Source organism: Gopherus evgoodei, chromosome 11 (genome assembly GCF_007399415.2).
Source record: "Gopherus evgoodei ecotype Sinaloan lineage chromosome 11, rGopEvg1_v1.p, whole genome shotgun sequence".
In the NCBI taxonomy this organism is placed as follows: Eukaryota; Metazoa; Chordata; order Testudines; family Testudinidae; genus Gopherus; species Gopherus evgoodei.
The window spans coordinates 52,647,754-52,879,259 of record NC_044332.1 but is presented as its reverse complement, the minus strand read 5'-3'; the positions used below and the strand labels follow the sequence as shown (position 1 = coordinate 52,879,259).

The 231,506-nt window shown below is 41.0% G+C and overlaps 2 protein-coding genes across 6 annotated transcripts; both read right to left on the bottom strand.

The window, feature by feature from the left end:
* Nucleotides 1-3,866: 3,866 nt before the first annotated feature.
* Nucleotides 3,867-25,217, bottom strand: ARL5A (ADP ribosylation factor like GTPase 5A). 2 transcript variants are annotated; one of them, XM_030580101.1, is made up of 7 exons: nt 24,660-25,213; nt 23,140-23,251; nt 22,283-22,343; nt 19,387-19,534; nt 17,244-17,327; nt 10,960-11,111; nt 3,867-9,528 (listed from the first exon to the last, which is right to left on the bottom strand). In XM_030580101.1, exons 4-7 carry the CDS (start codon nt 19,528-19,530, stop codon nt 9,480-9,482), a joined length of 429 nt encoding a protein of 142 aa, XP_030435961.1. In that variant the 5' UTR covers nt 19,531-19,534; nt 22,283-22,343; nt 23,140-23,251; nt 24,660-25,213; the 3' UTR covers nt 3,867-9,479. The 2 variants fall into 2 exon arrangements, with proteins under 2 accessions (XP_030435961.1, XP_030435960.1); XM_030580100.1 differs by lacking the exon at nt 23,140-23,251 and having other exon boundaries at nt 24,660-25,217.
* Nucleotides 25,218-30,824: 5,607 nt separating this feature from the next.
* CACNB4 (calcium voltage-gated channel auxiliary subunit beta 4) lies at nt 30,825-231,111 on the bottom strand. Of its 4 annotated transcripts, XR_004002658.1 has the most exons (15): nt 230,982-231,111; nt 230,519-230,602; nt 93,231-93,350; nt 91,157-91,279; nt 86,740-86,870; nt 81,194-81,270; nt 80,778-80,797; nt 80,610-80,690; nt 77,934-77,992; nt 66,884-66,993; nt 65,148-65,299; nt 63,061-63,156; nt 43,454-43,639; nt 42,768-42,832; nt 38,659-38,672 (listed from the first exon to the last, which is right to left on the bottom strand). XR_004002658.1 is itself a non-coding variant. In XM_030580538.1 (14 exons), exons 1-14 carry the CDS (start codon nt 231,051-231,053, stop codon nt 38,412-38,414), a joined length of 1,572 nt encoding a protein of 523 aa, XP_030436398.1. In that variant the 5' UTR covers nt 231,054-231,111; the 3' UTR covers nt 30,825-38,411. The 4 variants fall into 4 exon arrangements, 3 of the variants coding, with proteins under 3 accessions (XP_030436398.1, XP_030436399.1, XP_030436400.1); XM_030580538.1 differs by lacking the exon at nt 42,768-42,832 and having other exon boundaries at nt 30,825-38,672; XM_030580539.1 differs by lacking the exons at nt 42,768-42,832; nt 230,982-231,111 and adding an exon at nt 230,884-230,931 and having other exon boundaries at nt 30,825-38,672.
* Between the last annotated feature and the right edge of the window lie 395 nt (nt 231,112-231,506).

Genomic DNA, 231,506 nt, shown 5'->3' with positions numbered 1-231,506 from the left:
CTGATACTCTCTACTGACCAGAGGGATGGCAGAGTTCTTCCTTTCTCTCTCTGTAGTCACCCCCTCAGCTGGGCTTTATCTAGAGTTGAGTTTAGCTAACCCTCCAGCTGCAATCAAGTACCTTAATTGAGCTCTCCAGCTCCAGTTTACCTTTTAGTGGCAGTGCCAGCGTGAGGTTTAATCTTGTCACACTCTCACATCAAATCACATTCTATCAGTGAGGGGACTACTTCAGTGTCTTGTTTTAACTTAAAACTTCTTTTAAAGGGTAACTCACATGTTCAAGTAAACTTAATAGTAAAATAAAGAACACTGAAGTTTTGCATTTTGTCAGCCTCATACAAACTTTCAATATGCAGTAGAGACAAAAAGAATGAGGAGTATTTGGGGCATCTTAGAGACTAACAAATTTGAGCATTAGGTTTAGTCTTTAAGGTGCCACAAGTACTCCTCATTCTTTTTGCTACCATTCTGAAACCAGTAAAGAGACAGTATTTGCAAGCCAGCAGCCCTATTCCTCTAGGCATAAGTACTTCATTTTATCAGGGGACATGGGGGTCTGTGTATCTGCAAAAATAAAACAGGACTGTACTTAATAAGTCTGCAAGTTTGAAGTTTATGTAAACAGCTACTCTTATATAGAAAGTCTGACTCAATGCAGTACCAAAACAGCCCTTTGGATTAATAAAAGCTAACTGACATCCTAAACTAAACCAAAAACAAACAGCCAGGAGGAGTGTCTATTTTAGAAGATGGGAACCTTCACTGAACTCACAAAAGATCAGTTTTGGTCTAATTGTCAAAACACTTCTTTTGAGATCATATGTGCTGCCTGTAGCTGTCTGCCCCCTGGATAAAGGTAGGAAAACACGCCTTCCACTTAACTCATGAGTTGTACCTTGTTCTTCAGGAGTTTGCATTGAAATCAATGGTTCTACCAGATGCTAGAGAGAGACAGAATCAAAGCAATAGGAAGTTACCTCAATACAAGAGGCAGCACTTACTGCAGCGGTTCTACTCTTCCTAAAACTGTCATGGAAGGGGTAAGCAGGTGAAGAGAATGACATGTACGTATGCCACAGCTCTGAGGTCAGAACAGATCCTGTAGGAAGGGGGATGCATTCTTAAGGAAAGTAGCATGTTGGTCATCAGTCAAAAATTATCTATATCCCCTTTTGAATACCCCAATATGTACAACTGCCATTGCTTCCTCATAAACATGTTGGGAGGGGAGAAAAACTTCACTCCCACAAGAGATTAGAGAGCAATAGATCCGAGTGAAAGGAAAGATTCTAAGCCTCAGCCCGGTTTGACTACAATTCCAGCAGCAGCTCAAGGCCTTGTACTTTACCTAAACTGAGGCTGTCTGATGGTCTTCAAGTGGCCTGACTTATCCCAGAAACCCTGTAGTGCTTGTGGGAGCTTGAATTTTTTTCTTCTTCGGTAAATATTACCTAATAACACAATAAAAACCTCTAGCCCTATTTAAAGGCAACCCATCTGCTGGTACATTCTGAATTCACTAGTGTTAACATACTGGATTTGAATTTCTGTAACAAAGATGATAGTGGGGAAAAATCATAACTGAGTAGTTGTACAGTTCAATTGTACTGTACAAATGAATATTAAAAATGTGTGATATACATGAAATGGGTACAGGAGGTAGGAAATAAGCATTAAAGTGACAATTTATTGACATGTTTACCAAAGTAGCAAAATAGTTATGGGTTAATGTCTATTTCATATGCATACATAGCAGGTTTTGCATAGGTATACTATGAATGACCAACAAGCCAGTTTTCTTATTTGTAAAATGACAACACACAAAGTTAACCACTTGCATTTCATTTTTTTATTTTGGGGCATACTGTTGAAAGTGAGCTCCAGACCAGACCATCACTTTTTAAAAAAATGTCAGCATCTCTCTCATCGACTGACCATAATTTAACAGCACAAAGCTAACCACTGAAGTGTAGTTGTAACCATTCTGATCCCAGGATATTAAACACACAAGCTGGACCAACTTCTGTAGTTGTACATATCTTTCAAATTACCATTAAGTTTGGTTAGAAAGTGTTCCCGTAGTACTACTTTACAAATGCACTTCCTACAGATCTAAAATTCTTATTACTGTACACTGTAATAAATTGGTAGTTATGCAGAGAGGAAGTTATTAATTTCCACCTGTGTGGGTGGTTTAAAGGCAAATTATTTTGCCATCTTAATTCAAACAAAACCTATTAATGTTCTACATAAAGCTAATTTGGGGGGGGAGGAGGGGAGAAATGGTTGCTACAAAAAACATCAGTTTTTGGATGTAGAGGTGAAATGGATGCAATTATTTAACAATGACAACATTCATGCATAGACATTTTATGCATAAATTAATAAAAATGAAGGCACTCAGAACAAACACAAACATACTATTATGGAAAAGTTTCAAGAAATCCACTTCTTTTGTATGCTTTAGCAATGCACTGAAGAGCAAAGAAAAGCATGCTAGGTGATTTACATACAAGGAAAAGCTCCTGGGCTGAGAAGCTCACCATCTAAAAACAAAACATCTTTATTGGAAAAGAACGTTAAAATAATTTGTATTGAAAATTAAGGCTTTTCTTCATCTCCTACGCTACAGATATGGAAATTTCCAATGTTGCTGCTTCAAGCTGAGAAGACAAACATCAAATCCATATTAAAAATACCAAACTCCTTTGTTTGAGTGAATATCAGTTATCTATTTAGGGCAATTTTCACCCAGAATGTAGAGTACCAGTGCAGACCCACTGCACCATTTAGGAGTTCCTAATGGAGGCACTTTGCCTTTGGTACATTTACATGTATGAGGGTCAATATTTAGGGTGAAAAAGCATGTTTCACATTTATATAAATACTTATTGCAAACTTGTTTTCAGTAGAATCAGAAGTATGCCAGCGATATGGTCTCTCACTTACGTTATTTAATGTTCTAATAGATTATCAGATGACAAAACTGATAGAGGCCAAAGTTGGAGGCTTGAAAGTTAAAGATTCACAAAAGGAGATGCATAGGGACAAAGGCTGGGTGGAGTGTGTCCGTCTGTCTGTCTCTCTTGTCCTTCCCCAATCTGCTCTCCCCTTATACACTTTTTATGTGCTTTGAGCAGCTCCAGCTTCTTAAAGCCCAAATACTGGTTCAGAGACAGAGCTTCTCTACTGAAGTATAAGCAAGAAAGAAAAAAGACTTCTGCATATAGCGTACATAGAGTCTACCCACCTCAAACCCTGCTACTGCCCTCCATCCGATGGCACAAAAGGCCAGGAAGAAGGCAATTACTTGCATTTAAGCAGATCCATTGGCCCCACGCAACTAGCTAGAAGTTGCCATTCACCCAACTGACCCATTTCTGGATTTCATGTCCCCTAGCTTCTCCACACTCCACCTGCAGAGAGAGCTGATAACTCCAGCTTTGTGCAGGTGGAGTGAATTTTGCCCTTAATACCTAATTGTACTAAAAAGAAGAAATTGGGCTAAATGGAAGAAATAAATGTAGCTTAGCTTGTTGCTTTCTCTACACTTTACCAAAAAGTCTACTTAGCTCCATTGTGGAGTCAGAGGAACAATAACGCAAGTAGGTATTCCAGAAACAGCTGAGTCAGGGTGGAGTGCAGAACACATGAATGCCATATGGCCAAAACTAGTATAATTACTCTGAGATCCAGACATGGCATATAGGAGGCATAGCAGAGTCTGCCCACCTCCAAACTGGTTGTCTTGATCATTTCATCTCTCTGAGAAGCATTTGATACAAAAAGGAAAAAACATTTTAGCTAAAGGAGACTGAATTAACCACATTTTTTAAAAATTACCACAAAGCAAGAAAGGTTCGTTAGTTTAAGTATACATGTATTCCCCAAACTTCCAATTTGTAACAAAGCCTGCACATATTATTTCTATCAATTTAGACAGAATTTTGAAGACAATTTAGGTAGTAGACAACCAAAGACATGTTTAAACACTTTTAAAGGCATTTAAAAAAAAATAAATAACACCACGAGTTTAAAATGGCTCAGATAGTTATTAGCCCATCATATACAGCAGCATCTTAAAATTTATTGACCATAAAACAGTTCAAGCAGTGGTTCTCCCACTTTTTCATTCTGTGAATGCCTTTGTAAGGGAATAATCTGCTCCTTCACTTTTTCTTCCAACTGCTCTACTTCATCAGTGTTTTGTTCGGAAAGTGTTTCAACAAGGGCAGCATGAACCACTGGCTTAGAAAAAAATCATTTACAGTCTATTGAGTGAAACAGCCTTTTCGAGTTAATTCAGTACAAATTATATCTTCAAATTTAAAATCATAAAAGGACACTCAAAAAACTTATGTACGTGCACAAAAAGTTGTCTTATAATGCACAACAAAACCCAAGAGTCATTTAGATGACACTGTTAAACTTTCTTCAAATAAAAATAGCACTTGCATGCATATAAGAACATTCTGTACACTAGATATGTTAATAAAAATAATCAACTGGTAAACCCCAGTAAGGGAAGGAAACAATTTTTTTCTAATGACTTTTTTGTTGCAACTTTTTTTTGCTTCTTTACAATCATTTTTTTCAGATCTTTACATTAAATGCATTTTCTCACCTCAATTATATACAATATTATGATTTGCAATATTGTATACCTCATTACAATACACAGACTATCTTCAGTCTCTTTCATTATATTCTGTCTTTATGCAGTAGTATACCATCCTTAACTCATAACACTGAAGAATGGACTATTTAAAGGCTTGATATTACATTCATTTGAATGGATTCTCTGAAAAACTGCTTTCCAGACATACTGGTAATAACTTTGCTACTGTCAATCCAATTAAAAAAAATTCCACTTAAATGTTTTTATATGAAGGAACACTTGAGTCTTCTCTTACCATAAATTTCCTTGCTTTCTGAGTTTAAGTCATATACTTAAATGTTATCGGAACTCAGTTTCCTATATTCTGGAGCTGATCTGTTAAGAGAGTAAGTTACCCTACCTCCCACAAGATAAGCTTTACATCTACACAATAACTGATAATTGTAGGAAACTCAAATGTTTGGAATGTATGGGTATAGAAGGTTCTGAATATTGTGTAAAAAATGTTAATTGGTCATCAAGTATAGGTTAAACTGGGAGGTAGGAAGGGACACCACCACTTGTGTTCACACAGCTGGATGCATGTATATAACATGGTATACATAAACTAACTAGAAGAGGAAGTACATGCAATAAGGAAAAATAAATTACTACATAGAAAGTTTTGAGCTTCACAGATTGTGGTAGGTGTCTATCAAATACATCTAGCAGTCATGTACAATTAGGAATTTTTTTTCAGCATAATGCATAGGAATTTAGCTACCATGTCTCCCTGCAGTACAATGAAAATTATGAGGCTAGATATCTGCATGTATTGCTGATCTATTCTCCAAAATTCTCCATGCAGTCTCCTAGTAACTTTTTTTTTTTTTTAGAAGAGTTAATCTACATGCAGTTATTTATTTTTCAAGATACTAGTGGCAATTAGACCATATCACAAATTATTCATCCATCAAGTGTACCTTTGAGTTGTGAATATCAATCTTTGGAAAACTGAAATGCAAACCTTTAAATATTAAGGTCATTTTGAGGCATACATGACCTTAAAAAAAAAAAAAATCACATTCCCAAGCTGTATACCAAAGACTATATACTACCCTCAGTTGGCACTGATGTCAGTGGGAGTTATGCATAGGACTCTACATATCAACTGGGAGTTAAGCTTATATAAAAGAAATGTGTATAAAAGCCAAGATAGGGAGAAGATGGAACTCCAGAACATTACCAAGAGCAGCACAAATGAAGTTTTGTCACTCACTATTTAATTTAACTGTTCAGAATTGGAGTGGCTTTAGAGAGTTAATGGAATTAGGGAATAGCATATATGCAAAGAGAATTTCTTCTATGCACAGAATTAAGCCTTAACATATGTTAATTATAACTTAATTCACATATCTCCATGCATAAAAAGGAGCTATACATAAAGATGGAGAGCAAAGAGGGGTCTGCAATGGGATAAAACCAACTGCATACGGATGCTTACACATTCTGTGTAAAAGTTCAAGTTACAATAATTTGGAAGACATGCACAAATTCTCTTAACATACCTTTAGGCAGACAGAATCTTATTACATACTTTTCTGCCAAGGCCATCATTGTAATATCTGGGTGCAAAAATTCTATTCTGTATGATGCCTTAAATCTGAGCACTTGATAAACTTTAATGAAGCCTCACAACCCCCTCCGTGAGGCAGATATGGTAACTGCTACTCCCGTTTTAGATACGGGAATGGAGACAAAGGAAAGATTAATGAATCACTCAAGGTCACCATGATCAAAATCCAGATCTCCTATCCCTGGTCCTGTACTCTAAACTACTAGACAATACTATCTGTTTACATCTTCAAGATTATCTGTTTTTCCCCTGAAAAAAAATCCACATTCTAAAAGGTGCAATGAATATCATAAGCAAGAGATAGTTATCAGTTGCTTAATTTTACTTAAGAATAAACACAAGATTCATATCAGTTTCATACATATCCCCTCAATTACCAGTTTATAAATCAACTATTCTCCAAACATACAATGCTGGTGAAGTCACATGCATATTCAGTAACAGGTCCTGACTAGAGGAGAAAGGCAATCTCGCTTTCTGTTTAAATGGGATCACCATTAGTTTTAAAAGTAAGTTTAAACCTAAACCACACACATGCAACATTGAAGTTAGCAGGAAGAAGTGGGTGGATTGCCTAATTTACCCTTAATTAAGGCTTCACTGCTGCTCAAAGCCCATCAGATTGTATATGGTTGGTTAGATTAGAAACACTTAGAGCCTGGAACAATTTATTGAGTGTGAATGCTGTGACCTGTGCATGCAATAAGATATCGACTCCTGATGGGGACCTCTTGCCACTACTTAAACACAAATAATAAAATCACATGGATATTTGGCTACCGCATTGAGATAGAAATGGATGGTTTCCCCGTCACCTGGAAGAGGAAAGATAGTTCACATGCATTATTAGAAGGTCTCCAAACCCTGTTTGTGACATAAAAGTCATTCTTTAGAACAATATTTATAGATTCCCTTCAGCCATGCTATTTATTAGGCAAACATTTTAAGCCATAAAAACCTGAACAGGGTAAGAACAGCAAATTCCAAGAAAATATTTTTAAAAGTTGTACATGAATACAGTTTTGCATTTCATATTCTGTTGAGTGATTTTTATCTTATAAAAAAAGTTACAATTTAAAAGCAACAGCGATTCAGACAAAAAGAATATAGCACTTCAAGCATGAAAGAAAATCTCAAAAAAACAGAAGTTGCAGTACTTGAAGATGAACATTATGAATGTAGTTAAGTCCAGTATTTTATTTTTTATTAGAGTAGGAAAGCTAAAGTTATTCGTTTCTGTGTTCAAAAGATGCATTTTTGTTTCAGGAAAATACCTGCAGACTAGCTTAGTCTTTTCATTGTTATTTTTTCCTTAAAACATTCACACATTATGCAATACACCAGTTAGTTAATAACACTGATCTCTGTGCATTCCTTTTATGTAAATAAATGTATGTCCATTTTTTAAAATTCATACATAGCAGAACCTCCATCAGCCAATTAGCAAAAGAGATTTCATGACTACATCAGAAAGTTATATTTCATACTTGGGACAATTCAGTTGTTAAATACACACTTTTGAAGTGGTCTTCATTATTGTCCCCATGAATACTATGTCAACATTTTAACCAATACAATGCAGTACACAAATGAGCTAAACTAAATTAAATGGAAATTGGATGTGTTTCACAATCTCATCTTTAAAGAGGAGTTCATAACTGCCTTAAAAATTAAACCAGGTTTAAAATGGTCTTGTCCTTAAACTTTTGTCTAGTTTTACAATATTACTTAAATATACACATGTACAGAATAAGACAGAAAATCTGTGATCATGCTCACATTTCATGATACCAACAACATATCACACCACCCAAGTGTCATACTCATGAAGAACCAAAATCCTTTACACCAGTGGTTCTCAACTATTTCTATATTAGGATCCCCTTACACTCCTCCCATTTACCAATATAGGAAGGACAGGATAGTCCTGATTCTCATAATTCTTTGCATATTCCCTATGAATCATGACCGTTCAGTTGGGGCCTCAGCATTACGATGCTGATGCATCATTTAATTCTGAGTTTTCACAGGGACTTCTATAGGAGCAGAATCAAGCATCATTTATAGTGGAATAGTGTATTCTTTCCTCTCCCCAACATTAGTCTCTTATACACATATACAAACAGTTACTTCAGCAATTTTGGATTATCACCAGTCAGTATCCTCTTTCTCTGAAAACATACCAATACAAAATAGACTGTTCTGTAAGATTTCTGGTGAGAACATTATAGCACACTTTTTTGGTCACTTCTTTGCATAAGGAAAACAGACACATTTCCCCTTTATTAATGGTGAAGATTTACCCCCTAGATAGGAATCTATCATAAATACTCAACATGATGGCATAAAGCAGAGCAGAACACGGGCATTTTTTGGAATGGTCTTATCCAACAAAATGGAAATGCTAACTTTTTGGATTCTTTACCATTTAGCAAAGAATTGAAGTTAGTTGCCAATACTGAACAAAGTATAAAATCCACATTCAGACACACTATCCCTTTTTGTGATCATTCTTAATTGCAGGAGTATATATATGGAGAAGTATAAAAACCACTAGTCTTAAGAGATTTCACTTTATAAAGAAATGGTGCACCAATTATTTGGTGAAGGTTGGAGCAGTACAGAGAACAAAGGAAAAGTAGTTGTGACGTCAACAATCTCAACATTAGTACTATTCTCAGTACACCGAGATTCAGTGTTATTCACTTTTTCTTGGAACAGATTTCAGTTAACCTAAACTTGAGGTATAAATATACACAAATATGTACAGTACACAGGAGGAAAATATTTTTGTATCTGTAGCACATTTCAACAAGTTTTTAAAATACTGAAAAGTCAATACCTATGCCACTGATTTGCTTGTTAATTTACTGGAATAACGAGGCCAATACCTTCAACTAGGAGGGTTATATTGGAATATAAAATGTAAAGTTAAAAATTCCTCTCTCACTTCATACTCGCCACACATAGTCCTGAGTGGCTTTATCTTGAGAAGAACGTCAACCACAGTTTTTAAACCTATCTTCAGAGTAAACTAATGGGAAAATAAACTAGAGCTTTCATCTTCATCTGTTTTCAAAGAGGTGGTCTTAATATATGTGTGTAGAAAATAAAGTTGAAATCAGTTTGTTATAAATAGATCTAACCCATTAATTTTGCAGGTTACCACAGGTACAAGTAACTAAGGTATCCAGAGGCACAGTACTTTTGTATGCAATGTTGGTTCAAAGAGGTCATTAAAAATCATCTGATTTTAAGTCTTGACATCATCCATTCAAGTCCTTGGCACAATCTGTAAATAAAAATTAAAATATGTATTTTTGCATAAAAAAATAACTATAAATATTCTGTCATGGTAACTTTAGTCAGAACTCCGACACCATATGCTTGTGAAAGTCCTGCAACCTTAACATTTCAATCTACACAACAGTAAAAGTAAGACTGTAAACTTCTAACCACCCCTTAATGTGTGTAGGCTTGGAAGGATTAGATTTTTAAATTGGTAAATGTTGGCAAAATGATTTCACCATACATACACAAACCAATGAAAATTATCATCAGTAATAAAAATGTAAGGATATTCAAAGAAAGAAAAATGCTACTTGAACTTAGAGTTCGATTTATGGATGTTTTCTTTGTATATTTTGATGTGCTATTGGTGATTTGTGTTTTAATGGTTATATAGCTTTAACCATTAAAACTTTTTGAATCTCAGCATCAACTGTCATTAAATAATTACTGTCTGACCCCTCCATAATTCTGCAACTGTGAACTCTTAAAAAAATCGATAGAAATAGAAAAAAAATCTTAAAAATAAACATTGATACTATCCCTCAAAATGATAAAGTAAAAATTGAATTCTGCCAAGCCTAAATATGTCCTCACAGTGACCTGATGTGACCACATCTAGGGTCAGGTCAGTCTCTGTACCCATCTGAACCATCACCACTCTGCTGACTTCCAAGAGTTATCAGATAGGTTGTGGTTTATATGTTAACAAGAAACTAGATTACTGAGCCAACTTAAATTCTATCTGAGTTAGACATGACTATACAACCTAAAGGAGAATGGTAATGAAACATGGAGCCTTTCAGGATACCACTAAAATTCTCCCAAATAACCTCCAATATGAATGCACTCAATTGACACTGTCAGATTTTAAATGCTCTTTTTGAATGTATTTTAAAATGTGTCACTTTGGAGACTTGACATTAAAATTTGTCTTCAAGTCACCTTGGTCTCTCTCCATTTTATTTTGCTTATTTCAGTGACAATACCAGAAAAATAGATAAAGATTTCTTAACTCCCTGGTTCACATAAGCGAGCATGTGTTCTCCGTAACAGACATAGCTGCTTTTCATTGTAACCTGCCACATAACTGCCACTGCTGTGTGCTTTAACAAAGACTAGTGAGGTGAGTTACACCTTTTAAAAAGCTAAACAACCCATACACATAATGAACAGTATCTCTTCACAGTACATGACAGTTATTTCCCAGTGGTACTACATCTCTGGGGCAGGTTTTAGTTTTTCCTTGAATGTTCTGTATGTTGCTGAATTTAATACAGGGCCCTAAAAAGAATTCATGTTTAAAAGGATATTTTTAATGCTGCCTTGAGAATCAGGTCTCAGAATGCATAGGTGTGCTAGGGGATGTATGTCAAACAGACCACGATACAGGTACCAAAATTATTCAGAAAGTATTTCCAAGAAGAATTCTTACCCCTCGCCAGTTAGAGCACAGCATGCTTGGATATGCCACTGATGATCTTTAACTGAAGTTAATTTCAGAAACTGGGATATTTCAGCTATCGTCATGCACTCTTTAACATCTTGTTTGTTAGCAAAAATAAGCAAACCTGCTTTCTTTAAGTCCTACAGAGAAAGAGAGAGAGAGAAAAAAGTTGAGAGGTTTAATCTATCTATTAGGATTTCACTGATTTCTCAGGGTCAAATTAGGTATATACCATCATGTGCCAGCAATGCCCCTCTGCCATGTACATTGGCCAAACCAGACAGTCTCTATGCGAAAGAATAAATGGACACAAATCTGAAATCAGGAATCATAACATTCAAAAACTAGTGGGAGAACACTTCAACCTCTCTAACCACTCAGCAGCAAAGAATCCTGTGGCACCTTATAGACTAACAGCCGTTTTGGAGCATGAGCTTTCGTGGGTGAATACCCACCCACGAAAGCTCATGCTCCAAAACGTCTGTTAGTCTATAAGGTGCCACAGGATTCTTTGCTGCTTTTACAAATCCAGACTAACACGGCTACCCCTCTGATACTTGTAACCACTCAGCGACAGACTTGAAGCTGGCAATTTTGCAACAAAAAAAACTTCAAAACAGACTCCAAAGAGAGACTGAACTCGAATTAATATGCAAATTAGATACAATTAACTTAGGTTTAAACAGAGACTGGGAATGGTTGGGTCATTACATTAATTGAGTCTATTTCCCCATCTTAAGTTCTCCTCACACCTTCTATGGGTCATCTTGATTATCATTTCAAAGGTTTTTCTTCTCCTGCTGCTGATAGCTCATCTCAATTGATTGGCCTCTGACAGTATGTATGGCTATTCCACCGTTTCATGTTCTATGTATAAATATCTTCTGTCTGTGTGTTCCATTCTATGCATCCGAAGAAGTGAGCTGTAGCCCACGAAAGCTTATGCTGAAATAAATTTGTTAGTTTCTAAGGTGCCACAAGTACTCCTGTTCGTTTTATGATATTGAAAACATTTGTGCATGCATCTTTCACTTAACTGCCAATACACAGTCTGCTTTTAGAATTTTGAAAGGTTTCAAAATCCAGAATGAAAACATGTTGCCTGTGTTTCTAAGTATAACTGAAACTTACAAAATATGAGAGCAACTGTTAGTCTATCAGTTTCTGATTGGCAATGGAAACATTTGTCATTTTGTTTACAGAGTTTTTTCCACCTTTAAAATCTATTATAGATCCACAGTGGATCACCAGTTCATTCAACGGCTCATGGACAAGATGCATTATCTGCATTAGCATTTCACACACAGATATTACCTCTACACAGCATTTTGGAGTGAGCCTCCCACTCTGGGTCAGACTCAGGCTAGTTCACACTAGTGCTCTAAAAAAATAGCAGTAGACAGCGTTTTGAAGTCGCAGTTCAGGCTGGAGCTTGGGGTCTCAAGACCATACCACTCCCAAGGCTTCAAAGCCCAAGCTCCAGCCCATGCAGATAGGGATCACATCTTGAAAGAAAGTTTTCCTGAATCACCTCATCTGGCCTTCAAAACAGCCTTCCAACTTCATCATCCTAAGCAAGCCCTCCATAGACTCTCAAGTGAAAGCAGCACCAGACTCTTCCATAACTACTTATGCTAAACCATCGGTTCCACCTTGTATTTAGCTGTGACAAGGAGTACCTTTTCTAGACCTGAAGACCTGTGAAAGCTTAAAAGCTTGTCTCTATCACCAACAGAATGTTGGCTCAATAAAAGCTATTGCTTCACCCACCTTGTTTCTCTAATACCCTGGAACCAACACAGCTACAACAACACTGCAAACAGATGTTAATCATGTCAGACCTTGAGTTAAAGTCATACAGTCACTACTGGATTGATGCTCCTAAAGCAAAAAAGCTGTCTGATAATTGTGCCAAACCAATGAAACTGACATTGTTTAAAGTTCTAGTTTTCCCTCAAATTTGTATAAGCAATACTAAAGCTTCTTTATTTAACTACTAATTAAACATTATACAACCACTACATATTCTAAATGCAACAGACTAAATACTGCAGAAGTTGCTGATTGTAGCATGCAATTTCACCATGGTATATCACTGATATAGTGCATTTTGGATCAAGCAGCTGCTGAACCTCATGACAACTGTTTCACTGATGTTGCATTTAAACTCAAATAGCAAGCTAATATGGAGCAAGGAGCACTGGCCTCATAATAAATTTTACCATATGTCACGAGACATCTGACTTCTTCCTTCTCATAGTGAACACGGCTCTCCCACTCCTCCTCCCACAATTTCCTTTTTGAAGTCATATTCTTGCCTAAAAGTATTGCATGAAAACCAGTTAGTAAACACCTGATGCAATAGCAAAACTTCTGAGTTTTGCCTTGCATTTGATAGGCACCTAATATTACATTTAGTTCTTCTCAAAGAACTAAGTTACCTCTTTTACCCACAATCACACCATCTGTCATAAACCAATAGATGATAGATTAATCTATCAGAGTTAAATACTGAAATCTCATTTGTGGACTACCAAATGGAGGTCAAAGTTAAAGGAAGAACTATAGAAATGTTTAAGAGCAAACAAGAGCAGAATACCATGATCACTTACAATGACATTTAGGTTTCTGGATGAAATAGTCTTCCCTCCCTCCTCTACTAATAGAGGATATTTAGTTATACAAATATAGCGCTGATCTTCAACATGGCCTATATTGTGCCACCCGATTACTTTGTACACATTTCTGCATTTTTATGTTGCTATATTTCATCTTATTACTCCACATTAATGCCAGTTTTACATTTAGTAAGCCTAAAACCTTTAATTTAATAAAGTTAAATTTCTGATTATATTTAAATTTTCAACACATCAATTTGGAACCACTTACAAGAGAAAACAGGTAAACGAACCTCAGTTATACCAGACTAAGTAACTACATATCCTTAGTAGACACTAAGGCTGCCATCCTGTAATGTGTGGGCAGGCTGCTGCATCACTGCAGAGCCTCAATGATACTTCATGCAGGTGCAGCTGTCTGCCAATCTGCTACACAATGAAGGATCATGGCCTAATACTCTATCAGGCTATCACACAACAAAAGACCACCTTGCCACTAATCTTAACATGCAGTGCCTGGAAAGATTCAGCTTTTTAAGAAACACTCATCTTTTATAAATTCCATGACGTGAGAGAAGAAGGTACCATGGGGAGAATGAAAGCTTTTTAACTCAAACATTAAAGTTTTAATAGAATGTGACACGTGTACAGTACAATTTCAGGCCTGAAAATAACTGTTTTTAAAAGGACATTGTTAATTTGCAAGTCACATTTCCACCTGAAGTGTTTGTATCTACAAAGAATCACTAAAGTTACTACTATACATGAAAGATTAGAGGAAAATTTGGTTTTATTCTTACAGTTCTTTTTATTCTTTTTTTTTTTTTAAACTTTGTGCATTTATCAATGATGTGAGTATAGACTGTTCCTAATGCACTGCCTTCCTTACGCCCTAAAGTGTTTTTGATCCATTTCACCTCTTCTGCTATCACTGGTAAGCAACTGACTATACAGACTGAAAGGGGAGGCAGAGGTTCTAAACAGGTTAGGTGTTGTTACTCTCAGCCTGCCCAGAAGACTCTCCTAAACATAGAGTTGTTTATTCTGCAAACATTAAGCATTTACGGATTTTTACTATCCAAGCACTATATAAGACAGTATATATTTTAATTGATTAAATTACAACAAAATCAAATTGACAGTATTCCCTTATGCAAGTAGCAGTACAGTAGAACCTCAGAGCTACAAATGCCAGAGTTACAAACGGACTGGTCAACCATACACCTCATTTTGAGCCAGAAGTACACAATCAGGCAGCAGAGATAGGGGAAAAAAACCACAAATATAATACAGTACTGTGTTAAATGTAAACTACTAACAAAATAAAGGGACAGTTTAAAAAAATTTTTTAGACAAGGTAAGGAAACTGTTTCCATGGTTGTTTCATTTAATTTAAGATGGTTAAAAGCAGCATTTTTCTTTTGCACAGTGAAGTTTCAAAGCTGTATTAAGGTCAACGTTCAGTTGTAAACATTTGAAAGAACCATAACATTTTGTTCAGCATTTCAGAGTTATGAACAACCTCCATTCCCAAAGTGTTCATATCTGAGGTTCATATGTAATCTGCTATGATACCCTGAGGTTGGTGGGTATCACCTCAATTTGTCATATAGGGAAGAGAGAAGTGAAACAGCTTGACTAAGGCCAAACATGACTCAGTGGTAGGATTAGTAGCATCTGAATCATTTGTGGTATTTTCTTTTAGAAATACTATATTGGTCTCATTTGTCTCCTTTATCAAAGGATTCTTCTGTGGTTTCACTAGAGAGAGAGAGATACTGTGTTCTCGTTTAGTCAATTATCACATATGAATTATTTAATTATCTTTCCAGGGCTTCAATATTTACCCACAGCCTTGTAAGTTGTTTTAATGTTTTCTGGTCAATTTTATTCTTTTAATTCAGTTTCAGTACTCAAAATATTCCCAATATTTTTAGAAAGGATCAGATTACTCAATTTTATTTTTTGAGTCAGCTCACAGAAGTCTAAGTATCATCTTGCTTTTGGTTATGTTTTGTTAAGTAAAACTACAAGACTAAGCTATTTGTTGCAAAGAAAGAACCTTGAGTTATTCAACAAGTAAAACAATTTTGACCCTATTCAAAAAAAAGTAGGAAGGAATGGGATTATGTGCTTTCCAAATCAGGCATTCTGAATTCTGTCATATACACACTACAGACAGATACACTTTCTTGTATTTACCTTACTGTACAGAAGAGTGTCACTTTTTTTTTTTGTTTTTTTGTTTTTTTTTTAAGATGACAACATTGTGCAGAAAGTTTTCTTAAAACATTTTTTTTTTTTAAATCAAGATCTTCTTCAGTCTAACTTGTACATCTCTCAGAAATTAAACTTTTTGTTCCAGCTTGCTCCTGGGACAATTCCTCAAATGTAGTTAAAGGTCTAGATAAGCCATCCTGTATCCAGATTTTACAATAAAATGTTTGACTTATAAAAACTGAAAACACAGGATCTTTATACTATTTACATTATTACATATTTCCTGGTAGAATTTCAAGTCAGGACCCAGGAACAGCTATCTTAAATCTAAGTAATCTCAGCTCTTACCCACAATAAACAATCACTTATATTTCCTAGGGATAAATTCCTGATTATTAATGGAAGTAGCTAAGGGAAAGGACACCGGTGTCAGGAATTTATGAAGTTGGTCCAAAGCAGAATTTGAACAAAGAAATTGATCTGGAAGAGAGGGTCTCTATATGAGAAAGAGGATATACACCTCTACCTCGATATAACACTGTCCTTGGGAGCCGAAAAGTCTTACCGCGTCATAGGTGAAACCGTGTTATATTGAACTTGCTTTGATCCACTGGAGTGTGCAGCCCCGCTCCCCGGCTTTACCGCGTTATATCCAAATTCGTGTTATATCAGGCGGCGTTATATCGAGATAGTGGTGTACATCTTCATTTTGTGTAGTTAGAAGAAAATTGTTATACAATATAGATGGATCTTAACTGGAGTCAGATGCTATCATATCTTTGATAGTAGGGAGGTGCTCTGTTAGAGGGGTTGCAAGGAAAGGGGAATATATTTGCACATGTGACGACTGTATCCAGGAATTAGACAGTTTGGGAGGACATCATTAGAGACATTCATCTATGACAAAATATCAGCTTCCTAGAGAACTCTAGTGCTCTGGCAGAAGATACACATTTCCAACAGAATGACAAATTAATTTATTTTTCAATGTTAGCAGGAAGAATTAGTATTGCACCTTACTGGAAAAATATGATTTCTCTTATGGAATTGTGGTACAGTAAAATATGGACTGTCCCTAGTACGTAGACAAGAGAAGGGCTAAAAAGAGGACAGTATTTAGAAATCTCAGCACTCTTTTCAGCATATTCAGAAGAGGAGGGCTTCCCAACCGACATGCCACAAACTTTAGCCAGTTTTTTTTTTAATATTAATTTGATCGTAAGTTTGCCTTAATAAAAAGTTTGTTTGTTTTTTTTTAAAAGTTTTGTAGTAGGGAAACAAGAGGAAAAAAAGAAGCGTCAGACTTGTTTGTTGTAAATATATTCACAAATAGTCAAGCATGTTAGGTAAATAATACATTTGCATGCTATTTATTTGTGAGAAAGAGTTGTAAATATTCACCAAAAATGTTAAAAAAAGACAACCAAGACTCACCTCATGAGCTAACATTTTATAAAGTTCTTCTTTAGTTAGAGAAATTCTCTCTCTGTCTGTGCTGTCCACAACAACGATGACAAACTTTAAAGGGTAAAAAATGATCAGTAAACAAATATATAGCGTGCAGACTCTTAAACAAGTTTAACAGATATGCACTCTGGATCATAAGCAAAGTGTTAACTTCCTCCCTCATAGGTAGGGCCCTACTAAATTCACAGCCATGAAAAAAACATATCATGGATCATGACATCTGGTCTTTGCATGCTTTTACCCTATACTATGCAGATTTCAAGAGAGAGACTAGAGTTTCTCAAATTGGGGGTCCTGACCCAAAAGGGAGTTGCAGGAAGTCAAGGTTATTTTAGGGAGGTTTCAGTATTGCCACCCTTAATTCTGTGTTGCTCTCCAGCCACCCAGTTCTGAAGGCAGCAGCTACGGACTGGGCGCCCAGCTCTGAAAGCGGTGCCCCACCAGCAGCAGAGTAGAAGTAAGAGTGGCAATACCATACCATGCCATCCTCAGTTCTGCGCTGCTGCCTTCAGAGCTAGGCGGCTGGAGAGTGGCGGCTGCTGACAAAGGGCCCAGCTCTGCAGGCAGCAGTGAGAAGTAAGGATGGCAATACCATACTCTGACGTCCTTCCTTCTGTGCTGCTGCTGGCGGCAGCTCTGCCTTCAGAGCTGGGCTCCTGGTGAGCAGCCTCTGCTGTTCAGGTGCCCAACTCTGAAGGCAGCACCGCTGTTTGCAGCAGTGCAGAAGTATGGGTAAGAATACCACAACTGCCATATCGCGACCCGCCACAATTCCCGACCCCTACAATTACAAAACCATGAAATCTCAGATTTAAGTAGCTGTAATCATGAAATCTGCACTTTTTTCAAAATCCTAGGGCTGTGAAATTGACCAAAATGGACTGAGTTTGGTAGAGCCCTACTCATATGCATATTACAGTTCTGTCCAGAAATCAATGATTTGTTGATAGTTCTAGTATTAAAACATTTGTAATTTATGTTTAGGTTTGTATACTAATAAATTTGGCATGCAAAATTCTTGATTTTATTTAAGTCTTCTTTATTGTTTACTTCTACAATTCAAGAAGCCTGCTCTGTTATCATGGCTTTGGATTTTACTTTTGCCCATTTTAATTGAACAACTGTTTCTCAAGTTTCTGTAAGCATTTAGGGTGAAATCCTGGTCCCACGGACTTCAATGAGGTCAGGATTTCATCCTTAATCAACTACATGTTTAGAGTTAGATTTTCAGTGGCAGAGACACCCAATTCCCATTGACTGTAATATGATATACTCTTACAAAAAGAAAAGCACACTAACTCGCAGAATTCCTTTCCCCACCTGCCCTGCTATTTTGCAATGAAATGACTAGCAATTATTTTAAAAGGGGAAGTGAGTAGCCTGTGCTATGGTCACACAAATGCCCTCCCCAACACCTATGTCAAGTAAAAGCATGCAGTTGGAAGACAGAAAACCTAGAGTTATATGCACATCTGAGTCACTTGAAAATGGCCAGTTACAGTTTTTATGATGATTAAGTCATTTTTCAGAAGCTAAGTTTCTACATTATTTGGTCCAGGGGCAGAGTACAGAACATTTAGCACTTAAGGAAAACATGTTGGGAGGAAGGGACAATCTTGACAATGCAGAAAAGGTTCAAATTTAACTACACAGAGTTTCCGATATCACCAATTACGTACTTTTCTTAGTTAAAGATGCATGAATATTGGTGATGTATATGTTTAAATACTTCAGTGTGGGTTTTGTGCCTGATTCAGATTGTCTGTGAAAAGCATAAGGGGAATTTTCACAAGAGACTATTCTCATTTTTAAAAAGGGTACCTTATATGGAAAAGTTCTTACTTTTTTTGATAGTTTGTTTCTGGCTCATGAAATTATACTGTTTTGTTATGTAGCTTATGGAATATATAGGTGTGAACTGGAACAGCATGCTAAGGAGAGGACATACAAATTGAAATACAAGCATCCAGAATGTCTACAAGTGCTACAGTAATATTTGAAATGGAGTAAGATATAAACTTTAGTTAACCAAACTCTCTCTTGGATTATTCATAAATATGTTATTTTAATTCTTTAAGAACATATCTTCCAATAGGGAAGAATCTCTTACCTCTGTGTTTGTATAATAAGTATTCCATGAAGATCGAAGAGACTCTTGCCCTCCAATATCCCACATTAGAAAACGTGTGTTATTAACCACTATCTCTTCTACATTGCTGCCTATCGTAGGAGAGGTATGCACCACTTCATTCATAGAACTACAAAAAGAAAAAGAATGACTGATCAAAAACTGCATATGCAATATTGACAAACGTCAACTATATTTGGAGATGCAATGTCACACATACAAGAGCACAAAATTGGCCTAGCCAAAAACTAAGATGAACAGGTGTCTCAGACTGGAAGGCTCATCTGCAGAATTGTGGTAGGCACTCCTTGATGCAAGAGAAGGGGTGAAGTGAAGAAAAGAAAAGCAGATGAATGATTTACTGTTTGACTTCCAGTGAACAAACCTGCACTATCAGTAACTATAAAACTGAGGGCTTGTCTACACTACCTGCCGATAAGTGCTCTCCCGTTGACTCTGGTACTTCACCAGAACGAGAAACACAAGTGGAGTTGACTGGAGAGCATCAGCTGTGAAGATACTGTGGTATGTAGATCTAAGTATGTCAACTTCACATAGCTGAAGTTGCGTATCTTAGATCGACCCACGCAGTAGTGTAGACAAGCCCTCAGAGAGCACTTCTTTTTTACTCTGTTTTAAAGGCTTCTACTGCTTAAGGGTGGGTAGAAATAAGTCAGTCCCGTCCCCTCCCCCCCCCCCCACGAAACTCGGCACACTGTAGCTCAGTCTGGGAGAGAAAAATTATTCTTTTCCAATTCTAAAATAAAAAGAATGTTGCTAAACCACTTGATTTATAAAAGATGGCTGAAAAAAAAATTAAAAAAAAAAAACCCAACAACACAACCCCAGCCCAATATACTATATCAGTTCTCCTCCTCCCTTTGCCTAAACCCACCCCTATAAGTCAAAAAACACTTCAGTTAAAAAAGAAAAAATGTTTTGAGGAAAAACCAAGATTTTAAAATACTGTACTGAGTAGATTTAAAACATCAACTGATGGACTTTGTTGCCATGACAACCAAAGTAACACGTTAGAAGCCGTATCCATGAGTATCCAATGCAGGGATTCAAAGTAAATGAAATGTATTGCAGTACTGCCCACACAAACATTTTCAAGGAAAATGAAGCATTTTCAAGAACTTGCTTATGATTGCTATTGTTTCCATAAACTGACCACTGCACTTGACAAAAATAAAAAAGACTGTCTAAAGTTTTCCAATTTCTTCTAAGTCTTCAGTTTCACGGAGAGAGATTTGAGTCTTGAAACACTAGAACATTTGAATAGAATCCAGCAGTAGTATTCTGGGAAAGAATCCCCACTGCCCAGTGGTATATCAGCATGTAATAAGTGATTTCATGATAACATACATTTGTAAGGAAGACGAAATAAGGGCAGGGCCAGAATAGAGGGATTAGAAGGAGTAGAGCAAGAGCTAAAAGGAAATAATGAAAACGACAGAGTAAGACACCTTTGGTTGAATTTCATATTTAAAACTCAATTTTAAAAAGAACAAGACATACTCAAGTCATATATATTATATATATTTAGATATACTCTCTTTACTTGTGTTCCTAATTACACACATTTTTAGAATTAGGGAAATTGATTTTATTTTTCATAATGTATGGGTTTTTTGCATTTTTTCAGTCTGAACAATGATAATAACTGAGTCAGTTTCATTTTCTGGCTTTGATTGTGCTAATGTACATTGAGGTTGCAAATACTGCATGGGCTTTGAGTTTCAAACAAAACATTAAAAGAGTTATAAACACATCTATTTTGAACAAAACAGAAAAACATAAGCTCATGGTGTAACCTAGACGACAACAGGGATTGAGTCAAAAGAGTTTTCATAGAATATCAAGGTGGGAAGGGACCTCAAGAGGTCACCTAGTCCAACTTCCTACTCAAAGCAAGATCAATCCCCAACTAAATCAGTCTGAAAAAATACTGAAGTGCTTACTGTGAAAAGATACCTTTCAGAGTAGCAGCCATGTTAGTATGTATCCACAAAAAGAACAGGAGTACTTGTGGCACCTTAGAGACTAACAAATTTATTTGAGCATAAGCTTTCGTGGGCTACAGTCTACTTCATCAGATGCATAGAATGGAACATATACTGAGGATATATACATACACACACATATATTCTCTTACTTAATTGGCCTCTCAGAGTTGGTAAGACAACTCCCACTTTTTTATGTTGTGTGTGTGTGTGTGTGTGTGTGTGTGTACGTACACACACACAGAACATGAAAAGGTGGGAGTTGTCTTACCAACTCTGAGAGGCCAATTAAGTAAGAGAAAAAGAGTGAAAAGATATGACTATTTAAAAAAAACAAAACAAAAAACACCCTGTAACATGGATTGGTTGACCAAGCTACCTCTAATCTTCAACACAAATAGCTTTTACTAACATGGATCTTACCCCAGGGCCCCATTCCTGGCTGACTTTTAGGCATTAGATAGTAACAACACTTCCACAAAATGTACGAATCTCAGGAGCTTTCTGCATACTAGTAGTCCCCAACATCACAGTGGTGACATACTATAAATGCCATTAAGATCCTGAATTCTGACCAGCAAACAGCTATAGCTTATTATGGTGCATTGATATTTATGACACCGTTTATTAAATATAAGTAGCTCCAAACCCTGCTGATGGGCCAGAATCAGATGCTTTCTGACCAGTCAGACAACAGGATTTCCCAGTATCATTTTTATGTATGAAACGATCACCACCTATGCTCAGTGTGTTGCTCTTAAAATGAGGCGAGGAAACAAAGGGGGTTAATGAAAAGCCAGAGCAAGCTGCAGAGTGGATTTCTCAAAAATACATTAATAATTTTTGCCAGCGAATTCATAGTATGTACTTACAACTGGTAAAGGATGGTTGTTTTTCCTGCATTATCCAGACCAACAATGATTACTTTGTGCTCTGAAATAAAAAATTTCATTCATAAGTCACAGTTACCACTATAGCTAATAACACCTTAGCGCTTTTCAGAAAAAAGAGTTCACATTGGTGCTTGTTTTAAATTAAAAAAAAAAATTTTTTTAAAAAAGCACACACATCAAAGCATGTTATATATACATAGAGACACATGGTATCATGATCTACCAACCACTGCTTTTGCTGTCTTCCCTCTATTTTTTGTAACACCTAGTTATTGAGTCTTCTCTTAACTAAATTAAGTCCTTCAGACAGGGACTGTATTACTATAAATTTGTACAACACACAGCACAATTGGGCCTTGATCATTTTTTTGGAGCCTCTTATAAGCAAATTCATTTTGAAACCAAAAGCCAACCTCAACCAAGTATTTATTCATTCAGTATCTCTTATTTCCTGTTTACCAAAATGTAAATTGAAGAAGTGGTATTGTTGGGAGCTACTTACCATGGGCTAAAGTACACAACTTTACTCAGTTTTATTAACTTCAAAGAGAACGCACATGTGAGTAAGGGCTCATCAGTGTGAGCAAGGGTATTCTTTTGCCCAAGTGGTCTACAGACATGCTCAAAATCAAGCCACTGAAGTATACCCAAACCTCAACCACAGCAGTAATTCCTCCCATTATGGCTGCATTTGTTCTATAACAGAGGGTCACGTAAGTGCCTTTTTGTTTTTAATCAATATTGTGTGGTTCTAAAATATAGCCCACAGGGTATAAATTCAAATTTTAAATTACTTGGCATAACTGCACAATATTGTAAAAAAAATGGCTGATTACCTGACCCCCTGTAAGTAGGAGCTTCTGTTTCAGGTGTGATGTCACCAGCATACTGGATGCTAGGAAATCACTTGGAGCAGAAGACCTGCAGTGGAGCTGGATATTGCAAGACCTTAAAGACAAAAAAGTGGGGTTTAAAAGTTTCTGTGCTGAATGGATAATGCTCTGACTATGGGGGCCTCCATTCAGCACGTATGTATAAAGTTTCATAAATTCATTTGAAAGGCAACTTTAAAGGAGCTTACAAATTCCACTTACAGAAAAGTTAACATGCATTTTATGTGATATTAGAGATCTTTCAGAAGAAAGTGGCATTAGGAACAAAACATATTCTCTCCAAAATAAGCAGTTTTCATGACAGCTATTAAGACTTATTGACTGTCACTAATAAAACATATATTAAGCAACAAGACCTGACAAAGCATACTCAGCATGTATGTTATTGCAATTATAATATTGATGTTAAAAATAAGTTTTATAAATTTGGGGATAAGTGAAATATTTATGAGATACCTTTTTGGCTGCTATTTCCCTCCACTCAATGCTGTTCAGAATCTCAGTTACATCTTAGTCATGGCTACCAGTGTCACTAATGCTTCCTACATAGTCCAGCTAGTTTTTTTGTTTTGTTTTTTTTAAAGCACACAAATTGAAAGACAAATTGCAGGCAGTTTACTACTGTAAATAAGGTTAAAAAATAAAAACACAAGCCATGAAAATGCCTGCTAATTAACAGAAAACTACTTTGGAACACAAGATATTCAGATAAAGGAAGGAAATGTTATGTGGCACCATAAGAAGCTGTATTTGGTCCATACTTAAATAATTCATCTCTTGGCCTCTTGATCTTCACAGAGCATATTTTTTCCTAAACGTAAAAACTAAACTAGGTTTTGTAGACTCATTAAGGCAAAAGTCACTACTACAGACATGTAGAGAAACAAGTTTACTAATACGATCAGAGCATGCTTGGTCCAAAGCAGTTAATGATACAGCTTATTTCTTGAGCTGGTGCTTGCCTTTTAGGGGAAAAAAATTACAATCAAATGTAATCTGAGCAGAAGAGGAACGGAGCGACCCAGTGCTGCTTTCTGCCACTTTTCGCTCCCTTGTGAACGCAGCTGCAGTATGAGGAGTGACCCCCTCCGCTCCCCACAAGCGCTTCTGAGTCCCAGCTGACCACGAGAGCGCCTCCTGCTCGCTCTTTCGCCCTGGACGCCTCAGCACTTCGACAGGGAACCTGGACTCGGGTCAGCCCGGCTCGGCCCCACAAGCCCAGCCTGCTCCGCTCCCGCCGCGGGCGGTGCACTGATGATGCCGCAGGAGCGCTGGGTTCCACGGAGCACCTGCCCTGGGTGCGGGAGGCGAGCGTGACACGTAAACGGAGCGAGCCCGAGCACAGAGCCGGCCTGCCGCGATCACTGCTCCCGGCACAGCCACAGCAGACCCCGGGCCGCCCCGCGGGCCCCGCTCCCTCCGCCAGGGCCAGGAGAGCCCCCCGCCCCCACCAAGCCCCTCACCCTGGTGGTTGAACAGCCTCCAGATCCTGGTGAAGAGAATTCCCATCCTCGGGCGGACCCGGCCCCGCGGCAGCTCCCGTCTCCTCTGGGCTCCGCGGCTGCTCTCCCTGCTGGGCCCAGGGCGGCTCAGTCCCGGCCCCTGTCCCGCGCTACGCGAGGAGGTGGCAGGCTGAGGCCGCGCCGGGCCCGCTGGGGCTGCGCACTCCTGGCTGGGCAGCCCCCGCTCACGGACATCGCCACTCGCCCAGCTCCCTTTTCCGATTCGCCTTCCCGACCGCGGCTTCAAGGGGGGGATAAAACACAGCGAGTAGCTCCTCCAGGCTACCATCCACCCGAAGGGCCGAGCGAACTAGAGGGGCGTGACGCCATTAAATCATCATTTGCATACCACGGCCCGCCCCCTAGTGGGCGAGTTCCGCGAATGGGAAGAGACATTCACGTGACTCATTTTACCCTAGCGGCCCCAGGGTGCTGAACGAGCAGGTGCGCGCGGTCCGCCTGCACTCCAGGCAACCTCGCTGGAGGCTGGGCCCTTGCGTGCGGGGCCGATCCAGGGCAATGGGCGTGTGGCCTCCGCCAGCCACAGGGCCGCATAGGCACCGCCCCTTACAGCACCAACACCCCGCCCCCCCAGCTCCCCGTCCAGCCTGCAGCGTCACGGGGGCCGCCGTCCCCCATGCCTAGCGTCCAGCCTATCAGCGCTCGTGACCGCCTGCCTCCCTGGCAACCGCCATAGCCGTCCCCTTCTAACTTCTGAAACTGCCTAATAGCCCCTGCCAACCGCCACGACTGGCACTCACTCCCTGCCACCTCGCTGTGCTTGACCCGGACCACTGCCATGACTGTCCCTCACTCGCCCTCTACTAGCTGCGTCTACCCCTTGCTCACTGCAAACCACCACCATGCCACGAGTGCCCAAAACCACCAGTGCCATGCTGCAGAAAGCACCCAGTGTGACTGGACAAGAGAAAGGCAGTGTTGCCAACTCTTGATTGAATTAAGTCTCACAGTGTTGGGGTGTTTTTCTTAAAGGCCAACTTTCTGGAGCCAAGTGATTACATGAGAATCTGAGTTTTCATTTTAAAGAAAATAAGTTTCCTAGCCCTCATGGTTGCAGAAAGAATTTTGAAAATACTAACCCTAAGGGCTCAAAAAACAAGGCAAATAAAAAGAAAGTCAAATGCATTATCTTTAAAATCTCATGATTTTTAAGCTGGTCTGAAGATACTTAGGGGCCTAATGATTTTTGGATGTGTATGGTTGGAAGTACTAGCTCTGTTTTCTCGCTCTGAGTTACTAAGGAACAACTGAAGAGTAAAATTCTAAGGGCTGGATTCTGATCAGGGTAGGGATAGAAATGAAATGCACTTGCTCCACTTATATGCTTTAAATGTAACGATAATGTTTGTAAGTATTATGGCCAGAAATCTGCACTGTGTAGGTATCTCAGGTAGCATTACACTCACGTAAACATGTGACCATACCATTTGCCCCCAGGCTGCGACTTAGAATGCCTTTCTGCGGTTTCTGTTGCAGAGGATACAACAATAATTCGCTGTAAAACTGGAAGGATATAGCAAATGGGGTACTGCAGGGGTCTAGCCTGGGTCCACTACTATTCAATATTTTCATTAATGACTTGGATGATGGAATAGACAAAATGCATAAAATTTGCAAATGAAATCAAGCTGGGAGAAGTTACAAGCATTTGGGAGGACAGGAACAGCATTCAAGACAGTCTTGATAAATTTGGGAAACTGGTCTGAAATCAATAAAGACAAGTGCAAAGTAGTACACTTAGGAAGGAAAAATCAATGCACAAGTGCAAAACTGGAAATAATTGGCAAGGGAGCAGTACTGCAGAAAAGGATATGGGGATGATAGTGGATAACAAATGGAATATGAGTCAACAACATGATGCTGTTGCAAAAATGGCAAATGTCATTCTGGGATGTAACAGTAAGTGTCACATATACTCTGCTCAGCAGTGGTAAGGCCTCAGCTGGAGTACTGTACAGAGTACTGTACTATGTCCAACTTTGGGCACCACACTTCAGGAAAGATGTGGACACACTGGAGACTGTCCAGAGGACAACAACAGACATCAAAGCTTTAGAAAACCTGACCTATGAGGAAAGGTTGAAAGAATTGGGCATGTTAGCCTAGAGAAAAGAAGACTAAAGAGGTAAGAGGAAGGATTATGACAATAGTTTTTAAATATATAAAAGGTTTTAAAGAGGATGGTGCTCAATTTGTTCTTCATGTCCACCAAGTATAGAATAAGTAGTAATGGGTTTAGTCTGCATCAAAGGAGATTTAGGGGCCAAGCACTGGCCCTAAGCACTGAAGTAGGCTACCCAGGGAAGTCTGGAAGCCCTGTCATTGGTGGTCTTTAAGAACAGGTTAGATACACATCTGGTAGGGATGGTCTATGTGTACTTAATCATTCCTCAGGGTGTAGTGAATGGGCTAGATAATCTCTGGAAGTCCCTTCAACCCACACATTTCTATAATCCTATGAAATTGTCTGTATGGGTTATGGAGAGAGACACAATATGCATAGACAACTTCCATCCTGTTCTCCCCATGTTGGCTGTGAGTTTCTTAGCAACTCCAATGCATAAAACCTGCTAGAATTTGGCCCCCAAACTCTAATCCTGTTACACACGTGTGATTTTACTCTTATCAGTAGTCTTTTTTACTTCAGTAGGATTACTGACTGTAATTATAAACATACATGTGTTTTTGACATTAGGGCCCAAATTTCTAAGACCACTCTGTAGTACTTGCATTGCATTCAGTTTAAGTAAATCTCATCTGTAAGTAGGTTTACATTTATAAAGTTACTAGGTATGGTAAACTATGAGCACACCATGAGTTCTCTGAAAAGGTCAGGATTTTTGTAAATTTACCATTACCAACTTACTGGAAGATATGAATAGATGGGTAACATCAAAATCAAAAGCAGAACACAGTTTGTTTTTTAACTTCAGAAAGCATCTTTGCAATTCTCATTTAAAATAAAACCTCAAACTTTGATATCAGCTGGATGTTTACTGTAACTTTTGAGGTCAATCAAATGTTTATTCTACCACTTCTGAGCATGCATTTAAATCCTACTTATCTAGAGTTTAAATTAGCAATCATGATGTAAAGGTAAAGACTCTCATTCAAGCCGCTTGCATCATTTTTGCAATGTTTTTCTGATCCCCTAAATATTTTTAGTGCTATAATAGATTTTTATTAAAAGTGACTTGGAAATGTATGTCTTCATTACCGGCTGCATCAGTGGGCAGCAAATGATCCAGCAGGGATCTATTTATCGCATCTAGTCTAGATGTGATAAATCGATCCCCGAGCACTCTCCCGTCGACTCCTGTACTCCAGCTCGACGAGAGGCGCAGGCAGAGTCGATGGGGAAGCGACAGTAGTCGACTCACCATGGTAAGTTGATCTAAGTACATTGACTTCAGCTATGTTATTCACACAGTTGAAGTTGCATAACTTAGATTGATTCCTCCCTCCCCCTAGTGTAGACCAGGCCAAAGAACTTTAGAATCACTTGAATGCCACAAAGAAACAGAGTGTACCATAGTGCATGTGTCAAGTTTTACATGACAAATGTGCCAATTGTCCCTCTTACTCTGGCTGTATTGGTTATTTAACATTTCTAAAATATGTTCCAGACTACCTTCAACAAATGAAAAAAAATGCTGCACTTGTGTGATACAAGAGCAATTGCACTGGTTTCCTCAAGACCGCTGAAAAGCACATACATCCAGTTGCTTTGCATGAAGCAATTTTTGTGTCTGCTAACACTGACCAACAATAATGGAGACTCTTTAACATGGCATATATTTTCATTTCAGAGAAATTAAAGTTTTTCAAGATCAGTAGTCTCATTATAATAAACTTTCTTGTGGGTGATTTTTAATGGATACAGAGCATTAAATGTGTGATACAGCATGATGATTTGACATTGTCCATCTCTAATGAGACACTAAAAAAAGAAAATAATTTTATAGGTCATCTAAGGCAGAGGATTCTCAAACATTTTTACACCCTAATAGGATTTGTCTCACTGACTGCTGCCCGACCCAGTCTTCCACTTACAATTCCGTTGGCATTGACACAATACCTTGTGGCAACTAGAAATATTGCTTACATGGAAGAGTAATAATAGAAAAACATCTAGGTACTTCAGCTATCTAATAAGTGTTGTGTCATTTTTGAAAACCCTAATCAGTCTTCTTTTGCTTTGCATTTCCTCCTCCCATCTGTTCTGTTCCTATGCACATGATTCTCTATCACTTGCTCCCTTTCTCACCTATTCCTCTGCTGCCTGGTACTCCTCTCCCACTGCACATGCTGCCTGGTCCCCCTGGATTGCCTCCCAATGGCTTTCCTGCTGCTTGATCTCCTTCTCTCTTGTATGCGTCGATCTTCCTTCCAGTCCACTTCTAATGTGGACATTCCTCTCTCACTGGATGGGGCTTTGGTCCAGATGATGGCTTCTGGTTCCTTTTTGATGCTTCTGTTCCTGGGAGTGACTTCTGTTTTTCTCCTTCTCCTCTGATGCAGTGGTCACCCACTAGTGGAAGCAGCTTGGCTAACAGCTCCTTCTTATTTCCATCTTCTTCTACAGGCTTCCAGGATTTTCAAAGCAGTGAAGAGGAAAAAGCCTGAACTGGCAGAGGGGATGGCTTAACTGGCTTAATAAATCTTTCCCATCTCTAGCATCTATTCTAGGATAATATGAAGAAATACAAAATAATATTTATATAATTTTGCACTTTACATCCCATTTCATACCAGAATCTCACAGCACTTTATTAATCAACAAGCTCAGAGCACAACTCACATGTGTCTGCCTCTGGATCATGACTCATTTGTGCTGCTTAGTCAAACTGATTGAATTAAAAAATGTTTTAAACAAAAAAAAAGAAGAAACTGCATGCGCGTGTGTATAGAGTGCATGTTATGTTTTTTGTTTACCTGTAACCTTGTTTCCAAAACCTTTTATTTGCTTTTATTTGAATGTTTAATCAAGCTTTGTTAAATAAACTTCAATTTGGTTTTACTAGAGACTTGTCTCCGTGCCTTCTGCTAAGGAGAGTGTTGAAATGAGCTGAAACCAGTTAACAGGGGGAGGAGCCAGTTAACATGGCGGCAACAGATTGGTGTATGTTGTGGGTGTCCAGAAGAGGAGGGACTGGGCACTGTAATGAAATAAGATGGGGGCATGTAAATTGCTAGCCTGCAATTTACAGGGCTTGTGGTAGGATACTGGGCTGAGTGGGGTGTACACAGTGCATGTATTGCCTGCAGTTGGTAGTTATAGGTGAATGTACTCCGGTGGGCACAGATGAGATTACCTCACACTTTAAGTGGTTGTGATTTACTCCGGACATTTTGGTTAACTCCGAAAAGTCAGCCCTACAGTCTAGTCTGTGGAGAAAGAAATCTTGCTCCCCAGTGGACCAACAGGGGAAGAACATCACAAGTTCTCACGGAGATTTCAGGGGTAGCATAAACAGTATTTTGCCTTTGCTCTACTCCTCCCCACAGTCCTTCATACCACACATACTCTTCTGTAATTTGCTAATCTTGTGTATTGAACTAGCTTTGGGCTGTAATCTGATAGACCAGCACATCAAAGACAATCCAAAACCCATTGCAGTCCATGGGAGTCTTTTCATTGACTTCAGTGGTCTTTGGATTAGGCCTTAAGTAGGAGTTTTACACTAATGTATGGAATATAGAGACTGATTTTATAGTAAATTGCTGCACTTCTGTGTTGCAAGCATTGGGGGCCATATGTTCCTGAACACTGCATCATTCACATTGTAGGCCCAAATGTACATCATTTCTCTCAGTTTCATTGATTATTAACTGTACATTATTTATATCAGGCAGAATGTTGAATCTGAAGTTAAAGGAATCTTTAATTCCCACATAATTGTGAACGTCTTCTGCTGTTCTTTGTTTATCATTTTGAGCATTTGTCCAACCTTTTGAAGGCTTTGTCTCATACATTTAAAATTTTTGAGAATTAGAGCTGGTGTGTACAGTTCAAGAATAGACTTAAAAGACTAAAATTCTTTAAACACTATGTTTAGATAGTTTTTCATTTATTGTAGAAAATTTTTTAATGCAGTTCATTTTTATACATCTAAATTCCATAAAACAAATCCATAGAAATTAGGATATTGTACGCATGCGGTCTGCATTTTCTTTGTTAATGTTTCTGTTCACAAAAATAACACCACTTTTTTTTTCCTTGAAAGCCACTAAAGCAGAGGGAGAGCAAAACATGCAACACTGTACACATTTGCATAGTATATTTTACCCAGCATGCCTTGTAGAATGCTACACATACAGTATCTATATAAGTAAAAATAGGAAGGGGCAAATCAGCAACAAAGAAAATATAAATTTGTACTCTTTTGGTTTAATAAAGGCAATAATTTTCTCTGCCATAATTAGCCTGAACTGGCCTCTACTGATGTAAGAGGGAAAGCTCCCTGCAATGTCAGTGGAAACAGCTTTGGCCAATAATCAGAGACTGACTGGGAGGTAAATAGCCCAAGGTCCACCATGGTTCAGAGTTTGGATGATTGTTTTCACCACATTATTTTGCCATATCTATTTTTAGTGCACATTCAGAATTTTATTTGGCTTGATTCTCCTCCTGCACTGTTCTTACACTAATGCAACACCATTGACTTCACCAGTGTACATGGGAGAAGAATCATGCCTATTTCAAATGTATACATATTTTAGGCCTGAGCATGCATTCCTTGCATATATAAAACTCCCGGTGATTTCACTGGAAGTTTTAGGTGGGCTAGTAGGGACCTTTTAGTAGCTTTTACATATTTCTAGCCCTCTCCCCAATAGCATAATAGAATGCAATGGAAAATGCTTTTATAGCCCCAGGATGTCATTTTGTTTGAGATATTTTCATTACAGACCTTGGACTACAAATATGATTAGTGGCATATTCTTCAGTCATTTGTGCCAAAAAATTATAAATGAGCACTAATTAAGACCTTACTTAAAGTCATATGATTTCAAAATTTGGAAACAGAAATAAGAGAAATGAGTATAACAAATTTTCTAATTTTAAAAGACTGATTTTTTTTTACTGAGTTAACATTGAAGAGGGATAAAATTTCATGGAAAAAACAAATTACATATGCAAATTGCAAGGCTGAAAAATAAATTGCTGGAGAAGTTTTAGGCAGCAAGTTAAAATGATGGAAAATGCAATAAATCCATTGAAACTGGATCAACAACGTACCTACTTTTTCAAAAATGCAATGGCAAATGTAACATGGATTTCTTGTAAATTTGTGCTATTACAAATGTGCTTTTTTTCCTTGCTCTATTTTTTATATTATTGGCAAAAAATATATATATTATAATTTTGTACTGTACAATATAATTTCTTGCTACATTACTTTATTTTCTAGTAGTAATACAGAGTAGAAGTAATAACAAAGGGTTATTTTAGCAATAGAATGCTCTCTTTTTAATAATGTCCCAGAAAATATTTGTAAGGCATATGATAAACAGTATGCAACACAGTAGGCCAGAACTTGCAAATGCTTACTTATTACTGGACTTAACATTAATAAGCCTGATGGTCAGCAGTAAGCATTTTCAGGACCCAGCCCTAGAAAGTACAAACAGTAGCTCATTGCTTAAAAATTGTAGTGGCAGTACTAAAAAGGCAAGTCTACTGTGAAGCAGCACTAAGACCAAGCCAAAAGGTGTCAATGGTTGCTCTCACCTTGGCCACCATAATTTCAAAGGAAATAGCTACTAGATGTACCTAAAAAGAATTATAAACTCTTTAAGTTTATTATCATTATTATTTCTATCTTCTCCCAAAACACTTCACTTGGATCACAGAAATTGAAGAAAGGAGGAAGTTTCTCTAGAAGTATATATTAGCATATTCCACAAATCAGAAAAATATGTTTGCCTCCATTAATTATTACAAGCTTTTGATCCTAGATAAGTTTACAGCCCTTTGTCCAAATTCATTCATTTAGATACAATATTTTCTATGATATTATCAAAATGTACCATTCTTTTTCTATATAGCGTATGTTGGGCTTAAATAAACACAGAACAAGGCCAATATGGATGACTGCTCTTCAAAGGTTGTATTCCCTTTTGGCAATAAAGTATAAAGATAGCAGGAGATAGCTTTCACCAAATTTGGACTTGGCTAGGTAACTGTATTTTGTAGCCCCATTATCATCAGTTGAACTACTCTAAAGGCATGAGAGATTACTGGAGCAAAATAGATTATAGCTGAATCCATTAATCTAAACTAATCATGCAAGTTGGGAAACAGCCAATTTTCAAACAACAGGTTTTTTTTAATGGATGAGAGGAGTTTGCATAAATCTGATTCTACTGTACACAATTTTGCATCCAATTTTTCATTCACCAGTCAGGATGTGTACTCTGCTTCAAAAAAAAAAAAATCAAGAACAACATGGAGTCATGGCCAAGTTTCATGACTGCTGAATCCAGAAATCAATATATGAGCAAGGGATAAATTTAATTTATTCCTATATAAAGCAAATGGACTGATCAAATAGCCAACTGCCCTAGCTTACTCAAGTAACTATACAATATGATATTGTGACTATTAAGTGTGTGCTTCTGAGAATGATACATAGGAACATTAGTGAGGTCTGTGAACCACAGGGAAGTTCAAAGAATGATGTGGAATTGAGACCAAGGTGAATTCTGAAGATTAGTCTGAAACTGAACTGACTTTGAAGTTATGGACCTGTACACCCTTACAGTAGCTACCATTATCTATAGAAGCAAGTAGCTTGTGGCACAGAAAAGAACTGCCATAAGCACTCACTCTCCAGTAGTTTCTTGTTCTTAACATAACTTTCCTTCCTACTTGCAATCTTTATTCTCACAAACACTAGCTTAAAAAGCAAGGAGCAAAGAGAGGATGAAATACCCAAACATCAACTGTAAAAGGAGCTTTAAAACCTGGGGGGAAATACAAGGTATGTCTACACTACAAACCTACACAACCTATATTAGGTCAACTTACAGCCATCACAGTAATTACTGTTGTGGTGCACGTCCCCACTAACCTCCTTAGGTCGGTGGAGCGTGTCCTCACCAGGAGCACTTCCACCAACCTAAGAAGGGCAGTGTGGGGAGCTGAGAGCCCAGTCTCTCAGCTCCGTTAGCAGCACCCTGCCAGAAGCTTGGCTGGCCCACAATCTCCTGGGTTCTCCACAGGCTCCCCCTTCCCTGCTCCTTGTTCCCCACCGGGAGTGGGGGGAAGCCACCCATGTCTTCTTGGTGCCAGGGAGCAGAGTCCATCTGCCCTTCTTATCCCCCTGCTGCCCACTCCCCACTGGGAGCCAGGCAGGCACCTCACAGGGAGCAGGTGGGGGGAACACTTGGGCTTCTCACCCCGGCTCCCAGCTGGGAGCAGGGTCCAGCTGCCCAGCTCTCCAGGGGAGCAGGGGCTTTCTTGTCAGTTTCATGGCTCCTGCTGTGAAATTGACAAGACAGTGGATGTAGGGACACAATGTCTACACAGACAGGGCATCACCCTAATTACACAGACCTTATCCCTATGGTGGAGATGGAGTTATTATGTTGGTGTAGTAGGGCACTTACACTGAAGAGAGGAAGGCTGCAGTGTAGACACTGACATAAGGAGGTCAACATAAAGTGCCTTATGTCAACCTAGCTGTGTAGTGTAGACAAGCCCGTAGTCAAGTGTATTTCCACTTGCAGCAAAGCCAACACTAACATTCTGAGTATAATTTATTGGCGTGTGTTTACTGAAGACATTGGGAATTTTTCTAATCTCAGGTGCTCCTGATTTATATCTGGCTTTATCAGTATAAGTCAGAAATATGGGAGATCAGAATCAGGCTCAATGTTCTCTAGCAAAGAGGTAGCATAAATAGCAAAAGCTATTGCTACAAAATTTACTCTTGCTTTACTGAGAACAAAAATAAGTAGTCAGGGTGCAACTTCTACTGATTTCAATGGGAAACTAACTTCTGAGGGCAAAATCTAGGTCCTAGGGTCATACTGTACATGGTTTTCTAAGCAGAGTGATCCACTAAACTCAACAGAAAGTTTTGTTTAGAAAATGATGGCATAATATGGCCAACAGTATTTAAGTTAAAATTACTTCAAAACAGCTTTAGTTATCTTCTTTTTTTTAAAGAATAATTTTCTAATATATTGTATCAGTCATAAAATGTACCCAATTTACAACTGCCTGTCCCATGGGGAGAATGTTCAACTACATAAATAGCAAAAGAGATGAAAAAAATCTGTAAAATTAAAAAATAATAATTCAAGTTTGAGGGGAACAATTACAATTCTTATAAATATGCACCATATTTTAAAATGAATTTGTTCTTCAATTACAGTCAGGCAAATGAATGTATTGAAGCATACTGTCTTTAGATGATCATGTCACTGAGATTGTCATATCAGCATAGTCTATCAGTGCCTAAATTATCATTAACCCCAAAAGTCTTAAATAAAAACCTATAAAAATAACAAAGAACCATCAACATTTTATAAACATTTCTATATAAATACTTGTGTATATACTGGAGCGTAGCAGTAGAACCCTGATCATTACTATAATCAGGTTATAATAATCATGAGAAATTATAGCAGGATTGGAAAATTAGTCTTATTCCTACTCATTCAGGACTACATTAATTTCACATCTTCACATAAAGCCATTGGATAAAAAAACCACACAAGATGGTTGGCTAACATTGAAGAAGTTCTAATACATGGTTTATACTATGAATTTAAATGGCTTAATCAGCATTGCAACTCTTATTATTTTTCTTGTTTTTTAAAAAATATTTCTAAAAGAAAAACTCCCAATAGCATTTACTCACAATGAAATGTATTCCTGTCAGTATTTGATATAATCGTATACTTTCAGAGTATATCTCCCTGCAAAACAAACGCAAAACAAAACAAGCAAACTTTGATGACATTTAAGTATTAGAATGAGGGGATATAAATCATACAAAAAAGGAAGGTAAACTTAAATAAACCTGCAGAATTAAGGTAAACATTAAAAATTTTCCTTCAAGACATATACAGAACTCCTTTCAACAGGTTATTTTCATAAGAATGTTAAACAAAAGTGGTTTTGGCACTTCAGACAATGCAGTAGGTGGATTTTGTGCATGTGTGTTCTGGGGATCTCTCTCTTTACTAGCATGACATGGAAGACTTCAAAACAAGGCTCTAAAAGGCTTTAAAAATAAATGACATTTTTGTCTCTGAAATGATAAAGCAATAATCTCATTTACTAGAAAATGTTAGTGGTGTTGCAGCTACCTGTCATAAAATGCAAATATCTTCAAGCAGTTAATGATGTGATTCCTAATCCTACTACAGAATAAAGATAAACAGCTGTCTAAACTAGGTTTATACATTTCAGTGCATTCTTTGCAATTAATACTTTAATGCACACAAAAAGAAACTGTCAAAGCTTATAGAAAAATGTTTTGCCTAATACCTTCTGTTTCATGCAGATATGTGCTGTACATGTAACAAAGACTCGTAAATATTATTGGAAAATGTTCCACTGTGCTATAGCATAAAATATTAGAAATGGCAGCATATTCCCCCACTAGGGGGCTGATCCTACATTAGTTCCTCAGGCCAAACTCCCACTGAGATCAATAGGAGTTTAACCTGAAAAAGGGCAGCAGGAACTGACCCTATTTGTTAATTCTTAACTTTATTACTCCAGTGGATGCAAGTATTTTATGTTTTAGTTGTTGACAATTGGCCCAACTGAATCATCTAGTGACTGATCATTAAAGGTGTCTTTTATGCAGTAAACCTGTCCAAAAAGCCAGTTACATCCACTATCTTTTGCTACTAGAGACATGTATTATTTTTGATTGTACCAGACATGCAGTGAATTACATTTCTAGTTGTCATCACCAAGCAGATACCAAGGCTCACTAGCATGGAAAAATATCAAAAGCATCTTTGTAAACTGGTCCAGAAAGTAGAAGATATCATAATGTTCAGAAAATTTGTTTAGTGCTACATGCTTTTATAACCTACCTCTCAGGAGGCTTTGGGAAAGAAAGAGAAAAATATAAAAACGTAATTACTTACATTTTCAAAAAACAGCTTTGACATGAACCAGCATAAAACGATATTTTACACATAGTTCTATCAATTTTAGAAAATGCATGCTCAGTCTGGGGTGTTTTAGAAAGAGTCTATGCTTAAAGACACCAGTGTGTTGTATAAAATGGTCAATTACAATAATTATTTCAATCATATTAGATCTAAGGCTTCAATGATAATGTAAGATATAAGGTCTAACTATATAAATGTATCCATTAAAAAAAAAACTGAAGAGTCAGTAGGTGAAAAGCAGTGTTCATTAGAAGTAAGGCAGCAAAATCTCCAAAGACTTTATCATAGTTCTTTGAATTAAAAATGTCAGCTCTATAATTTTAGTGAGCAGACCTTCTCTGGTACTCTATTCTGTTTTTATTGCAAGCTGTATCTTTCAGAACCTTTGTTCTATAATTTACTGGCATTTTGAAAAAAATCTGATTTTATCAATAAATTTTAAATGATGTGGTTATGGAGGGTTTTTGTATGATTTTGGAATTTTCAGACATTCAAAAAGGGAGACTGAAAAATGTAATGTGAAGGTATTCAATTGTGTGGGAATGTAAATACAGTACATGCTGTACATGTGCTGTTGGGAGAATGGATCAATTTCCATTTGACAAGGCAGAACATTTGAGAAAGGGAGAAAATGGATCATATCTCTACTGATATGGGATTTTGTGATGATGAACCAAAGAAAGAACAGACGTATTCTAACACTCTTCATTCCTGCTTAGCTTGGATTTGTTCATACTCCTACTAGTTTCTTCCATGTTGCTGAAGTTCATATCATCATTGCTGACCACAACAAAGGTATCAGTACTGACTAAACAAAAGAAAAAAAATTGCTGCAACATATGTATCAGGAGAAAAAAATTAAAAAAATGTCAAACAGGAAAGTACTTTGTAACTGCTGCATTAATTTGTGATATTTGGCACTGCAGATGGTGTACATTTGGTTAGTCTGAAAAAGCCATTCAGGAAAAGTGAATATACATTTAAATGTTTTTATTCTAACCTTGAGCGTAAATTTAGCTTCCAGCAAACAAATACTGTGGCTGATTTTTGGCTGATAGTGGTTAATTTTCTATTTCTTCATCTGCACCTTTTTTTTTTTTTTAAACAATTGATTGCAACTTGTTCAAGTTGACTTTCCAGTCAGTTCACCCAAATTCCAACAAGAATTGGTTTATAAATTGGTTCCAACTGGAACTGGTCATTTGGAATTTCCAGCACAGGAAATTGTTTTATATGTGCCTTGATAAGTACCCTAAATTACAAACTGATGTGTTGAATATCTAATGAGGAAAAAAGGTACTGCTATAAATGCAAATGCTGTACTAAAAAAAAAAATCCAATATGATTGGGCAAGCTAATTTCCTCCTAACATCAGGGCATGGTGAATTTCTTCCCCTCCTCCCTTTTTTTAAGCATCAAATGGCAGCAGCTTGTAACTACAGTAAAACCGTGTTACACCTGCTAAATTAAGATGATTTGTTTTTCCTAGCTATGTTATGGCAAGTTGTCAGCTAATGAATACTATTTTTCCCCAGGTTCTTAAACTCAAAGCCTATGTCGTGAATCATGGCTATATCCTCCAGGCGATCCTCGGTTCCTATGGGGTTTGTAAGTGTCCTGATAAGAGTCAGAGTACTCTTCTTCCACAAGGGGGTAATGATCTCGGCTGTGTTGGGAACTGGAAGACAAGCGGTTCCTGCTCTTCCGAGCCCTTTCATTGTGATAATTTTCATCAGAGGTCATTAGACTTCTTCGTTCAACTGGAGAGTTCTCAGTAGAGTGGTTGCTATGTCTCATACGCTGGCTCTAAAAATGTAAAGAATGTAAGGATTAATACAGATACAAGAGGTGAAATAAAATTGTAAGTTAGTTGTCAGCCTCAGTTTGAGGTCCTTCAGAATCCATCCACGTTTGTAATTCCTTTTTAATATTAAAATTTATTTGCGATGGGAGATGGATGTGAGAATAGTCTGATTCCCAAAACTGATAGGAGACCAAACACAGCATAATACAATGTATTTTCATGATATTTTTATATGCAATCTTATAAAATTTTACAGGGCACTTTCACTAAGAGGTAACTAATAGATCGATTCAGAACACACTGCATGTATCAGTTCTTCTCCCTAATCATGAACATAACATTCATATTTCTATTTTGATTCCTTTTAGAAATTTGTAATGAATCAGTGTGTTTTGCAGAAACTTTCTGAAAAAGTTTTTGTTTTTTCCAAAAGGTGCACCTCATGTAGCATTATTTAAAGATTTTTAAACTATGAGCTAATAGTATATAACCAAATACTCTACAGGAAGGATAGCTGAAGTAGTTAGATGTTAAGTGGCTTTTATAGCTAAAACATAATAAATATTTCAAATAACTTGCACAGAAACTCCTTGACAAAACCATTTACCAAGCAGGGATTTGGCCTTTGTTGTCCTTATGTTTCCATAGTGATTGGTTAATATCTAACCATGTGTGGTCACAAGATCAAAATTAGTTCACATTATTGGCTCTAAACTGGTGCCATGAGAGAACAACATTCCATCCAATGTCTTCAGACATGGTCCATTATTCTCTCATGTCTCCACACAACCATCTTTAACAGAAATTCAAAAGGTTGATCAAGCACCAACTTAACTGACTCTTCTTTCTCTCAATTTGCACTCAATATCCTTTTTCTGATCCAAAGGCTAATAGTAAAATGCTACTAGTGTCATATATACTTGATCATAAGCTGGTTCGTTTATAAGCCGACCCCTCTCCCCCAACATGGATAAGTAAAAATGGAAAAACTTTATAACCCATTCATAAGCTGATCCTATAATTCAGGGGTCAGCAAACTTTGGCTCCCAGGCCACCAGGATAAGCCATGGGGGGGCCAAGATGGTTTGTTTACCTCGAATGTCCGCAAGCACGGAGGTAAACCTAAGTAAACAAAGTGTCCTGGCGTACCAGCTGCTTACACTGATGGGCCGGGACAACAATTGGTGGGGAAATTTGGGGGGGAGAAGCTGGGAGTCAGAGGAGTAACCCCTGTGATTACCCCCCACGTGACCCCACCCCTAGCCCGGGACCCCCACATTCTCCCCATCCCATCCCTTCCCACCTTATCTGGGGAGGGACAGGGGAGGATGTCTCTCACCTGGCTGGAGCTGCTCCGGCAGGCTGGGCAGTGCGGCTGCAGCCTGCTCCAGCGGGCCAGACTGGGCAGCGTGACTGCAGCATGTTCCAGTGGGCTGGGCTGGGCGGCACGGCTGCAGTGTGCTCTGGCGGGCCAGGCAACACGGCCACAGCCTGCTCTAGGGGGCAGGACCGAGTGGCACAGCTGCAGCCTGCCAGCCCTGGAGCTTCAGCTGCTTCGGAGGCTGTGGGTAGAGCAGGTTGGCCAGAAGTGGAGAGACCCTGGCCCCGCCTCTTCCCTTCTGTCTATGCTGCCTCTCCTTGCTCCGTCTGTTGGGGGGAGGGGCTGTGTCCTACCTCTCCCTCTCTATACCCGTTCATAAGCCAACCCTCATCCTCTGGTGCTTCCCTTTCTTACTAAAAAAATTCATCTTATGAACAAGTATATACAGTATGTTTGTATTCTTATGATCTGAGATTTGTATCCATACAGATTCTACTGTATGGTCCTCTCAACTCAGAATTTTTCTCTATTCTATGTAATCTTTCTGGTATAGTTCTACTTTTCAGCTCTATGACCTAATCTGTTTTAATTCTATAATTCATAGCCAAGTATTACATTATCCCAAATATTTTTGCCATTCCATTTGTTTCAAAATATCTATTATGGCAAGGTCCTCCTCCATTGCCAAGCTCATAGTTTTTATTTTTGTTTAATGTGTCTTTTTATTTTTGGTTACTATGTCTTCTTATTTAACAACGTGGTCTAACAGCTATAACATCTCTGTGAATGCAACTTGTCTCTCCCTCAGTTAATTTGTAATATATGCTCTTTCCTTTATTGCAGTGTTTCCCAAACTTGAGAGGTTGCTTGTGTAGGGAAAGCCCCTGGCGGGCCAGGCCGGTTTGTTTACCTGCCCCATCCGCAGGAGCCGCAATCAGCGGAACCTGCAGACGGGGCAGGTAAACAAACTGGCCTGGCCTGCCAGGGGCTTTCCCTACACAAGCGGCGTCCCAAGTTTGGGAAACACTGCTTTACTGGATACAGAGATATTTTTGTATTACTGGCTTGATTTTGTGATTATTCTGATCTCAATCTCTTCACTTCTGGGTGTAGAACATATTTAATGTGAGTTAATATTTGTAGGTGTTGTACAAAAGATAACCTCTTATCTCATAATGTAAGACTGTATCATAACCCATATCTGGCCTCACTTGAACTGCTGGGTTCAAAACTGGGTCCTGCAGAGATAAAACCACTGAGCTTCCACCACTTGAGCCAAAGGACTTAAGTCTATTAGCTGGAACTTGCAGACTTGTTTGTGGACCAGTCACTAGAGGGCGACAAATTTCTACACACTCAACGTGGGTTGCAACTGCATGGTTAATATGCTCAATTTGAATTTTACATATTTCTAAGTTGCATTGTACCTTGCATCTTGAGCTTCAGACTGGCACAGTTTATATATACCGGTATATAAAATATAAACAAGTAAATTAAGTATATGCAATGAAACATAATTAAACCTGTGTGTGCACTCTTCACTTTAGTTTCTCCTGCACTTGAGTGCATAAATGTACACTTGTACTGCATTAACATAGGGTTCTGGCATTCAATTTCCTAGTAATTTAAAGGTAGTATAGCTGATAAAGAAAAAGAAAAACGTCATAAGGGCTTAAAGTACTGTAGTAAATACTTAATGTAGCATAAGCACCTATGCTGGTTTAATTCCTAAAGTCTGTATAAGTACTTCAATCATCTTACGGCGTCAAACACTTAAACTGATGTAATTCTTCAGATGGCAAATGTCTTGAAAGTGGTGTAAGACATAATCACTTAAGATAATGTAAGTCCTTAAGGTGATACAACTATGTCAACCCAACTTTCTAAATGGTTTAAAACACTTAAGTGGCATTGTGAACCAAATCCTGCAATCTTTACTCAGGCATAATAAATTCAGTGGGTATTAAGGGACAATGCATAGACCTTCTGCTGGCCCCCCGCATAGGGGTAATGTTCATCTTCAGTGTAAGCTTCTCCTATGTAAGCGGAGCAACATGTCACAGTCACTATCAGTGCCTACTGAGTAGGGGGAAACAAATACCAGAAAAAATGCGGTGGATAGCCATAATTCTTTAAATGGATTTGCTTTGGCCATGCCCACAGTCCTTTTGGGTTTGCTTAGGTGAACATTCAAGGGATGGCACTTTACTGACATGAATGGATGGCAAACTGAAATGTGACAGTTAAGTGAACATGGAAACAATATTTTACAATTGTTCATGTGACTACTAATCCCAGAAGTGCTAGTGCACTCATCCAATCAGGGAAAATACCACCACACAATTTATTGGGCCTAACAGAATCAAGCTACCTGGTGAAAAATACAATTACCAAAAACTGTCTATCTGCAGTCAACTGTGCAATTAATCCAGAGTAATTTTTATATATTTATTGAATAAATTTAAATAATCAGTCAATTTGAATGTTGAATCACTTTATTCAGAAATTACGATCTGCCTCCAAATATTCCATGAGCAGAACAGAAGTTAAATTTTTCAGGTGAATTATGCATTACAAATTATTTGCTCAGCTCTATTGCTGACACATATTAACAAGTACACATTCCTCAAAAGTCACACACACATGCAGAACTCTTTCTGAAACTTTCAGAATTAATGAAAAAAATGTTCACTGAATTCCCTCCCGGTCTTGCATCTTCAAACATTCATAACTGTTATTTCAAAAACATTTTTTTCAAACTTAGTAAAGCACGTACTTCTCATTAAGGACTATTTACATGCCACGTTTGAAGTTTCAAAGTTCGCCGTTTTTGAGCTATCCCTGTGGGAAAAAATGGTCAGAATTTTTTTTCAATGGGAAAAAATGTATTTTATTCACACTCAATGAACTCAAACAGATGAAAGGGATTTTGCTGAAGCTTTACCTTGGGCCAAGCAAGGAAAATTTTGGCCCAAAAGATGAATGTTGTGAAAAGTTATGAGCATGTGAAAATGGGATTATATCAGAATAAGATCTGCAACCTTAACTATAGTATTTCTTACCAGCATAACATATTTTACATGCTTACTTTCAGTCTGAAAGACTCTTAATTCTACTGGCACTGTCTCACATAAAAAGATGCAATTTTGTTACATAGCTAAAATAGCTTTTGACAGAGTGCCATTTATCTCAGTTTATTCCTCATGCCAAAAGGAGTTATAGGTATTATATTCCCCATTAAAACAAAACTAGTCCGAACACCAGTGCATTCCATTAATAAAATGTTTCTCTGTTGAATAAGTGGGTCTATTTTGCTTTCTTGCTGTTGGCACTTACCAAACAGCAAATAGTAATTAATGAAACAAATACTGGATACACTTTATAAAACATATTATTCTGTTTTCCTATAATGAATAAAATTGACCTGTACTGATGACTGGGGGCCAAAATGAATATTCATACCTGTAATCCGGAGATTGCAGTAGGGTATGGTGAAAGTGCAGTCGATCCTAGGTTTCTTCCAAGAAGAGGAGTCATAGGTGTGCTACTGGTGGTATGTGTAGCACGCCAGTATGCCTCTAGGTATTCGGCCAAATGTTCACACGCATCCTCAAGCTGATTTTCATCCAAAATGACATCAAACATTTCCTGTTCACAGCAAGAAAATGCTAGTTCAGTATATTTTATGGGCAGCAAAAGAGGGACACGCAAATAACCATAGGTTCATAGAAATGTTGTACTGCATCAGAGCTCAGTAGGCTATCTAGTCTAGTTCCCTGCACTCAAGGCAGGACTACATAATAACTAGACCATCCCTGACAGGTGATTGTCCAACCTGTTCTTAAAAATCTCCAATAACGGAGATTCCACAACCTCCCCAGGTAATTTGCTCCAGTGCTTAACTACTCTCACAGTTAGGAAGTTTCTTAATGTCTAGCCTAAATCTCCCTTGTTGCAATTTACGCCCAATATGTCTTGTCCAGTCCTCAACAGTTAAGAAGAACAATTTACCACCCTCCTCTTTATAACAACATTTTATGTACTTGATAACTGTTATTTCCCCCCACCCCTCCCGTCTTCTGTTCTCCAGACCAAGAAAATTCAGCTTTTTCAATCTTTTCTCATAGGTCATGTTTTCTAGACCTTTAATCATTTTTGTTGTTCTCCTCTGGACTTTCTCCAATTTGTCAATATCTTTCCCAAAGGTTGCTGCCCAGAATTGGACACAACACTCCAACAGAGGCCTGATCAGTGCTGAGCAGAGTAGAATAATTACTTCTCATTTCTAGCTTACAATGCCCCTGCTAATATATCCCAGAATGTTAACCTTTTTTGCAACAGTATTCCATTGTTGGCTCATATTTAGTCTGTGATCCACTATAACCTTCAGATCCTTTTCTGCAGTATTTCTTCCTTGGCAGTCATTTCCCATTCTGTATCAGTGCAATTGACTATTCTTTCATAAGCATTTGTCTGTATTGACTTTCATTTCATCATATTTATTTCAGCCCATTTCTCCAGTTTGTCCAGATCATTTTGAATTCTAATTCTAGTTCTGAACGCTGGGGCTGACTCAGATCTCTCTGATAAACAAAATCCTGATTCTGAACTCAGATCCAGAATTGAACTGTGCAGCTGAAGAACATCTCTGTTCTAGTTCATACAATTTACAGTTATATTAGCAATGGCATTTCTACTTAGCATAACTGCTAAAGTTCAGGACATACAGCTGTTCAAACATTCACAGCTGGGAATTCTATCTACAGCACCTACATATGATGTTTATGCATTGTCTTAACTGCCTTCATTTATATCTATCTGTCAAAATGGCCAGGTGCCTGTTCTTAAATTGGTGAGGTCTTACAAGTATGATTTCTTTTTTTTCACCAGGAACTCATTCATTGGTGACATTACTTAAGCACCAGAACAAATACCTCAACACACTACCTCAGACCTGCTGACACTTAGGCCTGATCTACACTACGTGTTTAAACTGAATTTAGCAGCGTTAAACCGATTTAACCCTGCACCCGTCCACACAACGAGGCCCTTTATATCGATATAAAGGGCTCTTTAAACCAGTTTCTGTACTCCTCCCCAACAAGAAGAGTAGCACTGAAATCGGTATTGCCATGTCGGATTAGGGTTAGTGTGGCCGCAAATCGACGGTATTGGCCTCCGGGTGTATCCCACAGTGCATCACTGTGACTGCTCTGGAAAGTGATCTGAACTCTGATGCACTGGCCAGGTAGACAGGAAAAGCCCCGTGAACTTTTGAATTTCATTTCCTGTTTGCCCAGCGTGGAGCTCTGATCAGCACAGGTGGCGATGCAGTCCCAAATTCAAAAAGAGCTCCAGCATGGACTGAATGGGAGATACTGGATCTGATCGCTGTATGCGGAGACAAATCTGTTCTATCAGAGCTCTGTTACAGAAGACGAAATGCCAAAGCATTTGAAAAAAATCTCCAGGCTATGATACAGAGTCCACAGCACAGTGCTGTGTGACAAGCGTAATGGAAAGCCAAAGAATCAAATGGACGCTCATGGAGGGAGGGAGGGGGTACCGAGGACTCCAGCTATCCCACAGTCCCCGCAGTCTCCGAAAAGCATTTGCATTCTTGGCTGAGCTCCCAGTGCCTGTAGGGTCAAACTCATTGTCCGGGGTGGTTCAGGGAATAGCTCGTCAATTTACCGTCCCTCTCCCCCCGTGAAAGAAAACGGAAAAAAATCGTTTTGACTTTTTTCAATGTCACCGTATGTCTACTGCATGCTGCTGGTAGATGCGGTGCTGCAGCATCGAACAACAGCATCCTCTCCCCTCCCTTCCCCGGTGGCAGACGGTACAGTGCAGAAGGGCTGGTAGCCGTCCTCGTCATCATCCCATGAGTGCTCCTGGCTGGCCTCAGGTGAGGTTGGCCAGGGGCGCCTGGGTAAAAATAGGAATGACTCCCGGTCATTCCCGGCAGATGGTACAGAACGGCTGGTAACCGTCTTCATCATAGCAACTGGGGGCTGAGCTCCATCAGCCCCCCCCCCACTTTCATGTCTAAAGAAAAGATTCTGTACTGCCTGGACTATCATAGCAGCGGGATGCTGGGCTCCTCTCCCTCTCAACTTTTAATGTCCTGCCTGAACTATCATAGCAGCTGGAGGCTGCCTCCCCCTCATTTTATCTCACTAAAAACTCAGTGTTTCTTATTCCTGCATTCTTAATTACTTCATCACACAAATGGGGGGGACACTGCAACGGTAGCCCAGGAGGGTTGAGGGAGGAGGGAAGCAACGGGTGGGGTTGTTGCAGGGACACCCCCTAGAATGGCATGCAGCTCTTCATTTCTGCGGGATCTGACACGGAGCGACTGTGCTCTCTGGTACACTGGTTCTCTAGTACACTTGCCCCATATTCTAGGCAGGACTGACTATTTTTAGATACAATATAAAGGAGGGAATGACCCAGGGAGTCATTCCTATTTTTGTCTTTGCGCCCCCGGCCAACCTCAGCGAAGATCAGCCAGGAGCACCCATGACAGCAGCTGACGGTACGGAACGACTGGTAACCATCATCTCATCGCCAATTTACAATGGCATGGCAGATGATAACCGTCTCTGCTATCCTGGAAAGGCAAATGAATGCTGCTATGTAGCGCTGCAGTACCGCCTCTGTCAGCGGCATCCAGTACACATACGTTGACAGCGACAAAAGGCAAAATGGGCTCCATGGTTGCTATGCTATGGCGTCTGCCAGGGCAATCCAGGGAAAAAGGGCACAAAATAATTGTCTGCCGTTGCTTTCACGGAGGAAGGAATGAGTGACGACATTTACCCAGAATCACCTGCAACATTGTTTTTGCACCATCATGCATTGGGATCTCAACCCAGAATTCCAATGGGCGGGGGAGACTGCGGGAACTATGGGATAGCTATGGCATAGCTACCTACAGTGCAACGCTCCAGAAAATCGACGCTAGCCTCGGTACATGGATGCACACCACCAAATTAATGTGCTTAGTGTGGCCGCGTGCACTCGATTTTATACAATCTGTTTTACAAAACCAGTTTATGTAAAATCAGAATAATCCCATAGTGTAGACATGCCCTTATATGCCACACAAAGTATATTATTGTTGAACACCAAAGGAATGTAGGACACAGAGCTCCTGTGACTTTATGGCTGCCAACAGGGCAGTTTATATGCAGCTAGTGTTTTCATATTCTATCAGCAATGGAAGCGGTTTAGAGAGCTGTACTAGATGAGTGGATTTTTATGAATTGTAAGACAGGCATAATAAGATAAATGCCCATTTTCTGAAGAAAACATTTTCATGAATATTCACAAATTTAGTCCATTGAGAAAATTCAGCATTTTCAGCAGTGAAGTTTTGCACCTGTGTCTTTCCCCTTCACTTTCAATTCAGTGGGGAAAATATACCATGGAACTATAGCAGCAATAAAATAAGGATTGCGTGGTGCAGGTGTTATATTGATTGGTACAGTAAAACCACATACACAAAACCACATAATATTCTGCTCCCCCATCCCTTATACACACACATATCTAAATAGACACGTAACTCCACAATATATGTGAAGCAGACGTCCATACGGTAAACTGTTTCATCTGATGTCTGCCCACTAATCCAGTCGCCACAACTTCCTCTAACTCTTTAACTGCTACTTTAATTTTTTTTAACCAATTGACTTAATAAATGTTTCCTCGTCCTCCCTGCAAAAGTGGAATCAAATCCTCACCTCCTCCAACTCACATACTCCAAACATGAAGACTGCCTGAAACCTAGGATGGGCAAGATTCAGTGCTAATCTAGCGATAGCTTCTCTGTACATAAAACCAGTGTGATGTTACAGCTAGTTATTCTGCAGCCCAGCAAGACTATATGTGAGCTATAGATCACTGGCAAGTGTAGTTTCCCAGTTTCCAAATGGGAATCACCTTTGCTTCTAGCTCTAGGGGACCTGAGATAATAGAATTTAGTCATGACATATTTAACTGCAGAAAAACTATTTTATGACTGCCCGAGTCATGTACAAATGGACTTATGATAATGAAAGATTAGTGGGTGAAGGACTATGAAAAATGGTCTCAGTAAAGAGTTTTAAAATTCTCTAAACCATTTCTAAAATAGCTTTTTGTACCATCTTTTCCTTACACAGAAATCATGCTGGTTTAGTGCAGTCTGAGTGTTCTATTGTCACTTGTCTGAGTTTACCTGCAACTCACACATGGCTTTGCCACGAATGAGTAATGCATCCTTTCAAACAGATGCTGATAAAATCATGTATTCCATTATATTACACATATGCGCACACACACAAACACTAAAACAACATTATAAATGTTCCAAAGTCAAGCACTTAAAAGTAAGGAAATGCCACAATTAAGATTATCTGTACATGCAAGCCAAAAGCACACAGCACTTTTGAAAAGAATATGAACATGCAATGTAATATTTGGACTCTATTGTCTGTGTTTACTACAGGGTCAACTTTGAGATAGGCTGATTTGAGGAGGTTAAGTAATTTCCATGAAAAGAAAGTTACTCACCTTGTGCAGTAACGATGGTTCCTTCAGACGTATGTCCCAATGGGTGCTCCACTGTAGTTGTATCTGTGCCTCTGATCGGAGATTTTGGGTAGCAATGTCCGTTCAGCCTGCACATGTGCTCTCCCTCCCTCCTGGTCTGCCTTGATGCTATCTAACACTGCGCGGGCAAACCCCCCTCAGTTCCCTCTCTATCCCAAAGCCCCTTATGGAGAACTCCAAAGTAGAGGGGAAAAGGGCGGGTTGTGGAGCATCCATAGGGACACACATCTCGAAGAACCATCATGACTGCCCAAGGTGAGTAACTTCCTCCTCTTCTTCACTGAGTATTGTCCTTATGTGTGTTCCACTGTAGGTGACTCCTGAGCAGTATCGACCATGGAGGACTGGGGCTTTGGAATGGAGTATGTTACTACAGAGAGCACTGTGGAGCTGAAGATGGCATCAGAGGCCAAATCTCCTGTGATCACATAATGTTCTGCGAAAGTGTTGGAAGGGGGCCAAGTCACTGCTCTGCAGATTTCTGAGATAGGGACATCTTTAAGGAATGTGACTGAGATAGAAATGGACCTCATGGCGTGCATGTGGATTTTGGATGGAGGTAACAGGTTGCACCTTTGATACTAGAGATTAATGCAACCCAAGACCCATTTGGATAGTCTTTAAGCCGATATCACAGAGCCTTTGGATCTTTCTGTGAATGAAGGGAAGAATTTAGGGGACTTCCTGAAGTCCTTAGTCCTGTCCAAGCAGAATACTAGTGCTCTTCTAACATCTAGCATATGCAGAATTGCCTCCTTGCTATCACAATGTGTTTTTTGGGAAAACCCAGGACAATGGATCTCCTGATTCATATGGAAAGTAGAGGCAACTTTAGGGAGAAACTTGGGATGCAGCCTCAGAGTTATTGTCTTTTTAAAAGATTGTGTATGGTGGGTGTGCCATTAGGGGGCCACTAATTCTCCTATGTGTCTAGCTGAAGTGATGGTAATTAGAAATGCTGTCTTCATGGACAGGTGTAAGAGAGAGCAAGTTGCCATGGGCTCAAAGAGAGATCTAATAAAAGCTCTGAGAACTGGGTTAAGATCCCAGATTGGAGCGGGTGGTCTCACATGCAGGAAGAGATTCCCAATGCCCTTAAGGAATCTATACATCAGCAGGTGTAGATTATCTAGATCAACAGAATATCCATCTGCTTGATAGCGGAAAGCTGTTATGGCCGCAAGACGTACCTTAAGGGAGCTGAGTGAGAGTTTTGACCTCTTGAGGTCTAAAATGTAGTTTAAAATTAGAGGGAGGGAAGATGAGGTAGGGTCTGTGTGTTTAGAATGACACCAAACTTGGGATCATTTCAATTTTTGTAGGTCAGTACACTGAGTGGTTGACTTTTGGCTGTGCAGCAACACGTCTTTCACCTCGTCAGAGCACTCTGCTGCTAAGTCTTGGAACCAAGAAGGAGCCAACCCTAGAGGTGGAAGACCTGCATGTTGGGATGAAGCATCAGCCTGTCACTTTGAGAGAGCAGGTGGGGAATAGGCCAAAAAGGAATTGGAAGACATATTGCCATCCGTGTCAGGGAACCAGACTTGTCTTGGCCAGGAGAGGACACTCAGAAGAACTCATTTTGTCTCATCAAATTTTCAACATGACCTTGGATAGAAGAGGAAACAGGGGAAAGGCATACAAGAGGTTCTTGTCCCATGCAAGGATGAGGGTGTCTCCCAGTGAATGTTTCCCCAGGCTGGCTTTGGAGCAGTAACAATGATATTTCTTTTTCCGGTAAGTAGCAAAGAGCTCTGCAGTCAGGGTTCCTCAAAGGGCGAATGTGTCTCAAAGCACCTCTGAGTTCAGTTCCCATTTGTGGTGGTGAGAAAAGTTCTGAGACACTCGGCTGTCACATTCTGTATCCCTGGTAGATAGACAGCTGAGATGAGTTTGAGTGCTTCCATGCAGAAAGAGGGAAATCAGGCACCTCCCTGGCAATTTATGTAAAATATACGTTTCATATTGTCTGTCATGACCTTTGAGTGCGTATTCTTGATGAAACGCAGAAAGCATGCACAAGTATTCCTGATGGCCCTGAGCTCCAAAAGATTGATATGGAGGGTCACTTCTATGGAAGACCACATGCCTTGAAGCTTGCAGTCATGTAGGCAAGCTCCACAGCCCATTAGGGAGGCATCCATCGTTAGAGTCGGTGTCAGTGGCGGTTGCACGAATGGAACACTTGCTCAGACACTGGATGGGTCTTTCCATCAGTCCAAGGAGTGCTTTACTGCAGAGGGCAGTGATAACAATTTGGTTAGTCTGTTCCTGTTTGGGGAATAGACAGAAGTGAGCCATATCTGAAGACACCTCATGAACATGCGGGTGTTTGGCCTGACAAAGATGCATGCTGCCATATGACCTAGCAGCTGCAGGGAGTTCCTGGCTGATGTTTCAGAGCTGGCCTGGACTGTCTTTATGAGACTTGTAAGGGTGGTGAGCCTGTGTAGCATAAGAAATGCTTTGCGTGTACTGTATTGAGGTCGGCGCTGATAAATTCCAGTCGCTGTACTGGGGTCAGTGTCAATTTCTGTAAGGTGGGCTGTTAAACCCTGTTGTGCAAATGTGCGCATGGTCATCTGGATGGCTCGTACAGCGTCCTGAAACAAGGGGGCTCTAAGGAGTCAGTCATCTAGGTGTGGGTAGATCACAGTGCCCAAGGGTCACAGGTGTGCGCTACCATGGAGAGAACCTTGGTGAATTCCCTGCATGCATACAGGAGGCTCAATGGGAGCACCCTTTACTGATAATGGTCCTGCCCAAAGGCAAACCGTAGGAATCTCCTGAGCGACGGTCATATTGAGATGTGGAAGTATGCATCTTTTAGGTTAGGGCCAAAAACCAAATCTCCTTACTCTAGAAATGGAATAATGTCAGCTAGCGTGAACATAAGAACAGCCATACTGGGTCAGACCAAATGTCCATCCAGCCCAGTATCCTGTCTACCGACAGTAGCCAATGCCAGGTGCCCCAGAGGGAGTGAACCTAACAAGTAATGATCAAGTGATCTCTCTCCTACCATCCATCTCCACCCTCTGACAAACAGAGCCTAGGGACACCATTCCTTACCCATCCTGGCTAATAGCCATTAATGGACTTAATCTCCATGGATTTATCTAGTTCTCTGTTAAACTCTGTTATAGTCCTCGCCTTCACAACCTCCTCAGTCAAGGAGTCCCACAGGTTGACTGTGTGCCATGTAAAGAATAACTTCCTTTTATTTGTTTTAAACCTGCTGCCCATTAATTTAATTTGGTGACCCCTAGTTCTTATATTATGGGAACAAGTAAATAACTTTTCCTTATTCACTTTTTCCACAACAGTCATGATTTTATATACCTCTCATATCCCACCTTAGTCTCTCCTTTTCCAAGCTGAAAAATCCTAGCCTCTAATCTCTACTCATATGGAACCCATTCCAAACCCCTAATCATTTTCATTGCCCTTCTCTGAACCTTCTCTAATGCCAATATTTTTTTTGAGATGAAGAGACTACATCTGTATGCAATATTCAAGATGTGGGCACACCATGGATTTATATAAGGGCAATAAGATATTCTCCGCCTTATTCTCTATCCCTTTTGTAATGATTCCTAACATCCTGTTTGCTTTTTTGACTCCGCTGCACACTGCATGGACGTTTTCAGAGAACTATCCACGATGACTTCAAGATCTCTTTCCTGATTAGTTGTAGCTAAATTAGCCCCCATCCTATTGCATGTATAGTTGGGGTTATTTGTTCCAATGTGCATTACTTTACATTTATCCACATTAAATTTCATTTGCCATTTTGTTGCCCAATCACTTAGTTTTCTGAGATCTTTTTGAAGTTCTTCACAGTCTGCTTTGGTCTTAACTATCTTGAGTAGTTTAGTATCATCTGCAAACTTTGCCACCTCACTGTTTACCCCTTTCTCCAGATCATTTATAAATAAGTTGAATAGGATTGGTCCTAGGACTGACCCTTGAGGAACACCACTAGTTACCCCTCTCCATTCTGAAAATTTACCATTTATTCCTATCCTTTGTCCTGTCTTTTAACCAATTCTCAATCCATGAAAGGATCTTTCCTCTTATCCCCTGACAACTTAATTTACATAAGAGCCTATGGTGAGGGACTTTGACAAAGACTTTCTGGAAATCTAAGTACACTATGTCCACTGGATCCTCCTTGCCCATGTTTGTTGACCCCTTCAAAGAATTCTAATAGATTCGTAAAACATGATTTCCCTTTACATAAACCATGTTGACTTTTGCCCAACAATTTATGTTCTTCTATGTGTCTTGACAAATTTTATTCTTTACTATTGTTTCAACTAATTTGCCTGGTACTGACGTTAGATTTACTGGTCTGTAATTGCCAGGATCACCATCTTGAACTTCTGCGCTTTCACATATGTGTTTAATGCCCTTATATCGATAATGGACCTCCAACCTCCCTTTGTCTTGGAGATCAGGAAATAACAGGAGTAAAACCCCTTGCCTCGAGTTGCGCCTGGACTGGTTCTATGGCCCCTAGGCACAACAGATCTATTTCCTGGCAAAGTAGGTTCTTGTGAGAAGGGTCCCTGAAGAGGGACAAGGAAGTAGGGTGGGAATGGGAGAGAGGCATCAATTGAATTGTGTAACCCTTCAAAATAATCTCCAAGACCATCCAAAGGGGCATGACAAGTGTGTAGATGGCAGCTGATGTTGCAAGGTACAGTTGTACGGGCCCTCAACCAACCCATCAAAAGTGCTTAGAAGAGGCAGTCTGAGAGGTCACAGATTGGGGTGCTGACTGCTTCCACTTCTGAACCCTGGGCCTCTTACATTGCAACTCGTAATAGTACTAAGACAGTGGGTATTGAGGAGGTCCTGACCTGTGCTGTGGCTGAGAACTATATCTTCTCTTTTGACCTGTAGAGAAGATTCTCAGGGAGTACAATGTGACCCAAGAATCTTTCAAGGTGTGGAGAGAAGAGTCTGTCTTCTCTGCGAAGAGCTTGGACCCTTTAAAGGAGAGATCTTCCACCGTCACTGCAGCTTTTTGGGCAACCCAGAAAGATGTAACCAAGAAGCTCGCCTCATTACCACCGATGTGGAGACTAAGCAGGCTGTTGTATCGGCTGCATCCAGTGCTGCCGGTGGCGCCGTTCTGGCTACTAACTGACCCTCTTTGATAATGGCCTGAAACTGTTCCTTTTGTGTCTAAAACTACTCCTTTTGATGTAGTATTTTTTGTTGGCTCTCTTGCTGGCTGGTGTGATGGAGGCTGTTATCTGCCAGATGACTTCACCTCATTAATTGGTAGGGCAATTCTGGACAAGGAGAAAGTGTGCAGAATATCCACCAGCTTGTGATTTGTATCTGGCACCTCCTGAAGGGGAATCTGCAGCTCATCAGCCTTCCGAGAGATACTAGACTCCTGCAAAATATGGGATCTGTATGGTCAAACAAGGATCCCAATATGGCCATTGGGGGGAGGAAGAGCATAGGTGGGGTGGTACCCAAGGGGGCCCTTACCACAATCAGCGGGCATCTTGATGGAATTTAAGAGGACCATTTTACTGTGATGCCGGGCCATGATGAGAGGCCAGGGAAATTACATCCTCCTGGTCACTGTCAGACTTGTCACTGAGTAATGGTGGTGCTGACCAGGGTATTGATGGTACATGGCCTGATGCCTAGGGTGATTCCGGGCACCAGGATGTGTTCAGAACTAGGGACCCAGTACGGAGTAACGGGGATTGACGTTCTTTCCCAGCCATCAGATCTCTAGGGTACTGGAACTCTTGCATCACTGTCTGCTTACGCAGTACCGCAGAGGAGTATCCGTGGTACATTGTTGGTACTGATGGTTGTGAAGATGTAGAGTATTCCCTAACAGGAGCTTTGTTGCACCCAGTACTGATGGTTTTTTGGTGTTGCTCCTTTAGAATTGGTACAGTATTTGTCCCTGGGGAAGTACTGCTGCCTCAGAGCCTGAGCCCCTCGCGTCTCAGCAGTACTGCAGAACTCATAGCGGAGGCACCCTGATGCATCTTGGTACTGCACTTTGGAGCTGCTGGTACTGAGGTCGCTGCACCAGAATAACCCCTCTGGCTGGTCAGTGACTCAGTTTGGGGGCTTGGAGCTTTTTTTCTTGAGCCTTTATGGGAAGGAAATCTGCTAATCTTTTCCGCGACTCTATCTCCTTTGAAGTTAAAGCCTCCAGGGACGATCTCAGGTTGGCACCGGAGTTCCTTGGAGGCTGAAGTGCCTTCTCCATAAGGAGGAGGTTTAACTTAAGTTCCTGGTTCTCATGAGACCTCAACTTTAGCCTGTGGCAGAGGGAGCACTTCTGAGGGATATGGGACTCTACCAGGCACCAGATACAGTAAGTGTGTCTGTCTGTTACAGGAATAGACTCCTGACAAGAGAGGCAACTCTTGAGACTGGGGGAAAATGGACAAGCCGGGGGGGGGGCGCTATCATCCTCTCACAGTGAGGAATGCTGCAGAAAGTTCTCCTTTCCTCTTTGTTTTTTTTAAACTGAAAGAACATAGATAATCTTTTATATGGGGGATGGGGGGGAGGAATCCCCCTAACCAAGATGGGAAATGCAAAATAAATTTATTTTTCTTTTCTCTTTTCTTTTCTTTTCATCCCAACAGGTAAAAAGGAAACACTAACTATTAAGGAGAACAAAAGAAACTACTACTTATGCTAATGACACAGATAAGGAAGGGACAACTGCTTGCTCCACTGGAGGCCAAAGGTGGTAGAGAAGGAACTGATGGGGGTTTACCCACGCAGTGCCAGATAGCCTTGAGGAAGACCATGAGGGAGGGAAAGCGCATGTGAGGGCTGAATGGACACTGCTCCTAAAATCTACGAATAGAGGCACGGATACACTTACAATAGAGCACTCCTAGGAACACTAATTGAAGAAGAACTGCTCTGTTCCAGGCAAGATGGAGCCTATAGATTTTAAGCTCCTTGGGGCAGGCACCCTCTCTCCCAATTTGTAGGGTGCAGAGCACAATATCATGAATAATACAACAGTAATTCAGACATCTCCAAAAATGTGGAGGAGAGAAAGTAGTTAATGTACCTGAGCAATGTATTTCCACAATAGCATGTGAAATAGTAGAATATTTGGACTGAGAACATGATTTTATTAAGCTAAAATTATGTGAGAACAACTACGAAACCAGCTCACATTTAAATGAAGTTGAATAAAACAGTAGGAAGAGAACATTACTGTTTCCTTTGTGACAATAAATTATAGTAGACCGCTAGTAGCTATAACTCGGAGTCTTTTAGAATTCACCACCACAATAAAGTAGATTCTCTTTCCATATCTAATGGATTCCTAAATAAGGTGAGGTTGGCAAATAATTCACATTAATGGGAATTTTGTTTAGCCAGGGAAGAACAGACCCCCAGGACCCTGATTCATCCACTCTTATACAAACTGAAATTCACTCCTATGTAAAGGCCAGCACACAGTCTATGCATAACTTACGTCTCATTTAACCCTTAATTTAATGTGAGTCTCAATGTCAGTAAGATTGGCAGAATCAGGTCCTAAATGAGCAACTGTCTATGAAATATACATCTCTATTGCTGACCAGTATATATTTAGTAAGAAAACAGTTAAATATTCTAAATAAGTAGAAGAGTAAAGCAGAAATGATACAAATTACTTAGTACCAGAATTCAACACTGAATTCCTTTAATTCTTCAGTATGATGAGGCAGAAGCTGAAGAAAATGTAAAACTGATCTACAAAAAACCAATCAAATCCGGAACAAAACCTTATTTTCCTTTCTTTAATTATTTTAATAAATGCCACCAAAAAGCCACTTTTGGGGGGTTGATTTTGCCACCCTACTCATGCTGAGTAGCAAAATGATCCCACTGATGTAATCAAAAGTGTCACAAGCTGAATCCTAATATAGTGCAGTTTCTCCGTGAATTGAAAAATCAGGTAGGAAAACTGTACATTACAAAAGGAATCACTCAAGTTTTTACTGTATCAAGCCATTTTACTCCTGATTAACTTTGATCATGCACACGTAAGAGAGAGAGAGAGAGAGAGAGAATAAGCAAAAAATGACCCTTTGGGAAAAGACAGGGGATTAAAACAGTTTCCCTCTGATTCTACTTGTAATGTATTTTCCATTACGATCATCATCTTTACTGCAGAGCTTTTTATGGATACACAGATTCACAGATTCCAATGCCACAGGGGACCACTCTGATCATCTAATCTGACCTCCTCCATAAATAGGCTCTTGAAAAAAAATCCCAAGGCCTTTTTCACTTGGCGCTTTCTCTCTTTTTTTTTTTTTTTTTTTGGTCACTTAGGTATTTTTATTTGACATACAGCAATGCTAGGCTGAGTTGATCAGATTTAATGCAGGCAGCAGATGCAGGGTACATTACAAATTCAAAGTTACACAGAAATCCTCTTCCGTTATATACATTTTCACATTTCATTGTATTTACTATACATTGCATTACCATTTTGTGATTGGCTTCGTCACTTTGTAGGAACCATTCTCTGCATAGCACACACTGTCCATGCACAACTTACTTTTACCTCATCTTATGTTTTAGCTTCATCTTATCCATCGTTATCTTGTCCATTGTAAATTGTTCCCTGGATGTTCCTCCTTATCTTTGCTAGCACAGACATTTTGTTTCCAGTCTGCTGATCCATTTACCAGCCTAATCCTGTCTCCCAAAAAATGAGGCCTCGCCCATGTCCAATTGCTTACGTCAAGTCAGGCCTACACTGGCTATAGAACTTCCCCAAAATAATTTCCAGAGCAGATCTTTTAGACAAACATCCAATCTTGGTTTCAAAATTATCAGTGACAGAGAATCTATCATGACCCTTGGTATATTGTTCCAACAGTTAATTACTCTCACCATCAAAAATTTACACCTTATTTCCTGTCTGAATTTGTGTAGCTTCAATTTCCAGCCATTGGATCCTGCTATATCTCTCTCTTCTAAACTGAAGAGCACATTATTAAATATTTGTTCCCTCTAGATTATTATAAATTTTAATCATGTCACCTCTTAACCTTCTCGTTGTTAAGATAAATAGATTGACCTCCTTGAGTATCACTATAAGGCATGCTTTCTTTAATCATTCTCATGGCTCTTCTCTGAACTGTCTCCAATTTATCAACATCCTTGCTGAATCAAGGGAACCAGAACTGGCACAGTATTCTAGCAGCAGTTGCACCAGTGCCAACTATAGAGATCAAATAACCTCTCTACTCCTACTGGAGATTCCCCTGTTAATGGAGCTAGGCTGTTCTCAGTGGTGGCAGATGACAGAACAAGGAGCAATGATCTCAAGTTGCAGTGGGGGAGGTCTAGGTTAGATCTTAGGAAAAACTATTTCACTAGGAGCATGGTAAAGCACTGGAATGGGTTACCTGGGGAGGTGGTGGAATCTCCATCCTTAGAGGTTTTTAAGGCCTGGCTTGACAAAGCCCTAGCTGGAATGATTTAGTTGGGGTTGATCCTGCTTTGAGCCAGGGGTTGAACTAGATGACCTCCTGAGGTCTCTTCCAACTCTAATCTTCTATGATTCTATGCCCTATAGGATCACATTTGGTGTTTTGGCCAAGATAGCATACTGGAGTTCAGATGATTATCCTCCATGACTCCCAAATCTTTTTCAGAGTCACTGTTTCCCAGGATAGAGTCCCAAAATCCTGCAAGTATGAGCTACATTCTTTGTTCCTAGATGTATAAATTTACATTTAGTCATATTACAAACATGTATCATTTGCTTATACCCAGTTTATCAACCAATCCAGGTTGATCCGAAACAGTGATCTGTCTCTTTCATTATTCACCACTCCTCCAAGTTTTATGTCATCTGCAAATTTTTATTAGTGATAATTATATATTTTCTTCCAGGTCACTGATAAAAAGCACAGTAGAGATAGTATCTATGTTGTTAACAGCTCAATTCACTATCAATTTCTTAAGCAGTATGTATTATTGCAGTGTTCTCTATCCTTTGGACAAAATCTCATGCATAAAGATTTCCCAGTTGCTTTCCTTGAACCAAAATGAACCAAGGAAGAAATTGCCTCTCCTCAGATTTATCTATTTAGAATTCTATCTAGGGTAACTAGTATTTTCATTTCCTTATGTTTACTATGTTACCATTCTCCAGCCACATAGGAAGGAGGATAAGAGGCAATGGATGTGGTATAGTTAGGGCTGCAATTTTATTTACCTAAAATATCTGGGAGTACCTGGCAATAAATTGTACAGTGCAGGTCACCATTATTTCCTTCATCACATTCACCTATTTAGGAGGCAGCTGTGAGACATCCCTCTTCCCAACCCGGTCCCAGCCAGCCCATTGCATAAAGGTTATGGGGGTTGAAAAGGAAAAAGGATTGGCTTCCTGCACCCCACTCTCTCGCTTCCTTCAGGGATACTGGTAGACCCAGAGGGAATGAACTCCACAGATGGAACTGTAAGGGTGGAGAATTACTGGAAGGTGAGGGGGAAATTGACATCTTACCATTTCCTGGCTAGCTGGTGCTGGGTTACACTTAATTGTACTGCTGCACTTCAGTTATGATGGGGTATTATTTCCAATGAATTTTGAGTCAAAAGCATCTAGAGCACACACAGATGCACCCTTTTTGAGCACTTGTATAAATCCAAAATTGAAATAATAAACTGTATTTGACTAGCATATTTTAACTACATTCTTGGTACAATTCCTGTTTCATTAAGCCATGTAAAGCAACTGCTACTGCTTAATGAATTCTGCAGTGATAGGTATTCTTAGCACAGCATGAGCAGCATTAGTGAAAAATTAATGAGCAATTGATAATGAAAGCAGTTAGACATTCCAGAAAAGACAAGTATTTTTATAATGTCTAGATGTACAGTACTAATCAGTTTCATAACGACTCTCAGCACCATGAAAATTAGAAATGTGATTTTGATGGCTTTCAGATATATCCAAATACACTAAACATTTCATGCCCAATACATAAAGAAGATGGGAGTATGCAAATATTCTTCCTGCTAGAATTTGAGCTGTGAAATATACTGCATAGATTATAATGTAAATGATATATAATATTGTACAGGGTTATGATAAGAACCTTTCATATTAGCAATATACTTTCACTTAATTGAATCATTGCTTAATTTACTCCTCCTGTGAAATTTAACCAAAACCTCAGCAATCAAATAGAACTAGATTATGTGACCCTTACTCACACTGGTGAATACTTACACATGAGTGACCCCACAGCTCCAAGTAATTGCCTAGAAATGTGGGAAAGGATTTAACAAGGTAGCCCATCCTTTGTATTAAAAATAACACAGCCTCCACCCTTTTAATCTAATTGCTTGGGGCAGATATAATTGGCTAGTTTGGTCTCTGACTAGAAAAGTTGCCACTGATTTAAGGAAAATCAACATTCTGAATGAGAGACAGAATAGAATGCAGGCCCAATTTTCCTCATTTTATCTGTCCAACTATAGTAACACCAATGGGAGCTGTGTTTGCATAGCCAAAAGTAGAATATGGCCTTTAAACTGTATTCACCATGGGCCAGATTCTGCCCTCCAGTACAAATATCCATCTCCTTAGCAGTGGTGTAAATCAAGGGTAATTTCAATTAAGTAAAAACTGTGTGAAATTTGAGTGAGACTAATTGACTTCAGTGGGAAGCTGACATGTGTATCTGTGGATAGAATTTGGCTCATGGAAACTACAAGTCCAAATCTTGAGCTTTACACTCAGTCCTTGCTCAGGCAAGGTCTCATTGAATGTCAGTGGGAGTTTGTCTAAATAAAATCTCAGGATGTGGAATAAAAGCTGAGTTATATCAGATGTTGTGGATATTATAAAGTGCTATTATGTGCTAGGTAAGATGCTGCATGCACCCTGCAGATGCGGGCCATTTCCTTCACTCAAACTCACTCACTTCAGTCCAACTGGTAGGAAAAGACTTAGCTAAAATAAGCACATGAATGAAATATGCACGGCTCAGTGCTTATTTTATGCCAGGGCTGATTCCCGGTACCTCTAGCCTTGGCAGTTCATAGCCCTGGCACCTTTGGGCTTGCCACTTCAGTTAAGAATGTAAAAAAAATTGCTTGAGCCCTGGCATCTCTTTGATTACAAATTAAGCACTGCACAGGATGCTCTTCTCAAATGGAGAAATAAACGATTTTTCCAATGTGAAGAATGTAATGGTGAACGCTACAGATAGTGTACGTGCAAGCAGCAATGACAGCCCTGAGTAAACACCATGGACCAAATTCAGATGCAATGTGAATAGGTCAGACTCCCTATAACTCCATGTACACCCAGTCTGAATTAGGCCTGATATATCTTTTTGATTATTACTGCTCCAGAACTTATATAATATTTTGTTTTAGTGAATGTGTTCTGAATAGAATCCACAGAAATATCCTTTTTCTTCCCTTCATTGTAACAACATGTTTCAATGGAAAATTACTCATGAGACAAACATAATACAGTGGATTTCCCAATATAAATTTGAGATGACTTGAACAACTTTCAGTACTGCTCAGAGTGGAACACAAGCAGGCTGACAAAGGAGAGAACACTAGATCCTACTGTTACTGTAACTGGAAATGTTTACAGTATGTCATTGCCATGAAAAGAGAGGGGTAGGGACAGAACGGATTCTTTGCTCTAAGATGATCATCATCACCTATCCTTTTCTAAGATGGCATGGGACAAAAGGCCCCTTCCTGAGAAGAATGAGACAGTTTACGACGACAACACATGCCGCTCTCCAACCAAGTGCAGTTAAGGAATTACATGTCCACATTTGTTTGGTTGCCCTCTCTTTCTATCCTCTATGAAAGTTCTATAACTAAGAACAAGAAACAATGTTTATATTGCAGGGAGCGCTGGCTGGGTTAAATCAGGAGTCTCCTTTTACAGGAGTACTAGACTGGAGACGAGGGTGTGGTGCCCTGCCTCGAGCATACCAACACAAAGGGCACGCATCTATCTCCATGCTGGGGAAGGTGGCTGTTTTATGCTGCAGGCAGTGCTGAGCATTACTGCAGCGGGGGCATTACTCAGCAGGGGAGGGGCGATGCCTCCTATCCTCACATGCTAGGATGACTGTACTAAGGGGAATCCTTGCTACAGCTCTTTGAAGCTGTAGCAAGATTTGCTATGCACCAGTGTTCCACACAGCATTTGAGGCAGTATACCTTTCACAACAGGCTCCCTCTTTGCTCACTATAAAATGTGCTGACAATGCTCATAACTTCAGTGAGAGTCTCACAATATTTGGTGTTGGCATTTTTCTTAAAGCTCCAGTTCCCAGAATTATGGAATTAAGGGAGAATCTCAGCTTTCATATAAAAACAAACAAAATAAAAGGAATTTTCTGTTCCTCACAGCTGCAGAGAAAAGCTTGAAAGTGTGAACACTCAAAAACCAGAGGACAAAAGAGATGACTAGACATGATTTTAAGCAGGGCTGGTGCAAGGAAGTTTCACGCCCTAGGCGAAACTTCCACCTTGTGCCACACCCCCCAGCTAACCCTGCCCACTGCCCTCCCGTGGCAGCTAACCAAGCCTACCCGTCTTCCCCCCCAGATGGCAGCTAACCCCACCTGCCACAGCAGCTAACCTACTCCCACACCGGGGAGCCCCCCCCCCCCCCCTCGCAGCAGCTGCCCCCCCTTGAAAGCCTCCCATCCATGGCAGCTAACCCGGCCTGGGGAGCCCCCCCAGAGGAAGCTAACCCCACCCCCCTCCGCTACACCAGTGGGTGCTCTAGAAAAACCTAAGAGATTTCCCAATGAGACCCCATAATGTGATGTGGACTGTTTTGTCTTACCATGCTCATTCTCATGCACAGACATTGGGTTGTCATACAGACAAGTTACCATCTATGTGCATTTCAACAGAAAGGTTTCTCCTGCAACAAAATCCGGGCTGAGTTTCCAGAGTCTAAACAATTTCAGCTGCTTTTCCACATACACCTTTATGCCCTCGCCATAGAAAACTACCCCATCAGCTTACCTAAACATCTGGGGCAGCTTGCAGGCCTGCTACATGAAGGACTCCGCATCAGTTAAGATGGCTAATCATGATCCCAAGAAGGTGGCTTGCGACAACTGGCTAGCTCCACTGGGCCAACTGGAATGTCTCAACAGATGATCTTTTGAGAGCATTCCTTGCTGAAGTGCCAGAAACTCAATCTAAAAATGCAGGTTATTTTAGGGCCCCAGACAGGCTACTTCTTTGAGTATAAAAAGTGACCGAATAGTAATTACTTTTTTTTTTTTCCTTTAGCTGGTCTAAGACTGGAGGGCTGTGAGCATCACCAAAGCCAACTGACAAAATGTGAATTCAATTATATCAATGATAAACACAGTAGAAATGTACAAAACTCCAGTTCAATGATCTGGAGTTTTATTCTTGTTGGGTTTTTTTGTACTTACTGGTGGACATTGTGCAAGTTTATCAGCTGCCACCAACTGAACATTTAAGTGTTTACTTTGTGACTTTCCTCTGGATTTAATCAGTCGCTGCAAAACCTGAGAGAGGAAAACATGAACGTAAGAGTTAAACATCCCCAGATACAAGAGATCCAAATACCAATGACAGGGTTAACCAATGTAATAAGCTCTTATTTGTATTACATTTGATATAATGGACCAAATTTTGTCATCAGACAGATGCAAATTCTTCAATTTACTTCACTGGGATTTATGCATGTTTATCTCAGCATAGGATTCGACCCATAGCATATTTTCCAAATGCAGTTTTAAGTGTGATTTTGCTTTGTTCTGGTTCTAAGTACAAGGTTATTGTCAATAAATATAAATTTTCTGTTTTCCAGTGCTCCCTGAAAATTATGCAGTTGCACCAGTTTGATTACAGCATAACAATAATAGTATATTATGCTATGCAATACTGATATTATGGTGACAGTCTGCTCAGAAATGTATTTTGATAGAGAAGGGTTTTTAACACCCACAGGTCATATTACCTCATTTTTTCCTGTAGTCTGCTCATTAATAGAATTATGGTGTGGGAAAAATTAGGAATTCTAAATTATTTATCTATAAAATATAAAAGAAAATTATAGTATCAAACACCCTGCTCACAAGCCTTTGGGTGAAAGACTTCAGAAAGAAAAAAGTGTGCCCTTGACCTTTGTGCTCTTGATCCTCCCCCCACTCACTTGCCAAATAACTTTCCATTCAATAGAATGGGTGTAGCTAGTACAACCAGCACCACATCAGGAAAATTCAATAGCAGTCATCAGGGAATATGCAAATTATGTATACTGAGTTTACATTAAGAACTTATAATATAAAGTGCACTAAGGGGTGCTGTTAAAACTTAAATTATACTGTTTCCTTATAGAATGTGAGCCAGATCCCCAACCGACATAAATCAGCGTACCTCCATTTGCACCACATGAGGATTCAGACTTTTAGCTTTAGAAAACATGTACGTTTTCTGGAAAAGTGAGTGAAGGAACTGAAAGAAGTTATTCACCCCGAAGTCGATGGTACTGAAGTATAATGATAGATAATAGTAGCCATCCTTAACTGTCAGTAGTTAATATAATGACAAGTAAATTGTGAAAGAACACAAGTAGTCAGGTATTGACTGCTAAACCACTATTGGGGCTAAAGCCTTGTCTATATTAAATCTTTCAGAAGTTTCATTAAGATTGTTTTTTAAATGAAAATTGGTGCAAACCCCTGCGTGGACTCTCTTATATCAATGTCTTCCTTGTTTATATTATTTTAGCTTTATTTAGTTAGTAACTGAATTATGCTAAAATCAATATAAACCAAGCTTAAATCGATTTAAAAACACATCTTCAGTTAAACTGGTGCAATAATATAGACAAAGCCTACGTGTGCAAAGGTTACTAAGGACCTTAAAACAGCACTTTAAAAAAATGACTTTTGTGACTTCTGTGCTCTACATGAAGAGCCCAGAGGACATCCCAAAAACCACAACTGGCACTAGCTAGTGTCCTGGTTGGAAGTCTCAACAGAAGCACCAAGGACTGATCTAATCTCTCACCTCTAGAGGTGGCCCTCCAAGGGAGAGTTAAGGTGGAGTGAGGAGAGATGGTACTTGTTCTGACGATGAATTAAGGGCTTAAATCTCTAGGGCTGTCAATGCAGCATCTTTCATGAACATTAAACTCACTACAATTGTAACTGAAAATAAATATCTATTTTCAAGGTAAATAGTTGCATGAGGATTTTAAACACAGAAGAATTCCCCCTCTAGGGAGAAGATGAGAGAAAAAAATAAAAAGGGGACCACATGAGACAGAGGTTAGTCATGAAATTTAATGCACTACTGGAAAGGGCTCAGATATTACAGGGACGGGCCTGTATACAATAGCATGGTTTTCTTCTGATATGAGCACAAAGCTCTCACTGGTGTCAACATGTGCATTTTGAAGAGGAAAGAAAACACACCCTATCTCAGAGGACAACAAGCATGTAACATTTTAAAAGTAAACTGCATATATTTTAAAGATGATTGTAATTACCTTTGGAGATGACACTTTAACATGGACAATAATCGGTGCTAAAGATGTCTTAATAAGTTGTGCTGGATGATTGATAGTATCCGCATCTAGGACAACCAGCTGTAAGGATCTTGCCAACTCAAAGATTCTTTCAATTTCACTCTGCACTTCAGCTAAACAACAACAACAACAAAACAACAGGTCATAACTGCTCTACCCCAATACTGTTTAGAAAAATAAATCACATGTGCCATTGGTTTTGGTGTACAGTATATGTATAATATATGGACTTCATGTTTAAATGATTTACACAGGAGACTAGAACAGGTGATGCAAGTACAGAACATACATTTTTAGACTGTTTTTTAAAATGCTACTTTGGTCCCCACATATGCTAAAGGTAATAAGCCTTATGAATGCTGACTGTTGTTGGCAATGTAACTTCCTTGCTGTTATGTTTGCTCATATGTTTTGGGAGTGTCCCTGTATCAAGAATTTCTAATGTAAGTTGGGTCAAAGGAACAATTTGATATTGGATGCTAAATTGGAGCCCTCCCCCTTAAATTTCATTCTTGGACATATTTCCAATACCTGGAGATTACCTGGTAACAAGGCAGCACAGTTCCAAAGTGGAGCTTTAGTGGCTAAAAAATTAATCATGCAAAAGTGGAAAAGTGGATCCCAACCAAATATTAATGCTTGGGTCAGCGATATGGCTGATCTCGCAGCTAATGAATGACATGCATTCTGCAGAAAGGGAATTCCCAAAAAATTCAAAGCAATTTGGACTGAACTTTTAGAGATCTATGATTAACTTAGACCCTGAAGAAAGATATGTCATTTCCCTGCCCCTCACTTTATACTAACCCTATTTATTTATTTTGCATACTATGATGAATCTGGTATGTTGGTGTACTTGCTGTATTTGGAGATATTAATAAAAATTATAGTCAATGTAGTCTATCCACCTAACTGCTACTCCAATACTCTATAAAGCATAAGGTTACTTACTAAGATTTATTCTTAGGCGCCCCTAAACACACAGAGACTCTAAATCTGTTAGAAGTGATATGGTTCACCCAATAAAGTGGCTACATGACCAAAGTAATTATTTCTAAACATTTCAGAGTTGTTTTCTTAGCACTATTCATGACTTAAAATACAAAATCAGTCACTCAGAATGAAGCAAACCCTAATGTACAAGGCCCAGAAAAGGTTCTGAGTATGACTTACTAATGGTCCATTTAGGCACTTGATATGAAGCTTACATAATGCACTGAGTTTTGTCCAACCAGTACACACTGGGCTGAATTTTATTCCCAGGAGCCTTTTTCTCTCACCAGCATGTATGTAATTTGGATTGACCCATTTAAATCCACTGCATCAATAGGGGAACAGATCACTTGGAGTTAAATTCAGATATGGTTTATTGACCTGATCCAAAGCCCACTGAAGTCAATACAAAGACTCTTCTTATTGACTTCAACAGGCAATGGATCAGGTGTAGGTGAATAAGATTTACACTGGTGCCGAAAAGTTACGATGGACTGCTAAAAAGGCTTTTCATCTGGAAATCTCACAGGTTCTATGGGATCCCATAAAGCTGTAATCCAGTTTCTGCAAGAACCTGCTTGTTTCCAGTAGCTGATGCTATAGGCATCTCATGGTTATAACAGAAGGGCTCATGACATTTAAAAGCTGTCACTTTGCTCCTGGACGTCACTATGTGCAGTGCGGTACATGTGCTAACATCTTACCTAAGCTGGACCTGGTATTCGACCGCTCAATTATTGCCCTCTTGCTTGGATTATTTAGGACAGACCTCTTAGCAAGAGAAATGTCGGCTGTCACTCTAGTTATTGATATCCTATGAATAAGAGCACAGGAAAGAACACAAACACTGCAGTCACATTTTTACTGTATTGCATGTGATTTAAAACTACTTTGTGTTGTAGAGTGTGAACATAGTATAACACCAGTCAGATGTGTTTTATAGTTGAATTATATCATCATTAAAGTAAGAAATAGAGGCAGAAATAAAGAAACTCTCCTTTCAAGTAAAACCCATGGTACTCAAGCACTAAAAAACCCCACACAATTGTATAATGTTTGTCTATTTCCCTTTTAACTGATAATATATATCTAATACCACACTCACTACTACCTATATTTCTCTCTCTCTAGTCATCTATCTACCTATACAGAGACACTAACACAAACTTCTGCTTGTGCTAATGAGATGTGATTAGGGTTGCAAACTTTCTAATTGCATAAAACCAAACACCCTAGCCCTGCCCTTTCCCAAGGCCCCACCCCATTCACTTTGGTGGCTCACTTTCCCCCACCCTCACTCCCTTTCACTGGGCTGGGGCAGGGGGTGGGGTTGGGTTGGGGTGTGGGAGGGAGTGAGGGCTCTAACTGAGGATATAAGCTCCAAGGTAGGGCCAGTAATGAGGGGTTCAGGGTGTGGGAGGGGGCACTGGGCTGGGGCAGGGAGTTGGGTGTGGGAGGGGGTGAGGGCTCTGGCTGAGGGTGCAGACTATGGGGTGGGGCTGGGGATGAGGGGTTAAAGGTGTGGGAGGGGTGGGGCCGAGGGGCTCGGAATGTGGGAGGGGGCTGCAGGCTGAGACAGAGGGTTGGGGCATGGCAGGGGGTACAGGCTCTGGGCTGGGAGTGCTGGCTCTGGGGTGGAGCTGGGTATGAAGGGTTTGGGGTGCAGGAAAGGGCTCCACACAGGGGGGTGGGGCTGAGTGATTCGGAGTGTGAGAGGGGGCCGTGGGTTGAGGCGGGGGGAGGTGGAGGGCTCCAGCTGGGGGTGCAGGCTCTGGGGTAGAGCCTAGGATGAGGGGTTCAAGGTGTGGGAGGGGGCTCTGGGCTGGGGCAGGGGGTTGGGATTCGGGGGGAGGGTGAGGGTACAGGCTCTGGAGTGGGGCTAGGGATGAGGGGCTTGGGATGTAGGAGGGGGCTCCGGGTTTGAGGGGGCTCAGGGCTGAGGCAGGCGGTTGGACCTCAGAGCTGGGGTGTGGGCTTCACTTGGGAGACTCCCAGTCATTGGCACAGTGGGACTAAGGCAGTCTGCCTGACTGTCCTGGCACCACGCTGTGCCCCGGAAGTGGCCAGCAGGTGCCGGTCCTAGGCAGGGAGCCAGGAGACTCCACATGCTGCTCTCACCTGCAGGCACCGGCTCCCAGCTTCCATTGGCTGGGAGTACAGAACCATTGCTCGCGGCAGGAGCGGCATGCAGAGCTCCATGGCTCTGTCACCTAGGAGCCGGACCTGCTGGCCACTTCCAGGGCACAATGCGGTGACAGGACAGGTAGGGACTAGCCTGCCTTAGCCCCGCAGCACCATCGACCGCACTTTAAACAGACTGGTCAGTGGTGCTGACCAGAGCCGTCAGGGTCCCTTTTTGACCAGGTGTTCTGGTCAAAAACCAGACACCTGGTCACCCTAGGTGTGATATCAGAAATAATTTGGCAAGCTAAAGCAGATCTCAGGGCAAGTACAACAGCAGAGCCATAATAAATAATAAAATAATAATAATAATAAAACTTCATCTTCAAAGCATTTTATAAACATTAATCACTCTTCAAATATTCCTCTGAGGTAAGTAAAGAATGTAATCCCCAATTTACAGTTTGGGGACTGGAGACAGAGAGATTCTATTTATCTAGGCCTCACAGTCATTAATGGATTTATTCTCACAACCCTTCATGAGGTAGGCAGTTGTTGCCACTTCACAGACAGGGAACTGAGGCACAGGGTTAGGTTACTTGCCCACGGTCACAAAGGAGAGTTTGTGACTGGTTATTAAAATGAGGTCTTCAGGATTCCAGTCCAGCGAGCTATCCCCTACACCATGCATCCTGCATTCCTAGAGCAGGCTAGTTAAGTCACTTGCCCAAGGCTGCAAAGAAAGTCCATATCAGAGGTAAAATTAGAACACAGGCTTGTAAGTTGGGAAATTCTAACCACTTCTCTCATGCACACATGCACCAAGCTGGACTCTGTGAAATAGGTCACCACAAAGAATACTCCTCACACTACAGGCTAGAGGGTGACATTCAATCATAGCCTGGAGCTGGGAATAGCATGGAGGGATCATTTTGCAGGGAAGGAGGGAGGGTAGAGTGGCGTGGAGAGGTATTCCAGAAGGAACTGTACCTCAGGGAGCACATTCTTCTCAGAGCTGCAAGTAGCACATGTCTCGTGCACACTGTGGCTGCCCACCTCTGTAAACTGGTGTAGAATGGGAGAATATGGTGGAGTCCCTTCCCTGACACATGAATGCAGGGACTACAATTGTTCCTAATCCTTGAGAGGGGAGATAAAGGGACAGCGTGATGCGGCTTAACCCTCACCACTGGCAAGGCAAGGGAAAGAACACTAATTAGTCATATTCTGCACCTGGAGGAGGTGCCTCCTGGCCAGAGAAGGCAAAGGTAGGCCTTATAAGTAGACTGAGGGAGCTCAGTTGGAGAGAGACTGCAGAGGAGACAGGTCTCTCTGGTGGAGGGAAGCCCAGGGATAAGGTTTAAACAGACAAGTAACAACTGAGGAATAACACTGCCAGAGCAGGTTAGGCTTCTGCAGGCGGAGGCCCTGAGATAGAGCCAACAGGGGGACTACGCTGAAGCCTGAGAGGGTCAGAAGGGCTATTATTCTAAAGATTTGTTTGGCCTTTTATTTGGACTTGTTTGTGCTATCCTGGGAGGGGCCTGAAATGACTTTTTGAAAAAAAATTCAAAGAGAATTTATTGTAAAATGTTAAAAATGCAGGAAATCAAAAGAAAACAGTTTTGTTTAGGATTGAATGAAACACTTTGTTCAACTAGAAATAATTTTTTAAAAAACTTACATTCACCAAAAAAAATCAAAATTTAGTTTTTTAGTTCAACTCAAAACCATTTTTTAAATATTATTTTTCTGAATTTCCAGTGAACCAAAACAAAATCTGTTATTCACATAGTTCTAGAGTAGAGCTGTACACAAAACTGATTAACTAAATTAGTAGAAACCTTCTATGTGGACACTCCTGTTTTGGTTTCAGAATGCCTTATATCAACTGAGCTTAAATCAATATCTCACAATTCTAGCAGTTTCACTGTTTCATCTGTTCATTTAGGTAAGATTTCACAAAGCACTTAAGGGATTTAAGAGAATAAATCACACTCAAAGTTTTAAGAAAATCTCCTCCTTCCATGGCCATGCCCCCTTGTTGTGGGTGTAGCTTTGTCACACAGTAACAGTGGAGAGAAAAATGTTTTAAAAATTAGGAAAATGTGGTTGCAAATCCATAAAAACTAGTGTGGGACTGAGAGGCAATTGTAGCACCTGAAATACCATTTAACTTATTTTTCAAAAAAGGATTAGATTTCAAGTTAATTGTGTTCCTTTAAGATTTTAGGCTGTTAGCGCCTCACTTTACCTATCTGTGGATGAAATTCATACCTCCGTCTGATCTGCCCTGCTAAAAGCTAAACAGCAATGGGACAATTTGTAAAACTGACAGTGACAAAGATTGCAGATGGATCCTCTCAATTTCTCTCTCTCTGTATGGACTAAACACACATCAGGGAAAGGCTAGAGGATAGTACCTCTGACTAGATTTGACAACCAAACGGGGGTTTATAAGGATGCCTTACTTTTCTACTTCTCCTATGTAAACAGACATTACTGATTTTTGTAGCTTCTGATACACCTCAGTACTTTTCCCATATAGTACAGAAATATACTTCACAAAAGATATATTCATAACAATCACATCCCAGCAACTTGACAGGACTTGTCACTTCCAGTTGCCATGGTTTCCTACTGAAGATAATGACTTCCAGCTACCATAGGCGTATGCAAAGCTGAAGGACATGTGCCAGCAACTGGGAAGAAAACAGATGTCACTGCTCTGTACCTACTCTTAATACAAATGTGCCCTGGGAATCCATGCAATAAACTGAAGTGAAATAAGATTAGTCAAACAGTTCAGGAGTGCGGGGGAGTGGGGTGGAGAGGGTATGGACAAGAATCATGAAGAGCTCAAAGAAATGACTCAGTAAACTGCAGGCTTCCCTGTAAAATGCTCAATCCACCAGATTTTTAAATTAAATATTAAGTTTGTGGGTTTTGCTAATGTCATCTGTGTTAGGAAAATAAACTGGGGAAGGACTACACATCTTACACCATAGCCTGCAGCTAAAGCTGTCATTCCTCAGAGCTGCTCACAGGTTAGGGAGGAGTCATAGTCACTTCTTTGCCTGCCATGAATACCTACCCCATCCCCACTCCACAACCTAACTGGATAATCTTATTTTACAGGGATTCTAATTTAACCCTGAGTATTAAATGCATGTACACTGTGGGAAAAGGGGCACATGGAGCTACCTCCTCCTTGAAGATCACCCATGTGTAATGGCTGGGGCTTAGGCAACCAGGCTGGGCCAGGGTTGAAGGCAGAAGTGGAGACTAGCTACGAAGCCAAGTTAGGAGATGGGTACCAAGGTCAAGCCAGGCCTGGGTCAGAGGCAGAAGTAAGGAGCAAGATGAGGCGAAAGACGAAGTAGCAAGCTAGAATCTATGTTGTTGCTTAGACGGCTCCTTAGGGTAAATCCTGGTTTAAACCATTGGTGTGGACCAAAGTTCTGTTGGTCTGGCCTCTTTGGGTAGTACTTGCTGCGGTGCCTAACTCTCCAGTAATTGTTGGGTGCTGCTTCACCTGGCTCCCCAGTGGTGACAGAGGCAGCGGTCACCCAGGACCTCGCAACCCCAAATTCTAGACCCATGGATCCTTATGGCATGAAACAACAGGGCAAGATATGACTCATTGCTTAATGGAACACGAGACAGGGACCCAGTTAGTGCATCCAGTAGTGTTCTATCGCCCCAAGAATCAGCTGGCTTGAGGCCTCCAAAACCCTGGCTGCTCCTGGTCACAAGTACTAAGAAACAAACAAACACTTTCTGGAGGAGCATTAAGGAGTACTGCAGAGCACTTAGGCTGTCACATATCATTGGGGCCCATATCAATACAGGCATGGATGGAGGGAATTAAACTAATAACAAAAAGGGAGAGTAAAAGAGTGTGGATATGAGCACTCAACACAAAATCAAGATGTTGAGAACAATAATCAAGGAATCAAAAGGCATGGAGAAGAAATTATTTAATTGCCTATACATCAATGCTAGGAGCCTGAGTAATAAACAAGTGGAATTGGAACTTCTGATTTATGAGCACAAATTCAACGTAGTTGGTATTATTGAAACCTGATGGGATGATTCAAACAAGTAGAATGTTAAAATCAAATATTATAACCTATTTAGGAAGGATCAAATGGGCAAAAGTGTAGGGGGAGTAGCACTCCATATCAAAAATGGCATTACCTGTTCCCAAGTCACTGATAAGTCAGAAGAAAATTATCTTGAATGCTTATGGATCAATTTCCTAACAGATAAAGCACAAGATGGAGTATTAGTTGGGGTCTGCTATGGACCACCAAATCACACTAGGGAATAGGATGACCATCTCCTTATGTACCTATGTACAATGTGTAGGCAGGAAAGCTGTGTGATCATAGGGGAACTTCAATTTGAATGACACATTCTGGAGATCTCATGCTGCCAGTACTAAAACATCCTTAGAATTTTTAAACATAATAGATGACAATTTCCTAACTGAAAAAGTGTCGCAGTCAACACAAGGAATTTCTATTTTATACCTTGTTCTAACAAATAAAGAGGACCTGATCACAGAATTAAAAGTTAATGGTAGTTTAAGTACAAGTGATCATCACTTGATCACATACCTAATGTGCAAGCAGAACACAATCCAAACCAGTAATATATATACTTAGTGCTTTAATAGGGCCAGTTTCACAAAGCTGAAAACAATAGAGACAAAACAGGGGGGAGAAAAAATTTAATAAAAACATTTGAGTGATCATTTGGAATCATTTAAGTAGATCTTACTAAATGCACAAAAAGCCACAATCAAGGAAGAAGGCTGGATTGGTTAAAAAACTGTCCTGGTTTAGAGAGGAGGTGAAGGCAGCTGTTAATAATAAATATATATTATAAGACAAATGGAATAAGGGGGAAGTTAATAATTAATATAAATCAGAAGTTATTAATTGTAGAATGTTGATAAGGGAAGGCAAGGAACACTAGGAGAACTCTCTGGCTAGCAAAAGTTAAGGGAAATAAGGAGTTTTTTAAATATATTAGGAACAAAAAGAATCCCAACGATGGTATTGAACTATTATTACTAGATGTAAATGGCAGAATAATCAATAATAATGCAGAAAAGACAGATGTATTCAATAGATACTTCTGTTATATATTTGGAGAAAAACAGATGATACAATTTCATCATACGGTGAAGATAACACTCTTCCCATGTCACTTGTATATCTCTGGAGGACATTAAAAAGAAGCTACTAAGGTTAGACTTTTTAAATTAGCAGGTCCAAATAATATGCATCTAAGAATTTTTAGAGTTGGCTGAGGAGCTTGCTGGACCATTAATGATGATTTTCAATAAGTCTTACAGCACTGGGGAAGTTCCAGAAGACTGGAAGAAAGTTAATGTTGTGACAATTTTTAAAAAGGGTAAACAAGATGACCCAAGTAATTACAGGCCTGTAAACCTGACATCAACCACAAGCAAGATAGTGAGGCAGCTGTTATAGGACTTGATTAATAAAGAAGCAAAGGGGGTTAATGTAATTAATGCATATCAACATGGATTTATGGAAAATAGATTCTGTCAAATAACTTCATATCTTCTTTTTATGAGATTACAAGTTTGGTTTATAAAGGTAATAGTGTTAACACAATATACTTCTATAAGGCATTTGACTTAGTACTGCAAGACATTTTGATTGAAAAATTAGAATATAAAAATCAACATGGTACATATAAAAAGGATAAAAAAGTAACAGGTCTGAAAATGTAACTGTGTGGTCCCACAGGCATCAGCTCTTGGCCCTACACTATTTAACATCTTTATCAATGACCAGGCTCTCTAAAGAATGGGACTCATTTAACTGCTGACTCTTGATAAAAATGTAGTCAGTTTTCGGCAGCTGAAATGCATTTTCTGACAGTCACGTAAGTGGCTTGTATTCAGATTTGAGACATATATTGCAACAACAGAAAAATGGCACTAAAAGGTACCCCAGAGCCTTAAGACAAGCATTTATTGTATGACTATGCCACAAATTGTCCTAAGGAAATGTAATTTGGACAGTTCAGAACTACTGTAATTAAATACTACTACATGTGGAATTAACACTTTGCATCAAATTCTACATCGGAGTGCCAAAGTATTAGAGAGTTTAGAATGTTAGATTTCTTCAGCTGTTTGTCTCAGGGGATCCCACATCGACAGCATTCCACTCTTCTCTCATAATTCTATGAAGGCTTCAAAGAGCAGCAAATTCCCAGAAGTGCCATCACCTCTGATGTGCTTGCCATGTCCTCCTCCTGTGTCACAGTACTACCCCCTTTGTAGTTATCACATTAACACTAGGGAACTCTGGTCCCCTACCCTGATGTTAACATAGCATCAGAGTCATTTGAAGTCAAAGGCCACAGATTTAATAACAACTGATCCGTCACTAAAAACACTGATTTGCTCACACTGTGTGCTGAGTTACACACATGCAAGAGTACTGACTTCAGTGGAGTTTCACGGGTATAATTCAGGGCAGATTTGACCCAATGAGTCTAAGTTTATGTAACTCACACAGCAAGAGGCCACATGGAAAGAAGCACTAAGTCGAGGGTGTCAGTTCAAGTAGCTCCTCCTGCATTCAGACTTTCATATTTTCACACATTTTTCCAACCTCTCAGCATGTAAGTTACATCAATTTAGGCTCTTTAAAAGGATAGCTGGGGCCCTGGTGGAGCTCTGCTGGAAGGTGCACCGACTCTCCACATATCCTTGACTCTCTGACCACACTCCATACTGCCAAGTGCTGTCTACTTTCAGGACTGCAACTAGTAGAATGAAAGTTTCAGGAGTCGTGTAGCCCTGTTACTTCACTTTCACCACTGAGGGCCTAGAATCTACAAGTGGTAACCAACAAGCACAGTGAGCCTCTAACATCAGTTAAGACTCTTTCACCCACTAATCAATATACGAAACTTAGATCACCTTATTCTAGATAAGGGTGACAGGTTTAGTTCCAGCAACTCAGTTACCATGTTGGATCCTGACAACAATACATTTGAACCAATCCAGAAACACAAACAAAACAGTCTGCACTACCTTCAGTTATCTCGATTTTTAAACCCATCCACATAAACAGCAAGGTCTGTAGGAATTATCCCATGAACAAAGTTTTAATGACTTGTAGCCTTTGGCTTAGTGGGATTGGCCACCTGAGCCAGAACTTGGCTTCTCATCTGGAAACATTTATAAATCTTAGCAAAGACATTATCCTTCCAGAAACCAACTCTGAACAATGTCACAGTCTCAGTAATGCACTGTTTATCATTAAATCAGGAGGGCTTTCAAAGCCGTTGGAGAGTCTCCTAAAGTTCTGCAGCATTTTTTGATATGTGAGAGCATATGGTGTGCCCATGGAAAGCGGAGTTCAAATGATCTAGGACTGAAGTTCAAATAATCTACAAATGGGTACTTACTATCAAAAAAGAATGACAAAAAAGGGAGCACCATCTATTGGGTGCATATACACCATCTATTGGAGTGGATGCAACAGAAAACATCAACTATATATGTTTGCTGGCAACAATGAAATGCCAATTTTGCTTTTTGCCATTATGGTGCCTTTACCATAACCTCATGGACCTCATTATTTACACTATATTAGTGCCTACAATGTTGCTAGATGCTTTAGAAAAACAATTACTACCACATGGTGGCTGGCACTGTGCAAACTGCCCCCACAAATGTGCCCCAGCGACTGGAAAAAGCAGATCAGGACTTCTCGGGGGTTGAGCCAATCCCTAGAACATCAGGGACTTCCCCAACAACACCTGAGAGCAGCAGTAGAGCAGTGAGCTCAGTCTAAATTCTTAAAGGAATTAAAATTCTTCTCTTGCTCTCAGTTGCTCAAGGAAAAGCCTTTCTTTGCATGAGCTGAGGGGGCTGTATACTTTGTTCTCTCTCCCTCCTGCATCCCCCTACAGTTTCTGAAACCTTTTCAAGTACTGTACCTGACAGGTTTTCCTACATTTTTGTTTTTGGACATTGTCTTGTCCAAAATTGAATTTTGAATATTTTTGACTCCTGAGTACATTTAATAGCTGATTTTTCTGCCCTGAGCCTTCTCTTTGCTCACTGTTTAAATTCACTCTGTTCTTGATAGTTATTCCAGCATCAGGATGTGATTAGTTTATTTAGAGCATATTCTGTTGTATAAGAGCCCTGAGCTTGACAAATGGTATCAGATCAAAAGTAGCCCAGTAAATGGTAACTTCAGAAGGAAATAAATAAGCATTAATGTTCGGAGGCCAGTAGATTTCAATCACTTTGCTAGATCTAGTACCAAATGCCCACAAAACTTTGGTATAATGAAAGGGTTTTGAATAAACTGAAGTTTCATACTTATTCTTCTCAATTTTATCATCTTGAGAGCTAAAAAAATATACAACACAACATTAAGAAGAAGATGTAAAACTTATTTGAGACAAAATTCTATTCTCTACTATGCTGGTATAAATTTGGAACAACTCAATTTGCTCCAGTGGTGATATGCCACTGTAAATGAGAGCAGAATTTGACCCACTGCAAACAAAAAAAATCAACTTTTTTGGTCTGCAAAAAAAATTCTCAAAGCAATTCTGCCTGCACCCCACCCCGATTTTTCAGTATAGGCAGGAAATTTAAAAAAAAGATCAGTTATTCCCACAGCTCTACTGTTTAATGACATTCAGAAAGGGTAGGTGGAAGCCTCTTTGATTAAAAAAAAAATCTGATTTGTTGAGTTCATTTGACCAGCAATTATGCTGTATTGTGGTCTCATGAGATGAGCAGAGTTAATATTTGAATAGGAGACCTTCAGGGAAAACCCTGATACTGCAGAAAGCACTGCTGGTGATTCAGTAGGTAGCACTGTTTCCTCCGAGTCAGTAGTGAACTAGTGCCCCACCTTGGTGTGAAGAGGCATCATGTTCTTGGGAGGTACACTAAGGGCATGTCTACAGATCAGCACTGCTGCAGTGAGTGTCGATTTAGTGGGTCTTGTGAACACACACTAAATCGATGGGCGAGCACACTTCCATGAATTTGTGCACTCCACCTCCCCGAGAAGTGCAAGGGAAGTCAACAAGAGATGCTATCCTGCCAACACAGTGCAGTGCAGCCATAGTAAGTGGCTCTAACTACATCCACTTCAGTTATGTTATTCATGTAACTGCCATTGCGTAAGTTAGATCGATTTATCGTGGTAGTGTAGACCAGCCCTCGGATGCAACATTAAAAGGAACCTAAGATCTTTGCCACAAGTCATCATTAGAGATTCCAAGCCACTTCTTTCTTTTTGTCCTTGTCAAATTCCATCTAGGGTAATTACATTCTGCCTACCTACATTTTCCCTGCAATTTCAGTTGGATTCAGTATGCAGGCAAAGTTCTGCTCTGTTACACCTTCCATTCTTTGTGTTGTTATGCACTCTTAAAAACAGTTGTTGTTTGTCAGCCGGTGGCTACAATTCAGTGTTGAATAAAAGGATTTCTATATATATAGTTGGTGAATCAGTTGGAAGGTGCACTGGGATCCTCCTCGATAAAAGGCACTACATAAAATCATTATAATGTGGGAAAAAACATGAAAAGGATTGTATTTCTCACCTCCCATCAAACCTGTGCTTCAGGAAGTCAAAGAGGGCTTTCTGCATCATGTCTGTTACCTTTGCAGAGGTGAGGAAGATTGAACAAAGAGGATTGACAGGGAGAGAAAGAAGTCAAAAGTAAGAAAAGAGGTAGAAGGTAAGGACATTTCCAATAATGAGTGTCCTTTACATAGATAGTAATCATTTAATTGTAGTGCTATCATCAATGAGTTCTCACTCAAACACATCTGCCGGCTGCAATTTATATATACACAAATGGAATAAATACTTCATTATAAAAGTTTGCTAGTTTTCTGAAACATACTCCAAAGTGCTCATATGCGGGAGTGTTCTAACAGCAATGGTCAACATCTTCACAATGAGATCTATGGGCAGAAAATGGATCTGGATCCTATTACCATACATGGGCAAAATCCTGAGAGATGCTGAGCACCTGTAATTCCCACTGACTTGTTGAATGAACTCTTTAGCCCTTTCAGAGTAATTCAGACTGCCATCCACTATCTGCCAGTCTAGATTGTAACCAATTCAAGACCCTGTGTCTCTGGAAGTTTATTTCTCATAAATTACACTTTTCACATGCTTCTTGCACACTTTCATCAGAAAAAGTGTCCAAAGAACTTTCCCATATAGATTATATAGGGATTACAAATATGTCTCTCTCTATATTTTTCTAACTGAAGGAAATATCCTAATTTCTTCACCATTTAAATGGATACTCTATGCACCTAAAAGGTATTTCATTTCCAAGGAGTCCTTTTCTTCCAGGGGAGAGTCTGCGTGTCTAATTTGTAGCATGTTGTATATTTATTTAAATCAGCAAACGAAACCCCTCCAAAATTTGAGAGTCCTTAGACCAAATTCATTTAGGCTGTAGCACCACTGAAGTCAATTCAGTTATGCCAAGGAAGAATTTTTACCCCTTGAGGGGACAGCTACCATGCAATTAAAAGGCAAATATTAGAAAATGAGATACAGTAGAGTCTTTCTAATTCTCACTTTGCTAATCTGCAAATCCAACAATTCTCACCCAAAAAAACCTGATTCAAGAGTGCTGCACTAATAATAGCACCATGCTGTCATATTACTAATACCTCACTACTTTTAGAAATATATTACAATACTTTTACTCATATGCTGTGAAGTATTATCAACATTCAGTAAACAAAGTGAAGTGTAACTGATTATATGTTCATTCCTTTTTGACCCAATTCAGCAAAGCACTTCATGTGCTTAACTTTCATCACATGCTAACATTGCTTTGCTGAATAGGATGGATTTACACCCATGCTAAAAGTTAAGCATGTGTTCAAATATTTTCCTAAATCTGGATCTTACTTGCTAATTTTCAGAATTTAATAATGAATGTCCTGGTTAACCGTACATATTAGTGAGGCTTTGCTGTACATATTGTTATGCTGAATAGATGGTGATTGTTTAGGTGGGCCAGGATTCTCTTCGGCTTTAAATTTCTATGTAATAACTTCAAAAAAAAATAAAACACCCCACACACTTCAGTAATAGTGATGGGTTTACAAGATCAATGCCTAGAGTAGGAATATAGAAATTACCACACTGAAGCTGACCAATGCTGCAGCTAGTCTAGTCTCTCCAGTACCAGGCATTTCACAGGAAGATGTAAAATTATGGCATAATATGGCATCAGTTAGGTCTTGTCAACACCACACAAGAAACTTGCTTAACTAAGGTCACATGAGAAAGTTGCACTGGTTTAACTTAAACAATGAGGAGTACTTGTGGCATCTTAGAGACTAACAAATGTATTTGGGCATAAGCTTTTATGGGCTAAAACCCACTTCATCAAATGCATGGAGTGGAAAATACAGTAGGCAGGTATAAATACACAGTACATGAAAAGATGGTATTTGCCTTACCAAGTGGGCAGTCAGTGCTAATGAGATAATTCAATTAATGTGGAGGTGGGCTATTCTCAATAGTAGAATACCAGGGGAGGAAAAATCACTTTTGTAGTGGTAATGAGGCCAATGTAAACAGGGTGCCCATTTCAAACAGTTGACAAGAAGGTATGAGTAACAGTAGGGGGGAAATTAGTTTTTGCAGTGACCCATCCAATCCCAGTCTTTATTAAGGCCTAATTTGATGGTGTCCAGTTTGCAAATTAATGGTAGTTCTGCAGTTTCTCTATGGAGTCTGTTTTTTAAGTTTTTTTGTTGAAGAATTGCCACTTTTAAGTCTGTTACTGAGTGTCCAGGGAGACTGAAGTGTTCTCCTAATGGTTTTTTAATGTTATAATTCTTGATGTCAGAGTTGTGTCCATTTACTCTTTTGCATAGAGACTCTTTTGGCCAATGTACATGGCAGAGGGGCATTGCTGGCACATGATGGCATAAAACACATTGGATGTGATATTAAACTGATTTAGTCAAATGGGTGCAAAAGGCTATGTAGCAACACTTATTTAAACCAGGCTTATTTGGATTTAGCATAAATCTACTAGGAATTTTTAAGACAAACCAGAATATAAATATCGACACAGGCTGTTGCACCAGTTTAACTAACTAGTTCTAAAGGCTGATTAGTGCTACGTCTGCATGTAGAAAGGCGTGTATGTGTGTGTGCGCGCACGCGCATGTGTGTGTGAGTGAGAGAGACTAGAAAACAGTAATTAAATTTAACTAAGTAGAATAGATACCTCATAACCTTTCAGCGACGGGCCAACTAACACAACGGGCCTCATGGATGGCACTACATCATAAGGAGGAACATGTTCCGTCTGAAAGAAGAAAATGTCCCATCAGCACATAATCTAAAACAGACTCAGCATGCAAACTATAGAAATTATATAGCAAAATATACTTACCACTTTTTGTTTCTGTTTTGCTAAAAGACCAAAAACAAGAACTTTATTAACATGCATACTGCACATAATGCAATAGACACAAGATTTGCAAACAAAGATCACTCTGTCAATGTACTTATTATTTGTATTTCTGCATCTCCTTTCTGATCAGATCACTACCCTTCTGAGGGAGTCTGCCAGCTTTTCTGGTTCTTTTCTCCAGCTCTCTACATGACCGATATATTTAGAAGCAGATTTTTTTCTCCTCCTTCAATTATTTTGGGAAGGTTTGAACAAATAAGCATTTATCTATGGGATATTTTTATAGATTAGTAATAAGAGGGTGTGGAGAAGCCCTTTATTTTATTTTATTTGCAACTTTTAAGGTAAGTTTAAGAAACAGTAATAGTTTTCCTTATATAAAATCCAAAATTCACCTGTGGAAGTGGGTGTAGCTCTAAATGTTCCAGACACCATTTCTCCAAGACTCGAAGAAGAATTTCCACTTGATTTCCTACAGCATTACAAAGAGTGCCCATTAACACAAAGTATTTTGAGAGTGAATTCACAAGGCCCTGCAGCTCCTATTCCAGCCTCAGAGATGCTGCACTGCTGCCCCAGGGCCTGCCTAAAGGTTGGGAGGAGGGGAAATTACATCCCATATGCCTCTGCTTAATTCACCACGCAGTCATATGATCAGAGAAGGGCAAGTCCATTACTTGGCCCCAGTGATACAAAAGGGATTCACCTACACGGATTCCAATAATCTGATATTCTCTTTTACTGTGCATCCATCCCAGGTAAGTACCTCTCTCTCCAAACATCAAGGCAGAAGGGCTAACACTCAGCTATTTCAAGCTGTACAAGCAATTTGGATAAATCAGAATTGATTTTGTTCAATTATTCTAGAAACATTTCCTCAGATAGTTTACTCTTGAAATGATTCCTGAGCTTGATGAAGTAAATTAGTATGGCAATTCCCTGCCATTACTTTCTAGATTAAATTATGCTCCTCACTTTTGCCATCTATTATGGCTAGATTCAATCGTCTCATCTTTCTTTCTTTTACAATGAAGTATCGTTATCTGCAAGCACCATCTCATCAGTGTTAACAGGAGTTCTATGATTAAAGTAGGTCTGTTGTTTGGGTATTTAGCCAGTGGATGGTGACATGTTCACACACAGTAGGCAGGTCTCACAGTGATTCACTGTCAGAGCTGTGGTTCTCCGGCCTGTACTCAAGCCTGTGTTAACTAGGTGTATGCCTTCACTACCTACCGGATCGGCGGGCAGCGATCGATCCAGCAGGGACTGATTTATCACATCTAGTCTAGACGCGATAAATCAACTGCCAAGCGCTCTCCTGTCGATTCCTGTACTCCACTGCCACGAGAGGCACAGGCAGAGTCGACGGGGAAGTGGCAGCAAGCGACTCACTGCAGTGAAGACGCCATGGTAAGTTGATCTAAGTATGTCAACTTTAGCTATGTTATTCATGTAGCTGAAGTTGTGTAACTTAGATCGATCTCCCCTGCCCTACCCAAGTGTAGACCAGGGCTAAGAGACATGCACCATTTAGGCCTAGGGGTGGAGACACAAGGAGGAGACTGGCTTGGGATGAAAGTGGAGAGGCAACCTGAGATGAGAAGCAGCGAGCGGCCCAGGGCCGTAGCAACAAAGAACGTGGCCCCCTCCAAACATATGTCCGGGGACCCTTACAATGCAGAAACTGGAATGCGGTATTTATTTTATACAATATACAGGGTTCATATTATGTATACATAGGCCTACAGTGTACATGTATTCCGTATTTACGCAAAGCGCTTCTTTCGAGCCTTGTTCTCCGCAAATTGTTAATCAATGCGTCATAGTCCAGAGATCTGGCAATCTTGTTTTCGACTGAGATAACTGCAAGCGCAGAAAGCCTGTCATCTGTCATGGTTGAGCACAGGATATTCCTGATCAGTTTCATTCTGCTAAAGCTCCCTTCAGCACCAGCGACAGTAACTGGTGTGGTCAGAAGAATTCTGATGCAAATGCAAAGATTCAGATATATCTCCTGAAGGCTGTTCTTGTATATGTACGTTAAAAAATTGCTTGCCATGACAAGTCGTCTCTCTTTCTCGATGACATAAATAAAACGATTCAATTCCATTATGAGTTCGTTGGCATCAATGTCTCTCATTTTTCTTTCAAAATTTTTGCTGTGATTCTCCAGTTCATTTTCTCTGTGACACTGCTTCAGGCTGTTAGCGTTGTACAGAAATCCAAACAACTTATACCACTCCACGAGTTGGTCAAATCGCGACGAAACAGAAGATATGGCCTGATCAGTGAGAACAAGAAAGAACTGCGATTTGAATTTTTCTTTGGCAGAAAGACGACTCAAATCATCAGCACATTTGTAATCAAACATTCTCTTCTTACGTCACACCCTGGTTTCTGGAAACACCTGCTCAATACCCATATGCTCTGCTATTTCACGTGCATTTGTGACCACAGAGTTATATCCTGTATTTCGATACTCTTCCAAAAACTTCATTGTAGCACCGACTTCTGCCTGCAGTACGTCAATTGACACATCTGGTGACTGAATTAATTTGCTGGTTTTATTGACGTGAAATAGTATATCGTATCACGTGTACACAGTCAGAACAAAAGGCCATGTAGTAACATGGTCTAAAAGCGCACCAGCTTCTGCTGATGTATTGCCATCTTTCTTTTCAAGCGCATATTCTCGCAAAGATGACAAAGCGTTGCACAATTCTTCAAGGTGATAACGCAATGGCTTCACAGCATCAATTCTCGACTCCCAACGAGTGTCCGATAACCCTTTAACAGATATTGACATATGTTCTTGTCATAAACAGATAGCTAAGGGTTAATGTCTCTTTCACCTATAAAGGGTTAACAAACAGTGACCTGCAAACACCTGACCAGAGGACCAATCAGGAGACAAGATACTTTCAAATCTCGTGGAGAGAAGCCTTTGTTTGTGGGTTTTGGGTTTGGTTTTGTTCTCTCTGGGTCCTGGACGGGACTAGAGGTGCAACCAGGTTTCTGCCAATCTCCCTGCTACAGTCTCTTATCTATTCAGAATTGTGAGTAAGAACAAAGGTGGTTATAGTCTTTTAATTTGTTTTCTTATTTGCATATGTGTACTTGCTGGAAGTAGCTTAAATTGTGTTTCTGCTGGAGAAAGTTTCTTTCTATTGTTTATAAGTTGAAAGACCCTGTAACTTTTTACCATCTAAAGTGCAGAGATAAACCTTTTACTTTTTTCTTTCTTTCTTATTAAAAGTTTTGCTTTTAAGACCTGTTTAATTTTTTTCTCCTAGTTAAGATTCAAGGGAATTGGTGGGGAGAAGGGAAGGATAAATTTTCTCTTTGTGTTATATTCACGCAGCTTGTATTGCCTCTGGGTGAAGGGGAAGGTAACACTCCTCTCGGTGTGGTGATTCAAGAAGTTGAATCAGGCGATCTGCTAGTGTTCCCAGGGCGGGAAAGAGCTGGGAGGAAGAAGGGAGCGGGGAGGGAATGGCTTATTTCCCTTTGTTGTGAGACTCAAGGAATTTGGGTCTTGGGGTCCCCTGGGAAGGTTTTAGGCGGACCAGAGGGAACCTGGTCCTAAAAATTCCTGATTGGTGGCAGCCTATCAGATCTAAGCTGGTAATTAAGCTTAGGGGAATTCATGCTAGTACCCATATTTTGGACGCTCAGGTCCAGATTTGGGAATTATACTACGACAGTTCTTGAAGTATATCCCAACGTGAAGGTGAAGAAGAAAAGATAACGTATATTCTGTTAATCAAACCGAAAAAGTCAACGGCATATTTCAATGACTTTGCCGCGTCTGAGATCACAAGATTCCAAGTGTGAGCTCCACACGGTACATACAAGGCACGGTCATTTATTTCTAGCATGCGGGCTTGAACTCCTTTGTTCTTTCCTCTCATATTTGCGCCGTTATCATAAGCTTGGCCTGTCATGTCAGCAATGTCTATTCCTAAGTTGTTTGCCTTTTCAAGAAACGCTTCCAATAAGCCCTCGCCAGTTGTATCATGAACATTAAGAAAACCAACAAACGCTTCACGAATATTGACACCATCTTCACCGTTGCATTCAACAAAGCGTAACACCACAGACATCTGTTCTTCTCGTGACACGTCGGGAGTACAGTTCAAAATAACTGAATAATATTTTGCTTTTTTAAGCTGCGCTATGTTGGCCTCTTGAATGTTACTGGCAACAAGTTGAATCAGCTCGTTTTGGATCTGTGGACTGAGGTACTGAACATGTGTCTCTTCCTTCTTAATCCTCTGTAAAAGTTCGCTGAGGACAGTATCATACTTTGCAAGCAATTCAAACAGTCCCAAAAAGTTGCCATTCGAAGGATTGCCGAGCTTTTCATTACTTCCTCGAAATGCCAAGTTTCTTTCGGACAAGAAAATAATGACATCAACCATGCGTTTGACAACATTTCTCCAGAAATCTCTTTCTTTCAGAAAAGCCTGCAATTCGAGTTGGTCAATGGATGTACGGTTTACTATGCCTGACTGAAGGTCAAACCATTTCACCATACAGTCTTGATGACCTTTGCCTGTTTCATGCTGCTGAAGTCTTTTTGACAGTGTTTTCCAAGCAGATGTTCACGACATAGCAGTATGTTGCCAGTGCCAAATTTACAACAAAAACAAAAAATGGCATCTTTCTGATCTGAGTACATTAACCATGAACCTCTTATTTTCTCGCCATTTGCCATGGTTCGATGGTCCTCGTTAAATGGAAATTCGTAACTTTCATTCTGCTGCGGTGGGCCACGTGCAACAATGTCACACACTTGCCTGTCCGATATTATAGACGGCCAATCTCCTGGATCATCAGTCAGTGGTTTAGATTCAGATACTTCTTTCCCGGCAGCAGCTGGAATATCTGTCACAGTTTGTTTGGTAGAACAACTGGCTTCACCTTCGACCTCACTTGAAGCACTTCTGGATACTTCTGGATACGATTCGTCGCTGCTAGCGCTGTCCATTTCATGTGCCTGTACCTGTACGTGGATTGCAGCGCAAAATACGTTGACAACTTTGGAATTTTCTCAAGTTCCTTCTCGGCATCTTTTGCTGCCTTTCGTTTACTAGCTCTGCTCTTATACATTCTCTTAGACATCACAAAGCATGCTTCTGCGTTGGAAATGATAAAAAACTAAACAACTAAATTAATAACATTTATCCGCTGACCGCCATTATGAACGCAAATACACATTCTTTGAATGGGTCCAACTAAAATTCGAAACTGACTGACAGACAACTAATGTAGCCAATAGCATTATGATGTATCATAATGACTTCACGGTTTTGTCAGTAAAACCGACATGGATTGTGCAATAGCGTCAATAAATGTCACTTACCTAGTTATACCTTACATTTTTTTTTGCCACTTTTAGGGGCCCCCTTCCTTGCGGGGCTCCCTCCGGTCGGAGGGTACGGAGGGCGCTCGCTACGCCTCTGGAGTGGCCTGAGTGCAATCTCTCTTAAAGAAAGGGTTACAACAAGATAGGAATGCTGCAACACTGTCTCTGTGCTGTTCCCAGCGTGCCAATTTAGTGGTGAGTCAGAATGAAAAGAGTATGAGGCAAAATCTTAGGGTCCCATGAGTGATCACTGATTTGATCCAACCCTATATGGGCTCAGACAGCTTGTTCTCCAGAACCCTTCACACTATAGTCCACATCCTGTAGGACTCATTTTTCAAAAGTTTATTCCTGTAATTTTCCTGTCCCTCGAACAGAGACAGTGAGAGATCTAGGATGCCAGCTATTTTCTGCAAACACGTATATTTTAACCCACAGTCCATTCTGGTATATGAATACAAAACCATTTTTAGACAAGAGAAGATTGAGGAATACATTAAAACAAATCAGCTGAACTTCTAATATTGGCCAGTGTTTGTTGTGTTTTGAAATGGCTAAGGACAGACTTACCCGCCATGGAAACGTCCTCTCTTCTGCTCCTGCTGAATTCGGATATTCTCCAGCCGAAGTGGGCTTGGAATGAAGCCAATCTCACAGCCCTCTTTAACCAGCCTTCCTATCCACCAGTCGTTGTTATATTTCTGTAACACAGACAGATTATTGTGTCATACTGAGAACTCTCAAGACTGAAGACTTGTATGTGCCCACAGAACAGGTACAGCTCAAGCTGTGTCAGTACAGGTTTCTCTCTGAACTTTCTCAGCCTTGACATGGAGTGTCAAATTCTGTATTCACTCTCTATGTCCAGGCATGACTTTTCTGCTGACACCATCAACAAATAGGCAAACTGGTGCCAAGGGTAATGGTAGTTTGGGAGAGTGGTCTACTATCTAACACCCTAATCACTGGACCATCTTTCCTCTATCTTGATTTCAGTTTACTTGCAGTCATACACCCTAGAAATGGCTTCACCACTTGGATATATTTTTTAATTAAGTTAAGAAATTAAAGTTGCCATAAAGACAAAAGATTTGTTGTAACTGTCTGGTGACAGGACTTTTTTAAGCAAGCTCTTTTAAAGATTTACAATTTGTTCTCCTCATTTAGGTCCTTGTAAATTGAGCAGATTATATTTTTTAGCAATTTTGTAATTTTCTAAAAAATTGCAATGATTTTTCGGCAAGAGCCGTTGGCACCATATTTCAAAAGGAATATTAGTTTTCCTAGAAAGGTTATACATGATTAAAGCCAGTGTGTATCAATCTCATTTTAATACTTTCAGAAAAAAATAAATAAAAGATTTGTTTGCGAAATGAGTGAGGAAGAAGCCAAGTATATATCCCCATCTCTCTAAATTAACAGTTCCCTGGCCCCAAGCTCTCAGGCCGTTAAATTCATTGTTGGGCAACTAAAATACATTCTAAAGCTCCTATTTCAAGTCAATGAGATCTGAACAGGCTCAAGACCAATTAAAAAAATCAGACCACTTATTTAGGGGCCCAACTTTAGGCTCTCAAATTTGAAAGTTCAGCCTCAATAACTTCCTAGCAAAAGTATATTTTTCCTCACCTTCCATACAAGTTTTTCTGTGATTTGCATTGTCCTTTGTTATATACTATTATGATATGCTAGTTTAAAAACATAAGAATGGCCATACTGATCAGACCAATTGTCCATCTAGCTCAGTATCCTGTCCCTGACAATGGTCCATGCCAGAGCTTCAGGGGGAATGTACAAAACTGGGAAATTATGGAGTGATCCACCCATCTTCCACTGTTGGCTTCTGGTAGTCAGAAGTTTAGAGAAGTCTTACATGTGGGACTGCATCCCTGACTATCTTGATGGATATATGTCTATGAACTTATCCAATACTTTTTTGAATGCAGTTATACTTTTGGCCATCACAGTATCCCATGGCAATGAGTTCCACAGATTAATTGTGCATCGTGTGAAATAGTACTTCCTCTTGTTTGCTACCTATTAATTTCATTGGATGACCCCTGGTTTTTGTATACTATTCTATTCACTTTTTCCACACCATTCATGATCTTATAGACCTCTATTATATCACTTAGTCATCTCTTTTCTAGGATGAATAGCCTTAATCTTTTTAGTCTTTCCTCGTATGGAAGCTGTTCCAGACCCTTGATAATCTATGTTGCCCTTCTCTGAACCATTTCCAATTCCACTATTCCCTTTTTTAAATGGGATGACCAGAACTGGACAGAGTATTCAAGGTGTTAGTGCATCATGGATTTATACAATGACCTTAAAGTATTTTCTGTTTTATTTTCTATCCCTCGCTTAATAGTTCCTAACATACTGTTAGCCTTTTTGACTGCTACTTAGAATTATTTTTTCAAATGTGTGTTACTTTGCACTTATCAATGATGAGTTTCATCTGCCATTTTGTTACCCAGTTTTGTGAGATCCCTCTGTAACTCCTTGGAGTCTGCTTTGGACTTAACTATCTTGAATAATTTGGTATCGTCTGCAAATTTTCTCACTTCGCTGTTCACCCCTTTTTCCTGATCATTAATTAATATGTTGAACAGCACAGGTCCTTGGGTGACCCTGTTGTTCACCTTTCTCCACTGTGAAAACAGACCATTTATTCCTGTCCTTTGTTTCTTACCTTTCAGCCAGTTACCATCTCTCTTATTCCATGGCTACTTAGTTTGCTTAAGAGCCTTTGGAGAGAAACCTTGTCAAAGTACACTGAAAATCCAAGTACACTGTACTGACTGGATCCCCCTACTCCACGTGCTTGTATGCCCCCTCAAAGAATTAGAGACGCATGACTTTCCTTTACAAAAGTCAGGTTGACTCTTCCACTCTTCCCCAACATATAGTGTTGATCTATGTGCCTGAAAATTCTGTTCTGTTTCTATTAATTTGTCCAGTACTGAACTTAGGCTCACTGGCCTGTAATTTCCAGGATCTCCTCTGGAGCTCTTTTTAAAAATTGACATTACATTAATTACGTGCCAGTCATCTAGAATAGAGGTGATTTAAGCGATAGGTTACATACCAGAGTTAGTAGTTAGGCAATTTCATATTTGAGTTTCTTCAGAACTCTTGGGCAAATACCATCTGGTCCTGGTGACTTCTTATTGTTTAGTTTATCAATTTGTACTAAAACCTCTTCTACTGAGGCATCAATTTGGGACAGTACTTCAGATCTGTCACCCAAAAAATAGCTCTGATGTGGCTGTCTTCCCAACATCCTCTGCAGTGGAGACTGATGCAAAGAATTCATTTCAGAAACTGTAGACTGAACTACACAACCCTATGTCCTGGGAATCCCATAAATAAATCACCAACTAAAGTATCAGACAACCATTTTAAATTGATCTTGTTCCTGGCAGTCCATTTTAGAGTAACATCCACAACTTTTGCCATCTTCAGATGGATTGTTACAGATAAAAACGTGTGTGCAGGGAAATGTACAAAGTTCTGCATATATAATGTTTTGCCTCAACAATAAAATGGACTACATTAGAATTTGTTTTATAAATTCATAACATACAATGAAAATATTTGTGTATGGGTAGGAAAAGGGAGAATTGCCATTCTGGTAAATTCCAAGGGATTACAACTAGGAGCTCTTTGGCAAGAGAACATTTCAAAAATCACAGGACTGTAAAGCACAGATGGGAGAACTTGAAAAGGCTCCAAGCTGAAGTGGTATCAGGCCCCCTAAAATCAAGCTACAGCACATACGGATGAATCTTGTTTTGTAAGTTCTAAGCCTGTATATATGTGTGCAAAATAACATGTTGCACATGCACATGTTGTTGGTTCACTTTAGGAAGCCCAAAGAAAAATTGAAGGAAATATCTTCAACATACAGTAAAAATGATTTTCTCTCCAGTTAGCATTTTAGGATGCTGTCCCTATTCCTTAACTCCCTTCCTTGCTCTGAGGTTCCATTTCTCTCAGCCCCGGTCTACATCGAGGGGGGGATCGATCTAAGATATGCAACTTCAGCTACAAGAATAGCACAGCTGAAGTTGACTTATCTTAGATCAACTTACCTCACGGGGTCGACTGCCGCCGCTCCCCCACTGACTCTGCTTCTGCCTCTCAGCAGTGGTGGAGTTCCGGAGTTGATGGCAGAGCGATCGGGGATCGATTTTATTGTGTCTACACTAGACACGATATATCAATCCCCAATAGATCAATGGTAATGAAGACCTGCCCAGTGAGTGGCACTGAGCATCAGATCCCAGGTCTCCTCACTCGACCTTGCAGGGCTGAAGCTCTAGAAATAGATGTGTAGATGTTGCAGCTTGGGATCTGAAGCATAGGCAGTACTCAGCTCCAGCCAAAGCCACAACATCTACACAACTATTTTTAGCGCAGTAGCCTGAGCCCTGCAAGCCTGAATGTGTTGACACAGGCTCTGGGACTCTCTGCCACTTGTGTAGACGAACCCTATGTCCCAAGGCAGAAAGCTTTCCTACAGATGCTTTTTCTTACTCTCTTATTCTAGGCCCTCTCCCTCTTCTACAGGCCCTCTCTAGGGGGCTACCTGCAGACCTGGTGTAACTCCACTGTTTGGCTCAAGGTGTCCTTTCCCAGGCTATCTACTACCAGTCCCAATCTCACTCCTTTAGTGAAGAACAAAATCTATATCCATGAAGTTCAAGTGGTTTTAAATCTACTAAGACATGATTTCCCTTCCATGCTTTTAAAACCAGACAATGAATTAGTAGATTCAAATTCTTAATAGTACAAGATACAGCCTCATGGCACTGGGACCCTGATAAGGATGAATGATCCTGGATGTTATTGCTAATCAAACAGATGCTCTGTGTAATGCTGGCTGCTATTCAGCTCTCTCTTTCATCTTGCATAGCTCAAATCTGACTGCTCAGGTTTTAGTTGTTGGCAGGTCAGAGGAATAATTGCATGCTGTAGTTACCTCTTTAATGTGCAAAAAGTCCTTGGCATCAAATGAAATGGCAGTGCTTGGGACAGGAACATCTTCATCCAGTGCGCCACAGTAACTCACATTAGTCTTAACTGCAAACGCTACAGGTTTAGACTAGGAACAAAAAAACATGTCACAAGCATGTTACAGAAGTGTTCTTGTACTTTTTAGATTCAAGAGTTAGTGTGCTGACTGTGTCAAAATAAAAAATATGTATTTACTAGTCATGCATTGGCAATACAGCCAAATTCAGACCTAAGGTCAGCGGACACAACTCCACACAAGTCATTGGGAGTTGTGCTTCCTTACATCAGGTCCAAATGCGAACCATGTGATTTGCTACAAAAGAGAATTGCTCCATCGGTATCAATCCGCTTGTAGGACAATTCAAAGGAAGGTAATTCCTCCCTCCACAATGCACTCAGTGCAGTGTGGTACACAAGGTAAGAAAATTCTTCCTTTGCAGAGATTGTTTTGTGTCCTAAGGCATGTGATGTAGTGGAAGATCCTACATAAGATGTAGGCTGCAAAGTACTCTAGAAAAATTCCAAGGCTTGGTTAATTCCTGCTGGTATTAAATGGGCTGTATGCCCTGAGTAGCAGGAAATTTGTGAGGAACACAGCATCACAAGGTACCTACAAAAGCCTTTCTGCTGGGTGGCCAAGAGTTGCCTAAAACTTCCTCAAAAGTAGGTGAAGCTGACCAAGACAGTGGGGTGGCCAGAGCAACAGGGAGAAATGCTGATTCAGACCTATGGAAAAGTCCTATCCAATTCAATAGGGATGAAACTAGGAGGGTTCTACAGAAATGTAATAGGTGTTAATAGGAATTAATCCAAAAATGTATAGAATTTAATAGAGAACAAGACAGCCTTTCTATGGGCTTTTTTAAACCACCTATAGAAAGGATAGAATTTTCTATTAAATTCAGTAGGACAGTCTCAAACCCCATAGAAAGTGTATCATTTTTAACAAGTCCTGTAAGGTTGGGAGCCTCTCCCAGCAGGGTCCCAACCATTCTCTGAAGTTGGCCTCCACCTGAAGAACCCTGGAAAAGTGTGGCCCTGAAAACACTGCCTGCTTTCCACTGATGGAAAATCTCTCTGGCTTGTACAGGTCTGTCGCATCGTACGCGCATTTAACGTGTGTGATTTCAGCATTACGTGGTTGACAAGAAAAGAAAAGAAAAAGAAAAAGAAAAAAGAAAAGAAAAAGAGAAAAAGAGAAAAATTACAATTTTAATACTGTACCTGTAGTGCGGGTGATTACACCTGCCATTCAACTCAATGTAATTTTGACTAAACGCGGTTTTCGCTTTACGCGCTAACCACGGAACAGAACCCCCGCATAAGATGAGACTCGCCTGTATCTATCCATACCCCCAATTTATTTTACTATCACTGCCATCACTGAAGTATCTGAATGCCTGACCCTTCTGGCACACTGTTTGTCATCTGCAGCCCCTTTCTTCACAGGGTGAATCAAGCAACCAACATTTGAGAAACAAAAAACAAAAAAAAAAAAGGACTAAATTGCAGCCACTGGGTCAAAATCCTGTGTCTGACTACATTGATACAATGGCAATTGAAATGAATGGAACTCGTGCATACATTACAGGGCAGCATTTGTCCCATTATATTTACATCCAGTCCATCCACACCTCATCCATAGGGTGACCAAGAGGACCAAATGCAAATCCAAATTCAAAACAGTCAAGCACATTCCTGTGAAAATGTAGTAGCAGTCTCCTACGTTGTTCTCCTTTCCTTTCCTTAAGTAAAAGAGCCAAATTCCACTCTCATTTACACATCTAAGACCTACCAACACATACAAGGTTACATGGGTGACAAAGCAGGATTTGGCTTTATGTTTTAAGTAGTATCTTCTTTGTGAAAATATTTGATATTTCCCCTTCCAGTATCTTGTAGTTGGTTGCCAAGCTATTTTCAAATTATATGATCACCATTATAAACCTGTAGAAAGAATTCTAACACTATGCAAAGGCTGATGTGCCACCAAATGCCATATAACTTTGCTATTAATAAAGCTGAAAAGAAGAACTCACCTTTGCCCTTTCAAGCTGGATAGCTGCTTGCTGTTCTCTCTCCTGGCGGATTGCTTCTCTGTCCTCTTCCAAAGATACATCAGAATCTGATGGTCTGCTTGTGTATGAATCTGCTGATCCCTAAAAAGAAGAGCACATCATTAAGAACAATTATATACTGCTTAGAAGAATCCAAGCCAAATTCACAAAACATTGCTTAAGTGTTTATTTCCTGAATTTTGTTATGTAGATTTTGTGTTTTATTTCTGATAGGAAATTGTACAGGATATAGCTAGGAATTTAAATAGTTTTATAGATTTTTATTTTTCTGCAAAACACAAAATTCCAAAGAAAATCTCTCTCTTTCCCAGAACGTGTGCGATATCTTAGTCTCTCTTATGGGCATGCATCATAAGGAAATCAGCATTGGGAACAGCAATCAACCTATTATAAGATTTAAATCCTGTTTGATAGCCTTAAAGATCAGCTCTCCGTCAAAGGTTACATCACATGAGATAGAATCAGATTATTATATGGCTCAGTTAAAATCTCTTCTCTGTGTAAATATATTACTGATATATAAATACTTTACTCAGTACCCAGAAGCACTCAGATAAAGAATTATTCGATGCATCATACCTAAACACAAATGTATGTGAATCAAGAAGCAAAAGTGGCCAAATGCAAGAACATACTATTAAAAAAGTTATTTGACAATGGAACACATAAATCCAAATGCATCCTATGCAATATCATGAGATAAGGATTATATATGAATCAGAAGGGGTATACATTAGTCTGTAAGGAGAAGAAACAGGATATGCTGTACAGTAAGATGTCTTGTTCAAGTCACCATTCAGGATGGGTGGCACAATCTAAAACCAGTAGTGTTTTTGCACTTCCCTTCATAGTAAACAACTTGACACTGAGGTCCTCATTCTGCAATTAAATTGGCACAAATGTACCTTCATGCCTGCACGGATCCAATTGTGGGATAGGGGCCCGATTTTGTAAGAAAGACAAAAGAATGTACAAAGCATTTGCAAATATTAGTAATCTAAAAACCAAAATAGACCCCAGATTCCTAGCAAAATTAGAGCTCAATTCTACTTGCATGAATCTTCATTCGAATAAAGATGTGCCTCATTTCTAAAAATGGTGTTAAAAAGGCATGTTACTTTTTTTTATAGCGGCCAGATCCTGCAAAATGCTAAGCATGCTAAGCTCTAGGATTTGGCCCTATACTCTAGGACCAAATCTCACACGGCAAGGATATGCACATGACAGTTCCATTTCCCAAACAGGAGGAGTGTCTATTTTTATACTTGTTTAGGTGAGTAACGCCTTTGCTACGAAACTTCCTTCCTCTTTCTGCACTTGATCCTGTGCCCAATGAAATTCCCAATCTCACACTGACTCCAGTGATTCAGAATCAGGTACTATTTGCTTTGGCATTTGATTAATTTGTATTTAGTTTAATTTATTAGCACCCAGCATTAGCGGCAGTTAATTTTATTTCAGTTAGAGATTCTGCATTGTTATGACACACAGTGGGTAGCTTTGCACAATTACAAATTTTTGAGGTTCTGTATTACAAACTTGAATACAATGGCAATTAATACTTTAAACATCAGCACACAATATATAAAGTTTAGGGTACAAGACCATATGTAAATGGCATTATTTAGTCCCACTAACACATTTTTATATTTACATATTTTGTACATTTAGGAGTTCAGAAAAGCACAACACTAGGACCTTAATCATACAAACAAAACTATTCTTGCATCCATGATAAAACACAATTAAGTCAACGGGGCTGCACAAGAGTCTATCTATGCAGATCTCCATGCAGAAGCTGGATATAGTACCATACAGTAACAATCAAAAGCCCCGTAGGAACTCTACACCACACTGTTTGCGACCATTGCTGTAAAATATTATAGAATTGTATAAGAGAGAAGCATTAATTAACTGGATCTTCTGTATTTAGTGAAGTGTTGCCCAATAAGTACAGCAAAACATTTCTAAGTGATCACATTTTCAGTAGCAAACCAAAAAAAAATCATTTTCTCATCCAGGAAGCCATTAACAATCTATTTTTGTCAAATGGATGACTATTTTGTCTCATCACAATTTTTAGAAGAGAGTTTTAAATTAACTCATGACTCAAGCAATTCAGATGCAAGTACATTAAAAAAGCCTTTTAAAAACTGATCTTCACTGCTATGATAAACAGTATCCTATTTATTCTATGGTGATGTCATTTCAGTATATTTTCGTGTCTGAAGCTATTTAACAGGATAACGGTATTTGGCAGTGAGCTTAGACAAGTAAAATAAGTAGAAACCGAGGAGAAATCAACAGTAATTCTCAGAACTCTCATCATAAACTCCACTGAAGTATAGCAGCATTCAGTCAGGTATGCTCTGATGTAAGTATCAGACATACACAAAGGAATATTCAAAGCTGTGAAATTTAAAGAAACATTATGATGAAGTTTTGGAACAAACTGATTATAACAACTTAGTTAGACAGGCTGTAGACCCAATATTTTAAGGACAGATATTGGTTAGACAGCTAGCTACTTAAGTTAAAAACAAAGCAACAATGGCGTAAAACATATCTGCATCTCTGTCTGGAAATCACAGCGCTTGTGCAGTGATCCTGTCTACTAAAGTAACACACGGGCTGATATTCAAAGGCAGACTCAGACTTTTTGCCTGGGTTCTCGCATCCACAATAACTGAAGCCACAAGTCTAAGAGAGCAAATAATTGTGGGCAAATAAATCTCCAGATGTTTAAGTACCTGATTGCAAATCATATGGGTCATATATAATTTATGACAAAGATATTTGAGTATGTGATTGTCAGCAAAAAGTCAAGAAGTTGAGTTTGTAGTACTGCCAACCCCAAGGATTCCAAATCATGAGACTGGAATAAAAATCATGGAATTTTAAAAATTATATATTTGAGGGGTTTGATTTGCCTTCTATTTTGAGTGTTTAGGCTTCCCATTTTGTAGCCTCTCTCTCTGCATCCACAAGGATTAGAAACTTACTTTTGTTTAGATGAAAGCGGAGATTCTCATGTACTCATATGACTCCAGTGGCTGGGGCTTGAGGAGAAACATCAAATACAGCAAGATTCAAACAATGTTGTGAGAATTGGCAACACTGCATTATATGCCTATTTTTGAAAACTAGAGCCAAAAAAAAGTACTCTGTGGTACTGATTCTCTGTAGTATCTTACTACTTTCCCTCCAGCTTCAGACCTTTCAAAGACCATATTACATTGTTTGGAGTATGGGGTGTTTCATGTAGACATGGTTAAGTTGCTATTCTCTCTACTATCACAGCCACTTAGTTAATGTCTGTAAAACACTTGGAAGATGTGAAGCACTTGGAAGATGTGAATGCTCAATGGCAGCAGAAAGGGAAAAAATATCACAGTCTTCAGATATTCAATCAAAAGACACAATAAACGTGTACAATTTATGGTGGTAGGAACTGGCTTCCTTCAGAGATGTTGGAGCCCTACACAGTATAATACAATGCAACAGGAATGCACCAGACCCTGGTAAGCCCATGGCTGAAGACAGGGTCAACACCACTCATCAGGAATGGCAGACATTGCTCATCATCCATGCCCTTTTCAACCATGTGATTTTCCTTTTAATCTTTTCTTTATTGGAAAGTGGGTAAGAAGAGAGTACAGTGCATGTCATGGAGATGACAAATCAACAGAGTACATGGGAGCCAAGCTGAGAATCTGTGGATGATGATGTAGTGAATGTAGAAATACAGGGGTTAATACCTAGACAATCACATCCTATGGGGCTGATTTTGCATAGCTCTATATGGATTGCCTGGTAACTTCATAAAACTGGTAAACATGCGGGGGGGCACAGTTTCCAGTACTTGCAGTAGTATGCCATGCTAGAGTTGATTTGCACTTCTCTGGCAGCACGAAGCAGTCTTAAAGCCAACTTAACCATATCAACTGGTACCACGAGGCTGTTCTCAGTTGTTGCTCAATACTGGATAGTGGTTGGACAACAGAAGATAAGGGAATGTTACAGTCACATTTATGACCCCACTCCACAAAGATGTGCCAAACACTAATTGGATAATCCCAGGAATACAAGTCAGGTGATGATGAATCAAAAGAAATGTCTTGAATGAGAAAATGCTTCACTACTATAGGGATGGGAGAGAAAGGTAAAGGCACCAACCAAAGGCAAATAATACAAATATGCATTCTTCAGCATACTGTGTGCTCATGCCCAAAGGGGCTAACACTATATAGGGCAGAAACATGACCTAATAGTTAGTGACTGAGTCAAAAAAATAAAAAAGTAGGCCTGACTCCGAGCCTTCTCCTGCGACTCACTCTGAGTCAGATCATGCAACCTCACTCACACTGGGGAGCATTTACTCATGCAAGTGATCCCATTCATTTCAGCCTCCTCTCCTCCCTTGGTGTGCCTAATAAAATCACCCATGTCTTGCATCTCCATACCCTTTATCTTGTCTCTATTTATACTGGGATCTTCTGGGGACAGGGACGTCCTGCACTTTATACTTGTACAGTACCCAGCATAATGGGGCTCTGAGTCTGATTATGGCTGCTGACACTATATAATAAAAATGGTAAATAAATCAAACAATTATAATAATCTTCAAGGCCCAATCACCAGCTCAAAGACCTTTAAACACCACAAAAGAAAAAATATATAGTTTTTGTTTGTTTGGGGGGGGGGGTTGTTTTGTTTTGTTTTTTCACCCTCATGGGTGGGAGAGAATAACTGCCTACATGACCACAGAGTGAAAAGCAAATTATGTCAACATAAAGTGCTAGTACAGAGGAAAGACGTTCAGAACTCTTGAATCCATTGTTTCTCTCTCTCTCTGGACCACGATATGCATGGAAGGACCCTTTAAATTTTGTTTTAATTTATATTATACAGCCTCTGTCAGCCAGCAGGTTTTTTGGATGTATCAACTAGCTAGGTGTACAGCATATATCCATAATTTTACATGGCAAGGAGGCCTCAAAATTATTCCTTCTATCGTGAGCCCTGTGCGCAGATAATAAAGGAATATTTCCCTCTCAAAATACAAAGCAAAGAATACATAAATAAAAAGTGCCTTATCGGTGTTAATAAGCCTTGAGAGTCAACGCCAACAAACTACCCAGAATGTATATAATTTATGAATTACTCTGGTATACACTATGAAAGGAGCAGTTACCATAGGAACTGCCATACCACTTTGTTGTCTACCTCCCCTTGAGACCATGTAGGGTTTTCAGTCCTCCAGGATTGTCCTGGAGCCTCCAGAAATTAAAGATTAATCTTTAATTAAAGATTATGTCAGGAATATGTCCAACTGGCAACTCTATGAGACACCCAACATCTTTGTGAAGATAAAACACACACCAACAGTTGTTGTGAACATTCCAGTTTTAACAATCTGAAAGGTTTCAACAGAGAGCTATATTCTCCCCTGGATTGTATGGCTCATTTCATATCTATTTGATAGCAGTTTAATTTCCTGCTTTTGTGGGTGAGCTCATTTTTCTTTTAATTAATTACCTTCCCCCTCTACTGCCATACTGGATCAATTGTTATAGTTCATCTTTTCAAGACAGACAAAAAACACTGGGATTTGAAGTGATACCAAGGATGGTGAATTAAATAATGTTTCTGCAGTTACGGGTATATAATCAGTGCCTCTCTGCTGAACATACATTCACACCTCTGGCTGGCTGGCACTCCCTCCACTGACCCCAAAGATTTCGGGGTCTGTATGGCCTGGTCTATTTACAGAGGCAGGGCCAGCTCTATTGTTTTTGCCGCCCTAAGCAGCACACCAAATTGCTGCTCCGGACGCCAGGGGCAGTCCGTGTACCGTTAGGGCGGTTCGTGCGCTTCCATGGCGGCGACAATTCAACAGCAGCTTCTGTCTTCAGCCAGAAGACAGAAGCTGTGCTGCCGCGGACAGCTGAACATAGAAGCTGCCGCCGAATTGCCACAGCCGCAGAAACGCGCATGCCGTCCTAATGGCACATGGACTGCCCCCGCCGTCCGCGGCAGCAATTCAGCGCGCTGTTGGGGGCAAAAAACATATGCACTGATGCCCCTGCAAATTCCCGCCCCAAGCACCTGCTTGGAATGCTGGTGCCTGGAGCCAGCCCTGAATAGAGGGTGGGGAGATCACTGGGTTACCGTAAGCAATGGGAAGAAGACCATGCAGCCTTCTGACCTCTTATAGGAGACAGGAGAAGAATATAGTCTTTTAGCTCCCCGCTTCTAAAAGGAACAGAATAAAGATTACAGTGGTGCCAAGAATAAACTGTTTCAAATTCAGAGTGCCACAAATATCACGCACATCTGAACACTTGTCCCTCACAAATGATATTATCTCCCATGTAACGAGCATGGTTTAACTACCATTCCACTGAACTGCTCCAAATACATGCAATCCCTCGGAAAGGCAAGCTGCATGTAGCAGAGCCAGGAAGCATTCTGCTCCATACATTTCCAAGGCCCTGCTTGCAGCAGAAGGCCTCATACAGTGATTTTCAGGTTAGCTAAGGAAGGGAGAGAGCTTTTTGTCTGACTAGGGAGCGTCAAGTGATTTTTGGTTTTATTTTTGATTCAGCCTTTTATATGCAGCAAGAGAGTCTAACAGACAACAGAGCTGCATCTTCTCATCTCATTGTGGGAGTCTTATTCTTGTGGCCACTACAAAATTGTTAAGAAGGACATTTTGAGTGAATCTCTCTATCCAGGAATAAACAGACATTGAGCAGACATCCCCACATGAAACAGCATCACCACTCACAATCTTTAATAAAAAGTACATGCTGCTGAAGGTGGAAGCCAACCTTTTTTTTTTAAAAAACAGTCACCAGTGAAAGTAGCTATTGTCAGGAGTGACTTAGCAATAAGATCCCTGGTAAGAGAGAGCTCAACTCTGAAACCCCAAAGGGCTAAAATGCCAATACTTCCATAAAAGGAAGTTTCTGGTAGTAGGCAATATATCTCCAAGCAGTTAATTATTCTGTGTGATCAGCTGGAGTCTTAATATGGTTAGAGGTCAGAGACAAAAAAAATTCGGGACACTTTGCATTGATGCTCTCTCTGCTCTTCCCCTGGAGTTCCTCCCCCAAAGAGAATTCTTGATCTACCCCTCTTAAATATTTCACCTCCAAGCAAACATCTAGCATCTTATGGCTGAGTTTCAGCCCCCATAAATTGTGGCAGACCCAGTTCCCAGAGTCCTGCCTTGATGCTGAATATAGCGGCTTCAAACAATTAAATGCAGCCTGATGCCACACAGACCATCAGATAATTACTATTTATTATTTGTATTGCGGTTGCAGGCAGAACATGCAGTGCATTGTACAGCATGTAGGAAGACAAAGTCCTTGTCCCAGAACAGTACTTTCAAACGAACAATAGCAATGGCAATATCCAGGAAGTGGCTAAGCAGAGACTGAGTCTACTCTCCTGGAGGTTCTTCACCTTCGTCACCATCCACCTACATCTCTGACACCAATGAGAGACCTCTTTTCTCCTCCAAGAATTCCACCTTGGGGACGGTGGTGGAGTAGCGTTCCTGCCCCACACAGCTCTGAGAAGGAGAATGGGGGGAAGTGCACCTGGCCTAAGTGACTGTCTTGAGATCCAGAAATGGGTACAGGCTCAGCCCAGCCTGCTCCTCGAACCACCCATTCACACTACTGCATATCTGGCAGCAGACAGAATCTCTCTTCCTCCTCCTAGGGCTCAGGCTCTGCCTTTGGGATGTGGGAAGGAATCCATACCCATTGTAAACACACTGAAGTTAATGGTTTTAAATCATAGCTGAAGAGGTCCCTGTATTATTAGGGTGAAATCTGACTGCTACAGCACCCCCTCAGAAGTCCAGGTGGCTTGTGTCCTCAGACTCATTCCCCAACAGCTATATGACCAGTTTTTGTGTTAAAAGTGCGGGGGGGGGGGGAATCACTGCATTTAGGAGGAACTTAGAAAAGTGCAGAAAGGATCTGTGGATTCCAGACACCTCAGGACAATTTTTTAAGTCAGCAGGTTTATATATAGATATACGGGGAGAGATGTGACTTTGCACTTGACACTGGGTGCTGCTAAACCCCAGGGTTCCACTGACGTGATGCAGAGAGACTTCTAGTTCTTGAGTAGCCCTCAGTCTCTATAACTAAGCCCACAAAAAACTCACAGGCATCCAGCTTTTTGCTATGCAGAGTCCTTCTTTGGAGTGCTCTCCCTCCCTCAGCAGCATCCTCAATGCCCCCCACAGTGCTCCAAGGTTCCACACACATTTCCCCATTCTTCCCCCTCATTCTCAAATACCCTACACTATGAAGAGCTTTCTTTCAGACAAGGACTGGATGTGGCTTCCGAAAGCTTTAAGTCCTTGTACTATGCCAAGTTCAATAGGAAGTCAATCTCTCATTGGGGTTCTTATGCACTACTGTAATACACATACCATTTCTCATCTTCAGTGACCTGGCAGACATTTCACAGGCATGCATCCAACCAAAACCCTGATAATGGCACACCCAACGGGAGAGGACTCCCTAGTCCAAGACCTTTTATGACAGGGAATCCTGAGTCAGGATAGGCTGCAGGCATCCTCCCTTTACTCTCTCTCTCTCCTTAGAGTTAGAAGGGTTGTTTCATTTCCTTGGGACTGTCTGGTTGAAATTCCCAAAACAAAAGCCTCAGACTCAAGGGGGTGAATTAAAACCAAAATTAATTAAGAACTGAGATGAGGATAAGAAAAATAATATTAAAACAAAATAAATGGTATGCATAACACATCTAGTCGAACTGCAAACATTTCTTTTGAGAACATTAAGATTAACTACAGATACCCTATGTTTATACAAATAAGCAATTTTTCTCTCTGACCCTCATGAAAAGATTCTCAGTCTCTTTTGGCCAGGCAGCATCTCAAAGACACTTCTTATGAAGCCCATCAATGTTATACCATAAGCTGGTCTAGAGAGTAAATGGAAGGCTTAGCAAAACCTAGCTGAAACTCACTGGGTTTGATTTGCAGAGCTAAACACAAACCCTTTTTTCTCCCAGTTTCAGTTCATGTTGGTTCATTCTCACTCTGTTTCTTGAATCAAACAGACTTTGAAACTCAGAGCAAAAAACTCGCCAAAACAAGAGAATTTTGCCTGATTTCCATCTAAAGCCATAAATGGGCCTAAATTCACTTCCAGCTTGGCCTGAGTTTACTCCAAGAGATTCATGGCTCAGATTTTGGGTAATGAAATGCTCAATCATTGGCTTGGTTTCATTAGGAAGTTATGGCATTGCTCCTGAATTAACTATACAGAAGAAGGGAGGAGCTCAGAGTGAAGGTTTTAATAAAATTCTCCCTCTCTTAATCCAGTCTTAAGCCGAAGGAACAGGAGGAGATAACTGACACCAAATGTACCCTGTGTATCACAGAAGATCCTGTAGTGAAAACATCATGTGGTAGAGGGACAGGCAAGAGAATCCCACTGCTGCAGTCAGTAACAGAATGAGGTTCATTTAAGGAACAAGTTCAAACTCCTCTCCCCCACTTTTTGTGCAGTCCTTTAATATAAGGAAAGGAGGAGAAGAAAAGGAAATATATTGGGCTAAATGTGCCATTTTTGGTCCAGAAGTCTAGAATATCAGGGTTGGAAGGGACCTCAGGAGGTCATCTAGTCCAACCTGTTGCTCAAAGTAGGACCAATCCCCAAACAGATTGTTACCCCAGGTCCCTAAATGCCCCCCCTCAAGAACTGAACTCATAACCCTGGGTTTAGCAGGCCAATGCTCAAACCACTGAGCTATCCCTCCTCCACAAGTCTGGGAACTGAGGTGACTGTATGAGTTGGGTTCTTCCTGTTCAGACCTTGTAAGAGTCACAATAAAATGGACACAACGTTTCTCCAGTCTTTTGTTTTTTGCTGGTTATGTCACCAATAACAAATCAAAGTACTACAAAATATATAGTATGGTACAATCCTGCATGAGTTGGAGAGGAATTTTGCATAGGGAGAATTAGATATTATTTGTTATTGGTATTATTGTAGCACCTAGGAACCGTAATCATGGACCAGGACCCCACTGTGCTAGGTGCTGTACAAACACAGACCATAATGATGGTCCCTGCCCCTCAGAGTTGACAATCTAACCTAATACCTCTCAGTCTTTTCTGTATTTAATTTCCATCAGAACTACAAAGAGAAACTAACAGAGCTACTTTGTTTTAGTTATCAGAGCCCTGATAGGAAACAGAAAGAAATTGAAATTTCATTTCTACGCCAGTATACAAATTATGGAAAGAAGGCTGGATATTATGAGCCGCTTAGGGCTGAATTCAATGCAAACTATCAGATGGCTTTCATTTTTGGGGACTTCCGCTGTGCAAAAATCAGAAAACATTTCTTCCTATTGAATATAGCCATTCATGATTAATCAGCCATACAAACACTTCTAGTTTCATGTGCAGCTGGTAATTCCTCCAGCTGTCAGTAACTTTACCAAAGGCTTGAATAATAAATATTGATATCATGGAATGGTTTCTGCAGGGTGCAGGGATGTTATACAGTTACTGACTCGCAGGCATATGGTAGCTTTCTGTAATCATATAGGACCTACTTTTAAGCACTTTAAAGAAGCCATATATTCTAACTTCAAAAAGTATTTTGTCTGAATAAGCATATTGGGAACGGGTCCATAGTAAACTATCCCTACTCTCAAAACTCACCATACCACATAAACTTCATTTTGCTGAGGGGAGAGCTCATTCTAAATGAGTAATATTTTAGCCCAATTAGTTTCATGATAATAAGTTGACAGTGCTCTCTGTTAGTTCTGAAGTAACAGTATCCTGCTCTAACACCTTTGGCCTCCTAACTCTGAGTTTACTTAGTCCAGTATATGGTCACAACCTTGTAAATATAAAAAAACTTTCAAGTACCATCTGCTTACACTAACAAAAGAACATCAAGTATTATCCTTCTTAGCTAGAAGAGGCAGTTTCCGACATTTCTTTACCTAGAGCTGGACAATGTGACCGCCTGTAGCTTGTCATTCTGCTGCTAAACTACACAAGCTGATATACTTTTATCACTCAACAGTTTCACCATCACATGACTGAGATGACAAACTGCATTACCGCCATCTAAGATAAAGATGTTCACTTCTGAGGCAAACACCACCACAAAGTATTTATTCTTCCATCTCCTCTATTTGAAGGACTGGAGTCTTAACCTGCAGAAGGAGGAATATACAAGAACCACAGAAATATTAACCCTTTAAAAACTGTCAGCTAAGATAACGTATATCACATGCTCTTGACAGTAACTTATTTCCTTTCATACTAACACATTTTCCCTCCTCTGTTTTAATGCTTATTACAATGCAGTATCATTGTTATATCACTGAACAATAATACTTTGGGCCAGATTGTGCCTTGAAGGCATTAACTTACATTGGAAGCTATGCAGAGCTGCATCACCCCAAGTATAGCTTTGTAATCATTTTCAGAGCTCTGGAGGATGAAGGGAAACTATACATCGTACACCATTCCATAGGCATACTCCATGCTGTGCCTGGCCAACTGCTGGCCAGCCACAAGGAGGGAGTTTCTTACCTATTTCTTTCAGATAACATATGCCTCACTGATGTTTGGATGCAACAGGGTAGGGAAGGGGAGGGAGGAAGTGTTTTTAGGCCGCTCCCATCCACTACCATCTGTGTGCACCTATGGAAGATCCATGTATAGCCTAGCTCCCAGTCCTGTGTTGTTACGGTGACCAAATAGCAAGTGTGAAAAACTGGGACAGAGGGTACGGGGTAATAGGCACCTTGATTTAGATAATGGCATAGAGAGTACATTTATAAAGCTTGTGGACAATACCAAGCTGGGAGGGGTTGCAAGTGCTTTGGAGGATAGGATTAAAATTCAAGATGATCTGGACAAAGTGGAGAAATTAAGTAAATAGGATGAAATTCAGTAAGGACAAATACCAAGTACTTCATTTAGGAAGGAACAATCAGTTCCACACACAAAAAAATGAGAAATGACTGCCTAGGAAGGAGTACTGTGGAAAGGGATCTAGGGTCATAGGGGATCACAAGCTAAATACGAGTCAACAGTGTAACACTATTGCAAAAAAAAAAAAAAAAAAAAAAAGCTAACAGCATTCTGGGATGTATTAGCAGGAGTGTTGTAAGCAAGACACGAGAAGTAATTCTTCCGCTCTATTCGTGCTGATTAGGCCTCAACTGGAGTATTGTGTCCAGTTCTGGGCACCGCATTTCAGGAAAGATGTGAATAAATTGGAGAAAGTCCAGAGAAGAGCAACCAAAATGATTAAAGGTCTAGAAAACATGACCTATGGGGGAAGCCTGAAAAAAATGGGTTTGTTTAGTCTGGAGAAGAGAAGACTGAGTGGAAACAGTTTTCAAGTACATAAAAGGTTGTTACAAGTAGGAGGGAGAAAAAATGTTCTTCTTAACCTCTGAGAACAGGACAAGAAGCAATGGGCTTAAATTGCAGCAAGGGAGGTTTAGGTTGGACATCATGAAAAACTTCTTGTCAAGGTGGTTAAGCACTGGAATAAATTGCCTAGGAAGGCTGTGGAATCTCCATCACTGGGGATTTTTAAGAGCAAGTTAGACAAACACCTGTCAGGGATGGTCTAGATAATACTTAGTCCTGACATGAGTGCAGGGGACTCGACTAGATGACCTCTCGAGGTCCCTTCCAGTCTTATGATAAGACAAAGCCCCAAATATCAGGACTGTCCCTATAAAATCTGGACATCTGGGCACCCTATGTGCTGTACATAACAAAACCATTCTTTCTCTATAGAAGAAAAAGCAGTGTTATTTTTCTGAATAAATTTCTTATACTTACAGGGAGCCTTACATTCTGAATACAGCATATCTCATGGTTTAATTCAATCTGAAAAGGCATTAATCTCTCTTTATAGAAATACTTAATACTCATCTTTCCAGAACAATGAAACTAGAAGAGAAGATCTTCCTCATAGGCCACTGTGGGTGCATAGCACTTCTAAGGAAGTCAGGCCCAAACCTCCATTAAACCCCAGATCTCAGTTATGTCTCTTAGCCACATCACTAGCTGTATGCCACTGAAACGCCACTAGCTGTATCTTAACTACCCTGTTGACATTATGACTTGATGTGTAATACTGAAACAGCTTCTGCAGTTGATTAAATGATTGACCCACCTTCAGTATTTTATCACAGCAGTCATTTATGGCTGTGTATACTGCAAAGCCTTAATTTATTAGCACTTAACTATACTCATGCCAACAGAAGGCATGAATAAAGTCCCCCAACTCCTATATTTCCTATCCTGGAAAGTTTTCAGAGTACATATAGATATATGCATTTGCTTGCCAGGAATTCATCAGTTAGGTGCAGTGGTACCTTCTGAATTAAAGAAGCTGAGCAAAAACTGGATAATTGAGAAAGTGGAACATTTGTGAAACAAGAAAGCATTGAGCTGAGTTTTAGAAATGTGGATAAAAGAAAATCTCAAATATCTTTAACAACGTCACCTCTCATTTGTTTTTAAAAAATAAAAAGCATGGTACTTTGAGTGAGCAGCAGATCCATGGGAGCACAGCAAGTGGTGAAGAAAAAAAAAAGGGCATCAAACATTGTCCAAAAAGAGCCAAGAGCTGCTTGCAAAGAAAAATGCAGAAGCTAAAAGAATAAAGGAAGCTAGGAGAAATCTAACAATCGCTAGGCAAGAGAGGGTGTTATCAAGTGAGATGTGAAAGAATCTCTCGAGACCCAGAGGGCAAGGAAAAAGAAATAAAGACCTCATTTGTTATAACTGCCAGTGTCTTCAGGCCTCAAAAGATCCTTCAAAGAATACTGAGAAGAAAGGATATGTAGTGATCTCTTGTTCTTTATAAAGCTGTGAGACAGGCACCATTCAGGGACAGCTGGAACCATTTTAACAAAGTTTAACTTCCCTTTTTTTGTTCACTACGTCAAGTTAAGGGAAAGATCATGTTCTGAGGGAGAGAGAATGAGAACTTTCAGGAAGGGAATACGAAACCCTGCTTTTCACTGAGTTTCAGATGAGCACACGCTATATTGAACATAAGTGACTGGCAGGCAAGCAGTTTTTACTGAAGAACCCAAGCACTAGCATTACAAATAATATTTTGCACTTATGTAGCAGCTTTCATCCAAGGATCTTGATCAAACCATTTTGACAAAATGAATTAAGCCACTGGACACCTCTGTGATATAGGCGAGTATGCCCATTTCAGATATGGATAAACTAAGAGACAGGAGGCCACCCAGGAAGTCAAAACAAGGAAGAAGGCACAGCAGTCTTGACTCCCAGACCCATTTTATCCACCAAACATCTCTTTCTTATACAAAGAGAATATAGAAGGGTTGCTACCCTTAGAATTTGTGTGGTCAACTCATGTATCTCATATCACATCGTAACTATACATCCTTTTACATTGCTGCATCACCACAATGGTGTCTCACACTTCTGTGTCTGCAGAGAGAACACAGTGATCAGCGTTCCCTTCACTCATCACAGGACCACTCCCTGCTCCTGAGAAGGAAGCTCTGCACACAGCAGGGTCAGCAGGGTAGGAGCTGTATGTCCCATGTGAAGAGAAAGCTGCATGGAAATCCCTTCCCTGTTAATGCGACAGTCTCCAGACAACCCTAAGAAGGACAAAAGGGATGTTGCCCTTGAGAGGGGAGGGAAAGAAAGAAGAGGAAAGGTGACATCTATTCTGGCTCACACATCAAGAGAATTATTAAGTAAGTTCCAGCTGCTGTTATTTACATATATAGGGATGCACAAGGGTAAGAGTTCAGATTTTGCCTTGCAGAATCTTTATTACTAGTGATGATGCATTAGCAAAAAAGAACCCAGACTGATTCTCAGATCCCTGGTTTAGTTTCCAAGGCATGCCCTTGTAAACTGAGAGCATTTATACAGTAATATGGAAATAACTGAGAAACAATTAAGACATGAAACTCCATGATGCATTTGTACAGTTACTTTTCAGACAGAGCTGTATTTTAATGAGTAGATAATTTCTAAAAAGGACAAATACATAATTAACAGATATATTTGGAAACAAGTTTGCTTCCCCCCCGCACATTGGCCGGCAAGCAGTTTTCCTGTTAGTCACTCATCTTCCTTTCAAACAACTGCAATGAAGAAATGGGCCTAATCCTGCAAGGTAGTGAATGCCCTTAGTTCCCACTAGGAATTGCCAGGGAATTGAGGACATTCAGCATCTCACATGAAATCACTACCCAACAGGCTCAGCCCCCTAGCAAGTATCCATAATCTTGGCATTACTATTGAAAAATATGTACAGATATTTATAATGCTGTTCTCATGGCTATATGCCATTTGAAGGAATAATGCTCCTTTCTTGTCTGAAAGGCTTGTTCATTGTGGATGCAATTCACCCCTGTGCAGACAGCTAACACCAGACCTTAGCATCCCACAAATCCCACCTAACAATAGGGTTTGAATGGTGTCTAGATCCTCTGCACAGGGGTGATTTCATCCTCTGTAAAACACCAATAATGGTTCGAGAGCCTACACTGTTGTACAGTCAGGTTAGCTCACTTTGGCTATTGAGTAAAGTACAGGGTAGAGTATTTTTTAGAAGAGAAGAGAATCAAAGAGATTTGGCTTGTGAAGATTCAGTAGGACGTTTTAAACAAACACCAAACTTCTAGGGTTAGACGCATTTAGCACTTGTTATGTATTAGCTCCCAGGACAGCCAGCTAAGTTTAATCAATGGACAGGACTAGGCAAACAGAAACCAGTGAGGCACCTGTATAGATGGAGTGATATTATCACCACGCTACAATGGCCAGAAAGGCCCGTTGGTGTATGGGGAGAAGTCACCCTGCATTAGCACTGCATAGAGGACCCCTCACAAGCACTAGAGAAGCAGATGTTTCAGGAGTGGGTCTGGAGCACACCTGCAGGGGGCAGAAGTGGCATTTTAGGCCACCATAGACAGCCCAAGAAGGACTAATATAACTTTCAACCCAGTGGGGTGCACAGATTACACTAGTGGCCATTTCAGTCCCCAGAACAACCTGTATTAGGGTGACCAGATAGCACGTGTGAAAAAATTGGGATAGCAAGTGGGGGGTAATAGGAGCCAAATATTGGGACTGTCCCTATTAAATCAGGACATCTGGTCACCCTAGACTGGAATCAAGACAGCGCAAAGGTGAGTTAAAGACACCTTAGCCCTCAGTCTTTCTGGACTGCGAGTTCTGTGCTACCTCTTGGAGGGGCACCACAGACTGTCACCCATGATTTCCAACCCTACAATCCTTATTCATACGAGTAGGCCCAGTGAAGCCAATGGACTACCCCCATGAGGAAGGGCTGTAGGATCAGTCTTGTACATTACCATGTAGTTAACATTTTATAGAGGTAACAAATACATCACAGCTGCTGCAATGTTAAATAGTCGGGCAAAACAGAGCTGCAGGGAGACAGCAGCTTAGCAGGACCTTTTAATAAATCAAAGTACTCAAATATTTTCTGTCCAAGAGACAACATGAACATGCCCTTGAAAGTCCAAACAAGACAAGGCTCAGCTCCCAACCAACTCATTTTTTTCCTGCATAACCAACACATACACACACATACACACACCCCTGCATAACCATTTTGCATCAGCAGTAATTAGTTTCTTCTACATGTTTGGTAATCTTATTAAGACAACTCATAAGGTATCTCAGCAATTTGGAAATTACAAGGTGTTCAGAGCATGTTTTTCCTTTGTGAATACTAATTATTAGAAAACAGGGCAATTTTTCTAATATCCCTTTTCATCATCTCATTATTTTCTGACTTTACAATTCTTGTAGTTGTGTTTTCTTAATCCAACAGCCTATAGTCCAACACAAGGTGTTTTGCTTTTAAGTAAAGAAATGACTAAAAAAATATTCACTGCCAAAATACAATCATCGTCTTTTGAAATAATGCTGGCAAAAATTAAGAGATATACATGTGTTTTTATATTCAGTAGATATACACACATACTATGTCTATATGTATAAAAAGATATATACATATTCACATAGATGTTTAAATTAGAGCCTGCTGGGATATTTTAGTCTATTTAAGAATTTTCCTTTTTCTGATTGTTATCAAATTAATTTCAAAGAACTTTAAAATTTAGCTTTTAAAAACTGAAATGTCCTTTGAGAGGCTTATAATTTTGTGTACGAAGCACACTGGTTCACCTTTGACATGTTAGAGTCTGAAATGCTACCTTGACAAGACAAGACTTTGACTCTTCATTTTTCAGTATCACAAAACAGAATTCTGTACATAGAATACAAAAGTGAACAAAGTATATCAGAGCTGAATTACATCAGCGATGCTCTAGTTACTGGTCTATCAGTGTTTTCATTATGTTCGTCCTAAAAAAGTGTTTGTAGGAATATACGAGTTGCCATAATGGATCAGGGTATTGATCTAGCTAATCTAATATCCTGCCTCTGTTGGTAATAAATACATTCGGAACACAAATACATAGGCACAAAAATGTACCTAATACTACTTGTGCAATGCTATACAAAGAGTAAAAATCCTGGCTGCTTCCAAACAGTGATCACCAGCTTCCACTGTATAATAAGAGACTAAGCGCAATTCTACACTAGAAGCGCTACATCGGTGCAGTTGCACCGATGCAGCTGTGCTGCGCTTGACGAAGACATGCTATGCCGAAGGGAGAGCAAGCTCTCCTGTCATAATTACTCCACCTCAGCCAGAGGCGGAAGCTATGCCAGCGGGAGATGCTCTCCCACTGACATAGCACCGGCGTGGATAGTGCTTAAGTCGCTGTAACTTGCATTGCTCAGGTCTTTTTCGCACTCCTGAGCGACGCAAGTTAGATTGCCTAGTCCTGCAAGTTAGATTGCCTAGTTAGATAGTGTAGTCCTGCCCTGATATACTAGTAGAGGCTTTGATTCAGCAAAGCATTTAATCATGTGCTTAAATCAGTCACTGGGACAGCAAAGCACTTGAGAACATACTTAAGTCCTATTGACTGAGTTTTTCCATGAAATTTAAACACATTATTGAGAAGTTTGCTGAATCAGGCTCCTAGTGTACATAGTTACACACATTAATAGTTATTTCTCCTCCTTTAAAAATCTGACAACAGCATGGACTTGAGATTCTAGTCACTTTACACATAGCTACACAGAGGAGACATGACAAAGCAGCCCTCCTACAGAAGCAGCAAGCAACAGTGCTGAGATTGCTGCTAAATCATTCAGCTCCTAGGGCCAGATCTAGCCCATGATCTCCCCTGATACCACGCCACATTGTTTGGAAGTTCTGGTCTGAACAAGATCTGAGGGCTTCTCAAGAAGTGCCTCTGGAGTTTTGCTACCATGGAAATTTCACACTGCTAGAATCTGACACAGGGAGAGGAAGAGTAGGGAAAGGAGTTAAGGGAATTCAGCTATCTGTATGAGACATTTACAGTAGAGAAAGGGGTGAGAAAGTAAATATGAACAATTGTTAGAGAAACGTCAACTCTTTTTTTTTTCTTTTTTTTTTTACAAAAAAGCAGAACAAAAATTTTAGAATAAGACCTTCCCACCAGTTGTAATGTACTAAGCACCCACTACTGGAGTCTCTAGGAGCCTACAATATATTCAGGCTTAGATTAAAGCTGGATAGATGCTTGAAGGTTCGTGGGGGGGTGGGGGGGGTATTAATATTATTTTAACTTGAGATGGGCCTGAACCACAAAATTCTGATCCACATCCAAACTTTATCTCAGTTTTTGGTTCAAACTGTAGCAGAGATGGGGACTAGCTGAAAAGTTGGGATTAGGATCTGGAGTCTCCCAAAGTTTAGAAATGTTCCGATCTGGGGGGTTTATTCAAACTGGTTACAGAGATAAGATTGAATCAAAACCCCAGTTGTGAATACTCAAACACTGTGACACTCTAGATCTACTCCAAACTTCACAGCTGGGCCCCATCTGCCATCAAATATATTCAGAGTCCCCGTAGGGGAGAGGCATTTTGTCAATGATAAAAAATAGCAAACTAAAGCTTCAATTGGATTTTTTTTTTTAATTACTCTGACTTTTGAAAGCATAGTCTGATCTTTCCAGGGCTCAGGCGGAACTGCTACTATCAGGTTTTATGACAACTGACAGTAACTCATTAACTAATAAAACAAATACACCTGTTATGCTAAATGACATCCAGATTATTACCTGGAGCTCTTCCAGAAATGTGCACTGTGTCCCAACTAATATGCTCAGAAGTCAAGAGTGTTCCATAAGTCTTCAGAAAAAGGAAAGAAATATTGCACCCACACACACTACGTGCTCCCCAGATATGCCGCACAAAGTCTTTAGCCAGAATATCCTGACATCGCTTGGTGTATTTCTAAATAATTCCTTTAACCCCAATTGTTCTTTATTTCATCAGAATATACTCCAAGATGTCTTTTGCAGCTAAATTTACAGGCCTGCAATAATCTGAGACCTCCTTTCACTGGTATCAGTGGGACGGATGTGGAGAGTAATATACTATGGTGTTTGCTATCAGACATGTAAATAGAGTCTTCCGTGTATGTGTTTCATGGTGCAGTGGGTCACATTATTCATTATTTATGTTGTGGGTGTGCTTAGAAGACCCAATCTGCAGAGTTATTAGGACCCCATTGGGCTAGACACTGTACAGATCAGCCCCTGCTCCAAAGAATTATCAGTCTAGCTTTATGACAAGACAGCAGGTGGATAAACAAACCGGGAAGAAGGTAATATTAAAGAAAGGTAGATCACTGCTCCAAGAAACAATTCAGACTACGCTACATGGAGTTTTCATTCATCCCAAACACAATCACTTTCACTTAGATTATGGATGGGAAACTCCATAATCTAAATTAAATTAATTTGGCTGTGGGGTTAATGAAAACTCCATGTAGTCTAAATTATTTGTTGAAGCCAGTGATCCACCCTTCTCAAACTCCTCACTGATTTCCATTCTTCTTCCACACCTAGCAACAATTCCTCATCCATATCTCCAAGGCCGGTCACTCCAATTCAATATCTCTGTCCATTTTCCCTGTTACATCCTCTCTTGCTCCCTTCACTCAGCTCAAGTTTCTCTCTTCTGATGGCTTCTTCGCCTCCTTCCCCTACTTTGACTGAGCCTTTTGGCATGCTTCCCTTTAGGCTGCAGCACTCTCTCTCACTGAGTGTACATCAAATGGCCTCCCTCTTCTCCTTCAAAACACTCCTGAAGACCTCCCTGTCCAATGAAGCATTCCAGCTATAAAGTTCCACACCCTGATTTGTGTTTTCTCAATTGTGCTTGCTTTGCCTTAGACTCAGGATAGAATGTTCATTATTTGTTTGGTCCCTTTGCAGAGCAATGTTTATTCTTTCACTGTGACCTGATTAACAATATACTTTCTTAAAGCCATAATAATCAGAACACTGAAGACTATATTTTCAAAGTTGGACACAGCAGCTCCACCCACAAAACCATGCCTTTGAGTTTATAGGAACACTGGCAAGCATATCTAGCAACTGCACACACAAGGATTTGTTAACATGGACAACTATGGAATTTGGACAGATAAAGGCTTGTTTTTATGCTGAAATTTGAGTTTTGCAGACATATTAGTAGATGATTGAAGTATCATTGAAAATTTGGTTTATGGCTGAAACACTCCCTCAGTGGTGTAAACTTTCATTTTTTTTTCTGGGGGGGTTTAGTTGTCTACGGGTGAATTACAGCTGAAATACCAAACAATGCTTTGAACATTTGCTCTTTCCTTGGTCTGTCTTGTCTGGTTTCTGCAGCATAAAGTGAAGGCCAGGTCACCACAGTTTAGAGAACTCAGCTATATGTAACTACAAGAACAGCACTTCTGGAGTTCATCCACACTATTCAAGGACATACAACTAGAGCAGGGGATCCAGTTATAACACAGCTGTCGACCCTTGGCCCATTTACAATTTGTAAGTGTTGGCTGGACTTTAACCAGGCTCTGTAATGCAGCTAACGCCTTTGACGTCTCTTGGACAAGGTTCTATCTAAAGTGTGGCTGGGCCCTTAATCTGCAGTTTTGGTTGATACTGTGTCACCACTTCACAAGGCTGGAGCTGTGTCGCTCCCATTGATGACAAAGGAAGTCTGAGTTTGGATTATGCTGCACATCTGATAGACAGGTACAAGCATTTAGGGTAATGTTTTTTAAAGCACAGGAAAAATGGAATCTGGTTTTATTCAAGAGTAACGTTGAGCCTCATCCCTTCTTCTCCAAGTGCATGAGATTTGACAAATTTTTGTCTTCAGCTATAAAACTAACTAACTAAGGCTAGGTTTATGTAACAAAGGTCATGGAAGTCACCTGATCCCTCAGACATTCTCTGCGTCAGCCCCAGGGGCTGCAGGACTCTGGGGTCCTGACGGGGTTCCAGCAACAGGTGACAGCAGCAACAAGTGACTCCGGGGCCCTCTGCAAAGTTCCAGCGACATGTGACAGACTCCCAAGGGGGCTCTCCTCAGGATTCCAGCAATGGGCGACAATCTTGCATGGGAAGGGGGAATGCCTTGGGCGAGTGGCAGGGGTGTCCCATTTTCTCTTTGGGAAATATGGTCACCCTGCAGTTCCCAGCCAGCTGTGGGCAGAGGGGGGGAACCCCACAGCTCCCAGCCATCACAGTGGTGGGGGAAACCATGGAGCCACAACAGAAAAAGTCACAGACAGGCCATGGCTTGCGTGAATTTTTGTTTATTGCCCATGACCTGTCCATGACTTTTATTAAAAATAACCATGACAAAATCTTAGCCTTAGCTATAAAAGATTTGATTGGATTTTTAAACTCCGCAGTATTATCATTATCACTTGAACCCAGCAGCTCCAGATTGTGGTAAAAACCTTGAGTTAAGCACTTGTCAAATAATTGGATTTAAAAAAAAAAATCTGATAGACTAACAGTTTTGTGTGGATTCTGAACACAGCATTTCCCATCAAATCGATAATAGAAACATTATGCTACTAAGTCTCAAAGCAAAGTTTGGTTTAGATAAGCCACAGATGTTATCTGAAATGTATTAGCCAGTTTCCACTCATCCTCCCCATTCCCTTTTCCAAACCCAACGACATTCTTCCCTTCCCCAACACAATCCTTCCCTTCTACTCAAACAGATCCTCAGCACACTGTCTCTATTCCTCTCTGTAAGCATAATCCCTTACGACAGATATAGCTTCCTCTCATCATTCTTTAGTCCCTTCCCTCTAGCTTCTTTCTCGCCGGACAAGCTGTAGGCATTCCCATTGGGTAAAATTCACTCCAGTGCAGAGGGTCAGCACAAGGCCTATGCACCACTTCAAGCCTCAAAACAGGGTTTACATGGGATTTAAGCAGCACCTGAGCCTTGGGGCAGCCCTCAGCACAGGGCTGAATTTCATCCATTGTAAGGTAGAGAACCAGCTGGGAGTACACTGTATTTATCTATCTTTTAAAAAGAAGCTTGGGTTTGCCAGGGGCAGGGAAGGTAAGGGTTGAAGCTTATTCCTAATTCTTATTCCATAAAAACTAGTTTACCCATATTTTGTTGTAAGAATCAATAATTGCAGGTGCACAGGAGTGAATTTCTCAACTCGTAATTGAAAAGCTATATCAACCTGAATTACAGGCATTCACATTAAATGTAAATAAGCTATTCAGGCTCTTTGAAGCCTCTCATTTCCTTTACCAATCCTAGCTAAGGACAGCAAATTTTCTGGGAACATCATGAGGATTCCCTTGTATTACCTGTCACTGCAATGCTTTCAAGGTTACATGCAATATTCCTGTTGTGACAGAAACTTTACCATTCTATGCTCTATGGATCTGTTTTTTGCCTCAGAATACTACAAGGCTCATCAAGCCATTTGTGTTTCCTCCCCCCACCCACTCACTTTCCTCCATGGAGCAAAATTGGACCCTTTTCTATTTATGAAAACTCTGTTTTTCATGTTTGCTCTTCTTTAAAAAAAGTGTATTCATTATAACTGACATTTTCAAACCAATAAAAATTACCCCAAAGCCATTTTTCACAATTTCACCTACCCCCCAAATTGTAGCTATTTTGAAATTTCGTGTTTTCTCCTGTCCACCTTTTTTGTTGGATTATGTCCCTGTATCTGCTGCTGAGAAGTTTAGCAGTACACAGAGATGGAGGCTGCTCAGTAATGCGGTTTTACAGCTTACAGTTTTTTTCTGCAAGAAAGTTACATTTGAACTGAAAATTCAAACTGGGAGAAAGATTTAGAGCAGAGGTTGGCAACCTTTCAGCAGTGGTGTGACGAGTCTTCATTTATTCACTCTAATTTAAGGTTTTGTGTGCCAGTAATTTTTTAGAAAGTCTCTTTCTATAAGGCTATAATATATAACTAAACTATTGTTGTACGTAAAGTAAATAAGGTTTTAAAAATGTTTAAGAAGCTTCATTTAAAATTAAATTTAAATGCAGAGCCCCCTGGACCAGTGGCCAGGACCCAGGTAGTGTGAGTGCCACTGAAAATGAGCTTGTGTGCTGCCTTCAGCACACGTGTCATACATTGCCTACCCCTGATTTAGAGTAGGCTGCTTTGGAAAATAATACTCAAAATATTTTATGAAACAAAAACTGAAAGTGTTTCATTGTTGACGTTTTTAACTGGTAAAAGACAAAATATATAGCTTGAAGATGAGTCATAATTTGCATAAAATAAACATCAAAAGTTCAGAAAAACAAAAGCTTCAATAACCTTTTAAGGAGTCATTACTGGGTTACACTACAGGAGTGCTAAGAAGTAACCTTAGCATCTACAGAAAGATAAATCAAATGAGATGAACTAACAAACAACATCACTGCTATACTATAACAATAGTGCTGATCCTGTCACTGAATTCACAAGTGCTTACAATGCTGCAGCCCTGCAACTGGCTCTAACTACTCACACCCTATGCTGCCTCAACTCTGCTGTATTCCCTTATTGCGTCTATCTAACCCCTCATTCAATTTTTATGCAAGGAAATTAGGTGTACTGTCAAGAGTACACCAGTTCTGTTTATCTTTAATAAAAAGCAAGTAACTAGAATAGTCAAGGAAATGCCTCTCCCCCACCTTCTCTCACTCTCTCTTTTTTTAAATAGACTTTTGTCTTTAGCTGAGAGCTTCTGCTCCAAGATTCAGACAGCAGCAAGTGTTTATGGCTGTTCTAAAAACCTGCAAATAGAAACTGTCAACACTTGTGGGTACCACTGAAATAAGAAAATCGATGAACAGTATCAGTGGTGCACCTTGGTTTGCATATTTCTGCTGGCTCCTTAAAAGAGTAGGGAAAGGTTAAGAAGACATGGTAGACGTTGCTAAATTTATTTTCCTTAAGGACTGCATGTAATCATTTCTGGTTTACTTTTTGGATGACCTGTCACAACTCCTGGTTTATATCCAACAAGCAGACTGTAAAACGCCCTTGTTTTACTACATGGGAGTCCTAGTGGAAGGTAAGCGTTCACAGATGCATCTTTTAAATAAGTTCTGTGCACAGAAACAAGCCAGAGTCAGACTGATTTCATGCTCTTCAGTTCACATGCAACAGACTCACTGAAGCAAAACCGACACCCTGACCAAGATGACTGAACTTGGGGAAGAGAAGTGATATGGAAATGTAATCCACCCAGAATTCATCATTGGGCCTCAACCCAAAGTGTTGGGGAAAAATTCAGCACCTAGTCAGCAAGAAGTGGATAGTTTTTCCTGCCCCCTCTTACCTGACATGGTGCTTTCAGGAGAGCTGGGAGAACATCTCTTTTCATTTAGTTTTTTGTAAAAACTAATTCTTAGTACAGTCTAATATACAAACCCAAATTTAATTCACATATTTTATTTTCTCATTTACAAAGCCACTATTTGTTGCTGAAGACTAGCCACACAACCAAGCATAACGCTCCTCAGGCTGTGTGTTCAAAACAGTACAAATTAACACTGCTTTTGCAGGTTTATTTTACTCCCTGATGCAAGCCTCACAATCCTTGTTTTAAAACGATACACAACACTGGGGCCAAGATTTTTTTTAAAATGAATGTCTTCTTCTAAGGCAATGGGGGCTGTTGTGGCCCTAGAACTTTTGAGAATGCAAGTCACTTACCTAGATACCCAAACAGGGCCAGATTAAGGGGCAGGCGACACAGGCCATGGCCTAGGGTGCCAGGCTGGGGGGTCACCGAGCTCAGGGTGCTGTTTTTGTTGTTAGTCACAAAAAGGTTTGAAGTAAAATGTTTCAGATATTCCGTATGTGGATTCATTTTTCACTAATCTCCTAGAATGTTCTGATTCTTTGTAGAATCTCATGGAAACTTCCAGATTTTCTGAGAACAACATTATCCTTGCCTTTATCTGCTTATATATGGCATGAATAAATACAGAGTTACAGATCCTAGTGTGCAAATTTATCATCTTATATGACAGGGATAAATCATGCATCCAAATCATGCGAAGTCATGAAATGGGCTACAAATGCAATAAAAAAAAAGGTATTCAAAAGCTTAACAAACGAAGGGATGGGGTAGCGCCAAAGACACCTCTTGCCTGGTGCACCATTTGATCTAGGGCCAGCCCTGTTCCTTAAATATTACCTTAGAGGCCTAATTTTAGGCCCCCAGGTCTTAAATTCATCTTATCTTTCAAAAGGAGTTCGCCCCCATGTGATTGCTCACAAAGCCTGCTGGTGCCAAGAACAGGAATCATCGGGCAGGGATGAGGGGTTTGCATTGCAGGAGGAGGCTTCAGGCTGGGGGGAGAGGGGAACAAGGGATTCAGATTGCAGAAGGGGGCTGAGGATTGAGGCAGGCGGTTGGGGTGCAGGAGGGGGTATGGGCCCCGTGGTGGGATCACAGCTTTGGGGTGTAGGAGGGGGCTCTGAGTTTGGGGGCACTCAGGGCTGGGGCAGGGGATTGGGGCTCAGGGTTGGGGTGTGGGATTACCTCAGGCGGCTCCTGGTCAGCAGCGCACTGGGGCTAAAGCGGCCTGGCTCCGCACTGAGCCCCAGAAGCAGCCAGCAGCTCCATTCCTCAGTGGGGGAGAAGGGGGGTCAGGAGGCTCCGTGCACTGCTCTCACCCATAGATACTGCCCACTGGCTGTGGTAGAGTCACCACTACAAGGTTGCCCTCCTGGCCATCATTTCTTTTGGTCACATTGTTTAGTATTAATGGACAGGGTTTTTGTTTTTTTTTTGTTTTTTGTTGTTTTTTTTTTTTTTACAAAAATGAATCTAAATAGCCCCTTCTGCTTCCCTGATCAATAATCCAAAAAAAACTGGCTGGTAGGATTTTCCTCAGCCTTCAAAAAAAAGGAAAAAAAGTCCTCCTTTAGACTGAGACCAAGAGGTCCAAGAAGACAATCTGAACACAGAAGGTTGAAATTCTCTAGGTTGTCTTAACAACAATAGAGAACTTTAATGACAATCTACACTAAATTATGTTCTGGGTGCCATAATATTGATATTTTGTGGGTGCATATGTTATTCCTAATCTGAACAGTTACATTAAAAAAAAAAAGACTCAAAAACAACCACCCAGAAAAAGATTTTCATTACTACAATTAATAATAATTATTTTTTCTAGATCATCATATTTACTGGAACCACAACCACACTAAGTAATGGGGAAGGGTCCAATCCACCTAGTTTAGAACATGCTGAACTTTTTAACAACTTGATGTAAAACATTCACCAAATATATGCAGGCAGTTGGGTGGCTTTCAGAATTATCCACTAGTTAGTAAAATATCACTGCAATCTCCTCCATTCCACTTTGAAACAGAAATGCAAAAAGTACCCAGAATTTTGTGAAGTGCCATACATCCCAGCTCTATACCAGGCCACTCGCTTTCACTGAAAGCAAGTTCCAAATAGCACACACTTTGTAATCCTTAACTGAAGAAACCTGGTAGGCAGCCAATTCCGTTTGTTACATAGAGGACTGTAACTTTCTGCAATGACAAGTTATATTTAGGCAGCAGTGACTTCAGAGAGCTGTCTGCTCTGCTTTTGCCCACCTCTTGTGGGTTTTTCTAAAGGCCTCACCAAGACGCAGAAACCAAAAATCAAAACAGACTTACACCTTCTAGGTAATTATAGGAAAATTACTTTGTTTAAGCCATTCACTTTGTGTAGTAAAAGGTAAAGAGTTGTGACATGCTGTTACTGTATTGTTAAAATGAATTTCATGCTGTCTAATTTCAGCCATGCCACCAATAGGCTTTTGGTGAAGTCAGTGTGTTGTGTGGAGAGGATATTGCATTTTTAATTGGCTGCCCTTTTCCTTCTACCAGCAACCAACTCTCAGAGATACTTGTTAGAGTCTGACTATGTGGTAATCATTTTGCCTTCTTCTCTTTAGATTTTCTTCTTCTCTCTGTTATGGGAATCTTTTTTCCCCCAACTGCTATGATCTCTCTTTATTATGGGTCTTTCACTGAGGTCCAATCTGCAATTAGATACATGTATGTAGTGCCCACTAAATTCAGTGGGAGTTTTTATTGCTGGAAGTGCCTAGGAGCCTTAGCCAGGTAGGGCCTCATTTTTCTATGCACTGTACAAACACACAATTCTTGACTGTAAAACCCTTGGGGCAGGGACCATTTCTGTCCTGTGTTTGCACAGCACCTAGCACAATGGGGTCCTAGGCATTAGAGTAATCTTCTTCTTTTCATTGTGGACCATCTTTGAAGACAACGGGAGCAGTACAGCAACACCATTCATTCCTGTCTCTGGCCTGTTCTTCCATTAAGCCCCTGGTCCCGCCCCTACGTATGATGTCCTGCCATTTAGTTAATAGTCAGCCTCTAGGTTGGACTGACTTTGATTGTGTGTGCATTATTTTCTTTGGTATCCTATCGTCTTTTTGTCTTCTGCATCATCATAACCCTTTCAACTGTAGCTAATACCATTCTCTGATTTTACATCCTACTCTCCTACCTTCCTCATTTGTCTTAAAATCATTCCACTTTGTGACTGCCATCTTTCAAAAAACAATTGTTACCTCTACCTTCTCCAGCCTTTTCATGTCTGTTTCACTTAATGCTGCTGCTTCCAGGCCACAGATTAATACTGTTAGTATGCTAGTTTGCCATAGTAATACAAATAAATGATAACAAAATGACAGTCCCTGCCCCAATGAGTTTACAATCTAAACAATTTACATGTTGAGAACAGAATTTAAAAAAAAAAAAGTGTGTCTCAGGCACTAAAACTATTGATGTAATATTAGAGTGCCAATTTAAGATACTTATTGCTGTAACCAATCTGTGACCATTTGCACTTCATGGTTGTCACTGTACTTCACACACTGGCCAGTTGGAACTTCAGAGTGACTAATACGAAAGAATTCAGAGCTTCCTACTACAAACACACACACCTTTCACCCACTCCATTAGTGGTGAAAAAAATCTCCATTAGCTATTGGAGTATACAGCCTATGACACTTAGTTAAGCAGTCATGATTCTATCCTGCAGAGGGTAGAGATACATTAAACATAATTTAATTGTCAAATGTATGCAATAACAAGACAGATAATTCTGTCTGGCTGAATTCAATAATACATGTTTATTGTTATTTTGATTTTAGTGCCAATATGAGTCACAAATCCAAAGTAACTTGTGTTTTGAGAATGAATTATATTGTTCTCTTAATTCACTGGAAACATTACATTGAACATAAAAACAATGTTCCCCCTTCCCCCAAATGCCATTCAAACAAATTTCTTTTACTGAAACCAGAGATAAGTGCAAACAAAACCTCAGTATCCAAACACCATTGAATTTTAGTGATGTTCAGAGGCAGATCCTAACTCTCACCTATCTCACCAAATTCAAAGCCTCAGCTCTAACCACACTGATATCCTTGGTTTAGCTCTGCTCAAGATCTGAGTTTTGCAGAGTGTCTAACCAGAATACCTAATATCCCTAATCTGTTCCTGAATTCCAATACAACCTCTTGGTCTGAATAGTCTTCTCTGTCTTTGTCTCAAATATTCTCAGGTATTCTCAGTTTGCAGACGATTATGGGAGGACATTCCAATTTCCCAAAATGCAACAAGGGCAGCTGATGGTAATTCAGAGGGTTCATAATCAGAAGCTGGAACCTCCTAAACTCATTCAAGGATATTAATGCATTTAAAGCTGTCTCTAGTATTATCTGTCTCAGTACAGGGCCTTAATGAAACGCATCTCTTCTATCACTCATCTGTCTCAAGAGGTGGCCATTTTAATGCACAGAAATTTACTCCAGGATCACTTAGAGATGGGGTCGGGCAGGGGGGAAGAGGAGGGGTGGAAGCGCCTTTTATCTGTAATCAAAACATGTCAAGTTTAGTGATAATTAGAGTAATAAGTATAATTAACTTAAAGTAACATACATCAGTAAGTGTCAACAGATACACTGGTAGCCCAGGGATTTTTAATGCAAAATAATTATCTCTTATGGTAAGAGAACTGGAGGATATTGCAATCTTGACAAAAAAAAATTAAAAAGATGATCATTTGTATTTATATGTAATGAAACATACAAGGAAAGAGAAGGAGAGCTTCCATTCTCACATCCCTAAATGTAGGCGTCCTAATCCAGGCATACAGGGACTTCTAGTGAAAGGGTCACCAATAAAGCAGCAACAAATATGCCCATGCAAATAGAAATTTGGGTGCACTAAACAGTTTGTAACATACACAACTGCCATTTTGAACACGCATTTGGGGAAGGATTCACACACATTTTCAAAAGCATCTATTTGCATGTGCTCATTTAAAAGACCATCCAAGTTTGTCAGCAACACCTATGTCAATTAGGGTTGCCAACTTCTTAGTCACAGCAAACCGAACACCCTAGCCCTGCCCCTTCCCTGAGGCCCCGCCCCCACTCACTACATTCCCCCTCCCTCAGTGGCTCATTCTCCCCCACCCTTATACTCACTTTCATTGGACTTGGGCAGGGAGTTAGGGTGCGGGGGGGGGTGAGGGCTCCAACTGGGGGATGCGGGCTCTAGGGTGGGGATTGGAATGAGGGAGTTGAGGTGCAGGAGGGGGCTGGGGTGTGGGGCCGAGGGATTCAGAGTGTGGGAGGGAGCTGTGTGTTGAGGCAGTGGGGTGAGAGACGGTGAGGGCTCTGGACTTGGGGTGCTAGCTCTGGGCTGGGGCCAGGGATGAGGGGTTTGGGGTGCAGGAGGGGGCTCCAGGCTGCGGGGTGGGGGCCAAGGGATTTGGAGTGTGGGAGGGGGCTGGGCGTTGAGGCAGGGGGTTGAGTGCAGGCTCTAGGGTGGGGCTAGGGATGAGAAGTTCTGGGTGTGGGAGGGAGCTCTGGGCTGGGGCAGAGATGTGGGAGGGGATGAGGGCTCTGGGATGGGTCTGAGGATGAGGGGTTTCAGATGCAGGAGGGGGCTCCAAGCTGGGGGGTGGGGCTGAGGGATTTGGAGTGTGGGAGAGGACTGCAGTTTGAGGCAGGGGGTTGGGGGCAGGAGGAATGAGGGTTCTGGGATGAGGGGTTCCAGGTGTGGGAGGGAGCTTTGGGATGGGGCAGGAGTTTAAGGTGCAGGAGGGGTGAGGGCTCTGGGTTGGGGGTGCAGGCACTAGGGAGAGGCCAGGGATGAAGAATTTGGGGTGACTCAGGGCTGGGGAAGGTGGTTGGCGCTCAGGGTTGGGGTGTGGGCTTACATCAGGTGGCTCCCGGTCAGTGGCACAGTGGGGGGGGGGGACTAGGACAGGCTGCCTTCCTGTCCTGGCACCATGCTGCACATGCCCCAGAAACAACCAGCAGGGTCCTAGGCGGGGGGCCAGGACGCTACACACATCACTCTTACTCGCAGGCACCACCCCCCAGCTCCTATTGGCCAGTTCCCAGCTAATGGGAGTGCAGAGCTGGTGCTCAGGGCAGAGGCAACGTGCAGAGCCCCGTTGCCTCCCCACCTAGGAGCCGGACCTGCTGACCGCTTCTGGGGCGCAGCGTGGTGCCAGCCAGGACAGGTAGGAACAAGCGTGCGTTAGCACTGCCAACCAGACTTAACACCCCAGCCAGTGGTTCTGACCAGAGCCGCCAGGGTCCTTTTTCGACTGGGTGTTCTGACTGAAAACCGGACACCTGGTCACCCTAATGTCAATTCTGGAGTAAACCAAGGAAACATTCTTTCTCCTTTCTCCCTCTGTCACAGAACTGCAATCAGTTCATTCTAGGTTCTTACATGGAGTCCGTCGCCATTGGACCTCCAAAATTATGTGGCCGATCCTTGGGATTGATTCTTCTGCACCTGGAACAGCTTGGGAGAGGGAAGGGGAAAGGAGTAGAAAGTGAAGATAGCAGGTGGGCACCAGTCCAGGCCTGAGGCACAGCTTAGAACAGCCAGAGGTCTTCCATATGTAGTGACCAGGGGCGGCTCCAGGCCCCAGCACGCCAAGCGCGTGCTTGGGGCGGCATGCCGCGGGGGGTGATCTGCTGGTCGCCAGACGGGCGGCAGGCAGGGTGCCTTCAGCGGCATGCCTGCAGAGGGTCCGCTGGTCCCACGGCTTCGGTGGACCTGAAGCCGCGAGACCAGCAGACCCTCCGCAGGCACACCTGCAGGAGGTCCACTGGAGCCACAGAACCAGCGACCGGCAGAGTGCCCCCCGCGGCATGACGCCGTGCTTGGGGTGGCGAAATGTCTAGAACCGCCCCTGGTAGTGACTGACTGGCCATTCCCCCTTTTCCCTGGCCATTACTCCTGTGCTAGATGCCAGAAGGGCATGGTATAGGACAGTGGTGGGGAACTGGCAGCCCATCAGGGTAATCCACTGGTGAGCCATAAGACAGTTTGTTTACACTGACCGTCCTCAGACACAGTTGCCCACAGCTCCCAGTAGCCACGGTTCACCATTCCTGGCCAATAGGAGCTGCGGGAAGCAGCAGCCAGCATGTCTCTGCGGCTCGTGCCACTTCCCGCAGCTCCCATTGGCCAGGAATGGCGAATTGTGGCTACTGGGAGCTGCGGGCGCCTATGTAAATGTAAACAAACTGTCTGAGGGGCCACACATTGCCCATTACTGTTGAAAGAACTGGCATGTGGCCTTATGCGACGTAAGAACCCCCCAGTTTGGGGGGATTCCCCAACCAGTTAGTTGAGCTAGCCTCCCAGCTGCTTTGCACTGCCAGAGTGATGCAGAGGAACTGGAACAGGGCCAGGATCTGTCCCTATATAGGCTATACGTTGTAATATATATTTTATGAAAGCTCCATCAGTTCACTAGTGAGGCCCTATATTTATTCATAAGCATACCAGTGTATACAAACAACAGACTAGACAACTTTATAAGAGCTGAGTATTATTACTTATGCAAAGAAACTTCCTTTGACAGGAGCAAACCATGCAGAAAACTTGAAAAGGGAAATATTTAAACTTTTAGTTTGGTCTAAAGTGTTTGTCATTATTTAGGAGGTTAAAAAATAAGAGGGTAAATAAGTTAAAAAAAACACCATTGCCGTGGAGCGTTCAGTTATCAATCCACACGAAATGAAAACGGAGAGAGAAGAGAAATGAAGAAGATGGTACAAAAGCATGATCAGGATACCTGGTGTCAAAAAATCCAAAGCAAAACTAAAAAGTGTTCCAAGACCAGTGGCCAGAATGACTAGAATCATAGAGAGCGGATTCCATACAGAGGTGCTGGAACTAGGGGTGCTGCTGCCACACCCCCTGGCTTGAGGTGGTTTCCATTACATAAAGCCAGGGTGGATAAAAGTAGAGGTGTTTTTTTTTAAAAAGTATTTATTTATTTATTTTTTATAAAATTCTTTTGGAGGAAAAAACCTATCTAAAGATAGTTTTACTTAAGATACATTATAGCTCAAAGATCTCTCATCACGGAACAGGGATTATACATTCTAATTTATGAGACAATATATTCATGTAATGTTTAAGAAAAAAGTTTCGTAAATGAGTTCCAATAGTTCATGGATTAGGGACCCAATCTTATGGGGTTCCAGGGGCTTCTGTATAGACTATTTAGGTTAATCTTTCTATCTACTCAATGGGCCTCAGTGCTCAATCTAGAAGATACCATCAGAGATGCTTAGTTTTGCAGTTCTCAAACTGTGGATTTGTGTCCAGAGATAACATGCTTGTTAACAGCAAAAATGTTTTTAAATAAATAAATACTGTGTAGAGGTTAGAAATAACAGACCTCAACCCTATTGTCCCTCTGCAAATTTGAGTACACAGAGTCAATCCCTTACCTCTCTCTAAAAGTGCAAAGTTTCAAGAAGTTCAATGAATAGAAGATTGTTGGGGGCAGAATAGATATGGACAAGGAGAAGACGTCTGGAGATAAATGTGAGAAGGGGGGACAGGCAGTAGAAATGAAAGTGAAATTGTTTGAGCAGCATATTCTAGAAGTCTTGAGGTCTTTCTAAGCGTAACCTTCATTGATTTGAGATCTATCATACTATTCTCTCACTGGAAGGGAAAACATATAATGGCAGAAAGCTGTAAAAGAGACCCAGTCTGGGAATAAAAACCATTCAAGAAATATATGTTTGCTGATGATGTTTTAAAGAAAGTCACACCAGTGAACTGGGGGAAGTCACTTAAGCACTTGGATTCAGAGACTGTTGGAGTGATAATCTCGCTTTTAATAGCAGTAGCTTCTTCTGCTAGTGTAGAAAGAATATTTTCTTCGTTTGGAATAATTCATTCCAAACTGAGAAATTGTTTGGGACCTGAAAAAGCAGGGAGCTTGTTTTTCTTATCCAGATTATGAACAAATAAGAAAACAAAGGTGAAGACAACTGAGTTAGCTGCAGAAGCCAATATTTTAAGTGTCTCCTGTTGACCTCGCTGATACAGTTGATTTAATTTTTTTTAATATTTCATTTAACGATTTTAGTTAAAAACAATTTTAACAAAAACAAACCTGATTTTAAAAAACTTGAATGTTTAACTAAATTAAAAAATTCGTATGCTTGTTTTGTTAAAATATGACATGTTTGTTGTTGAAGAAAAAAATCCAGAATACATAACATGGTTGTTTTAATTAAATAAAACAATTTAAAATATCTGTCTGGTGATGTTCTCCTCTTAATATTAACAATTAACCTGTTGAACTGGAGATAGTTCACCTCCCAATGACTTCATAAACATCGTTTCAATTACCTTTAGTAAATGAAATAACAAAACAATCATTCATTTTCTGATATAGCTGTAAAACTAATCTGAAAAGTTTTCAAAATAAATCACTTTAAAAATGTATAGTGTGCACCTTCTAAAAATAAAATCGACATCTATCTCTGAGTTGTAAAGAATATGTATTAAGGTTATAACCACCAACAAGAATGCCCTTTTACGTAGAAATCCATGATTAAATTGAATCTTCTTGACTAGTGATTTAAATCAAATCAACCCTGTATACAGTGCTTACAATCTGGTTCAATGGCGCTCAGCACCCACACTATACAAATTGTTCCAGAACCCCTGATTCAATGTGCAGCTTAAAGAGTAAGGAGTGTTTTCAAGTAATAAACACATTTGGAGGTAAGCACATTGTAAAATTTGAATAAGTAAATAAATAGATAGCTATTCCATTCATACCCTTCCTGTCCACCTAAGAGATACAGTTAGGCACCTACTATCCTGTTAGACTACAAAGCACCGCTGGGCTGGAAACCTGTACCAGTAGAAGGAGGTATGAAAGCCAATTTTTCCTCTTGTGGAATGAGCTCAATGAAAAATGCAGTTTGTTGTAAGAATTCTCCCCCACTTCATCCCAGCAGTGAGCCCTTGTTTTTCCACTAACCCAGGAATTAGAGATCACATTGCAGTTAGCAGGGCCCCTGTTTATCACAAAGATATTATGTAATGACAAAATATAGAAATATACAGGATTCATATATGACAGCAGCATATGAACACTGGGCTGGTGAAAGCAGTACCTCATGGACACTTCCAGGGCAATCTTGGGTTCTTTTTTAAAAAGAGCATTTGAATTTATTCTAAAGTGAATTTACTGGTCATAAAAGGTACCACATTGACAACTCTCAAGAAATACGTCAATAGAGTCAATTTCCACAGTGTAATTACAGCTTCCCCACAATACTCTGCTGGTAAAGTTTGGAACTCAGATAGACTCATTAAATAAAATAGTTTGCAGACTGGGAAACTGAGGCAAAGAATGTGACTTTCCCAAGCCACACACAGACAGTGGCCTGGCCAAGATTAGAAGTCAGGTCTCCTTTGGTCCCGACACCATGCTTAAACTCCTAGATCACACCTCATCCTGATTTCTTTAATGGACTCAAATTCTCTCACCGGTTCCTTCAGAGCAAAATGTGATTACCACTTTGTAGAGATACGCTTATGCAAGATTGTGATTTGGAGATGCTCCCTCATAACGGACAGTGTTGTGGGGGGGGGGGAAATTTGGAGGTATGCCCTGGAGGCTGGGGTTGGGAACTGGGTATGGCTGTGTGCAGCAGTTAACCAGAGATGCTCTCCAGTTTGTTTTCTTAAAATTTTAGTCCCCTCTCATTTACTGGTTTGTTATTTAATGAACCCCAAGATCATTACACACTTGAATAACTTGCACAATCTTTGACTATATTTTCATTTGTTCTCTCTATGGTCATCTCAAGATTGAGGTAAGAGGATGAAAAAGCTTTACATTTCCCACCATATGTAGAAGGGTTGGTCCTCAGGAATAGAATTTGCAGCTATTCAATGTAGGTTCTCCATTAATCCACATTCTTATCAAAATGCCATATGTCCCCTTATTGTTGGTATGATGACAACTTTTATAAATATTAGAATCAATCAGCTTGATGAACATCTCAACAATTAATTGCATTCACAATTATTTGTGCCTGTATAATTTTGGATACACACACACACACACAGGGGAAAATAAAAACCCTTTTAAAAAAATATAAAAAATAAAAACTCAATTTAAAAAAAAAGTTTCCAATAATGTAGTTATGGGGCAAAAACGTGAGGCTTGATTTTCAGGTGTGCTGAGTTCCCATCTCAGGCAGATGAACCTCAGTTTATCCAGCATCTGGGATAAATTATTTTAATATCATAAGAAAAAGGATTTTGATACAGTAGATACACATAGTAAAAACAACAAACATTGGCTAGGCAACTGGCTATAAATTAGGACCTACGGTTTGTGGAAGTAACAGGGATCTTAACAGGTAGATTTTTATTCCTTGCTGAACTTTAGTAATTCATCATAGAAGATTAGGATTGAAAGAGACCTCAGGAGGTCATCTAGTCCAATCTCCTGCTCAAAACAAGACCACCCCAACTAAATCATCCCAGCCAAGGCTCTCAAGCCAGGCCATAAAAACTTCTAAAGGATGGAGAGTCCATCACCTCTCTAGGTCACACATTCCAGTGCTTCACCACCCTCCTAGTTAAATAGTTTTTCCTAATATCCAAACCTAGACCTCCCACACTGCAACTTAAGACCATTGCTCCTTGTTCTGTGATCTGCCATCATTCAGAACAGCCTTGCTCCATTCTCTTCAGAACCCCCTTTCAGGTAGTTGAAGGCTGCTATCAAATCCCCCCTCACTCTTCTCTTCTGCAGACTATATAAGCCCAGTTCCCTCAGCCTCTCCTCATGTCATGTGCCCAGCTCCCTAATCATTTTCATTGCCTTCCGCTGGTCTCTCTCCAATTAAAAGAATATTGTTGATCATGTCTGGATTAGCTGATATGCCCCAAATATTTAAATTAGTTTTACTGAGGATGCAACAAAGTAGAAGTTTGTTAGCTGAGGCCCCATATAAATGTGGACTGTGGATCATAGTGAATGAGCAGCACCTCTCAGGAAGCACAGCTTGCAGGAGGGTGTGTGCGCAAAGGTTGTTTTAAGCCACTTTATTAACTCCTTAATTCCTTAAGTCAGGCTCCCATTGCAAGTTACAGAGGCTTTATGCACCACTCTACTAGCTCAGAACAGCCCTTTCCCCCTTGGCATACCATTGTGCCAGGGCTATAAAGTGGGCAGGAGAAATATCCTGCCAGCCCTACACTGCTCAAGGTATCCTCTTAATACACACCAAGACTATTCCATGGAGATTGGTTCAGGTGGATCAGGGCCACATGATCTGAAAAATTCTTAAGTGAACATGTACATTTGTTTAAATTTTGAAAATATTTAATACAGGGGTTTGATACACTGATTGTGTTCTTGCATTTCAGAGGATACACTGAACGAAAATTCTCCCTAAGACTCGGTGTACTTACTTCCAGGGATTTGTTTGTTCCATTCTCTTGTGCTGTTTCATTCTATGCTGCACAAGGCCTGCTAGGTCCAATCCTGCTCCCACTGAAGTCATGCTTTGTTATTGATTTCAATGGGAGCATAATAGGACATAACTTAATGCCACAAGATTTCTGTGGTCTAAAATAATTCACTGAGAATCAGTGCACTAGAGCAGCTGGCAGAGCAGAGAGGCTGGTATTCAAATCAGTTCCTTTTAAAGCAGGTTGTTTTCATGCTATGATCCTTTTTTTAAAAAAAGGTACATGCACAGTATGCCAGCTCAGGAACTCAATCTCTGGCCGTATTTGCTGAGAGTTACAGTGCTGAACTCTCCTGAGGGAACATGGTTGTTTAGCTGCAGTAGCTAGTGGGGGAGATTCTACTCTCCACAGCACAAAATCTGCAGCAGAATTAAATTACTAAAGAGTTTTCCCTCAGTCCATTTTGCAAACCCTCTTGTGTGCCATTAACTCCATGAGATGGATGCGGCATTGCTGTATTTTATTGTTAAACTAGCATTTCTTCCTGAGCTCGGCATCTTGCTCCCCAGGTTGGCAGCAGGTGGGTGCACTGCAGAGACAGCAAACGCAGCTTGTAGGAGGGGCAAACAGAGGAGGAAGAAGGCTCATGCTACTCTCAAAGAACCTCCGCCAACCAAATACAGCAGCAGAATTGATGAGCCCCACAGAGAGCGGCAGCCAGATCTCCTCAGTCTAAACCACAAGTTAGCATAGCTCTGAGTCTTTGATGATGCGAGATAGACAAGTGAAAAGCAGAGGAAACTTACCTCTCTCTAACCCTTATTTCTCTCCTCCTTACATAAATATAAGGGAACCAGGGGGTTGGACTAGATGACCTTCTGAGGTCTCTTCCAACTCTAATCTTCTATGAGTCTATATCTCAGTTAACACATGAATCAGAATGTCTTTTTGAATAATTCACAATAAACAATGAAGTGTAGGTGGTGAATCCAGAGTGCCCCATGCACTTCTAGAGCATTCATGCAAACCCACACTCTATCTAGAGCATGCACGTGTAACACCGACAGACCCTGGTCGTCGGCAGGCAGGACTGACCCTGGGACCTCCGGAGCTTAGTGTCTACTGCATGAGCTAAAAACCAACTGGCTGTTAACTACAGCTGGAGAGCCGAGTTTTTCTCTCTTTCTCTCTCTTCTCCCCCGCCATACCACCCCCCAAAAGGTGTGTGGGTTGCACATGGTCCATCTGGAGTTTAGCTCTTCTTGTCCATTAAGCGTCTGCATATACCACTCTACTGACCCTGAGAGTCCCAGATAGTTACATGCCTCTTTTTCAATGAATATATTTTCAGTTTGGGGACAGGGAATTGCAGAATAAATCCACTATCCATGTAATTTCAACAAGGGTTCAAGCTCCCATTTAAGAAGCTCCTTTGTGTCATTTTCACCTCTGTATTGTTTGATCAACTTTCTGGTTGTAATACAGCACACACAACTCCATCTCCCTATTCTGAAGTTCCAATGGATGTGGGTTTTGGAGTGGTGGAAAATACCTCTAAAAGTTGTATCCTGAGCAGCATCACTTTTCCCAGTCACCTAAACTGCCTAAAAAGCTACCTGAGAGATCTGAGTTTTATGCAAATAAGTGACAAAATCCTCAGTCTCCAGAAGCAGCAGTGCCACCCAAAAAGCTAATCCTTGGGGCACTGTTAGTGCAGACTGGTAAGCTTCTTCCCATCCAACAGGAGACAAGATAAAAGCAGCTGCTAAAAACAAAAAGGGAAAGAACAGTATTCAATTTGTTCCTCCTGGCAGCCTTAACTCATTTGCAATAGAGCTGGGTCTATCTTGGAACAAGACTCCATAGCAGCAGCACCTTTATAATTCATAGCCACATAGGCAGAGCATCAGGAAAGAGAGGGACTTGCTCAAAAGGGAAAAGATCAAAATGGAGAAGGAAAAATGGCTGAAGGATCCCTGCAGACGGCAGTGTGTTCCCACCCAACCAGGGGAACATGTCTGATGATTTCCTTCCTAAAAGAGATTTGATGAAGGTATGTGGCACAGGAAAGCTAATTAATTCTCCCTCTGGTGCTGGGCACTAGCTTTTTGGGGGAGGGGGGTAAAGAATGCTTTCTAGCCAATACAGCAATAAGAGTTGTGCCAGGATGCATTACAAACAGAAGGAAGAATTAATAGCTGGAGTAAGTGACTGGGACCGAGGACTCTGGGGGCTAGATTTTCACCTGGTGTAAATCAGTGTAGCTGCATTGAAATATGAGGTCCATTTTTGGCTCCACCACTGCTTTCAGCTCTGACCTTAATTGTCAGAGTTATGGAGCACATACAGTTCTGTTAACTTCAATTAGAGTCACAAGGTGCTCAGCATCTCTGAAAAATCAGGCTGTAACTGACTTTGGGCACACATCTCTGTGTCTCGGTTTTCTGCAGAATAGTGCTAATATACTACCATACCTCCCAGTGATGTGAGCATTCATTCATTCATTAATAGCAGTGCTTTATTACTCTCAAGTAATGAGTGCTATAAGTGCAAATTGTTATTGTAAAATATAATGCACAACTCTAATGTGTACAACTGAAGATACCTATGGTAGATTCTCATCTCCTCCTCAAAACAGTGGACTATTTAAAACCTTCCTCTGAAGCATCTGACAGAGGACAGTACCAGAGACAGAACACTGGATTAGGTAGACCTCATGTCTGATTCAATATAGAAATTCCTGTGTACTCTCAATCCCACTGTGTAGCTATAGCATGTAATAGTAAATAGAGTGACCCCTCTCTTGCCCTCCCACCACCACTCTCTTTACACAGGTAGATGTCTGTGTGGTTAGATACAAAAGTGGTTCTCAGTCTTTTCAAATGGAGGTGTGGACCCCTTTGGCAATAGTCTGCAGACCCCCAGAGCTCCACAGACCACAGGCTGAAAAGCATTGAGATACAGTACACCTAGCATACAATATTGAAAGATCACTTAATCCATCAGTGGACTGCTATACCCACTGCTAGGGTGTGACATAGTAGTTGCGTAACAGAGCCCTACAGCACTTAACACTACACTACTTAGGACAGAAAGTAAAAAAATATCATGTACAACTGAAGCTGGCAGTGAGAATTTTAGGCAGACAGAATACAATTCCCCGGTTTGGAATCTAATGGTATTAATATCCTACCCCTGGTCTAAAAAGGCCTCTTTAGAAAAAAAAACAACTGGAAAGTTCTGATGTTGCTGTTTTGCAACAACAACAAAAAGTCTTGAGAAGTAGAATAAGTTCAGATTCAGCTACAGCAGAGTGAACCACTCATGTCTTGTGGAAATCTTTGGGAAAAAATATCTGTTTGGAAATAAGTCTGCCCATATGTCAGATTTCCTCATTTGTATTTAATTGGTTAGATTTATGAATTACCAAAGGATATTTTCCCAACAAAAAGTCTAAGTTTCATGCAAAGTTCACCTGAGCCTGCTCCTCATCCTACCTGAAATTATAAAAAACAGTTACTTCCCCTACAGTCACTGTGGTTCTTTTGAGATGTTGTAGTCAGTGTGGGTCTCACTAGAGATATGCATATATCTCATGCACCCAAGACTGGAGAGTTTTGGGATTTTTTAAACTAGGGTGTCCATTGGGGCCACACAGTCAGCCTGTTACCTCTCATGCTCCCATACGAGGGCATAAAAGGGCAGAACATTAGCAACCCTCCCTCAGTTCTCTTGCAATTCAAAGCCCATGTTGCTGAGCACCCTGAAAATGGGGACAAAGGGAGGGTTGTGGATTTCATACTGACAGCAGCATATCAAAGAACCAGAGTTACTGTAGGGTCACCATTCTCTTTTGAGCATATATCCGTGTGGATCGCCATGCAGGTGACTGGCAACCAGGATCCTCCCTGAACTGTGGGAGTTAGGAGTTTCAGCTCTATTAGTCAAAGAAAGATTGTAGTAATTCTCTCCCAAACTCGGCATCCAACTTGGCTGCCACGCCTAGGGCATAAAGCTTAAACAAAAGTTAACTGAACTGGACGGGGTAGCAATGGGTGACGATCTTGAATAGCCACCTGTCTAATGTCATGGCACACCACTCCTGGATGAATGAGGCAAGACAGCTTCTGAAGATGGTGCTTTCTAGCCTAGGTGTGATGCGGCTCTCAACCATCTCGTCAAATCTATTGATAGAGCAGAAGTGGAGGAAGGCTTATGCCACCTGTTTTATCTCGGACACTTGGATTGTTACTGGATCTCTCTGGGATGGTGTCTGCTGTCTTGGCTGGGGCAGAGGTTGGTACAGCTTATAGTACAGAGCAGAGATGTAAATCCTCAGAGAGCACAGGGAAGCTCTTGAGTCCTTCAGTGAGTGCAGAGCACTGCCTGTCCCTCCCTGAACAGCTCTAAGTCTTCAAAGGGCAAGTCCTCTATCGTAGCACTGTACCCCTCTCAAGACGCCCAATGCTTGGAGCCACAGTGTCTATCCCATGATCACCATGGTGACCATAGAACTGACCCTGGTGTCCAAGGCATTCATCACTGCCTGCAAGGCCGTCTTGCCCACCAGTTGGCCTTCCTTAATTAAGTCTTTAAGCTTCTTTCTGCTGTTATGATGCAGCTTCATGAAGAAGGGTGTCACCTTTTCCCCATAGTCATACTTGGCCAGCAAGGTCTGGCAGTTAGCCATACACAACTGCAACGAAGCTGAGGGTTACAACTTCTTCCCAAATAGGAAGAGAGTAATTTGGGGTGCTTGTCTCTGAGTGTGCTTTTACTTGACATCAACTTCTTACACTGTTGACATGGCTATGGAGTCTGGTTTGGAGTGAGTGTAGAAGTACTCAAATCCCATATGGAGAAGCGAGTACCTCTTTTTGTCTCATTTTGTTGTTGGTGTTACTATAGTTCATGTCTGCCAAAGGGCTTTGGCCAGCCTGAGTAGTCTCATTAATGGACTAATGGATTAATGGAGGGGGTGATCCTGGCGAGACCAGAAGCTGACAGGATGTCAAACAGCTTATGGGATCTCTCTAATATGACCAACGTCTTGCTCTCCAGAATCTCAACAATCCTCACAAGGAGCTCCTGAAATGCTTTAAAGTCACCAAGTGTCGAGGCTATCACCTCAACCAGCACCAAAGAGGAAAGAGATTTTGGCAGCGAAACGTGGCATTGATGTTGTTCTGCCTTTGGATCTGGCTCTTCCTGATATTTAGGCGTTGGTGGCCTGACCAGCATTGCTCCCAGGGAGACATCTCTCTTCCTTTTCCTCGATGATGCAGATACGCTTCTGAGTGCCTGCAGTAGTGGATCTCAGTATCCCCAAAAGGGCAACATCCCCATGCCACAGGAGGAGGCTCATTTTGCTGGGTAATGGCCAGTCCAGTGCAAGCACTGACAGGTGAGTGGAAACAAAAGTCTGTAGAAGCTTGTAGGCCTTTGGTAGTGTCAGTCTTCAGGAGAGAGGGTTCTCTATTTGATGTTGCGGAGAACGCATATACCAATGATGGTAGGGAAGAGTAAACCTTAGCAGCACTGATGTGAAAGTACTGTTGGTACCAGAGTCCGTACCGCTGCCGGTAAGCACCTCAGTACCAACAGTGGATCTGATTCTACCCTAGTGTCACCCCTGAGCTTGGGAGCGGTGCTAAAGGCATCACTGAAGATGGGACTGGCACCAATGATGTCTGCTGCATCATAGGCTGCGTCTTCTTCCTCAGCTCTTAACGCATTGTGGGCCCTCGTGACTTTTCTCTGAAGGCTTTGCTGAGTCTATCCTTATGCAATGACATTGTGATCCTTCTTCAGCTTTGGTGTTCAGAGTGGCCCCAGTCGGTGCCCAACTTTGACAATGGAGGTACTGGTGCCAGCTTCAATACTGATATATGGCTTCGGTGCCGGGGCGTTGGCACCAGATCTTTTCCTTGGTAAAGTCTTCCCTATGCAGTTCTGAAGCATTACCTGTTTTCTCCACAGGGCACTGGATGATGCTGGCTTGTCCACTAGTAGGATTTTGGGGCTTGTTTCCTCAGGGTCTGAGGAGCCCTTCATGGATTGCTCCAGAAGACAGCCTTTCAGCCTCACATCTTGGGCATTCTAGCAGAGAAAGACAAGTATACTGAGCATCTGCTCAAAATGAGTGAATCCCCCAAGCAGAAGTAGTACCTAGTACTGTCATCCTTCAAGGGTATTAGTCAATTACAAGATGGACAGGGCTTGAAGCCCATAAGTTTTGAGTCCACCAGGTTAAGAAGCCCTCTAAGTACGGTTTGGTCCAGGGTAGGATTAGTTCATAACTGTCAAAGTTAACAAATCAGAAGTAGTTCTGAAGACTAACAGATTCTGCAGAAGCTTAGCCTGACCTAAGAACCAGCAAGTTGGACACGCTTCAGGTTCTGTTTTGCTGCCACAGGCAGTAAGAAGGAATCAAGACAGCGTCACATCTGTCCCATCGATTATGCCCTTCTATGGGATCACAAGCGGCACATGATGCATGTGTGGCCTGACAGACACTGTTCAAAAAACTTCTGGTCTGGTGTGTAAGGCACATATGGCAAGTACAGAGGGATACACAGCTACACATACTGGAAGAATCTGATCTTTGTGACACAATCAATTCCACAGCAAATAATTGTGATGTCATGCACAGAGGATTGGCATCTAGTGGGAAGAGGCAAGAGGAACAAGTGAGCTAAGCAACAAAGATGCTGTTTTCATGCAAATATTCTTGTATGCAACAACAAGGAAAAAGATATAGAAGAAATATATGCAGCATTGGCAGAACTGTCTCAAAATAGAATTGTTTGCAAAGTTTTTTATGAGGTGTTAGGGCTTTAAAATATGCACTTCACAATTTCAGTGCAGAGCCAGATGACAGGGAATATTTTTTCTGTGTCACTGAGAAAATCACTTCCTATATGTGAAGCAGCATGAACTTACACAGCTGTAACTTATATAGCTTTTGTACAGTTTGAGCTGTCCAGAGAAAAGGGTCTCCACAACCCCCTTCTTTTTACATGAATTTTAATGCTTGCAAGAGCTGATAGACAGACAGCCCTGAAGCCAAAAAGGGGATCTGTAGCCCATTACCATTCCCTGAGCTATTCATTTCCTGAAAAAGAACCTGAAGTGTATTCCGACAATACTGGCCTATGCTGAGTGTGCAGCTGCAGAGAGCTCTGTGCTTTGGGTAGGAATACTCAGCCACTCTTCACTTCCTCCACGTCTGTGTACTAGATGGGTAAAAGACTGGAGGATACATGGGTAAGCATCCCAGTCAGAACCAAAGCCAATGCATGAGTGAAATACTAGAAGGTGGGGAAGGAGTAGCAGCAGCCCAGAGTGCTCAAAAATGATACTAGGCACACTGAGCCCAAAAGAAAAAAAAGGCCTTCCCCAAAGCCTGAGCTGCAGGAAGAGGCTAGCCATATGGAAGAGGCATTGTTCCAGAGTTCAGCACAGAGGAAGCCAAGCCCTAAGAATATCACTTCAAGTGGTGTTGAAAGAGCCCAAGTAAATCTTGGCAGGGGAAGAATGAGGTAGGAACTTGAATCCAGAGAAGGAAGTGAGCTGGGATGCAGGAGCCAAAGGCCAGAATGGGGAGGCTGGAAGGCCAGTCAGAGGGTGGCTAGGAGAAAGGTCATGCTGGTCTAGCTGTATTTGGTGGGAGGAAGAGCATATCAAATGGGAAATTCCTGTGACAGGCATCCAAACCAGATCCCCACGCTGTCCAAACACTCCTTCACAGACAAATGCTCCTCATGTCTTCTCTTCCCAGTTGAGGAAACCTTGCCTGATCCCCAGCAGCAAAGGGCCTTGCATCCTGCAAAACCTGTGACTACCTTTGCTTTCTGAACAGGATCCAGACAGAGGAAATGATGTCACTGTCACATGCTGCAACTGGAAGCAGTGGAGCAGAAGATAGGAAAGTCCAGCATCAGCAAATGTGTGTGAAGTGCTTGCTAAAGAGTGCAAGACTGAATGAGGTGCTCAATGAACAGTCAGCCCAGTGTAGTCCTATGTTTGGGTCTCTTGGGCAGTGATGATACAACTCAGCTCTCTGACAACCTGGGCTCATCAGAACACGTCACCTGATGTGCAGAAGTTTGTACAGCACTGTGGCTAAATCTAAGGAAAGGAGCTCATTCTTCTGTGATACTTCCCTTAATTTATTAAGTGAAAGTGAGAAAAATCTCCCTCTAGGCCAGGCCATAAAACAGTTTTAGTTTTATTTTATATATATAAAAAAAACCATAGAGCATAGCAGAGTCAGTGAACAGCTGTGCCCTCCCTATCTAGCAAACATGAGCATGGGCTGTTGTAGCTAACTCCAAGGGTCCACTCTGGAGAGGGAAGGAAGGAATGAACAGACAATGGAAATGGGATACTGCAAAAGCAAGAAAGGCTCTGAGTGGACCCCAGCGATAGGAGTATGAGGCACAGTGCCAATGGAGTCTATTCAGGGCCAAAATTAAATTTGCAAACAAAAATTCAACTCTACCTGTGACCACCAAACTCAGACCTTCAACATCCAGGCAGCTAAATGAGTTTTCAAAGTTAACTGCTGGAGTTTGAATGACCATGAACTGTCATCCAGTTTGTCCTAGTTGCAGAATAATCTGCATTTCTACAAGACGCTGATTTTCAAACAAGTCTCTACTATCTATGTAAATGCATATTCAGTGGCGAAACATCTAACAGCTCAACATCTTACAGCCAGAGCATGTTTTAGGGAGATAGGGAAGAGAGTCAAGACATCAACTGCATCTTGGGTTAAGCTTTTCCCCCTTGTTCTTTGAGCATGTTATTATTACTGTGTTGTTTTCCTTTGGCATACAGAGTCACATTCTCCTCAAGTGGCTTTGGGTTCAATGGGAGCTCTTCATGCATCCAGGGGCAAAACTTCCCTAAAAGTTTTAGTTTTTTTTAATACAATCTATGTTTCACAAATACAACTAGAGGCTTGATCCTGAAACTGGATCTGTGCAGGAGGGTCCTTGCACCCATGTGAGGCCCTAATATTTCAGTGGGATCCCATGCGGGTTCAAGAACCAGTGAGGAGCTGTCCCAGTCACCCTGGCATCTTGTCCTCCTGCAGGAAGGCTTTGCTAGTTTTCTCCAGTTATACACCTTAAATCTGCCCCTACCCCATTTTAACCAGCAAGGGCCATGTACCATCTCACTTTTTGTTGATCACATCTCTCCCAATAACTCCAAAATCCCCGTAAAAGAGAGTGGCTAAAATTCAGAGAAGATGGCCCATTTATCCCATTCTAATACAACCCTCCTCACACTATAGCATCCATCAATTTTATCTGCAAAGTAGATGGGAAATTCTTCAAAGTGAAGGGAGGAGTTATTTGTAACTGGATGGAGAGAGCCTGCATTAGCCAGGCTTTCAACCACAGGAACAGTTCTGCTGGATAATATACTGGAGAAGGAAATTTTCCTCACAGCCATGGCATAGGGCTGCAAAAATTCTTACACCACAAAGTAACCATGAAAATGGGTTCACTATGTTTCAGTCCTTGGCTGGAATTTTTGGAAGGGCTGAAGGAAGTCAGGCATTCAAAAACACTGAAAGTCAATGGGAGTTGGGCACCCAACTCCCTTTGAAAATCCCAGACTTTATAAGGTGGCTCTTCAGTGTGAAATATGCACAAGTCCATTGGGCTAGATGCAATGCAGCCAAGGGTGCTGAGGGAGTTGGCTGATGTGACTGCAGAGCCATTGGCCATTATCTTCGAAAACTCGTGGTGATCGGGGGAAGTCCTGGATGATTGGAAATAGGCAAATATAGGGCCCATTTTTTAAAAAAGGGAAGAAGGAGAATCTGGGGAACTACAGGCCAGTCAGCCTCACCTCAGTCCCTCAAAAAAATCATGGAACAGGTTCTCAAGGAATCCATTTTGAAGTACTTGGAGGAGAAGGTGTTGATCAGGAACAGTCAATGATCAATGGCTCAATGTCTAGTTGGCAGAGTGTCCCAGGGGTCGGTCCTGGGACCAGTTTTGTTCAGCATCTTCATTAATGTTCACAGATGACACTAAACTGGAGGGAGAGGTAGATAGGCTGGAGGGTAGGGATAAGGTCCAGAGTGATCTACACAATATGGAGAATTGGGCCAAAACAAATCTGATAAGCTTCAACAAGGACAAGTGCAGAGTCCTGCACTTAGGATGGAATAATCCCATGCACTGCTACAGGCTGGGGACCGACTGGCTAAGCAGCAGTTCTGCAGAAAAGTACCTGGGGATTACGGTAGACGACAAGCTGGATATGAATCAACAGTGTGCCCTTACTGCCAAGAAGACTAATGGCATATTGGGCTGCATTAGTAGGAGCATTGCCAGCAAATCAAGGGAAGCGATTATTCCCCTCTATTCGGCACTGGTAAGGCCACATCTGGAGTACTGCGTCCAGTTTTGGGCCCCCGACTACAGAAGGGATATGGACAAATTGGAGAGAGTTCAACAGAGGGCAACAAAAATGATTAGGGGGCTGGGGCACATGATTTATGAGGAGAGGCTGAGGGAACTGGGCTTATTTAGTCTGCAGAAGAGTGAAGGGGATTTGATAGCAGCCTTCAACTACCTGAAGGGGGGGGGTTCCGAAGAGGATAGAGCTAGGCTGTTCTCAGTGGTGGCAGATGACAGAACAAGGAGCAGTGGTCTCAAGTTGCAGTGGGGGAGGTTTAGGTTGGATATTAGGAAAAACTTTCCCTAGGAGGGTGGTGAAGCACCTGAATGGGTTACCTAGGGAGGTGATGGAATCTCCATCCTTAAAGGTTTTTAAGGTCCGACTTGACAAAGCTCTGGCTAGGATGATTTAGTTGTGTTGGTCCTGCTCTGAGCAGGACGTTGGACTAGATGACCTCCTGAGGTCTCTTTCAACCCTAATCTTCTATAATTCTATGCTGCTTGGTCTCAGTATATTGTGCAGTAGAGAGATGTTCTCATCACAAAACTCACTTGGGCACTAACCGGCCCTTTTTTGGCAGCTTCAGCAGAGAGACTATGAACTGAATGGGCATGGAGGCTGAATTTCAGAGGGCAGTTTGGGGAAGCTCATATTCCTGCTGGTCAGGCTGTATGTATTTCATGGATAAACAAAGAACTCCCATTTCCAGGGCTGTCAATCTGGAACCCTTTGCTTCAGAAAGACAGAACCTACCAGCTGCCATCTTAAATATCTTTGCTGTCAAAACTGTTGACTGTTGTTTTAAGTTGTAACTACTGCTTTGATCCATATTTACTAGAAGCAAGATTGTAAGCCAGTTTATAATAAAATGAATGCAAAGCATAAATCTTTAGAATTATGGTAACTGAATTAGCTTTGCAGTCATCACAAGAGACAGAATGAAAAATGTTTCAATACGCACGTTTTGTCTACTTGTTGAGCACAAGTTATTACATAGATTATTTAAATCCAGGAAGTGTATGGAGGCAAAAAAAAAAGAGGAAATCTTTCTCCTTATTGTTTCCAAAAGCTTAGAGAAGAAAAGTTCACTGTATTCATGGAAATGGCCCCAGCCTTTATTCCATCTCCCCACACACACACACACACACACACTCCTGAATCCTTTTGGTTTGTTCCCTGAGCTCGGACCCCAGCTCTGCTGTGAAATAGCTATGAGCTGGAGCAGTATTATGGGAATTGAACTGCAAGTGAGCTCAAACACTGTGCATCACACTTTATACTTCACCAGACACAGGAACTGTGAAGAATGCTATTCTTCACTCTTTTCACCCTCTCTCTCTCTTTTTTTCACTCCAGTGAGCACAAAGGATGTGGAGCGCTATCAGATTCTAGATAAGATCTGCAGAGAAAGCTCTAGGTTACCTAGGACCCTTCAGTACTAGCTAAGTAGTAAATAAAAAGAGAAATTAACAGTGTCAGGAGAGAAGGGGATAGAAAATGTGGTCCACTGGTCCAAGCACAGGACTGAGAACACAGGAAATCCTGACATCCAGTCCTGGGCCAGATTTTCTGCTGTGCCTACATGGAGGGTTAAACCACTTTTATTTTTTCCAAATTCTAGGCTGCACGGGACCAGAGGCAAGCAAGTTAGAACAGCCCCGAAGGCTGCTCTAACTTACAGCTGCCTTACCCAGCAGTCTGAGGGCTGCTCTGCAGTCCAAGAGTGCCAGAACACAGAACCCAACATGAGATCTCTCCTGCCCTCAGCCCAACCTACACCAAGGGCTGCCGGGGCCCAGCAAAAGGCCACATATATCAGCCCTATGCTGCCCCTGCACTATGGGAAATTCCCTGGGGCCACTCCACCCCCTTTGTAGCCCCAGCATGCTCTTAGAATAGCATAAAAGGGCTTTAGCAGGTCACAGAATCTGGCTACTGAACCTCTGCAGCTTCTGGCCAGTCACTTGACACTCTGCCTCAAATTCCTCAGTCTGTAACTGGAGTTTAATACTAACTTACCTACATGATTGTGGAAAGGGAGAAACACTGTGGGGATTCATTAGTTAAACAAATGCCACCAAATTGAAATCTAATCAATTAAAAAAAAACCCCACACAAACACAAATTAAAAGGTAGAGTTACTACGCCCACCTCTGAATCCTCTGACTGTTATCATTCCACAGTCATTTACTCTCTTTTTTTTTTTTTCCTTTTCATTCCTCTCTCTGTTGCTATATGAAAAAGCCACATCAGCAACAGGAGAAAATTACTAGATAGCATGATAGTGACGTCACTCCACTAGCGCAGGAGATAGAAAATGGAATGGACCATTAAGAAAACAGAGAAACTGATCGTGCATAAAGTGAACACGTGTATTTTTCTTCTCTTTTTTCTGTTTCTCTTTCAGCAACAGTAATCTTAAGGGTTACTTGAAACAATAGGAAGTACAATTCTTAAATTGACAGTATCCTTTACTGTTCGTACCGCAGTACAGATGCTAAATATTAGTATTCTGCATCCTAACAACCTCCTGTGCGGTTCTTCCTATATCTAATACTGAAATACAGATACAGTTGCAATCATCCCATAGAACTTTTAATCAAGTTTATTGTCTTGGTCTTTATCTTCAAAACACTGCATGGCCTGGGTCCAGGATACCTAAAAAACCATTTAAAGCTTCACGACAAAAAATACACTTAACAACTTTGCTCCTCTGGCACAAATGAATTTTCAACAATAAGAGTAAGGTTCATCTGTGTGAGAGACCAAGCTTTCTCCGGCAGTGGTCTGAGACTATGGAATGGACTCCCCCAGGAACTAAGGACTATCACCAACCTCATCACTGAATGCAAGGTGAGGTTGGTTTTACCTTGCCTTCTCCAATACAAAAAGATAGCAACAGGTATATTTACAAAAAAAAAAAAAGTACCAAAACAATACTCTACTCCATGCGCTTCTCCCTCTGGGGAGAGGATGAGAGAAGAAGCAACACATGACAGATGTGTAATCACATTGCTGAATGCACTACTGGAAGGCCCTCAGATACTATGGTGATGAGTGTGGTATAAAAACCTATATAGGGTAGAATCTAAATGTGCTACCATCCTGCCGAGAGAATACGCCCACAAATTCAAGATAATTCCTGCCAACACATTAAAGTGACTCCAACCATAGCTTTCTAAATTGGAGAATTGCTTACATAGCCAAAGGTGTGCAACCACTGGCAGGTGTATTGAAACATGTGGATGAAACACGCGGATGAAACACATGCCCGTATTTGCACGTGCAGCCTGGAAAAAAATATGTTCGTCTGCATAAAAGCTACATGTTGCATAGTGCACATAGGAACCCAGAAAAATCAAAGTGAGATGCTTAATGTACCACTGTGTGTGTGAACCAAAAACCCAGGATAGCTTTCTAGTTCCCTGCTTATATCACTGAGGTTCTAGGGCTCTTGGAAGAAACTGAAGTGTCTGACTATACGTCTGTGCACATGGAGTTCTTCGGTCTGCGCTTTCTATAACAAACTTTAAAAAGAGGTTACCAAATCACTCCAAAATACTGATTTGACGTTACTGTAACAGCAATCTTTCATTTATACAGCACCTTTAATCCAAGCACATCAACGTGCCTTGCAAACTAATAAACTAAGCTCCTGATCCTGCAATGCCAAGTGTCCGTAACTCCAAAATGAAGTCCATCCTAGGGCAGAAAAGCTCTGGGATAGGAGGAAGAGGACAGGAAAGAGAAAGTGATGACGCTGGTGGGGGTGGAGACGAAGCAGCACTATTTAGGAGTTGTGGGCCAGCGAAGGAGGCAGGAAAGGAGCAAACATAGATGGAAGAGAGGAAAGAAACCAAGCCTAGTTTCCCTACTCACCCTATACCAAACCACACCATTTGCACTCTCCCTTTCTGCTTCTTTGTTCCCTAAGCTCTGTCCTTAAATCCGCCCCTGTTGGGCTGGAGCTCTCAAAGTCCCTCCACCCACCCACTTACTGAAAAACAGAGTTGAGATTTTCCAACAGCCTTGACAATTGACTCAAGTACACAAGATAAAGCCGCTAACTTGTTGACAAGTATTAATCTTACACCTCATGAGAAGTGAGGAAAGTCATCTCACATGCTCAGGTGTTGCTTTAAAATTAGTGCTTTTAGAGGTTCAGAAAAGGACTGGTACAACAGCCTGACTGGTAGGGAAATGTGTTGGCACTCACACATGGGAGTGGTACAACCTCAGTGGACTGCCTTATGGCTGGGAGCAGCTTAGCTTCAGGGAGTACTTGTTACCCTACAGACTGTAGGAGGATTTTCTGTACGTGGAATACACAGCTACAGCTCTCCGTCTGCCAAGCCCCATTTAGGTAACTGCTTTTATTCCATTCTAAAGTCCAAAAACACAGGTCATAAGAGGAGGGAACTCTGAAAGGATGTTGTCTACAATGATATATGACGTGGTCAGATTTATGAGCTTCATTCCACAGGTGAACAGTTTGGATCCCTTACAGCAGTTACCATACAAACCTGGTGGTATAACCATGTTTTACGCAAACCTTGGACTAAAAGTAGATTTATCATGGGGAAAGTTATTCTTCAGAAGCAGTGCAAAATATTGAACTTAGTCATGAGATCCTCTAGTGGGTTGCTTAATAGTCTGCAAATAGCTGCATAATGATATGGTAAATTTAAACTGGAAGTGAAAGAGAATGGATGTCTCATGCATAGCACACTATGTACTGTATTATCTGGCTTCTGACAACTGAATAAACACAGACCAGGTCCTGATTTCACAGAGTATTTTTACACAAAAGTGTTGAAGGTGAACCTGATTTTGGCTTGATTTTACTGAATGCTACACTCAGGACCTGTCAGTCTCTGTGATCCCATCACAATGGTTTCTACTCTTTAAACTCACCCCCTCTCTGCCACAGAATTAACCAACCAACATGGATGGAAGATAATCTGCTGAAAATAAGGAATCTAGCATCATAGCACACTTATTCCCACTGTTAGAGACAAAGAGCCGCCACGCTCACTCCATTACTTTTATTATATGACAGAGAAATAGATGACCCTTTTAATCATTCAAGCCTAACTCCCTGCCAATGTAGGATCATCCTTAGCAATGAGTCTTCCACCCCATGTAAAGATTGTGTGTATATATATATATATATATATATACACATATACATATATACACACACACACACACACACACACACTTATACCCATCACCAACCTGTCCATTGTCTCTTACCTAAACTAGTCCTGTTTAGCCCTTTTAATATGTCTTCATGATTTTATCATTTTTATTTATTATTTTGTGTTATGGCAGTTCCCACTGTGTACCCGACACTATCTGGGCATATAAGGAGACAATCACCTTGTGATTCACCCTCCCTTTTCCTCATCTGCTTGTAGTATCCACCTATATCTCATCTTATATGTAGATAGTAAATTCATTGGGAGTGGGACCATTTTTTTGTTACATGTTTGTACAGCTTCTAGCACACTGAAGCTGGGACCTCTCGATGCTACTACAATACCTATAATAAAGTCTCTACCCCTGGCGAACCCCATGATTATTTTTGTTGCTCTTCTCTGAAGACCTCCATTTGTCTATAGCTTTCTGGTAATGTGGTGCTCAGAACTGAATGCAATAGTCTAGGTCTAGGCAACATAGCACTATAGCTGTACTGAAAGGGCCTTTTATCTTCGTACTCCATGAGGTATGGCTTTGCACAGGCAGTCAAGAGTCACATTAGCTTCCCTCCCTTCCCCCACCGGCTGGATCACATTCCACGCTCTTGTCTAATGCTTTGCTTTACCGCTTCCCCAGTCTCTCACTCCCACAGAGCATGTGTGTTTCAGACGACTTTGCCCTAGCTGTACTGATAGTGCATAGAAAAAAAAAAGGCACCATACTTGCAGGCTGAAGAGAACAGCAGCAGGGAGGGAGGGAAGCAGGAAAGAGATGTGGAAGAAAGTGATAATGTGGAAGGGTGAGGAGGATGAAACAGTGGTCAGTGTTTGACATTTATAGAAGATGTGAGAGCTCTATGCTCACAGCTTGCTGACACATTTGCTGGACTGGGACTCTGGAATTCTGGGTTCCATTCCGAGGTTTACCACAGACCTCCTGCGGGAACCTCAACAACTCTCTTCGGACCTGATCCAAAATACTGAAGTCAACAAGAGTTGATCAGTAGGCTTTGGGTCAGGCCCTTAGCATCTCTGCATCTGAGTCTCCACTGCCCTGCATCTTGTATGGGTATTTACAGCAGTGCTGAATGAGTGCAATAGGTGTGTAAAATGCTACCTTTCTGATCTGGTAACATTCTACACCTACTTTGCACAAATGTAAATATCTACACAGGGTGCAAGGGAGTGGAAAAGTCAGACCCCTCTGCAAAGTGCAGTTAATAAAAATTTATTTCTTCCACCCTTTGTCCATCTTCTCTATTTACACTAAGTTTTTCAGGGCAGGCAGTGTCTACTGCTCCTTGTACAGTATCTACCACAATGGACCCCCAACCTTGGCTGAGGACTCTAATGTGACTATTATACAAATTCATAAATAAGTGCCACGGATTTCTGTAGAACCTCTACATGATGAACAAGGGCAGGTAAACTAGCTGAGCATGGTTAATGTTTGAGCTCAGGGAAGGGGTGAAGAACCTATATTTTAAACTAAAGAAGTTATGTTTATCCTATAAGGACCTGTCGGCAATTCAGGGATGGCATAGCTGAGGCATTCAGATTTTCTTTACTATAAAATAGGTGCACTGCATCTAGTTAAATACAATTGTAAAAGTAAACCACAGTGATTTACCTAGCCAATACACCTTATTGTCTTAAACCTTCTTGCTTATGAGTTTTTATACCCTGACTTTCCAGTGATCAGGCATGCCAGACTGTTGGGAGTCAGACAAAGCACTCTCGGGTTTTCATTTTTAAACAGGCCGTATTGCCAAAAAGGGGCAATTTCTTAGAATTACCTGGAGTACCACCTAATTTCCAAGTGAGAGGGCACCCGAGGCAGCTTGCATTTTGGATCTACCTTCTGTCTCCTGAGTAGCCTATAGATACGGATATTTACTCGGTAAGATATAGATATAAGTTAAGGCAATAATGCAATGATCCTACAAGCCTCAAGGTTTGTAAGACAATAGCTTAGCTAAATTAATCAAGGCCTAAGGCCCCAAAAGTATTAGCTAACCAGGACCAACCATAAATCATAAGCTATCACAAGACAGAATGCTGTAATAAACAAGTATGACTAAATTGTTGACAGGTAACTACAAGATGCCAGTTGATGTCAGCTTTTGATATTTTAAGTTAAGAACATCAGCAGATGTCCAACCACAAGAATGCCATGGTAACTAACTGGCATACTGTTTATGCTAATAAGCTTAAGGTAAAAGCCTAACCTGTGGGAGAAGGGCACCCCAACATCTAAGGTAAGGAAATACAGATAAGGAAAAGGGGCTGAAACCCCTAATGAAGAAGATGCATTAGGCATAGTGGGTGTCAGCATAACATAAAAGCTGTATACCAACTGCGGGCCTTGGGAGATGCCAGGATGATGACCACTGGTGGGGAGGATGACTAACACTCTGGGTTTTTCTTAACATATTATTTATCTACTTTGCTGGACTGGAGTGCTTGTGCTTTTGTTAGCTGTGCTAATAAAAATACTATAAGGACAAAACACCTTTCCTAAGTGTAAATGCCTCTCTCACGCACACCCGGGTTATCACAACTAAGTGTACATCTACACTGGCAAAGTTAAAGGGCTGCTGTGGCAGCACTTTAACGTGGCTGTGTAGTCGTGGCACCAGTGCTGGGCGCTGTAATAAAACCACCTCCGTGAGGGGAATAGCTCCCAGTGCTGGTGCACTGTCTACACTGCCACTTTACAGCACTGAAACTTGCATTGCTATGGGGGGTATTTTTTCACACCCCTGAGCGAGAAAGTTTCAGTGCTGTAACGTGGCAGTGTAGACAAGGCTGGTCATGTGACAGAACTCTGCCCAACTTAAAGAGCGTTAGTTCACTTATCAGTATAACTAACAAACAATCAAAAGATCAGGCAACACCTATCTATGTATAGAATAAAGAAACCTTTCACCTTTTTAAGAGGGTTCTTCTCTATCTTCCAAAATCTTTGAGTCTCCCTCCTTTGTGGTGCACTGTGACAGAGTGGGAGTCACCTCGCACTAGCTCACCACTCCCTGCACTTTGTAAGCATGGCATAAATTGGGAGAGAATTGATTAGGACTGGGTGATTAACCAGTTAACAAGGGGATTCAGCTTGTCAGCTGCGGACTGTAATGGGAGACAGGGAGGGAGAAAAGGGGGCTAGAAAAAAGGGCAAAGAAGCCCAGGAACTCAGAGAAGTGAGACCTCTTTCCCCACGCCCACACCCTGTGCCTAGGGAGTACACTGAAGCTTGGGAAAAGCTTATGATGATGGGACATGGAGTTGCACTGTAAACCAAGAACGCTGTGATGAACTTATGTAAAAGTGTGTGAGGACTGCCTGCAAAGAGAAACCTAGGGTAAGGGAGTATTGGGATGTGCACCTTTCTTTCCAGACCACGAAAGGCCACAACCCACACCCGACCCCTTGCATTACAGGAACTTGGTTATGTCTGTGAAAGTAGCAAGGCCCGGTCTCTTTATATCCTTTTTCTCTGATAGCATGTACTTTTTATCTACTATTTTTATTCACTGTTAACCACATAATTTCTTCGTCCTCCTCAAAAAAAGCCTCATGCTAGCATATCAGCCACCTATCATTAATCATCGTAGCTAGTAACATAGGAGCTCACCATGACATTAACACTGCAATGATAAAATGAACTAAATTACGATCTATTTATTCAATTTAAAAATAAAGACTACAGAATAAATTTGCCCAAGTCACCTTTGAATCAGACATAAGCTTATAAAGTGGTTCCGCCATTGAAAATATCTCCAGGTCTGTTAGTTAGGTGACCTTTTGGCATAGAGTAAGCCATGCTTTTGAAAAGTTTAGAGGCTCTATTGATGTCTGAGCTAGCCCATGCCTGACGAGAGCCAGTGACATATGGGTGTTACAGTGGCAGAGCCAGTGACATATGGGTGTTACAGTGGCAGATTACAAGTATTGCCTAGAAAGCACTGAAGAGGTCCTTGAGGGCATATATGTTACAGGGCAGCAAAACGTACAAAACAATTCATTCATATGAAATGTAGTTTACACCTTTAACATAAAACCTAAAGGGACAGATTCACTGGGAGATCTCTATATGTGCTAGCACGACCCCTTGTCCCCCAGGGGAAACGCATCCCCAAAGAGGTCAGGCAACGTTTCAGCCTGGTGTGCACTAGTTTTCCAGTGGGGCGGGGAGCTTTAACTCCTGCAGTATCTCTATAGGAGTTCTGCTAGGGAGAGGAGCTGAATCAGCAGACTCATTGGCCATGATAGCCATGCTCTTTCTTGAACAAGGGCCACAATTTTCCAAGCAGCACTGTTCCCCCAGGGAGAAAAGAGTTAGTCCCGTAAGGTGCCATGACTTTCTACTATTCAGGCGCTGCTCCAGGATTTCTGCCAGAGCATATTCAGGATGAGTGTGGCCCACAGTATGCAAAATAAAAAGACTACTGTGAGATTATTCAGAACACCACTTTGTTAATTCAGGTCCCGCACTACAAACCTAGAGAAGTTCTGTAGCATCCTAAAGAACTGATCCATCTTACAGATTAGTTTGTTGTGCTTGGTCATTAGTGTAGAATGCTATAAGGTCTGTTTTATAAGGGCAAGTGTCAACTTTAATAAGGTGTTACTGTTTTAGCTTGACTCATTTTGATATATATGTATTTATTTCGTGCTGGAAGCTTTGTCAGTAGCAGAGGGTACTTGGCCACAGCTCTGTCTGCTGCAGAAAACAAGACAGCAAGTACAGTATACATCCTTGTACTGTACTTCGATATCTTCACTAGCTGAAGAACATTAGGGATAAACCTTTTGATTCCTAAAAAAAGGTAATTGTATAGCTTTAATCCATGCACACTCAGAGTTACATGTGTTAATGCATTTGTACTGAAAATAATGACAAAGAACCTAATACTGCTGGGCTAGATTATTTTTTTAGTTTATTATATCAGTTACACAGGCCTACTCTTGCCCACTGGATTTAAAGCTGCACTCACACCATTTCATGCTGCATGACACACTTTTCTTCTATATAACCGCCACAGTACTGTCAGCCCCAAGAACTCAGAAATCATGAGTCAGGATCCAAAATAATCATGAGACTAGCTTAAGTCATTAGATTTGCAGCAAATAATTAATTAGGTTCTTTTTATCTGTCTCCTGATTTTGGAGCCTTTGGGGTTCAAAATTTCCATCTTTTCTTCATAAAGATGAGGGCTAGAAGCTTACTTTAAAAACAAAAGTAATGAAAGCTGAGATTCTCATGTATTCACATGATTTCCGAAGCTGCAGTGCCAAAGACACCAAATATTGCAAGATAAAACTTCAAGAGCTGGCAACCCTGCTACTAAGGATCGCTTAAATGGAACATTTGGAAACCTAGATACTATAGCTTTCTCAGCCTGGCCCAAACTTAACAGTGATAGTTCTAATTTCTACCTTCTGTTGCTAGCAAGGTTCCTATCGTTTTAATTCATATTATTTGGATTTTTTTTTTTTATTGTTCACGTCTCCTAGGTGTTTCCAGTCATAAAGCTGCTCTACTCAAATGATCTTTGATGTGGACAAACTATTTACAGCCAGATTAACGTGAGTTAGTCACTTTAGAAAAAAATCCCATTAGGCACCTATCTTCATCTTTGAGCATCTAAATACTAAAAATCTTGTTCTTAGTCGCAAGTGATACAGCTCTACTGTACCAAACACTATCCAACAACTTAGCCATATCAACCACAGATAGTCCATTACACTTCCAATTTTTCCATCTTACAGGGAAACTACACTCTGCCAAAGGACTGAGGAGATTTAAATTTAAAATGTTTTCCCTCCAAACCAGTGCATCAAGAATTTAAACCGTTCCCAAGAACACAACATTAATCAAGTTAATTCCTACTCCACACAGACATCATCTCTAGAAGAACTAAAATCCTCATTTATGGTTTTGGTATGTCAGTTTTGACAGCAGTAAACTACTAACAAATCATAATGGAAATACGGGGGGGGGGGGGAGGAAGAAGAGCACACGTGTAGAAGTCAAGTGGTTACCAAATTGACCCAAGAAAACAACACTTCTAGGGATTCAAATACTTTAGACTTCCTCTTCTCTCCCTGCCCCAAAATAGCATGATGCATTCTTTAATTTCAAATTCTGAATATTTCAGATTCCTCTCCCCCTGAAATAAATTGACTAAGATAAGTTGCTAGCATGTGAGGCAACCTGTAGACAGATTACACTTTGCAGTTGGAGCCTGATAAAACCACATTGCCAGACAAGAAAAAAGCCTTATCTGAAGTGATATAGGATCTTTCCTGTGGATACCACATCATTGGGCACATACGTCTGCACTGACGTACACACTATTTTATGTTATAATCTGTGTATTTTGTGACTTGGCCATGAGCCTTATGTAACACATTCCTATTTAATATGGAACAACATGTGCATCGCGGTAGTAAGCTAAGTAATTTTCTTTCCCTGTAGTAATTTTGCCTCTCAAGGCTTTTGTTTAGCCACTGAAGAAAGAAGGGGCCTGTGCTAGCCAGAACCACCACCACCTAAATAAGATTTACATGCACTAATGTTTAATATTCCCTAGCCTAAACTCCATGGTATGCCCAAATTGACATGGGTTTTAGGATTCCCGATGAATCATTTTGTTAAGATTTTAATAGGTTTTGCTAGCAGGATTGTTATTGTGAGTTAGATGGTGGGAGCATAATTTCCTGATTAAACAAAAATGAAAACACCTCAGCCTCTTTTGGCTAGTATTTTAGGGCTACATTCTGCCACTGTGATACTGCAGGGTTATATTACAACAAACACTTACGCTATCTCTTTGTTAAGAAAATCAAATGTATCTGCATTGATCACTTGGACAGACAGCATATAACACAGATGGCAGCTCAGAAACTCCATTCCTGCTGGATCAAACAAATATTAAGTATTATATAATGAACATCTTTTCCTGTTATGCTGATGAACACAACATACACATTAGCTATAACTGTTTCTGCATATGTAAAGCCATCTTCTGTGAAGCATTCACACACTCCCTGAGAGCAGAAGTGTAGCTTGTAATTGGTAAATTATGGTACACAAAATGCTTTCAAGCTTTTCTTGGAAACCCCTAAATTCTACTGCTTGACAAGAAATTATGTAATGGAGGATTAGTTCAGGTGACTCCAAACTGTCTACAGTGCAACACCAAGCGATCAGCTAAACCCAGAAACAAAGCCTGATTCTTCCTCCCTGTTCTCTGCATATCCTATTAGGCTGTTCAGAAAAAAAATGTTATCGATGAAAATACTTACCGCTTCCGAGTCTTCAAATCCATGCAGGTACAAATTGTCATACATGGAGGTCTGATAATCCAAAGAACACTTCTCAATACAAAACTGAAATTGCTACAAAGCCACAGCAAGGGTTAAAATGAAGAAAAGGCCTATGCAGGGGAGCGGAGCCTGCCCTGTCAATTTTCTGTGGATTCCCCAGCCAAAATGCTATTCATTCACATGATAGAGGGGAAGGTTATCCCTAGAGGCAGCCCAGACCTGGCATTTTATCTGCCTTCCAAATACAGAGCATAAAAGCAAACCGTTCCCTAACCAAGGGCTGATGACAGAGCTAGAAAAGAACCCTGTGATTGGCTGAGCTGCCCTGCTCTGTTTCAGTCAGCTGGAAGAGCATTTTCTTTGATAGTGGATGAGGAGCCCTAGGCTTACACCTTTGCAAAGAGCTTGTCCCTGGTTATTTCCTCTCCTACACATACACAATAAAATCTGATCCCAATCAAAAAAGGGTGTTCATATATGGACAGTTTTCACCACTGAATACATCTTTCTATTTATTAAACTATGTATTATAAACACATACAGTAGATGATATTTGGAAGATTTTGATTTTGACAGTATTTCTAGGGGAAGGATCTGCATTTAACAAAAATTGTAATTTAAATTTTAAAAGGGAAAATACAAAGGCACAGTGAGGGAAGAGGCAACAGATGAGATTTCATTCTTGTTCACACTAAGTTTTTAATATCCTCCCTAAATTAGAGTGCTACATTTGGGGGGGGGGGGGAGAGAAATACATCACTTCCTTAAAACACCAATTTTAGTAGTGAATAGAAACCAAGGGAGTCTACTCACTCTATTTATACTTGGGCAGTAGTATAAATTTTATTTTTCTAATGAGCAACAAGTTTCAGTTATCAGGTATTTTTCCTTTAAAAGCCACTTCCAATGAAATATGCAAATTGGTTCAATTCTAATGTTCTATTTTATTCCAAACCAAAAAAAATAAAATAAAATAATCAACAGTTTCAACATTCTTTTGTTAAAAAGTGTAAGTTGGTCAAAATATTGCACTTGTACCTAATAAAATGTACATGGGGCCAGACTGGGAAGCCTTGACACACACTGGTGAGCATTTACTCACAAGAACAGTCCTATTTGAGATGAGTCACTAGCTAGCAGTAAATGGGGTTACTTGTATGAATAACTGCTCCCCAACAGGAACAAGGAGCTCATCAGCTATATGTTGCATGTTTCACTCTCAGCAGACATAGTAAGCTAAAGGTGAAACATTTTAAGTTAACAGCAAAATAGCACCAACTTTCCAGCAAGAACTTCTCATCTAGAAAGCTATTGTCATTAATTCCCTGAACTTCAATCATAGAGTCAATTGTGAGAAATTTAGTTGCTCTGTTTAAGTAAGCAAAGGCAAATTACTTAAAGAGAAACACACACAAGGCAACTCTTTTACAGTGAACTTTTCTTTTCTACGTAGTAACTTCATTGCGGGTAATATTCTCATACACTCATGACATAATGCCAAAATTAACATGTTCTGTGTAGGAAACAGCATGGAGATTGGGGAAATGATACCTACCACACTCCAGTGTGAAGGCACGGCCCCATAAAAGGGAGAAAATATATACACTTTACCAGTCGAGTCCAAGGTGCCTTGCCACATGCCCATCACCATGAGAGGGGGGAAAAAAATCAGACTAGATTGTGAACGTTTGAGTTTGACTATATATTATTTATATAAATTTAGTGAGTTTGTTCATACCCGTGTATCATCAAAGACGATAGATGATCTACTATGGCACAGACACACTTCGGTCATCTTACTGTTTCATCTATGGCAGTGGTCCCCAACCTTTTCCAGGTGGCAGGCGCTGGACGACAAGCCACCAAGGACCGTGGCCAGCGGACAAGCATCCGACGAAATGTCACCGAGAAGTGGCAATGTCGAGAGGTGTCACCACCGAACGGCTGCCAAAAATCAGCGGCATTTTGGTGGTGACGCCGCATTTTGGCAGATGCTTGTCCGCCAGCCAGTATGCGGGCGCACACAGATGCCCTGGCAGGCACCATGGAGTGTGAACTCACAAGAAAAATTGATATTAGTGAGGACATTCATGATTTTGCAATGAAAAAAAAGCCAAAAGCTGTAAAGTGATAGGCCCTTTTTATGACATTTCAGAAGTCAAATATGTTTTCTTTCATTAGTGTGTCTGCAGGGAATGGGATGTAGGCCCATATTATGTGTTTGCCCTGGGCTCAGAAAAATGCTGCTTGTGACCTGCCTGCTGGGGTATTTACATAATCATGGACTCAGCAGTGATACCCCAGGTCCTTTCAAGCCCTTTCTTCAGGGTGGCTGAACTGGATTAAGGCATAGGCATTATAGGTCCAGACATAAACCCCAGCTCCTGGATTCACAGATTAGACTTTCTATTTTAAAGAAATGTATTTCTAGGTCTCATGAATGCAAAGAAAAGGTCAAGCACTAAATTTTATAATCTAGGATACTCGAATTGCTCCTGCTGCTTCATGCTACAGGTAGGTGCAAAGTCCAGTGATCACAATATTTCATTGTCAGTGTTTCGATTTCTTAAGACCCAATTTAGGCCCTGATTCAGCAAAATACTTAAGCACGTGGCTATCTTCACATACGTTATTTGTACAGTGGTAGGGTCTAGGAATCCCTGTCTTGGATCAGGACTCTATTATGTTAGGTGCTGTGCAACCACAAAGATGTGCTGTCAGTTTTTATTTCATTGAAGTCAATAGCGGGAGTGTTAGGAATCACCAAGGAAATTTAGGCGCATGTAGCAAAATCAGCATTTTTAGTCCACCTAGATGGACCTAGAACATTCAGCAACAGCTAAATGACCAAGGACCTGATTCAGCTACCATATTGTTTATGAATCACAGAATCCTATGCCAGGCTGAGAAAATCCAAAATATCAGCTTCTGCAATCTTATACTGTACAGATGTTGGGTGGGTTTTTGCTTATTAAATCTCAGAATAAATAAAACTAAAACTACTGTAATGAGTGATTCCTCTTCCACGCTATAAAATAAAATAACTAACTAATTCATAAGGTTAGTTGGCAATGCTAAAAACAAACAGAATTATTGACACTAAAAAGCTGAAAATAAAGCTTGGGTTGTCTCTTGATTCTCAATCCTCTGCTTAGCCACAGACCAGCTTTCTGCCCTATCCATTGTAGTGGGAACCTCAAAATTGATAAGTGGCCACACGGTTGATAGAGAGAAAAAAATCTAAAATGAAGAAAATTTAAGGAGCAGGGTAGTAACATTGCTTGAGGATTTATATTGAATACAGTTACCAAAAAAAAAATTAAGTCTGTAATAACAAATATAATATTTGGGAAAACTTTAAATGCCAAATTATTTGAAGGAACTTTTAGATGCGATATCAGAATAATTTGTTAATTCAAAAAAAAGGAGGAGGAGCAGGAGCTGAAGAAATCTTCAGTAAATTTTGACATACATTTGTAATGGAAGTATTTAATCCCCAAATCAGTGGAATTACTCTATTTGCTATTCCACTTGTCTTTTCTCTTACATTTTAATCTAAACATCATTGTAATATACAAGGGTATTAAAATATGTTTCTTAACTGCTTAAGCTGAATAGCTTTTAAAAGTTGTAATAAAAATATATTAACTCATTAAACAGGATTGTATTTAAAAGTTGTAAACCGTCCTAATCAGTAGAAGCTGAAAGGAAATTGTCACAAGCCAAATTCCATATGCTTAACTCACTGGAGAAGTCCTACTCATTTCACTGGGGCTACTGACATAACTTGGGGAAGAAGAGTTTGACTAGATGTTTTGCTCCCTCAAACTGCTGAACTCTATGGAAAATGAAATTGACATGTTATACTACACCATCGATCCCTAGTTTAGATGTGGTTTTGTGACCAAAATGCAAATAAGGAGATGGCTGAAATACTTAAGAACTCGAATGGGAACTCTAAATCCATATCTAGATCTGTGCTAAATATTTATGAGGTAATATACTGGTCAAATGGACAATTTCAGTCAAGTCCTTCAAGACAATTACAAAGAAAAAAAAAACCTATACTGTACTGCACGTTAATAGTAATCTGCTTCTGTTACCTTATGTAGAATGGAGGTCTGGTTTTTCAGATTTGGAAATTAACCCTTTTGGTGCTGATCTTGCAGGTTAACTATTGTGCCTTTGTTGTTCAATTAAAATTGGGGTGAAATCAGTAGAATATGATTAGGTTGTGTGTGGAATGTTCAGACACACACTGTATTCTGCCAGACAAACCTCTGAGCAGGAATTAAAGGGCCAACGTTCCATCAAAAGATTAATGTGGGAAGCTCTCACGCATCTTTTAGTGCACTATCACTTCAATCTGGCAACATCGATTGCTTTGCTAAATGAAGGCTTTCTTAGCAACATGAAGTACCAGAAATATTCTCCTTTTACTAACATCTAAGAGCTCTACAGAATAGAGCCTAGTAGTCTGTGCAAGGAACCCAGAAAATATCAAATCAATGGAGCTTCTATGCACACAGGTTTCTATGCCCTATGACAAGGGATCTTGGAAAATAAAAGTGAGTTTCCTAAATAATGGTGAATGTGTATGAATTATACTCACATCCATGAAGATCCATTGATGTTGATGAGGTTGGATATGTACGAGAGTAAGCTTTGGCTCTGGGATCAGTTACATGAAAACCATACAATTGAGCAATTGAGACAGTTAGAAAGCATCATTTAAGTGAAAGTCATTGTTGTCTTGGAAACCACTGCATAATAACTACACTGCACTGTCGGTGGAGTGACAATACCAGGTTCCCCGTAAGTAAGGCATTAATTTTGGCTTTCCTTCCTCCTCACCTTGAATGGGTGCTCATGGGAGGAGCTATCTGAAAAACAGATGGGGAGCCAGAGAGAGAAGGTCAGTGGGCAAGTATGGCTCTCACCCAGGTTAAACCTCCAGATGAAGTTACATAACCATAACCAACTCCTGTCCATCATAATCACACTCTAAGCCCTGGGCCTGGCTAAAGACTGTAGGAAGGGTTAGTAAGAATTGTTTAGATATGCTGCATACTTAACAGATACATTTTACATAAAGTACATGCATGAGCTGTAGTGGAGCATGAGGGGAGGAGGGGGATATCATGCCTCCTAATGCAGAAGTGGAACCCAGCAGCTTGCTCCTTTCAACCCTACCTACCAGTTTCTATTGTTTTTCACTGGTCTATGTTTTCAAGGCTGTCTTCATGAGGTACAATTAGGGCCAAGATTCAGGGCCCTGCTCTGGTCCTCCAGCAAGGGAGCCAGAATGAACCCAGGAATGCCTGTTCCATAAGGAAATCTCTGTGTAGCATTCCTGTTCTTATGACATTTACTCCTCCAGCCCCAGATGTAGGGGGCATGGCTTGGAAAAGAGGCATAGCCAGGCAGTTCTGTGTTCCAGCTATCTCTGACTGCTGGAATGGCCTCTTGTTGCTGTTAAGAGCTCATAAAGAGCTACACATAAGAAGCCAATTTGCACTGCCCCAAAAGAACAAGTTTTACTGAGCCTACAAAACCCAGGCTCTATACTACATACCCTAGAGTGCCATCTGCTGGTGGATTATCTATTAACTGTTTACATATACATAGCTATCACTTATACAGCACTCCTATAACAGTGTTTGGTGGGCAGCCAGAGGGCCTGATTTACACCTAGGACTAGACAACTTCCCAGCCAGCTTCAGGATCCACCAGCCGCAACCCTTTCTGATGCAGCAGCAAATATGGCCCTCTCTTTCTATTTTAAATGAACAAACAGAGATTCTCTTTCACATGGCTCAAAGGTCACTTGTGTTAACAAGGGACTTGCACAAATACTCTCCAGTTCAGTGCAAATGAAATTAAATGTTGGGTAATAGTGTAGATGGGATATACAAGTTTTTGTATTTTAATCAGGGCTGTCAATCACAGTTAACACCTGTGATTAACTGAAAATAGAATTAACGTTAATTTTTTAACACGTTAATCCTATACCTCTGGGTGGGTAGGGACGCATACCTCTGGGCGGAGGGTTGAAGACGCAGCTGGCAACTCTGGGAGCGTCAGGGAGACTGAAGCCCCAACTCCTGAGTGGGGCTGAAGCCGCAAGAGTGGCTAATGCCTGGAGCCTGATGCCCCAAGGGGAGCTGAAGCACCGAGCAGGGTTGAAGTCCAGAGCCCCAAAGCCCTTGTCCAGCAGGGCTGAAGCCCCTTGCCCTGAGCAAGGCTGATGCCCCGAGTCCCTCATGGCTGAATGTAGGGGCCATAATTTTTTCTAGAGAAGGGGTCACAATTTTTTTTTTTTAAGTCCAAATGGGTCGCCAGCATAAAAAGTTTGAGAAACACTGCCATAGAGAACAGAGGCCTGGCAAGCTCAGCCTCCTTGCATCAGCCTCTCCTCCCCTGCTGCACGCCGAGTCCTCAAGGTAAAATCTACCATCCCCTGCAAACAAGGGCTCACTCCCCTGATGGGAGTTATGTAATAAATAAATGATAATCCTTCTACATTTGTAAGTTCAACTTTCATGATAAAGAGATTGCACACTACAGTAACTGGTATAAGATCTGAAATTCTTAAAACTGCTGTGGTGATTTCATTAAAGCCAATACTTTACGACAAAATTAGAGTAAAACACTGAAAGTAAGAAGAGCAGTCAGAATATTGACTTAACTGAAAAAGTAGAAGCTGAATACTCTATTGAAAAGTCTCCTTTCATCACAGATAAAAATATTGTAACCACCTGATGTCAAGAGCATTTCATATCCCTGTGAACAAATACATTCTAGGCAATCTCCACAGTCTCTGGAGTCAGAGAGGGATTCTTCTTGGATTCAATTCCGTTTTGCTCAGTTGAATCATTTCTGAGGTCCAAAGGGAGAAGGTGTGAAGTGTCTAAGAGAAATGGCTCCGTATGTTCCTGGTTTGGAGTGATGCAAATGTTTTGGGGGTGGGGAGGACACAGTATTTCATAGAACATGAACTTTATAGAATGCAGCCCAAGACCATATCAAATTTTATTTGAAGCCCAAGCTAATGATTGAACAATCAAATAACCGCACTAGTCCAGTTCTTTCAATAAATGTAGCAGACTGCTCTTTGTATAAACATATCAACGTGTTATTTGGGTGGAAGTGCAGGAACGAGAGTGCAGACAGGTAAAAACAGCAGCATTGCGGTGTACAAAGCCAGAGAGATACGTCAGTACATTTATTCTTTTTCTTACTCTAACAAATTCATTTTCACTATCATCAAATCACGGTACTAAATCTCTATGACCAGTGCAGGAGGGCTGTGGAGCCACAGTGCCCCTCCTCCCCCAGCTTGGGTATAGGGCTAGCATTGGCAGAATCATTTCTTAAATCTTCCAGCTACTTGGCAAAGCCCACCTTTTTTCCCCAAGGCATTTGAGATGGATGATTGATGGGATATGGTGGCGAGGCTTTGATATGAGAGCAAAACAATTATTGGTTTATGGATTACTGTTGGAGTACTGAGCAGCTCTAAAAGGTTTCGTTACCTCTTTATTTATATTTAAGAAGAACAAAATTAAAAATGATGTTCTGGACATGTCTTTCTATTGAGAATTCAGAGGCCTACATTTGAGTTTTGTTAAAAGTATGGACAGCACTACATAGGTTATTTGAATCTGAAATCACAAATGAAACTGCTAGTGCCCAGTTTAATAGTTTTTAAGGTGTGATGTAAGGCACCACCTATTCAGTAAGGCTTTTACCTGACATTGGTACATTAGGACTGCTATGAAGTATGAAGGTTTCATTGTTGCAAGTTATTTGAAGTCTCATGGCTTAAAGCACTTACAATGGGAGGGGTAACTGAACTAATCATCATTATTCTCTGCATTTAACTATTTGTATGATTGCCTTTTCTTAAAAAGATATGAAAGAAAATGTTCAATCAATCAATAAACACTCTATAAATGCAAAGAGGCTAAGCTATAGTTGCTGTGGGACATTGGGAACCACCAACCTGAATTTCCTGACTCTGCTTGAATTCATAGTCACAGCATTAGATTAATAGGGATCCACATTGTTAAAACTTGGGTGCTTAAAATTAAGGACCTAAATCCATATTTAGGCACCTGAATCAAAGTAGCCGGCTCTTGATAGGTGCAGAGCACGCAAAACTCTCGTTGTGGCTCGGTACTTTTGAAAATCAGGCCACTAGGATGTAAACCCCTAAATATGGATTTAGGAGTCCAATTTAAGCATCCAATTAAAAATGTGGTGGTGTTTTTGTTTTTCCCCCTTGAATTGTTATACATTAGTTTTGTTTGTTTCCTTTTGGGGCAGGGTACTTTTTTTTTTTTTTTAAGACACATACCTGACAGAGTAGTGCACCTTCATTCATTTCTCATTTTTAACCTTAAGTTCTTCTCTTACAAGTGATATTTAGTTTCCTAAGAGCTGTAAGAGTTAATGCTGAACACCCATCAGGCCTTTATCTTATGAGTTGATGTAATTATGAAAAATTGTCAATAAAAAAAGTCAGTGTAAAATTTTACGGGAGCAGGTGCAGTGCCTGAGGATGTGAAGAAATGTTTTATATTGGTAATTAAAGTCTGAAAGCCTCATCAATACCGAAAACACAATGAAGAACAACAATCAGGGTTTGATCCAAGTCCCATTGAAGTCAATGGGAATGTTTCCATATAGCCAAGATCTGAATTATAAGCATTAGTATGTGAAGGCAAATAATGGGTGAAGTAGTACTGTAAATGTAGTGTGGTTTTGGACAAGGACCTATGGTTACATTACAATACAGTTTTAAAGTCAAACACAAATCTTTATTGAACAATACCTAGCATGGGTTGTCAGCAGGGCTTAACACCAAGATATGAAGCATCCCTACTCCTTGAGCCAAGGGAATAATTCCACTAGCAGGTAGCACTAGTGGACTGTTGTCCTCTGTGAATTAGTAGCAAAAGAGGATGCAACATAGATTATCCAAGCATATTCCATTAGTACTCAAGTTTGTGAAATGGAATGTATCACAGAAGCCACACGACTGTGAATGGTGAGCTCTTCAAATCTCGTGAACTACGGGACTGCATGCAGTCCTAAAAGCTCCTTTTCCTCCTGGTCAGTTTTAACCTCTCAAAGCCACATGAACGTTGGTAATTTAACTAGAAACCATTCTTGGGCCTGCTGATGGAAACATTTTTTGATTAAATATGATCCTCAAATGTGAAGCCTTGGGAGATAAAATGGACAAAGAATGGATGGACTAAATAGCTGAGACTGATAAGGATGATGTTGCCAGTTAAAATTAGTTCATTACTTCTTTCTTAAATGACAAGATGCCACTGGAAATTTTTATAGCATTAATACTTAGGAAAATTAGCAAATTTACTACGTGGTGCCTCTGCAAAAGAAAAGACTGACCACAGCCTAAGGCCTCATAAGCTAGAGCTTCAATCTCACCAGCTGGCATGATGACACCATAGCGATCCTGCCACAAGACGACAGATAGATTGCAAGATCAGTCAGAAGAAAAAGAAATCCATAGAACGTGCCTAAATATCTGACAGATATTCTTGAGAAGTACAAGAGACAGGCCCTGGCACTCAGTTGCCAGCACATAAAGAAATTTGCTATACATAATTCTCCAAACATGGAGTGGTTGGGGGGTTGACATGGGTTTGTATTTACCTCCTGGTGAATTGTAAGTAATTTTTTTTTAGAAGGTAAGAGAAAAGAGTGAAGAAAAATAACCTAGAATTTATAGAATGTGGCATCCAGACTCTCAGGTTATTTTGGAAAAATGTCACTTGAAAAAGTGTTGCTCCTTTGTTTGCATGGCTCCTTTGTGCCCCCTGTGGTTCCTGTTATACTACCCAGGGCTTACCGTTTTCCCCACCATGCCTTATCCCCCTTCCCCACTTCTGCTCTGCTGTTTTCCCTGTTCCTCCTATCCTTAGACATGACTGCTGACCATCTTCTATCTTCCTAGCTGCCTCCCCTCTTCTGCCCCGCAGGAACAGACTTCCCTTTCTGATGTAGGCTCTCCTCCAGGCATAGTTCAGTGATGCCCACCCACGTAATCCCAGACGGCGGCCCCTTTTTTCCCTCTCTCTCTCTCTCTGAGGCAGACCTCCTGCCCTGCCCTGACAGAAGTACCTGAGAACCAGCTGAAGTGGGATGGGTAGGAGCTGACTACAGCTGAGAGACTAAGAATGGACGAGCAATGACTACCAGGAGAGGAGCATCTCAAAGTTAAAGACATTTCTTCTTCTTGTGCCACAACAGTGCCCTGAGATATTTGGTTAACTAGTGACTCAACCAGATGAGTTTTGAAAATCCACAACTGTCCCAGCTACTATGACCACTACCTCTTCCCTGCCCCACCACCTGGAACACTCTCAGAGGTACTAGAAAGAAGCTGTGCCTGTACCCTCCAAACACAAGGAGTGTGTCTGTGGCTGACTCTCATTGGTTTCAACATGGGAGAATTTCTACCATTACTTATTAAGAAACACACATAACAGTACTTACATTTTCTGTCCCACTTTAGGGTGTGTCTAGACTAGGATAAAAGTATTCTTAAAAGGTGTTAACTAACTCATTTTAAAAGCCTACTGTAGATAAGATGAGTTATATTTTAAAGTGGTTGTGAGCTGATCAAAGTGAAATCTAGCAGGCACCATTAAAAAAAAAAATCTACACATGCCATTTTCTTCTCTCTAATGATTTGCAAGGCTGGTGGTGTTATCCTGTAGATTTAGAGTATTTTCTCCATGCTTTTATAATCTGTTTACCATGTATGGCTGCACAGAACCCTGCATACCTTGACAAGGGACTCTTTATAAATAAAGTTATTTTGTTCACTTCAATTGGTTTCTATCACCTCCCAGACTAATTGAACACTGGTAGTTAGTAGACTGGTTATAAGTATTCAAAATGCTGTATGATGCTAATGTTGATTGTTATTACTGCTTGGTTTGGTTGGGGAAGAAAGACGTAGAGAAGTGTACCTCTAAGAGACTCTAACAAGAGCTAGTTGGAACCAGTTATGTAGAGGCGCATGTCATGCAATACTGAGAAGTTAGATTTCAGACCCTGAATGAATCAGAGCTCTGCCAGGTTGTTTGGCTTGCAGTGATTTTTGAACACCACAGTCTATGGTTTGACTGTCAGCTCTTTGAGAAAGGAATTATCTCTGTTATCTGTTTGGACAGTTCTTAGGACAACTACATCATGCTTCCTCTCTGAGCGAAAACACTGAGAATTAGAAACTGCAGCAGATGAATGCACATGTTAATAAGAGCTGTAAACTCTGGCAGTTATTTTCTTTTCTAACTGGTGTGACTAGACATGAGAGATGATAACCAATTAGCAGCATCTCACCATCCAGAGGCTGGACCTGTTGTGAGTGTAAAACATCCTGCAAAATATTGCTGCTGAGGCTCAAAATGGGATCCTCATGAAAGAAAGGCACCAGTGGAGTCACTAATAAAGGATATCAAAAATCTCAATTTTTTTATTTACATAATCACCTTCGAACTGGGAGTCACAGCCCATCAGTCAAAGACGGAAGGAAACAGTCCTGATATCCCACACTGGTAGGCTAAGGGTGCAGGGCCTGCCTTTTGAAGGAAACATATACCAGTCCAGGTTAGGGAGCAAGGGCAAGAGTCATCGTTGTTCGAGGGCCCCTTTGTGCTAGTTAGGCTGGCACAGCAGGCCCTGATGGAGACATAAACTCCTCCCCTCCTCTCTCCAGGCAATAGCCCCTGCTCAGGAAGCCCCTATGCCAAATGCTGAGCCAACTCTGCACAGTGTGCCACTTCTGCAGCAGTCACAGGTGCAGCAGGTCTTTGGGATGGGATAGGGTAAGATGGGGGGTTCACAGGAGTGGAAGGCACGACTAGGGCTATATTGTTATGAAGCTCTTTGGGGCAGGTATCAGCTCTTTATGATGTGTCTGAAGTGACTAAACAACAGGCCCTGATCCCTGAGGGGCTACCATAATAGAAATAATAACTAACACCTATCAGATTGAAAAGAGCTTGTCCAGCCAGTTTGCAGACCAGAATGAATTTAATCCTCAGATATAGTTTTTTATGGTAGGAGTTTCAAATGGAAATGCTGAGACACACTAATTTAAAAAGAGAGAGACTAACACAATTCTCTGTTAACTCAGATGCAGTGCAGATCCTAGATGAGATCAGATCACTGACCTGGTGGCTCATACAACTTTTAGATAATGTTTTCACCTTTTAGCTCAGAGAGCTGAGAAGCAGTGTTTTTCTAGCATCTTTCATACAAATTTTATGAAACCTGTACTATCAAACCTTCCACACATTACTGGTTGACCTTGTTTATTTAGATTTCCAAAAGGCATTTGACAAGGTCCCTTACAAGAGGCTACTAAAGAAGCTAAGTAATCCTGGAGTGAGAACCAAAGTATCATTAGGGGTCAAAAACTGGCTAAGAGATAGGAAACAAAGTGAGGAATAAAAAGCCAAATTATATCATGGACAAGGTTAAAAGCAGGGGCCCCAAGGTTCTGTACTAGGTCCAGTGTTTTTTAGTAGATTTATTAATGGTCTGGAAAGGGAGGGAGCAGTGAGGTACCAAAATTTGCAGATGACAAAGTTATTTAGGTTAGTCGGGACCAGAGAGGACTCTGAGGAGTTTGACAGAGACCTAACCAAGAACTATGAATAGGCAACACAATGGCAAATGAGGCTCATCTCTGATTGTCATAAACAGATAAGTAAGAGTTAATAGAACAGAAGTACTTCATATCTTTTTTTTTGCCTGTAAAGGGTTAACAAAATCAGTGAGCCTGGCTGTCACCTGACGAGAGGACCAATCAGGGGACAGGATACTTTCAAATCTTGAGGGAGGGAAGTTTTTGGGTGTGCTGTTAGATTTTGGTGGTTGTTCTCTCTGGGTTCTGAGAGTGACCAGACGTGCAACCAGATTTCTCTCCAATCTCTTTGAAACAATCTCTTATATGTCCAGAATAGTGAGTACTAGGTAGATAAGGCAAGTTAGGCTTATGTTTGTTTTCTTTATTTGCAAATGTGTATTTGGCTGGAAGGAGTTCAAATTTGTATTTTGCTGAAAGGATTTTAATTTGTACTTGTATACTTAGGCTGGGAGGGTATTCCCAGTGTCTATAGCTGAAAGACCCTGTAACATATTCCATCTTAAATTTACAAAGACAATATTTACTGTTTTTCTTTCTTTAATTAAAAATTTGTCTTGTTTAAGAACCTGACTGTTTTTTTATTCTGGTGTGAGATCCCAGGGGACAGGGTCTGGATTCACCAGGGAATTGGTGGGGAGAAAGGAGGGAAGGGGGAGAGAAGGGTTAATTTTCTCTCTGTGTTAGGATTACTTTCTCTCTCAGGGAGAGTCTGGGAGGGGGAGAGATAAGGAGGGGGGAAGGTGAATTTTCCCCTCTGTTTTAAGATTCAAGGAGTTTGAATCACAGTGATCTTCCAGGGTAACCCAGGGAGGGGAAGCCTGGGAGAGGCAACGGTGAGGGAAAGAGTTTACTTTCCTTGTGTTAAGATCCAGAGGGTCTGGGTCCTGGGGGTCCCCGGGCAAGGTTTTGGGGGGACCAGAGTGTACCAGGCACTGGAATTCCTGGTTGGTGGCAGCGCTACAAGTACTAAGCTGGTAATTGAGCTTAGAGGAATTCATGCTGGTACCCCATCTTTTGGACGCTAAGGTTCAGAGTGGGGAATTATACCATGACACTGATAAAAGGGAAAAAGCTCAAAAGTGCTCATATACCTTACAGGGTTCTAAATTAACATGCTTCAACTCAGGAACGGGAGATAATTGTTGATAGCTCAGTAAAGACCTGAGCTCAATGTACAGCTGCAGTCAAAAAAAGCAAATAAGATATTGGGATGCATAAGGAATGAGATACAGAAAACATTACAATGCCATTATATAAATCAGTGGTGTTGCCTCATCTAGAGTACTATGTACGGTATTGGTCACCACCCGCTGAAAACATGGTATTGCAGAATTAGCATGGAGTTCACAGAAGGTTGACAATAATGTCACTCTGGGGCTTCTTGCACCTTTCTCTGAAGCATCTGGTACTAGTTCCTGTCAGAGACAGGATACTGGTGAGACGGTCTGTTGCAATATGGCAATTCCTATGTTGCTTACAATACTGATCCCTTTGGTGCCAATGATACCTCAACTTCCCAGCCTGCTCCAACAGTGGTGTTAGAGCTTGTTTATATGAACAGTTAGTTTGCAGCAAGCTGGGGTGTAAATCTACCTCTCACGCGCCTGCCACACACTAACCATCCATGCGGACCCTGCTGCTGTGCACCAAAAAATTCTCCTAGTGTGCTTTAATCTACCCCCATTTCAAAGGATGGTAGATCAAAGCACACTACTGAACTTTCAGTCAGTGGCAGCAGAGTCCAAGCAGACACTTGGTGCATGGCAGACCAGTGAGAGGTGGATTTACACCCCAGCTGGCCACGTATGAAGTGTTCCAAGCCAATAAGTAGTTAAAAGAGAAAACAGAGGTTTTATTCACAGTACAGAATAACATTTTTGAACATTATTGCTATTAGGATGCAGAGCTACACATAAAATAGCAACACTCCCGCTGACTACAATTGGAGCAGAGAGGCTAATACTGAGCAATTACAAAAGTCACACCATTTGATTTTACAAATTTATAAGCAAGTCTCCTTTGAACTGCAGTGATAGATGTAGCTTCCCCAGCTTCAAACCTTGGCTCTGGCAGGAAAGCCAGATCGCCAAGAATCAGCATAGCCACTGACACTCTACAATACCACTGTAACACTCAAGGAGTTAGAGGACTGGCTTATTAATTCAGAGAGTTTAAGGCCAGAAGGGACCAATAGACCATCTAGTCCGACTTCCTCTATATCACAATCCATAGAATTTCACCTGGGTTACTCTTGTATTGAGCCCAATAACTTGTTGACTGGAGCCTAATTTGTGTTTGGCTACAGCACATCCTGTAGAAAGGCACCCAGGCTTGATTTGTAGATGAAAAACCCACCACTTCCTTTGGCAATTTGTTCCAATGCTTAATCACCCACACTGTTGAAACAAAACAAAGCTAAATTTAGGGGGCTCTTATTTTGAGGCTCTTACATTTATCCCCTTTGCAATCTTGGTATCAATCACCTGAACTCATTGTTAGATGCCAGAAGTAGAGGCTCCTTGAAGAGAATCTGCCCAGTAATAGAACATATGCAGTTTAATTGTGAAAACAGAGGAATCCATTTCTATTAGAAAAATAAGGTTTGGGGGCTGTACAATGGCACTTCTGCTGAGAACTGTTGATTTAATTGAAGAGCTCTGTTTCTGAGTGATTTAGTGCATCCTTTATGCTCATTTTTGTGCAGATTACTTTTGGTTTTGTTTTTATATCCATAAATTCATTATTCCCATTTAGTACATGCTTCAGATTACCCCCTACAGACTGTATTTTTGCAGGCTAATTAGCATTTTATTTTCTGCCCATATTTCTAATCCTTCTAAATCCCTTTGTATTATTTCTCTGTCCTGGTTGATGTTTATGACTACTTCCAATCTAGCATCTTCTGTAAATTCCATTAACATGCTGTTTACTCCCTCTTCTAGATCACTAATGGAAAAGTTAGATGTAACAGCAAGCTCTATTGTATCCCATTATACGCACATCCTCAACTCTATACACTGCTAGTTGTTTACAGTACTTAAACCAGTTTTCATTCTATGACAGAGGATTTGTCGCCAGATTAAACTGAATTAGTTCTTATGTCCCACTGCTAGGGCCCTGCCAAATTCATGGCCATGAAAAATGCGTCATGGACCATGAAATCTGGTCTCCCCCCCCCCCCCCCATGAAATCTGGTCTCCTGTGTGTTTTTACCCTATACTATACAGATTTCATGGGGAAAACAGCGTTTCTCAAATTGGGGGTCCTGACCCAAAAAGGAGTTGCAGGGGGGTAGCCAGGTTATTTTAGGAGGGGTCACAGTATTGCCACCCATACTTTGCTGCCTTCAGAGCTGCGCAGCTGGAGAGTGGCAGCTGTTGGCCCGCGTGCCCAACTCTGAAGGGAACGCCTCACCAGCAGCAACGCAGAAAAGTGACAAGACCATACCATGCCACATCCTTACTCCTGCGCTGCTGCCTTCAGAGCTGGAGAATGGCAGCTGGAAAATGGTGGCTGCTGACTTGAGGGCCCAGCTCTGCAGGCAGCAGTGCAGAAGTAAGGGTGGCAATACCATACCCTGCCATGCTTACTTCTGTGCTGCTGCTGGCAGTGGCTCTGCCTTCAGAGATGAGATCCCAGCCAGCAGCTACTACTCTCCAGCTGCCCAGCACTGAAGGCAGTGTCACCGCCAGCAGCAGCACAGAAGATACCCATTCCGACCTGCCCTCCTACAATAACCCTGCGACCCCTCCCCTCACAATTCTTTTTTTAGGTCAGGACTCCTACAATTACAACACTGAAATTTCAAATTTAAATAGCTGAAATCATCAAATTTATTATTTCTAAAATCCTATGACCATGAAATTGATCAAAATGTACTGTGAATTTGGTAGGACCCTACCCATTGCAAAGGTCAGGCCTTACCAGTAGTGCCCCTGGCTGAGTTAGTGTGGTACTGCACATACTCACTGCCTCAGTTTCCTCTCTCAGGAAGCCAAAAATTCCACATCAGACATTCTTGACACTTGACTCAATAATAACCTCCTTGGAATTTGTTTATTACAAAATCTCAGATGAATGAGTCATACAAAAAGGACCAAATAAACGAAAAGTGCTGCTGGCTTTCAGCATTCCTCTGAAGCCTGCCCTCTAAACTCTGTTTCCAGTCCCCTCAAGGTTTTCTCCTTATGACAGGAGTCACAGCTGTCGTCCTGGAGCTGGGTTGCAATTTATCTCCCTCAACTGGGACCATGTAGTCCTCCAGAACAGAGGGTTTGACAGTCTTCTCATGCTGGTGTCTGCTCCCTGCTAACTCAAGGCCCTGCAGTAGTCTTCCTACTCCTTTCAGCATCTTCAGGCATCTGCCCTGCAATGAAGGAGGCGGCAGCATTTATACCAGCCCCTTCTCCTAGCTAATTCCTCATTGGCTGAGTGAGAGGGGAGCCCTGCCCCATCCTCTCTGCAAGGCTCCAGCTCCCAGGCCCTTAGAGATACACTAACAGGATTCCTTCTAAATGCTACTTCTTCCCAGGACCCCTTTCCTCTCTCCCCATATCTCCTCAGACTTTGTGTAGCTGACTAGAGGCTCTTAAGGGGCGGACGATGCCATCCCACCCATCAAACACAGATTTAAGAATAAAGGCCCACATGGCGCATGAACTGAAGATGCCCAGCATGGACACTGGATAGGATGGGACTAGAGTGAAGGTGGGGTGGCAAAAGGAAGCTAAGCGAATGGGGCAGTGGCAGGGAGGAATGTAGATTATGTCTTCACTGACAAAGAGTGTTTTTGCAGCAAGATAATTAACATGCTTTAGCTATCCCACAGTAAAACCTGTGCTCACAAGGCAGTGTAGTTTTACTGTAAGATAAATTAAATGAGGTCAACCACAGCTGGGGGTAGTGTGCTGACTTCACAAGCACCTCATCTCCATTTCAGATTTTACAGCGAGATAACAGTGGCTCACCTCACAGCCAAAAAAAACCAAAAAAAAAAACCACATCACACACCTCTGTGTTAGTGAAGACAAAGCTGCAGTGGGAGCCTGAAGGCCAGGGACAGACTTAAAGGCAGTATGAGAAACAGGCAGAAAAGCTGGAGTGACAACTGAGCCAAGAAAGTGCTGGAGAAGAGTGAGGTGGATCAAAGCCTGACCTGAGAGTAACAAACAGGTTGTCTCTCTTCAAGTGAGAGGCCGAGTCCTCATTTGCTCACTACTGAATTGGTCATTGTCTCTCTTGCTCCTTGCACTTCTGAACAGGTATTTCAATACAGTAAAACCTCAAAGACATAAGCACTGGAGTTACGGACTGACCAGTCAGCTGGACACGATGGGGAACCGGAAATAACCAATCAGGCAGCAGCGGAGACAAAAAATCCCAGCAAATACTGTACTGCACTATGCCCGTATTGCATCTTAAAGGTAGGCATCTCTGGGCTGCGCGTCCCCATCCACCCCCCCTCTACTTGCCACATGGTGCAGGGCAGCTACTTACAGGTAGAGTCACAGACTTTAAGGTCAGAAGGGACCATTATGATCGTCTAGTCTGACCTCCTGCACAACGCAGCCCACAGAATCTCACCCACCCATTCCTGTAATAAAAGCCCTAACTTATGTCTGAGCTATTGAAGTCCTCAACTCATGGTTTAAAGACTTCAAGGTGCAGAGAACTCTCCAGCAAGTGACCCGTGCCCCACGCTGCAGAGGAAGGCGAAAAAACCCCAGGACCTCTTCCAGTCTGCCCTGTAGGAAAATTCCGTCCCGACTCCAAATATGGCGATTGGCTAAACCCTGAGCATGTGGGCATGACTCACCAACCAGACACCCAGGAAAGAATTCTCTGTAATAACTCAGATCCCACCCCATCTAACATCCCATCACAGGCCATTGGGCATATTTACCACTAATAGTCAAAGATCAATTCATTGCCAGAATTAGGCTATCCCATCATACCATCCCCTCCATAAACTTATCAAGCTTAGTCTTGAAGCCAGATATGTCTTTTGCCCCCACTACTCCCCTTGGAAGGCTGTTCCAGAACTTCACTCCTCTGATGGTTAGAAACCTTGGTCTAATTTCAAGTCTAAACTTCCTGATAGCCAGTTTATATCCACTTGTTCTTGTGTCCACATTGGTACTGAGCTTAAATAATTCCTCTCTCTCCCTGGTATTTATCCCTCTGATATATTTATAAAGAGCAAGCATATCCCTCCTCAGCCTTCTTTTGGTTAGGTTAAACAAGCCAAGCTCTTTGAGTCTCCTTTCATAGGACAGGTTTTCCATTCTTCGGCTCATCCTAGTAGCCCTTCTCTGAACCTGTTCCAGTTTGAATTCATCCTTCTTAAACATGGGAGACCAGAACTGCACACAGTATTCCACATGAGGACTCACCAGTGCCTCGTATAACAATATTAACACCTCCTTATTTCTACTGGTAATACCTTGCCTGATGCATCCCAAGACCGCATTCGCTTTTTTCACAGCCATATCACATTGGCGGCTCATAGTCATCCTGTGATCAACCAAGACCCCCTGGTCCTTCTCCTCGTCTGTTACTTCCAACTGATGAGTCCCCAACTTATAACAAAAATTATTGTTATTAATCCCTAAATGCATGACCTTGCACTTTTCACTATTACATTTCAGTTACTCCAGTTTACAAGATCATCTAGATCTTCCTGCAGGATATCCTGGTCCTTCTCTGTATTGGCAAAACCTCCCAGCTTTGTGCCATCTGCAGACTTCATTAGCACACTCCCACTTTTTGTGCTAAGGTCAGTAATAAAAAGATTAAATAAGATTGGTCCCAAAACCGATCCCCAAGGAAGTCCACTAGTAACCTCCCTCCAGCCTGACAGTTCACCTTTCAGTATGACTGGTTGTAGTCTCCCCTTTAAACAGTTCCTTATCCACCTTTCAATTTTCATATTGATCCCCATCATTTCCAATTTAAACTAATAATTCCCCATGTGGAACCGTATCAAATGCCTTACTGAAATCAAGGTAAATTAGATCCACTGTGTCTTCTTTGTCTAAATAATCTGTTACCTTCTCAAAGAAGGAGATCACTTCAGGTTGGTTTGGCACGATCGACCTTTTGTAAAACCATGTTGTAATTTGTCCCAATTACCCTTGTCCTTAACTACTTTCTCCTTCAAACATTTTTCCAAGACCTTGCATACTACAGATGTAACAGGCTTGTAGTTTCCCGGATAACTTTTTTTTCCTTTCTTAAAAACGGGAAATATGTTAGCAATTCTCCAGTCATACGGTACAACCCCTGAGTTTACAGATTTATTAAAAATTCTTGCTAATTGGCTGCAATTTCATGTTCCAGTTCCTTTGATATTCTTGGATGAAGATTACCTGGGCCACCCGATTTAGTCCAATTAAACTGTTAGAGTTTGGCTTCTACCGCAGACGTGGTAATATCTACCTCCATATCCTCATTCCCATCTGTCATCCTGCCATTATCCCTAAGCTCCTCACTAGCCTCATAGAAGACTGAGGCAAAGTATTTGTTTAGATATTGGGCCATGCCTAGATTATCCTTAACCTCCACTCCATCCTCAATATTTAGCGGCCCCACTTCTTCTTTTTGTTTTCTTCTTATTTATATGGCTATAGAACCTTTTACTATTGGTTTTAATTCCCTTTGCAAGGTCCAACTCTACATGGCTTTTAGCCTGTCTCACTTCATCCCTACATGTTCTGACCTCAATAAGGTAGCTTTCCTTGCTGATCCCTCACATCTTCCACTCCTTGTAGGCTTTCTGCTTTGTCTTAATCACCTCTCTGGGATGCTTGCTCATCCAGCTTGGCCTACAACTGCCTATGAATTTATTCCCCTTTCTCGAGATGCAGGTTTCTGACAGTTTCTGCAACTATGACCTGAAGTAATTCCAGGCCTCCTCCGCCTTTAGATCCACAAGTTCTTCAGTCCAATCCACTTCCCTAACTAATTTCCTTACATTTTTAAAGTCAGCCCTTTTGAAATCGAAAACCCTAATCACAGATCTATTTTTGTTTATCCTTCCACTTAGTTTGAACTGAATTACCTCACGATTGCATGAACCAAGGTTGTCCCCTACAACCATTTCTTCTATGAGATCTTCACTAATTACCAAAACCAAATCTAAAATGGCATCCCCTCGTGTTGGTACAGCAACTAGTTGGTGAAGGAATCCATCAGCTATCGCATCCAGGAAATCTGAGCCCTATTATTATTACCAGCACTTGTCCTCCAGTCTAGAGCTAGGAAGTTAAAGTCTCCCATGATCACACAATTCCCATTAGTATTTACTTCATTAAAAAGGTCTCTATCCATATCCATATCGGATCCCGGTGGTCTATAGCACACCCCAAGCACTATCCCAGGGGAGGCTCTAGTAGCTTTCTTCCCCAGTGTGATTTTTGCCCAAACAGACTCTGTCTTATCTATTCCATCACTTCTTATTTCTTCAGTTTACCTCATCATTGATATACAATGTTACTCCACCACCTTTGCCTTTATTTCTGTCCTAACTAAACAGCACATACCCTTCAATACCTGTACTCCAGTCATGACTACTTTTCCACCATCTTTCTGTTATCCCTATAATTTCTAGTATCACTTCCTGCACCAGTAACTCTAATTCCTCCATTTTATTACCTAGGCTCCTTGCATTGGTGTACAAACATCTTAGTTTTTGCCATTTGGCTTCACTGACATTCTTTACCCAATTAGGCCCAGACATTCTACCGCCAGTATCACCTATTAGGCTGGTATCTATACTACTCTTCCTCCTTATATCCATTCTCCTACCCACGGCTGTATCCTTTCTTACTTCATTTTCTTCCCTCTCAATGTTAAAATCCAGTGTGGAGATTACCTGGACATCTCCCAACCATCTCCCCCAAATTCCTAGTTTAAAGCTTTCTCAATTGGTTGTGCCAGCCTCCATCCTAGAAGTCTATTTCCGTCCCTACTCAGGTGAAGCCCATCCCGAGAGAACAGTCCTCTCTCCATGACTGCCTCCCAGTGGCCATACATCCCAAAGCCCTCCTTATAGCACCACTGCCTGAGCCATCTGTTGATCGTCATAATCTTGTCACACCTTTGTTGTCCTCTAGAAACGGGCAGAATCCCACTGAAGTTCATCTGAGCCTCGATTTCTTTAAGCATCTTCCCCAGCCTGGCAGTGTCTCCCTTGATATGTTCCAGTGAGAATCTAGCTGTATCATTTGTTCCCATGTGAAGGACAATCAGTGGATTCTTTCCCACTCCCATTAGGATCCTCTTCAGCCTCTGGTCCACATCCTGTATCTTAGCACCCACAGACAGCACACTCTTCTGTTCTCTGTATCAGTTCTGGTTACAAGCCTGTCTATTCTTCTCAGTAAGGAATCCTCAATCATGTAGACCTGCCTTTTCTTGGTAATGGTGCAATTCTCCTGTCTATCCCTTGTTCCCTCTGGCTGCGAGTCCTCTCAATTCCTATTCACCCATCAGTATCCTCCTGGGACTCATATTTGGTGTTATCTCCATTGACTCTTTCCTTCTTCCTATAGAACTAGCTGCTCTTCTCTTCTTCCCTGCCCTCCCACATTCAGTGACCACCTGCTGTGCCCCTTCTTCATTTTCCAACTTCGCAAACCTGTTCCTGAGCTCTATTTCTCCTTCACTAGCCCGTCTTTTCCTCTGCCTGGTTCACTTAGTCACATGCTTCCACACTCCACTTTCCTCACCCAGCAGTCTCCCCTCGGAGTTCTTTGGCCCTGCTTCCATCTGCAAGTCTGAGCTTTTCCCTTCAACCTCATCATCTCTTTGCTCCATCATCCACTCGAACCCCCTTCTAAACTCGACCAGTTTCCACCTGCATCTCCAATCCTCGGATCTTTTCTTCCATCATCTCTATCAGGCGGCACTTCATGCAGACAAAACTCTTTTCAGGAACTCCCTCCAGGATCATGTACACGCCGCAGCTTCCACATCCAGTCATCTTCATTGCGTCTTCCACTGCTTGGGTCATTACCACTGCTGCCTCTGTATCTGTCATAGCCTTCCCACCTAAATCCTGTTAATCCGGGAAACATACATCAAACCAAAACACCACCACCCACAGCAAAACAACCCCCAACAAGTATCACAACACTGCCAGAACACCACACAATCCCTTCACTAGGTAGGAGGTGGTGAATGCCCTCTTCCCCTTTCCTTGCCCCAGGCTGGGACAGGGACAAGCTTGCAAGCTCAGAGCCCAGGGGCGGGGTAGGGGAAAGAAACTTCCCAAACTGCTACTGAAACCTGGCCTGGAGTGTAAGTTGCTGAAGCCAGAGGCTGAGCTCCTGCCTGCACGCTGTGCTTGGAGGAGCAGCTCAGTTTTAAAGGGCCACAGCCTGCTCCATGTGCCCACTGACATTGCAGTGCCCCAGCATGCACTACTCACGATCCATGCAGCAGGGGGCAAAAACCAGCTGCCTGTCCCCACCCCCACTCACGAGGCAGTCACTGCAGAGCTGTGAGCCCCCACTTTGAGAAGTCCGCTCTGAGGAGCATCCCATAACAGCCTTTTCAGAGTTACAAACACTTCAGTGTTACAAACAGCCTCCATTCCCAAGATGTCTGTAACTGAGGTTCTACTGTGCATTCATATTCTTTGTATGGTATGTTTCAGCTTTCGTTCCAGCACAAAAAGTTATTACTTTCTCTTTTGCCATTAGCCTGGACATGTCATCTGCCCTGGGAAGACATCCACTGGGCTTATTTAAAAGCTAAAGAACATATCTCACTGCACTGGGAAGTCATGGTTGTGCCTTGTTACAGGTTATGATGTAAGCTTTTTGCAGACGAGGAAGGCAATTTCTATACCAAAATTACAGATACATTATTGCTAATACTACACACACAGCTATTATAACAGGAGCAAGGCTAAATATGATCAAATACCTGTTCGGCAACAAATCCAAAACAGGAAATGATTCTTCCAACAGGTATTTACGTGCAGCACTTCATAGCTGAGGAAGCTAACTAGAGCTTAGTACATCAGCTTCAGAGCCCTATTCATAAAAAAACACTTTTAGAAAAAGGTCTCTAATATTTTTATGGCAGCAGGAAGGAGATACTCAAAGATTTAATGGATTTTATTGTCACTGCAGCTCATTCCTCCCAACACACACATTTGCTCTTACCACTGACTTTGAAAACTGCATTGTCTCCTCTGCAGCCGATTCATATTCATTCATCCTTCAAAGAGCCTACCTGAAATTCCAGTTTTGGGAGTGAGGGAGGGGCGGCAGCAGGGGAGTGAGTGGAAGTTGGAGACAAGCTCTGAATATGTGAATATCTGGTTCAAAATATCTGAAACTTGTTGGGTTTTATATGCTCATTAAAACACCATCTCAGGGAGCCAAGCTTCTCAACAGTTGTGTGCAGATAAAAGGATCTCTTCCATCTTTTCCAAACAGTGGCTGGTAAAAACTTCCTCCTTCCCTGCAGGTAACTTATGCCCTCTCCCCTTCACCTTCACTCAACAATCCAGTGAGCTGAGCCATCATTTACCAAAAGTGCAGAAGTGCAGAAGTGTTCTTTCATTCTCTGTAAATGTCCATTGCAAGCACTAAAATATCATTTCAAGAAGTATTATATTAGAAGCAGGTACTTCCAGAAAGGTTAGTCAGTGCAGCAAAGGTCATGGCCATGGTTTGGTAACCAAAAGCAAGTTTTGCAGCACACAGCAAAATGCCCACCAGTGCTCCCAGACCCCCAATTCTTCACAGGTAATTCAAAAACACTGCCAGCCTTCCCATAGCCCATTTAAATATTTTTAGTACTCGCAGAAGTGTCAAATTAATAACCCTGATGAATGACACCCTCTAATTATAATACCCATAGAACAGGTACATCATGGGCAGCGGCAGGGCAAGCTCCATGCCTACTCATACCACCTTGTCAATGTGCTTTAAATGGTACCTGGAGAATTCACCTCTAGAACTGAGAGGGTAGTTCAGTTTCTATACTACTTCAGTCATTGCTTTCTCTGCTGAGACTTCTAGGCCAGGGTGACATTTATTGCTACTTGTGCTGGATTTTATACTATTGTCACCTGCTTTCTAAAAATGGACTAAGAACACTAAGTCACTTCAGATAGGACGCTGACCAACCACCTTGGGTTGCATAGGCCTGATGACCAAGAAATCATAGAAACGTAGGGCTGGAAGGAACCTTGAGACATCATCAAATCCAGCTCCCTGCGCTGAGGCAGGACCAAGTAAACCTAGTCCCTCCGTGACAGGTGATTGTCCAGCCTATTCTTAAAAACCTACAATGATGGAAATTCCACAGCCTCCCTTGGAAGCCTATTCCAGTGCTTAACTACCCTTCCAATTAGAAAGTTTTTCCTAATATCTAACCTAAATCTCCCTTGCTGCAGATTAAGCCCATTACTTTTTGTCCTACCTTCAGTGGACACAGAACAATTGATCCCTCTCCTCTTTATAATAACCCTTAACATATTTGAAGATATATCTGGTCCCACTTAGTCTTTTCTCAAAACGAAACATGACCAGTTTTTTTTAAATCTTTCCTTGTAGAACAGGTTTCCTAAATATTTTATCACTTTTTGTTGCTCTTCTCTGGACTCTCTCCAATTTGTCCACATCTTTCCTAAAGTGTGGTGCCCATAAATGGACACAGTACTCCAGCTGAGACCTCACCAGTGCCAAGCAGAGCGGGACAGTTACCTCCCATGTCTTTACTTACAACACCAGTTAATAGATCCCAGAATTATATTAGCCTTTTTTGCAACTCCAGCACATTGTTGACTCTTATTCAAATTGTGATTCTTTACAACCTCCAGATCCTCTTCAGCAGTAGTACCACCTAGCCAGTTAGTCTCCATTTTGTAGCTGTACATTTTAGTTTTCCTTCTTAGGTATAGTCCTTTGCATTTATCTTTACTGAATTTCATTTTGTTGATTTCAGACCAATTCTGCAATTTGTCAAGATCCTTTTGAACTCTAATCCTGTCCTTCAAAGGGCTTGCAACCCCTCAGTTTGGTGTAATCTGAAAATTCTATGAGAATACTCTCCACTCCATTTTTAACTCATTAGTGACATTGACTAGTACCAGACCCATGACTAACCCCTGCAGAATCCCACTTGATACACCATCCCTGTTTGAAAGCAAACCACTGATAACTATTCTTTGAGTTTCGTCTTTCAACCAGTTTTGCACCTACCTTAGAGTAATTTCACCTAGACTATATTTCCCTAGTTTGCTAATGAGAATGTTGTGTGGGACTATGTCAAAAGCCTTACTAAAAATCAAGGTGCATCACATCTACTGCTTCCCCTATTCACTAGGCCACTAATGCTGTCCAAAAAAGGAAATTAAGTTGGTTTGGCATAAATCTGAAAGATTCTGTTATTGTTTACCACAACCTTGAGTCATTCACCCACTTGAGATATACCCATGTATGAGCCTAAGGGATGACAGTAATTTTTAAAATTCTGTACAATGGAGAAATAGCACAGTAAGTTAAAGCTGATTAGAAAAATTTCTGCCTTACACTTGTGCTATTCTATTTATTAAGCAAACCTGAGGGGGGGGGGGGAAATCTTGCTATTTTCAAATAATATAAGTACCTCAAAAATCTCTTTAAAGGTACCACTTATAAAAGAAACAACAGCTGGTTCCTAAGTTACAATGTGCAATGTATAAATGTATCAGTTTCCACTTTAATGTTTTGGATACAATGAAAACATGCCCAGACATCTACTTTCTAAAAAGCAGACATCGAATTTTACAGACACGAGTATGAGAAAGCAATTTCTGACAGACCAAAATCATTTCCTCATGATACCATTTTAATCTGTTTAATCAGTTATTTTAGAGCATTTTCTGGGCATCCTATGCCTCAAACAGACTTGCATTCTGAACCAGTCACATCTGGTGTCTGTGCTTGGTGGTCAATGAGTCAGGAAGTAAAATAATTTCAGTGGTGGGGAAGTATTGGATTCTCATTACCCTTAACTTTCCTACAGGACAACATGAAAGAGAAAAATACACGTGCAGGGTCTAAAGTCATCTTCCTAGACCCTGAGTTAGATTATATCCCTCCCCTCTTGCTATTTTATCAAATTTAAGCATCTCATCACCACTTTCAAAGTCCTATATAAAACTGTGTCACACACTGCTTATTCTCCACCATCGTGCTTTGTGACACCCCTCCTGCCCCCCCCCCATGTTCTCACACTCATCCACCAACTCAGCTTCTTACACAGCTGCCTCTATGACCTATTCCACACATCCCTTCTATGCCTGGTATGAATTCCCAGTCCTCTAACACTGTCCACCTTTAAGTTCTTCTTAAAGGTCCATTTCTGCTGTGCTGCCAATGAACTAGCCAATTTGTATATAAAATAAAATCCCCTGTTTGTTTTTCTCTTCTGCCAACCTTTGTCTATCTCTCTGCTTTTGTGTCATGAGCTCCTTTGGACAGGGGCCATTCTTTCCTGACTGTCTGGAAAGTGCCAAGCACAATGCATGTGCTATCAGAAACAAACAATAAATAATAATAATTAAAATAAAGGGAACCATTATCCTTCCGGGATAACACTCCAACTCGATGTTTCTTATTGTCTCTTTGTACTTTAATTAAACACTTAGACACCAAAGTAAGAGGTACTCGAGAAACCTCTTGGATAAATACATTCATGGGCTGCCCTTACCAACAGTTTTGTCACAGATAATATTTCCTCAGTTGTATGCATGCTCACTATGCTTCTGCATACTTAGGAGAGTTAGAGCAACGAATGTAAACTTGAATGTAAAATCAGAAGCTAAGAACTTCGTTGCTAGTCTAAGACCCATCAAAATACCTAGATATGTTTCCTTTCAGTTACACTATGGAATAATTTATAGAAATAAGCTTCTCTATGCTGATGACTAGACCATTGCCAAACCTCTCAACTTCATCAAGTCTCGGGATGCTTGGTGTTTTTCTTAAAGACCCTGTTCCTGGATTGATGTAATTATATTGGAACCTCAGCTTCCATTTAAAACAGAAAGTTTCCATTGGGTCTTAGACGGAGGTTGTGAAGGAAAGCTTGAAAACATGAATCCTAGAGATTTTAAATAAAAATAAATAAATAAAACCCCAACTTTTTTTTTAATCATGATTTTAAGCCAATTGTGTGATTTTTTTGGAGCCTGGTTCAGAATTAGGGCCCTAACAAATTCACAGTCCATTTTGGTTAATTTCACAGTCATAAGATTTTTAAAATAGTAAATTTTATTATTTCAGATATTTAAATCTGAAATGTCACAGTGTTGTAATTGTTGGGGCCTGAACCAAAAAGGAGTTGTGGGGAAGTCGCAAGGTTATTGTAGAGTGGGGTTGCAGTAATGCTACCCTTACATCTGCGCTGTTGCTGGCAGAGGCACTGCCTTCAGAACTGGGCAGCTGGAAAGCGGCAGCTGCTAGCCAGGACCCCAGCTCTGAAGGCACAGCTGCCGCTAGCAGCAGCTCAGAATGAAGCATAGCATAATATGGTATTGCCACCTTTACTTCTGTGCTGCTGCCTGCAGTTGGGCCCTCAGTCAGCAGCCTCTGGCCACCCAACTCTGAAGACAGTGTAAAAGTAAGGATGGCAATACCACGACATCCCTAAAATAACCTTGCAACCCCCTGCAACTCCCTTTGGGGTCAGAACCCCCAATTTGAGCAATGCTGGTCTCCTCTATGAAATATGTAATCTGTATAGTATAGGGTAAAAGCTCACAAAAGACTAGATTTCACAAGGGGAGACCAGATTTCACGGTCCATGACGTGTTTTTCATGGCCGTGAATTTAGTAGGCCCTATTCATAATATTTCAGCCTTGGAATTGGCAGTACTGCATTCAGACCATATCTGCAAAAAACCCTTTTAGTCCTTTCTATCACCCTGCTCAAATTGCAATAATTCTAGAGAGAGAAGTGAAGCTGCAGTAAGCAAGAACTTAATAGCTTTTGCCTTCAAGATGCAACTAAAATTAGGATGACTTGCTAACCTGGGAATTCTGCCTGCAACAGTCACTTCTCCTCCCTTACTAATTGCTGTTAGTCAGAAAAGTCAAAAATATATAGTACATCTGTTATGCAGTGCAAAGTAAAAGGTTAGCTATTCTGTGACAGACACACACTTCATGAGGCATAACATTTTCTTACAAAAATTCATACAAGATTCCATGTGCATCATAATATGACTGCAATTAAAAGTGAGGAGGCTTATGCCTCCATTTAAGAATTGTTTTGTTAAATCTATAGTATGTATTGTTTAATAAGGGATGGAACTTGCTTTTCTTACTCTGAACTGTCTTGTATGTTCCTATTTTGAATGCAGGTTGCCATGGTGATCAGCATAACCCTGGAATCAATTTTGTTTTATCATAATTGCTGCAGAATTTTGCGCAAACAGCTAACCCCTGTCTTACTATTTCAACTGGATATGCTGAGTAGCCATAGCTTGAGACTGGAGTCATTTGATAAAGCTCACGATTGTGTGGGCAAGACATCACGTAAAACGAAGACTTATGGCAATGTGATTCCTTAAAACAAAGTAGTTTTTGCTTTTAAGTATGTGGGAGTGCTCCTTAGTGTTTTTCATGACTCAATGCAATTCCAACTTCAGGGAATGCAGCATATAATACGTACTGTACAGTGTCCGGGGGTGGAGGGAGATGGATTTGTAATCCCCACAATATAGTTAAAATTCCAAGGCTTCAAAGAACAGAAAAGCAGAGGACTGAAAAGACAGATGCTGTTCTGCAGGCCAGTAGAGGACAGGAAGGATTGTGTTATAGTTAAGGCACTGGACTGGGATGTAGGATGCCTAGGTTTAATTCCCAGCACTACTACAGACCTCCTGTGCAATTTCAGGGAAGTCACAATCTCTGTGTCCCTTAGAACTATCCATAAAATGGGGATAATAATGCTTCTCTATCACCATGGGGAGTTGTGAGGACAAATACATTAATATTTATGAGGTGCTCAGATATTGCAATTATGGTGGTTACATATGGACCTAGAGGAGAAGCAGCACACCAGGAACTTCCTAGGGGTTGTCTTCAATGGAGATTTTGTACCTAGAGTTAACTGACTGCCAATTAACTTGAGCAGCTAACACATTATAAAAGCTAGTCTGGACAATCCTTATTTGTTCCATTTGAGCACATCATTATAGAAATGTAGGGCTGGAAGGAATCTCAAGAGGTCATCCCTGCGTGTAGAAGCAGGATTAAGCATATCTAGACTATTCATGAACAATGTCTGTCCATGTTCCATGGCCAAAATACTATCTAGAGATCAACAAAGACAAGGATGATGGAGAAAGCCAGACAGAGGGCTGAAAATGTAGCAACAAGCAAAGGGGAACTCTGCATGGTGAGAAAAATCAGTGAGGAGCAGGAAAGAAGAGTAGAATCAAAGACTGGAGAGGGGTTTGCAATACTGTCCAACAAAGTCAATTTCCAATTGGCTTCCTGACTTACAAATTCAGTTTGTGCCAGCAACTGGATGAGATTTTGAATGTGAAAAGCAGGGATAGTCACTAGTTACAATCTCTTCTTTGTAGTGCCTGTTATAACAGATGGCCTGACCCATAGCCCGCTGAAGTCAATATGAGTCTTCAATGGCTACTGGATTGTATTCTGGAGGCATAAAGAGCAATAATCAGGCTGTTGGTTTCACTATAGCACAAGGTGTAATATCACATCACAGGTAAATAGTCTTTTAAATCATCTCGCAGAGGACAGAATGACTGTGCTATCACAATGGAATGTAAATCTTACCCAGTATGCCCTGAAAATATATTTTCTGTATGATAAGGCTGCCCTACAATGGAACTAACTGAAATGCAGCCAGAAAATACCAAGCAACTTTGTACCAAGTTCCCAATCATTTGACGAAAGGATCGGTTAGGGATTGTGGACAGAATTACCGTGGTTAAACTATCATATGTTTATCTTTCTGATCCTTCAAGCCCATTATATAAAACACTGCATTGCTGGGGCATGGATTTATATTTCACTATAAAACCACAAACTCATCACCCAGAAAGTCTTATGACTGCAATGACTAAACACTCTTTTCCTCCCATTTTTAAATCTACATCATGTCTCACTGATGTCTCCTCTCCTCAGCCCACCACAAAGTGGCTGCAAATCAAGAGCAAGGCTCTCCAAGCAGCAGGAAAATGAAAATTCTAAGTTATCAACAGCAACACTAAAGCCAGCCTCACGCATACAAATACCTTGGGGACTTTTAACATCTGTCCAGGAAGGGGACAACTCCATCTGAAACTATGAGAGTGGGAGACTATTTGCTTCTACGTCTGAATGTTTATAGGTGTCCAGGAACCAGCTTCATTGGGCTGGAAATTAATGTGTGCGCTGTGGTTGGCTTTAGCAAAAACAGCTATCTGCTATTCTCTATGCACACTGCTCACTGCCTAGCAGGTACTAAATGTCAGTTTCTCCATTTTGGTCTAGCTCTGCCCAGCACAAGTAAAAAATAAGAGTGAAGGAGCATCTTAAGACAAATTTGCACCTCTTGTATTCTTGTCCTGACCTCCATTGTAAGTTACAAGACTGCTTTAATTTGTGTACAGCTGCAATGGCCCCACTATGGGCCATTCTGGCAGCTGAGAATAGCTAGAGCGCAGCATGTTGAGTTCACTGCACCTTGAAAGGCTTCCAGCACACCCCTTACCTTATGGGCCATGTAAAGCTGTTCTGTCAACCAGAGTTGGCCCTACACCAAATGGCGCTCCCGGCAAGGAGAGTCTTCGGTGCTCCCTCCCCTCCATTGTTAAACTTTTGAATACCTTATTTTTTATTGCATTTGTAGCCCATTTCACGACTTTGAATGATTTGGATGCATGATTTATCCCTGTCATATAGGACAATAAATTTGCACACTAAGATCTGTAAATTTGTATTTATTCATGACATATATAAGCAAATAAAAGCAAGGAAAACATAGTTCTCAGAAAGTTTGGGAGGTTCCACGAGATTCTACAAAGGTCCAGAACATTCTAGGAGGATAGTGAAAAATGAATCCACATACAAAATACCTGAAACATTTTACTTCAAACATTCTATTTTTCCTTTTGTCGCTAACAACAAAAACAGCCCCCCGAGTCTGGCATCCCCGGTGGCCACCTGGACCGCCTGCCCCGAAATCCAGCCCTGCTGGCAGCTCTTCACAGCCCAGAGAACCCCTGATGTGGTGGATATTTCCCAGGCTGTTTCCACCAGATTCATTCTTTATACTCCCAGAGTGGCATAAAGGGGCTAGACTGCACTGGAGAATTTAGCCTAGTTCTACCAAGAATCTTTCTTAATTACCTCTGGAAGAAGTCCAAGAAATGTATAGTTAAAAATGACGTTAATTTATAAAAGGAAAGTAACTCAGCACTTTGATGCTCACTATCTATTGTATATCATGCCACACTGCAAAACAGACCTTTAAATAAGTAGGCACATCAAGAGAGTCATGGGCAAGCAGTCAGTCCAGTTTCACAGCCTTGAATTTAAGTTCCTTGTTTTCATGAGTTGAAAAAAATCAAACCCCTACCAGGAAGTTGTGTATTTGTGGTCTAACAGCATATTATTTTCCATTTTAAGAAGCATGTGTTACAATCCAATTTCTTATTCTCATGACAAATATTGTTATGAGACCAACAGTCAGCACAGCATGAACCCATTCTCTAGGCAAAAATTCTAACAAAGGAGGGAAAAGAACACAACTGGCTCACTCTTTATGAATTAAACAGTACTATTTTCTTGCCCTCAGTAGATTGCATAGGGTTAATCTTTTGGAGACTGGAGATATTTATGTACAAGTTGAAGAGAATAGTTTCATAAGGCATCAGGTTTGCTAGGTTTATCAAATGTCATATTACCATTCCCAGGTAAGTCAGCAAATCCTATGGCTCTGACTAATCCTAAACGAGTCAAGAATAGCTCTCATGGACACTGAGCTCGATGCTTTGCCTGGCTAGTTTATGTCATTTATTCACAACTCTGAATTGAGGGCAGTTCTTCAGGGCTGTACCCAAGGCATTCTGACTCTCTCCTCCAGGTTCCAAAGGTCCTTGGTATGCAGAGCAGTGCACACACTGATAATCACCTTCATGAGTTCAGCTAACTTCTTCCCATGTGGCTAGCCCGTGTGAAGGGGAAGGGGAGCCATGAGTTCAGCTACACTATCCTCTTTTGGGGCACCTTGGCAGAGCAGCTGGGGACAGAAATTTTGCCAAGCCACACATGAGCACAGAAGGGTTAGACAAAATCTATTCCTCAGTAAGTCTTTGCCTCTGTGTTTGGAGCTACCGGTTCAAATCCCAGGAGGCCCCTGAGGTAAACAGATTGAGTTGCATGCCTTTTACTACATCAGAGTCTTTCACATAAAACCTTAAAACACCAGTACTTACCCACTCTGTGTGGACATAAAAATAATTTGTTATTTCAGTGTCCTCATCATTATCCTACATGTTGTGCATTTGCTGGTTGCTGCTCAACACCCCAGAGGGGAGTATTTTATCACTATTATTTATTTGTAGTACCCTCCATTGTACCAACACAGAACAAAGAGATGGGCCCTGCTTACAATGTAAGTATAAAACAAGAGACACCAGGTGGAGACAGACAGATTGGTGTGGGGAGCAGTACAAGGAAACAATTGAGACAATATTGGTTAGCATGGTAGACAGTAGTGTCAGTGCACCAGAAGCCCAACAGTTGTCAAGTGTTCTGTAGATATCATGGCAAAGGAAATTTAAGGAGGAATTTGAAGGAGGATAATAAGGTAGCTTTGCAGATATTTATGGGGAGCTCTTCCCAAGCACGAGGGACAGCATGGGATAAAGCACAAAAGTGCTTGTTTGAAAATTTACGAAATGGGTGATGGTGGGCGTCAACAAATCAATAGCAAAAAAGGAGGTGATTGGTAAGGTGGGAATATGCCATGAAGAGCTTTGAAAGTGAACACAAGTAGCTTATGTTTGATGTGACAGAGAAAGGGAACCCAGTGGAGGCATGCAAAGAGAGTATGTAGTGTTCTAAATAGGTAATTGATGAAGTACTCTGGGATTCTTCGGGTATAAAATGAAAAATTATTAGTTGAAAAAAATACTCTTTTTATTTACACATCTCCACTTCAGATCATGCATTTGGCTGACATTCTGGGACAATCTCAGAGTGAAATAAAAGAGCAGAGTTCAAGTCACACACATTTCTTCCTACCAACAGGCGTTATATGGCAAATGAAACGGATTTAGACAGAAATAACTATGATCTTTGGTTTTTTTAGATCTTTTAAAAATGTCTCTTCCATTATATCATAAAAACAAATCCATGTTTTTCATTTATAGCTGAATGCTTGCTTAGGAGAGTTGAGAGGTGGTTTGGGTTACATCCGGAATCTTTGAAAAAAAAACAAACTTAAAAATTTTTATTCAACCAAGCCCCAGGATTGAAAAGTTTGTTTTTACTTTCCCTTTAAAAGGATCCTCTGTCAAAGTGAGCATTTCCAAACATAAATATCCACAACATAAGACCTAGTAATAATGGGAAATTTAACTACCCAGTCATCTGTTGGAAAGGTAATGCAGCAAAATACAAAATGTCCAATAAAATTTTGGAATGTGTTGTGAACAACTTGTTTCAGAAAGTAACCGGGGGGGGGGGGAAGGGGAAGGAGGAGGAGGAATTAGTTGCACATTTGACAGTAGAACGCAAATGGAGAAAAAATGATCATGAAATGATAAATTTTATGATTCTAAGGAAAGGAAGGAGTGAGAGCAGCAAAATAAGCATAAATGGACTTTTTAAAAAAGCAGACTTTAACAAACTCAAGAGAACAAGTAAGGTCCCATCGGAAGAAAATCTTAGGGAAAAAGTAGTTCAGGATGTGGCAGTTTCTCAAAGGAACAATATTAAAGGCACAACAAAAAAAAACTATCTGGATGTGCGGGAAAAATAATAGGAGGCCAATATGACTGCATCAGGAGCTCTTTAATGACCTGGAAATCAAGAAGGAATCCTACAAAAATGGAAACATGGACAAATTGCTAAGAATGACCACAAAAGAATAGCACAAGCATTTAGGCACAAAAATCAGAAAAACTAAAGTACAGGATGAATTACCCATAGCAAAGGGCACAAAGACAAAAAGAGTTTATATGAATACATTAGAGGCAAGAGAGAACTGAAAGAAAAAGGAGGCCCACGACTTTGCAGGGAAGAAGGGCTAATAACAGACGACATCAAAAAGGCTGAGGTGTTCAATGCCTATTTTGCTTCAATCATCACTAAAAAAGTCAATTGTGACCAGATGCTTTAGTAAGTTGATATTAACAATAAGGGGAAAGGAATGCAAGCCAGAACAGGAAAGAACAGCGTGATGAATATTTAGATAGGTTAGATGCATTCAAGTCAGCAGGCTGGATGAAATTCACCCTAATATACTTAAGGAACTACCAGAAGCAATCTCAGAAGCATTAGCGATTATCTTCCAGAACTCCTGGAGGATTGGTCAGGTCCCAGAGGGCTGAAGAAGGGAAAACAATGCACCTATCCTTAAAAAGGGAAATAAAGGGGACCTAGGGAATTGTAAACTAACTTCAATACTTGAAAAGATACTTGAAAAAATATTAAACCAGCAATTTGTAAGCATGAGAGGATAACATGGTTATAAGCAATACTTCAAGCCAACATAGATTTGTCAAGAACAAATCATGCTAAACCAACCTAGTTTCCTTCATTGACAAGTTATTGGCCTAGTTGATCAGAGGAAGCAATGTGTATGATATATCTTGATTTTAAAGGTTTCTGACAGTCCCATGACCATCTCATAAGCAAACTAGGGAAATGTGGTCTAGATGATATTACTATAAAGTGGATGCACAACTGGTTGAAAAATTGTACTCAAGAGTAGCTATCAATGGTTCACTGTCAAATTGGTAGGATCTCTCCTGTGTCTGGTACTATTCAATATTTTCATTAATGACTTGGATAACAGAGTGGACAGTGTACTTATCAAATTTGCAGATGACACCAAGGTGGGAGGGTTTGCAAGCACTTCGGAGGACAGGATTAGAATTCAGAAGGAGATTGATAAATTTGAAAATTGGTCTGAAATTAACAGATGAAATTAAGTGAAGGCAAGTGCAAAGTACTACGCTTAGGAAGCAAAAATCAAGTGCAGAAATAAAAAATGAGGAATAACTGGCTAGGCAATAGTACTGGATCACAAAGTGAATATGAGCTAACATGATGCAGTTGCAAAAAATGCTAATATTCTGAGTGTGTTAATAGGAACATCATATGTAAGACATGAGAAATAAATTGTTTCGCTATACTCAGCACAGGTGATGTCTCTGCTGGAATACTGTGCCCAGTTTTTGGCACCACAGTTTAACAAAGATGTGAACAAATTGGAAACAGTCCAAAGATCAATAAAAATGAAAGAAGGTTTAGAAAACCTGACCCTATGAGGAAAGGTTTAAAAAAACTGGGCACGTTTAGTTTTGAGAAAACAAAACTCAGGGACCTGATAACAGTCCTCAGATATGTTCTGGGCTCTTATAAATAGGATGATTAATCGTTTGGCTGAAGGTTGGACAAAAAGTGATCAGCTTCATCTGCAGTAAATGAGATTTATATTAGTCTTTGGGGAAAAACTCTCTGATTATGAGGATAGCTAAATGCTGGAATAGGTTGCCAAGGGAGGTCGTGGAGCCCCCATTGATAGAGGTTTTTAAGAACAGGTTAGACAAACACCTGCAAGGATAGTCTATGTTTACTTGGTCTTGCCTCAGCACAGGTGGCTGGACTTGATGACTTCTCAAGGTTCCTTCCAGCCCTACATTTCTGTGATTTGAAGGTTTTTTTCTACACTCCACTGGCAAAAATGTCTTTAGTCTCAAGTTCAGACAATTTTGTGCTGCCTCAGACCTGAGAGTTTGATGAAGAAGCAGATGTTTGCAAGTCAGATCTCTCTGAAGTAAAACAGTCCAACAACCTATCAGGGCAAGTGAGAGTGCAAGTATTTTGAACTCAGTGTGATATAAAATAATAAGAAACTCCAGCAACACTAACATCTGTCCTTATGCTGCATCCCACTGCACACATGGGAACAAAATAGAGCGGGAGAGAAAGTCAGCTGGGAGCCAGACAGTGGATAAGAGGGACAGCTACACAAAATATGTTCTGCTTCTGCACTGCATCTCTGGCTCCAGACTTTGTAATGATTAGAGAGTCGGCAAGGAACTGGGGACCAGCATGTCCCCACTTCTATATGGACTAGATTCCCACAGATGCTGCAAGCTGCATTAACTTCTCCTGCAAGCTCCAGAACCCATTAAAGGGGTTACATGGTGCAGGCACTGGCTGGCAGTTAACAGCATCACAGACAAGGGCCTTTTGTTCTGCATTGCTGAAGAAGTAAATCTGCAAGAAGCATGGAAGAGAGTCCTTTTGCGTGGCTGGCTGGAGATCCACAGGGTTCTCTGTCACTAATTCTAGAGCCCTCCCTGCCTGCTCTGAATTCAAATTAGGCCTAGGAATGCAGTGAGTGTGTGTGCAGGTAAGTAGGAAGGTTAATGCAGCCAATAGCCTCATAGCCAAATCATATTTTTTTATATATATATATGCTGGAGCGGTACAGTCATTAGCAACAGACCCTGACAACACCTCTGTCATAACTATAAAGGGAAGGGTAACAATCCTCCTGTATACATTATAATAAAATCCTCCCTGGCCAGACTCACCAAAATCCTTTTACCTATAAAGGTTAAGAAGCTCAGGTAACCTAGCTGAGACCTGACCCAAAGGACCAATAAGGGGACAAGATACTTTCAAATCTTGGCAGGGAGGAGGACTTTTGTTTGTGTGCTCTTTGTTTTTGGGTGTGTTCACTCTTGGGACTAAGAGGGACCGGACATCAATCCATGTTCTCCAAATCTTCCTGCACAAGTCTCTCATATTTCAAACTTATAAGTAACAGCCAGGCAAGGTGAGTTAGTTTTACCTTTGTTTTCTCAATTTGTAAATGTTCCTTTTGCTAGAGGGTTTATCTCTGTTTGCTGTAACTTTGAACCTAAGGCAAGAGGGAGAGTTCCTCTGGGCTTTCTGAATCTCATTACCCTGTAAAGTTATTTTCCATCTTGATTTTACAGAGATAAAGTTTACCTTTTCTTTTAATAAAATTCTTCTTTTAAGAACCTGATTGATTTTTCAGTGTTTTAAGATCCAAGGATTTGGATCTGTGTTCACCAGGACTAACTGGTGAGGGGATTACCAAGCCTACCCAGGAAAGGGGGTATAAGGGCTTGGGGGGATATTTTGGAGGAAGAGGAACTCCAAGTGGTCCTTCCCCTGTTTCTTGTTCAAGCACTTGGTGGTGGCAGAGCAGTGGGATCATTTTAAACCAAAAGAAACCTTGACATGGTGGCATTTTTGTCTACTCTAGTGCAATTAATTGCTGCAGAAAACATACTTAACAACACATCTGATCATCTAAAACAATCACAAAGGTACTTGAAACCAAATACATTCTTTCAAGGAACTATGTTTAAAAGAGGGGCAGGGGAATTCCTTTCCTTATAAAGCTGTCAATAAAAGTAGTGGAAACATCAAGTGGGATGGCTCAGAGAAACAGTAATTGTATAAAGTTCCTTTTACCTCTAGGTCATCAGTCTGAATCAAAGTCAAGTCAGTCATAACAGAAAGTTGTTTCCACCTGAAGTGTGTTCAGCAACCAACATTAAATTAGTTTGGGGGTCATAATCCAGCTCCCAGTCGCAGATCCACATCTCAAAAGCCACTGTGCTGATCTGTCCCAACAGAGAAATCAAGGATTGATTCAGCATGGATGCTGAACTATCCCACAATCAGAGAGATGGCCCCTCCAGCACCAGGCTAGTTTTTGCTTGTGTCATATCGGGGACTAGGAGAATGGGACATCCTTTCAGCATCTTTTTTCTGGTCTGGAGGGCCATACATGTCATGAACATAAGAGAGCCCTGACTGGTTAGATTAAACATTACCTTCTCTAGCAGTACTTGTCAATAAACTAAGATCTTCCATGGAAAAAACTTAACTAAGCCTTCGAATGCTCACGCAACATTAGGCAACTAAAAGGTAAAATCTACCCTCCTCAGTTGCAACTAACTGTACTTATTAATCATTTGCATTTGCTATTATTGAAACCCGATTAAAGAGCAAATTCCTTTTAATCAAAATTCCAAGAAAAAATTTTAGGAGAAACTAAACAGTCAAAACAGAGACAAAAAGACTGCCGTGTCAGCACTAATTATTCCTTGGAGAGAACTAAGCACCTGGTCACAGAACACCAATTCAAGGAGAAAGGCTGTGTGAGCTGGGAAATATTTCAGAATTAGTCCCAGAGCTGGGGTTGACCTATGCCAACAAAAAAACAAAAGATTTATGGCCTCACAATGAGAACACACTTTGCAAATGGCTACAATAACTAGGAGTCTCATTTGTTGCAGTTAGTTGGGATCTTGTAAGGATGGACTAATCTTTTGAAAGAAACATGGTTTTCACTGGAAAAAATAAAACCATGAAAAACAGCAGAGAAAAGTTTAGAGTTTACATGGTTTGGTGACTGAATAAATGGTGTATATTGTTTTTAAAACGTGCTTGCATTTGCCCATAAATTCAAGAGACAATTGGAGCTCTTTGTTTCTACTAAGATCATAAGAGGAAACATGGATGTCCTCCAATCCAGCAGAACCATGGCACTTCTCTGCTTAGTCAGAATGAGGCCACAAAAGCAGATACACAAGGAGTTCCATGCACCCTGTACGGGGATCAGCAGGGAGAGTTTTTGGGATATGGCCAGTGTTTCTATGATTATACAGATTCAGTGGCCAAAATCTTGCACATAGGGTGTATGCAGTGGTCATGACCTGTATTCCAGCTAAGAGGCTAAAGCAGAAGCCATTAGGCCTGACCAAAGACTACTGAAGTCAGTTTCCAATGATTTCAGTGAGCTTTGGATCAGCTCCACACAAGAGTTGCAAAGAACCACACAACCTGCCCATGGATCAGGGAGCGTATCTTCATTCCCTCAAGTCCATTTACTCTGCCTTTACAAGAAGGTGGAGATGAATTTCACCTAAAAAGACAACAAAGCATTTTGGAATTCTTTGTTTCTTGTCTACTTTTTAAGCTCCTTACCATCTAACATTTGTGTACTCATTTTATCTAAGACTCTGTATAGATAAGGCAGGAATAAGAACTCTCACGTTCTTTCTATCTAGATTATAAGAATCAGGAAGCAAATCCCTTATATACACCATCCCTATTAATTTAATTATTTATATATAAAGATTTTTCAAAAAAGTGAGTTTCAAAATTGGGCATATTATTTGTGCTAACTCAAAAAAGTCTCACCAGGACCCTTGTGTTCCAGGTCTACAAATAACTCTTGTTGAGGCTGCTATGAAAATTTTGGATATTAATTTAATTGTGTTTGCGATGCTGGCAGATGAGCCCAATTCTTTGCTGAAGAATGCAAAGGCCATGTCAAATTTACACAGGGAGATGTAAAAACTTCAACAATCTGACCTTTATGCACTCACTAATTAACTGAAGCCTTAAAGTAACAACCCCACCATGTGGCTTTTATCAGAATTGCAGAGACTGCTCAGCATAGTTAAACTCAAAGCTCAAACTGCCAAAGTAACTGTATAAAAGCATCAGACCGATTTTCCTGTTTTCATTACTAAATCTGTTACAAAAATTTTATTCACAATGTTAACATGTTTAATTCACCTGAGAATATTTTACAAGAAAATATTAATGCTTGAGAGATCTGTGTACAAGGTAAATGATGGGGACTCCTTTTATTGGACTAGCAAATACGTTTATCTTGTCCAGCCATACAAAACTGCCATGAAAATATACCCACTTAGGCAGAAAAATCAATTCACCTGCCTTTTACTATGGTGACAGATAAGAATGCAAATACTAAGGATGTTTTATTTACCCATCAAAATATTCTGTCAACCTAAGTGATTAGAATTTTATATGGTTGATCTTGTACAAAATCTTCTTTAATGTTTTGGAATCAAAACAGGCCTTAGAAATGGGGTGACCATCCCCAAAGAAGAAAATAATGCAGCTTGTTACTCCTTGTGCAACTGGAGGGATGGCTCAGAGCAGAGGTTCTCAAACTGTGGTCTGTGAACCACCAGTGGTCTGCAAGCTCCATTCAGGAAGTCCACAGATAGTTCCCTCTAAGGTGTGTGCCTGGGCAGCCACACATAAGAGAATGAAGGGCCACCCACCTAATTAGTGCAGATACACAGGCGTGGCTCCACTAATTAGGTGCCTGGACCCTGGAGAAGACACACATGTGTAAGATAAGGTGGTGGCCTTGAGGGAAATAGGGGGAAGGTAGAAGCAGGCCGTAGGATGAGAAGAGGGAGTAGGGGGTGGTATTTGGGACATGCAGGGCTGTGGCAGCCAGAGAAAGAGGCGACTTTCCCCAGGTCCAGGGCTGCGGGAGCTGGGCAGAGACTCTCATCCTTCCCAGCCTCAGCTCTGTGGCGGGGGAAAGAGGGCACATCCATCACATTAGAAAGGTAGGACTACTGATATTAAAATATGAGTTGTATGCTTTTATATGTAGAACAAAAAAAAGTTAATTATTAAGTTTACTTTTAAATAGCGCTTTTATCCAAAGCGTTTACAATAGTTAGCTAACGGTACAAACAACATTTGGGAAGATCATTAAGTGATCTGCTGAGATCCTCTACAATTTTCAAGTGGTCTGCGAAAAAAAAAGGTTTGAGAACCACTGGCTTAGAGAGCTAAACATGAAAGATGAAACATTGTTCCTAGCCTTGTGGAACCATAGATTTCATTCCCAGGAGGAATAGTCAACTTAATCCTTCATCTTTCCAAAGCAGATAAACTGAGCACTAAGCAGTTTTTTGTGTCTTGTTCTTTAAAACTGAAACTCTGTGTGTGCATTAAAGATCTTGGTAGTGTCCATAAATATAGGGATCTGCCCCAAATACAAGTGCCCAGATACTTGGTGATGCCCATGGTATCAACTTACATACACTAGACAATCCCTATTACCTTGCCCAGAATTTTCCCTCTCCCACATTTGTAGGCAGCATGTTGTGTACCTGTGGGCTGCAGCTCTCTCTCTCATAGGCAGCTGCATTTCAGTGATAACACTGGTAACCCTGAAATGCATTAATTTTATATACTATTTATAGATATATAGAGGACCAAATTCTGTGCTCACTTAGACCCGCGCAACCCTGTTAACTTCAATGGAGTTGGTCAGGTGTAACAGACTAGAATTTAGCATCCGTGTTTTTCTTTTTGACATGCTTTAGGATGAAAGGTGGTATAAAAACATAACATATCATCATTAGAGGTCTTAGCCATCTATTGTACAATAGCATAAATTCTTCACTGAGTATTTCCACCATCCAACTTCAACAAGTATTTTGACTGTGTGTGACATAATGAGAGATAAAAAACAGAACAAAAAGCCTTACAAAGTAAACCCTGCAATCTAAGGGAGGGGGCTGGGAAGTACAAGCTGTTTGCTTTCAGTCCTTGGTTTAACACATGACCAAGAATGAGATCAAGATCAGGAGAAACGGTCTGGTTTCTGAAGTCTGGGGTACCAACATTCACAATCTTGCATGTGACCTTTTGACACCCCAAAGGGTCCTGAGCTGATTTGATTTAAAGAAAGAACCATCTATTTTGTTGAAAATTGATATTTTGGGGGGGGTTGTTATTGTTGCTGGTCATCTGACTGAAAAATGAGATCATTTATGACACCAGCAGTATGAAGGCTCTAGAAATGTAAACAAGTTTCCATCCCAGCTTAACAGAGATTTCAAAACCGCACACTTCATATTTAATATTACAATATGCTGGCTAGTGTCTTCAAATGGACAGAATCAGAACTGCTCAACCTTTTCACAACTAATGTATATTAGTACATAACTAAGTTATGACTAAGTCTTTCACAGAAACTTAGTGGGATAAGTTTCATGACTGGAATATTAATATAGAGAGAAATAGCTTGTTCAGGAACAGCAGACAAGGTAAAAAGGGAGGAGATGTTGCATTATATAATCAAGAATATATACACATTAGCTCTGAGGTCCAGAAGAAGCTGAGAAGCATACCAGTTGAAAGTCTCTAGGTAAAGATCAAAGGGATTAAACATAGGGGTAATGTCATGGTCGGGGTCTACTACAGACCACCAAATCAAGAGGAGTAGGTGGAGGAGGCATTTCTAGAACAAACAACAGAAATATTCAAAAACACAACATCTGCTAGTAATGGGGACTTTAACTACCTAGTCATCTGATGAAAAAGTAACGTGGCAAAACACAAAATTTCCAGTAAGTTCTTGGAATGTCCTGGGGACTTTTTATTTCAGAAAGAGGAAGAATTAACGAGGGGGACACACTTGATTAGATTTAGATTGGATTCTTACCAAAAGTGAGGAATTGTTAGTGAATCTGAAGGTGGAAGGCAACTGGACTGAAAGTGACAATGAAATCATAGATTTCATGATTCTAAGAAAAGGAATAAATGAGAGTAGCAGAATAAGGACTTCAAAAAAGCAGACTTTAAGTGACTCAGAGAACTGGTAGGTAAGGTCCCATGGTAAGAAAAGCTAAGGGGAAAAAAGGAGTTCAGAAGAGCTAGCAGTTTCTCAAGGAGATAACATTTGAGGCACAACAGAAAACTATCTAATGCAAAGGAAAGATATGAAGACTAGTAAAAGGCCAACATGCCTGCATCTGGAGCTCTTTAATGGGCTGAAAAATCAAAAAGGAATACTACAAAAAGTGGAATTATAGATGAATTGCTAAAGATGAGTACAAAAGAATAGTATAACCATGTAAGGATAGAATCAGAAATGCTACAGTACAACATGAGTTAAACCAGGCAAGAGACACAATGATATATTTTGATTTTAGCTAGGCTTTTAATACAGTCCTACCATGACATTCAAATAAACTAGGGAAATGTGGTCTAGATGAAAATCCTATAAGGTGGGTGCAAAACTGGTTGAAAAACTGTACTCAAAGAGTAGTTATCAATGGTTCATTGTCAAACTGGGAGGATGTATCTAGTAGGGTCCTGCAGGGGTATGTCCTGGGTCCAGTTCTACTCAGTATTTTCATTATTTACTTGGATAACAGAGTGGAAAGTATTATAAAATGTCTGGATGACACCAAGCTGGAAGGGATTGCAAGCACTTTGAAGGACAGGATTAGAATTCAAAAGGACCTTGGAAAATTGCAGAATTGGTCTTTAATTAGCAAGATGAAATTCAATAAAGGTAACTGCAAAGTAATACACTTAAGGAAAACTAAAATGCATAACTACAAAATGGGAAGTAATTGGCTAGCTGACAGTACTGCTGAAAAGGATATGGAGTTATAGTGCATCACATATTGAATACAAGCTAAAACTGTGATGGAGTTGCAAAAAAGGCTACTATCACTGTGGGATATATTAACAACAGTGCCATATTTAGGACATGGGAAGTAACTGTCTCACTCTATTTGGCACTGGTAAGGCCTCAGCTGGAGTACTGTGTCCATTTCTGGGAACTACACTTTAGGAAAGATGTGGACAAATTGGAGAGAGTCCAGAGGAGAGAAACAAAAATGATAAAAGGTTTAGCCAACCTGACCTATGAGGAACAGTTTAAAAAAACAAGCATGTTTAGTCTTCAGAAAAGAAGACAGAGTCAGGGCTGTTATAAAAAGGATGGGAATCAACTTTTCTCCATGTCCACTGAAGGTAGGACAAGAAGTAATGGGCTTAATTTGAAGCAAGAGTGATGTATGTTAGATATTAGGAAAATCTTTCTAATTGTAAGGGTAGTTAAACTCTGGAATAGGCTTCCAAGGGAAGCTGTGGAATCCTGAGGTTTTTAAGAAGAGGTTAGACAAACACCTGTCAGGGAAGGTCCAGGTTTATTTGGTCCTGCCTCAGTCCAGGGAGCTGGACTTGACAACCTCTCAAGGTCTCATCCAGCATTACATTTCTATGATTCTCCGATTCTGCTTGGTAGATAATTGGGCTTTTAGCACAGTGCTGTACCCACTGTCACTGTGAAGTTCCAATTGGCCAATTTGGTAACAACTGTGGAGGTCCAGATTGTCACAGATTGGCTACAACTATTAAAACATAATGTTTCCTCCTCTCTACAGTCTTCTACTAGGAGTAACTGAGGTTTGAAGAATAACCCTGCCACACTAGTTTGCCTGTTACATCAGGTTATACAGTTTTTTTTCACCCCAAACACAAATACTCTGGTGAATACAACAGAGTCTATGGATAAGCATAACACCATCTGCAAACGCTGAACACCAAAGATTTATTACCATCTGTGCAGGCAGCAAAGAATCCTGTGGCACCTTATAGACTAACAGACGTTTTGGAGCATGAGCTTTCGTGGGTGAATACCCACTTCATCTGTGCAGGTACATTTTTCTTTATGCATTTATTAAAATATAATTTATCAGGTAAGGAACCTTCTATAAAGAAAACCTCATGAGAAAACAAAAATAAGGCATAAAACTGCTCAGTAAAGCAACCTTATCCATCCTATCCACCATACATGGTTAGACTTTGGAAAACAGAATTGATTATACAAATTCTTAGATTGTATTTAGTTTTCACCGTTTATTAATAGCTACATTAACATACCTTTGAGGGTCTAAACTTAATTACCTGATTATCTTTATCTGATGAATAAAGATGAATTGATCACTAAATTAAAAGTCAGTGATTGCCTAAATTGCAAGTAATCATGACCTAATTTTATTTGTTACATGCAAACAGAATATAGCCCCGACTAGACACACACACACCCCTACCTTTCCAAGTTTCCAAGCAGAAAACAATAATGACCAAAACTGAGTGGGCTGAAAATTTAAACATAAAAATGTGAATAACTGGAACTTAAAAATGTATTATTATGTCACCCCAAATCTGAAAATCACTTAAAAATGCTTCTTCTGATTTAAAAAAATCCTGATTATGAAGCGAAGTTAAAGTAGCTCAGTGGTTTGAGCATTGGCCTGCTAAACCCAGGGTTGGGAGTTCAATCCTTGAGGGGGCCACCTAGGGATCTGGGGCAAAAATCTGTCTGGGGATTGGTCCAGCTTTGAGCAGGGGAGGGGGTTGGACTAGATGACCTCCTGAGGTCCCTTCCAATCCTGACAGTCTATGATATATATCTCAAATGGGAAAATGGGGTAGTTGTTAGTAATGAGTACAGGAAATATAGAGAATGGATAAGGAAAGCTAAAAGTTATTGGGGGGGGGGAAATCTATGGCCAGTAGGGTTAAGGACACTGAGAAGGAATTGTTTAAATATATCAGGACACACAAAAACCTAAAGATGCGTAGGTCTGATATTAGATAAGGATGGTAAAACTGTCAGTCTTAATGCAGAAAAAGTAGTATTCAATACATATGTCTGTTCTGTATTTGGAAAGCAGCAGGATGATGTATTTATATCTTATAGTAATACAGGACCTTCGGATTATGAGACTGACACACTGCCAACTGTGCTAAAGTGGCCCATAAAATATTTTATATTCCATCAGGAACTACATAGGATGTTCAACAGCAACTATTAGACAATTTTAAACCTGCAATACTGGATAATTTGAATCCACAAGTATTCAAAGAATTGGCCAAATAAAACTCTGAACCATTAATGTTGATTTTTAACAAATCTTGGAACACTCAGGAAGTTCCAGAGCACTAGAAAAAAATCTAATGCGCTAATATTTTAAAAAGGTAAATGGGATGATCTATGTAACTAACAGTCTCTGACAAAAATCATGTGAAAAATTAAAGGATGGTAGCTAAATTAATGCCAGTAAACATGGTTTTATGGAAAATAAATTTATTGCATGGGATCTGATATTGTTTTGATTGGATTATGGATATGGTTGATAAAGGTAACTGTTGAAATAATAAAATATTTAAACCTTTCTAAGATATTTGACTTAGTCCTGCATGACATTCTGATAAAAAATTGGCACTACCTAATGGATTACATATTAATTGGATTAGAAACTGGCTAACTGATAAGGTTTCAAAAAGTAATTACAAAAGGGAAAATCATCATTCTTTAGGGGTGTTTCTAATGTGGTTCTGTAGAGATCTGTTTTGGCTCAATGCTATTCAATATCTTTATCAACCATCTGGAAGACAATATAAAATCATCACTGGTAAAATTTGCAAATGACAAAAATTGAAGGAGTTGCAAATAATGAAGGGTACAGGTCAGCCATACAAAGGAATCTGGACTGCTAAATAAAATGAGTTATTTTAAATAACATTTTTTTTTGCAGCCAAATACAATGTCATCTAGGAACAAAGAATATTGGTGCACTTATGGAAGACACTATGCCAGAATGCAGTGACACTGCAAAGGACTTGGGGGAAACACCAGATAACCAACTGAACATGAGCAGTGCAATGCTGTTGCTAAGAGGGAGAATGTGATCCTGGGATGCACATGCAAAGGAATATCAAAGAGGTGGCATTACTTCTGTGTACAGCATTAGTGAGATCATTATTGGAATACTGTGTCCAGTTCTGGTCCCCACACTTCATAATGGATGTCAAAATATTGGTTCAGAAAAAAGGGCTACAAAAATTATACTAGGTCTGGAAAACATGGTTGGAAGCTGACGCTAGACAAATTCAGACTAGAAATAAGGTGCTTTTTTTTTTTTTTTAAATCAGTGAGGGTAATCAACCATTGGAACAACTTACCTAGGGAGATGCTAGATTTGCAATCACTTAAATTCTTTACATCAAGACTGGATATCTTTCTAAAAGACATGCTCTAGCTCAAACAGAAGTTATGGGCTTGATGCAGAAACTACTGAGTAACGTTCTGTGGCCTGTGTTGTGCAGATCACACTAAATGATGATTGGTAAAAGCAGCAAAGAATCCTGTGGCACCTTATAGACTAACAGACGTTTTGGAGCATGAGCTTTCGTGGGTGAATACCCACTTCCTCAGATGCATGCCACAGGATTCTTTGCTGCTTTTACAGATCCAGACTAACACGGCTACCCCTCTGATAAATGATGATTATAGTCCCTTCTGGCCTCAAAATTTCTGCATTAATGAAATATAAAGAGACTTTTTTTTTAAAAAAAGCTCTTAAAGTGAATAGCATCATAGTAAGTTTCGCCCAGGGCAATCAGATCCCATTTCAGTGTTTTATACCAGATTATTTTTTCTGTTTATTCTTATAGCAAGGAGGGGTTTCCCCCCACCCCACCCCCAAAATCACTCCACAGTAGTGATAGAGACAAAGTCCCTAATCACAAATTTCAGAGAGCTTAAGGCCAGGAGAGACTATTAGATCATCTATTCTGACCTGTATAGCAGACTGCCAGTGGTACTTAAAGCTATGGGAAGGTTGCACAAAAATCTTATGGAAGGTATTTCTCCTTTTGTCAAAAATGTAGTCTTGCTTTCAGTAAAGTTCTCCTACAGTGGCACACATGCTAAAACAAAAGAAAAAAAATTAAAAAAGGTGTTCCCTGTTTGTGCCTTTAGAGCCAAATCCTGCCTGCTTTACAAGGAGGACAATCTCACCGATTTCAATGGTAATCGTAGCGTGACTAAGGCAAGAGGGATTTGGCCCAAATGCATAATTCTATGCATAGGAGCAGAAGAGCAACAAAGTATTGCTTCCAAAACAACATAAAAACACAGCAGAAACTCAAGGCAGCACCATGGAAATTCAAGCACATTTCCCAGCAAGATCCTTCATTCTTACACACATAAATAAATAAATAAATAAAATGTTACTTCTCAGCATCTCTAAACCCCTCCTTTTCATTCCCAACCCACCACTAACATACTGCCCACATCCTGCACAGCTCCTCCATGACTGCAACCTTTGTTTGTCTGGCCTCTCTGCCTATCACCTCATTCCCCTTCAATCCATCCATAATTCTACAGCCAAAGTCTCAGCACATCACCCTCTTTCCATCACCTCCTGCATCAAGCCCAATCGTTCCTTGTACTCCCTTCTCTGTATCCTAAAGCCTTCAACCATGCTGACCCTTAGGCTTGGAGCCACCTTCCTCTTCTCATGCTCCAAAACTCCTTCTATTCTTTCAAATCTCTCCTCAAAATATACTTCTCCCTTACAAAGCCATACAGAAATAACCAGTTAGTTTCCTAACCTCCTCCAACTCATGTGCTATTTGTGTCTGATCTATCTAGTTTGGATGAACACTTGATTGTAAACTCCAAGGGGCAAGTTGCTTATCTTCTTATTTGTTTGCCAAGTACAAAGCACAGTGTTGGTGCTGGCTGGGGAAGGGGACAAAACTAACAACACACCTAGTAAGGCTGAAGGTTAATAAATCTGGACATTTTATACACATAACTTAAATGATTCATTTGCTATTTGAATATGCATTATTTATTTAAATAACAGCAAATATCCTGATTACCAGACATTAAGCCTGACAAAGCTGCAACATGCAGCAAACTTTAGAGATACAGAAATTGCCATGCTTCTGGCTGGCTATGGCATCTTCTGTAAGCAGGACCGGCTCCAGAGTTTTTGCTGCCCCAAGCATCGAAAAAAACAAAAACAAACAAACAAAAAAGCCGCAATCGCGATCGGCAGCACTTGGGTGGCAGCTCCACCATGCCGCTTTCTTCTTCAGCAGGGACTGAGGGACCTGCCACCGAATTGCCGCCGAAGAGCCCGACGTGCCGCCCCCTTCCCCTTGGCCGCCCCAAGCACCTGCTTGCTGAGCTGGTGCCTGGAGCCGGCCCTGCCTGTAAGTGGCGGCTACTTGAGGCTGCTCTTTGACCTGGACTAGATGCAGTTAGATTGCTGGCCCCTGGTGCTACCTACTGCTTGCCCCTAGCTGGGTTAGGGATGTGGCTGTCCTTGCCATCAGGCAGGGGGATGCTCTGGTGCTAGACTCCTGGCCTGTAGCTGGGTGCATGATTTTGGTTCCTCTGTACTCACTGATTGGGGGGGATCTCTGACCCTGCCTGCTGCTTTCTGGCTGAGAGGAGCGGCAGCCTCTAGCCCTTGCTTTTCCTACTGCTCCCTGATAGAGGGGGTCTGGCTTTGCCTGCTGTTCCCTGACTAGAGAGAGGGGCTTTGGTCCTGGATCTGCCGACTGCACCCTAGTTACTTGCTCACAACCTTCTGGCCAGAGAGTGATGGCTACAGTTATTGCTCTGAACAGCTCCAAGTCTATGGTTGTGGCTGGGTTGAGGGACTGTGCAGTAGAACAGGCTACATCTCTTTGGTTAGACTCCTCCTGGCAAGGTTGCCTGCAGGACTCTAACTTTGGATAGCCTTGTTAGAGCAGCCTAGAGTGTCTCCTCAGCTCTCCAGATCAGGAGCTGAGAGATCCTGGGCAAGACTGACTCGGAAAGCAGGTGAATCCAGGAGCCTCTCAGCCACATCAGGAGCCTGGACAGAGTGGGCCTGCTTAAAGAGAATTTAATTTTAGATCAGAAAAATCCAGAACAGTCAGTTTAGCAAACGTCAGTAGGCTGTATATGGATGATCTAAAAATAAAGGTGGGGCAAAAGTGAGACATTTGAGTCAATGTACGTGCTGTTGAAATTTAGGGCATGAGTCATTCACCAAAAAAAAAAGAAAAGAAAAGAAAAAAAAGAAACCCTCTTCAAGCTATTTTCCAGGGGATTCATGAATAATTTATGTAGAACAAGAGTGGGCTGCCATTTCCCCCCACTGCTTCTGCATAAATTACACTGGCTTGTAATTCATCACACTTCTGTTTTTGTTGCATGTAAGTGGTAACCTCTCATTTATGGATTATAGAGAATGGAATCAGCTGCAGAAAAGTAGTTGGAGCATTTGCAGGTGGAAAAGTTGCAGCAGTAGGGGGCTTAACACTACAGTCCTGTAGCACAAGTAAAGTTTTTCATGTTCATATTGGATAACATTTCACCTTTTTTAAAACCACAAGTTAGTAATGGGGTACGGGGCCTTTCAAGATCACCAGCATTAATCTCAGAGAGAGGCGCGCAGGCCTCAGAGGGTGTGATTACTGAGAAGTTTGGACTGCCTGGGGATTTGGCATTGGGGGCAGCAGACTGTTCAGTGACTTGTTAATGGCCTAAAGTAAAGAAAATCCTTAAGTACATTAAATAAATAAAACACCTTTACCTCCACCTTAATGATAAAATCCACATCAGTCTAATACACATTAAAAACTCTATTCTGAGCTACTATCCAGTTCACTCAACAGAGTACAAAATGTACAACTATTTGCCTTGTGACTAAGTGGCATATGTATGCACCCTGAAGAAGCAGCTTTTGGTCCTCAGAGCCCAAGTACAATATCTTGAAGCCAGAGAGTTGTTGAACTGGAAGAGCTTAGAGAGATGCTATTATTAATAGAGAATAGGCTACAGGGAGATTGTGAAATAGGCCTGTCTCAGATCCGGTGCCTCTGCTTGAGGAACCTAGACTCATGATGGGTAGGAACAAAGGTAGAATGGAAGGACAAGTTCATTAAGATGGGAGCCACTTTTTGACAGAAACAGAAGAAGTTGATCAGTCCTCACATATGGAGGAAGTCACTTCAGGAAATGGGGATGCCATTTTAAGATACAGATGGCCTGAGGTAACAGTGGATTTAATCAATAGAAATATTGAGAGCTGGATATGTGGCAACAAGTTAACTATTTGGTGACTTGCTTACTGGGTGTGAAGGTGGCAGATAAAATGAAAAAACATCCAAACTTCTGAGTGATAGGGAAGAGCCTATTATGGTAAATCGTCTTGGAAGGGTTAGATTTTAATCAGTAAATGCTGATTAACATCATTTTACTGAACACACAAACTAACAAAAACATTTTTCCATCGATGATAACTGAAACTTACAGATAGGAAAATTAAGAAAAATGCTGCTTGAGAGCATATTAGAGTTTAACTTAAGGATCTTTACTTTGCATATTTTGAACATGTCATGTTGACACTGTGTGTTTTAATGGTTATAAAGCTTTAGCTTTTTAAATTTCAACATCTACTGTTATTAAATAATTATTGTCTGACTCCCCTATGATTTCCCACAACTGTGAACACTTAGATTGATAAAAAAAATTAAAAAGCTTAAACCCCATAATTTTGTGCTACTGTGACAACTTACAGGGATAAAAATAGGAAAAAAGGTTAAAAATAAACATTGATATTATCCATCCAAATTATAAGAAAAAAAAATCAAATGTTGCCATACTTACATTACTGAAAACAAAGAGCTAAACTTCACAGAATCCTTGTAAGGGAAAACTGACTTACTGAAGAATCTGCTTTCATTGGTTGATGTCTTCAGACTGGTATATATCAGGGGTCGGCAACTTCTGGCACGTGGCTCACCAGGGTAAGCACCCTGGCAGGCCAGGCCAGTTTGTTTACCTGCCGTGTCCGCAGGTTTGGCCGATTGCGGCTCTACTGGCCGTGGTTCGCCGCTCCAGGCCAATGGGGGTGGCAGAAAGCCAAGGCCTTCGGCCCGAGCTGCATCCTGCAGCCCCCATTGGCCTGGAGCAGCAAACCGCAGCCAGTGAGAGCCGCGATCGGCCAAACCTGCTGCGTCTGCAAGTAAACACACCGGCCCAGCCCTGGCGAGCCACGTGCCAGAGGTTGCCGACCCCTGGTATATATAGGCCAAGTAACGATCAACAATTAGGTTGGTAAGGAGGTATCTCTAAGCACCTGTTCAAATCAGAATGATTTAGAAATTGTCTTTGCTGCAGAAAGTTCACACAGAGATTAAAGTCAGACACAAGCTTGAAAGCATTTCCATGAAAGCAGTGCAGAATTGTGTGAATTTAAATCAGTGCAAGACTTTTGAAAAATTCTTAAAACCCATAATTTATCAAACCCTGAAAATTTAAATAAATACAAATGTTACAAATGCTTAAAACTAAACATTGATATTATCTCTTGAAATCATAAAAAATCCTGCCAAGCCAATAAATATTGGTAGTAGGGAGGTGTAGGAGATAGGTCCTACAAGATAAATTAAAAAAAAAAAAGTCTAGGGCTTCTGTAGAAACTGGCTCCAAAATTATTATGGTTTCATGTGCAGGGTCAGCTAGACAAAGGCTATGTCAGAATCTCAATGCACAGATGAGAAGATGGTTTACAGAGGATGATCTTACATTCACTAGGCACAGAGGAACTTTTAGGGAAGAGGAGGGCTTCTTTTGAAGTGATGGGTCTAGGATTGCCACCTTTCTAATTCCTTGTAACTGGATTCCCAAAGCCCTGCCCCCTGCTCTGCTTCTCCCCCCAATGCCCCACCCATCGCTCACTCCTTCCCCCCTCCCCCAGTCACTTGCTGGATCAACTCGAGGAGCCAGTCTGCACATAGGAGGCACACCCAGCAGGTTAATGATCCTGTGCCTACCCTTGCCCCGTGTTAACCGGACTTTTGGCAAAGGTACCATTTAGGGGCCTAGCAACCCTAAATGGCACCCAGACAGAGGCCAAAAGCCAGACTGTCCAGGTAAAACCCAGAGAGATGACAACCTAGATAGGTCTCCACCGAAACCTAAGTGGAACCAGACTGCGAATAGAGAGAATGGACGACGTGAGGGAGTTGTTTTTGTTTTGAAGGATGAGGGTTAAATTAGGAGTTGGGCAAAGATAACAGATAAGGAGGAAAATTCTGGTTGAACTAAGATATTTGCTAGGGATTTCAATAATACGTATGTAACTAGAAAAAGTCCTCGTAGAAAAGGACAGGCCAGAAATCAAAACTGAAATGGGGGGGAGGATAGGCTGTGATCAGAGGCACATTCCAGTTAGATAACAAGGTGTCACATAAAAGGAAAAGAAAGGAAGAATCCTGGAGTACCAGACAATAGGCAATGACGGAGAACCTTGGCACAAAAGAGTCATTTCTGAAACATGGTGGAAGAACAAACAAAAATCTGAATGCAATACTGAAACACCTGGCTATAAATTATACAGGAAGGCATGGGTGGTGTGTATCACAGGCCAGGAGAGGCTGTGCCTCTCCAAACAGCCTAGTGTGACCCAGCCCATGCTCCATCCCCAGGAGGCTGCCTCTTGCTGTTCCCGGTGGTCTGCCTTGGCCCAGGCTGGCTGGGGCTGGCCATCCTGCCGCAGGAACTCAGGCCGGCTGGTGCTGGGGCTGTGCTGCTCACCTGGCGCTCAAACCGTGCCACCCAGCACGAGGGCTGGGGGCGCTGCTGTCACGCCATGAGGTACTCCAGGGCTGGGGGTGCTGCTGGTGCTGGGGGCCACTGTGGGAGATGAGGGACACAAGGGGAAGGGGTGGGACAGGGCTTCGGGCAGAAGGAGAGGGACCAACGGCTAACCTCCCACAATGGCCGGGTCACTGGCTGCCCATGCAGGAAAGCAGAAGTGAGGGAGCAGCAGTATATCTAAAAAATTGCATGGAATCTTATGAGATAATTTTTTTTGAAGAACAGTGACAAGAATGTGTATGGTAGTAATCTCAAATTGTAAGAATACAAATATTCTAGTCGAGATATACTGCCAATGTCCAGATCAGGGATGGGATATTGAGTAGGCAATATTGGGAGAGAAAAGAGGCAACTAAATCTAATAAAGCAGTAATAATGAATATCTTCAACTACTCACATATATACTGGCCCTGGGTCATATTGGGACAAGGTTAGAGAAGCAATTTCTCAATGCTTTAAACAGTTGCTTCTTGGGACAGCTTGTTCAAGTACACAGAGAGGCCACTCTCACTGTAGTCCCACATAACACGCACTGGTTCACAGTGTAAAAGGAATTGCCGTACTGGACAGTTTAGTCCAACGCCCTGTCTGACAGTGACTAGTAACAGGTTCTTACCAGGAAGATGTAAGAAACTCTGAAATAGGTACTTATGGAACAGCCTGACAATAGAAACTTCCATTTACTAGCCCTTCCCCCATCCCAATACAAGTTGGTTTATACCCTAAAGAAGAGGGCTTATATCCCTTCCAAACTATGGTTTACTTCTTGTAATCCTAGTTAACATACCTGTGAATGTTCCCATTGTCCATTTAAAATATCTAATCTTTTTTTTAAATCCTGCTAAACCCTTGACCTCAGCAGTATCTTGTGGCAGTGAGTCCACAGGCTGTCCCCCAGAGAGACCAGAGATTGAATGGGCATGGAGACGGAAACATACCTTCTAGTGGTGGCCTTCTAGGCCAGGGTTGAGGTATATATTGGTGACGTGAGACACACGACACTTACCTTGTTGATGCCCATATGGTTTTTTGGATAGGGAACTTCAGCCTACCCGACTGTCATTTCAGCATTTTTTCATAAGCATTAAATTACCTTTAAAAAGCCTCTGTAAGGGGGCTTTTATGGGCAGATAAATTGCTGGGTGTGCTCTTCCCAGCTATGCTTACATCATCAATCTTTTCCTTTTGAAATGTTCTCAGGCTCTAAAAGTCTTTTGTTTGACAGTGACTGCTGCCTACCTACTGAATAGTGTAACATGTCTAAGCACCCTTTTCTAAGCACTCTTTTTTGCATACACCAGGGACCAAAGATTGGTGCTTTGATGCTGCAGCATGAGGTAAGGGGTCAAACCCATAGACCATCAAATCAGCTCACACACTCATGCTTTTTCCAATACATTAAACACAGTAAATGACTGTTATAAACAGATAGCTAAGGGTTAATGTCTCTTTCACCTGAAGCACCTGACCAGAGGACCAGTCAGGAAACAGAATTTTTTTAATGTAAGGTAAACCAGAAAAACCACTTTATTTGCATGTATATAGTGCTGGTATATGACTCATAATGGGAGTGCTATTGTCCAACAAAAGACCTGTTTGTCACAGCTTAATGGTTTCTTGCTTAATATGCAAGCCACAACTGCCAGAGAGAGCAGAAAAAAAAATTCTCTCTGGTTCCTTTTGAAAACCAAACCCTCTCTGCTAAAAAGCCCCTAGCAGAGAAAAGAAAAATATAATCTTTCCCACTACGCTGCACACCATGTCAATAACCTAGCCCCAGATTTGGACCTTAGCGTCCAAAATATGGGGGTTAGCATAAAAACCTCCAAGCTTAGTTACCAGCTTGGACCTGGTACTGCTGCCACCACCCAAAAAATTAGAGTGTTTTGGGGCACTCTGGTCCCCACAAAAACCTTTCCTGGGAACCCCAAGACCCAAATCCCTTGAGTCTCACAACAAAGAGAAATAATCCTTTTCCCTTCCCCCCCTCCAGGTGCTCCTGGAGAGCTACACAGAAGCAACCTCCGTAAATCTAAGCAGAGGGAGTCCACCCTCTCTAATTCCAGTCCTGGAACAAAAAACACTTCCCTCTTCACCCAGAGGGAATGCAAAGTCAGGCTAGTAAATCTAACACACACAGATTTCCCTCTAACTTCTTCCTCCCACCAATTCCCTGGTGAGTACAGACTCAATTTTCCTAAAGTTCTCCAGTAAAAAAAAACTCCAACAGGTCTTAAAAAAAAAGCTTTATATAAAAAAAAAATACATAAAAATGGTCTCTCTGTATTAAGGTAACAAATACAGGGTCAATTGCTTAAAAGAATATTGAATAAACAGCCTTATTCAAAAATAATACAATTCAAAGCACTCCAGCAACTATAAACATGTAAATACAAAACAAAACACCAACTTTGTACTCACAACTTGGAAACAAAAAATTAAAAAGAAAAAAAAATCCTCCTCATAGCTGAGAGGGACTTAGGCAGACAACCCAAAACAAAAAACTCACACACAAAAAACCCTCCACCCAGAGTTAAAAAAATTCTGTTTCCTAATTGGTCCTCTGGTCAGGTGCTTCAGGTGAAAGAGACATTAACCCTTAGCTATCTGTTTATAACGATGACAAACTCAGCACAAGGAGGATCACACACGGTCCTGGAAGACGTTACCACTGGTTTGTTGTACAATAACTCCTCACCTCCCAGAATCTGTTCAGCTCTGACACTGCCTACATCTCAGTTCTACTTGCCACCTACTCCCTGGCACCCTATAACCAGTTCAGTTCACTTTGGTGTTCCCTTTGATTCCTCTCTGGTAACACAATTCTACCACCAGTCATTTCCTTAGGTCAGCAATAGGTAGGGGAAGACAGAGGGAAGAGAGTGGATGGAACAGTCCGGATCATTCCTCTCTTGGGAGAGGCTGGCTGCTAGCATTGTAGGCTGAAGCACACGGACCTTAAAAGAAAGAAAACCATCCTCATTCCAGGATCCCAAAAGCCAAGGGTGAGCAAACTAATCCAAGAGCATGGGATACAAGACAGTGGCAACCCACCACTATCACTGGAGGCCCATATAATCTTTGTTCTACAAATGATTTGTGATACAGTTTTTAACCAGCAAAGGTGCCTGTTTTCCTCATTCTCCTCAGCCTCTTCCTCTTTTCTTTCCATCTCCTCCTCCTTTCCTCTCTGCCCCTGGTTTTCCTTTTTTCTCTCTCTGCACATCACGCTTGTAATTTGATGGCTGGCATTCTATATACCAAGGAGTGCTTGTTAGCTAGGCTGTGTCGCAACATGCTGAGTCCACTGTCAGTTTAAAGAGGGGAATACAAGATCTGATGTACAGAAAGTGAAAAGAAAAAAAAAGAGTTCAGACAAATGTGCTTGTAACATCCACAGTGTTCCTAGTCAGATTTAATGTAATTATTTTAATTATGGCACAGATTGTGATTTCACCTCTTCTCCCTTTTTCTCAGATTTCAGAGATCTCTTGAGATTAATATATTCCCAGGAATCGGAGGGCATTATCGCTGTGACATGTAGAGCGTTTATTAAGAGCCTAGTTGGGTACAATACTACAATGGCTGCATTTGCATCAAGGCAGCTAATGGAGAAGGTTCCTGGCTTTCCTGAGAGACATGCAGCTTTGGGGGAAAGGGCAAGAGAAAAACAGGGGTAACAAGGAGACTGTTGAAGACAATACAGGAAGTGTGCGGATGAGCAAGAGACAGAGAGATGGGAAAATTAAAGGAGGCAGGCTATGGAAGTGAGGAAGCTGAGGGGTAGAAAGGGCAGGGAAGAGAGGAAATTCTTTAGAGGAGAAAGGCAGGAAGAGGACAGTTGCAAGAGGACAGCACGCTAAGGACGTGAGGAGGGGTTCTGAGAATAAGGAGTGAGCACAGTAATGAGAGCTGCAGGAAGAAGGAGGTTGTCAGGACAGGGAAGGGGAGTTGCAGGAGAATTGGGAGAGGATGTGAGAATGATAGAACAAGAAGCAATGGGCTTAAACTGCAGCAAGGGAGATTTAGGTTGGACATTAGGAAAAAGTTCCTAACTGTCAGGGTAGTTAAACACTGGAATAGATTGCCTAGGGAAGTTGTGGAATCTCCATCGCTGGAGATATTTAAGAGTAGGTTAGATAAATGTCTATTAGGGATGGTTTAGACAGTATTTGGTCCTGCCATGAGGGCAGGGGACTGGACTCGATGACCTCTCAAGGTCCCTTCCAGTCCTAGAGTCTATGAGTCTATGAGTCTATGAGTCTATGAGAGGGAGAGGGAACTGCTCTGACGTTAGAAGAGGGAAGTGTGAGAGCTGCATGAGAAAGAACGCAGCCACAGGAACATGAGAGGGTGCTGCAGCCAGAGGTGATAACTATTGTTCTTATCTCACTGCCACTTCTGTCCCTCCACTATCCCTGGTCCACTTCCTCTGCTCTTTCCTTATCTTTTTGTTCCTTTCCTTCACTCCCTGGACATTCCTACCATCTCTCAGGTCACTTCCTTGCCCTAACTTCTCCCTCCATCAAACTTCTTTCCTTGCTGTCCTTTCTCCCCTCAGCTCTGTAACTTTCCAGCTTTCTCCCTATCATCCCTCCCACTCTCTCTGCTTGGACCTTCTTCTCTAGAGGAAGCAGATTAGCCTCACAAATCCTACATCCTCTCTCATGATATTCCAGCCCACAGAGAGCTAGTAAAGATTTGCTGAGTTCATTATTCTGGTGTCAAATGCTGCTGCCGCCGCCACCCCCAAATAACTAGCTTCCTTATATACACAGTCCGTATGCCAGAACGGATCATGTTATTACTGCTTTATAGCAGGAGTGGGACCTGTTCTCTCTCTGAGGTCGAGGAAGGGTGAAATCACAAACTGAAGCTACTGTTCATGGTGCAAGTAAGATCAGAAATAAAACATGGACAGAATATTTAAGCCATAACAATCGAGAAATGGGCCATTTTCTGAGGATTAACGACCAGCTGCAAGGTTAATGCACCTTGGACCATTATCCCTAGCCAGTCATTAATCCCCAGGAAATGCTCTGTGCCAAGGTCATTCTTGCCACTATGAACTGAAAAGAAAAGAAACCAGAGACATATGGATATTTTTGTAATGGGTGATCCAGTTTCAACTAATATGCACAGGTCATGCTTACAGAACTAAAGCACTGTTCTATTGCAAGTCAGATTGCTCAAGTCATTTCACAGTCTATTCAGTTTATAAAGAATTGTATTTTAAAGTTAGTTTTGTCTCATTTCTCTACATCTTTCATTTTTCTTTTCCTTCTAACCCGAGAACAGACACCCCAATTTTCACTCACACACACTCTCTCGTGTGCGCGACAGAACATGAAAAGGAAATTCATGGTCCATTTTGGTCAATTTCACAGTCAAGAGTTTTTAAAATTGTAAATTTCATGACTTCAGCTATTTAAATCTGAAATTTCACCTTGTTACAATTGTAGGGGTCCTGACCCAAAAAAGAGTTGGGGGGTTGCAATACTGCTACCCTTAGGTCTGTGCTGATGCTGGCAGCAGCGCCGCCTTCAGAGCTGGGCAGCTGGAGAGTGGAGGCTGCTGGCCAGGAGCCCAGCTCTGAAGCCAGCACCGCTGCCAGCAGCAGCTCAGAAGGAAGGATAGCAGGGTATGGTATTGCCATCTTTACTTCTGTGCTGCTGTCTGCAGAGATGGGCTCTCAGTCAGCAGCCACCGCTCGCCAGCTGCCCAGCTCTGAAGGCAGCAGCGCAGAAGTAAGGGTGGCATGGTATGGTATTGCCACCCTTACTTCTGTGCTGCTGCTGGCAGGGCACTGCCTTCAGAGCTGGGCGCCCGGCTAACAGTTGCTGCTCTCTGGCTGCCCAGCACTGAAGGCAACGCAGAAGTAAGGGTGGCAATACCACAACCCCCTTAAAATAACCTTGTGCCCTCCCCTGCAACTTTCTTTTACGTCGGGACCCCCAATTTGAGAAACACTGGTCTCCCCTTTGAAATCTGTATAGTGTAGGATAAAAGTACACAAAAGACCAGATTTCATGGGGGGAGACCAGAATTCTCAGTCCGTGAAGTGTTTTTCATGGCCGTGAATTTGCTAGGCCCCTAGCTATACATATGCTCTCCCTTCCAAGAAGCACAGCATTGAGCCTATATTTTACACACACACACACACACGCACACACACACACACACACTTCTGTGCTTATTTCTTGGAAGGAAAGCAACTACCACTATGCAGACAACTCAGCCTGTAACCAAATCACACCTGAAAATATAACATCCTACATAGATAATTACTTTGTGAGAGCTGGCTCTAAGACCCAAGAAGTATTTAACATGTCACAACATAGTAAACAATAATTTACAGGGGGAGAAATCCATTTCCATTATAGTCATTTTATTTCTATATTATTTAGAGATGTGTCCTTAATTTATAAGCATGACCACAAAATTGGCAAGTGAATGCAAACATTTTAGTAGAATGTGAAGCAAGGCTAAAGCACACTAGAGTAATAAATATCATAAGTGTCTCCTGTCAGATGAGACTTATGATAATATCTTATATTTACATACCACCTTCTATCCTAAATGGACCCCAAAGGACTTTACACTTTACAAAACTGATATACAAACTATAAATAGGGATCAAATAATCCACCCTAAAATACAGCCACCTACAAGGTGAAATGCAGCAGTTGTTGAATAAGGCCTAATACTACCCAGTTCTTAAGGCAGGAAGAGAAGAATATATTGCATGGAGAATTTAGGCAAGCAGAATACAAACAACCAAAACAGAGTTGGTTTGGAACATTCAGGGTTACCACAACCCTCCCTTTGGGGTGTTTTAGGATCTTTTAATGACCACAAGTCATTGAAGTCACAAGTCAGGACTTCATTTTTAAGTCACCTCCACATGACAGCACATCTGGCAACATAATGTCACCAGTGCTGGGTCACTGGCTGAGAACTGACTGAGTGTAGGTTTACCTTGAGCTGGGAGGTGCCATTGAAGATCTTTTTCCAATTTTTCTTTAATTTTGTTTCAGAGCAGCTCTTAAATTGCAGGACATGGTGGGTAGGCTTGGGAATGCTCTGAGCTTGTGGGGAAAGTGGAGAAATGGGGAATGGAGGATACCAGCAGAGGGGGCTGGGGAAGAAAGGGGAGCAACAGAGTAGGAAGCCATGGATAAGAGATAATGAGGGTGGAGAAGCCATTGAATGAGGCCATTAAAACCTTCCACAAGCCTTAAGAGTTTAAGGCCCCAGCCCGCACACCCCACCATGAGCCTTCACATTCTTGTTGGGGCATATAACACCGCCACTGTCAAAAGCCTCATTGGGACGCCTCCCAACAAACTCCCCCTACAGTCTTAGGCTTAGCACATCCCAACAAGCCTAGATAGGGTTGCCAGTCTTCTGACAGATACAAAGGTTCAGGCTGCTCTAGAGGGTGTTATTTGCACTTCCATGTGCCAGCTTCTGTCTACCTGGCCCGCAGCTTTACTGTGCAGAAATGAAGAGACATGAGTCTCACTAGCAAATCCCAGCCTCTAGAAACATAAAGTGGTTAGAGGCTCAAAGAAACAGTTGCGGGGGGGGGGTTCCCGAGGAACAATCTTTACAGACTTCACCTCACAGTCTTTGATATATGTATCCTCCCAATGCCCTGAGGTATACAGGTGTTGTTATCCTCATTTTACAAGTGGGGATCTGAACCACAGTTAGGTTAAGTGACTTGCTCTGTCACAGACTTCCTGTGTGGGATCTTAGGCAAGGAACTGAACCCAGGTTCCTGAAGTTCCAGGATAGCTCCCTAGCCACTGGACCTCACTACAAGTCACAAATTGAGGCAGTGTTGTCCAGGAGATACAGAAAACCGCCCAGGAAAGGTAATCACAACCTGAGAAGCACCTGAACATGACTTGTTTCATCCAGAAGTGACTGTGATTCGGTTCTACATTAGCTAGCAAGTTACACAAGGAAGACTCTAAATTGCCTTCCCTCACTCGTTATGGTGAATGTACTGGGAATCATTTTACAGGTGAAATGCGAAAACCACTTGAAAACCATCATCAGCCTGGATGATTTTATAAAGGGGAGGGCTTATTTTTCAAAGAAACAAGAATATTTTTAAAGAGATCAGTGTCAGAATTCTGGTTTAGAATATATATTTAAGCGATTTGGTCCAGAGTCCTGGACGCAGGATGTCAAACTTTCCAGAGAGTTCCAAATCTGTCAAGTTAGAGAGATACTGAGAGAGAGAGATGAATATGTATTAAAAGGAACAATCATGCAGTGTATTACCCAGGAGAAAGAGTTGATGGTTATTGCAAAAAGAAAAGCCTTGGAACTATCAATCCAGTGAATGACAGCCATAAAAATACAAATGAAGTAATGGAATATTTTAACAGACAGAAGCCAAATCAAATGAGATATAGGTCTTGTCTAGAATACTGCTTAACCTGTGTGAGTAAGGTTAGCAGAACCTGATCCTAAGAGACTTGTTTAAAGTATTCAGAATATCAAGTGATTTTTGCTCAAGCAAATTTAAATACATTGTTCAGAACATAAAGGCTTTCCCAAAGCAAAAGTCATGATCATAATCAGTAAAGGCAAGGAAACAGAATAAGAAGCGAATAAAGTATTATTGTTATTAACAAATATGATAGTATCATTACCTTTATAACAACTTTAATCCAAGGATTTCAAAGCACTTTACAAGCTACCATCCAGGACTCGCAAGCACTTAAGCACATTTACTGTACTCCCATGGGAGTACAGTAAAACCTCAGAGTTACAAACATCTCCGGAATGGAGGTTGGTCATAACTCTGAAATGTTCATAACTCTGAATAAAACATTACGGTTGTTCTTTCAAAAGTTTACAGCTGGGCATTCACTTAATATAGCTTTGAAACTTCACTATGCAGAAGAAAAATGCTGCTTTTAACCATCTTAATTTAAATGAAATAAGCACAGAAACAGTTTCCTTACCTTGTCAAATCTTTTTTTTTTTTTTTAACTTTCCATTTATTTTTTAATAGTTTACACTTAAACACAATACTGTACTGCTGCTGCCTGATTGCGCATTTCTGGTTCCAAATGAGGTGTGTAGTTGACTAGTCAGTTTGTAACTCTGAGGTTCTACCGTAAGTTACACTGATCACAGTAGGATCATCCATTTGTCAGGTTACTCACATGCATATGTACAGGATCAGGAGCTATACCTAAAACTTTATTACTCCCTTGTGGACAAGTATGAAAAATACCACTTTACGGATGTGTAAACTGAGGTACAGAGAAGTTCTGTGATTTGTACAAGTCAATGACAAAACCAGGAATAGGACTCAGGTGCCTTGATTGCCAGTCCCCTGCTATAACTACTAGATCACATTCCCTGATAAAATTCTGTCATTTAGAGATTTGGTTACAAACTGAGCAAGTTGCTAACCAACATTATGGAGTAAATACAGTCTAATTCAGGAAACAATTATTCTCTCTGCGGACACAGAATTTTGATGATGACCTGCAATGGGATTTGTGCCCTTTTTGATTCCTTCTTTAGGATGTACAAAGAATCCTTGTTTCGATTGTGTGACTAAAAAAGAAAAATAAGAGTGGTGAAGACAGGCGGCTCTTGCTAGTTTTTTACATAAGAAATTCTTATCTACCCTGTTTTCCCTAGAAGACTCTATGGACAACTGGGAAATCAGTCGGCTTAGAACATTACCAGCACCAAGAAAGTAAATTCAATTAATTGAGAGAGAGGAGTGATTTTTATTCAGACTCGTCAAAAACTCCAGCTTTTGATCATTTTTGGTTAACAGCAAATTAACAAAAACAGCAAACCGGATCTTTAAGAGAAAGATCTTTTCAACACCTCCTTCCCTTCAGTGAATGGCTGAAGAAGCTCCTATTCCAGTTGCCTAGGGTCTCCAAGGTGAACTCCAGTAAAACACGACTTACTATTTCCAATATAAAAAATATAAAAATAAAAGAAAATTCAGAATTTTTTTAATAAATGAACTTTCAGACCTTGACAAAACAAGCAGAAAGGAGCATAACTCTATTTTTCACCTGTAAATTCACCTGGGACAGATTTTGGGGCCCTAGTGCCTTTGTCCTAAAATTCTTTATATCTTGAGTCTATTCTTTTCAAGGCAACAGAACACATTCTAGCTAATACAGGGGGTGGAGTCCCATGTAATCAGCTCTGCTTCCTCTATATTCAGCACAGAGAATCACATCAAGATTGCATTTGACACAAAATACCGGTGTCCATAGAAACTGCATTGACAGCAAATGTAGGCAAAGCTTTCTCATGGTTTTCGTTTCCAAAATCTGTTAAAATGGCTCTAGTCCCTGTTGTTACACTACAACCATGTGCCTGGATCCTTTGTATAATCTAATGTTAACATACTGATAAGATTCTAGGAAAAAGGCTACAATAAAGTATTACTATTCTGAGCAGCAGCTTATCAATTAATCACAAAACCCTGGGCGATGAGGTCACAAAGCTGGAAGCTAAGAGATCCCGAGTTCTAATCCCATCTCTAACAGAGGCTCTCTCAAGTCATGCAACTCTTCTGCCTCAGTTTCCCCATCAGTAAAAGGGGATGATAATAATACACGTACATGATAAGTGTATTGAGGGTTAAATAATTATTGTAGTTTATATTTGTACAGTGCTTTAATAATAACTGCAAAGTACTATTAAGTCGATAAGTATTATTGTAATTATATAAATATCTCATAATAATATTGAAAGAATAAAGGATTGTACATGTCACACTAGAAAATTAAATTCAAAGAAACAGTATGTACATGTAGAGCGAGAACGCAAAAACACAAGAATTGTTGTATCATGAACACAAACAAACGCTGCATGTTGTTCATACCTACATTGCTTATGCTATTAATAATAGATTTCCCTTCTGTGACTTTAGGCTATTTTAAAACGGAAACCTTGTTGCCATGGAGACAGTAAGCCGGTCAGCACATCTGCTGAAAAAGAGGATATAAATTTTCTAAGTGTGAATCTTAAAAGCTTAGACTTTTGGGAATCTTCGCCAAAGACTCCATCAAATACACATAAGGGAGACTATTAATTCGGTTAACTGTCATCTGCAAGATTTCTGACAGAAGCCCGTTAACGATCATTTGCACCAATTACTACTAGCACAGAATGTATCAACATCTGTACATAAGCATACTGAGGATACGAATTATATTTCATTTCAATGTGCTGCAGTAGCCATGATCATGGAGCTGTCGGGACAAGTGCTGATTATAAATATCATCTAGCGAAGATACATAGAAGGCAGATGTACGGCTCTGAGACACAAGCCCTAGTTTTTTTAAACATGTAATCATGGTCCATATTTACCTCTAAACAAAGAAACAAATATAATTCCTCTTGAAGGGGAACATTTTACAGAGAATATTTACATGAAAAGCCATTGAATCCCTTCAAAAGCCTCACACCTTTGAGGAAGAGAAGTTTCACTGTCCCCTCCTTCCAGGTGAAGAAACTGAGGCACACACAGTTGTGTAGCCCCAGTCACACAAAGTTGGTGGAAGAACTGAAACTAGAACTTAGGTAGCCTGTTCTTGTGCTTTAGCTGTATTCCCTTTACTGTCATTTCAGATTTGTGGAGCTCCTCATCCGTGCAGGCGAGAATCAAGGCAGGATTCTTAGATCTTTTTATAGTCAAAAGGGACACAGCAGTTAGCAAGTGAACAGCAGAAGTGCATATGCATAGGTGATAGCTGCTGGCTACCACTTGTTACCAGTGCAGAACCCAGGAAAGTGTAGATGCACCCTAAATCCTTCAGGCCATGACACAGCTTGACTCAAGAAAAAAATAATCAGCTAAGTTTCATGTGACTCTGGCTTGGCCTGGACGTGCATAGCAATATCCACTGGGGGTGGAGAGATGAGGAAGGGTTTAGGGGGATCTTGACTCAGCATAGGTTTGACAGTCATAATCACTAATAAATGCAGTGCTTAGCGTTCTTTAATTATACTCACCCCTAACTTCTGAAAAGTGCACAAAACTCACAAAGCAACTACTTTATATAAACCCTCAATGTCTCTTCCATCATCCCTCCCTACACACACATGCACACACTTCTACTAGCTCTCTTCTTTGGGATTTGTCTCAACCCCGGAAAGATCTGCAACAATGTGGATCTCTGCCCTTGGATGGAGGGAGCCCCACTGGACCCAAGGGGACTCTGAGCAGGGGCATGGGTTCACATTAGCACATCTGTTTACAGGACTGATATCTTAGACGGCAAGGGTGGGGTTTTCAAAGCCTCCTAAGGGATCTGGATGCCCAAGGTGAAATTCTAACCCCACTCAAGTCATAGGACTTTTGCAACTGAAGTCAATGGCGTCATAATTTCACACCCAGTTTGCACAGCTGTCTTTGACAACCTCACCCTAAGGTCTTGAACGCAAGAGTGTGAATTTAAAAATGGATATACTTAAACTGGAACAAACCATAATAAAGGTATCCACACAAGGCTTTGCACTAGTTTATCTACTATATTGATTTAAAAAACAACGTAAGTTAAACCAGTGCATCTTTCCCATGTAAACAAGGTCTAAACCAGTGACACCCAATTCTCAGTGATTCAGGAGCCAAATTAGCAATCAGCATTACCCAAAAGAGCCACAGTGGTGTGAATTCATTGTTTCATTTACAATAGTACTATATGTTCATATTTAAACAGTATGATGGGAAATGTTTACATTTTATATATATACATTATTATTATTCTCACAGGAAAATGATTGGACAAGTATTATTATTATTATTTTATCAACTACAATTGGTTAATAACATAGTAAAAGCAGCCTCGTTGGCTAATAATTAAATCACACACCGTTTTAATATTATGTGTTGGAAAGAGCCACAAGAGACACATTAAAGACCCACTTGCAGCTCACAAGCCTCAGTCTGAGTATCACCGGTCTAATGGCTAAATCTACAAAGAGATTTAGGTGTCTAACTGCCATGTTGGGCATCTAAATTCAAAATTTAGGTCCTCAAAACCCCTGCTCAGCTGCCACCCATCTCTGTAGCTTCCGTAATGTTCCTAGGTGTCTATATTTCTGCTGGTAATGTCTTGCAGGTGCCCAAATATCTGCCAGCAAGCAGGAGCACTACTGCCTTAGCTATAGGTGCTGGAGCTAGGGGTGCTGGAGATGCTACCGCACTGCCTGGCTTGAAGTGGTTTCCATTATATACAGGGTTTACAGTTTGGTTCAATGGCTCTCAGCACTCCCACTATAAAAACTGTTTCAAGACCTGTGGACTCAGCCCTGGAGCCTAGCTCACGCCTAAGCCCCAGCCGCATCCTCACACTAGGCATTCTTCTAACCATCTTACCTGGGCAGCCTGATCTAGTAGGCATTGTCAGAAGCTACCTACCTGATTGGGCCCCACTCAAAAACAACACCAGGGAAGCACTCGCCCCTCCCGTGACTTTTAGTCCAGAGGTGCTGGAACTAGGCATGCTGCTGCATCCCTTGGCTTGAAGTAGTTTCCATCATACACAGATTGGTTCAATGGCTCTCAGCATCCCCACTATACAAATTGTCCTAGCACCCCTGCCAGAGGTTAGGGCACTCACCCAGGATGTGGGAGAGTTGGACGGAATATGGAACAGGGATTTGAACTTTTGTCTCCACCTTTCTATAGCCACTCGACTATAAAGTCACTCACTCTCTGCCTGGCCAAATGCATATTTAATTATAAATACACAGTGGAACAGCATCAACAGGAGAGATTGAGAGAGAGCCCTGGCCCAGAATGTCCCATAACCCAATGGCTAGTGAGCTCATCTTGAAGGGAGGGGGGAACTACATTCAAGCTCCTTCACATCAGGCAAAGAGAGGGATTCAACCTGAGTTATTAGGCTCAAAGTTATAAAGGGACTGGTACCAGCGACATCTCATTTTTTAATTCTTTTTTGGCAAGAAAGGGCTTAGGCACCTAAGACCAGGAGATGGTCCATGGCTATGAAGCCCAAGCAGAAGGAGGCACCTGCTTCCAACCCAGATTTAGGCACCTAAGGCTCTTTGAGGAAATACCAAGGAGAGGGGCGTGGCCTATGGACTCGTTTAGGTGGCTTCCTGCTCAGCTTGTTGGCTTTTATGGACCCCATTTTTAGATGCCTATCTCTTCCCATGAATTGTACACGGAGCTTGGGCACCTAACTCAGGGTTGGTTGGATTCCTCTAAGCAACAAGATGCCTAAAAGTAAGGTGCTGAAATGCTGATCCCTTTGTGAGATTTAGCCCTAAATTCTTTGGACAAGTGGCTGCATCTTTTATTCACTAGTCAAATACTTAGTACATTTTAAATGCCTTATAAAGAATAATAATGGTCCACCCACGTCCAAAGGATGGGCATATTCCACAACAGTGATTTACATTTTAGAAATTAAGGAATCAGAATAGAATCGAGTTCAGCCTGAAATTCTAATATACTTTTTTGCAGATGTATATTTTATTTACCTAATTAGGGTTTGATCCTGAGAGGTGCTGATTTCAATGGGAGTTTGAGTTGCAGGTGCCTAGTACCACTCACAATCAGGCCTTTAAGATCATCATCATATATCATATGACACCAAGATGATAAGGAAATTGATCTTTAAGAGAAAGTTTATATAAAAAACTCTTAAAGATCAATACATATACACACACACCCTACAGTCAGAGCCCACTCTAGCTATAGGCAAACTAGGCCACTGTCTATGGTGGCAGATTTCTGGGCAGCTGCCTAGCATGGCAGATTTGGCCCAGCTGCCCCTCTCTCATCACAGAGAGGCAGGTAGGCCAAATTTGAACATCATTGCAACCCTATGGACTGAGCTGCAATACCACCTATTCATGACAGAGGGATGGCCAAGCCAAATCTGCCATCCTACTCCTATGGGGGCAGGGGAAGGACAACATATTGAACTTTTACCTAGGGCAGCAGATTGCCTGAGCAGCCTCTGCTTAGGGAGCCAAGATTAGACCCTGACCCTCTTAGCGGGTACTAACAGCATGTCCTTTATACTCTCTGGGCTCACCATCAGAAGGCAATAACCAACTCACATACATCAAGCCATTGCATTACAGTGCAATCCTAATAACTACTAGGAACACTTCAAGGCTTATAATTCAGTTCATAAATTGAGAATGGAAAATTTTGGCCTACGTAACTAGCCCAAGATTTTCAAAGGTGTCTGGTGATTTTAGGTTCCTCAGTTGTTGAAGGGCCAATTTAAGATACCACCAACAGGTCTGATTTTCAGAGACTGAATGCTCATCACTTTCTGAAAATCAGATCTCTTTAAGGCATCTCAAGTTGGGAATCCAAAATCACTAGACCTTTTAAAAATGTTGGCCATATACAAAGATATTTGAGTTTGGACACAATCTTATTTACAGTCCATGCCTTTGAACTGCTTGGCCCTTTAGTGAAATTCCACTGACCTGGTGTCTAACACATCAGAATCAAAATGCACATTTTGAGTAAAGCTAGACAGGAAATGGAAGACTTTTGAAAAAGATGTTTACCATTTTGAGTCAGAAGTTCATTAATTTTTTAAAAATTTCAGCCAACTAGAGAGCTGGGAGATGAAATGTCAGTTCAATAATAAAAACCATTTTTGTATCTTTTCTTTTCTTGATTTAATATTAAAAAAGAAGGGAGCCAGCATACTGACAGTGATTCAGCATTATGTCTTTGCTACAGGATCAAGTTTAAAAAGAAGGCGATGGGCTCAGATGGGGCAAGTTCGTAGTTTTAATATAAATATCTTAAAATAAGTAGCAAATGTGGCAAGAATATTTATGAAAAGAACAGAAAAGTTCTGAGTAATTTTACATGAGAACCACATGTGTAAATGGCACTTAAGGGCTTGATTCAAAATCCACCGATATCACTGAAAAGATTCTGATTTACTTCAATAGTTTTAGGAACAGGCTTGTCCTAACTAAGGCCCCTGATTCAGAAGAACCCTCATGCAAATGTTTAACTTCAAGCAGGTGAATGATCACAATGCTAATTCAGGGAAGTCCTTAAGCATGTATTTAAAGTTAAGTACATGCTAAAGGACTTTGCAAAGTAAGGACCAAGTAGAAGAGACAGGGCCAGATCCTGATCTTAGTTACACTGAGACTGAGCAACTCTACTTTCACACCTCTGGGACGGAGACCAATGTCTAGTCTATAATCCATGCCCCAAAGAGACAGATTCTAAAAACTCTTACTTGTATGAGGAAGAGTTTATAGGAACTAGACCTATGTTAGGAAAAAGAGGTAGCATGACACAAAGAAAGGTGAGAAAAAGAGGAAAACTTACACAGAACAGGATCATGACATTACCTTCATGCACCACAAAAATAAATTCTGCCGCCTTTTATAAAAATAAATGCAAACGTACAAGAGCTCAGATACCATGGTCATAAACATGGTATAAATGCATAGACAGGGCCTGGCCTACACAGTAATGTTGTGTTACTTTAACTATACTAGTATTTTCGAATTAAGTATAGTGTATTTTGGACAAACCATAGTATAGTTAAGTGGTACAACCCCTCTAGCGTGGATACAGATATACAGGTTAGAAATGTTTATACTGGTATAGCTTTTTCCTCACGGGGAAAGGCACCTTTATTCCAATAAAACTGTCCACACTGGGGGTCATAGGAGTAGAACTATTTTCAAAAAAAAAAAAAAGTCCTTCTTTGAACAGCTGTTCAAGGCGTTCACTTTTCCTTGGGGATTTCCTGTCCAGATTCTGCTGATGGGACACTAATCAAAAGCTTTTTGTAAATACAGTAAAGCAGCAGCTCCCTCAGGGCTTTTCCCCCTAAATTCTGTTACTATATGCGTAACAGAGATTTTAATGGCTTCTGGTTCACATGTCTATGAAGAAATCTCTGTAACATCTCTGCAGTTAATTTAACAGGCATCACTTGCAATAAAGAAGCTGGCATTGCACGTCGTGTAGTTTTGATTAAAAACAGTTCTGTGGCGATAGCTTTTCAGAAAAATTGTACTGTTTTGCAAGAAGCCATACTTTTCTCACAGAAATAAATTCTATTAAAAAAAAAAAGTCAGACTGTGAAGATGGTCCTGACCATGAGTCAAACAGAAAAAAAAAAATGTTTCCCTACAAATTGCACAGCGTTGGAACAACATGTGAAAATATAAAAGCTTCCAAAACAATGAATTATTACTACAGTATTTGCAACACTACAAGCACATGTTTTCAGCTGACCTACTTACTCCCCCATGCTAGCATGTTGATAATTGACTTTTGTCCCCTAAGGGGGTTCTTAATATAATTGAGCAGCACCTGCTACATAAGAAGAACAGTTTTATACACTGATTTCTTGTACAAATATTGTACTTAACAGCTTCAGTGCCAAACTTACTCACCCATCCTTGTTTGTGCCAGATATTTGATCATGCACTACCAAGTCATGCAGTGTTGCAATATCCATGTGTTTCAGCACAGTCAGGGGATAATTTTCAGTAAAAATAGTTCCAAATATTTCTATTAATGAATTGTTTAATTAATAGTTGGTTATTTCCAGAAGAAACCTTTCAAGCTAATGGACCCTGAAGTATTTTGGGCCCAATCTGAAATTCACTGAAATCCATGGAAATAATCCCATTTATTTCAGTAGGCGTTGGATAAATCAGTTTATGAATGAAATAATCAATGAAATACCATTGCCTCTGAAACAGAAGAGAAGCTGTTCAACAATGCACTGAAAAACTACACAACAGTATAGGACAGGAAGGAAGTAGGAATATCCTCTGTTTTTAACTGAAGATAGAATTCATATCCCCATAGGAGAAATATGGCCATCAGACCAGTGCTATGAGCTTGTCTTTACAAATATTTAGTTTGCAGCAAGCTGAGGTGTAAATCTACCAGGCAACTAGCCTGCTGTGCAGTAAGTGTCCATGTGGACCCTGCTGCCATTCACTCAGAGTTCTCTAGTGTGCTTTAATATACTCCCCTTTCAAATTCCCAGCTCTCCAAGTTGAGGTCCTGCCTCAACTCAGGGAGCTGGACTTGATGACTTATCAAGGTCCCTTCCTCCCCTACATTTTTACGATTCTCTGAATGACAGCAGAGTCCATATAGACGATTAGTGTGCTGCAGACTAGTGTGGGATAGCTTTACACCCCAGGTTGCCGTGAACTTAGTGTTCATGCAGACAAGCCCTAATACACTATTTTTATAAAAAGAGGCCTCAAGCTCAATGCAGAACTACTTACATGTGTAAAACAGATTATGGAAGTAAGTGTTTGTAGGATCGGGACCGTTGCAGGGCCCTGAAACAGCAAAGCACTTAAGCACAGAAGCAGTCCAATTACTGTGTGTTTAAAGTTCAGCACATGCTTAAATGCTTTGCTCAACAGGAAGGAGCGTCACAGCATGCTATTGCCTTTCACTTTGTGCAGCTTATTTGTCCTCAGTAAAAGTTCTGAATCACACATTAAGCCATTTTAGGAGCAGAACGACCTGTTCACTTAATTCTATAAGTAATTTTCATACTAGCCTAATGATTTTCAGCATATGGATATTTGTCTCCATCTGTAACTCATTTCATCTACTTCCATCATTATAACATTTATCATATGTTAAGAACCAATTATGGGCATTAATTATCATAATTCCAAGTTTGTGATATTGTAAGCAATATTTCTGCCATTACTGACACATATATAAGACTGAAAACATTTTGCTGATTTTTACCACTATTAGAAAATCTGGAAAAAAACGCAAATAAAAAAAAAAGAATTTCTTAATTTAAAGTTTACCAAAAATGTTACTTTTTTTTCTAAAGATATCTGTAAGAAGAAATGTAAACTAGAACCAAAAAAATCAGCAACAACAGAATGGATCATCTTGAAAAGGGATCATTACACTGTTCTTATGCATTTGACACATACGAATACAACAAAATTCCATAGTTCCACTGACAATGGGTTTACTCCAGTAACTGACTGCAGTTTATAGTGCAGTTGAGGTTTAGATCAGATTTAGTATAAACTCTACTTACTGTGCTATTACTACACAGCTTGGTGATGCAGGTTAGAATTTATCTTTTAAATGTTGCATATAAAACTAAAACATTATGAAACATGTCCATTTTAATCTCTGCCATCTGATATTTTTCTGCTTCTGTCCCAGAGAGCCTGATCCTTATAACAGAAAAAAGGGGAAGGATCCCAGTAACTGAGATGACCAACGGGATACCATTAATTAGTGCTATGTATGCTATGAGTTAAAAGTTTCTATTCTCTTTCATAATGAAAAGGAATTCAAGTACTAACCATGCAGTCTGAGAATAGTCACAATCTGTCTCGTTCCAGCCCAAAGGAAACACGGGGCGCATCTTTGCGCAAAGAAAATGTTGTCTTGTGCAGTTAAATTGACATATGGGAAGGAATTTATTATAGTAAATTCATGGAGAGAGTTAATTGTAACCGTTTCCTAAGTGCCTCTTAAAGTGAATTCTTCCATACTCTTTCTGTGATGGGTGGGTGGGAGGCAATCTAAGAGTTATTTCGTTGTTGAACTCATGCAGTTCAAATGAAAGCTTCTTACTGTCTTTATTAAATGAATTATTGAATCTCCCACTGTTCAAGGTTTCAAGTAAATGTGTACAATTATTATTATTATTTTAAATCTCCACTATCTGCAATAACCTCTCAGAAAATGACATTGTTTTCTCTATCTGCTCCTTTTCCATTGGGATAATGCAGATTCTTTTAGTGGATTTATTTATTTTGCTATGATTTGAATGGATTTGAAGTCATATTTATATAACAGTTTCAACCTATATAGCACCTCATTGTGCCAAAACGTATCAGATACTAAAGCAGAAACAGCAACCTTGTCAGCACAGTTCTGGGAATAGCTTTAGTAACTGTACTTGCTGCTGCTGCTACTACCGCAGAGTTGGCAGAGAAAGCACAATCCATTGTCTTGAGACCCTGAGATAGTGTCTATTTTCTGGGAAATCTATTGGTGATAGAGTGGTGGATTTTAAAAAAAACCAGTAGACTGACCCTGATTTTCAAAGTTGTGTATGCAGAACTGCAGTATTTGTACAAATTGGGTATTTAGTCACACAAGAGGTAAGCCAGATTTTTGCACGTACTAGCTGTTTGCATGTGCAAATTCCCTATAGTGAGGCCAGACAGATGCACAGTTATGAGTTGTGCATGCAATTATGACAACTAAGCATGCAAGTTAGTGCATTTTTGGTGCAGTTTTGAAAAATCAGGCCTTTAGCATCTAGAAGACTTTCTCCATCATGGGCCCAGTTCTGTATCTGCTGAACACTCACGGTTCCTAGTAAAATCAATACATTTTGGGTGTGCAAGACATACAAGATCTAGCATCAAACTATTGTCAATTATAAATAAGATCAAAATGCCAGGCCTCAAATATTTGACAGTGCCCCTTCAATAACAGATGTGTATCTCTTTAGTAGGCATTATATGAGGTTTCCATGAGTAGAGAGTGAGATCCTCGGACTTGACCCCTGATGAGATACAGACTAGCAGCTATTCAGACATACTGTGGTTAAGAACTACATAAAGCACTGGAACATGAGAAACTGAACAAACTGCAAAGCACAGGGAACATTTCCACATTTGAACACAAATAAGATGTCAGATGCAATAGAACTCAATTATGACAGCTAGGTAGTTAGGGCCTGACTCACAGTTATACAAGTGCCCCACTAGCTTCTTCTGGGCATTCATCTAAACAATCTAAACCATTTCCACTCTCACAACCTCACTCCTGTGAGTAAGGTTTTGCAAGGTCAGCAGTTAAGAGCCCAATTCTGCATAGTGTTGAGCACCCTTGGGAGAAACTAAGTGCCCTTCACTCCAGTGAGAATTCAGCACACATTGCAACATGCAGGAACAGACACTCAGTTCCCTGACAGTGCAAACGTAAGATGACAACAAATAAAATGCAGCCTTACTTCCACAGTTGATGTTTTAACACTACTCTGGAAATCCATTACTTTAAAGGACATAGCAGAAAGAGTCTAAAAGATTCTCCCTGACAAGTACAGTAGGTACCTACACCTTTCTATAAAACCTGCTGAACAGGCTCAGTCCATGAACATGGACTAAAATTGGATTCATGTATTATTTTTTTTGCAAATATTCTAATAATTTGGCTTCAAGTCATGTTAAGTTTCATGTTATCTTCCTTTGTGCTACAGTAATATCTCATGCTCATTTCCAATGAAAACAAGGATTGCGAGCATGGAATTGCTATCATTCTGGTTTGTGCAGTTGCAGTGAATAGAAAATATCACAAAGCAATTGGAAATGGATTACTTCTATTGGTTATATATTTTTCTTTTCTTTGTGAGGCTAGAATGATTCACCACTTCAGTGTCCTGCACTTCAATACAGTATAGTTAAATGAAAGATGTTCTTTCCATGGCAAACATCCTGAAACTGTTAAGGGCCCAATCCTGCTTTCCTTGCCCTCCCACTGGGAGTTTAGCATGTGTAATGAATGCAGAATTAAACCCCAAAATAAGAACACTTTTTAGATATAAACAAAGAATGAACAAACCATTTAAGAGATTGGCATTTTATAATTTACGTCTTTAAAATTGTGTTTACTGAGCAGACATCACATGGAAGAGAACAACAGAGTTTCAATTAGATCATGGATGTTAGTTTTTATTGGGGCAAGTTATATCGGCACAAGCTAGCAGCCAACAATGGAAGAGTGGAAATAGAAGGCAAAGGGTGAATATAGACAGGAGGCTGTCACCTAAATTGCTCCTGTGACATCCTTGTCATGCCAGAAGGAGTAGGATTATTGCTGGAGGATAATTAGTACCCGCAGGTCTAAAACTAAAACACAGTTGCCAACTCTCAAAATTTAGTCACAAGTTGCACATATTTGGTGTTTTCCTTAAAGCCCCAGTTCCTGGAGGAAGTAACTACTTGAAAATTTCAGCCTTTTTTTTTTTTTTTTGAAGTACATTTCTAGCCCTTATGGTAGCACAGAATAACACACACAGGAGAGAGAGGGGAGGAAATTTGCCTTCAGGCAAGTCTAAATGAAAGCACTCTGCAGTCAGCATTTGATAGAATGGGCTGGATGTGACCCAGGTTAGTTCAGGGCATCTAGTAGCCCATCTTCCTGCTTTTTGGCTGAAACGGACTCTAACAGACAGCATCCCAAAGCCAAGCGGTTTGTCGGCCCACATTTTTGAGAAACAAATACTCAACAATTGGAAAGAGTTAAATCAGAAATGCTGCCCATTCTTGTGCCCTTACTAGTTTAACCAAGACAAATCCAAGCCAATGGGAGCCATTCCCTTTTCATTTCCAATCTCACTCCCTTTACCTTGTTCCAAATCTTTGGGGAAAACAGGGAGCTGCAACCGCCCTCATCAAAAAGCCCCTCTCACCCAAATCTCAGTTATGTTTCTGGCCCAAAAACTTACTTCATTCCTCTTTCCCCAAACTCTTGTTTACTCAGAGGTTTCTAACTCCACCTGAGCTCTTTGAGATCGCCTGGGATTGTGCTGTGTAAATCCTGAGACGCTGTATTTCCCTGGGGGCCTGTCTTACAGCAAAACGAATACAGACTAACTAACTAAAACCAAAGCAACTTAAAGCCGGAGTGAACATCTAGTTTGCAGAGGGAAAAAAACCGACAAGGCTTTTTAAGAGCTAGACCCAGGGGGGTGAATAGCCACCCCTTTCTCGGTACGGCCGGAGCGCTGCGTGCAGCAGGAATCCCCGGGACAGGCATTTCCCCAAAGAAACTCGCTTCACGCCCAGCACAGTAACTATGGCCAGGGGCTAGTTGGGCTGTGCGGTCACCGCCTGCTCCCCGCCCGGCTCGGCTCGGCTCGGCTCGCCCCGCGCCGCTCGCCCCGGCCCGCACGGTACCTGCCGGAGGATGAAACTGGTGGACGTTGTGCTGCCGTCGGATCGCTTCAACCTGCTCCGCCGGGTCGCCGTCCCGCGGGCCACCTGCACTCGCCGAGGGAGGGGAGGGAAGAAAGACAGATCGGGTCACAAGGGCGGGCGGGGGGAGCATACAGGGACCCCGCCTCGCCGGGGCAGCGACCGGTCCAGCCTGGCCAGCGCCGGGAGGGGAGCCGGCCACGCTGCCCAGCGGCTTCGGCCGGAGCTCTGGTAACGGGTCACCCCTAACCCTCGTCCGCTGGCCCTGCCCTGCCCTCGCCCGCCCCAGCCCCAGCCCCTCCGGGGATTGCGGGAGGGAGCGAGCGAGGCTCCAGCCCAGCACCCACCGCAGCCATTGCAGCCCGGCGCCCAGGCGATGCTCTCCAGCCGCCGGAGCCCCGAGCTGGGAAGGCGGAGAGCGGAGCAGGGGCGGAGGGGGAGGCACCTGGAAGATGGGGGTGTGCAGCCCGTCCGCCAGCCCGTTCTTGCCGTAGGAGGAGGGCGGGTGCTTGGACATGGCTAGCGCAGCATAGCCCCTGCCCCAGCTCCGGGCGGGCTGCCAGCCAGCGTGGTGAGCGCTGCTTCGCCTCCCCCTGCCCACTTCAGTCAGGGCTGCCTTGCTGCGCCCCGTGCTGCGTGCGCTTCCAGCGCCTCGCCTTAAAGCGACAGTGTCTCTTCCCTGGTCCCTGGCGCCACCCCCGTGGGGGGTACAGAAGAAGCCAGTGAGGTTTTTTGTTGGGGGGGGGAGGCGAGGACAGGGAAGTTTTCCCTGCTCTTCCCTCCCTCCAAAACAGGGTGTCGGATGTAAATATCCAGTAACTTCCCAGCCCCTTCCCCCTGTGGTGGCACCATCATTTTTTTTTAATGGTGATATACCTATCTCCTAGAACTGGAAGGGACCTTGAAAACTTGAAAGGTCATCCAGTCCTCTTCCCCCCAAACCAAGTACTGTCCCTGACAGATGTTTGCT

Coding starts and splice junctions, on each gene's coding strand:
- ARL5A (XM_030580100.1), bottom strand. CDS start 24,987: ATGGTAGCCTGGAGGAGCTACTCGCTGTGTTTTATCCCCCCCTTGAAG. Junction 17,328..19,386: donor CTTATTATACAAACACAGAG/GTAAGAGATTCT, acceptor TACCCTTTAAAG/TTTGTCATCGTTGTTGTGGA. Junction 9,529..10,959: donor TGTGCTCTAACTGGCGAGGG/GTAAGAATTCTT, acceptor TTTTATTTACAG/ATTGTGCCAAGGACTTGAAT.
- CACNB4 (XM_030580538.1), bottom strand. CDS start 231,053: ATGTCCAAGCACCCGCCCTCCTCCTACGGCAAGAACGGGCTGGCGGAC. Junction 93,351..230,518: donor CCAGTTTCATCCTCCGGCAG/GTACCGTGCGGG, acceptor TCTTCTTTTTAG/GGATCAGCAGATTCATACAC. Junction 91,280..93,230: donor TCCAGCTTGAAAGGGCAAAG/GTGAGTTCTTCT, acceptor TTTTGTTCCTAG/TCTAAACCTGTAGCGTTTGC.